Raw genomic sequence first — 288,358 nt, 5'->3', positions numbered from 1 at the left:
GATGTATATGAAACTCTTCCGAAGTCCAATTTTATTTTCGTTCAAAATCGGGTGGAAAAGTAAAAGTATAATGCCAAAAAGATTAAAAATACAATTTTTACTTTTATTTACTCTATTACCCATATATATCTAGTTTCTCTACAATTCTTTTCTCCTCGCTGATAATACTGTACATAATTGTCAAAGAAAAAAATAATAAAATCGCTAAAAAACTACTGCATCGAAGTCAACAATCAAGTTAATAATTTTGTTAGTAATTTTTATTTATTTATTTAAATAAATAGTTTAAAATAAATGAATAATACACATTTTGATGAATATTTTATTAATAAAAAGTATTCTTTATTCTTATCATGATAGATATTTTTATTAATATTATTTGTAAACTCTTGATATACTAAAATTATATTAGCATAATTGTACTTTATTTATTCAACTGATAAAAAGCGAAGAGAAGGGTAATTTAGTAAAATTATAAGAGTTAGTCTTTTCTTTTCAATTTATTTTCCTCATAACAAACAAGTGAAAATATTTGAAATTTACTCTCCTTCCAATCATATCAAACAACTTATAGGAAAAAAACTTCCCTAATGTGATGGTTCTTGTAACACCGTCTTTCCGTATATTTTGCAACGATTTTTGCCACTGCTATTGTAGCGGCTGATTATTTGACCAAGTATTTATTACAAAAATAGATAGCCGTCACAAAAATCATAGCAAATTAGTAACGATCTACAAACTGTAACGATTTTAGGCACACATAAATTTTGTAACGGTTGTTGTAACGGTAAAAAAAAAGTCATTTTTATTATCCTCTCATGCTAATCTGTTACAAAGCGGTTACAAAAGTTGAGTGTATTGGAACGGCCGTCTGCCCATTACAAAAAAATCATTATAAATCCGGTCTTTTTTTGTTGTGAATCTTACATAATCTACCCCCATTTTTTAACTGTAAAAAATATTATATGTAATTACACAAAAGATATATAGGAGTAATTGTATAAATAAGCTATAGACTAGGTCTATAAATATAAGGGATAATTACACTCCACTCCCTTGAGGTTTGGCGTAATTAAATTTAGACCCCCTGTGGTTTGGAAAATTACATCTAGCTCCAAATGTGGTTTCAAAAATTACATCTAGCACCTTTGAGGTTTACTTCTGTATACCAAATAAGTCTCGCAATTAGTCAAAATTTACTGAAACTACTGATATTAATAAAAAAATAAAAATCATATTTACCCCAAATTAACTTATTACTGACTTATTGCTACTCAAATATGATCAAATTATCCTCATACGTCTTCATGCACTAGTGCATATGATAAGATAAATCTTCATCGTTATAAGAGTAGTTTAGTCCGAAAAACTATTTAAGTAGCAATAAGTTAGTACTAAGCAAATCAAGAGTAAATATAAATTTTCATTCAATTTTTTCATTAATATCAATAAATTGAGTGAAATTTGACTAACGAAGGGACTTATTCACTAGATGGAAGCAAACTTAAAGATACTAAATATAATTTTTTAAATTATAAGAGATTTGTTACGTGTAATTATATTAAATTTTAAGGAAGAAGAATGTAATTATCCTTAATTAATATAATTATTCCCTGTATACAACGAACAAAGAGACATAAAGTGGTGGATAAACACAGGATTAAATGCATAGAAAATTGTCAAATTTATGCTGTTGATCAATATTAGTCACAACATTTAAGGCCAATAATTGAGAAGTTATGTTGGCAATAATTAGAGATGATATAATGTAAAATTCAGACCTCATTGTTTGGTGTTGTTGTTTTCAATAACCATTCAAACACTTTGCGTCTGCTAATTCTCCACCATTTTCTGCGTGTTGTCACAATCACTTATCCCTTTGCAACTCATTTGTGTATTGCGTGTTTGTGCATTTCAACGATTTAAAACTCGGACCGTTCATCAAATTGAAAAATTAATTAAATAAAGAATTATTATTTAATTATTTGCTACATCGTGCGATTGTATCAGTAATATTATAATTAGACTTAATTATATCTACGTTCTCTCTAAAAATACAAAATTATATATTTATTTTTAAAAAAAATTTAAAATTATACTTACACATTCTTTGAAAATTCAATATTTTTCATTAGGGTTTGAAAGGAAAATGCTATTCTTAAGGCTGAAAAGAGACTTGTTGCTTGCTTGTCTAGCTCTTCTGCTTGTGAAGAGCTAGATCCATAACATTCACACCTAGTTACTCGCTTTGTTGCGGATTTAGTTTCAGGGTTCGTTTAGGCCTTATGTACAAGTAAGAAGAATTTTTTGGATTTGAACTGAAGAAAAAAAAAGAAACAACTTTGCTGACAATTACATATTTTTTATTTTGTCAGAAGAGTCCTCCAAATATTTTGGTTTTCCATTAGATTCGTTTTTTTTCATTTTTTTGGACTATGAATAAAGAAGAGAGGATAGGCTCGTTACATTCATAAAAAAAGCTATGAGAATTTTACCCTAAGTACTTGAGCGTGAATATGCATTTTTCTGGTACACACAGCCTAAGCAGCTCAGCTATTGAAGCGACTCTAAGCCAAAGAGACGTGGCGCTACCCCTACTGTCAGGGAGGGGGTCTTATTCCTCAAGGGAAGGAAGCGTAAGCCAAGCCAGCTTAACTAATGACTGGTCATTGTTACCGATTTCATTCCAACAACTACGACCAAACCTTTTTTCTTTTCATTCTTCAAGCAACAGAACCCAAAGGTCAAGCCTTTTACTAATATGTTCACCCCTGCATGAAATAGGAGCAAAAAAAAAAAAAAATACATAAATTTCGATTTGGGCTCCATTCAACATTCCAATGTAATTGTTTTATATTATTAAAAAGGTAAATGTAATATAATAAAATCAAAAGGATGTATTTGTAATAAAATAGTGCTCTCAAATTATAGTGATTAGATAAAAAGTAGTCATAGATAAATGAAAAAAATTATTCATATTTGGTGCTTTGTTTACTTCCAATATATGGATAACATTATTATTGCATCTATATTTTTGTCTAATATAAAAAATTCAAAAATAATATTTTATTATAATTATACCTTTTTAACTATATATATATATATATATATTACTTGTACCCCTTTTATTATAAGTATACAAGTATTACATTGGATGTTAAACGAGGGATAAAATTAAAATTTATGTAAACTTTTTGTTGATGTTAGCATTTTTCATTATAATGTTAGGAAGGTGGTCAAATATAAACAAAAATTTTCGAAGGTGGTGTAAATATAATTACAAAACTTTTTTGGAGAAAAGTGTAATTTTGTATTTTTAGAGGTGATTTAAGTTAATTAACCTTTATATTAATTAATATTAAAAAAATATTAAACTAGTAAAAAGTACAAAACTATAAATGAAAAAAGTTCAAGTTACACTAGGAATTAAAAGTATACTGAAAATTTGATAGGAAAAGCAATACATTTAAGCTTTCGGGTTAAGAATAAAATTAAAAGAATTACAAACGTAACATAAAAATATTGAACTATTTTACTTTTCGTATTAAGTCATAACTGAATTTTATTATTGTCCATTTTTAAAATATTCTTAAGTTTCATCTGTAAATTATAAATTTATTTAGCAACTTAAGTACTCAAATGGATTTATTCGATTTTATAAATCTAACTGAGCCATTTTATGGACGAATTAGTGACCATTTAATCGATCTGAGCCGAAACTATAAATTAATAATTTTGATAAATTAATAAGATAATAATTTTTTGAAAGACCCTTATATGAATTTATGGTTCTTTTAATATCATAAATTAATAATTCTATAAAATTACAAATATAATTAGGACAACCTAGTAAAATATGTTTTTTATTTGTTCTTTGCGTCTTCTTAAAATTTAAATATAGTTGTATTTCATCTCTAACTTTACTTACTGTATCCAAAAGTTTTGGCGTTGCGTTCTCATACTGCAACCAAAAATTGCAAAGAATTGTTGCTGCTAAATATATTGTATATATTTTATTCATGAAAAATAATGTAGGTTCGTTGAATTGAAAAATCTCTATTTAAATTAATATATTATTAATTATTGATTAATTAAACTTTTTTAAATTAATAAAATTACGTGTCTGTGAGAATTTGAGGCATGGAAATAGAGTACATCGATGGCAGTAAAATTAGAAAATGAAAAACTATGCTTCATTCATCAAAACTCAAGTCAGGAGGTTATAGAGATGTGAAATTATATATAGAACAGAGTTTTAGTTGAGTAAGAAAACTAACCCACTTTGGACTCCAGCTGGCAACAGACTTAACATATAAACGTTGTATCACTAATAAAAAACATTGAGTACAAAAACACGACTATAGCAGGAAATGATAAATAAATAGAGTGTTGTACATCATCTTCAAAAGTCGCTGCTGCTTGCTGCAGAACTTGCTACAACCCCCACTCAAGATGGAGCTGAGGAAGAGAGGCCTAGCTTGGACAGGAATCTGGCAAAATTAGCAGCAGGAAGAGACTTGGTAAAGAGATCGCTAATTTGATCAGACCCAAAAATGAGAGCTGGTGAGATGAAGCCAAGCTTGAACTGATCGCGAACCAAATGGCAATCAATGTTAAGATGTTTGGTGAACTCGTGGAACGCGGGATTCGTGGTGATGTGCAAAGCGGCTTTGTTGTTGCACCAAAAAGGAATTGGGAGCATGACAGGAATGCCAAGATCACGTAGAACAAAGGAGAGTTAGAGCCAGAGCAATTCACAAACGATGGAGGCCATGCTGCGATATTCCGCCTCAGCTGAAGAACGCGAAACTGTGGCCTGCTTCTTCGCCTTCCAGGAGATAAGGGAAGTACCCAAGAAGATATAGTAGTCAGTAATGGAGCGACGGGAGTCAAGGCATGAAGCTCAGGAAGCATCAGAGTACGCTGTAAGTTGGACTAAGCTAGAAGAAGAGAAGAAAAGACCAGTGAAGAAACTGACTCAATTGCTGGACGGCGAAAGAAATATCAGGGCGAGTGAAGCCCAAGTAGAGAAGACGGCCAATGAGACGTCTGTAGCGAGAGGGATCTGGAAGTAGAGCACCTCTATCATGAGTCAGTTTGAGGCTGAAAGGAAAAGGAGTGGAAGCAGGCACAACATGAAGCATGGAAGAATAAGACAAGATATCATGTAAATACTTGCGTTGAGTGACTTGTAGGCCATGAGGAGAACGGGCAAGCTCAAGGTTAAGAAAATACTGTGCAGGACCAAGGTCTTTGATGGTGAATAGGCGATCCAAGTAGTGTTTGACAGAATGAAGAGCAGCCTTAGAGGAGCTAGTTAAAAGGATATCATCCACATAAACGAGGAGTGCTGTAAACTCAGAATCCAAATGCTTAGTAAAGAGGCAATGTTCATGTGTAGATTAACGAAAACCAAAGGCAAGCAGCCTGTCGGTAAGCTCAAGATTCCACTAGCACGGGTCTTGCTTAAGCCCATATAACGAGCGTTGAAGCTTGCAAACCAGACCTGGGGAAACATCAAAAAGACCAGCAGGAGGGTCCATGTATACATCCTCATCCAAGCGGCTATATAGAATAGCGTTGTTTACGTCTAACAGCAGTAAGGACCATGATTTTGAAGCTGCCAAAGACAAGAAAAGTCGAACCGTGATAGATTTTGCAATAGGGAAAAATGAATCAAAATAATCGACACTTTTGATTTGATTATACCGCTTCGCCACCTAGCGAGCCTTATAGCGACCAATGGTGCCATCAAGGTTGAGTTTCAACTTATAAACCCAACGGGAGCCAATGGTACTCTTGCCAGGAGGAAGTGGAGTGAGAATCCATGTCTGATTGGAAGCCAATACTTTTAACTCCTGGTTCATTGCCTCAACCCAGTTTGGGTCTTTACTAGCTTGGAGGTAGCTTTTAGGTTCCTGTAAAGCCGATAAATGGGCAACAAACTGGATGTATGCAGGGGTAAGTGAAGTGGACACACAAGAGGAGGCAGTAGGCATGCAATGACATACATAATCCGACATCCAGGAGGGCCTAGTAGATATTCTTTGAGAACGATGCGGAGGAACTTGAGGTGTTAGAGGATCTGGAGTTGAAGACAGAGTAAGGGGAGTATCTGAAGGAGCATGCTTATTGGCTAAAGGGTGGAAGGAAGAAGAGGTGGTGTGAGGAACAGGGATAGGTAAAGCAATAGGGCCATCGTCCACTGGAGAACCTTGGAAAGGAAAGAATGTTTCATGAAATATGACGTCTCTCAACGTGAATATGGAGTTAGACTCTATGTCATAAACTTTGTAGGTCTTTTTAGATTGACAGTAGCCTAGGAAGATACATTTCGAAGCATGTTTGTCGAATTTTTGTTTGTGAGGCAAGGTATTTGTGGCATAGCAAAGGCAACCAAACACCCTAAGGAGTGTGAGGGTTGGAGATTTGTTGTAGAATATTTCGAATGGACATTTCCAGTTTAGGGTGGAGGATGGCAGCCGGTTGATGAGGTAAGTAGTTGTAAGAACTCATTCGCCCCATGATGTGCAAACACTTAAAGGTAAATTACATTGATATTCTCTGAGTTAGAATAACTTATACAAATATTTTTTATATTTTGCAAAATTACAGCTAATCCTCCTGATGTTATAATTATAATAATAAATAAAAAAAAAGAAAAGCTTACACAAACACTCCCTCAATAGTATTACACCAATACCTTTCAAGGAGTGTACCTGTACAAAAAATAAAAGGTATTTGTATGTTTTGAAAATGCCAATATAATTATAATGACTCCCCTAAGGTCAGACATAATTATGAATAACCAGTTGTTATTTGAAAAATTATCAATTATCCCCCTGACTTTAACGACTGTCTAATAATTAGCCCAATTTGTTAGGTTTCCATCCGATTTTTTTATGGTGAATTGACCAAAATGTCCTTTTGGATTAAAAATTATAATTTTATTATTTTTGAATTTTTATGGACTAAGCGAATAATTTTTTATAATTTTTTCATCCATCCCGTTCGATTTTTTTTGTAACTTTTTAATTAAAAAAAAAAACAAAAAAATACAGCATGGGTAAGGGCAAAGTTGACAATTTCATACCTCCATTCAAAGGCTACAAAATTTCATCAAACATCAGGGAGATATTTAAAATTTTTCAAATAACGAAAAGATATTTATAATTATGCCAAATTTCAAAAGAGGTCGTTGCAATTTACCCATATAATTATCCAAAACATAAAAGAACAAACAATACACGACACAAGAAGCTACATGGTTGAAGAAATTCTCTAACATTACGATATCTAAGAAGCGATTTTACTAGAATAGGTTTTGTATCTCGAATTACAATAGAAGAAATACACCGTTGATTTTAAGTTTTAACTATGACTAATAATAAATATTCGTAATAAATAGTTATTAATCACGATTATCGAGATTTTTGTATGGGCTGCCAATATTAACTATGACTAAAAGTTATGATAAATATTTTTACTACGACTCGTAGATGTGGCAAATAATTTTTTCATACTGGAAGAGCTAATTTTTTGCATCAATTTTATTTAGTCGTGGTTAATAATAATTATTTATCATAATTTTTAACCATAGCCATTAATATTATTGTCAATATTTTTTGCACCAACTCTATTTTAAAAATACTTACATAATATATCCTCATTTTTGAATAATTATCCTTATACAACTCAAAAGAACACACACACAAAAAAAAGAAAAAAAAATGTGAAATGTGTGAATTATGATATCAGGATAATTAATACAACCTTATCTGATTAAATTAAGTTTTCTCTCAGCAAAAGCTTATCCTTTTTGTAGTTTTTCAATAATTGAAATCCATCATACATTGTAATTAATACATTGATCACTGACGTAGGAGAAGAGAATTATTGAATGGATTAAGATACGAGGTGGGCTTCTTTCACAAACAATATAAAGTGTCTCAAATAAGACAAACCACTTGAACCCCACTTAATTGTATCATAATGATGATGATAATGACTTAATTATAAAGGATAATTACAGGGGAAATAGCATTTAGGCCCATTTCACTTTTGGTCCATTCATTACGGGATTAGCATTTTTAGTCCCATAACTTATAAAAACTAGCACTTTCCTCAGCCACATTTTTGTTTACAATTTAACAGTGTGGATCACGTGCCTAATATGTGGCCGTTAAGTATTTTTAGCAGGAGGGAAAATTGACCCTCCTTCTAATAGCAGCATATGAATGCTCCATTTGGCCAACTTGATTCACTTATGAAATGAATGATTCTCTGTGTTGTTTCTATTTGACTTTAACTTACAGAAATATGGGAATTGTGAGATTCAATTTTTGTGAGCAAATTTATGAGACAAGAGAGAAATCCCCCTTTCTTTGTCCTAATTTCTTTTGAGATTTATTTTTTTCCTTCAAATGTATTTACATTTGCCCCTCAAAAATGTCCCAAGTTGGAAAACACGTTAATTTTTCCTCCAGCACATGGTCTACGCCATTAAATTGTAGATAAAAGTAGATGAGGACCAAAAATACTCATTTTTATAAGTTAGTTCTAATTTCGTAATGAACCTGACCAAATATAAGACAAGCCTAACTTATGGGACCAAAATGTTATTTTTCAATAATTACACCGGCCACCCCTGAAGTTTGATATAATTAAACGTAAAACTCCTATGATTTGAAAAATTACATTGTGTAATACATCTAATATTTATTTCATCCAACAAATAGATCTATTTCGTTAGTTCAATTAACAAAATTTGCTGACACTAATAAAAAAATTGAATTACAATCCATATTTACTCCCCATAGATGTATTACAGATTTACTGCAGATCAAAACAAATATTTCTGATAAAAAAGTAGTTTGATCATAAAAGATTTGTTTGATTTGCAATAAGTCAATCTTGAATGGATAAGCTATTCATAAAACTTTTTTATAATGTCGCAAATTCCACTAATAGGATGAAATTATTTATTAAATAAAAATAAATTTTAAAATACTAAATATAATTTTTCAGATCATAAAAATTTTATATAAAATTATAATAAATATTAAAAAAAGATAATGTAATTGTTCCTAAGTATAATTTCTTAGGTTTGGAATAGTGCACATCAATTCTACTTTACTACTCCACTAAACTATAATAATTATTTGTATTAAATCAATGACAAGACAGTGCCGAAAGTGAAGAAAAGGAAATAAAGTTTTCTGCTTCTTTCCAAAGAACGAATGACAACCGACTTAACATCAACTAAAATTGTCAATTTCATTACACGCTTTAATTAGAACGCCAGCCACAGGAGCATATTCGATACGTGTGTATATTTTAAAATTTTATAATATTTATTTAATTAAATAAAAAAATTAAAATATCAACCAAAATCGATAAAATGAATAAAATTTAAATAGACGTAAAATAAAAATTCATTACAAATCAAGCAAGTCGTTTATTTTGCAAATATATATATATATATATATATATATTTTAGGATATACAAAAGTTTAATATACGTATTTTAATTTTTTTGTATTTATTTAATTAAATAAATAGAAATATAAAATAAATAACCAATCAAAACCAATAAAAAAATAAATTAACTACAAATATACGTATAAACCTACTCGTTATTTCAAAAATTATAAATACCCTTCTGAAATTAATGATCGTTTAACAAATATCCCCTCATGACAGTCCATTGTAGAGGGTTTTTGTTATACGATCATTAAGTTAAAGAAACATCTGTAATTTTTCAGATAAATAATAATGTATTTATAATTATGATAAATTTTGTCATAAAAGTTTTTTATAATTTATCCCTAAAAATATCTAAATTTACATTTTATGAAATAATATTATGTGATTAATTTAATACGATCAGATCCGATTCGAGTTCTGAAAATGCATTGAGAATTGTGCATAACTCCTAATGTGGTATTTGCCAGTTAGGTTTGTGGAGTATTGAGGACAAATGTCTGAAACACACAACTGAACTAAAGGATCAAACAGTATCTATGTTTTCTCTCCTCTGATCAAGATATCTTGGGCCGTTGATCTACATATTTGGGCCTAAACATAAAGCCCAATAACGGCCCAAATGCGTGTGTGCTTCTTGTAGGTTGAAAGAGAAGAGCGAAAAACTATCTGGACCACGGACGTAACTAAGCTAAAGGTAAAATAAGGTAATTTTTTCAACATTTAGAAATAATATAAATTTATTAATATATATATATATATATAGTATAATGAACTTTTTAATTGAAGTATATTTATATTAAATAATATATTTTAAAATTTTTCCTATATTTTTTTTTGTATTTTGATGCTTAATTGATTTTATGAATAAATATAATTTATTAAATATATTTAAAATAAATAATATTTAATTTAGTTAAAATCATATTATTATATAACATAATTTTTATTTATCTATATAAATACTTAAATAAAATTTAAATATTATTTTTTAGGTATTTTGAAATTTAAATTATATCAGTTATAATTTATTGTGATTTTTTAATTTAAAATTTAAGATTTTAAAAATTTTACGTATTTTGATGTTTATTTAATATATTGCATAAATAAATATAAGTTATTAAAATATATTTTGATTGAATGATAATTTAGAATTAATTAATAATATATATTTTATTAAAATATATTTAGATATTGTATTTCAAATAACACATCGACTTTTTTACCTATATAATTAATACAGAGAAATTTTGCGCTATTTCAACAAAATAAAAGGACCCAAAAAGGAAATACAAAATTATCAACACGAAACTAAATTTTTTATAAAAGGACCAAATATGAGATATTTAAAATTAATTCATTTTTTTTAAAAATGACAAAATATATAAATAAAATAAGTTATAGGAGCAAAAAAAACTAACTGCCCTTATTAATAAAACAAAAAATATAGGTTAAAGTATCAAAATTAACTGGAGTTATCTCTTCAAAAGCCAAAATGAAAGCTAAGGGAGGAAAAATTGTTACTTGAACTAGACTCTTGTTGTTGTTGGTATTACCCACAACTTATTGGTAATTTGCAGTTGACTTGTTTATGAATGTATAGAGCATCTACACTTTAATATCTCAAGGAAAAAATGCAGTTTGTTTCTATAACTGTAAATTTTATTTATAAGTAAAGTTACAATCATACAATCATGGAGTAGCTGTGTGGTAATGCCAAGGTATTCTCCAAAGTTTATACAGTGTTATAGTACTAATATTGCAAATAAATCTACACTAATGATACGCTGTCTAATCTCATCTATCACTATAGTAGCCAATGCCTCAGGTGTTTTCTCAATGTGTTGAAATTTTCTTCGATCACACCCTTGCCACAAATGGTGAACTAGAGATCCTAATAATCCCTTATATACTGCATTGATCACATGGTGGCCTCTCCATTTCCTTGCCGCCCAAAGAACACCAGACTCCCAATTATGGTGCGGCCAAGGGAACCGAACCCGTCTCCGAATAGCTGTGATGCACCGATGTGAATACCAATAGTTGAAAAATAGATGGGAATGCTTTTCAAATTGTTCGCCATTGCATGGACTTACAACGTCTGTCCAAATAACTAAGCCAAGATTTGTCCATAGTAGAAAACCTGCCGAGTATGACTAGCCACAGAATAAAGATATTACGAGGTATCTTCAAAGGACCTAAAAGTAGATAAGATAGCCTACTCTAGGCCCTGATGGCTGAAAAAAAGTGTGTTGCCTTGGCCGAAAAGATGCCACCCTCTGTACGCCAACTAATCCTATCAGTTCCTCCATAGATAGTAGGTAAGGAGTGCATAATTTCCTAGCAATCAGTATGTGTAATGAGATGCTAATACTACTCACCATAAAGAATCATTCTGCTCACTGAATCATCAATAGAGGTGGTTATTAACTCAATCAGCGGCAAACCAAGATAATGTACCGAAAAATAGCCTTCTTGGAAACCCAATCTCTATAACGGCAACTCATGAATTCCAAGTGCCGACTTTGAGATAATGAGCTGACTTTTATCGAGGTTAGCATGCAACCTATATAGTGAAGCAAACACTTGCAACCCTTGTTGGAAGATAGAAATAGAGGTTTTATCAGCATTGCGGAATAGGAGGATGTCATTTACATAGTATAACCAAAACAAACCAATCTCCTTGTAGTGCTAGTGAAATCGAAACCCTGCATCCTACTCAATAAGTTGTTTTAGTAACATGTGAAGGACCTCCATGAAAATAATAAAGAAATAGGCAGACATCGTGTCTCCTTATCGCAACCTATGTGCCCAGGTAAAGAACCCGTCAATGCTGCCAGTAAGATAAACAGAGTATGATGTCGTGGTTACACACTCCTCAATCCACCGTATAAATTCATCCGAAAATCCAAACAGTTTCAGGGTGGTGAGCAAGGAGTTCTGTCGGTTCTCTTGTAGTAAAGTTTGTGCCATAGTGAGGAACTCCACAGCCAGTTTCATGTTAAGAGAGAGACCCCCCTTATTCCTTCTTTGAGCTTGGAATACATGTTTAAGTGCCTTCAACTTTCTAGTAACAACAAATATTACATTCCCAACAATGTTATGTCTCCATATAGAACGAGCAGAAGGAATGTAATTCGATGATGCATCAAGATAATTATCAAACAAACAAGGACCAACATGAGGAATACCTAGGTTTCCACTCGAAACAAGTGGGGAATGGTCCGACGTGCGCGATGGAAGGCTCTTGTAAAAGGCATTCGACTAGTGAGCAAGCCATCCGTCGTTTTCAAGCATCCGATCTAGCCTCTTCCATAAGCTCCTATTACTATCATTGCAGTTATGCCATGTGAATAAAGAGCCATGCATTGGGAGATTAATTAGTGAAGTATCAGTTAAGATTTGAGTGAAATCCTCCATAACCACTCGAATATTCCCTAATTGGCCACATACTTCGCTCTATCTAGGACCGTGTTAAAATCACCCATAAACAACCATGGGTTGTCAACAATTGAGCTTGCTAGAGCTCCTACCGACTGCCGAAGATCCCTACTTGTCCCACTCTCGTTAGCCCCATAGACAACAGTCACAAACGCAGTAATATGGAAGCGTCTTAGAAATAATTTACAGTGAACAAACTATAAGTGTACATTCAAAATATCAACCGCTATCTCATTCTCATCCCATGTAAGCCATATACGATTACCAGGGCCAACATAATCAGAAAACTAATTCCAGTGTGATAATAAACTCAGTTGAATACGAGAAACATTGTTAGGGGCAACTCTACTTTGAAAAAGTTCCATAAAGTTTAACCTATTTTTCAATATCACATCTTTAACTGCAATATGGTGATCTCGATGATTCAGGCCACGCACATTCCAGATACCCGCATTCATCACAAAGGAACCATATGAGGGTTGCATTCTTCAGGGCCCTTAGTTGAACATTCTGCAGTATCATCATCAAGTACCAAAACATCAATGGAGTATAAAGAACAAGTTCTTTACCTTTTCCAGTGTCCTCATCTCGCGTCAAAATCAGCTCATCAAGTATCAGATTTGGCCTACCTTGCGTCTCTGGAGCCGCCACCTCCTCATTCTCCATTGCTCTCGGTTCTGGTGTAGAGATCTTCCTCATGTGGCGTTGTTAGTTGCTAGGTCCAGTCTTCTTCATGTTGACTGCCATAGGAAGTCATGCCACTGGTTTGTTTGTCGGACAAGTTGTTATAGTACGTCCGAGACTCATACACGTCACACACTTTGGTGGCACGCAACTTTCATTGGCTCGGGTATGGGCCTGTCTGAAAGTTCTTGTAAGGGTTATTCTGGTGGATCTTATATCTGTTTGTCTAGATCCTTGGGATGAAGCCTTTATTGGTCCTGTTTTCTGCCTAAACTTGTATGATCTGGCTTTTGAATTGGACCACCATGATCTTCATGGGGAAAAGGTTCTTCTGGAACTCCTAGGGTAGGAGTCACTATTTTGTTTCCTCCTTTTTCTTGGTTCGCTGGATTCTCCTATAACAGTCGTAAAATCATTGTTATACAACAGAGAGGAGTTCGTTTGATCTGACCTCTCAGTCTTTTCATATTTTTCTAGATGGATGCTTGATAACACCAATCCTTCAATTTATCTTTAAGGAAAGACATTCTCCTTGCAATTGAATCTAGCTGTCCTTTAGGTATTTTGTATGACTGGATCAACATTTCCCTCCATGGACTGCATATGTTTGTAAAGAACATTGGAGCTGCTACTTCGTTGCTACTCCACTCTGCAAGAAATACTTGTGAAACCAATAGATATATTCATCTACTGCGCAAATATTTCTTAGTTTAAGGTTGAAGAGAACCTGTGTATATCCTCTAGCCTTTTCTGCTCTACTTCCTTTGAAGTATCCATCTCCAATGAAGTGTATCTTGATAAATCTTCTTAGCCGGTCTGCTATCGCGTCTTTTGAATCTTCGACAAAGATGCTGGCTTTGGTATGTTCTGGGTTATTATCCCATCCAATCTTCATATATCCCTCCAAGCTCAAATCAATAATTTTTATGAAGTTTTCTTTGTCGAGCTCTAGGATAGTCGTTGCTATCTTGATGGCTGCAACCCATTAGTCTATCAACTTCTCGGTATTTCGAAAATCGATAATATCCAAGTTAAATATAGCGCCATATGGATGTAGGGGCTGGAGTATGGTTCTTGTCCAAGGTGTATTATCAGGCACTTCTTTTAGATTTCTTCCAGGATTTTCCTTTAGCCTGGTTCCACAAATGTTGGAGTGGCATTAGTGTGGAAATCTGCACCTTCTCTTATTGGATGATCATGTGGAGGATCATTAGAACATATACTTCCCTCTTGCGGTGGTAGTGTTGGAGTGATTTTTTATTTGGATATTGACTAAATTCACAATCCCGAGTTGGGATAAGGATTCCGTCAATTCTTGTAGATCTGATAGATTTGCTCTTGTACCTCCATTATTTTATAGATATGATAAATGCGATAATCAGATCTTCTTTGGACTTCGGCTGTGGAATCTCCGTGATATTCCCCTTCTGATGTAGAAGAGGTATTATTCCAAGGGCATCCCTGATTCGCTCTTGTTTGGATTCTGATGTCTCAGGGCTCTCCTTTTGGTTTCTCTTTAGATCTGCATTTTCTGCCTTCAGATCTGTAAGGTCCTTGTGTGGATCGGGAACGATCTTAAGAACCTCGTCTACCTTCTAGCTTAAAGATTCTATTTTCATAGGTATCTAAATTAACCTATGTCCATAGTTTTGAGCTGTCTTTTGTATCTCAGTTAGATCTTAGGAGACTTTTTATGTATCCAGCTCGAGTTCTTTCCAGTCAATTCCTTTAATCATAATTTTTAGAACTGTATGTGCAGGAATTTACCCATTCTACTTCTTTTGGCTGGGATTCTACCATGGACTTTATAAATTATTTATAAATATTTATAAATTATCAAAATAATTATTATTTTATAAATAATTACTAATTATATAGATAAAAATGCATAAAATTAAAGATAGTTATAAATATTTTTATTATAGATAATTATTTTACTTAATTAGGTATTGATATTTGACAAGAATGATTGTAATTGAGTTATTCCAATGAATTCATCACTTCAAATCAAAATTAAAAAGAAAAAGTTTTAGGTCTCGATCAATATATTAATTCAAAAAAGTGTCATGTTATTTCTAGGTAAATGTAATTTCATTAAATAAATAGTACAATTGTACAGTACAACAATGCTCAATGAGTGCCATTTTATTCCTATAAATTAGGGATAATAATTTTTGTCCTATTTAAATTAAATTGATCATTTAGTCCTGCAATCTTAACTATTAAAAGATAGCGTTGACAAGAAAAATTAACCTATGTCCATAGTCTTGAACTGTCTTTTGTATCTCCCTTAGATCTTGGGAGATCTTTGATGTATTCAGCTCGAGTTCTTTCCAGTCAGTTTCTTTAATCGTAATTTTTAGAACTGTATTTATGCAGGAATTTACCCATTCTGCTTCTCTTGGCTGGGATTCTACCATGGGCTTTAGTGGAATGTAGACGCCTTACTGCATTTCCTGGTAGTACTTGTCGACCTTCAAAATTTCGCAGCCACTCTTGTTCTTTTTCTGGCGTGAGAAGTTTTGGATCAATCCCCTTGGGATCGTTGTAACATTTGACAAGAATTTTCATGAGAAATTTCCTACTTTGTATTTTCGGAATCTGAATATTCTCGATTTTCATTGAAACTCGAACTTTCCTTCGACTCCATTTTTTCTCAAAGAGTCTCCTCCATTAGTGGATAAATAATATCAAGAGTAATATAAAAATATATTTTTTCAATAATTTTAGACTCTGATACCATTCTATCCGCCAATCCCTTGTAATTGGGGTGCCCCAATAGAAGGCACCTATCAGTTTGCTAACCGGAAATCAGTGGCTTCTTGGCCAGGCCCTTAGAGGTCGCCCCCTTCGGAGAGCTGCGTTTTCGGATTACACAAGGTCGCATTGTCACACAGTAGAGGATCGGGGTTTTTTATAAGCTCTGATACCATTCTTGGGGAGCATGATACAACAAAATGCTAAAATAGCAAAATAGGACTAATCTATTCTTTTTAAAGCTGTTGAGAGGTAAAATTGTCTATAATTTGTTCAGATCTGGACAAAGGGCAGGAATTGCCATGCTACCCCTAAGTTATGGGTCAGTCTTTGTACTTAACCCTTAATTTACTTTCGGAAAATGTCAGATGAGCAACATATAAAAATGATTTTTTCCTTATTAATTATTTCTTTGTTTTTTCATGTGTGTTGTGTAATATAATTGAAATTTTTTTCTAATGGATTTTCATATATGTACTTAACAAGGATTTAAGTTTTTTCCTCGAAATTTCAAGACAATTAACAAAAAATGAAAAACTTCCAATTCTTTCTCAATTTCCTACAAGCCAGACAAAGCTAAGCTAATGTTAAACGACAGATTCATGCATGCTGCAAATTACAAATTCACATTGCATGTTTTGATAATTCACAAAAAAGGGTATACAGCATATGCATGATGATGAATGTCTTGTACTATAACAACATATATACATGTGATGTGATACATCATTTCATATATATATATGATATGTTATTCTTCTCTCTTTCTTTTTTTTTTTTTTTCGTAGACGTTATGTTATTCTTCATATAATTAATTAGCAATAATACTTCTAAAAGATATTCATACTGTATCGTGTATACATATATATGGTCTTCCTGAAACGTATACAAAATCTTAGGAAAAAAAAGCATTTCATGAAATATTATAGCTAATAATACACTTTCAGCATAACATCTTTTTATCTAAATAAAATTATTTAATTTTAATCAATATATCCAATATATATAGAGAGAGAGATGAAAAAGGGTTTTGTACTGGAGAGTGGTGCAGGCTTAAAGTGTGGAGAGGGTCAGAAGAAGATGAGGTATTATTGTTATTATTATTATTATTATTATTATTAATTATTATTCAAAGTTCGGGGCCGGGAGAGAATAGAATCTACTTTAAGTACAGTTCTGAACCCCAATGCAAAAAGAAAGGTGGTGTGTCTGTGCCTGTGCCTGTGCTTCATGGCTGATGGCCCCCCTCCCCCCTCTCTCCTTTTCCTCCTTCCTAGACAAAGCCTGCTCATCATTTATCCAGGGGAATGTTCTCCCTCTATCTTCATGAGTGTTTTACTCTGTGTATTTTTATATATATACACATACGTACATGTGTACGTATGTATGTACATATATTAGCTACAGTAGTAGATGGGTTGGTGGGGGGGGGGGGGGGGGGTCTCAGGAGATATCTCTCCTCAAAGGGTGGTCCCTTTTCTTGATGGCACAACCCCAACATGTCCTTTTTGACCTGCATTTTGATGTGTAATTTTATTCCCTATTACCCAACCAGACATCAAGAAATGTTCATATATATATATATATATATATATATATATATAGATACATAGAAAATTAAGGGTTGGGGGGTGGGTGGGTTTCTTCCATTCCCCATTCTTGCTAGACTTGTAGTGCTATAATCAACACCATGGGAATCCCTGATTCATGATAAAACAATTCTTCTTTTTTCCTTCATCCTCAACCCTGCTAGCTAGCTGCTGCTCACATACCCTAGTTAGTTCACACACACCCACATGTATGTGTGTGTGTTTGTTGTTGCATATGATGTTTTTGCCCCCTAGACAATGTGCAGATGAACCTAAAATTCCCCGAGCAACTATAATACACTTTCCACGCGTCCATCTATATATATATATCTCTTTCTCTATGCATTGCTATGGAAAGTGACCACAAAAGCTAAGGCTCACACCCTACTTACACCTGCAGATCATCCACTACTTCCCAATTCATCATGTCAATTCTTCATATTTTAGGTTAATTTGTATATCTACATATGTATCTATCACATTCTTGATCGGGTCTGATGCATAAGACACAATCCATTCAATATCATTGGATGCAAAAGGATGGTTGTGAAAATCCACATATACCCTTCAAATCCGATCGATGGCCACCAATTGATCCCTTACTTGTGTCAAATCACTTAAGGGCATTCTGGAAAACGAATTCTTGTTTCAATAAATTAAGACCGCGTTTGGGTAAGCTTATAAGCTCTTTAAAACATCTTGTTTTATAATTAAGATGTTTGAGGACTCATAAGCTGCTACAAAGTGTTTGGTAATTATTTTTAGTAAAGACATTATAAGGATGTTAGAAGGTTATAATCTCTCTTAGGAAATGTAAGGAGATGTTCATTTATTTCTAAGATCTTAACAAATTCATTTTTAGATTAATTACAAAATTTTCATTACTAATATCTTATAAATTCCATAATCTTATTTTATCCAAATATGTCATAAATTTATTTTTGAGATAAAATCTAAGATCTTACAAGTTATCAAAACAACTTATAAGCTACACAGCTTACAAGATCTTTTGAATAAAAGCCAAACACTCTCTAAAAATTCCATCAAAGAGAAGGTAGGACATTTAATTAAAACATATATACTTCTTGATCATAATACATTGTTGACATATTATCCGAGGAAAAAAGGTACACAAATTCAATTGTGATTACATATGTAGTGTGTTTACGACATTAATGTCATTAAAGATTTTCGCAGGTTCATATATATGTCTTATAATGGGAAAAGAAAATTTTGAATCAGATTTGATCGAATAAAATCAAATCTTAAAACAAAAATAGTATACTTGTTATGTGATTGATCATTTTTCCTGAACTGTGCACCAATCACATGACAAGTATATTGTACTTGCCATAAAATTAATTTAGATTTGATTAAACCTAATTTAAATTAGAATTTTCTCTTATAATGAGAGGAAAAACATGTAAAACTCACTATTAATTAGAACATTGGACCATGAGTTCTAACTCAAAAATGCAAAGATCTAACTCTACCAAACCTTTCAACTTAGCCAACTAATTGAACACATCATGATTCATAAAATCAAATCCCTAAAAGACGAATTAAAGTTAAATAACTCATCATAATGTACTATTAACAATAAAATTAAGTAAATAAAGAGGTGGGGTGGGGATAATTTGTGGGTTTCTGTCAAGATTAATGATGTATGCATGTACGGTACTCAAGATATAAATAAATACACACACACCCACACACAAATACACACACATATACATAATACATACATATATACATATATAGAGAGAGAGAGATAGAGAGGGTATATATATATAGAGTGAGACGAAGTTGATTGGGCAATACATGGGTTGTAACTTTCAGTGTTGTCGGTATATACAGAGTGTGGATGCCTTATCGGAATATGAGCAGCACATAATTGCTACAGCTTCTGCTTGTTTCATTTCTGCCTCGTCACCACCTCCCTTCTTCCACGTGAAACTCTCCTCATCTGACAACCCACACAAAAATCCCGCCAAAAATAACATGTACATATTTATATATATATATATGTCCTAATTAATTAAAATCGAAATTAATTTACCAAACTATATAATACGAAAAAAAAAAACAAAATATAAGAGGCCACGTAATAAATATCAATTCCTATTGCAAAATGCAGTTTAAATGTTTTATTGTAAAATATTTTATACATATAGGTGTATATGAACAGTTCAATGTATAATATGTAATAAAAGATCAAAATTGTGTGAAACTTGTTCCTAGGAACTAAGTAAGTATAAATATTGTAATAATATTTAAGAGTAATTGAGAGAATTAAAATACCTGTGGGAAGAGGAGAAATTAATTACATATATACGATGTGTGGATATGCTTGGCTCCTCATACGCCATCCACGGAAGGCCATCGAGTACCCGGTGGGCTCTGCAGATGGCATACAGGGAGCCAGGCATATATACGTATATATGGATGTATGTATATGCACAACCTACGTACCCGTACACTTCGTACCGTGTATTTATGTATGTGTGTGTTTTTCTTGGATGTCACCTTGTTAGCTTCCATGCAAGAACCCTAAAACAGCTTCACACAGGACCGAATTGAAGAAAATGATGGAACAGTGGTATGAAAGAAAGAAATTGAGGAAAGGGACTATGTAAGAAGAGAAAAATAGGGTTTGGAGAGGTATTTATATATACAGACATCTCTCTCTCTCTCTCTCCTCATTCTCTCTCTCTATCTATATGTATATATGTATATATATATTGAAGAAGCAAAGTAGAGATTTGGAAGATCAAACTGGGTCCAAATCAAAAGAAGATCGAAAAACAAAAAAAAAAAAGAAAAAGAAAATTAACCCCACAAAAACCCTTTTTAATTCCATTTGAAAATGAAGGAATTAAAGAAAAACAAATCATTTTAAAAAGAAAAGAAAGAAAAACACACACAACACACAGTAGCCCCTATTGAGATGGCGCAAAACAAGCATGGCCAGACATAAAAACCATTGGCAAACACAAGAAAAAGATGCTCCTAATTTCTTGTGGGGTTTTCAAATTGCAAGTGATCGAAAGAAGGAGCTTTGTGGGGTTGTAAATATAGACACACGTAGTGAGAGAGATAGGGGGTGGGGTGGGGTGGGGTGGGGTGGGGGTGTGAGGAAGAATAGGGTTTATGTTAGTGTCCACGCAATTTCCTAAGCTCACTCTTTTGTAGGTTTGAAATCTCCTTTTTCTGGGTCGTAAAGCAAAGGTTGCTTTTCTCCTCTGAACCTCCTTTGTCTCGGAGTGTTTGGACGACCTGGATTCCTCTTACCTTTCTCTTTTTAATTAACAAAAGTAGAAATTCTTGATAAATTTTTTTTTTAAAAAAAACATTAATATGATTATTAATTAATATATAATTTTATCTTCTCTCTATATCTCTTTTTATTTATTTAAATTTCTTTTTTTTTTCCGGAATTTCCACATCCTTCCTTAATTTATCCTCCACGGTCTTTGTTTACTTTTCCTTTTACTATCAATACGGGTCTGTGTCGAAACCCTATCCAGACACACACGACTTTCTTTCTCTTCAAAATTAAAAAGAAGAAACTCGTAGCAGTTGTTATTTCTATTTTTATATACTTATTACAAATTGCTAATTTTTACAAAGAAGCACTACATTTAAGGTCTTGTCTTGAATCGCTGTCCGAACGAAGACGACTTTTTTTTATTTAAATATTTATAAAGAAGAAACTCGTTGCAGTTATTATTTCATTTTAAAATATTTCTCACCTATGAACCTAAAAATTGGTAATTTTTACAAAAAAAAAAAAACACTATGTTTTAGGCCTTGTGTTGAAATCCTGTCCAAACACAAACGACTTTTTTCTTTTAAAATTTTAAATGGAAGAAACTCATGGCAGATATTATAATTTCTATTCCAAAATATTTCTTACCAGTGAACGTAAAAATTATTAATTTTTTTATTTTATTTTAAAAAAAACACTATGTAATTTTAGGGTTTGTAGGCATGGGGGTACTGCAGTGTGACTGATTTCAACTCGACTTTGTCATTTCAGCAAACTAATACATTTTACATGGAAAGAGCAAAGACCAAAGGGAGTGTTTGGCTTAATTTGTAATTCCATTTTTTGCTATCTCAGACATCAAATTTCCAGTTTAGTTCAACACTTTATTTCTTTAATTAATTAATTCCTTCTGCTCTTTATTAATTCCCAATAGTAATAATTTGTTCTTGTTCTCTGCATAACATTATCATCCAATATTAATGTATGAACATTAATGGTAATATAGATAAATTAATAATCAGTTGTACATATATATTTCAATCCAATCCCATGAAAATGTCCCAAACAAAGTATATATATAGTTTAAGTAATTAGGATATATATATATATATGTGTTTAAATATATATATATATATACAGAAACGCATACTAATTAATCACGATTATGGAACAACTATTAAACCTTGTTTTTGTAAACGATGCTAAAATATTTGCAACAGCTAAAAATTATGCAAATATTTTCGACATAGGTAAAATCATAGCGAACGTTGATTAATTGTGGTGAAAACTTAAGTTTTTGCTTCATTTTTGTTTGATTATAATAGATATTATTGATTTATTATGATTTTTAAACCGTAGTGATTTATAATATTGAAATTAGTATATCAATTTTTTTATAATGAAAATTAATATAAAAATGACGATGAATTTAGTGTGATAATTAATAACACAGTCCGATAACGAGCGTGGGGTTCGCTTATATATCAGTTGTATGTTAGCTAGTGACAATATCAAAGTTATCAACATATTGTAAATATATATAAAGGAAAGTGTAAGATGTTTTTATTTATTGTAAAAAAAATTTAAAAACAAAATGTGTTCAAAGTGTTATTATTGATATCATATATATATATTTTTTCAATATTATTTGTAGTCATGTATACATATATATAAGTTCAAAATGGAAATAATTAATTTTTGGAATTTGGGGGGGGGGGGTTCAATTTCAAATCACAAGAGATGGGATTCGGAGATATTAGGATTTCTTTTACCCAAATCAAGTATGTTCGGAGTAAATAAATTGTATAAAAAATGTATCATATTTATTATATAATTGATTATATTTTTTAAATTATACACTAATCACAATGTAAATACCTTACGCCTATTATATATTCAGATCCGACCATACCCGATTTGAATTAAAAAAATTTGAAATATTATGAGCACGGGCAGAAGATTGCCTGAAATGTGGATGGCAAGAAATGAAGAGAAGAGTAATAATACGTCTAACCTTATGTTCTTCTTCCTTTGAATGGTCAATTTCTCATAAGAATCTTTTGCTGTCAATTAAAGTTCACCAATAGAATTTCAGGGTTGACATCAATTCCACCTACCCCACCCCACCCTCAGGTGTCTACTCCGTCCATCTACATACACATATATATATATATATATATATATTATTTTATTTTATTTATATATAAGTCATTATTTATTAATATTAATATTAAATGTATATATATCTCTACACTATGTATCAACTTAAATGGCCTTATTCGGATTCATTGCATATATTCTAAATAAATGATCTTTAATTTTAGTGGCTACTACTATTTTCAACATGTACATTGTTTAATATTAATGTTTGTTTCAGACAACAATTTAAACTATTATTTCATAAGTCATGGTTAGGTGGAAGTCATGAGGTTTACAATTGCTAAAATAATAAAGTTAGTGATAAAAAATAATAATCAATCACAAATATATCATTTAATATTAATATTGATTTTTGTATACCCTCACATACGAATTGACTAAATGAGGACTAAGCAGTCAGAACAGAAAAGAAAACCACACAGGCCCATAGGGACGTAATTCAAGGACTCGAGATCCTCCAGTCAAAGTACAAGTCCAAATACATTCAGATTCTCACTTTGGATGCCTGCCAATGACCCAAAGTTGCATCCACTTGGGACTATTTAAGCCATGTCTGAGTGCCCTACATTACCCGATAATCATCAGTCACCCAAGTAAGGTCATGTGGCGGTCGCAAAAGGTGGTTTGGTAGCATACCCCTCCAGGGGAGAATTGGTTTCTTGCTGGAAAGGTCTTGGGATTTTCACGGCAAGAAGGTATCCACTTGAAACCCTTCGTAGGGATTTTAGGAACATAACTCGCAGTGGACTCCCTTATCCTTCCTCCAAAAATCAAGGGATTGCAACTGTTAGGGGATCACTTTGCTACTGAATCTAGGGGGAGTTTCGGCCTACCATACTAGCTGGAGGACTACCTATAAATTTCAAATTCAAGCCAAAAAATAGTAACTTTAAATTACACTCGCACACAAAAAGAACTTACACTCTGTTTTATTATTACGTTATTGCTTTCGATTTCTTAATCATCTAAATATTGACTTGAGCAATCAGAGTGCTAGCGATTTTAATACAGGTTCCCATCCCTAGAGCTTTCAAACCAAACTCAAAGTTCTTAGGTTGGACCATTTGAAACGAGCACTTTTTGTCCACATCAATATTAATTAATAAAAGTATTTGTTATACATATATAGAAAAATGCATTCCACCCCTCAATGATATTCGAAATATGCAAATTACTCCTGTAAAAAATAAAATACCAAATTACCTCCCTATATTTTTCAAAATTGAGCAAATTATCCACTCAGAAAAGGTGGGGTATTACATGCTCCTTTCTTGCGAATTTGATTGTTTTTCAAGAATAAAATATTATTTTTATATAAAAATATATAATAATATTATATTATTTATAAAAATATAATATATCTTTATTTAAAAAAAACTTACCCCTCGTTGACATCACCTCAACCCCGCCGCCGCCCGAAACCTTTCCCTTCCCCTTCCGCCATCACCATCGCCCCCATCCCCATCCCCACCCATGCTGCCTGAAACCCTCCCCCTCCCCCATCCCTATCACCGCCCACATCTACCCTGAAAACCCTTCCCGTTCCGCCAAAAACCCTCCCCTTGCCCCATTGTCGTCGCCCTTACCCAGAAACCCTCACCATCGTCGCCACCCATGCCGCCTAAAATCCTCCCCCTCCCCCATCCACGTCGCCGCTCCCCAGTGGAAAATGCTTAAACCTCCACCACCTTTTCGATTTTTATGGTCGTCGTCGCCATTGTCGTCCGTCTCTTTGTTTCCTCTCTGTGTATATATGTATCTATATATAATATTATAATTATACATAATATATTATATATATGTTTTTTTAAAAAATTCTATAAATATATTTTAATTTTAAATTGAGACTGTTGATTTGAATTAAAATAAAATTCGGACCATTGAATCTAATATTAAATTTGGACATTTAAATTCAAATCAAATCCAACGGTTCTTAAATTATATTATAAATATAACTCTATAATTTAAAATTTAAAAAGAATAAAAATATTAATAAAAAAGCGAGTGCATTTCACGAACCGTGGAGGATAATTTGCTCAATTTTAAGAAACACTAGGAGGTCATTTTTTTTTTTTTTTGGCTAAAATGCGTAAACCCCTCGTCTGTTTTAAAATTTCTGCTAAAAATCCCCTTCTATTTTAAAAATAGGCACAAAAATCGCTCTCCGTTTTGTTAAATGTAGCTCAGTCATCTCTTTTCAATAAATCTAACTAACGGAGTTATTTTTTTTCACAAAATAACCATTATATCCTTGGATCTTGAATTTATAAAAAACTCAAGGGTTGATATTATATTGATTAAATATATATATATATATATATATATTATAAAAATATTATTTGAAAACAAAAAAAGAAATTACTCCCCCCAAACCCACCCCCACCCCCAAATCGTCGCCACCCCCCTGCCCAACCCCCACCCATCGCTCCCCCCTAGCCCCCCCCCCCCCCCTATGCAACCCCCTGCCACTCACCCTCCCCCCTATCGCCTCCGATTGGGCGATGTATACCATCAGCTAGATTTGATCTGGACGATGCGATATCGCCCAGAACAAGAACAGGGCGACAACGTCGCCATTCTGCGGGTGACACCCATACCCCAATGGTTTTGGGAACCATGGGCAACGGTTTGGGACGACGGCGTCGCAGGTGCCCTTCTCTGCTGGGGGCGACGACGATGTTTTTTTTTTAATTAATTATATTAGTTAAATATATTTTAGTTAACTAAAAATAATTTTACAATAATTTGTGTACTTAAATTTATTTAAATATATATTTTAATTAATTAAAAATAATTTTAGATTTTAACAATTATAAAAATTTTAAATCTAAATTTTATATTATTTAATATTTGAATTTAAATTATAAAAATTTCAGAAAAATGTTTTGTTTTCATATTTTTTAAGTAAACATATTTTAAAAAATTACTTTTTAATAGATGAAATGCGAAAACATCACTCAGAATAAATAAAAAAAGCATACATATGAAATATATAAATATTATGAGGGTATTTTAGAAAAAAAATATTAAAAAATAAAATAAAAAACAGTTACAAAATCCCCAAACATACAAGGAGCGCATGTAATGCACCTTTCATTATTACTAATGAAATGGGTGTTTTTTGTTGAGTTTTACAAAACACAAGGGGGTTTTTAACCTATTTCGAAAACACATCGGGTTTTTAGCTTTTTCAATAAAATACAGGAGAGTAAAATGCATTTTAGCCTCATTTTTTTTTTTTTATAGGCGGTAATTTGCTCATTTTGAATATCATATGGGTGGTATGCATTATATATATATATATTGATATACTATAAATATAGTTTAATTGGGAACTTATTAAATAAAATTGTTCTCATTATTAATAATTAAGTTCACAAAAACTTAGTTTACAATGAGAAGATTTTATTTAAATTATCAGCACAATTGATAATTAACAATACATTACAGTAATAACTATCTTTGCTGTTGTCGGTAGAGGCTACTCGACCTGTTGGTATTTTTTTTCCTTTATGAGAAAAAAAAAAAAAAAAACTATCTTTATTGTTGATAGTTTGCTACGGTATTAGTAACAAATTATTTATAATGTTAACTTTATATATAATCATTTTTCACTAACTACCAACGGTGACAATTAATTTTACACAGTTTTTTGTTAGTAATAAAATTGTGAAAATCATCATGATGACAAAAATAATATGCTTTATATTTAATGCTTATAAAATTGATGAGAATTTTTATACTATCATTTGTATTTTTGTTACTATTATATTAATTACTTAATTCTTTTTTCTACATAGTAAACTATTGGTTAAGAAAAATAAATAAATAATTTTTGTAATTCCCCTTTTTTAATTAGGAATTTCTTTTCAAATGAAATTGATTTGCACTTAATTTATTATATGTATTCCAAAAAAAATTAATAGGGTTAAATGCATTTTTTGTTCTGTAACTTAAGTTATTTGACGTTTTCATTTTTCAACTTTCTAAAATAGTATTTTGGTCCTATATCTTTTTAGTTTTTGTGATTCTAATCTTTTTTTTTCTTTAATGGGGTTCATGCTACTGACGAGAAGGATGAATTTCGATAAAAAAAAAAAAGATTGAAATCACAAAAATTAAAAAAATATAGAACCAAATGCTACACTGAAAAGTTAAAAGACAAAAATACTAACAAAATGAGTCAATAGAAAAAATAACCCCATTAGTTAAATCGAACACTGATAGCTTGATGTTTTTAAATATATATTATTATTTCTTTACTAATGAATCAAACTCGAGTCGAGCCTGAAAAATTTTCAAACAAAAATTAAAAATTCAAGTTTGATTTGTTAAATCAACAAATCGAGCTCAAATGAATTTTTACTAATCTTTTTTCGAGTGTGTAGTTTAATTATTTTTTTAGTCCTACTAAAAATACAAAAATTGGAAAAAAAAAATTGATCCATTAAATTTGTTCGCGATTAATTTTAGTACACAATTTCCATAGTTCTCACATTTTAACTACTAATTTGCAAAAATGTGTCAATTTGGTCCTCCAGCATACAGAAATTGAAAATTTGGCCGGGAAATAGCATGTGCATCCACATGCTATTTAATTTGGGGATTTTTAGTCCCTTGTGGTAATATAGTGTTACATGTCAATTGAGTCGGACATTTTGGAGGGAAAAATATTAATTTTTTCCTCCTAAAGTTATTTCTCAATTAATTTGTCCATATATAATTTAATTTGTCACATGTGGCACTAAAAAATATATTGGCACTTGAAGTGGATATTTTAGTCCATGGTTTAATTTGTCACATATAATAAATAATCTTACATATTTTAAAATATATTACAAAGTAGAATAAAATATATAACATAATATATCACATTCAGGAAAAATATATTATTGACAAAAAAGATATAAACCCATACAATTATAGATAATTATAAATATTATTTTATAAATATTTATAAATTATCAAAATAATTATTATTTTATAAATAATTACAAATTATATAGATAAAAATGCATAAAACTAAAGATAATTATAAATATTTTTACTATAGATAATTATTTTACTTAATTAGGTATTGATATTTGACAAGAATGACTGTAATTGAGTTATTTCAATGAATTCATCACTTCAAATCAAAATGAAAAAGAAAAAGTTTTAGGTCTCGATCAATATATTAATTCAAAACAGTGTCATTTTATTCCTAGGTAAATATAATTTTCATTAAATAAATAGTACATCGTACAGTACAGCAGTGCTCAATAAGTGCCATTTTATTCCTATAAGTTAGGGATAATAATTTTAGTCGTATTTAAATTAAATTAATAATTTAGTCCTGTAATCTTAACTATTAAATTAAGAGAGCGTTGACAAGAAAAAAGGGTTTTTGTGTACACTCAACTGATCCATAGAATCCAAAGAACTAAGTGTTAAATCAAAGGCAGAAAAGCAAGAGAATTATGAGTCAAATCATAGGCTTTCTATCACTATTTGCACATCAAAAAACTCACAAGAAAAAAGAAAAGAAGAAGAAGAAAGAAAGAAAAGTAAAAGTAAAAAGTTGAACTACAAAAGGATTGAATAAGGAGGGAAATCATGAGAGATCCACTACCAAAATTAACTGAAAGCAACATCCAAATTCGTGGGGGGCACTAATTAATTAATTAATTCTTTTACAAGATTATTTAATGAATTAATCTGCATAAATCAGGTCCTAACTCATCAATTAAATAATTCATAATTTGATAATAATACATCACCCAATAACTAACCATAATATGATATTCCCACCAAAATATCAAGTCATAATTTTAAAATAAATTATTAAAAATATATATCATGTAACAATAATTTTTATCTTATTATTATATAATTATAATCGACAAAAATTATATATAATTAAGTACAGTTAATGTATAATAATGTTCACGTTTCGAGGGGACGGCATGTAATTTTCCTGAAAGCAGGGGTAAGTTATGTAAACGATGTTGATATTTTCGGTGGGTTTATATAATTTTTTAAAAAACAGAAATAAATCATGTAAGTAGATCATAAATCATGGATATTAATGTAATTATTCGCTAAATCAAATTTAAACTAATTTTCTTTTTTTTTTATCATCATTGTATAACAAGAAAAAATATGTAGTTGGACCCCAAAAATATATGTTTATTATATTGGTATTATTAATTATAATAATTAACGTACAATACGAAAGATAATTAACAATAATAAAGAAGTAGGCGTGCTAAGAATCAAGATGTCGTGAATTAAAATTCTATGAATATAAATATATAGTTTATTTTTAATAGTAATATGTTGTGTTTTTATTTATTTTGAATTTATTAATTTATTTATAAATATCGATATATTGCATATTAAATATTATAGTAATTGTCGTTGATTAATTTAAAATTATTAATTTATTTTTTTTAAGAAAAAGTAAGCGTGTGAGAGAGAGAAGAAAGGAGAGACAAAAAAGACATCTAAGTCCAAGATGGAAGTCACAGACAGACAGATCAGTCGGATTCTTAATTGCTAATCATTGTCATTAACAACCTTTGCTCGCGTGGATCTCATTTCCACTCTCAATTTTTACAATAAATAATTATTAAATAAATAGCTACAAATATGTTAATGATTATAAACGAAAATTATGATAAATAATTATTATTAATTATATAAAATTAAACAAAATTTGTACAAAAAATTTAGTTTATTCGTCGTGATAAATATTTTAGTCACATTTATAAAAATTACGAACAATATATTACGTATTTATAATTAACCTATAATTATTTATTTTTTATTATAATAATTAATTATAATTAAATATTATATTTCTTGGTTGCTAAAGCAGTCCACACCACTCTTTCTAAGAAAACTCAAGCTTTAATTAGTCAAAGGCAAAAAGTTTAGAATGATTTGACATCATTATGGAAAAGCCATATTGTTGGGTTATTTCCTTTTTTAAAGGGAAAAAAAGAAGAATTTTATAAATGCAAAATATGGATTTATTCTTGATTAAATATATGATGAGATAATTTTTTTAATTTTTTTTTATCTTTTTCCTTTTCTCAAATTTAAATTAATATTAGGTAAATTAAATCGACACTCTTGAACTTAGGTTTTGTTTGCAATATTATAAGTACATGTTAATATAATTTACCACAAGGTATATTTATGTAAGTTTTTCCCGTTCATAAAAAAGTGCAAATGTAAATTACAATTACGACCTTCGGGACTGTAATTATAATTTTATAAAAGATATAGAATGTTTTTGTAATTAATCTTAACTTTAGGGAGTTTCTTACTTCTTTTTGAAAAGAAAAAATGAATTAATTTGCCCATATTGCATTACTTCTTTTTCTTTTTTTCCTTTTCAATTTGCATAGAGGTTTTTTCTTTTCTTTTTTTTTTTTTGGAAAATTGTCTGTGTCTAGACAGGCTATTTGGTATAAATCCTTGTCCGTTTATTCAATTTGCATAGAGGTTAATTAGCTATTTATTCGCTTTGATGGTTTTCAACTTTATAATTCCCTTTTTATATCCCAATAAAAATACCAAAAATGTTATCTAGAACTATGAAATAATCTATATATACAAACATAATCATTTAATCCCTTTTACCAATTACAAATGCAGCTTATTTCTCAGTTGTTATTTTAATTAATTAATGAAATTAATTTTGTTAAAAATCTCAATTATATTTATATAAAAAATAAAATCACCCATTTATAATATATATATATATATATATATAAAATAATTTGGTGTCAACTAATCCCATTATATCTGGACCCTCCTTGTCTCCCCCTATTTAATAATTTAAAATACTATTTTGATAAATTAATAAAAATATTTTTTTAAAAAACAATTATAATAATTATAGTAAATTACACTGATACCCCTGAAGCCATGCCATAATACACAAATATCCTGTATTTTTTTGCAAAATTACAAATATATTCATTAAGATTATAGTTGTAACTACTGTCATATACCCCTTTTTCAAAAGGCAAAACTCATAAATATTCTTTGGAAAATATTATACTAGCACCCTTCAGGGGTTTAATAATAATTTTGTAAAAAATATGAACTATTTGTATATTTTGATATAAGTTAAGGGGTGTCAATGTAATTTAATCTAATAATTATTATATCTTGTCACTGAATCAAGTTGCATTTATATAAACTGAGAATGTGGAGATGGAGGCAGAGGAAACACTTAATTTACATGTTTGTTTTGCACATAAGACCAACACCAAAAAGTTAAATTTCTCCAGGGATATATTGATGCCCACTACATGACACTTCACAAACTATTACAAAGAAAAGACATCCCCCTAAACCCCCCCACCCCACCCCACCCAGCAAATTAAGTTATATATTATATGTAAAGTCAGGAAACACCACTTCTGTCCTCTTTCTGATGCATCCCATTACCAATATATATATATATATATATATAATCAGAAAAAAGAACTACTTGCTCATGATCACATGGAAACCATCATGCTTTTATGCTTTTTTTTTTTTTTTTTTTTTTGGAGATGGGGGGTGGGTGGGGTGGGGTGGGGTGGGGGGGCAAAGTGGCTTTTAGTGAGAATAACTGTCTAATTCTGATGTCTCTACTTAGCTTAATTAATTTAGTCAGCAGCCTTAATTAATGAGTTTAGAAGAACATTTGAATGGACACGAAGTTATAGATTAAAGTTGAAAATTGAAAGTCATGTCGTGTGATCTTATTATACTACTGATTTTAAAAATGAACAGTAGTGGTTGAAAGTTAGCAGTGTCAGATCGATCGATGCTTTTAAATAAAAATGTGCTTTCGAAATCAAAATTTCTCGTTTAAAAATTGATATGATCTTGTTTTGGGACGTCTCAAATAATATAAAAGTCGAGGGAGAAGTAGGAAATAAATTAAATTAAGCTAATTTTAATCGAAGTTTTCTTATGTAGAATTAAGGAAAAATCGTATTTTTGATCCAATATAATAGGTTTATTTTCTATTTAGTCCCGTATACTATGCATTTTTCAAATTGCATTCCATACATTATAAAAATTCTCAATATTAGTCCCAAGAGACTTATCTGTCCAGATTTTAACGGAAAAGTCACTTGAATTAAATGTAGCCGTCAAATGATGATTTTTTTTGGGGGGAGGGTGAATTGCACGTGACCATCACATGCATACTATGATTAACTTGAAAAAACAATATTTCATTTTCCTTGCCCTTATTTGCTAAAAATCCTCCGAAACCAAGAACCCTATAATTTTTTCCACCCAAAATTAGATTTGGAATCAAAGAAATTGAAGAGATAATTGCGGTGTACTGTATTCTAATCTACTACCCTGATTCCATTGCAGTCAACCCAAACGATTAAAAAGAAAATTATCCCAGACATCAACAATACATAAAACAACATTTTCACTCTTCATGCAACGTCGTAATAACTCCTTGAAGCCTTTTCATTTCTTCTTCCATGCTCTTCACCTTTCTTTGCAACCCAAGTATAACAACAGATCTTCTGTACATTGGTGGATCTTGCTAAACAAAAAAATTACACCCACCTCACAACGCCCTCACAATTCTATATGGATTATTTTTCATCCACGATGTCCTTAAATAAGCCCTTCTCCCACAATAACATGTGAGTTCTTCATTCATCCAACTTCTTCTACTCTTAATTGAGATGGACTCTTTTGCAACTTTTAAAATTAGGTTTTTGGGTACAAAAATGCTGGTTTAACCCTAGCTTCCATTTCCCCCTAATAAACCTGTCCCCCACCCCCCCCTCCCCCACCAAAACTCAGTTTCACATACACCTTCTAATGGTTACGTGACTTTTTCATCTAATTTTTAACAAAAAAGATTTATATGGGACTAACATTGAATTTTTTTTTAAATATATGGATGCGATGTGAAAAACGTGAAACATACAAAATTAAATTAAAAATAAGCTTATTATATGGAACCAAAAATACGATTTTTCCACAGAATTAATAATTAACAAGCTGCTATTATTGCTCGCACTTGAACATGCAAAAAAAAAATTATTATTTATCGATCTTAAAATCAAAAGAAAATAACATTTTCTATGAGTAGAATTTGAAAATATAAAAAAATTTAAATCATGCATTGCCACGCACAACAATGATCGGATATATTTATATATATATAAAGCATTTAAAAAAATTAATTAGTAGTTGAAGGTCCTCTTGATCATTATTATAATAGCTATTTTGTATATAAATATATATGCTTGAAATTTTGCAGTTACTAAAACCGGAGCAGACAACCCCAATTCTAGATTAGGGTTTGCAATATTCTTGTAACATGTTGTCTGATGAGATAGGGAATGGGCATGGACATAGACATGGGCATGCATGGTGTCGATATATACAAAATTTTTAAAGAATAATTGTATTTACATTCATGATTTACAGATTATTTAAACAAATCATCTTATCTTTTGTATAATTATAAAAATAACTTCCGACAACTAAAAAATAGGAATAGTTTGTGTAATATGCTAATGTTTTTAGAGTGTATGTATAATTTTACAAAAAATAAATGATAGTGACGTTTCTAGTTGGCCAATGTGCAATTTGTTAAAAAATAGGATTGATTTGTGTAAATAAATCAAAGACCAGGGGTGTATATATAATTATCTCAATCATTAATTTATAAATGAAAAAAAAAAGAAAAGGAAAAAGCTGCCAATAACATAGAAAAATAAAAAAGGGTTTTTAATTAATTAAATAGTTAATTCCGATGGAAGAGGAAAATAAGAAGCAAAGAAATCAGAAAGAGAAGGAGTAGGGTTTATTAAAAATAGAAATACACATATATATATATAGTTGGTGTGTGTGTGTGTGTGTGTGTGTGTGTGTTTTATCGTGTAGAGGTTGGAAGCAACAAGTGTGGGAATCCTTCTGTCAGGTGGTGGAAATTTACATATCATATTGCAATGTTGCCCTTTTTGCATCCTTACCACTCCCCCCCCCCCCCCCCCACCCTCTTGCTGTTTTTAAATTTCTATGCTTTTGCTTCCCGAAGCTACAGTCTACGAACATATATAGACTAGTGTGTGTAGTAGTGCGTGAATATATATATATATATACACACATGTATGTCTAGGAAATTGAAAGAGAGGGGGGGTGGGGGGTGGGCTGTTGATGACTTTATTTGCTTCTATACGCCTCGAACTGTACGCAGGAAAACACTTTCACGCACGTAGATAACAAGCATGAATCCGAATGAATGATGTTTGATGATGAGATATTGCTGCTGCTACTATGTCATGTGCTGCTGCTGCTGCTCCTGCTCCTGCACCTCTCTCTCTCTCTCTCTCTCTCTCTCTCTCTCTCTCTTTCTTATGTATGTATATATATGTATCTTCTTATTATGGGCATATGTATAGATAAATAATTATATTGTATTTGGATGATCATAGTATTTTTAGGGCTCCGAAATTTATAATATAGATAGATGATGAGTACGTACATGAAGCGTGGGATTATGGCACAATGGCTATTATGTAGGCCATCACACTTTGGCTTAATTAATTAATGAAATAATTATATCTATAATTTATGATCTATGATCTATTTATATATATAATCATTTATATCTGTTAATTATATGAAAATTTATTTAAAATATCAATATTATTTACACAAATTAAATTTATATTTTAAAAAAGTACATACATGCACCTGAAAAACATCAAAATTATTATACAAACTGCATCTATTTTTTAAATGTTAGAGGTGATTTCTATAAATATACTATAGATAAGAGAGTTTAAGTATACTTATCCCTCAATTAATTAGGTTTGTTTCGACCTTCAAGAAAATAATTTGGGCCCATATGCAATAATTAATATTTAGAATTAAATGGGAAAACCCTAATTTTGATAGTTGATAAAACATGTTATGATTAAATATGATTTAAAACATTAAAAAAGGGTAGCAATTATGAGAAAAAGAAAATAAGAAAAAACAAAGAGAATGATGTGAGTCATGGGAGTCTGTCAATCAGGCGCAAATTCAATCATACTTATTTTTAAATTGAAAGATACGTTTTTGTTTTTTAATTCTTTTTTTATTTATTAATAAATATTTATTTATTTTTATTTGAATGAAAGCAATATCTGTATTTTGTGCATCCTAATCATCTAAGATATGTAATAATATTTACTGTCCTAAATTGATTGTTTGAACAAAATTGTCTTTATATCATTTTAATTACTTATGATATGGGCCCACCTTACAAGAAAGGCCCAAGAATATTTCTTGTGAATATAAGCATAAACTGAGGGGCTTGGCCCAAGCCCAGGAACCAATACGGACATTATGCAGGGACATTATGCAGTCATGGATGAAGAACGTGGCACAATCCTAGATGAAGTCAGCCTGGCGTCCGTACATTGGTTGAAAACTATACAAGCTCCTCATTTATTCTACGCTAGGCATTTTTATTACTGCATTTATTGTCTTATAGTTCCGGTATATCGACTTTCAATTCTTTTTTTTTTTTATTGGCTTGAGCACTGGAGTGCTCGTGCGTTTTTTGCAGTTTTTCTTTTCAAAACGTGCAAGATCCAAGCCCAACAATCTCAAGTTAAACTTAATTCGCTCGCATCAATAATAATAATATAACAACTAGTACTATTACTACAACTGATACCCCTCAAATATTTTTCCTAAAGGCCAAAGCTAAGGAAGTGGTCTCCCATTAATCATTCCGACAGGTCTGGCCCTATTGGCTGATGAGTAAGGTATTAAACCCATAATTAATTTATTTATACTAACTTGTCAAGTCAAAAACAAGGTCAATGCAGCAAAATGACTCGACAGACAACAGGAATGACACGTCAGAGACATTCCTAACACCTTGGAAAAATTTTTCGGTTAGTCAGCTAACTCACATATTTTTTGAATGGTATACAACACTCTGCAATTAATTCCTAATTTTGCTCCCTATTGTCCTATAAATAGAGGTCATTGTGCACTCACATAGGTAACTTTATTCATTCACACATACTTGCACACACACACGTTTTACTCTTGGTCAACATCAAGGCTATGAGCTCCCTGTTCAATTTTTGCACTCCACAAGCATATTATATCTTATATCTCAATCTTTCATCACTCCATTTTCATTATTGCACCATCTTATGTTATTCTTGAGTGTTTCCTTACTTATTTTTTCATAAAATAATTTAGTAACTTAAGCATAAAAGTGCTAACTTTTGTTTTGCAGGCTTTTCTTGGTCTTAGGATTTCTTTGAAGATCTTTCAATTTCTTGTGGCGTTGTTGGACTTTGGTATGCATCACTGACGCAATGAAACACTTGAGCTAAAGACGTGAGAAAATGGTTAGCTCAAACAATTGAGGTAATAACAGTTCTTTTGGAGGAAACACTTCCCTCCCGACTGCAGCAGGTCTTGAGATTCCACCTCCTGAATACTCAATGGGGAATGATAATGCCCCTATTCCCACTCTCGATCCCACAACTCTGCTTGTTGCCTCCAACCCCCTTTTCTATGAGCAGCTTCGTTACTTTATCCCAAGACCATCAACTCAGCCCTCCGGGGCTCTCAGGCCAATGGAGTAGGGTAATCAACTCAGCAATAGAAACTCAACAAGGAGGAATTCACGCCCGTTGATCCTACCAGCAAGGAGGAAACCAACCAGGAACCTCATGAGATCTCACGTCCTTTCATAAAGAAAATGGTGGAATTCCTCCAGAAGATAAGGAAGGAAGCTCTGCTTCTTCTGTGAGGTATTCCCTTTAGCGCCTTCTGAAACAAAAAAGTTCGATCCGCTTACAACCCAAAGATCAATCGATATCTCCAGCCAATTTACTTGCAAAAAACTCCCAAACCGAGGAGCTTGTGAGGTAGCAGAATTAGTATATATGAAAACAAAATTAAAAAAACAGAGGCATAAAAGCAGAAAATCAAGAAAAACCACCTCAAACTTTAATAGGTTTATACATAATGCTTAGCCACATTTTTCCGTTTGAATAATCTGGTCATGCATGCCTTTGATTCACTGTGTTTTAATTACAGGGTCTAATGCACTATACCTTTGTATCATAATATAAATCAACAAATTATCCTTTTTTATGAAAAAAGAAAAGAAAGTAATTTATCCTATACGATATAGGAGCTTATAAAATGTTTTAGAAAAATTTAGCCAAACACCCCTAAGTCGGAGAACATCTATTGGTCGGCAAAATATGTGCAGACTGAAATACACTCAACTCTATTTATTTTAACATCATTTCTTTATTTATTCAAACATACTCAGGATTAATTCATTTTATCAATTTTATGTTTATTGTATTTAATTTAATTAGATAAATTATAATAAAATTTAAATATGAATATGAGTCAATTTTGTTTGTTTTTAAAATCGTGGTCAAACACTTTGGGTCCTCGCAATTGTTTGACTAATAAAGCGTGATTCTTATTTGTTTTCATTTTTTAAATAAAACTTCTTTAGAAAATAATCCTAAAATATAGGATTCTTTTATGATATTTGAACTTTCATTATTATTGTTATTATTTTGGACACGTTATTTGAATGAATTTGTCAGAAACTATTATAACTATGAAAGCACGTATGAAAATTTAAGACTACGATGGCCAGAACTTACAATCATGAGATAATTTAGAATTAAATTGAGAAAGAAAGAAGCAATTTATATATATATATATATATATATATATATATAAAAGTGATAATTGCAATGTCCTCCTTTAAGTTAAATCTAATTAGGTTTTACACCCTCTTAAGTTTGCAAAATTTCATCTACCACCCCAGTCGGTGGGCAAAAGTGATAATTGCAGTGCCCTTCCTGAAATTGAATCTAATTACGCCTACACCCTCTCAAGTTTGTAGAATTTCATCCACCACCCCCAGAGATTCGTCTTTAAAATGTAGAAAACAAGGGATATATGGCCCATGCAGGTCTCGAACCTGCGACCTTCGCGTTATTAGCACGACGCTCTAACCAACTGAGCTAATAGGCCATCTCTGTTTATGCTTTTGACAAAGATATATTGATATGGTTGAGGCAAGGGTTATATACAACGTAATTGGATAGTGTTATTGGGCTAAGTGATTATTCAACCCGTCGTTTCTTGTGACCGAGTAAAGAAAAACTATGAGTTGAATGGTCATTAAGCTATATATTATTAACTCGCTAGAAGTTGACAAAAGAGTAAGCATCCCATTTTTATCAGGATATCTTTACTACTGTTCATGGCAGTTTTGCTATGCATTTCATGTTTTTATCTTATTGAAATGTCTTTCTGCAGTTGTATCTTATCCATCATGATCATGAAATGTGTCATAAATGGAAGAAAAGAAGCAGATGTCTTGTTTCACTATTATGTCTAACTTTCCTTTTCCTCTCATTCTTTCCTTGAAGAAATTGAAGAAGAAATCAAGCTGCTGTCAACCATTAACAGCAAACAGCTTGAGGACGATGCACTGTTACAGCAAAACGAGTCGTTCTACTGGAATAAAGAAATCGCGAGTTTAAGCAGTAGTGAGTCGCTGACGACTTTAGTTACAGCAGCTGTTGTATCTTACTTAAAGAAGCACACTTGTCTCTATTGTTCCTAGGCAGCATTTTTATTAGTGAAAGTGCGTTTTCTAGTTAGGTAAAGGCTTAACTAATTTTTGAACTTTGGAGCTGTATATATACGAACATATACAGCATCTGTATTCAACCTTCTTCTGCTTCTGCTGATTCTTGAATAAAATTCAGATGGGGCTTCCATCTTTTCCTTCTTGTTCTTGGATCTTGTCATTTCGTTCCTTTTCTTCTGTCTTAGTATTTTGGAAAGTACTATGATTTGAACTTTGTTTTGTCTACCATAGAAACTATACTAGACTTGCAGAGACTCCTTAATCACTGTAACTCATGTTGTTCGTCTTGTTGCTTTTGTTCTTGGAGCTTAAAGCAGGAGTGGAAAAAAGTAGGCATTATTCGAGTAACATTTTACAACCATGTAGATTATTTTTACCACCACGTTTACCTCGACATGAGTCATCTGATCGAGGGAAACAAAACTAGGCAGCAAAAAATCTTACCCTAATTAATATTTATAAGAGTCAAATAACACAATCCATGCTCTTCACTCCTAATAAAATGCTAGATCCGTTTCCTAGTACTAAAAGTGAATGATGGTTTTCTTTTCAGGTTAACTACACTTGAGCTGAAGGGAACAGCCCGAAAAGCACGGCGGAAGCCTGAAAAATTAAAAAAATTACGATAAACGTCCAATAAATTCACGGAAAAAATATTTTTTTGTCCGTTAAGTATGCCCAATTTTAGTTTTAGTCCTATAAGTATGCTCATTTTTTATTAACTCCAGTAACTTGCAAAATTGATTAATTTTAATCCTCCGATCGATTGGATTTATAATTTGCGCCGGAAAAGAGACATGGCACGACACCTAGATGCGTTTTTATTGATTGATAATCTTATGTGGCTAAAATTATGATGTGGAAGACAACTACAAGGGAAGAACCTTGTAGATATACAGGACGGTTGTTCTCAGAACAACAAACCAAAGTTTGGCACATTAACGAAAAAGAATTCTTTGCGGTTTGGAAGGCTTTTAAGAAATGGCCTTTATTTTTACTTGCTAAAGAATTTACTTTAAAGCTTGATAATACTACTGTTAACGCTTTCTTAAAAAATAAATTAGAATCAAATATAGAGAAAGCTCGTATTATCAGATGGCAAGTTGAATGCCAATATTAATGTTATAATGTTGTCATTATAAAATCTCATAAAAATATTCTTGCAGATTTCCTAACAAGAGATGGAGTGTAAATCTGGATTTGCAATCGAATTTAATTCAATAATAAAATCCAGATTTCCAATCGAATTTAGAAAATACTTTTGCACCTTTAATGTAGTCGATTAAGTGTTCTTTGCTGGGGATGTAATAACCATCAAACTCTAATATTTTATTAATACCTTGATAGTTAATTACCAACCTGGGTTTATCTCTCTTTATCTCACCATGGTTTCTGACCAGAAATCCAAGGTTACTGTAGGTAGAGACTTCAGGCTTGATGAGCAAGACCATTATCGAAATATTCGAAAAATATAACAGAGTCTGAATGTTAGAAGGGTCCAAACCAGAAGATGTCAGAGAATGGTATGATTTTAGAGCCCTCGCTTCAATTCATACTGTCACTGAGCCTTTCGGAAATTTTAAAACTTCTGGAGTAGATTAGTAGGGCAGTCATTGATTCATGGCAAAATAACCCCCACCTAAAAAGAGACGATGTTTTGAATATAAAATTTGTATCAGTTGCTCCAGAAACGGTAGGAAAGTGGTCTCATCCAGCATTTCATTTTATAAAGTTGCAAAGGCCAGACATGATGGCTTTTAATAAAATCAAAGTTGCCTCAGGAGAAGCTCCCCTAGTGTTAGCCATTAATGGAGATAGTGTACCTACCAGAAGAGCTTGGGGATTATGGGTCTGTCTCACTGAGATGGACAAAGTCAAGTATCCATTCAAAATTTTCTCTAACAAAGTGAATGGATTGTTCTTGTTAAATTCGATGATGGGAAAAAGCACTGAGTTCGCAGAAAACTTATTTGAGAAGAAAAGGATGTTGAATTGGGAGAATAAACTACCAGCGAACGAAGCCACAAGGATGAAGACGTGCAACATGTTGTATGTTGGGAAATGGTATAACCATTCATGCCCTTGCTGTGAAAAACAAGAGAAGCCCATGTTCAGGACAAAAATTCGGAACTACAAAATAAACCCGAACCAAACCAGGACAAGGGCAATTTACAAAAAGAAGTAAAAATTAAAGAATGTAAAAAATCAAGGATAGGACTGTCGGTAGAAAACGACAAAGGCCAACAGTCAGCAAAGCAGAAAAGCCAGCTAGCAATCACATAGCCGACAAGCCATTATGACAAACAACTGAAACACGCGGCGATGATGATGCAATGACATCATAAAAAATAAGTTTGGAGTCTGAATTTAAAGTTCGGGGACGCCTATAAATAAGGATGCAAGAGAGCAGATGGAGATCATTAGAAAAAACATCTCCTAGTCTTTAAAGCATTAAGAGTTTTGAGTCTTTTCAATCTTTTGTAGTGTTTTAATCTTCTTATGGAGGTTTCTCCAACGAGTCAAGTCCTCTATCATATGAGAAGCTAAAATGTTGTCTCCTCCAACGAAGGAATAATATCTATGTAATATTTTCTATATTTCTTTAAAAAAAGTAAGGCTTCTGTCTAATATGTTGTCCAAAATTCTATTAAGTCCCTATATTGAAGTCCCTTTTACGCGTTAAGGTAGGAAATGAAATAGGGCTGTGCTGTTTGTTGCTGAAGGAACCAAGTACCTGCAAACCATCCATTGTGGTAGTGTGGCTGAAGTAAGTTCGTAAAATTGAGGACTTTGAATATCCGAAAACAAGGCGGTCGAAGGAAGGTACGAATTTTTGAGGGCTTAATTTATTTCGGAAGCATGTTGCGCCATTTTTGGAGCATTAAAAAGGACTATTAAACTTTATTACCAAAACTGCAAAAATGGTCATAAATTGACTGAAGGACTGAATCTAAGCAAAATGAAAAGATACAGTATTAAAACTAATATTGTTAAAGTTAAAGGACCAAAACGATTTCGGGACATAAATAGAGGACTATTCGGATCTTTTTCCCTACTTATATATGTCACATATTTACTAAACTCACACATATCTCACATATTAACATGCCCATTCTTAGAAGGAAAATAGAGGTAAGAGAATTTGATTTTTAATTTATATAATTATATTATTTAATTAATCTATTTATTAAATGTAATTTATATTGATTGATGTACTGTTTAATCGGAATAATTATGAGTTTGGTTATTTAAACTTAGTGTCAAATTAAATATCATGATTGATATAAGAATGCTATAGTTAGTTAGTTAAATTATTAGATTTGTTAGATTAATTAATACTTTAATTAATTTACTCAATTCCATCAAACCTATTAATCGAATACGTAATTATATGTATTGATGCTTAATTAAATTATATCATAACGATAAATCGATAGAAAATTCAAATAAATATTCGAAAATTATATTTAAGAAATATGGATGAGGCTGATGTAATTCTTGGCATCAAGTTGATTCGTTCAACTAATGGGATAGCATTTCTCAATTTTACTATGTTGAGAAGATAATTGAGAAATTTGGTTGTTAAAACAGTAGAATTGCTAAGACACCTTATGGTCCTTCTGTAGCTCGATTCAAAAATGAAAGTGGTGTTCCAATTTCACAACTAAGATATTATCAAATTATTGGGAGTTTATAGTATCAAGCAAATGCACCAGACCAAATATATTAATTGTCCTGACAAAACCTATTAGGGTGTATTGGATAGAGTACTAAAGTACCTGAAGGGCACGGTATCACTGGCCATACATTATGACAGATTCCTTATTGTTCTTGGGTGTATAGTGGTGTTAGTCGGATAACCAAAAACTCCGGTAGCAACAAGTGTTCAGAATATGTCTTTACCTTAGGTGGGAGCGCACTCTCCTCGAAGTCTGCAAAATATATTTGGATAACCCGATCTACTTTGAAGCCAAGTTTTGTGCGTTGGATACGACTGGTATTGAGGCAGAATGGTTATATAGGTTTTTATCACAACTACCCATTATAAGCCAGCCTCTTCCACCTATTTTTGTACATTGTGATACCAAACCGCAATTGCAAAAGTGAGGAGTCATAAATACAATCAAAGAACCAAACGACATATCCAAGTTAGACTGAAGTCTATAAAGGTATTAGTGTCAGATAGAGTAATTGGCATCGACTTTGTGAGAACAAAAAATAATGTCATTAACCCTTTGACGAAAGGATTAGATCTGTCATAAGTATATAGACCCAGATTGGGGATGGGAATTAAAACCAATCAGTGGTGTATTTACGATGGAAACCCAAACTTCTAAGTGGAGATCCCACAAAGAAGGTTTAATATAGTATTAACAAGTCGTAGGGTATGTCAGAGTACTAAAATAGACTGGTACTTGGCATCTGGAGTCTGTCCTGTGTAATTTTGGAAGGTGCTGGTACTGCAAGTATAGTAAAAGTTTAACTTTGAATGAGGTCAAGTCTATTAAACGAGATACTAGCAGCGCATCCCTAGAGACGCCCAACTAAGTGAATGCAGTTCTTTGGCCGCAACATTGCTGAAAATATTCATGAACAGGATCAGACACATGGCTTAAGTGTCAACCCTAAAGATCACGCAGAGCTGGTGGCTTGTTGTTACTTACAAACGCTGTCACACTTACATGTTCAAATTCAAGGCTTAGTTCCATTTGCCCTGGTAATAGCTGACGTTAGATAACTTAGATAGTGATACAAACAGGAAGGTACCATTATTGAAACCAAGTTACAGAATTATTAAATAAAAATGATGGTCAATTATTATATACTAATTGGTTGTGACACATTCGATACATGTGCATAAAAAATACAATACTTAAATATTATTTAAATAAAAAATTTTATCATAGAAAAAATGATAATATGAAAATAATTATGACAAAAAATATATAATTTTGAAAGAGAGAATTTGAAGAGAGAGAGAGAGAGAGAGAAAATATTAAATAAAAATATATAACTACTTAAAAAAATAATTTTTACCACTTGTAGATAGTGGGGTATATGTGGAAGCTAGTGAGTAAAAAAAAAAATATTAAAAATTAAAAAAAATATTAATAAGGTATTCTCCGTTTATATATGGTATAGATATATCAAAATATAACGTGACAGCGGAACTTTGTAAACCAAACATAAATGCATGTTACCAAAAAATTCATATCCCAAAACAAATATTTTTCCCAAGTGCACAACCATTAATTGCCGACATATACCTTTATATAATTATAGCAATAATATCATCCCACAAAAAAAAGAATCTTAAAAAAATGAAAGTTTTGAGAATTCAAAAAATTAAATTAATAAAAAAAATTTAACATTTAACTATGCCTAATTATCCTAATTAAAAATAAAAAATTATAATAGATAATCATTGACGATTGCCATATAATAGTTGTGGATTTTGATTTTTGCAAGTGTGATTAAAATATTTGTTATAGCATTTAAAATATCATTTTGGTGGTTAATCTAAATTTTTGAATTAATTTTTATTTATTTAATCTCTTGTATTTTATATTTATCAATTTCAAGATTTAAATAATCAATTCTTGATCTCCAAAATCATAATTTATATGACTAATTTTCTATTCTATTTCATGAAAAAAAATTCAGAAATTTGTGGAATTAACTAACTAATTAATATACGGTCCACCTTCCATCTATAATCCATCAAAACTAATTAAAATCACTTCCCATCAAAGTGAATGGATTCTCAAATCAAAATTTTCCTTCCCCACAAAATAACCAAAACTCTTCAACACTACCACCACTCCTACTCCTTTAAATACCCCCATAAAAATCAAATAAAATTACCCATTAAAAACAAAAAAAAAAAAAAGAAGAAAAAATGTCGAAAGTTGGTCGAGGTTTGGCGCTCGTCGCGATGGTTATAACGTACGTCGCATTTCAGTCAGACACGATGATCATGATGTCGAACGCACAACCGCCCATAATAACGTGTAATGAAGGGGAGTGCAAGACAACATGCGAGAAAGCGTATGGGCAGAAGTTGGAGTTCTCTTATTGTAAGTACTCACCCCCCTTTGGGTGGGTCTGTACCTGCGTTCACTTACCTGCGACCACAGGACCAGCCGTTGTAACTCCGATGATGAAGCACTAAACAGTTGTGATCCGACGATGGATGAAGAGATTTATATGATTAATATCAAATAATAATGACAATTAATTGGTTAATTTGTCTTAATTATATGTATAAGGTGGTGGGTTAAATTCCCACCGACATGTAGTATGTTATTTCGCTTTAATAATAATTATTGTTCTATTTTAATGGTGATTGTTGAATAGATATAATTTATCTGATATTGATGATTGGTATATAATTGTTATAATTGTTTGTAGTTGTTAGATGTAAATATTTAATATTGATAATTGTAATTACTTTATTTAAAAAATAATAGTTCAATTGCACATGATAAATAAATAAATAAAGTTGAGAGTATGTATACAATTGGCGAATGTATAAATTATGGAAATTGGCTTCTATGATTCTTTTTTTTTATTATTTGGAAAAATTTGTGTGTGCATATAATAATAACAATAATGATGTGAATTTATGATTAATTTTGGAATATGATAAATGAGGAATGAATTAATCAATAATTTATATTGTATATTTTAATTTGTAATCAAAATTATCCAGTATTTATATTATGTTTGGTTCGAGAAATATATTATTTAAATATATATATATATTTGAGAACTATATTTATTTAGTGTTTCGAACACAAAATTTGCATATATACAAAATTTTAATATTTGAAAAATTCCAATCATATAGTGCAATACATTTGTACGATCACTCTTCTTACTAAAAAAATAACTATTAGCTACAATTTTAATAATTATGAATTGAAAATCAGAGTAAACGCCCACGGTTAAATAAAACTGATACAAAAATATAAATTTTTCACCAAAAAAAAGTTATCTGTCATGGCTAAGAGTCATGGTAAAATTATTTATGATGGCTTTAGTTATAGCAAATGTTCTAGCCACCCCTGAAAATACCACGGTCAATAACCATTGCATGGTCGTGGTCAATGACTAATTTTGTTATCAATAATTTCGCACTCATGCATATTTTATTTTATCAGTTCTAATCAACTATTTATTTCATCTTTGATTTTTATTTAATTAAAGAAATCATAAAATAAAATTCTAAATTGTATATACATATACAACGTATTTCAATTGTTAATATTATCTTAAAATATTATGAAAATCAAGCAAACCAACTATTTTAATTATTTTTTTCTTTTGAATTTTGCTTTTAAGAAAACAATTAAAACTCTAAAATTCAGAATTAATCAAAACGGCAACAATCCCCTTACAATAAAATGTCGTATAGACATTTGTTCTATCTATCAAGATCAAATTCTCTATTTTAGAAAAGAAAAAAAAAAAAGAAATTCTTGATTTAACTAATGCTTGATTTTCAAGCCAAATTTACATAAATTTTCCTTTTTTACTTGTTGTGTAATTTTTCAGAAATTTAACCATCACTCCTTCTCAAAGTGGATTCTCTAATCACTTCTACCCTCATGCAAAAGTAAATTTTCCTCTACCACAAATAAATAAAAAATATTTCCGAATTATTTGGAGACGAGTCAAAACATATCTAATATTTGTAATCATTCAAAAACACCTTATTTAGGTATTTTTAACTGTTTTAGCATAAATACGTACATATATATACACACACATATACGTAAAATATATAAAAAAGACGTGATTTGACAGTGAATAGTAATTTTTGTCTCCCAAAACACAATATTAAACATATAATACTTATTTTAAATTATCTCAAAAAATAAATCCAAACATACATACTATCTCTAACACACACTTATTTATTTTTATTTTCTCTCTTTATCTCCATAAAACACAATAAAATATTCAGAAAACGAATCCAAATATTATATATAAATCCTCCTATAAATACCCCCATGCACCAAAAATTCCCACAAAAAACACATCCCGACTGACAATTCCTCCCATTATTACACACACTGCAATAAAACTACGCACAGTTAAGGATGTCGACAGGTCGTGTAAGTTTGATGCTGGTCGTCATGATCTTAACGTACGTTGCTTTTCAATCAGACACGACGACGAACGCACAAAGAATCATCATAAAGTGCAATGAGGCCGACTGCAAGAAAATATGCCAGAAGGCGTATGGGAAGAAGCTGCAGTCCTCGTACTGTAACCACACGCCGTTTGGGGATATTTGTACCTGTGTGCACTTGCCTTCGGGCACCGGACAAAGTGTTGCAACTCCCATGAAGCTGCTCTGATTCTCTAGGTTTAAGGTTTAAGGAATATTAATGTTGTTGTTCTGATATATGGTGGTTTAGAATTGAGGGTTTGATGTTTGCTTTTGCTATGTTTTGGCTTTGTTAAAAGCCTCTATTAGTCTAATAATGAATAATGGAACTCCGTTTTAGTATTTACACAGCAAGAAATATGATATTTCGTTATGGTATTAATACAGTTAAAAATAAAAAATTATGATGAATACGAATTAATTATGTTTGTATAATGATTATTAATTAGTCGTCGTTTCTGCAAATGATGTCAAAACATTATCTACAACTAAAAACTATAGCAGATATTTTGATTATAGGTCAAATCGTGTCAAGTGTTGATTAATTTATAGTTAAAATTTAAATTTTTGTATTGGTTTAATCTGATCGCGGCAATAAATTAATTAATTATGAGCAATGGAACTGAGTTTTAGTATTTAATCTTTGGGTAAATTACATTGACATTTATGAACTTAGGTTTAATTAGATAAACGCTCCATGCCCTTGGCAAAATGGTAGATACACTCATTGAAGTTGTAGTTGTAACTATAAGTATATTCTTTAGCAAAATTTTACGCACACCACTTAAGATGCGTAAACCAACACCCACTTTGGGGGTGTATTTGTAATTTTAAAAAGAGTAAATTGCAATTTTATTCCTTTAACAATTAGATGATTTGACATTTTTGGTCCTGTAAAAATGAATTTTGCAATTTAATTCATAACTTTAAAGTTTTGACAGTTTTAATCAATTGGCTGAAAAATTGTATGTGAGTTGCACATGACACAATTAAATTGTGATTTTTGTCCTATAAATGCAAGACCAAAAATGTCAAACCCTCCTGAGTTACAAAACTGAAAATTGCAATTTAATTTGAACATGTGCAACACTAGCTACAAGAAAATACTAAAAAACAACGGAAAAAATTAGCATCGAGCTAATTAGCAAATAAAATTCTCATCGTTAATATACATTACTTAATACAAGAAATTTACCTGCTAATAAATTTAGCAATGAAAGTTTACCTGCTAATGAATTATTTAAAACATATGTTAAATAATATAAATTAGCAACAAAAGTTTTATTTGTTAATCACGCTGATTCTAGCATCAAAACTTTTCGTAACTATTGAATAATTCTCTTATAGTGCAAGTCACATGCAATTTTCTAATCAAATGGACCAAAAATAGTCTAAAATTGTCAAAATTTTAAAGTTAGACGATTAAAATGAGAAAATTATTTTGTGTATGACCAGAAACGCCACCCCCCATAAGTTACAACACTAAAATTGCATTCTTTTTCTTCGGAAAATGATGTAAAATATTTTGTGTAATTAAATCTAACTTCAAGGATTATCAACATAATTTACCCTTGATCTTTTCCTTATTCGAGAAAATTTTAATTCAGATTCGACCAAATCCAGATATTCAATGGGAAATAGAGTCTGAATAATTAATAAAAATATGAAATAAGAGGTAGTTTCATTTTTTGCCTAATCAATTAATTAAGTGTGTGAAGAAACAATTTAGAGAGGAGGAGAAAACATACACAAGGAGGTGGATGCCATTCCATTCATCCATATCACATACACGTTAATTAATGTTACAGATATATGTATGTGGGGGTTTCAAGGCGAAAGTGATCTAGGAATGATAACGTCTCCGATGTTGTTGTGCCATGGATCCGCCAGGTGCGTCGCCAAGTTCTCCAGTGGCCCTGTACCAGGGTACGCCGATTGCTGCACGCAGAATCCCACGAACGCCAACAACGCAAGACGCCCTGAACAACATACATATATAAGAGATCTCGTGTTCTAACTTTGAGTGTGTGCATGCGTGAGTGTCAAAAAATGGAAAAAAGACGTAAGACGGCCTAAATAGCACGTTTGTATGAAATTATAATTTAGTGTATTCGAAAAAATACGAGTTTGTGAAAAAATATATATATAGGGTTAATTATATTTAGACTCACTCAAAAAATGCGAAATTACATTTTTTCCCAAATAAATTTCAAAATTTCACTTATACCTCCTCTGAAAATTCACTGTTTATATCTCATCCCTTTTTGTTAGGGTTTGGACGAAAAATATTAATGTTAGCAGAAATTATATAATTTTTTTTTATTTTACTCCTCATTTAACATTCTTATGTAATAATTTTATAAATAGAGTGGATGTGTATTTGATACCATTCTTGATTTCCTTGACTTTGAGCTCTTCGAACTTCTTCAGGTCCTTGGAGTAGCCCAACGGGTCAAAAGCCCCACCCGGGTACTTCTTCTTTTCCGGGTCTTTCTCCATGCTCCTCTGGTGCTCCACAAAGGCAATTGCCACGAATTCAATCACCAAAATGGTGGGTAGGGTGCCCCATGGAACCGGGTTACCCAAGTACGTGGCTTGCCCTCCTGGGACTGCTGCCCATTCCTGGGCCTTGACCCAATTACCCAAACCCAAAGCCTCCGGTACAAGAATTCCAGGCTACAAATTCAGACATTAATTAAAAATTTCCGGAATTCAGTTCTACATAATAATATATATTTATCAGCATTTTAATTTGTGACATAATTGTATAAACGGGTACGGGTACGGGTCTTACAACAGCAAGCATAGCCCATCTGCAGTGAATGAGCTCGGATTCCTTGTATCTCTCTAGATTCTCCGGGACTTCCCCTAGACGAAGCGGGTCGAATCCAAAGTCCCTAAGATCCAATCACCATTCGGGTTAACAAAAGAGTTTGGATCCGACTCAAGAGGGTGGTTGGAGATTTTTTTAGTGAACTTATAATCTTTAATAAATATTATTTTATGTTTGAAAACTTATAGTTTCTTTAGAAAAACATCATATAAATTCTAAAAATTAGACCATTAGGAGCTTAAAAAACTTTAGAAAAATGGCTAAATTATTTCTAATATGATAATAAATTTCTTTCAATTAATTACAAAGTTACCATATTATACTTATAAGTTTTCTAATCTTATATCATTCAAATAACTCATTTACTTATTTTTAAAATATAAAAAGTATTTCATAATCCGCAATAAAATTAACCAAAGTAATATGAACTAAACGATAAATAAACTGAACTTATAATATATGATTAAAAAAAAATAACAATTTCGATACTCGAAATAATTATTAAATTCATCGAAAATTACCCTGGGGCTGATCCATCAAGGTAGGGCGGGCGGGGTTGGCCGGGCATCCACTCGGCGGACATGGTGAACCTAGAGGTGGCGGCATTGGTGCCAAACCCTACGGAGCCCGCGAATTTTGACTTGGAGGAGGAGAGGACGGAGGGGCAAACGGCAGCGGCTGCGGCGGCGCAGCTCATCAATGCATTGGCAGCCATTCTTGAATATATGGATTCTTGATGGGGAACTGAGATGAGAGAATGGCTAGGGGGTGAACTAGTTGAGGTGCTAAGTATATGGGGAAAGGGGGATATTGGCAAATCCAAAAGTTGATTGTGATTGGCTGAGGGTATTGGTGCGTGTGATGTCATTGGGCCACGTGTAAGGTGTTCATCCCCAATTGAGATGTTGATGTGGATATTGTGAGGGTTTTTCCATGGTGGAGGTTGGATTTTGAGAGGGGAAAAAATCAGGCAATATCTTGTGTTGGATTATTGGATTTTTTTCCACTTGGAAAATAAATTGTAGAGATTCAGTTTGGATGTATGTGTATATGAAGCTAGTCTACTTATTTTTAATATTTTCTTTAAACTATTTGTAATACACTTATTTCGGGTCAAAGTTAATTGTGTATGAAATAGTTTAAAATAGACGTTTATCAACTTATTGTTAAAAATAAATGGAAAAAAAATATTATTGATTTATAATTTTTGTTTTTGAACTGAGGGAGTGTATGCAAAAACTTAAAAAATTTATTTTTGCGGAGAAAGGTGAAAAGCAGATAAAAGTTAAATTGGATAGTATTTGGAGAAAAATCACTTCTAAAATAAATTTAATTGATGAAATATTGAATTGTCCATATCTGTTAAAAAGACACTATCTTTACTTATTATTTCACTTGTTGTTTGTCACTAATAATTATTTGTCCACAAAAAATAATAATTTTATCTCAATTAGTATTTTATATTTATATTTTTAAAAATATTAAACATATATATTTAATTTAATAATGATCCCACTAAGTAATAACTATTAATTCATGCAGAATAATGAAGCTTGCATGATTGCAAAAAAATAGTTATTTTATTGATTAATCAGATAATAATATATGAACGAAATAATATAATTAGATGATATAGCACATAAAATATAAAAAAATTTAAGATATTAAATATGTGAAAGTGTAAATTTGATTATTGTTAAAATTTGAATTATTTGAAAACTTCAATATCAACTTTAAATATATAATTTTAAAAATAAATTAAAAAGGTAAGTTGAATTAAAGTTATTATAATAAGGATAAAATAATAAAACATATAGTTGGATTATTTAACAAAAAATCAAAACAGCTAAAAACATCCCCCAATGTGCTTTTGGCTTTAAAGCCCTTTTTTTAGGCCATTTCAGAAGTAGAAGTTGGTATCCCAGTTAATTCAAAAGTATTCTTTTGAGCCAAAAATTGAAAAGCGCCTTACAGAAACACTCGCAAACGCTCCCTCACTGACTCAATTTAAACCAAAAATTATAAACAATGCAAATTTATAAATATCAAATGTTTTGTCAATCGCGCCAGTTCTATTTTTTTTTTTTTTTTCCTTGCTTTTCACTATTATTTTCAAATACTTATGCTTAATCTACAAGTTATCTACAATTGATCCACACCACAAAAATCGAAACTACTAGAAACATCCCATTAAAACTAGCTTTACTCCATGAAAAATCAATAGTTAGAATAATAACAAGAAATCTTGTTCGAAGCATTCAAGTGATCAACAATAAGTATTGTTATATTTTATATATATGACTGATTATTCCATTTAAATTGAATGGATCATATAACAAGTAGAATGCTTAATATATAATTCAATTGAATGTGAATGAACCTGATTATATCTAAAATCACCTACATAGCCCAACTACATACAGCACAGCTAAAATCTGCAATATTGTTCAATTATGATTTTCACTCTACATTCAAAGATTCATCAAAAGTAACTCACAAAGTCACATAAACATACATTCTCTCTCAGTGATTTCAGAAAATACAGAACGAGGAAAATAAAGTTTTTAGTTTCATAAGACAACTAGGCCTATTTGGGCATGCAGTCCTAAGAAAAGAATAAATAGAATAGTCAACCAAAATCTCAATGCACATGATAAATAACACCTGTTCTTTAGGATCTCTGTTCACCAAATTTCATGTTCTCAATCTATAGAAGCAAAAAGCAGTGATGAATTTGTTCCCCCGAAGCCGAAAGAGTTTGACAAGGCTGCTTTGATGGTCATCTTCTTTGAAGCACTCAAAGGCATGAAATTGCCACTAAAAACAGGATCCGGTTTGCTGAGGTTGAGTGTTAAGGGTGCGATTCCCTGCAGTAAATTGTGACTACTAAGCTAAGGAACTCGGAAAAGTATAACAGCATCTAAGTCAATGCTAAGCAGGATGACAATCTGCCGACGTTTAAACCAGGACATGGATAGACTTCTCTATAAGTTCGTGTCAGGCCTGGATGTGTCGTGGATAAGCATATATTATACAATTTTATATGTGAAATAATAAATATTTGGACACACGATATAAACAAGTACAATAATAAAATTTGATTCCATATAACTCCACCATTCACAGTGATTCAATGATTTCAAGTTGCTACTCCTGAACACAAATAATGGGAGACCTCATTTGGCATTTACTGAGCATGCAGCGTCTTCGATTAAAACAGTTCACATAGAAAGTTCTTAGCTACCTCAAAAACCAATTCCAGGACTTTTTATAATATAGTGACATTGCTCGTTAAGAAGCCAAATTTAGTATTTTGCGAAACTTATACTTTCTGCCAATTTCTTTCAATTAGTGGTAAGTTTAACCTGAAATCTGAGAGATACAGACAAACTTTTAAAGTGGCAAGAATCCAAGAAATAGAATCCAACTTAGGATTTCCTTACATGGTGTATGGCTAATATAGAGAATAATGCTTCAACTGCTCCAGCTGCCCCGAGCAGATGTCCAATAGCACCCTGATGAGGGATCACCAGCATAGTACAGATTAGACTAGAGTTGTTGGAACATACCCAAAATGCATTCTGAAAAGTATATTCTTTTTTCCTTTTGTAACAGGATTGTGAAGAAACACGAATAGATAAAGCAGCACCACATTCAGGATAACCATAAATCATATTGCTAAACCACTTAATTCTACTTACACTGTAGCCAGAATAGGTCTTGCGCCAAACTGTTTAAGAAAACTTTTGTATTCACATCTACTTTTTCTATAGAAATGTACCTGATATCATATCTACGTTACCTTTGTGGAGGAAAAGGCTAAAGCCCCAGATGCTGCATGATCGGAAAATAAAGACTGAATTGCCTTGGCTTCCACAGCATCACCTGCATGAGGAGTTTCAACATGTTAAGCTATGTTTAACAAACCATCATACCAATAATTAGTATTCTGAAAGTTCATAATGATATTACAATAGAATTTTAATTACCCAAAGGAGTAGATGTAGCATGTGCATTAACGTAATCCACTTGGTTAGGGTTCAGGCCAGACTGCCAACATTAGCAAAACAACCTAGATTAGTGAACCAATAATACTCGTCCTTTTCATTGATGAATAATACTTTTCCTCATAGCTTCCTTTTCTAGTGGGTCACCAGGGGGCTGAAGGAGCTTTACATGTATACTTATGTTATTAGGCTATAAATGGCATTGTGCAGGACCACTAGCAATAAGAAAACAATATTTTACAAACATGAGCAAGATGAGTAATAGCAGCTGGATGAATGATGATGGAACTTTGATGCTCCTCTCCAAAGCATAGCTTGTCAGAGACACATGCCCTTCCAATTTCATAAATATAAACAAGAATATATTTTGCAGTCCTCCAAAGGCACTCGAAAGCACACCAAGGTGAACCAGAAGCAGATAAGAAACTCAAGTCACAATCAAGATGATCAATTTCAACACAGTATCATAAGACAGGAGATCAACACTAGAAGATCTGACATTCTAATTCTTGTTCAAATTAATAATTTAAGGGGAGTGGTTAAAGAATTTTGCTGGGACAAAGACAGACCCTCTTTCCCAGGAGATAAGGTATCCAGATACCATATTCCGCATAATGTCAAAGATAACGAGATTGATGAGAACTTTCAACTTCTGAGTGACTGTATTTGTCATTTAAGGGGGAATCAACATGTGTCAATTAATAGCATTGCAAAGGTCTCTTAGGTATCCACTAAATAAATGCACCTTTGCAGATTACCTTTTTGGGTTTTTTAAGAAACACAATAGTGTCTCCACAGGGCTGTGTTCATTTGGGGGTAGGTCAAATGTTTATGCTATCTGACATCAGTACCTGCCTTTTTCCATGAGGCTATCCAAAATACTAGGTGTTAACTACTGTACAATCAAGTCATCTATAAATCACACTTCCAGATGCTAACTATGAGAAAGGCACTGAAAAAATACTTTATGACTAGAATGCCAGATACCTGCTTCAGGGCACGTGTCATGGCCAAAACAGCCCCTCTTCCATCAGCATGTGGTTGAGTAATGTGATACGCGTCACCTTAAGAAAGTAAAATAACTATGTTTTCTTTAATGAAATTCTTAATATAGAATAGAATAGCAACAAAGTCTGATGGTTGAAGAAATTACCTGACATCCCATAACCACGGACCTCAGCATAGACTTTAGCTCCTCGCTTCTTTGCATGCTCCAGTTCCTTAGAAATTAAACTTATGGTGTGATGAAAGCTTTCCACTAACAAACAGGCTGAATTTTATGATCCAGACAAGTTAAAACTACGAAGCATCCATTGTTCTTGAGCCTTGTAATAACATAAGCACCAGTAATTTCACCACTGAACTTCTTCAATTGGCCAATTGTGTAGGATGCCCTTGGTGACACATTTTTTCCCTTAAACGAGAGTTCTTTACCCCATTCTAGCAAAAATATGAAATTTGTTTGACATGTAGCAGCACTCACCTCCAAAACAAGGATGCCAGAACCTTCACCTATACTGCGTTTCAGCAGCTTATTAAACGATATAAGTGAAACAATCAGGTTAAAGCAGCTACACAATTACAAAGAATAGCAGCGATTACTTACACAAACCCATCACGGGCACAATCAAAAGGTCTTGAGGCTTCTTCAGGCACAGCATTGTACTTGGTGGTCAATGCCCTTGACCTGTACAAAAAGTAGCAGTCACTTGTATCTCTCACTATGTTAGATCTTGAAGTTTGAATAGGACCTCCTCCTAAATTTTATCACAGGGACCTATAACAGCTCTCTGGACGGATTCCTAAAGTTCATCCCAAAGACTCTAATTAGCATATTCATGTCACTGGCCAGTGACAAATTAATACTACACCTTAGAAGTTTTGAACATCCAAAAAACAGGGGGAGAAACAACACAAAAAGTCACAAAAGCATTATTGGAAAGTCTGTGTCGAAGCTTTTATGAAACAGACATGGCAGACTCAACTCCTCAAAAAGCCGCCTATTGATTCTTGTTGACATGAAATGCATGCCAGTTAGATAGAACACCAGCTTTCTATTTCCCTTTTCCTAGGGGAGTGGTTATCTAGCCTTCTGACAAGCACCAATCAGATATACGACATCTGTAAGGAGGAATGGCACAACGAATTCATTAATCATTACCTACAGAATCCTGCTATAGACAAAGCATCGATGCTTGCTTCAGTTCCCCCGGCAACCATAACATCAACATCTCCAAATTGAATCATTCTGGCGGCATCTCCAATAGAATGTGCACCAGTAGCACAAGCTGTCACTGCAGCATGGTTTGGTCCCTAGATTCAAAATCAAGACTAGGATATACAATTATATCTTGTATATCACAAAAACGATTCTTCAGACCATAAAAGTGATTGCATACAGTGTCAAAGCCAAAAATGTATGAAACAAGTTATCTTTTATCACTCAACCTTTATTAGAAAAAGAACGTACATTTAAGCATTTCAACCCTAATATGTTTCAAGGTTTTCTTTTAAATTAATTTAGACCTATTGTTTTGCATGTTTCTGCTTAAAGTATACATCAGATTTAGGTTCTCCAGCAACATAATTGCTTGATCTCAAATATTAAGTTTAGTTAAATGCCATGCTCTCAAATGATTTAACAATAGATAGGCTGCAGAAATGATAAAGTATAGACCAGAAAAATTAGCGTTGCCATCTATGTGGCATATGAAGAAGCCCACATATAGCCCAAAATGACGAGTCTTGTAAATTTTCACATGTTTCCAAAAAACTAGAAATGTATTAACTGCATACCTGAAATCCATACTTCATGCTCACGTGGCCAGAAGCCATGTTTATCAGTATCCTTGGGATGAAAAATGGGCTGAGTCGGCGTAGTTTCTGCACCCAAAAAAAAAAAAAAGGTTAAACGATTTCAACAGTTTGAACATCAGTTACAATATAATATTGTGTAAAAAATTAAAATACAATGACATGGTGGAGGAAGGTTCCATCGCCCTGGTTCATTGAGGATATTTGTCAATTTTACATATCAGAAGAACTTTATTGCTCTGGAACCTTTCACAACGAATCGACAAATAAATAACAGATTTCCAAGATATTATATAATTAACACAAAAAGGAGCATCCAATCGACCTTCTCACAGATCATTTTTGAAGCATCCAATATGTCGCTGATGCTACCAGTTCCTGCACCTATGGAAACTCCCTGGTGATCTAGAAGTTAGAATTAGAAGTAACCTGCTAATAACCTTCATAACATAAAATGGACAATAACTACCGTTCTTTCCTTCTCATCCTGTGTAGTGGGCATATAATTCGCATCTCTTAGCGCCTCATCAGCTGCACATAGTGCGTAGCTTATAAACCTGGCAGTTGACTTATGATCCTGGGGAGATTAAAAAGTAAAATCTGAACTCAAGATTGGGGCTTGCTGAAAAATTGAATTTACAATCTCATATAAAACATATACAAATGTCAATTAGAAACCTCATGAACTTCTCTTAACCAATTGTATAGATGTCAGCCAATCACATATTCAATATGTTCTTGTCCTGCTTTTCACCTTTCTCATATTTGGGATGCATCAAAAAATTTAATTAATTTGACACCAAGAAATAAAACCTATGAGTGAAGCTTCTGATGGCGCTACATACGGTGAATGATCTTATTTAGTGGATGTTTGTACTAGAAGAAGCTATATTGAATGGGTGAGGCTAAAACTTGGTAGAGTGGCTGCAAATTTCTTTCTTTGTCATCACCACTATCATTATACTTCAAGTTGACAGGAATTTTTGTCCCTTTCAACATAATTCAGTTACAATTGTGAAAATGGTTTTATTTATTTAATTAGTCTTTTATAACAGGGTGCTTTTAATGCTCTCCAGGTTATCCTAGTCCAGGAGTTTTTCATTGCTTTTCTGAATCAGTGTAGGATTCGAAATCAAAAAGATTGCCAGAAAATGATATCAACCATTTTGTTGGGCTGCATAAAGAAAGAAAAAAAATCAGAAGTATTTGAAGCAAACATTTTTAGACTATGAACAGCCTAAAATCAATTATTCACTTGTTTGCTTTTTCCCTGCAGAGGACTTTTCTCTTTCAAAAACACCAACTACAACTTAAGTTTTCAGTACTTCTGCCAACAATCTCAAATAATTTATAAACTGACGACATAATTAAAATAATTACCTTAGAGTTAAGCCACAACTCCTCATTAAATTCACCAGGATTGGCCCCACAGGGTACAATTCCAGCAACTTTGGATGTCAATTGATCAAAGGTATGTAGCTGTGTCTCTCTATCAAATCCATTCATCTTCAGATCTTCAATAGTTACTGCCCTAATGCCACACTCCCCTTCTATTAAACGCTTCCAGGTGACCTCCACCCCGCACCCCAAAGGAGTAACCATTCCTAAACCTATTGTAGTATAAACACAAATTTTACTAAATCCATTTCAAACGCCAAATATCTACTTCGCATTGAATTGAACATAGGACATGAACTGGGACTGATAATTGAGTTGTCAACCAACCTCTAAGAGAATGTCATATTTTAACGTTGAGAAATATGATGCTGTATTCATCAGCAAATTGGGAGTTCAACAGACATATCACTACCAATAATAACAAGGTGCTATTAACAGTTTCAAATTCTGTGAGCAAAGCTTCACAACTAACATGCAGCATTAAAATGGTTGGTTGTTTTTGCTAGGGGTTCTGATAATATAAGCATTCTAGATAACAATAAAGGCAAAGAAAATGAAGGCAAAAGATGCTATCATGGAGGATGAAAACTGTAATTCGTTTTAAACTTGCTCTTCATAATACTTTCTCCAGTTCTTAGTTGCGGCATTAAACTTGACAACTTCTATCAGCTAACAAATTAGCATCTGTGGTTGGAAATCTAGAAAAAGGAAAGTACCTGTGACAACAACTCTACGAGGGGGCAAAAAGGGCGGTGGGTCAAAGGGACCAGAAGAGTAGAATCGGGTGAACTGGATGATTGAGGAGACGAGTCTATTACTGTAGCGCCTTGCCATTGCCATTTGCTTCAAAAACCATAAAGACAACCAAACACTTAGCAGCACTACTTGCACATGCAGTTAGCAAGCCAGTGAAAAGAAAGAATTTAACAGTACTTGGAATTATGTTTGACTCAAAAGAAAATAGAAATACAACACTAGAAATGCATGCTCAGTCGAATCAATTTGCTCCTACAAGCACTAGTTAAAATATTTCGGTATACTAACTTCCCTCTCTTTCTCTACTACCTAAAAGCATGGAGTACGTGGTGAATGACAATGTTTCTTCATGAGCCCCATCCATTCAACAAATTCAATTCCATCAAAGCTTTCACTGAATGAAGGTAAGAAAAACATCTGGAATAACTTTGCTAACATAATAAACTTACAGTAATTGTCAGCAACCTTTGCATCAAAATAGTTACGATTTATGAAGATTAAAATTTAGAGCACAGAAATTAATTCCAGCAGGCAATATTAGCAAAATGCCTGGTGATTCCTCTGTTTTCCATGACTAAATACATCAAAAACTTGCACCTTACTTTCTCTTTCCACATTTCAAATCGTGCTGGTGCTTTCTATAATCAGAATAACAGATAAAGTATTATGGGTTTTTCTCTCTGTGAGGCATTCTGTCGGACAAGTTATACACCAATTCAAATGGCATCGAATTGCACAACAGAAACCCCATCACGGCAGCATCTTTCTTCTATACTCAAATTAAGTATTCAGGCTGGAAATTCAGTAAAACAATAACAATGAGTAATTACCTGTTCTCTAGACAGCGAGGAGAAGAGGTTTACAGTCAAACTCTGTCCCGTGAGAAAAAACAATAGTCCTAACAGTGCCTTAAAGTTCTATAAGAATTTGAAGAATTTGCACACGCGTCCTTTTAAAGTTTGGACTTTTGATATTCGCTACCAGAAGTACAACTTCAATATTCTTGGAAAATATTCAATGTAGGGGGTGTAATCCAGTCGAGTTCGCCCATTTTTGGTTGGCTCGAGCTCGATTTTATTTTTTATGGCTCGAGTTCGAGCTCGAGTACTTCAGCAATTTTTTAGCAAACTCCCAAGCATTTCCAACAACACCGCCCTGCACCAACCCATCAGCCACTCCACACAAACCGACCAACCCCACCGTCACATAACACCCACCGCACACCCCAACTCTCCCCTTCTCATACCAAATTAGTTCATATCCATTTTCATTTCTTGAAACACCAAACCAACACAGACTACGAAATGTAATGGCAAACCTGTTCGAGCTTCTTGCTTGGCCGACAAAACAACAATCGCCTTCCTAGTGCAGACGGCGCTGGTAGACGGTTTGGGGCTTGCAATCGTTGGTTTGGGGCTAGGGTTTTAGGATTTACATTTGGAAATTGGGGGCGAAAGAAAAAAAGAGTGGGGTTTGCTTCCAAAAAAAAAAGAGTGGGAAATTAACGAGAAAGAAATTGGGCGGGTGATGGTGAGAATTAAGAAATCGGAAGAGTGAGAAAGAAATTAGGGTTTTAGAATTTTGCGTTGTAAGAATGGAAGAGAAAGAGATGATGAAGATTTTATTAATAAAATTGTTGGTGAGAAAAATATAGAAAATATATACATTAAATGATTAAAATATTTGTATATAAATTTGTATAGTTATTAATATTAATAAAAAATAAATATAAGTTATTTTTTAAAACTTGTTAATCTCATTATTTACAAAATAATTTAATAGAATAATTTTTTAAACCAAAGTACAAAATAGTAACTGCTCTCATCATATATAAAATAAAATAGTAATAAAATTAATTAAAATTATTCAACCATCATTATCATTATTATGATTTTTAGATTAATTCATGGGAATCAAATTTTGACATAAATTTATAAATAATAAAATAGATTGCATAACTGTGTATCTTGTTATAAATATAAAACTCACAAATAGATGTAAAAAAATTATAAGTTAATTATTAGGACTTGTCAATTTAAAAAAGTACAGATATTGAAATATAACATAAAATTTATACGTATCATATTAAATAATTATTTTAAATAAAATATTAAAACTTACTAAATTGTTGATTAAGCTTGTTTTCGCATAAAGATGAAATGTATAAATAGAAGTACTATAGTTTATTATTTATCTAAAATAAAATTTATGATGTTGATTATTAATTATAATATATGGTCAATTTTGAGTATAAAGTTGATAAAGTATTGAAATATAGAATTAAATATATAAAAAAAATAAAAAAAAATAAATAAAAAAAAAAAGGCTCGGGAGCTTATGAATAGAGAACATTTAGTTCGACCTCGAGTCAAGCTCAAAATTGAACCGACTTGCACTCAACTCATTTGCAGTTGCCACCCCTAATTCAATGTCATAGACTAGTTCAATCATGGTTTTTACGCATATATTATATGATTAAAGTTCAATATTTTAATATAAATATATATACTAACTTCGATGGAATTACATTTAGGGCCCCTCGAGCTTTAATAAACGAGTATAGACCGATTGCTGCTCATGTTCTGATTCTTTTTCTTTTGTCGTTTTCAGGCTATCATTTAATTGAAGTTGAAAATGCATCAACACAAGAGAAGAATTTTTCATCCAATGAGACATTTGCAGCTATCTAATGTAAAGATATTTGATTGTAAATTAGATTACTTTGTGTAAGGGAGCTTTGTATAGTTTGTTGTAAATTATCCAAAGAGATGAAAATTTTCTTCCAAGAGAAAGAAAAATTGTTGCCTGATTCCATATAAATCATAATCAAGCCTTCGCAATCCAACTCGCTGTATCTCAAAAGCTGATAATCAAATGTTAAAATTCACAAGTACCGACCCTTTGCCATGAAGAACATAATAATTGAAACAACACCACTGAACAAGAACAATCAATTATAGCACCTATGTATTAGCAAATTAATGTTATTATAGCACTTATGTATTAGCAAACTAATTAACATTAAACGTGGGATTTTGTTATTTATATATGTATTTATTATTGATAGATTTTTATCATATATTAATCTATTCTATTTATATATATATAATTGAAGGAAGTTTTTGATCAAAATTGAGCCATTTTGACTCAATTCTAATTTCTAGAATTTTGAATTTTTTTGTTAGCGTAATATATCAAATGAATAAGAATTTATCCTACTTTAATCTTCTAAAGAAAAATTTATCGTCCTTTAATTTTTATATATTATTTTATACATTAATCAAAACAAAAATTATACCTAAACTGCTTATATACAAATTAGAGACAAACTATACATAACTAATATAAATAATATTGTTCACTTAATTATTTAAATCAAAACAATAAATTAAAATTAGGTGGCACCCTTATTTTTCTTCTATTAAGCTACTTTAGAATTTTGATTTCTCTATTAATTATTGATAAATATATCCATTGTTGCTTTAAATTTGGAAAGTTATACTTTTTACAAATTGAATACTATAAGTTAATAAGTGTATTTTTTAATACGCAATTGTAGTTAATTTAGACCATCAATATTAAATATGATACACTACCGTTGGTGCCCCCAAACTTTTTATGGACTAAGCTTAAAACAAAGCATACCAGCCAAGTTAGCCCATCAGCAAGGAGGTCAGGCCCAGAAACTTACTTTTTGTTTACTGAACTGGCAGCCTCAGGAAATGAGCCCATTTCAGTCGAACACATATTATTTCACCATTATTAACACTTTAGTTCAAGTTTTTTCTTTTATTTTGTTTATAAATTAATAACGACTGAAGCATCGGAGTGTTAACATTTATTTTGTAGGGTTAGTTCCTGTTGATCTTAGGATTTATCTTTAAGATTTTTCACCTGGAGGTGTGGCAAACAATTTGGTACCAATCATTGACACCGTCTGTGGGATCTTGAGTTTAAGAAGCGAGAAATGGCTAATTCAATGAATGGAGGTAACAATGGATCCTATTAGGGAAACTCTTCCCTACCCGCTGCCGCAGGTCCTACCATTCCACCTGCAAATACAACTGCAAGAGATGCTAATGCTCCCATTCCAAATCCAACCTTAGGAGCCACCATTCTCCAGCTGCAGCTCTCGATCAAACAGCAGATCTGCTGCTACGAACCCTTTCTTCTGTGAGCAACTGCGTTAATTTATCATGAAGACCATCAACTCAACCCTCCAACTAGCAAGAGGTGGAACACCAGGAAGGCAAGGCGTTGACGAGCAGATTCCTGTCGGGCTCCCAGCGGGATCAATCCACGTCTCCTGACTTTTGCCAGCAAGTAAGCAACCACCTTACATCCCCCTGAAATATGGGACCATTGAAGAAAGAGATGGTCAAGCTTCAGGGATGAGTTTGTAATTACATAATAAACAAAAGTGGTTTGTGTAAATAGATCATACAACAGGGGTGTAAAATAATCACCTTTTTTTAAATATTCCGTAAAAAAGTGTAAAATTTTTTTTGAAGTCATTATGTTTGGTTTCATTTTGGCCCATCTCGGAATGGGTTGGCATGTTTGGGTGGATTTTTTTGCACCTTTAACTATGTGTTTTTATATGTTTTTTCACAATATGTACAATTATAAATACATATAAAAGAGATATAATTTGACAATGAAAAGTGAATATATATATACACACAATTACAAATAATTCAATTCATGTGCCAAATATATATATATATATATATATATATACACACACACAATTACAAATACATACAGAAAAATATAATTTGACAATGAACAATAAATTTTGTCTCCCGAAAGACAAAATGCAACATACAATATCTATTTTATATTATCTTAAGTTATCTCCAAAAATAAATCTGATAATACACACTATTTCTAATACATATTTATTTATCTTTATTTTTCTTTCTCTATCTCCACAAAATACTCAAAAACAATCCAAAAATAAAACCAAACATAATATAATAAAGTTTTTGTACCAAAAAAAATAGCACTAAAATAATATATCTATAAAATAAATGTTTGTTTTTGTTTTCATTTAATAAAAAGTGAAAAAAATATTTTCATAATTTTGATGAAAGTACATGAAAATTTGGATCCATGACTAATAATGGCTAAGGACAAAAGATGCACCAATTTTCAACTAATGAAAAATAAATGAGTGGAATAATAATTAAGTATGCATTGTCACTATTACAATTAGGTAAACTTGCCATGCCAAATCTTTTTCTAGGGTGCATAGGTGTTATTTATGAATTTTTTGGACTTATGATCAATTAAATAATGTTTCATATAAATTAGTTCAGAAAGGGTAAATTACTTTTTGGTCCCATAAAGAAAGGACTTTTCTCTTTTAGTCCCATGATTTAGGCCAATTAAGGGAGAGAATAAAAATTTTTTAGCAAGGAAGAGAGTGAAAATGACTCAATTTATTCCTACAGCAGCTGCTAAACACTTTTTATAGAGGGGAGGCTTTTTTTGGCGCCAATATTTGCCTCCAAAAGCTATGTTACTATTCCATCAGTAACATACTAACGATTTGACCAGTCCAGGGTGTTAGGGAAGGGTGGGAGGAGGGCGATGAGAAGGGGGCTGACGATAAGGAAGTGCGGAAGGTGGCGGGAGGGGGGGCGACGAGCAAGGGGGGAAGTTAGGAGAGGGAGAAGTGACGAGGAGAAGGGGGAAGGTTGGGACGTCTGCGCCGACGACGGGGAAGAGGGGGTGGGTTGGGGTGGGCGATTGGTGGGGGGAAGATGGGGGTCAGGCGGCGGGGATGGTGGATTGAGAAGGGGGGAAGTTGGGGACGCTGATGTCGGCAATGGCGAAGGGGGCGGCCTATTTATGGCGGGGAAGGTGGAGTTCAGGCGACGGGGGATTGTGGATTTTGGGGGGGGGGGGGGGGGTGACGGGGAAGAAAGGGTGGGGGAAGGGGTTTGGTGTTTTTTCATTTTGTTTTATTTTATTAAAATATAAATATAAATATTATATATAATAATATCATTATATATTATATTTAAATATAAAATAATATTTTAATTATTAAAAATTAATTAAAATTGCACTTAAAGCGCGTGTAGGCTACTTTCAGGACCATGGGGGTAAATTATTTTATTCTTAAAAACACAAGGAGATAATTGATATTTTTTTAACACAGGGGGGTATTTTGCACATTTTGTATATCACAGGGGGATAGCATGCATTTTTTCTGATATTTTAAGGTCATGTGTACAAACGTGTTGGTAAGCTATATGGCATGTACTCCCAACTGTATGATGACGTGTCCGATTGAAATGAGCTTATTTCTTGGGCCTACCAGATCAGTAAAGTAATAGGTAGGCGTGTTGGCCTTTCTTCCCTACTAATGAGCTTTATCCGTCTTGCTAATGAGCTAGCTAGGCTCTTAATTGGTTGGGCGAGTATGTCTAGCTTGTGGGCTTGGTTTAATAATTTTAGGAGCATCAAATATTTGTCATAATTTTAGTTTATATTAGCTCATTAGAATTTTTTTATTTAATTTTTCCTTATTATTTATCTAATTAATTACTTTAAAAAAATAATTTGACCAGTATATACTTATATGTATTTTCATTTTTTTTAAAGCATTTAGGTGATCAACTAGGTAAGAAACGAAAAGGTGTTGAATTGAGAATTTGAAGCTTTTGAGGGGTCAAAATGCAATTTCCTCAAAACTACTGCCCCAAGTCGATTAATTGCACCATTTCAGAATTCACGTTTATCTTCTGCCTCTTACTTCAGAATCGAGATTTGTATATTATTACACTAATCACTACAAATTCAGATCAGTAATTGGTAGCTGACGATAAAGAGAAAAAGAATTTCATCACCATCCCTCCAAAAGTTTTCGCTCAGATCATCCCGTAATTCAAACTTCTTGTTGCATCCAAGAATGAGCTCTCCACAGCCCCCAGGAGTAAGCACTCTTCACATAATATGTGTGTGTGATGCATGTTAAATAATGCATGCATCATCAGATCTGAATCCGGGTTTTGATTGTCTTTTTATTGAACTAAGAGGATTAAAGTTTTTTCTTTTTTCCATCTTTCTTGTGTTTTTCTTTCTTAATTAGGGCACGATGAGCATTTACACAGGATTTACGAGGCTGTGCAAGGGGTTAGCTGTGGTGTTAATCGGCGGCCACATTGTTGTGCAGATTTTGCCGACTGCTGTTTCTTATCTTGCTCTTATCCCTGCCAAGTACTGTATTCTCTTATGTCTCTTTGATTTTACATATGTGTGTGGATGATTGTTGATTTCTGTGAGTAATGTTGTTGTTGTTTTAATGGCGGGTTTGTGGGAATTATTTGAGCTGTCTTCTTGCGAGCTCTTGGTTGGACTAGCTCGCTTTAGGTTGATTATGTGAGATTCGGACGGTGGAAGGAAGGGTTACTTGGAACAGTATGTGCATCACTAGATGTTGGTTAGGAATCCTGTAAGGCTGGAGAAAGGAAGGTGTGGGGGTTGAATTTGATGTAAACTTCTTCAACATATTGGGATGATTATGACAATCATAATTGGATGCTCGGACAGGATATCACTGCTGTGTTTTCAAAGGGGAAATTTGGGGAGATTTACCATACTATGAAACACAGGACCTTCAGTTGGCTTGTTGCCAAGACGGATTTAAGCCAGTTTATTTACACATGCATGGATGCAGATGGACACACGCACGCACGCACACAAGTGTGTGAGTTAGAGAGAGGGGTGTTTGGGGGGAGAGGGAGGCCTAAAAGTCTATACATGACCCAAAAGTCGACTGCAATTAAAATTTTTTTTCACTTTGAGTGTTACTGATGAAATAAGTAAAGCATGATATGTAAGATTGACTTTTTATTAGTTGGCATGTTAAAATATTATGTGGAGATATGTGGCCAGCTTTAAGAGGATTGATACTTGTTGCTGCTAAAATTTGTAGTCAGGGGTGCAGCATCGAGTGTTTTTTATTTTCTCACATACTTCTTTAGTTAGATTCAAAAACTAAAACTTATCACATATTTACTATTTGAATGATTCACCATAGGACCATTCCTTTTGCTTGGAATCTCATTACTGCCGGATACATTGAACAGTCAATAATTGGGGTATGCATTTTTGTTTATTTTTACAGGAATTGTGTTATTAACTTTGTTACTGCCCTTTTTCTCCTTTATTACTAGGGATTCCAAACATGACTGCTATTTTACAGGTGGTCATTAGCACAGTAGGTCTGCTTTTCATTGGGAAGCTGCTTGAACCCATATGGGGTTCTAGGGAATTTTTGAAGTTCATCTTTGTAGTTAACTTTCTGACATCAGTTTGCGTTTTCATCACTGCTATTTCCTTGTACTATGTTACAAGGCAGGAGCTGTACCTGTAAGTAATTCTAAATCAACATTTTCTCCAGAAAGTATTTCATTGTTTCCAGTTTCCAATCCGTATTTCATTGTTTCTAGAAAGTATATTTTGAGCTGAATATCATGTCTTGTATTCAAGCAAATTTTGGACCTTTGTGAGTGAGGACAAATTGGGGGAGTACCACAGTAGGAAGCAATCCTTCTGACTCAACTCCCGGCGACCTAAGAGCAAGGAACTGCTGGTTGAATTTCAAAACAAACTAAGAGTAGTTTGTGTTATAATGCTATACCCTAAACTGAGATTTTACTATTTAATCTTCAACTAGCATGTCCTTTTGTTTGACATGTCATTTTTCTTTGAGTAACACAGTCATTATAGTGTTGTTCTGCCTATCAAATGTCAACTTAATAATTCTGATTTTCTTCCTTCTATTTTTCTGCAGTTATCTGCCTATTTCTGGTTTCCAAGGGGTCCTTTCAGGATTTCTAGTCGGCATCAAACAAATAATACCTGATCAAGAGTTGTCCTTGTTAAGGATAAAAGCCAAAGTATGAATTTGATCTTGGGAAATGTTCATTTGTTTCAGTATTTCACTTTTGCCACTGGCACAAGTTATTAATGTGATGTCCAAAAGTTTAACAGGCTGAGGATCATACATTAACTTATTTCATCTTTCTTGCAGTGGCTGCCTTCCCTAGCACTATTGGTCTCTATTGTTGTAAGTTTTTTCACGACGGAATCAGCATCATATCTTCCCACCATAATATTTGGCACGTATATGGGTTGGATTTACCTCAGGTACTGGCAAAGAAAGCCAGAGACAAAATTAAGAGGTGATCCAAGTGATGAATTTGCTTTCTCCACATTCTTCCCTGAATTTTTAAGGTATTTTGCTACACATCTCGTCATACTTCTGAGTTAAATTTCCTTCCTTTTATTCCTGATATCTGCATTTTAGAATGTAATTTGAGCTGATGGAATGCAGACGAATAATTGATCCTGTTGCTACAATTTTTGAGCGGATGTTTTGTGGAAGAAGATCGGAAACTCCTGATCAGACTAGGGGCTATACTTTAGGAGGTGCCTCATTACCTGGTTCAGATTCTATTGATGCATCCAGGAGGAGGTAATCTTGCTTGTTATCTGATTATTAGAGATAGATGTTTAGTCGGTTTTGTCAAGGAAAGCTTAAGTATTGATCAAACATATGATGCTGCTGTTGCTGCTCTGAGATGTGAGTAGTGGGGTTACTGTAACTTATCAGACCTTTACCTTTCCGGTGCGAGTTCATGAAGCGTTATCATTCTCCTTTATAGCATTCCATTGTATTTAGACTAGTTGTAACTTCGAAGAGGGAAGTCATGAATGTTGCGAAGACCTCTACCCACTCAGTTTTTTTCCTTTTCATCTGTTCCTGAGCAAGATACAGCAGCAAGAAGCTTAACGTGTATACTATCTATTGTTCTTTCATGATGTCTCATCATTCATGCAAGGCATTGACCTTGTGCGTGGTTAGTTTCTGACAGCTTAATTCCATGAAGTTCACTAGTTTCAATTTAGGTTTCTCTAGGCTATTCATTTGGATCAACTGAGGGATAAAAATAATGTCTATGGTTATGACTCTCGAACAAAGTTTGGAGTTTCAATCAATTCATACTCTTTCCAGCTCGAACTTTATCGGAAGCTGATCCTGCGTGCATTCATAAATATAGAAGCGAATGTACCTTTGTCTTTATTTTAAGTTTTGAATGTTAGCTGGCTTAGTAGTCATCTTTAATGAGTACTGCAATGGAATAAATAGTTCCACATTAAGGACTTTTGGCTTGCAATATGGGCTTGTTGAGTTACGTTCGCATGTGTGTGTTAAACTTATGGCAATATATTATAGATCAGCTGCTAGTTTCTTGATAAGGTATTGCAATGTAAAGATTGACAAGATTCATCTATGGACATTTCAGAATTCTGTGTTAATGCTGTTCTTGTTAACTTGCAGAGAAAGAGGTGCTCGAGCACTAGAAGAAAGATTGGCTGAGAGACTGGCTGCTGCAGCAGCAAGGACAGATGAGACACGAAGAGATGCATCAGAAAATGTCTAGAAACTCAGAGTATTCACTTCATATCCTCGGTTCCCAGATATGTGTCTTGTTGCGAGCTTCTTGTTTATATACTTTTGTAATCAAGAGGAATTTTTCCATATGTTGATCATGATCCTTATAATTTTTTATTACATCGACATGTTTCTTTTTTTCTCATTTTTGGTTTTAGCACAAGGAATTTTCCTCTACTTCTATGAATTGTTTGATTTCATTGTTTGCTTTGAACTTGCTATATTTTAGAAACAAAATATTTCATTTCTTGTTAGTCTCATTATATAATAAAACGGAATTGAAATGTATATAATTGGAAATAAATTCTAGATTAAGAGTATCTAATACATTAAAAAAAAAAATGGAGTATATTAGTAATATGTGTGGAAACAAAGATGAAAAATGGTATTATTCACTTCAAAAAAATGCTATAGAACAAAATGAAAAGATATTTCTACTTGTGCAAGAATCATTAATTTGTCAAAGAATCAATCCTTCCTCAGGGCAATGTACTGAACCATGTCTCTTTAGGAACTTCTGCCAGCTCCACCTACATGTACATTCTCCTTTTGTCTGAAAGAGAAATCACTCATACTTATCTGAATTTCATGCTGACCTCTGTCGCCTAACTGAGTAGGCTTTTCAACATCCCTTTCTATCTCATTGGTGTTCATGCCATTTCTAATAAAATCATCGATATCATGGTCGTGTAGGGGGGCTGATGCCCCCTCCCCGCCCCACCCTTCATTGCTGAAGTTAGATGCCCTCGGAGATGCAACATTGTTATCGCTATACTCTTTGTGGCCACGGAGAAGATAGACTGGTGACGTGCTACCATGCAGTGGGGAGGCAGGACGACTGGAGAATGGGGTGGTGCTGGCTGAACGCCGCCCCTGTCTCAGCTGCTTCTTGGCTGTCTGGTGCCACCCCCGCAACGCTGATGCCACTTGGTCACTGAATATGACTGGCTTCATGTTTGTGCCCATCTGGAAATTTGGATTTAGAAGAGTCAGAGATAATGCCTGTTAAAGCTACCCGTCGTAAATTATTGTTATACTCCCGTTTACTGACTTCAACATTAAAGGGCTATCATTAGAGAAATCCCTAACATGTGTTTGTACTGCATGCTAACTCAAAAGAAATTAAATCAAGGTTCGACACTTATTGAGAGAGCGACAACGAGTGTCCAGAACTAATACAGGAAGTGAAGGGGATACCTGAGTGACCAAGGCATAGAGAGGAAGAGTCACATAGCTGCACAGGACTTGTATCAGGACACTGCAAAAGTTAAAGAACCACCAGTTAATTCGTCGAGAGATACTGAAATCGAATCAGTTGTTTGTCGAAATGATTTCAAATGACATCATATAGAAATTAGGCATACCCCATTGCGATCCGTATGACTAAATCTTCAATGTTCTCATGGTAGCAAGAGGGATATCCAAATTTCCACTGCAGAGAATACAAGACAAATCTTTTGTTAAAACGAAAATGTTCAAAAAAAACATGAGCACTTCTCCTAGATAGGTTTTAGCAGACAACTTACCCAACTCCAAGCAAAGAAAGCAAGTTGAAATGCATTCTGCAAAAAGCATAAGTACATAAAATCAATGAGGTCGCCCAAGGAAGTATTTGCAATTACTTTAAAGTAATATATCAGCTTCTTGCTCCGCAAAAGCTTCTACTTTTAAACTGGAAGTATTATTTTTACTATTTTACCCTTATCCTTACGGTAACAATTCTAAACATGTGGGGGTAAATTACATTGACACCCCATAACGTTAGGTTAAAATACACAAATATTTTATGTTTTTGTAAAATTACAACGACACCTCCTAAAAGGTTTTAGTATAATATTTTTTAGGGGGTTTGGTGTAGGCTTTGCCTCTGAATAGGGGATATAGTTGTAATTTATAATTATAACCTAAGAGGGTTTAGCAGTAATATTGCAAAAAGTAGGAGTGTTTATGTATTTTGGTCTAATTTTCGAGGGTGTCAATGTAATTTACCCTAACGTATGAGGTTAAAATTGTCATTTGTCAGTTAACCTTATCTCAAAAGCTATTCTCCCGAACACTTGCTATTAAGCTGTTTTCTTGACTTTTTATTGTTTTCTACTAACACTCTTAACTATTGATTATGCTGCAACTTACAATTTTTTTCTAAGAATGGTGAAAATCTCTTCAAAACAATCACTAAAATCATGTCATAACTTGCATATGTTAAACAAATCTTTTAAGGAGAAAATTACCTGAAAAAGAACTAAGTGAATCAAGAAAAGAATCAGACCGGGCCGGTTGAACCAGAAAAGGTCATCACCCGGTTGAACCACTGGGGTCCCCTTTATCACATCTCCCCTCTCAAGAATTCTTATCCCCATTTTTGTTATGATAACTTGCAGTTTCGCTCCTACCAACAGAATTATCTGCACATGTACCCCAAAATTAACGTCAAGTGCATCTTTTAAGATGCAGGGAACAAAATTGAGTAAATTATATTGACAACCCTTCAAGTTAGGTTAAAATACACAAACTCCCCTTACTCTTTGCAAAATTACAAGCACACTCTCTTAGGGGTGTTAGTGTAAACTTTTGCAACTTAAGGGGGGTGTATTTATAATTTTACAAAATATCAAAAATTTTGTGTATTTGGACGAGGGTATCAATGTAATTTGCCAATAAAAAGAAAAAGGAAAGTGAAAAATAGAGCAAAAACATGTGAATCTTTTTGCACTCACAATTAAAGGGATGAAGGGTAGCCAAAAGTGCGAATACCACCCTGTTCATAAAATAATAAACACAAATATTAGTTGAATTTCTTGAATTTATGGAAATAATTAGATGAATAAAACTTTCAAATTCTAATACATAATAACCACAAAATCCCTATAAAAAATGGTTAACACAAAATCCCTATAAAAAATGGTTAATTTAAATAATTTGTTCGAGAACTAGTATATTTACCGACTGTACATCTTCTTCTTTTTGAAAATTATCGAAACCTCCCCAAAAGTTTATAATATTTACATATCATCCCATTTCGTTTAACCGAATGGTAATATTTGAAAGTTTTTAATGGGATGTCAACGACTATTTCGAAAAATATAGGGGTGTAATTACTTTATATATAATTTCAATAGAAGGAGATAATTACAAAAAGTTCTTTAAAGTGGAAATTTAGAAGCACTTTTGTAATTTCACAAGAAAGAAGTGTATAATTAGTAATTATATTAAATTGCAGGGAAGATAATTGTAATTAACTATGACTGTGAGGTATGTATTTTAGACTCACCGTTGGTGTTGGTGAGGAGAATCAGAACAGCACAGAGCCATATCGCAGGACTGCACGACAAAATTGTCACAAAATCACAAGGCAGATCTAAAACGTGCCAAAGAAATCAGGACAAAACAATGGATTAATTATAATTAAACACTCTCTAAAAATACAAAATTACACTTGACCCCTTTTATTAGTATTTTTTACGAAAAATACTGACGTTAGCAAAATAATTACATAAACTTTCAACTTTATCCCCAATTTTTGTACTTATAATGCGAAAAATGTAATGGTGTTAACCCCACTCTTAATATATACCTTATTTATTCCTTTATAAGTACAAAAAATATACGGGTGAATAGCAATTTATCCCCTTGTCATATTGAAAATGAAGAGCAAAAATAAAATTTAATTTTTTTGCTAACGTCAGCATTTCTCGTTCAACCTCAATGAAAGGGGGTTAGATGTAAAAAAAAGAATTTCTGGAAAAAGATGTAAGTATAATTTTAAAAAAAATTGACAAAAAATATAATTTTGTATTTTTAAAAAGAAAAGTTAAGTGTAATTAATCTTAAAATAATCGTATAATCACAATAAAGAGCTGTCCCACTAACCTTATACCGACGACGACTTTGAAATCCTCCTCAAGTGATCTGCTGATATACTTGTGGAAATCGAATGATTCTTGGCTATGAGGTGTTAAATGTGCCTGAAAAATTCAACACTCTAAATTAATGGATCTTTTTTTACATAGAATTAACTATTTTGGTACAAAATTGGAAGGGAAATTGCATTTTAGTCCTATATGATAGATAGATAGAGAATATTGCACTTTTGGTCTCACAGTTTACGGGCTTAGCACATTTGATATCATAAACTGGGTCCCAAATGCTACAATTTTTATTCTACAAGACAAAAAATGCTATAATTTTTTGTTAAATGGTAACAAATGTTCTAAGTTTGTAAATTACGGAACAAAAAATATAACACCCTCTGTCGTAGTCTGGACCAAAATAACAATTTTCCCCGAAATTGGACAATGTTTTGGTGCTATATATGTATGACTTACTGTTATAAAGCCATGTCTGAGTGTCAGGTAGTCCACTTTTGCAACTGATGTCAAGAATTGCCTGAAGAAACACACCTAAAATATAGGGGAGGAAAATGTAATTATTAGGAAGTACAGAGGTTTTATGCAAAATTACCGATTTATATAATTTTAAATTCTAGTACTTTTTCAGTCGTTATTACAGTATGAAAAGCTGATTATGTCAAATAATCTAATATCTTGTAAGCTCTAACATATTATTTATCTAAACACTTTAAGAACTTATTTTTATAATAAAATTAAATAGTTTTAAGCTTTTCAAAGCATCTTATAAGATGTAAGAACTTTGTCATTGGAACTATGACATTTTCTACACTTTGACATCTAAACTTTTTTTTGTGTTAACTTACCATCTCAACTTTACGAAATTTTACACTTTGCCATTTATAACTAGTTAACATTACATACAGTGCACATGGGATATAATATATTTTTACATATGCACAACATGTATTGCTTTTTCGGCAAAAAAAATCAGCAAAACAAAGGTTATATATGGTAAAGTGCAGATTCGACAAAGTCGAGATGGTAAGTTGACACGAAAAAAAATTTAAATATCAGAGTAAAAATGGGCAAAGTTCGAATGACAAAATGTAATTTACCCTAAACTTAATATAAACAGTTAAAAAAAGCAGAAATAAAAAAAAAATATTTTAGTATATGTTTTAAGTCTTTTTACATAAAGCAATTTCTTGATATTGACATTTAAAAATTAGTATAAATGAAAATAAAAATAATAAATAGAAAGAAAAAGGGTCTTACTATCCAGAGGAGAAGAGGTGACTTGCTCCAGAAATGCAAATGCCTGCGTCCAAACGACGTGTCCCTTGCAAATCTGAATCTCTCTGGGTCTGCATGCACCATAATTAAATCAAATACAAATATTAATTCATAGAAACCACCAGTTGAGCACTGTCGAGGGAGAAATCACCAGTTGAGCACTGTTATACTGTATAATTTTATTTTATTAATAAAATTTATATTTATCCAAAATATTAATTCATAGAATTTGATTGAAATGAAAACCATCAATTGTTATTATTATTTGATTAATTTATTATAATTATCGAATCAAATATTTGTATTTAACCACTAATTATTCATATTATATAATTATATATAACTAACAACTACTATTAAAGTGGACCAACGTCCACACGTTGGTGGGATTTGAATCCATTATTTTAGAATCACGGGGACTTCAATTTCACCAATTAAATTAGGCCTCAATAGCTACTATATGTACGAATTATTTTTTTTCCTTGTAGAATTACAAAAAAAAAAAATTGAAATAAATTATTTTTTATATTATAAATGAGTACAACTTAAATTTTAGCAACAATTAATTATTGTTTATCATTTTTTTTATAATTATAATATTTGTCATAATTTTTAACTATATATAATAGTTCGGCTTCACATCATAACGAAGATATATTTCTTCTTGCCACTAGAAAAAAAATATACTCTTCGCTATGGAAATTAGTGGTGAGAAATTATTAGGTAAATTATATTAACATCCTTTGAGATTAGGCTAAATTATACAGATACTTTTTGTGTTTCATAAAATTATAGCTACACCCTCTGAGGGTGTTAGTGTAATATTTTAACAAAATTACAGCTACACCCCCTGAGGAGTGTTGGTGTAACGTTTTTCAGGGAATACATTTGAACATGGGGAGTAGTTATAATTTTGCAAAAAGTAGGGCGTGTTTACGTATTTTGACCTAACCATAGGATGTGTCATATATAATTTATCCTAGTTATTGTTAATCATGGTTAAATAAAAATCGATACGAAAATTTAGACTATCCATCATAGGAATTATTTTTACCATGGCTATGAGCGGTAACAAATATTTTCACCATAGTTTTTAGCCATGACAAATATTTGAGGGACACTCCCAAAAACCGCGGCTAATAACTATTATATGATCGTGATCAATAATTATTTACAATAATTATTTATTATTAATTATAATAATTAATTATGATTAAATATTAAATTTTTTCTAGTGAGCTAGCGTGGATGAAAGGCTCAATTTGGCAGTGGAATAAAATCTAGGGATAATTACACTCCCCTTCCTGAAGTTTTGAGGTTTGGTGTAATCACACGTAAATTTTTTATGGTTTGAAAAATTATATCCAGCACCCTTGAGGTTTGCTTCCGTCTAACAAAAAAGTCCCTCTATTGGTCAAAATCCACCGAATTTGCTAATATTAATAAAAAAATAATCTATATTAACTCCAAATTGACTTATTACGAACTTTTTGCAAGTCAAATAATTTTTTTATGATCAAATTACCCTTATACGTCTTCATGCATTAATGCATGTGAGAAGATATATTTTCACCGTTATAAAGGTAGTTTAGTCCAAAAATAATTATTTGACCTACAATAAGTTAGTAATAAGTCAATCGAGGATAAATTTCAATTTTCATTCGATTCTTTTATTAATATCAACATATTCAGTTAATTTTGATTGACGAAAGAATTTATTTGTTAGATGAAAACAAACTTTAAGGGTGTTAGATGTATTTTTCAAAACTATAGAAAATTTACGTGTAATTATACCAAATCTTAGAAAAGAAGAGCGTAACCACCCCTAAAATCTGTAAACTTTGAAATTTGACCCCTTGTTTTAAATAATAATAATAATAAAAAAAAGGGCCCAAGAATCCGAAGAGACGTGTCAAAAATTGTAGGTGGATAAATTGGAAGAAGGAATTCATCAAGAAATACAAACAAATTAATCCAAGTCCAAGTAATATTTGAATTCTTTTTTGTTTTTTCCTTTAGGGATCATATGTAAAATGGGTTTTCCATTTTTTCCAATTAAATATACTCTTATATATATATATATATATTTATTAATTAATTTGATGATAATGACCTCAAAATGGCCAATCAATTTGTAAAAAGTTATTATAATCATCCGACATATAAACAAGGTTGAAGTCATGGTTTTGAGTCTCACAAGATGCGTATGCGTGGATATTTATCTAACTTTATGTAAGTTTATCATAAATTATTTAATTATATTTTACTATAATAATGTATTGATGGTTCAATTTATTAAAATATTGGTTAATAATTTAATTAACATTTTTATAAAAAAAAATAGCACTAATATATAATGCAAAAATTAAGTTACCATTGTAGTATTGGTACTGAATTGTCTTTGTTTCATTCTCCCATGATTTCCATTTCCTCATCTGCATCAATATCAACAACCATTTCTCAATGAATTAAAGAATATGTGTATAATAAAACATAGATGTAAAAAGAATTATAATTTTATAAATATATGTTAATGAAATAAATAAAAAATACTAAAAAATATAAGAAAATTCATGAAAAATTATTGAAAAAAAATAGAGAAGAAAAAAGAATGGGGAGAGAGAGAGAGAGAGAGAGATGGAGGTTAATAAAATAATTAAAATAAATTAACAAACCAAATAATTGAAAATACCAAAAAAGTTTTTTTTGATTATACTAGCCGTTCTGGCACAGTGTTTCTGTGTGCATATAATAAATAATTTTTTACGCTTTAAAATATATTATAAATAAAAGCACAACATACAAATCACTACTTTACGTTAAAAAATAAAAAATAAAGAAAACTAATTTATTAGTTAAATATAATTTGGAAAGTTGAATAAGGCAGTTATCTTATTAGCTGAACGATATGTTTTATTTTAAAAATTGATACGACAGTGTCATTAACCATAATTTGTGAGTATGAAACTCGTTTCCTTTTTATATTAGTATAGATAAAGGTATAAATTCTAGTTTCTCTATATTGCTCCTTTATGTAAATTATTATTATCACATGTATTTCAGAAAAAATGGAATTACTATATAAAAAAAAAGAGAGTATTTCTTACATTATAAATGACTATAGTTTAAAAATTATAGTAAATTAATATTATCGACTACGATAAGATAAATCATCGTGAAAATTTAAGTTTTCACCACAATTAATTAATATTTTTCTCATGGTTTTACTATCATCAAAGTATTTATGATGATTCGTTAGCATTGTGAAGCAGTGGTTGATTGCTAGTCGTCGCGATTTTTTACTTTTGATCATAATAATTTGTTGCAATAAATATATAAATACATATGTGATTGATTCATATTTTAAGAAGAAGATAAAATTTTCAAGAAAAAGAAAGGGATTTATATATATATTTGAAGCAATTAAGAAAACTTATAATAGGGAACTAAAAGAAATATGTTTATATATATAGAAAAAAATGCAAGCAACCCCTTGTGATATTGTAAATGAGCAAATTATCTCCTTATGAAAAAATAAATAGCGATTTACCTCCTTGTATTTTTTAAAATACATCAATTTACTCCTCTATAATTTTTAAAACGAAGCAATTTACCTCCTAATATAAAGAGGTAAATTGCATCGTTTTAAAAAGTACAAAGGGATAAATTGCTATATTTTTTTCATAGGGAAGTAATGTGCTCATTTTCAATATCACATTAGGGTAAATTGCTATTCACCCTGTATATATATAGATATAAGAGAATTATTCTAATTATTAATTACCTTTAGCCTTCCCAAGCCATAAGTGATAACACAGTAGAGGATATGAGCAACAGCCAATACAAAAATGAAGATATGGAGCTGGTGTATCCCATATGCTGAAACAAATTGTACTTGCCCCTGCAATAGTTGTACCCAACACATTTATTACATATATATATATATATATCACATGAATTAATAAATAATAATTTTAATTTGCACTTATCTTACAAAAACAGAACACTAATAATTACTATAGGGTAAATTACAATTTGAAAAATTACAAATATTCCTCCCATTTTACTGTTCGTTTAACAACAAAATTTTTTATAGTGAACTAACAAAAATGCGTTTATGAATTTTTATCTATTTTTTTAGAATTTTTTAAAATACTTTTACAGACTAATATGTCCTATGAATTATTTACTTTATATATTCACCCTCAATTTTCTTATTACATTTTCTCAAACGTTTTTCTTAAAAAAAAAAAAAAAACAACAAGGATAAAGTAGTATTTTTCACCTCACTGTTTATGGACTACGTAATTATTTTTCGAAAATATTTGTAATTTTTCAAATAATAAATTAACGAATATTTGTAAGTATCCACTACAAGAAATATGTCATTTAACCATGAGTTTACCAATAAATACCTGTAACAAATAGTCGTTGACCACGACCAAGCAACGGTTATTGGCCGTGGTTTTTGCGAGGGTGGCTAAAATATTTGTCATGGTTAAAAACTAAATTTTTTGCATCGATTTTACTTAATCATGATCAATAATAATTATTTACCATGATTTTTTAGCCACAATCTTTAATAATAATAATAATAATAAATAATTGATTACCTTTATCAAGCATGGATCATCGTAGTCGTCATTATCGCCTTCGTAATTTCTACAAGGATGCCAAGAATGACCCACGCTTCTCGGAACACAAATTTCAGCGATATAGTCTTGCGTTACTGTCAGCAGTAGTGAGATGAATCCCAGCAGCATCAACTCTTCCAAAAAATAAAAAATAAAATCAAATTATTTCTTAATTAATATTATTTTAATTTAATTTAATTACAAGCTTGAAATAAAATTATTAATTACTCATTAATAGTCTAATACCTGCTTTAATCTTATCCAATGCTTCAAATAGCGATGGCTTTCTCTTTTTCTTCAACCACTGCAACAGAAATACATATACAACAATTAATTAATTATAAAAAAAATCAATATATATATTTTTGATTATCATGCAATACTATATTTTTATAAATAGAAATAATTTATATATGATCGATATTTCGTTTATTTGCAACGGGAAGAAAATACAAAAGACGTATTTATACATTAAAAAAATTAACGGTAGGTGTGATAGAAATATTAATTATACGAACTATATAATATATATAGTGAAATAATGAAAAAAAAAATTAGCAATTTTGATCATGCAATGTAACAATAAGAATATAAACACAAAAATTTGTGTATGTGTGTGTATATATATATGTGGAGTACGTACGGATCCAATATGATGAATGAGTTGCTCGATGAGTATCGATATAGCGATCAAAATGAAGAAAAGGACGGCCACGGCCCATGTAGGAGTCGCCACCAACGGCCGCTCTTTACCAGCCATTTTTCCCCAAACGGGAACGAGAAGAAGTTATAAACGATGAATATATTTGATTGGAAAAATGAGTCAACACAGTACGATCGTACATATGAGTATTTATCTTGAAATAATATCTCGCTCCTCGTACCGTTGGAGACTTTAAAATATGTGTATTTGGTGTGTGGGTGTGTGTGCGTGTATATATATATATATAGAAAGAGAGAGAGAGATGAGGAGTGAAGAAGAAATATGAGAAGTGAAGAAGAAATATGGGAAGCGAAGGTCAATATATACATTGAATTATGAAGGCGTGTACGTTTCGTGGGTCAACAAAAGTGTTATATAATTGGAATAATAACTTCATCGATGATGATTGAGAAATAAGGATATGACTTTTTCCATGATTTTAACTAAATTTGGGTTTGATTTGTCCACGTTTTGATAAGTCGACAATTAAGGTCTTAAAATGGGTTATGAAATTATATAGAGGATAAGCTAAACACGTATGTGGTTATTTCAATCTCGATTTTCTTTTTTTAAGTTAAGTCGTGATTTGGAGAAATTTCAATGTTATAATTATATTAGTATTTCAATAAATTAAATTAGATAAGATCCATCAATACATTTTTATAATAAAAAATAATAAAATAAATTACGATAAACTCGTATAGAATAAGATAAGTACCTCAAACTCGTTGTTTCAAACTTATTCATGGAACATCGATTTTTTTCAAAAGGGCAGGATACTATTGATATACATTGAGTTAATTCATTGATATAAATGCAATTTACCCTCCTGTGATATTAAAAATGAGCAAATTACCCTATATGAAAAATAATAGTAATTTACCCGTGTATTTTAAAAAATGAAGTAATTTACATCCCTGCCTAAGGAAGTAAATTGCTTCAATTTTGAAAATATAGGGAGGTAAATTGCTATATTTTAAAAAATACAGGGGGATGAATTGCTATTTTATTTTTCATAAGGGGGTTTGCCTATTTTTTGTAACACATGTAGGTAGATTGTAATTTATCCTATAATAAAGTAATAGCATAACTATTATTTTTATTAAAAAAATTAAATTAATGCTTATGTTAATGATGAGATTTTAATAGTATTATAAAGTGAAATGTTAATATTAATATTAATGCTTTAATGATTTCAGCCAATTTATAAGTTTTTTCTTATACATTTTATAAGATATTTGAAAGTATTTGATATAATATTATGAAATAAGCTTTTATTAAGTTCCCAAAATTAGAGACAAAATCTCATAAATTTATTAAAAAAAATTAAAGAGACCCCAACTTCATTTAAGATCCTAAAAAATTCTTCTAAATTAATTTTTTTATATAAATTAAGTTTATATAACGATGTTGACGTTTTTGCAAATACATGTGAGTTTTTTCAAAAAGTAGGGGTGATTTGTGTAAATGATGCCGACGTTTTTTATGAGTGTATATATAATTTTTTTAAAAAATAGAGTTAATTTATCTAGATAAATTATAAGTTAGGAGGTGCAGGTAGGAATGACGTGCTATTGAGAATTTCTAACGTCAGAATTAGCCAATACAATGGTCAATTCTCAACATATTCATATTTAGAAAATAACTATATATATATATAGTTGAATTTTGAGAATAGTATTAATTTATTTCGTAACAAGTCCAACATGATGAGAAGGATTGAAAGGGTCCGGAGGAACTATTCAACGTGCGACATTTATGTCACAGTGCAGGACCATTTTCACTTTATAAGTGGTCCTCAGCCATTAATTTTGCCTCATAAAAGTCCAATTGTTGATGGTCTTTGGGACCAATCTCAACATCTTACTTTCAATTATGAGGTGGATATGGTTTTGAGTAGGAGAATCAAAGGAAAAAGTATCCTCCACATACTAATCCTTCTCAAGTTTTGTTTTTCGAATAATAACGAATACCCTTCGTTGTTTGAAAAATTACAAACACTCCATGATATTTATTGAAATTATATAATTCTTGGATGAAGATATGAAACTGTCAACTTTGCCCTTACTGTATTATTTTATTTTTTTTTAAAATTAAAAATTTATAAAAAAAAATCGAACGAGATGGATGAAGAATAATTAAAATTTATAAAAATTATCCACTTAGTACATAAAAAAATAAATACAATTATATTTTTAATCCGCAAGGACATTTTGGTCAGTTAACCATAAAAAATGGATGAAAACCTAATGGATTGAGCTAATTGTTAGATGGCCGTTAAAATAAGAGGGAGTGTTCCTTAATTTTTCAAACAACAAGGGGATATTCGTAATTATGTCAAATTTTAGGGGAGGTTGTTATAATTTATCCTAAAAAATAATATACAGGGTATTTATAATAGTATTGAAAGTTTTATAATATGGTATGGTGTATATATTTATTGTGTGATTTATATATAAAAAATACTTTTATATCCTTATTGATAATTTAATATTATCGATATATCCATCATATCCTCTAGGGCTAATCATCAAAACTGCATGGCCGCACCAATCGATCGGTCCAACCTAAACTGCACAACAATCGGCGGGTTAAGTGTGGGTTAGGTTGGTTTTGAGCTAGTAAAGAAAAATCGCGTTCGACCACAACAAAAATAATAAGATCAACAACAACAACAATAATAATATACTAGAACTTATGCAAAAAAATTTATAATATATAAGCTAATATTTAAGACGATAATAACAATTACGATACTTTTTATTGATATTGTATAATATATTTATCTTATATATTATATATGTGTGAATGATTTGCCATGCTTTATATTTATTCTCTTTTTTGGTGATACCAATATATCCTTTCATTAATAATAGAATTCTAAATTTACGTGTCCAAATAAATAAGTTTGCAATTAGTTTTTAGGATAAATTTTGCCTTTCGAAGTATGCCCATTTTTACACTTTACCATCTAATTTTTTTTATTTTTTTTTGGTCAACTTACCATTTCAACTTTGCGAAATTTGCACTTCGCCATATATGATAGCTTTTTTCTTAATCGTTCTGGTAGAAAAATATCACATACTGTATATATGTGAAAAATATCACATTTTCACTGCATGTGATTTTTTTTCAATAAAAAAAAAACTTGATTAAAAAGTAATTATAGATGACAAAGTGCAAAAATTCTTAAAGTTGTGATGGTAAGTTGACACAAAAAAAAAGTTTAGATGCCAAAGTATAAAAAATGATCATAGTTGGGGTGACAAAGTGTAATTAACCCTAATTTTTATAATAATATTGAAATAGAATTCTGACAAACTAAATAATAATAAAGAGTTTTAGTTACAACTAATTTAAATAAAAATATTTGAAAAAAATTTAATAATAACTAGAAAAATACATAGGCTGTTGATTAATTCAAATCCCTCATGATCAAATTATAGTATGCAAGTCAAGAAATTTACTTATTTTAGATAAAAAAAATATTATTAAATAATTAACATATATTCTTTGTGTATGAAAAAAGGAAGACCATTTCTCCACAAAAGTTGGAATTAGGAGTCAATGGATAGTTCCTCCTTTTGTGCTCTTAATTCTTGGAGGAGATTTGTTTGGAAGAATGCAAAGAGTTTCCCATATTTGACTGTAGACTTAAAAAAAATCAAAATATAGAAATTGAAAAATATTGGGTCATGTGGCTTAAAAACACTCTATCATGAGTACGAGGTCTTCTCTCTTGGATGTTATTATTGATAGCATTTTTTGTTTTGTAATTTAATTGAGATTTTATTGATTACGGAATTTTTATTTTTGATTTGTAATTTTTTTTACATAATAGCACATTTGGTCCGATGGTACTTTTTCGTTAGATATTTAACGAAAAAAGTCATATAGTCGTTGAGTTTATGAGGTTGAAAGCGAGAATTCTGAAATCAATGCGATAAAAAATATAAAAGCTCTAAAGGCCACATGCTTATTTTTTATTAGAATATCTAAAAAAAAATGTGACATGGGACCAAAAGTGAAAATATTCTATGCTATGGGATGAAAAATATTGTTGTTTTAAAGGAACAATGACATGATTATATAAAGGATAAATTACATTTTGCCATCCGAACTATGATCGTTTTTACACTTTGGCATTTAATCTTTTGTGGTGACACTTACCATCTCAATGTTACGAATTTTTGCATTTTGCTATTTATAACTATTTTTTTCACCAAGCTTTTGTCGAAAAAAAACATCACATGCCCTACACATGTGATATTTAAGGGTTATGTCATGTGATATTTTTTTACTTATGCACAGCATGTGATGTTTTTTCGATAAAAAAATAGTAAAAAATGATCATATGTGGTAAAGTGTAAATTTCGTAAAGTTGAGATAACAAGTTGATACAAAAAAATTTAGATGTTGAAGTATAATAACGGACATAGTTTGGATGGCAATATAAATATTTCAAATAAATTGAGCAGTACATTAGTTTGATTTATACCTCAATGTAATAAAAAATTATGAAATAAGTAAAGTGTGACAAATACCCACATGTTCGGTGGGCTCAAACCTACGGTGATGCGTGCAATTTTAGCATGAATCCAATAAGCTTGGATCATGATAATGGACTTGGCTGATTAAGGAAAAAGATCTTGAAAAACAAGAACCTATGAAAACAACACGTTAGCACTCCGACGCCTAAGTTAGTCTCGCATTTAGGAATAAATAATCATAAAAATAAATCAAAATGAGAAATTGATATATAAATAAGAAATTCGTGAGAAAATTATGATTGGAATGCAAGTTGATAGCTATAGCAAGAGAAAAAAAGTAATTACCCAAATTGTATATTCATAAATGTTAGTACTATGTTGATGTTACTATCATTTGAACTGCATGGGCTAATCAGGCCGTCAAAATTCAGATCAACCATTAAATTTGATAAAACTTACAGAACGTACATTCGATAAATTTGAGACTTATTGGATCATCATCAATGAGTTGAAGAATAAAAGGATGGAGGCATCTAGTGTTAGTCCTAATGTTTGGCATAATTAAAAATATTCCCTCGTTGTTTGAAAATTTACCGATATTCCTTAATTTCAGTTGTCATCTAACAACTAGCCCAATCTTTAGTCCCTATTGAGTTTTTATCTTTTTCTTTGGTAAACTGATTAAAATGCTCTTATAGACTAATTGAATTTTTTTTTTATATAGTTTTTTAATTTTTTCTATCCACCTCATGATTCTTTTTACATTTTTTTAAAAAAGGATATAGCAAGAAAAAAGTTGATAATTGCATATCTCCATTTAAGAATTACATAATTTTATCAAATATTAGGAAGTTTTTATAATTTTTTGAATAATAAAGTGTATTCATTATTAGACTTAATTGCATTTACTGCCGCGTATAATAGGAGTAGCCATTGAATTTTTAAAAGTTACCGAAATTTGCTCACGTAGACAAAAATTAGAATTTTTTTTGGAACTTTTACTGACTAAGTATTTCTTTTTTATTATTTTTTATGTGCCATATAAACACTTAAATGAAAAAAAAAAAGTAAAATCATATAAAATTTTATATTATGTATATAATTATAATAACAAAACTATTATATTATATAATATATATAGATTAAACAAAACATTAAACACCCGCCCCTCTCCCCCCACGCCACCACCGTCTCCTCACATAATGGGGCGACGGCATCGCTGGCCCCAACAGAGTGGGAAGACTGTGTCGCAGACCCAAGGAGAGGGGAGGCGGAGGTAGAGGGGGGAGTGGGTTTAGGGCGTAAGTTAGTTTAATTAAATTTATATTATATAAAATAACAATTTTAATTTTTATTATTTAATATTATCAACAATATTATAATATAATCTAATTTTTCATAATTTAAGTATTTATATTTTAAAATTTATGATATATATTAAAGTGTGTAAAATTATTTATACACACTTAGAAATGTCGAGCCACAACAACTAATATTTAAATTCAAAATTTATTTGTATGCAATTTGAATTTTTTTTTTCATGTAATCGCTTATGTGACATAAAAGAAATTAAAATAAAATGTCCAATTATAAAAAAATTTTAAATAAGCACTTTTTATTTTTTTCTAACGTCGTTGCTTATGTTGCAGGGCAGTTGATTTAAAAAAAAAAGAAGAAAATGCCAGTCAACAAAAGTCCAAAACAAAAGCCCTAATTTTTGTCCACATAAGTAAATTCCGACCACTTTTAAAAATTCAATTGCCGGAGTCTACAATTGCAAAAAAATATAAATAAATAATTTTGAAATATTTTTTGCCACCACTATATTTAGGGTCCTTCTATCCATTTATATACGGGACAGTAAATATAATTAAGCCTTCATAATTATATAAAATTAATTTATTATAATTTACTCAAAATGTTAATAAGTAGAAAGTTGAGTAAAGCTGCAACTATGACACTGAAAATAAAGTAAAATCTGAATTTTGTACAAAAAAAGCATATGTATATAAGTATGAAAAGATGCATATGGGTTACAACATAAGTGGTAATGACCCAAATTCAAATCTTAAAAGAAGTAAAGAGGGGTCATCTTTGGCTTAGTAAAGCTGATGCCTTCTGTCATCCAACCATCTCCACCTACAATTAAAAATTAAATAAATAAAGTTAATATATTTAAAAAAAATAGCACGAAAATCGATGAAATATTATATCACAAGAGAGGTAAAATAATTATATAAATTAAAAAAAATTCAAATTGTTTAACACCTTTTATTATATAATAGATTTCACTGTTGAAATGACTTCTAGATTAATATAATAAGTTTTGTAATATATATATATATATATATATATCTTGTATTGGTATTTTCTTTATTACTTTAAAATATAAAATATTTATGTAACATACATATATGTGCATATATATTCGATATTTTTTAAAATTTGAGTGATTTGACTTCAATTGCCGGTTCGTTCTTATTCGTTAAGCCAAATTACATTAACTAGCACATATTATATAGTAAAGGGTAAAATATATTTATATTTTCGTATGTTACGTCTAATTACACAAACACCCAATTATAAGAGCAGTCTTTAAAGTTGTAATTATACAAGTAGACTCATTATTTTAATACTGAAGTTTTACACAAACATCTACTGAAGTACATTATGCTAACAATTAATTTTATAAAAGGTAAAAAATATTTGTAATTAAGCTTAACTTTAGAGAATATTTACTTATTTTACCCTATATTAAATTGAAACTTATCCCTTGAATATATATATATATATATATACATATATAGATTCTTGATCATGACTATTACAATTAAAAGTATTATATGCATTTTTGGTCGTGTATGTAATTTAAGTTATTTGGTATTTTTTTTTTAATTTTTTAGAATAATATTTTGGTCCTATATCTTTTTAATTTTCACGATTTCGATTCTTGTGTTAGTTGGAATTCACCTCCACCAGTGAGGAGGGCGAACTTAGCAAGAAAAGGTTAAAATTGTAAAAATTAAAAAGATGTAGGACCAAATATATACTAATGTAGAAAGTTAAAGGGAAAAAAATGCTGGCAGAAATGGGTCAATAGGAACAAAATCCCCACATTTAAAATATCACGTGAAAGCCACATGCATTTTTCTGGCGAGAATAATAAATTTGATCAGAAGAAATGACTAAAAGTATGAAAACTAAAAAAATATAGGAACAAAATGCTATCCTAAAAAGTTAAAGGACCAAAATGCCAAATAATCTAAATTACAAGACGAAACTTCATTTAAAATAGGGTAAATTGCAATCCACCTATCTGTATTATGAAAAATAAGCAAACAACCCCTTATAAAAAATAAAATAGCAACTTACCCCCTATATTTATCAAAATATAGCAATTTACCTTCTTAGGCAAGAAAGTATATTGCTTCAATTTTTTTAAATATAATGGAGTAAATTATTATTTATTTTTTATAGGTGGTAATTTGCTCATTTTCAATATCATAGGAGGGTAAATTGCATCAAACCCATTTAAAATATGATTTCAGAAAAACATTTATATAATATTTCTAATTTTTGTAAAAAATTAACTCGTGAAGAGTCAAATAAAGATATTATATAATAAACTCAAATAATGAAATAACAACACTCACAAAAAGCATACATACAAACATATATGTATGTATTACCAGTGAAAATCCCATCTGGGCCGGACTTTGTACATGCGGTTATGGCCGTAGGGGTAGTCGGTCTCGGCACGCTTGGCGTTCTGGAACGCGCAGCAACCGATCGAGTAAATGCCGATGAGGACGATCACCATCACGATGTTCAGCACCGACAGCTTGTGCCAGTCCCGCCGCACGTCCTCCAGCACCCCCGCCTTGCAAGAGTCGCAATCGTAGCACAATACCGCCGGCGCGTTGTTCCATCGGTAGCAGTCGGCCTCCTGCGCCAGCGTCGCCGCCGCGTAGTTGCATGATGTTGGGGGCTTGCAGCATCCAGACTGCACCGCAGAATCAGTTCACTCATTCTCATTTCTGCTCCTTAATAATTTATTTGTGGGATAATTACGGATACATCCTTGAGATTTGAGTTTATTACAGAAAAGGTCATAAATTAACAGTTGAACTGTATCAAGTAATATATTATTTTGTGGCAGAATTGTATCTTTTATCCCATAATTTATGTAATATTTTACACTTTTAACCCCATTACTTATAAGATTCTCAAAAATAGTCCCTGCATCAATTTCAGTCCTTCTGACAATTTCGACAAGGAAATCGGCAGAAGAAAATGATGTGACCATTATATTTTCAGAGTGGAGGGAAATAACCATATTAACTTTCACGTGATTTTTTCCATCAACTCCTAACAGAAGGTGATATGAGAACCGAAATGAGAATTTTTTAAAAATTATGGGATTATTTTAGAAAGTTCCATAAATAATGAGACTAAAAATGTATTTGATCTAAATTTCTTTTGGGTAAATTACATTTTTCCATCCAAACTATGCCCGTCTTCACACTTTGACATCTAACTTTTTTTTAAAGTCAACCAGCTATCTCAACTTTACGAAATTTACACTTTACTGTTTTTTTGCTAATTTTTGTGCATGCGCTGTGCATATGTGAAAAATATCACTTCACACAACCCTTAAATATTACATGTGTACTGCATGCAATATTTTTAAACAAAAAAAACTCGTTGGAAAAATAATTATAAATGGCAAAGTACAAAATTTCATAAAGGTGAAATGATAAGTTGACACAAAAAGGAAATTAGAAGCAAAAGTGTAAAAACGATCATAATTCGAATGGCAAAATATAATTTAAAAAAAATTATGGTGAAATAAGTATTTCTTTTCTGCAATAGGCATCTATGCAGCTAGAGTTCCTATTCTTTTCTGACTCACAAGTTGGGTAAAAGATGCTTCAAAATTGTTCTAAATAAAGGCAATAGCCTAATTATTCACTTGTCTAATCAACATAAAAGAATAAATAAATAATTTTTTTTTTCTAGGTGATAATATTCATGGCATTTTCTAGATAGAAAACATGAATTTTCTCTTTTTATTTAGAAAACAAGAAAATGAGATTAATTTTCTCCCCTTTTTTCATGGATATAATTTTCATTTTTATCTAAGTTTTCATGAAAAATACTAACTGAAAATCAAGTTTAGTTGAAATCATTAATTAATCACAAAATAAATACATATAATATAATTAATTGAGTTTGATAAATTAAACAACAAGAATACTTTTTATTTTAACCATACAACTTTAAATAATAACCCCCCACCCGAAAAAAAATTGTATCTTAGAATTAAAGAAAAGGGAGAATATATAGTCTTTAATTATAAATTCTGACCACTACGGAAATAAATAATTTTTTTAATTAAATTGTAAATGACTATAATTTAAAAATTATAATAAATTAATATTATCTATGACGGTCAAATTAAATTTTAACCACGACTAATTAATATATGTTATGATTTTAGTTATGAACAAAAATATTTATCGTGGTTTTAACTCAATTCATTTTTTTACTTCACTTGCAAATACGGCGGTTAATAGTATTCATCATGAATTTTTTGCTTTTAATCATCGTATTAATTATTAAAAAAATAATATTTTCTGTGGGATCCTACACAATCAATTAATCTTCAAAAATTTAATTGTTGAACCCTAAACAAGCATAGAGAACTAAGAAATAATATCAAAACATGCATATATATAAATATATATATATATATATATACACACACACATAACAAGAATTACCTGAATAGGAGTCATGTCCTTAGTCAAATAATCAAACGGCGTCCAAAGAACAACCTTAGAACAAGCCTTGGACCCCAGAATACAACTTCTTACAGTCAGCCAATAATGAGGATCCTCAATCCTCTTCCTCAACCATGGAGAATAGTTGTCCAAATGATACTCCCTGTACATCCTCCCAGGCACAACCACCCCCCCTCCAGGCCCCGTAACGATGAACCCGAAAATCGTCAGAGCCATCAGTGCGCCGATGAGGAAGAGCATGATCACCAAGTACACCCACAGCGCCCATGCAACGTGGAAACAGGCGCCGATGAAGCCCGCCAGCGATATTATCAGGATGACGAAGCCCACGACGAGTAGTGGAGTCTGGAGGAAGCTCTCGCACGTCGTGCTGCTCCTGGCCATCCACAGCCCCGCCCCGATTATCGGGATCGAGGCTAGGAGGGTGAAGAGGTTGAGAAACCCTATAACCGTGTTGCTGAATCTGTACATGATGACGATGAGGAGGAGGAGGAAGAAGGACGATAGTTTCTTATGTGGGCTCTAGTGTGTGTAGTGTGTGTTTTTTTCTTGATTTGATGAGTGTTTGTTTGCTTTAGTGTTTTTGATTTGTTTGGTTGTGGAGGGGATATTTAATAGGGTTTTGCTTTATGCTTTTCTGTGTGTAGTTGCTTTAGGTGCTTGGAATAATAAGGTATTGGTGTGGTGTGGTGTGGTGTGGGGAGGGGAGATGATTACTTTAAAAAATTAGTGTAGTGAAAGGGTTCATATATAGTTGATGCATATTGACCAAATTGCACTTCTTAGAGGCTAAGGAATTGCTTTTTTGGAAGTGTTGGGATTAGCAAAAGAGGCTTTTTGCAAATGGTGAGGGAAACTTAGCAGTGTTGGTCACTTAGCAAAAGCATACCATTTGTGTGTGTGTCTATGGGCAGTTGACATGATTGATCATTATATATAGGAAAGGAGTAGCAACACTAGCTAGGGTTTTCATCAAGTTCAAATGATTTTTGCATCATGTAGGACAAAAATATTAGTGATGATTTTTCTCTATTATTATTTGTCAACAAGAATCTCTTTGAGTAATGTTTCTTACATTATAAGATAACTGCAGTTTTAAAATTATTGTAAATTAATATTATTTACCATAATCAGATATAATTGATGCAAAAATTTAAATTTTGACTATAATTACTCAATATTTACTATGATTTTACCTATGACTAAATATTTACCATAATTTTTAGCTGTAGCAAAATATTCTGACCCATTTGTAGAAACAACGGCAGATAGCCGTTATGCAGTCATAATTAATTAGTATTACTCATGATTTTTTTATTTTTTATCATAATAACTAACCATAGTTAAAAGTTATATTTTTTTTCTAATAAATCCTAAATGTGCAAGTGTACGTGCTTTAGAGTTTTACGCCTTAAATTTTGATTATATTATATATATATATCGACGAGCTCTAATCTTTAATTATATTGTTGGTTCCAAAAAAATAATAATAACTTGAATGTCATGAACTGTAAAAACTCATCACTCTATATAAACTGCAATAAGCTAGCCAACAAGGATCAACTTATAATATTTATTTCAATAAAAATTAAAGTTTAATTTCATGTAGTGAGGCTACCATAGGCAAATTATGCAAATATCCCGACAATTTTGTCCAAAAAAAAAAAAAAAGACTTCATAGCATTTTTCTTTAATTAACCGGGGCAATAATCATATAATTAACTATTGGCCTACATAACTGTTACTTTTAGATAAAAAAAATTATATATATAGATAAAGCACGTGATATAACTTGCAAAATCGATTAGTGTTTCATTGCATAAAATATTATTCTCTTTTACTGCGTATGAGCTTTACGATCTTGTCCTGATGTATGAAATTAAAGGGTTCATAAGCCTCAAGGTTCCTCGTCTACAGCTGATGTGGGACGCGTGCCTACATCATCACGAGTTCTCCAGACGAGCGACTTGTTATGCGCACATGACCTCGTTCCCACAAAGGGAATTAAATGATACGACTTGCAACTCGATTGGTGCTATGTTGCGCAAGGTATTATCCGCTCGTCCTTCATACCATGTTTACAATTTTCTCTTGAAAAAACACTAGCTGAGGAGGAGAGGAACCGATCGAGGCTTAAAGCCTGTCAAACTTTTCATTTGCAATTGATATAAAATGCATGAAAACGTCAAATAAACAACTATGAAGAAGCTTCTAAATTTTCACATTTACTGAAAATTCTCTTGTAATTAATTCTCAACTTTTATCACTCTTTAAAAACTAACTTTTGACCCACATACTATCCAAATAATATTTAAACTCCTCAGTCCCCATCAATCATAACATCAAATTGTACAAAGAGAATTTGATCACCACTCGACTCAACAATCAAAAGAGATCGTATATATAAATGATATATCCTTCTTGCCGGAGAATAAAGGTATCAAGTGCGCAGTTACTAGGTCCAAGGCAAGCAAAGAACCTGAGGACAATTTCGTCAAATCACCCATATTTTGGACCCCATTTTTTGCTTCTTTTTCAAAGCATTATCAAAAACCTAATAAATTAATTTTATTTTGATTGAATCTTATCTTCTATTTTATTTTATTTTATTTTTCCCAATAATTATGCAATTTGATGGTCGACACATAAAGTGCTGCAGGCTTTGCTGCCTTGATATGCCTTTACTTGCATGCATATACATTATTAATTAATGCACCTAAATAATATAACTTTTTGTTTCTTTATTGTAATTCTTTTTAGGATTAATTATATTTTACCATTCGAATTATGATTAATTTTTCAATTTGATATTTAATTTTTTTTTTGTCAACTTACCATCTCAACTTTATTAGATGTTACACTTTCCCATTCATAACTAATTTTTCATCAAGTTTTTTATTAAAAAAAACATCACATGCAGTGCAAATGTGGTATTTAAGAGTTATGTGATGCGATATTTTCTTGGCAAAAAATTCAGAAAAAAAGATCTTATATGATAAATTACAAATTTCTCAAAGTTGATATGGCAAATTGACATAAAAAAAATAAAATATTAGATGGGGTTGTATAATGTGATATTTTTCAAAAATGCATAGCATGTGATGTTTTTTTGGCAAAATATTCAGAAAAAAATAGATTTTGTATGGTAAAATGTAAATTTCGCAAAATTAAGATAACACGCTACAAAAAAAAAATTAGATGTCAAAATATAAAAACGGGCATAGTTCAAATGGCAAAGTGTAATTTACCCTTTTTTTATTAACTCTTGAAGCCCCATAATGTATCATTTACTTATTTATTATAAGGTCAATGAACTATAATTTGAAATTAAATTTTAACTAAAATAAAGTTTATTTTTTAATAAAAAATTTCATACATTCATAATTATAGAGTAATTAAGAATTATTTTTTTATAGATATAGTACTTAACTATACTTTTCAGAATATTTAATATAATAATATTTCATCTGCGATATATAAAATTGATTATTACGAGATCAATGGAATAAACATTTAATTTTTAAAAAAATGTGATGTTATTTTAATCAAGATTATGTATAAAGATGTATAAATGCAATTCCATTATGAATTATATAATTAAAAAACAAAAAAGTGAAAGGCAAATGGTCCAAAATCTTGAGTTGGGACCAATTGGAAATTATTTGAACAAAAAACAAAAAGGCAATGATTGAAACCAATAATAGAATTATTATTGAAAATTAAAAAGACTAGACCACATAAGATAGCCCAAAATTCAATCCTACTTTGAACAAATAACTAAATTAAATTAAAAATAAAAAAAGAACTACTTAAGCTACGTCCCATTTATTCAATATATATGGGATGTAAAATAAAAACTTCCTAAATTATCTAATTCTAAATGATTAGAAAATCTAACACATCGCCTCCACGACAAGCCTCTTCGTCGTGCTTGAGTCGCAACTTGTCGATCCTAACAGACTTTCAGAAGCTCGGACTACGCAACTTTCTTTCCCCACACAGGCCTGCAAAGTTCAATTAAAAAAATAAGTATTACAGTTGTCATATAATTAAAAACGGTATAAATGAGGAAAAATTCAAAAAGAGAAAGTGAGAGATTACATTTTGGACAAACGAAAGGACATCACTTTTGGCTTCACAAGTACCCTTTCGGAATGAACCACAAACACCTTGTACGTTGCCGAAACTGGCGAACTTGATGCCCGAAATTGGCCTGCCGTAGCAACTCAATTCCATGTCTTTACCCTCGTAGGCATTTCCACAAACACTTCCCGGCCTTACAGTTTGGAAATTGACAAGACTCGGATTGCCTCCGATTTCCTCGAAAAGGACCAGTTCATTCACATCTCTATTCATGAACGAACGTGGAACATGGTACCTGTGAAACAAAATGAATAAATAAGTACATAAAAATTAAAAATTCTACCATTAATTTTACACGAAATATTTTCTGAAAAACAAACCATCTCTGAGTAGGCTGGCCACAATTGGAGACACATTTGCTGTTATCATATGAGCCGCGATAGTCGCATGGCTCGGCGGAGCAGCCATCCTCCTCCGCCATGTAACTCGGCCAGTACCGGCCGAGACTATTGCCGTTAACCCAAGCCATCCCTTTCCCTAGCCCTTGCAAGTCCACGGCCACCGGCTCCTCTCCCAACGGCGCCTTGAATGTTGTCTAATAAATAAAAAAAATTAAAATATGAAAATTATAAATATTTTTTTGAATGTTTAATAAATAAAATTAATTATTTATTTTTAAATACCTTGTACCACGTCATCATCTTGTTGATGGGCATTTCTCCAGTGCTCCACACCTTGTCAACATTATTATTGAATAGCTTCGTGTTGAACCCATCTAACCCGACCTTGTACGTCCATGTACGCTTGGACAAGTCCTTGATGATGCACTCATCACCCTTCTGACCAATAATCTCGATGGGTCCAGGTAGTCCAGTTTGTACCACATCAAAGTTTGGACCGTAGTTCTATACAATAATTAATTAATGAATAAAAAAATAGAAAATCAAATAAAATAAAATGAAATAATTAATAAATAAATAAATAAAAACCTGCAGCCCAATTGTAGCACTAAGCAATGTAATTTGGTTCCTTCCAGGCTTCAAATGAATCCTCTTCTCAAACTTATAGTTAAAGACTCCATATGTAGCCCATTGAGAACCTAATTCATAAATAAAAATTATTTAATTTCATTAAAATTCAAATATTTAAAATAAAATAATTTATTTCAATTTCCTACCGAGGTGTTCGCCGTTTATGAAAGAGTGCATCACATGTCCAGTACCGTTAATCCTAATCCTCATTTCATCGCTCCAGACGGGGTCGTCTTTACCCAAATGCAAACTATACAATAATAAAAAAAAAATTAGCTAAATAATTAAAAAATATTATTTAATTATTCTTGGGGAAAAAAATAAAATAAAATACCTTGTCATGTACCACATATAGTCACTAACATCATTAGCAACCTTTTGATCAAGAAGGTGGCTGGCGGAGACTTCACCCTTTCCATGAACCAGAGTCTTATGCAGAGACTCAGACATCCATGTCCATTTCAGTGCCATTGGCTCATCTTCTGCCTTGTTTGACACCTTCACCATCATTGATGTCTGAGTATTTACCTGTACAATAAATAAATTATTATTAAATTTTTTTTCTTTAATATTTTATTTTACGTCAAAAATTTTATAAAAATTATACCTTGGCGGTATTGAAAACCTCCTTCTTACAGTCGGGAAGTATACTCACGGACCATGCGGGCACGTTGTACTTGGCCCCTTGGTATGTTACGGTCGCATCGGCCGTGGTGTTTGCGTTGCCGAAGAAGCAAGTTTGTTGGTCGTTCGTCGAGTAAACAGTTGCCTGTAATGATTCATAATTAGCAATAAAAAGAGTACGTATGTACGTACTTACATACACTCGATGTGTGTGTAAATATATCAAAAATCAGTGAGACACCAAATGACTGACCGTCACAGAGTTTCCATAATCAGTACTAGAAACATTGCCATAAGTCAGAGTTTTCTCAATTGAGTGCAACACGTCGTGGAGCTGTTTCAAATGTCCATATTTCGGCTGGTTCAAGGAACCTGAATAAAAATTTAAAAATATAAATGATAATATTAAGACAAAATAAAAAATAATAATTTAAAAATTAATAAAAAAATAATTTATTTTACCGTATTCATTGAGAGGAGCATCGTAGTCGTATGTCGTGGTAATATACGGACCACCCGACGTTCTACCAAAATTCGTCCCGCCATGATACTAAATATGAATAAATATTTAGCTAAAATAAATTTAATTTAATTTAATTTTTCCAGCATGGTTTAATATTTATTTACCATGTAATAATTCTGAAAAGTGCCACCAAGCTGGAAAAATCGTGCAACGGAAAACGCGAGATCCTCAGCAGTCCTGTGTGGGTCTTTGCCACCCCAATTCTTGAACCTAATTCATGAATATTAATTAATTAATTAATTTTCAAATAATCAATATATTGAAAATAATTAAAAATAAATAAAACCTACCATCCAGTCCAATTTTCTGTCCACATCTTTGGGCTGTTAGGGTTGTTCGGTGTGAATTGATCGCAGTACCATCCGTTGCACGTGTTTATCTACAACCAAATATATTTTTTTAAAATTAAAAAAAGAATGTAATTAAATCCCATTTAAAATTAAAAAATATTATTTTAAAATTGGGAAAAATACAAGCAACCCCTTGTGATATTGCAAATTAGCAAATTACCCCCTTATGAAAAAACAAATATCGATTTTCTCCCTATATTTTTTAAAATATAATAATTTACCCCCCTATTATCTTTAAAATGAAGTAATTTACCTCTTTGTATAAGGAGGTAAATTGCTTCATTTTAATAAGTATAAGGGGATAAATTACTATAATTTTTTCAAAAGGGATAATATGTTCATTTTTAATATAATAGGGAAATAAACTACGATTCAGCCTTTTAAAATTACCACAGAGGAAGGAGCATCATTTTGTTGGCACATGATCCAAGGGACACCAATGTCCAAAGATTGAGCCATATTTGCACACCAATTCATGTATGCTTTTCCAGCATCTCCATATGATGCTATCACATTGCCATACTCATTCTCAATCTGCAAACAATTTATTTTTATTATTAATTAAAATTAAATAATGAACAAAATATTAATAATAATAATAATAATAATAATAATGTAATTAAATAAATTCGGACTTGAGCGAGTATAATAGGGCCGCCTTGCGATGCAAACAGCTTCTCCTTCTTTACCATGTCGACTATCAACGACGTGAAATTTTGCATCTCGTTCTGAAATATTATGACGGTCAAAAGTCAGCACATATAGTAATTTCATTTTTTTTAATAAAAAAATCAATATTTATTACCATGAACACATTGTTCGCCGTACGGAACTCGATCCCGGGCATATTATGCAGCCATACGGGAAACCCTCTGGTAAATTAATTAAATTAATTAAATTTATATATTTTAAAAAAAGCAAATAATATTATATTTTTTAAAGAATAATAATAAAAATAAAACATACCCATAGTTCCATTCAGCACAAACGTACGGTCCGATACGGAGAACAGCATAAAGGCCTTGGTCTTGGACGGTCTTGATGAACCTGATGAGGTCCAAATTTCCGGTGAAATCATACTGCCGGCGCAATGGCTCATGAGCATTCCAAAACACGTATGTCTCGATAGCGTCTAGTCCTCCTTCCTTGGCCTTTTTTATCAAATCAGGCCACATCTAAATAATAAATTTAAAAGAAAAAAAAATAGGTTAAAAAATCGAGCGTAAAACAACTTAATACTTACAATTTATTAGTAAAAATAAAAAATAAAATAATAACTGTGAAATTTTGGAAATCTTTGTGTTCGTTGATACCTCAGACGTACTTCTCGGATAGTGAATAGAGCCTGAAAGAATTATTCTACGTTGGCCGTTGATGGTAATTGCCCGGCCATCGCGGGAAATGTCTGTGGCAGTGCAGGTTGTGAGGATCAGTAGAGAACAACAGAAGAGAAACAAGAAATTCATCTTCATCCTGTGGGACAGATAAGTGAAATTGAAATAGTAGTGAATAGAAGTGTCTGTCATTTGTGGTAATTTATAGGTTTATTTTGAGGATATGAATATCTGAAAAAGATTTTGAGTCAAACGTAATCTGGTTTTAGTTATATCCGATCAGAAATACCGTCGGGATAAAGAATTCAAGTTGAATGAATTTTGAATTTATATTTTGGTATATCCATTTATTTTTATTAATTTTGAGTGTAGGATTATTTTTGGGAATTTGGGTTTATTTGTTAGTTATGTATTTACGGATTAATATGTCATAATTCAATTTTATCAATTCAAAATAAAAAATTATGAATTTTGTTTTTAATAGATTCGGATAAGTGTAGTTATGTTTGAGTACTTCGTCCGAGAGAAAGAGTCCACAATTTATTGGACAAGCTAATTCGTGAGATTTAAGAATTCTACTTCATATAATGAGTTCGAACTCTATCAACGTGTGTGATATTATTCTAATTTGATAATATTTATTGATTAAATATAATTATTTAATATTGATAATTAATATATAATTATTATAGTTGTTTATAATTATTAGATATAGATATTACGTATTGATTATTATAATCAATTCACGCAAAAAAAAATGAAAAAGAAAGAAAGCGTTTGCATATGTGTAATATTATAATTAGGTTAGTCTAGATACACATATATAAAAATAAATTGGGTAAATTACAACGATCTCTTCTGAGGTTTGGCATAATTACGAATATCTTTTCACTGCTTGAAAAATTACAAGTACCATTGATGTAATTTGATAAAATTATGTAATTTTTGGATAGAAGTGTATGAAATTGTCAATTATGCCCAGCAGTATTTTTCTTTTTTTTAAAAATAAAAATTTATAAAGAAAATCGACCAAAGTGGATTTAAAAATTATAAATAATATATTATCCACTTAGTCAGTAAAAAAAATCAAAAACATTAAAAAAAATAAATAAAATTAGTCCACATGGACATTTTGGTTAGTTCACGCAAAAAATAGATCGAAACCTAACGGAGACTAACGGAATGGGCTAATTATTAGACGATCGTTAAAATCAAGAGTATTGGTAGTTATTCAAACAATGAACGGGTATTCATAATTATACGAAATATGAGTGCTTAAACCTTCGTCACCTTCGGGCCTGTAGTAATACAAAAACCATGTGTCTTTGGTAGCCAATTATCCCGAACTGACTTACCAGATCCAATTTTACAACGACAACCACTTAAAGGCAATTCCCACGCCCCTATAATGCTCCGCCATGTGAAAGATGGACGAGTTCCAAACTGTGCCTAAATCCTAATAACTTATAAAGATTATAAACCTAATTCGTAACAATTTATAAAGATTAGAAACCAAAAATTATGTTTCAAAAAATTTAGGGATCAAATTCAATTTTAACTCAAAATATAAGGACAAAAGTACAATTTAGTCAACCTGAGATTCATCTCGCCTATTTTTAATAGGACTGGCCGTTGTGACATATTGTTTTCACGTACATACAATAAGTTTACGCTTTAAAATATATTATAAATAAGAAAAATATATAAATTAGTACATTATATTTACAAAAAGAAAGAAAGAAAAAAATAATAATTTATCAATGAATGTTAATTTTGAAAAGTTGAATAAATTAGTTATTATATCATGAAATACATTTTTTACTTCATCAAAAATTAGTATGGCGATATTATTAACTATCGTTTGTGAATGTGGAAGAATTTTTCTTTTTACATTAGTATAAATGTAAAACCCACCCCAGGCTGACCTATTCCCCAAGTTGGTACCTAAACTTAGTTGATGTTTTTTTTAATTAATTAATATTATTTTTACTAATTATTAGCAATTATTAGTTAATTATATATGTTTAATATTATGAATTGGCATATATATATATATATATATTGTCTTTTTCACTAACCTCTTTATTTGTTTGATTTCCCTTCCTTATCTCTCATCTCACTTTTTTTTATTTAAAGTTTTATTTCTTCCATCTCTTATCATTTTGTATTATGTTATTGTATTGGGTTAATTACACTTAAACCCCCTCTAAAAATGTAAAATTACATCCTTCTATAAAATAATTTTAAAATTACACTTACACCCTTTTCGAAAATTTATCGTTTACACCTGACTCCTTTTTGTTAGGGTTTGGACGAAAAATGCTAATATTAGCAAAAAAAATTACATAAATTTTTTATTTTGTCCAGCGTTTGATATTTTCCCTTACAAGTACAAAATTATTGCTTGAGAATGTTCAACGAGGGATAAAATTAAAAATTTATGTATTTTATTTACGAACGTCAATATTTTTAGTCCAAATCTTAATGAAAAGTGTTAGATATAAACAGTGAATTTTTTAGAGGAGGTGTAAGTCTAATTTCAAACTTCTTTCTGAAAAAAGTATAATTTCGTATTTTTAAAGGGGGCATAAGTACAATTAACCTCATTTTAGTTTACTTATTCTTTATTTCACTTGTTACAAATCACCAAATGCTTAAATAATTTAAAATATTGTTTCATAACAAATTTTAATAAATAAATATAAGTTCAAATTTAGAAAATTAAACACACACACATTGAGTGTGCAGACAGTGCCAGTGAAAAAATAATCGATGAAACAGATTCATTAAAAAAAATGAAATGTAAGAATTACCTAAAATAAGTATGAAAAAATTCAAAAAATTGCAGGACTCCCTCCAAAACACATCATTAAAGCAAAATTTGATCTCTCAAAATACAATTGGGAAGATGTTGCAGAGAATGCAACTTTACTACAAAAGAAATCTTGTACAAGATGTCGTGTTTCCACTCTACACATCGTTAACAAATCGAACTACAGACGTATTTCTTTCGAGAGAAAAAAAAAAAAAAAAATCTATAGTCTCATATTTGATCTTTCTTCTCAGTAATCCAAATCAACCTAATATTATGGAGCTAAGTAAAAAGAAGAACAGTAAATACGTACGATTATTCGTTTCTTTTCAACACGAAGAAATCAGCTACTTGTCTTGAAAATATGATTCAGCTGGGCATCGGCTTGTTCTCCAAAAATGATCTGAAAAGAATAAACGCTTGTCGTGGGCGATGTAGAGGCACCTCGTGCCCAGCTCCAGTAACGGTCACCAGAGTCAGTCCTTTGTACACTTGGCTCCATCCACCAACCTATGTTATGGCGTAGGAAAAGTCAATCAGAAAATACCAGGTTTCGTTTATGGAGCAACATGGCAATATAGATGCAGAGAAAGAATGAAAACTTCAATGTTTGTTTTTATTGTCACTTACCTTTCCATTATCGTACCAAGGATACCACTTTGTTATGGTTGGAAGCTTCAAAGCATCGATTGAATAGCGAGTTGCAGTGACGGGAACAACTGCATCAGTATCTCCACTGAAAGAAACCAAGCATGATCCCTCATTAACAACTCTCGTACAAGAAAGAGATCATAAACTCTGTGATTGGATATAATATGGTATGGATTCTAAGTTGAAAGTTGGCGACATGGGCGGCTGATTTCTCAGCTTGAAATGTCTGTTCACAGCAGAGCTTCGATGCCGCCCCATGTGGGCGCAACTTAAGTGTAGACAGTTAGGATCACAAGTGATCATGTCGGTATTTACTTTTCTGATATCATAGTATACTGATGTAGCGGTTCAGAAAAGATGTAGCCGTTTCAACCTTGTATAGTTAGACTTACAATCAAGAAGCCAACAGCTGTAAATAAATCAACCAAATATATGTCCAACCATTGGTATTTATAGCAAAACAGGATAAAACCATCTTCAGCTGTTCTAAGCCGCAAGAGTCAAACATATATTCCCCTGCTGCAATAAAGCCAACTTCATTTCTATATCTGGTAGTTGGTGGAATTCCATATAATTTTCTTTCAACCATGAGTTTTCTTACAACATCATCAGATGTTGCCATGATCTTATGTGCGTTTGTTATCAAACGCAAATTATCCAGAAGTGAAATATCAAAAGATGTTTATTTTTAAATGCTGCGATAAATCAGAAAGGGAGCTCCTTCATTAAGACAATTACCCCATCATTGCAAAATTGTATCCAGAACTTAAATAAACACGTTTTCTGGAACATGTTGACATTCGAATATCTAAAATGCATTTTCCATCAATGTCAACAACTATATATGGTGAACAGTATGCATCTGTTCGTATTTAAATGCTCAAGAAAGAAAAGAGCGGGGAAAAAGGAGTTAACTCAATTTTTTCCTTACCTAAATACCCAAATCCTGTGTCCAGCAGCTATCAGTTCTTGATAAATAGGAAGCACAGATAGAGGAGTATCTGCCCAGTAGTTACCAACTATATCGCTGCAAAACAAAGATATCAGATTCAAGACGTGCCACAACTCGCACAATCAAGGATAAGAGAAACTGCAGAGTTAACAGTACCTGCAAGATTGCCATGGGTAGGAAATCCGTGTGACGTTGGCATGTAATGCATTTTGAACTTCAGGGAGATTGAAGTAAATTTCAGAATACCGTTCAGTGCAGGGGTCATATGCCCTGGACATCCATGGCTGCATTTGAAAAATTAAGGGTCTCAAACAACACAATGATGCATGAAAATTTTTCAGCAAGTCCTCGTACAATAGTTGAGCTTAAATGATGCAGATTATGAAAACGAATGAAGGACAGATCTCATTATTTCCTGATACAGGTTTTGCAACAAACTAGAAGTTATTCTATCGACATATTTGAATTAGTTATTCAGATTCAGATTATTCTTTCATGATTTTGGCTGACCCACATAGTACTTGACTTTGCAACTCCATAACCCGTTTCCCGATACTGTTACAAATAGTAAGTTCAACCATAAACGAAATTTATGTCAGACGGCATGATTATCTTTCCTCTCCTGACTAAACTTTCAGCACACAGAGTGTTTTCGACACAGAGTTTGTTTTAGAACACTTAATAAGGACTACCAATTTTCCAGCAGTCTAAGGTCTGATCTATTTTGATGGATGCTCAATGAAGACTTACATAGTGACCCCTTAACCGACGTCTAAGTGAAGAAGCGCTATTGCAGGGACGAGTATAAATGCTGTAGGGATCAATGTTCCCCATCTCCTTGTCGGCGAGATCAAGAGATTTGACGCAATCACTTGAAGGATGAGTAGAGGACCCCAAGTCACATGTTCTACGCAGAATTTTGTAAGTTGAGTCTGAAATTAAACCGTGAGTCCACCAATACTCAAATGTGCCGATATAATCATGGTAATCATCAGTGACAGCATTCCCCACCTAAAGAGACAAGGTCCGGTCACAAAAATCTCAGCAAATACGTCTGAAAGTTAACTTACATAAACTAAACTAGAACTTAAGTCAAGTAGGATCTCGTATGGAGTACCATGAATCCCTTGAAATTAATAACTGGATTCTGAATTCCTTTGTTTCTTTGGTATATGATTTGAGATAGCTGAGGAACATAATGTCCTGAAAATATGAGCAAAAACTCAAGATTACAATAATCATTCGGTGTCATTTGCGTAGTTCATACTGTACCCTTCTGCACAACTAAGAAGACCATACATCACAAACCTGCATAACTTTCTCCAGCAATGTAAAAATCTCTATATTTGTACTGAGGAAACCTCTCGAACCAGCCGACAAGAAATGCATACGCATCTTCAGCTAAAAATTCATAACACCCACATCCAAATCAATCAGAGGCAAGTAGTCTAAGTAAATCAACTAGGATAGAAACTATTCCACTGCAGGCGCATATACGAAACCAATGCAAACGAATAACAACATTTTCAAGATTCAAGATTCAAGATCCCAATTTTCTGGAGAAAATTACCTGTTCTCTGGTCACCTACGGTATACAAATCCGATGAAGTATTTGAATACGAAAAACCAACACCAGCCGGCGACTCTAGGAAAAGCAAATTCGCCACTGCCATAAAACATCAGAAGACTCTTGAGAAGGTAATGACTGAAAAAGCAAAAGCCAAACATAATATGCATTCATATCAACTGAAAGAACTCAAAATTACAACCGAATTGCCACATACATTTGTTCCAAGAATAAGGATTGAGGTAAAGGGTTTTCCCATCGGAATTAATCCGAAATGGGCCGATCTCTTCGGCCGCTCCATAAGCTACGGAAGAGCAACCAGGGCCACCATTAAGCCACAAAACAAGTGGCCTTGAATCAGGCCCTCTATATGCAGGTGCCTCAGTTAACCAGTAAAACAATGCCCTCCCAGACTGCTGATTCACAGTGATATAACCTGAGTACTGATTGAATCCAACATTTTGAGGCTGTCCAGGCAAATATGTAATCCTATCTCTTTCCTGATCTAAATTAGACAAAGAGTAACCAATGCCCACAAAAGAATTCAACCACAGGATGCAAATTGCACATAAAATTGACTGCACTTGATACCCCATCAATCAATTCCTTTCACAAAAAAGAATCAACCAACAAAAAGAAACACAGCCCAGAAACACAAAAGGGTTTCTGGGATTCCCCAAATTTGAATTGGAATCTATTTACAAGAAGAATGAACAGTAGAGCCGGGTGAAGAACAGGGCCCAACCAAGAAACTCATTGGCTGGCATTTATACAGATGGCTCAATTAATGAACAGCAAAACCAATACGAAGCAGACAAAAACTCATCATCACAAATCCCCATAATATTCTCAGATTCAAGAAAAAATATATAAAAAAGAGTATAAGAAAAGTCAGCTGGTCTTTTTCAGTTTTCTTCTACACTCCCAACTCGTAACACAGCTGACACCCACATGCCTCATGTTTCTTGGGAAAATGACTGATGAAAAGGGAGAAAGAAAACACACAAATGGCCACAGAATTCTACGAAAAAATTCTATGGGTTTAGAACTTTAGAGGGAACCTAGCTGCGAGAGTGATGAGAGATTGTGATTGGACATGTGGTGTACTGGGACTAGCAGTCAAGAGACAGGACAGAGTTGTTAACCAATACAAGCAAAGCAATTACCTCTTTTGTTTGGCTCTCATTACCAATAATTGGTAGTTGTTAAGTATGAACAAAAGTTTCCCCACACGATTTCATATTTTTTATTGAAAAATTTTGATTCAAATGAGTTTGATTAAATCAAATCCATTATAAAATAAATATAATGTATTTAATTATTGTATAATTAATTTAAATTCAATTAAATTCGATTTGAATCAATCAATGAATGTAAGGATAGTTCTTGCCCCTACAATATTTGATCATAATAATAATTTCAATATTTTTTCATAAATTTACTAAAATACCTCTTAAACTTCCTGAGGCCATTATCCCGTGATCGCTAACTAACTAGTCAATAAGTCGGCTAAAAAATGAAAATTTATTTGGATGTTTTGATGACCTTATAAACTTTTAAAAGCAAAAAAATTATATTTTTTTATCCTGTAATTTTAAATTATTAGCACTTTTGGTCCTGTAACTTACTTTATTTATGCATTTAGTCTTTTTTTAACGAACTTAATCCCGAACATCGCATATTTTGTTCTTTTTCGATAAATTTAGTCTTGTGTTGACAATTTTAGTCCCCTTCATAATGTAATAATAAATCTCATTTTTTCTCTTGTAATTATGAGTCGTTATGATCAAAATTATCCATATAAGACTAAATTTGCCAAAAAAGAATCAAATATAAGATGTTCAGAACTAAGTTCGTAAAAAAAATGATTATTGTGTAAATGGTGTAAGTTACAGGACTAAAAGTGCTAAATGATCTAAAGTCACAGGACCAAAATTATAATTTTATCTTAAAACTCTTAAAAGATGTTAAAAAGTGTTTTGGCAAAGAACTTTGAAGGCTATATATAAGATCCGAAAATAAAATGTCAAGAGCTATATAAAAAAAAAAATTAAGGAGTTCTCGACTTATTTTATAATTTTAACAAATTTCATTCAATTTTACATTGTTGATCACATCTTACAAACCTTGTAATCTTAATTAACCCAAAATCTTTAACAACTTATTTTTTTAAAAAAATAATAATAAGATACCATATCCTATATATAAAATCTAAAAATATTTGAAAGATATATAAGTTTATAAAATATTTTAAATAAATTTTATTATTATTCTTGATATATACATATATTTTGGTTTAATGATGTAAGAGTTGGTTATGAGGCACTGGCACTTTAATTAAAATCCCTATATCCAATTATTAATCATGAGTGGACTAATTGGCTAAAATACTAAGAAATTTAGAAAAACAAATTAAATTATTTATGGGGGTAACTTACGTTGATACGGTGACTTCATGAGGTCAAATCTAATTATACAAATACTCCTTATTTTTTATAAAATTACAAATATATATCTTGATATTATAATTATAATTGCAAATACAGTCCTTATTTAATATCGAAATTTTACACGAATACATCTATATTACACTAATACCCCATTAGAAGATGTACCTATAATTTTATAAAAAATAAAGGATATTTATGTAATTAAATTTAATCACAGCAACAATGTGATCTAACTAGATATATTATGGGGTGGGGGGGGGGGGGGCATTCAAGGCTCTGTTTGGACAACCTAATAGCCTCAATTGTAAGAATGCATCATGTGTTTGCCGACACACTTCTAACTCGGGTAGTTAGACTGTAGTTGTGAGATTACATTAATGAGTTTGCTCCCCAAACAAGACTTGTCAATTAATTCAATTTTTGTATTGGGAATATGGTTGATAAGAAAAAGAATTAATATTAATCTATGCTTTATTATATTGAAACCTGACTCTTGGTGTCTTAAATGGTCTGTCATTTTAAATTCTTATTTTATTTTTTTCTTTTTTTTTATTAAGGAAAAATTGCATAAAATCCTCCGATATTATGAAAATTCAACTTAAAACTCTCTGTATTAAAAATATAAATAAAAAACCCATGTATTTTTTTAAAATCTTGCACACTCTCTCCTTGCCGTTTGTTTGACTTAATGGCGTTAATTTTTTTTTTTAAAATTTCATTATATCCTTATATATTATAAATGACTATTATTATAATGACCATTGAATCTTCTATATCGCATCAAAATCATAAGATCTAATTAATTTTAAAAATATACGGTCTAGATTTATGTATTTTAAAAATATATTATATATACGTATGTAAATTTATCATAAATATAATATTGTATAACACATATATATACTATATATATTGTATAATGTATACATAAATATATATATATATATGTCGGTGGAGGGCTGCCGCTCCACCTCCACCGGTAATCACTGCTAGGCGACGTCGTGCCTTGGGCGACAATGCACGTCGCCGCCCAGATCGATCGCAAAGATGGAAGTGTCCAAGTCGGTTGCGGAGAAGTGAAAAGAGGCGGACATGGTGGTGAGACGGAGCTCGCGAGGTAGAAGCAGAACCGTGCGGCAGGGGAGGATGTTTGGAGAAGACGATGATGTTTTGCATCTTTTTCTTTCTTTCTTTTTGATTTTTTTAAATTTATAAAATTTAATATATATTAATTAAATATATATTAAAAATTATTTATTATAATTTATTTGCTGTAATTTATATAAATAATACATTTTCAAAATATATTCAATTCAAAATTAAAACTTAACTAATATTATTTAGAAAAAGAATCATGTAAATTTATTTTCTGTAATTTATATAAATAATATAATTTCAAAGTATATTCAACACAAAATTAAATTAACTAATAATATTTTAGGATAAAATCATGTATTTTAATTTTTAAACATATAAATATTAAAAAAAATCTAAATATATGATATTTCATATATAAAAAATATATAATAATTTAATTTGATGTAATAATATTTTTTTTACATATAAGTATTTCATGATTGTTTAGTATTTGTAATATTCTTTTAATAAAATATGAAAAAAAGTAAAGAATTAATTAAAATAAATAAATAGAGGGGATAATGGCATAAGATAGGGGTAATTTTGTCCATTCAGAATGATCAAAGGCTAAAAATAGGTCAAAATGGTATCCTGCTCTCGTTTTTAGCGCATGTAAGCAACTCTCCATTTTTTGTGCGGAAATTTTTTGGGGCAGAATTTACAACTATAGAGGGTCTTTTTGCACTATGTAATTAATACATGTAAGTTTTTAGCAATTTTCGAATAACATAGAGGGTATTATGTAATTTTTCCTTTTATTAATCGTCAAGTTGCTTACTCTTCTCAATTTTAATTAATTTTAACTTCTTATAAATTTCTTTCTATCCTTTTTAACATATTTTTAAAAAAATAGTTTTTAAATTATTTATTTAATTATGCGCACTCATTTGAATGTACCACACAGACTAATTTTAGATAATTTGAGGTTGATAGAGTAAATAATTACATCCCCTTTGAAAATTCACTATTTACATCTATAGTCCTTTTTCATTAGTATTTGGATGAAAAATGCTAATATTAGTATTATATAAATTTTAAATTTCACCTCTCATTTGATGTTCTCATATAATAATTTTGTACTTATAAGAGAAAAATTTTAATGTTGTTAATCACACTCCATATATATATTATCTCTTGATATAAAAAATATACATGTGAATATTAAATGAGAGATAAAATTAAAAATTTATATACTTTTTTTTTTTGCTTATGTCAGCATTTTTTATGCAAATCCTAATAGAAGGGGGTCAGATGTAAATAATACTTTTTTAAATTGATTTTTTATTTTTAAATTAGTGAAATGTATTTGAGATATTTTTTTTATTTAAATAAAAAATTATCTCATAACCAAAGAACACATGATCGTGGTCGAATATAGAAATATTTGTCGTGCAAGCATTATTCTCCTGAATTTTTTTTATTTAAATTAAATTTGATCGAATCAAATAAATTATAAATAAATAAAATACACTTATTTGTAATTAGTTATTTTTTAAAATTATACATAAACTACATTATAAATATATTATATTTATCGTATAATTAATTCAAATACAACTACACCTAATTTCAATTAAAATTTCCCCACTTCTTAACTCAATGTCGAACACACACGAGTTCTGCTGAGTAAGCTTTGGACCCGTCTATGGGGTTCCGTTCATTTTTTAAAAAAACATTAATTTTCCCACTGTTGATGAATGTAATATATATATATATATATAAAATTTATTAATACTGTTAATAGAAAGAAATTAAAAGGAGAGGAAAAAGGTTCAAAGCTTTATGGAGCGGATAAATAAAATAATAATAATAATAATAAATATTCTCTAATTATTTAAAAATTTATTAATATCCTCTAATTTTAAAAACAGTCTAATAATTAATTTAATCCGTTGGTCTCCATTTGGTTTTCATCCACTTTATAGTAAATTAATTAAAATATCCTCGCAGACTATAAATTATAATTTTAATTATTTTTTAAAATTTTTTATGAGCCAAGTGGATAATTTTTTTACAATTTTTCTCCATCTTTTTCGTCTATTTTCTTAATAAAATTTTAATCTAAAAAAAAGCAAAAAAGAAAACATAATAAGGAAAAATTGACAATTTCGGACCTAAAATTAGGGACTACATAATTTCATCAAATATTAAGAAGGTATTTTATAATTTTTCAAACAATAAGATAGCATTCATAATTATATCGAATTTCAAGAAAATTCGTTGTAATTTACTCTGAAAATAAATGTGCTTTTTTTTATTAACCTAAAAATAAATGTGTTGAATATCTATTATTCTTCAATTCTTAATACTAGTAAGAGGATAAGATTGTTTCTACTTATGCCCAGAATATTTATCATAACTTTAGACATAATAAATATTTTTGGTATCGCTTGCTAAAGCACCCGTCATTAATTATTATACATTCATAATTAAATATTATTCACCATAGATTTTTAATTTTGCACATAATCATAGTGAGTTGAAAACGAGTTTCAACTGAATACGGAATGAGTCAAAAACTCGAGTATTATAATATGTTTAAATATATAGTCCTTTTTTTCACTATTTAAAGGCGAGTTTAAAATTTTATTAAATCATCTAAAAAAAGAAATTCATTTAATGAAAAATTATGTTCTGAATAAATAAATATTAATAAATTAATTTCATACCAAATAATTTAAATTATTGGTAATTAAATTAAATAGATTGGTTCAACCCAATGTATTGGGCCATGTATGTCCTAAGGCCATTATAATGATTTGGGCTTTTTAACAATTTTCCTCCAACATTATTTCATGAAATAAATTGTTTTAATAAAATTTATTAATATGTGAAAAGGATAATTAAAAAATTAAATATGAACCATTTTACACACCCTTTCTATTGGTCCTCAATTATATAATCCCTTTATTATTATATTAAAATTTAAAATGCAAGACCAAAACTTAATAATACACAAAATATATTATTATTTATGAATAGTAAATAATGCACTTAGAAAAAAACTAACTCCTATTTTTGTTTTCTTGAAAATATTAGGCAGTGTTTGGATTCATGTTTTTGCATTTTTCGAGATAAAATAAAATATACTCAATGTTTGTTTTTGTGTTTTTATATCTTATCTGCATTTTTTTTTGTTTTTCAACCTTCTATATATAAAACAGACATGATTTGACAATAAACAGTAATTTTTGTCTGCTAAAAATACAACATTAAATATAAAATATTTATATATATACATATTTATATATAAAAATATATGATTTGACAATAAACAGTGATTTTTGTCTCCCAAATCCCAAGATCAAACCTACACCACTTATTTTAACATATTTTAAATTACCCCAAAAACACAAATCCAAACATATCATTTATCTTCAACACACACTTACTTATCTCTATTTTTTTCTCTCTATCTTCAAAATACAAAACATTTAAAATAAAATCCAAACACAAGGTTACTTTTCTTATTAATTTATTTGTTAAATTACTAAATATCAAATTTTTAACTATAATTAGGTTGGTTTATTTAAAGAAATTGCATTGAAAAATTGTGGAAAATCTTAAAGAACTATACCTAAAAAAAATATTTTCTTTCATTCAAAAATATAAATTCATCTAAATAGTAATTTTAATACTTTTTAACAATTACACAATTATAATTTTTTTTCCTCATTTTACTTCTCTATTTATTTTTTTACAAACTCCTATGTTTTTAATAAACCTACAATTATATTTTACTCAAAAAAATAAAAACAAACCTATAATTATAATTTATTTTTTCCCTTTCACCTCACCCACATTTCTTTCTTCTTATGTGCCCTTTTCTTTTCTATTTCCTCACATCATGATTGTTTCTTTTTATAATTTTTTTTTCTCTTCATCTTATTGAACATTGGCTCGGATTAGTGGACCTGTGACCCAATGTGAATTCATATTTGAAATAGAGTTTAAGTCTCCTAATACATATTATGATAAAGACTCTTTTGAAATAGACCTTATTAAAGATAGGGTTGAGTACACCTATAAATAAGGTACATAGTTGAGATCAAATAAATACAGAAACACAAATGTAATACATATGAATTGATCACAATATTCTCTCCAAATTCTCTTTCTATTTTTTCTCTCTACATTATTCTTTGGAGCATCACTATAGACTCCTTGATTTGAGGTATGTAAATGAATGAGTTGCTCTAGTAGTAATCCACCAAACGAGCAAGGTCTGTTTGTGATTTGCACAATATTTGGTGCAAGATCCAACGTGGAGGAATCTTGAAAATGTTCGTGGGATGATCTTCGAGACAACTAGAGAATTTATGTGTCCATGATCAAATCAAGGCATAAACTTGTAAATAAGCTAGATCCAGATACGTGGATCGACATATTTTTGCTGTTTAAGGTTAATTCGATCCATATTATGTGGCTATGTGATTTTATGTCTGTGTATATAATGATTTAATTATATGCTATATTTGTTCATGAATAATTATATGACTTATCCATTGTATTTTTCAACATATCTTATATAATAGTTATTTTTTATATGCTTGCAGGGACCATGTGCACCGACGACTAGTCAAATAAATGAAAAAACTCATAGTAAGAAAAATGAAGATAATTTTGTTAAAAAATTGAGTTAAAATAATATTTAAATTCCTTGCAATTAAAAATAATGCAATGAATTTTTTTAATTAAAATCTGTTTTGATTAGTTTTTAAAATATAAAAATTTATTTGAATAAATATTTTTCTAAATTAAAAAATAATAATAATAATAAAGGATTGAAGGAAGATCAAGCAAGATTTCGGGCCCAGTCCAACAGCCCAATAAGCGGTGGAGCCCCCTCGTGAAGAGCACGTGATACCACCGTAATATTGGCCGATGAGCAAGGGCAATTTAGGAATACCGCGAAACGAAACGGGCGCAAAAGTAAAAGTTGCAAAAAGAGGGAATTGAAATGTTTTTTTTTAAATTATATTTTAATATAATTCTTAAAAGAAAATTTCAGCGGACGCGAGTCGCCGACTGAATTTTGAATTTATAGTGCCGTTGAGATCCGCAAAACAACACGCGCCCGCACCGCATGGAGGAGTTATCTGCTGTCCTCCGCTCTCGTGCAACCGCTTTTGAGGGAGTTGTACATGAGCCGGCGGCTAGATGGTCGTCTTGACAACACTCACAAAAGTCAACCACTCATAACAAATTGAGCGTATAATCTCTTTTCTTTATTTCTCCGCCTAAAAATACTAATATACATATACATATATATATATATATTATTTAGTATTAAATACATCTTACCCCCTAAATTAAATAAATTTTCATTTACCCCCCCTCTTTTTGTTATAATTCTTTAAATTAAATAAAATAGATAAAATTACCCTTGACTATTAGTAATATAATATATCCACTTTAATGCCGCTATAATAGATTATATCGATCGCATTTGACTTAAATTTTTATGAAACTATGATATTTACTAATTAATACTAGATTAATATAAATTAATTAAGTATAAAATAATTAATTTAAATTTGTGTGGACAAATAATTGTACTAATCTAGCACAAATTTATAAATTTAATAAGTTTAAATTAGTGAATAAAATATATTTTTACGTATTTAAAATTTACTTATACCGATATTCATACTGAGTTACTCACTGATACTCTAGGTATAAATTCTACCCATCGTTAAAAAGATTATTTCAATAGATATGTGTTCGAGTCTGAATCTACTATAAAAATATTACGTATGAGTCTGATTACTAACTATTACATTGGTCTGGAATTAAGTACGTATAGGATTTAAAGTTAGGTTAAGGGATTAAATAAAATTACTATTTGGGAAAAAATATTACCTTTTCAACTCCCAAATTACCTCATTTGGCATTTGGGCACCAAATTGATAGGTTCAACAGTCATTTACAATATTATTGTTATTAAAATTGTATATAGTACGTATAATGCATACTCACAAATTTATAAATTTATCTACTAGTCCATCGTAATTTATTAACATGGTAAATGAATAAATTTAAAATCAAATTGATTGATATATTTTATTATAGAGGGTATCAAATGAATTTATAATATTATTAATAGTTAAGGATATTTTTATCTATTTTTATTTAATTTAAAGAATTAACACAAAGAGTGGGGGGTAAGTGAGATTTATTTAGTTTAGGATGATAATTGATGAGGGTGACATACTTTAGAGGTGTAAAATGTATTTAACCCTATTATTTCTTACGCAATGTACTTTTTTTTATTTATATTTTTGTTAAATTTAACATTTTTTTAAATATAAAAAATATATCTAAGTAATAAGAACTAGCCGTTATAGCACGTTGTTTCTCATTATAAGTATAAAAGTATTATATAAGAATGTTAAATGAGAGGTAAAATTGGAAGTAAATGTAATATTTTAATATTTATCGTTAAATTCCTAACAAAAAAAGGTCATGTGCAAACAGTAAATTTTTAGAATGGGTCTAAATATATTTTTTGAACTTTTTAAAAAAATTATAATTTTGTATTTTTTGAGGAGGTTAAATTTCGTGTTTCTGAATTATATTCCTCAATTTAAAAAAATAAGAAAAAGAAAAGGGAAAAGGATCCATACCCCCTCATGGATAGTGCGGTGCAGTGGATAAAAACCCACGTTAGAGCAAAATTACGCCTCCAATTTCTCTGTCATCACAAATGAAAAAACAAAAATAAAAAAGAGAATAAAAGTAAAAAACGCAACCTTACTACTCTTCTGAAACAAAAGCAAAAAAGCCTCTCTCTCTCTCTCTCTCTGCTTTCTCTCTCCTCTGATTTCTCTCCCTTTGTCTCTTATCACCTCACATTCTCATTTCCCTAACCCAAAGATTTTCCATTCCTCCCTCCCTTCCTTCTCCCCGGACCCCACCACCACCACCACCACCACCACCACCACCAACGAGGAAAGAAGGAAAAGAAATAAACCGACGCCTCCCATAGTTGTAACTTCGTTTCTTCTTGTTTCTTTTTTTTTCTTTTTTGAGACCCTAGCATTGACCCCTCCACCTCTTTTTTCTTGCCCTGGTGCAAGAAGTGATTGTTTGGATGAGATTGAAAGGAGGCGGAGTGAATTGTAGAAGAAGAAGCAGCACCAGGAGTAGAGGATTAGTAGTATTTCATGCCGCCGGAGCCATTGCCTTGGGATCGAAGGGATTTTCGGAAGCACGAGAGATCCGGGTCGGACCCACGCCTCGGTGGCGGTGGGTTTGGCGGCGGAGGGCCCCACAGGTGGCGGGAGCAGCATCACCACCCCCACGCCCCGCCGCCCCACCCGCCTCCTTACCACCATCAGCAGCAGCAGCAGCAGCGGTGGTACTCTGATTTCCGCTCCTCTCGGCCTCTACCTCCTGGTGAGTAATCAATTTACAGTCCAATCTAGAGTTTTTGTATCTGATTTTATTACCAGGTTTCAAAATTGAAGTTTTGGGTGATTGAAACTGTAGTTTCGTTCGATTTTAGGTTTTCCCTAAAGCAGTTTTTGATTTATGTGGTTGGAAGTGGGTTCTTCTGATTTCAATTATTTTCTATTTGATAATTAAAAATTAGATATAGGAACCTAACAGTTCATTCTTTGGAATTTTGGTTAATGAGGGGAAAATGGAGTTCGTTTATCGAATAATTTATTGCTGGAGATGCTTTTTTCACAGGGTTAATTTGTATGTCGTTTTGTAATTAGACATGTGGACTGGGTCTATAGCCGTAGTTTTCTTATGTAACTTAGTTGGAGTGGGTTTTGGTGCAGAGAATTTTAGCAGATCTGGTGTATAAACCTAGAGAAGGTTTGGTTTGTTGAAGGTGTTGTATAGGTGTGTGTCTGCTCTGCATGTTGTTTGGTAATAATTAAATTCGTTAGAAGTTTTAGATAAAGTGAAAATATATACTGTGGTTTATTTTTACATAGGATATTTTTTTTGCTTGTGTTGATTTTTCTATGGTTTTTTTGGACCCTTCCTTTTTTGGGTTTGAATTATTTTGCTGAAGGTCACGGTAAGCAGGCTGGTTGGCACATGTATCCTGATGATGCTGGTCATGGATTTATGCCTTTTGGGTCTCGGTATGGTGACAGAAACTTAGAAGACGAAAATTGTAGACCCTTTGGATCTCGTGGGGATGGAAGGTATTTTAGGAATAGCAGGGAAAATAGGGGGTCCTTTGCCCAGAAAGACTGGAAAGCTCCCTCTTGGGAAGCTGCTGCATCACCAAATGGTCCTGGCAGACCTACCACAGAGGTTAACAATCTGAGGTCTATTGAAAATACACAAACATGCCATGATAGCAGCAGCAGCAAGAGCAGTGATGCCTCTCAGCCTCCTTCCAATTCTGCAAACCTATCCAATCAATCTCAATCTCTTGTGAAAGAGAACTATGATAAAAATGTTAGCACTGCTGATGGACGGACCAGCACAGATCAGAAAACCGAAAAAGAGAACTGCCTGGGGTCCACAGATTGGAAGCCTCTGAAATGGACCCGGTCGGGGAGCTTGACTTCAAGGGGCTCTGGTTTCAGCCACTCGAGTAGCTCAAAGACTATGGGAATGGATTCTACTGAGACAGTGGCTGAAGTAGCGCCTAAGAATGCAACACCTATTCAGTCTCCTTCTGCAGAGGCTGCTGCTTGTGTTATATCCACTGCTGTAGTCCAATCTGATGAGACTGGTTCCAGGAAGAAACCGCGTCTTGGCTGGGGTGAGGGACTGGCGAAGTACGAAAAGAAGAAAGTTGAAGGCCCTGAAGACGATGCAACAAAAAATGAACTGGTGTTTAATGTCACTAATACAGAAACTATGCAGTCTCCTGCTGTCAACTTGTCTAACAAGAGTCCCACAGCTCCAAGTTTGTCAGATTGTGCCTCACCTGCTACTCCATCTTCAGTTGCTTGTAGTTCTTCACCAGGTATTGTGCTTGGTTCATTATGAAGCAAGCTACTTTTAGTTATTTATTGATTGACTACCTATCTGCTTATCTGTGTTCTCAGCTGCCAAAAGCAGAGCAGATGTATATTGCATAATACATGTAAGAATTACAGGGAATAAGTAATGGACTAAAACATTCTGCTAACTTGGGAAGTGCACAGAGCAGTGAAGCAGTTTCTAATATATTGTTGTAATTGGGTGTATGTTATCTCTTTTGAACCTCATGTTGAGAGAACTTCACCAGAGCTTCTCATGGGTCTACCAAGACGAGATAAAGTGAAGTAGAAAAATAATCACTATGAATAGCAACTGCTTATGCATCCATTAACTTTAAATGGGCATGTTTGACTCTATTCCTGAATGTTGCTTTGACTTTGAGCGGACTCCACTTAACTTTTTGTAGTCAGATGCATGCTTTTTCATGTTTAATTTTTATTTTCATGCTTTTTAGCTTGGTATTGAACCTGGTGAGTGTTGTGGCTGATCAAATGCCACTTGGCTGATGTACAGTATAAACAGATTTTGGCAGGGTAAATGATTATTTTGCTATATATTGTCTAGAATTGTTGACCTAACCTGCAATACTCTTGTAGTATGTCTTTAATTAGAATTATTTTACTTGATTGCCTTGTTGACACATCCGTTCTCTCTGTACATGCGGATGGTGTTTAGAAGTTGGTAATTGATGTAGCTATTTGGTGCCTAGATTGTAGGCAGCTTATGTGGCCGCACTGTGGTGCCATTTTATTATTAATACATATGACTTGCTTAATTGCCATGAATGATGCCACTGTGTCTTTGTTTGACAAGGTGCAGCTGGTCAAAGTTATTTTGATTGATGAATTAGTAAATGATATGTATTTGTGACGAGGAATTGAGTTTCTATGTAAATCTGGGAAGGTAGTTATTATTTATTTTGTTCCTCTCACTCATTACTTTGTGTGCAAATTTATTTGCGTAATTAGATGGTTCTTCCATGAATCAATAGGTTTTTGTTATACTCGAATGTGGAATTCCTTTCCCTTGTTTAGTCATTTATCTTGCTAATGAACTGATTATGTTCTGTGTCTACTTGCTTGTGACAGAATTGAGATCAGTGACTTGTTGCATCGTCAATTACATAGCTTCTTTTTCCGTAAGATTCTTATTTGTCTTCATCTCCTCATGTCTTTCCATATTACAGGTATTGAGGAGAAAGAGTCCATCAAGGAAGCAAATGTCAATCATGATACAACTAATTTAAGCCGTTCACCTAGTATTGTGTCCCAGACTCACTATGATGGACCAAATTTTAATTTAGAAAATTTGGAGCTTGCATCTATTGTCAATCTGAGCTCTTTGATAAATGAACTACTGCAATCCGACGATCCAAGTTCTGCAGAAACCGGTTACGTGCGAACCACCTCGATAAACAAGTTGTTGGTGTGGAAAGTTGAAATATTAAAAGCACTTGAAATAACTGAATCTGAGATAGATTCTCTTGAAACTGAACTCAAGTCATTGATAGTTGAGTCTGGAAGATGCTGTCCTCATCCTGCTGGTTCCAGCTCGCTACCAGGAGGTTGCAAGTTGAAACCCTGTGAAGGAGGGCTAGTCACCGCTTCCAGTTTTGCTATCAGGCCTGCTACATTGCATGGTGTTTCATCTAGAGAAATGATTGTTGAGGATGTGCCTGTTGCACTGGAAGATGAGCATGCGGTGTTGAAAGATGAGGATATTGATAGTCCAGGCAGTGCTACATCTAAACTTGTCGAGGTGCTTCCTGCCGGGGAAGGCATCTTTCCTTCTGAAACAGCAGAACATATGGAAGGTTGTGTAAATCAGCATGTGGAGAATTCTAGTAACTTGGATGAGAATCATCCAATGAATGGCCTCATTGATGAAGGAAACTTTGGTTGTGTTGATAATCATGTACTTAATGGGATTACTAGGTGTGAAGACCTTGCTAGTGTTAGCGATGTGCATTATGATGTAGAAGATATTTATGACTCGATATTCTCTTCTAACAAAGACTCTGCTAACAGAGCCTTGGAGGAGTTAAATAAGTTATTGCCTGCCAAATGGTGTCCTTTTGATGCGTGCACTGCATCTAGCGTCTCTTCATTGCACAGAGATGCTGAATTAGTTAAGGAGAAATTCCTAACCAGGAAGCGATTCCTCCGGTTTAAGGAGAAGGTTTTAACCCTCAGGTTTAAGGTATTTCAGCATTTCTGGAAGGAAGGTCGGCTAGTATCTACAAGGAAACTTCGAGTGAAGACTCAGAAGAAGTTTGATCCAAGTCTAAATGGCCATAGAAAGAATCGTTCAACCAGTCGTTCTCGGGTTTCTTCTTATGGTAAGCAATTATTTCCCTTGTATCCTCGTTTTATTCTCTGTCTCCCTTTCCCTAATCTCCTGCTATTGATAGCAGTTAGTGATGAATCTCAAGTATAGTAAGAGGCAAAAAAGTATATTGGGGCATTAGCATCTTTCTTTCTAATGAAGAACTGCCAGTGCCGTGGGGGATGATTAGGGAGACACCTTTATGTTGATAAAGAGATCAAAATAAATTGCAATTTCTGAAAGATATGGTGACCTTTTATGGTATCATCAAAGAGTATGTAATACAGAGTGGAGTATAACCCTAAAGATTTGTACTCTTCCTTGACTTCAAGCTTGACTACGAATCTTGCTCCAAAGATTTTCCAGAAATGGGATGAGAGTGAAGTGATTCTGTGGGTTTTAGAATCTGGCATAATTATATCAAATAAAATCTAAATCCTCCACTAGTTTATCAAACTCAGATTGGGTTCCAACTGCTTGTTTCTTGTCTGGGTTCACTCATTCCATGATTTTCTGGAACTTTGGAGATGTTCACAGGCACCTCTGCCTGGTGGACGTTGTTGCACATTAAGAGCTTGTACTTAGGAGCCTGCCTTTTGTTGGTTTGGAGGCCTTTTACCTAGTTCTAAACAGCTCCACTTTTCTGATGATTTTTGCTTATGTAGACAGAGTATTATGGGACTATTGTTAGTACTGAGAAGTTGAAGGTGCAAACTTATTTCTCCATTCTTTCATAAAGTTTTTGCCATTACTAGTCATCTTTTGGAGCAAATTCATCTTAATTGTACAGTGGGGATCTTTAGGTTGACTCTATGGAAAGATGCTGAGAATAAAAAAATAAATATCAAATTTTAACTGCTGGTTGGGATAACTTTAGAGTAGGTTATTGCCTGAATTTCATTTAATAGAGAGATGCATGCTAATGGGAAATTTATTTTGTGGTGTAAACAGTTTGGCTGTGAATTGAATTGAAATTGAACTTGGTGGTTACGTATTTTGGACTATAATATTCGGTTCTTTGTTTTTTTTTTTTTTTTTTATTTTGGTAAATTTGAAATTCACTTTGTTTTTTAATGTTCCTATTAGTTGACCAAGCCTAACTTGAAACAAAGTTTTTGCTGGTCACACGACTCACATCAGGACACTGAAAGTTTCAGTGCATCTGCTCTTTTTTTACCCATTTCTTTCCCGGATTGACAGCGAACATCGACTTTGATGATAAAAAGCGGAGCACAACATGGTTTTCCAAAAATCCTTAATTTTCTCCTCATTCGTGATGTTTAGGACTTTTGATATTAGTCCAATTTATTTTGTTAGTCATTTGTACTTGATACGAAATGCTAAGAGCACCCCTCAAGTGAAGTTTCATCAAATATCTTTCTCAAAATCTAGTAAAAGCAAACCGAACTGCACTGCGGGTAATTGATTCTGTATTAAGATGAATTTTTGTCATCCGTTATGTTTGGTTCACCATATAAACATGGGTGTCTCTGGTTTCTAATAGTAAATTCTGTTCACAATATGTATCAAGGAGATTTTGTTCTGTGGTTTCTATTTTCCAAGTGTCCTAATATGTCAACCACCCATATCAACCTGGGCATGAAGGTGGTTTGCTCATAACCTGTTTCTGTGGCACTTGGATAATCTTGTTGTAGCAACTTATATATCCAAGAGCACAAATTGGAGAAATGTGCAAGCACCAAATTTTCTAAAATCACTGTAGTTGGACTGGGACAAATACCAGATGAATAGCTTAAATAGTTGTATCATGATTAGCATATGCTTCCTTGACAGGTTCTTTCTCCTGAATGCATAGAACTTCTGTGAAGCGGACAGTATATTGGGCAACTGTAATGCATTATCATGAAATATACTTCATCTTCTTAGTAAATGTCATGTATTACAACTTTGGTTCATTGTTTGTTTATTTGGCTGTTAAGTACTTGAACTTCATGTTGCTGCCATTTTTATGTACTGTAGTGATTTTGTATGGCTTTGATCTTTATTCATGTCCACGTATGTGATATTATTTTCTGATTTTGTGTTTGCTGGCTCCCTGACAATGAAGTATCCGCATATTGAATTCAGAAATGATCGACAGAAGATGTGGGTTTTTCTATTTTTATGGGGAGTAGTGCCATTTGATCTGTGCGGCTGGCTCCATAGGGTTTTTATGTAAAACCCTTGCTTTCTCATTATCTGGGAGAGCTGGTACTGGAGTCATTCGTTTCTATAGCTTTTGCTACGATACTGCTTGATGATCTGTTATGTATTTTTTGGACTTACAGCCCTTCCTCTATTTAATTGTCTCTGCCTATGTTTGCAGCTGGGGGTCCTCAAACGGTGCCTGCAGATGAAGTTATTGCATTTGTTAATGGGTTGCTTTCAGAGTCAGCGTGTAAACCCTATAGGAATACTCTGAAGATGCCAGCTTTAATTTTGGACAAGGAGATGAAGATGTCAAGGTTTATCTCGAAAAATGGTCTGGTGGAAGATCCTTGTGCTGTTGAAAAAGAAAGGTCTATGATCAATCCTTGGTCACCTGAAGAGAAGGAAATTTTCATTGATAAGCTTGCTGCCTTTGGGAAAGATTTCGGGAAGATTTCGTCCTTTCTGGATCATAAGACTGTAGCAGATTGCATTGAGTTTTATTACAAGAATCACAAGTCAGAAGGCTTTGAGAAGGCTAGAAAGAATCCTGACTTCGTGAAGCAAAAAAAATCTCAATCTACAACATACATGGTTGCATCTGGAAAAAGATGGAATCGCGAGTCAAATGCTGCTTCTCTTGATATGCTGGGTGCGGCTTCGGAAATTGCAGCTAATGTCGATGATACCGCAGAAATTCAGCAACGCACATCTAAATTCTGTTTTGGTGCATCTACTTCTTACAAAGATCCCAAGGGTGATGATGGTCCATTACGGAGATCTAACAGTTTAGATATGTACAATAACAAAAGGGAAACTGTAGCTGCTGATGTGTTGGCAGGTATTTGTGGTTCTGTGTCATCCGAGGCTATTAGTTCTTGCATCACAAGTTCTGTTGACCCTGGTGATGGGTATCAGGATTGGAGATATCCAAGAGTTGGCTCTTCTATAAAGCGACCTTTGACACCTGAGGTTACGCAGAATGTTGTTGACGATGAGTGCTCAGACGAGAGCTGTGGTGAGTTGGACCCTACTGATTGGACAGATGAGGAGAAGTCTGTCTTCATTCATGCTGTGGCATCTTATGGAAAAGATTTCTTAAAGATCTCAGAATGTGTCAGAACAAGATCCATTAATCAGTGCAAGGTGTTCTTTAGCAAGGCAAGGAAGTGCCTCGGGTTGGATCTGATTCAGACTGGAGCTGGAAATGCTGCATCTGGTGATGTTAATGGAGATGGCAGTGATATTGAAGATGGTTGTACTACGGAGACTGGCACTGTCAACAATGCTTCAGAATATGAGATGGAAGAGGATCTTCCACCTCCTGATATGAAGTCGAATCATGAATCTGATATAGTAGGAGCTCAAAATTTGAGATCAGATTTGAAGATGTCAGAGAAAAATAATGGGCTAGATCCCCTTGATTGTATGGCTGCTGAACCACCTTTGAAGAATTCGCTTACAGGTGATAGTCGGGTGGACGATAAGCCAGGATCAGACTTTAATGTGGAAATCAAGGAGCAGAATGGTGCAGATGTTGAATTTGTGTCTACGGAGGGATGTGAAACTACAGTTGCATCTTCTAGTACGATGTCTGGTCAACGAGCTGAAGAGGATGATGACCTTCACCTGCAGAAAGGACTGAGTGAGGCAGAGAAGAAGGCTTTGGTTGAGGTTTCTGATGGGCATTGTGGGAAAGAGAATCGGCAACGGTTTCTGTTACCCGGAGCAAATCTGAACAATAAGACAGTGGAAGAGAGAGATTTTAATTCTGGTGATGTCAGTGGCATAAGCTGCGCAATAAGTGAGATGAAGTCGGAGCCTCAGGCAGCTGGAATTGTTTCTCATCCTTCTTTTGATGCACATTCTTTTATGCAAGTTGATAAAGTATCTGGGTACCAAAAGAAGGCTGACATTGAAACCTGTTCTGCAGAAAAATCTTGTGTAAGTTCATTGAAGCAGAATGGTCATTTAGCATCCGTGAAGTCATCAACACTGTTTTCTGTTCCAGTTGAATATCGAAATAGCACGAATCATAATAATGCTTCAGTGGATGTTGGTGCGAATATGCATTCAGAGAAAACTGTTCAGACATGTGATCGTCAGCATCATCTTTCTATTAGTTCGTTGTCAGATTCTGTGGAATCCCAGATTCCTCGGGCGCATTTGACTTCAATGCAAACTATGAAGGGGATAAGTGGAAATGTCAATTGCAAGAAACAATATTCCCTTCAGAATGTGCCCAAGAAGGATGGGGATTTGCAATCAGGTCGGCATACCAGTTTCTTCCTTGAGAAGTGTAATAGTTCAACGCAGCAGAGTAGAGTTGGTGAAGCCCCATTTCAATCCCTAGAACCGTGCAGGGAGCATCCTAAACCCCAAGCAGGTTCCTCATCTGATGTGGATAAATATTCCAGGAAAGGTGATGTGAAATTGTTTGGTAAAGTTTTAATATCCTCCCAGCAGAAACCAAATTCCTGTGCACAAGAAGCTGATTATAGTAACAGCCAGGATTGTAAAGCAGTTCATCAGTCACTGAACCTGAAACTCAGCTCTGACCAGAAGGTCAATTGTGATTCTGCTCAGTCAAAGTTCGACTGTAATAACTATGTTGGGTCTGAGACTATTCCTGTTACGAGTTTTGGTTTTTGGGATGGGAATAGGATACAGACAGGGTACCCTCCTTTGCCTGATTCTGCTCTCTTGTTGACCAAGTATCCTGCAGCATTTAATAATGGTGTTATGCCGCCACCCTTGCATGGAGTTATTAGGAGCAGCGACTGTTCCTCGAATGGTGTTTCTGTTTTTCCTAGCAGTGAACTAAGTAGCAGCAATGGACTAGCTGATTATCAGGTGTTGAGGAACCGAGATTTGCAGTCTTTTACCTTGGATATAAAGCAACCACAAGATGTGTTGTTCACTGAGATGCAAAGGAGAAACAGGTTTGATTTAGCACCAGGAATGCAACAGCAAGCAAGAGGAATGTTGGGAATCGACGTTGTTGGGAGAGGAGGGGTTCTTGTCGGAGGGCAGTGTTCTGGTGTTTCAGATCCTGTGGCTGCCATCAGAATGCACTATGCAAAGGCTGGACAACTTAGCCTGCAGGCAGGAAATGTGATCAAAGAGGATGATAGATGGAGAAGTAATGGAGGATTGTAGGCAGTGATCAAAGGGGATGATAGATGGAGAAGCAATGGGGGATTGTAGGCAGGCAGGTAGCTTAAGTGGGGAGAGGTGCTCTTAGCAGAAGCCCTCTGCGGCAAAATATATCTTAATTTTTTTGTCGCGTTGTATTATAGTTTTTGGTATTTCATTTCAGCAATGATAGGGCAGTGGACAGTTTAAAACTCCCATCTTTTTCTTTTTGTCAGGAGATTTCTAGATCTTGTAATGTTGCAGGTGCTTTGTATTTGTTGTATTTGATGAAAATACAGAAAATAATCCGTCAAAAAATTAGGAGGAGAAAGAGCAATTCATGTTTTTATATGACTAGTTTTCTCCGAACTTGTGACAGCTCTCTTTTCATGCTCTATATATATCTGATTACGTCTGTATCTGACTTGCAACCTAAACTTCATAGTTGTACTCGGTTCACTGTTCCTTGAATCCTAGCGCTCTCTCATGCAGATCTTCTGCAAGGAGACCACTGAATTGAAGTTTAGCTTCTTGAACTGAGGAAATGCAATAGGCAATTTATATGAAAAATTCTTTGTTCTAACGTAGGAAGCACGGTTGGGATGGGAATGTCTATTGATGTGCTGTTGAAAAGGAAAAGACACTTCCAAAAGTTTATCACTACCTTCTTATTACCTTTTTCTTTTATTTTTGTGCTTTTTACTAGTTTAAAGGTGCAAGTTGCATGTGATGTGTTGACTGACAGCTGGGGTTGGTGGGTGGGATCAACGTTTTGTGAAGGTTTCAACATAGTGGGTCACCAAACTATGACTTGGTAGGTAATTGGATGCCACTTCTTTGGTCAACTCAACCACTTCATATCCAACTATTGATTGCTGCATTTCATGCTCACATAATAATATCTCCGTCCCTCTCAAGAGATTAGTTGGAACAACCAAATCTACACTCCCTCAGCTTCCTCATAAAAAGAAAAATCATCAAACCGCTGAAGAACTTTTCTATTTTTTCTTTTTTCATTAATATAAATATTTGCTAAAAGAAGCTTGTGGGTTCTTGAATCTTGCAAAAGTCTCGATTGTAAAGACAAATTCCAGGCATTTTGAATCTATTCCTGAATGGGAACTGCGTTAGGTCAGTATATACTTGAGCTCCCCCTGAAGCTCATTCAGGACCCGGCAGGGACTTGTGATTTTATACACTTTTTGCAATAGAATAATTAACTCATTGCCCTGGATGAAAGAGGGTCCAAAGAGAATGATGGTTACACACAAAAAGCCAGAAAGATAACCGAATATCTATGGACAAACACATAGCTATTGATAAAAAGATCTCAAATTTAGAGTATAGCATTAGTACAAGATATCTCCTCCCATATTTATTTCACCAAATCGCTGAAAATGAAAATGGAAAGAATGGAAAATCAAGGTTGTAGATGCACGGACCTGCTACAATCAAGACACAATGAAGTACAGGATAAAGTAAGATGACCATTAGCAGAACACATCGGTTGGTGATGAGGCAATAGGAACAAGTGCAGAACTCGAGTTCCAATCGGTATTTTCCCTGCAAAGCCCATCTCTAGTTCCAGCAACTGCCAACGGATTTGGCCCAAAACTTGAAGTTTCAGCAAAATCAGTTTTCCTTGTACCAACCGTCTTCAGCCGATGCCTCTCTGCTCTAGAACCAATTACCTGTCCTAGAATAGATGCTGCGATGGTAAATGCCATGGCTGTCTTAGGCATCAATACAGATTTCCTAAGCATGGCTATGAACGGCACAGCAGCATGGACAGCAGCAAACCATGATGGTGAGAATTTTTCGGTGTGTTCTCTCCATATTCCTAAAGGTATATTAGCCGCCATTCCTAAAACGCCAATGACAAGTATTTTTGCTGGCAGAGGCTGTGGCCTGAGGTTTTTCGCAAAAGCTGTTTTTGCTAGAGCACTCCGGGCAGCAACAATTGCTGGAGGACACCTATACTTCATGCCAGGAGGGGGCTGAAGGGCCTTCGCTACAAGAGGAAGGACATGACTCACGGCCCGATATGACTTTGCAATGGGGCAGTTTCCATTTTGCAACCACTCGTTGCTCATTGCTTCATGTTCTGATTTCCCTCCCTGAAAGGAAAAGAAAAATATCAAAAGATAATTCATACATGAACATTGTTACAAAGTCTTAACCATAAGGACATCTATACTTAAGTATAGGATAAAACAATATCTGAACATAATACTCGTAAAAACTGTTCTAATATTTCTATGTCTAGGAAGATTATTAGCAAACTAGGAAAACTGGGAGGCTAACTTACTTCTTCCATGAGTAAGAATTGATTTCTATTATAAGCATAAATGAAACAAATCCAACATTTCTGGAAATGCAGACTGGTAAAGAAAAAAAAGGGTACCTAGTCAACTACCTTTGAAGAAGATTCCTTTTTGGATGAATTTGAGTCCTTGTTTTCTTTCTTTCGCTTCCCAGAGAAAGCATCAAACCCAAAAGGTCCCCCAGGACCAAAAGCAGAGAGGCTGATGGTAGCTGCTCTTGCTGCCAAGGGATTGAATTGAGCCGGTGATGATTCAGATGTTGATTTCTCGGTGCGAATAAATGACCTCCCAGTAAGTGGAACAACTCCATTCTGCCCATGGAAGACCCTGAATGCCATATCAAAATTGGGACCATCCTCAAAGATAGGACCTTTCCCGTCCCGTACCTAAGAGAAGCAAGAAAGGGAGCCTATAACCATTGAAAGTATAATAAAGAGGAGAACACAACAAGGCCTAGTTCATAACCATGCAAACAGGTAAAGTGAAAAGGAGGTACACAACTTACAGGAATAGGGAAAGCCGCTGATGTTAAGAAGGAGAAGTTAGTTGGTTCATTGATGTTCCTCAAAAAAGGACATCTAACAATGTCCTGGTTAAAATGTGAAGAACCACCATTCAAGTTTTCGAAGCCAAATTCCATTATAGAAAATCTAAATGTCCTGCACAATATGAAAGGAATTTCAATATTGTACATTTTGATCTATAAATGGCAAGAAAAGTTGAGAATTGAAATCTAGATCAAGCAACATTAATATGGAAAGCTAACAATTTGTAACTCCAAAATGAACACGTATTTACTCACATCCCTAATATGAGGAGGAGCATCTTTTGGAGGAGAACAAATGAAAACAAAAAAGAACTCATGACCTTGGATTACTTTATGCGGAAAATAGCAATAGCCAACTGCCAACATGTAATAATCACAAGGGAAAAACCTGTCTGTCTAAGATTGTTTATACAGCATTACTGAAATACATGCAGCATCTTAGAAAAGCATAAGGATCACTAGAAAAACCAAGGGCTGCACAACTGAGAATATCACAGTGGAACGAACCTTCTAAATTATTCAACCAACTGAAGAAATCATGATTCTTTAACTACTCCATAAGATATGTTCATAGGTCAAAATGTCTACTTTTCATAGCTGCCCGAATGTAATGAAATCCCTACACATCGGAAGGGATCCAACAGATCTCAAATAAGACACTGCTGTAACCTCGGGAACTTAAAAACCGACAAATCCCACGAAAACTGTTTATAAAATATCAACTAAGAACACTTCATAAAATCAAATTTTGTTTATTAGATGCAAATGATTAACCTAATAATCATCCATCTCAACGAGTTTCTTAAACCCACGCCAGTTGATACACAACTTGTTCTATAATCTCAACACAAGCCCAGAAATTCAACCTTTCCCTTCTGTTTTCCTTCTAATTTTCTTTACAATGCAAAATAAACTATCTAAAAAGAAAGAGATAATATTTCACAAGGATAAGGTCCAAAGGTAACCCACATCAGTATCACCCGGAAGAAGAAAAGAATCACAGCTAAACAAACATGTGAAAACTGAAAAAAAAAACAAAATGAAACCAAGAAATTTGGGAAAATTCAATTGAAACCATAAAAAACAACAATCAAACCACAAAACCCACGAATTAGAACTCGAACAAAATCCCCAAAATGAAATAATTTCACAACAGATCATATCAACAAACACAAAAGGAAGGAAACGGGTCCACGAAAGAAAACACCCTACCTTCAATATTCTAAGGAGGCAATGCTCAAGAGGCTTATACGATCAAAAACCTTGAGCAAAAAGAGATCTTTTTAGAGAGAGAAAGGAGATTGAGTAAATTCGGAGTAGGTAAGAAAGACGATGGCGAGACAGAGGACAGAAAATGTACAAAAGTTGGTATTTTCCAAAGAGATAGAGTAAAACGACGACGTAGGTGGCGCAACTACTCCACACGCCAGTTATAAGAGCGCGTGCACGCCGAACGCCTCATTTGATTTTCTTTACATGCATAATATTATATATAACAAATTGGGAATTTTCTTCTTGTCTTGAATGAAAAAGATTAGGTCAATATTTGCTACCTGTTCTTCAATCTTCATTTGGGGGGTAGTGTGGGGGGTGGGGGTGGGGGTGGGGATGGGTATAGAGCAATGGCAAAGGATATTTTCATATAAAGAAAAGAATATATTATATATATATATAGTCAAATATTTGTGAAAATAATAATAAGTCTTTTATAAACATATATTATAGTGTAGAACTCGTGTTATGCACGATTAAATACATAATGATACCTCCTCAAATCTTTTTTCTAAGCTCAAGGACAAGGGGGTAGGCCCCCGCTAGACAGCCCAACAAGCCAAGACTTGCTACTCCAAGAGGAAGGTATAAAAACCCATAAAATTGTTTCTTTCTTTTAATCTGTCTGGCCCCAAAAGTAAGACTAATACAACAAGTCAAATCATCATATAGTAGGACGACCACATCATACAAGTGGCGGATACATTAAAACACTCATAGTAGAATCTGGTTAGAATTGGCTCTTTAATCAGCAAGTAATTGCATCCTTATATACCCGAACAGATGAGCAATGCTTGGTAAAAACGATCATATCTTCGTCTAGATAAATTCAAATTTCATAATTCTTTTCTTATTACAAAGTTAACACAAGCAACTATCTAATGACACTAGATTTGCAACAACTAACCCTTGGAGTTTGCTCTATGGAGGCTGATAAATTGAGGCATGGCGCAGTTGTTGAAAGGAGTGGATTGGCCCAGGAAGTGCGGAGGAAGCGTGAAAAAATAAAAAATTAACGATTAAACATATAATAAATCCCAATCAAGGGGTGTATCCTTGACCTATTCCCTGGCGTTCAGTGTACAATGAAACAATAAAGGCCATAGAAAACAAAGAAAAAAAAAGAGAGGAAATAATATTAAAAAGAGAACCTCAGGCTCGTAGTTTTTCTTCAATCGACTTCTTGCATTGATTCCTTTCTCCAGACTCGTTCACGGTGAGATCTTGATCTGAAGATCCTTCAAAGAATGACATTCTACCACTAAAAGGATGAGCACAAAACCTCCCCAGAAGTACAAAGAATCAACAACTTTTGTAAAAATTGTGGCCCATGACCAATAGTGGGAGGTCCAAAACCCACCACTCATTTTGGCCCTCTTCTATTCACCAAGGCCCAACTCTCACTCACTCAGCCCACAACTTGCCAGACCAAACCCTTGACCCGACCCGGTTAGTTTAAATCCTCTCAATCCTAACTCAAATAATTTTTCACTCTTCCCTCTCTTCTCTCACTTCACAACGGCTGCATCTCTTCTCCTCTATCTCAAATCGGCTCCTTATCTTCTCCCTTCTCTCTGGTTCTTCAACAATGGCTTCCCAATGGCGTTGAGAAGGCACACTACAGCCATCCTCATGCCTTTCTCGTCTCTATAAATTCCTTATCTCATTCTTATTTCAGCAACCCAAAAATACATAAGGATAAATCCTTGTGTTCTTAAATCTCTTTGTGAAAACCTTTATGGTTGGCTTTGTGGCTAAGTTCTTAGTGAACGAGTGGTGTTTCTCCTAGTGAGAAAAAGGAGCAACCGTGAGTGTGTGGGTTGCCGGCCTTCTCGTGGCCGTGTCGACCAACCTCGAATCTTTGGCTCCTTGAGCTGACAATATTTATTTGCTTTATTTTTTATTTACTGTAATTGTCGATTCATTTTGTGCTCATCATTTTGGGATAAATTTCCAACAGTGGTATCAAAGCAAGGTCTCTGATCCTTTCCATCGGTGGTGGTATTTTCTCTTTAAACCCTCCCTGCCCCAGATTTTATATACTTTTTATTATTTATTATTCATATGTAATACATTAATAATAAAAAAAATTATAGTGTTACATGTAAATCTTTAAATAATTTTGCAATCCAACTCTATATAAAAAATATAAAAATAAAAAATTAGTTGATGAGAATATTAATAATTTAGATTAACATATGTTAAGGTATTTAAATTGATATTATTTATTAGAAAATAAAATATTAATTGAATGTATTTTTTTATATTATATAATTGATTGTAGATCAATAAAATGATATTACTTGATGAAAAAATTAATAAGTTAGATGAACGTATATAATCATTTTAGATTGAAAACTATATTACATATTTAAATCTAAAATGTATTATTTATTAAAATAATAAAATATTAATTGAATGCATTCTTTGTATTATATAATTTATTATAAATCGTTAAATTATATTACTTAATGAGAAAATTACTAATTTAGATGAACGTATACTTTGTCTTATACAATTCATTTTAAATTGAAAACTATATCTTATTAGAATTATCTACATCTAAAATGATGGCTATTTTTAATACATAATTTGAGACACTTGTATAATATACAAAAATAAGAATAAAATCAAAAAATATTTTTTAATTTTATCTTTAATTTCCCAATTTATTTAACTAATTCATTAATAAGAACATTACCATTTGATGAAATCAAATCTCAAAAGAATTACTGACAAAGGGATCAAATGAAACAAAAAAATTGTGTTTGAACTAAAAATGCAAGTTTTATTTGCTTCACCAGAGCCAAAACAGGCACTAAATATGTAATTCTCTATCATTACAAAATTATCTTCTAATTTTGTGTTGTAAGGAATGTAACAATTGGCATGTCCATAAAATCCCATTAGCTATGCATATAAATCCTCACAAGACGTGCAACACAAGCGTCAAGTATGACCTCTTCGTGGGGGGGTTCAAGAACCATAGTTCAGATTAACGTTTAACTCAATTAGTAAAAGTATTACCCTTATAAAATAATTTAACAAGAGTAATACAAATTAATTCCATAAATATCACATTTCTTTATATAAATGCAGTAGAGAGAAAGCGGAGATGAAGCATTATTACACTTGACAAAAATTTAATCTTGGAATGAGAAAGCAAGTGAAACAAGCCAGGAAAAAAAAAATCATCTACTAACCTAATTCAAAAACTGATTGTGAGAATTCTTGGCAAGACATAATATACATCGGATATGCATATTTGAACATTACAACTCCACCTAACTCTCCCACCAAAATTCATTGGCACAACCTTTACTAGACCACAATGGAAACATGGAAGAACAGTTATGGTCTGTAAGTTGTGAATGCTACTAAAGCAGATACATTCATTTATGGATGCTCATGCTGGGATCGAATCTGAGCTACTGCTTTGAACAGAATGTGTTTTTCTCTCTGCTTGGAGGGACCGACATAGCGATTCAAGCTTTTCCTTCTGATTTCTTGTTTTCTCTAGTTGTTTCTTCATGCGTTCACGCTGCTCATAGAAGAAGAATGTAATTATGCTTAAGTGCATGAACTACAATTAGGTATAAGGAAGTTCACAAATCTATTAGAAGAGTAAATAAAATTCACAAATTTCTGCCTTTGGAGTATAACTTGACTTCTCCTTTTAGGGGAAAAAGAAAAAAGGGAAAGAGAATGTGACCGACTTCTATATGCATCGCTCAACATATAAGGAAGTTCAATTATAACATGTCATCATACTCGCAGAGTTTCTAATCTATATGTCTCAAATAGGTAAAACATGAAGAACTATAAGAAATTGACAGAAAATGTCCAATGGTAACAGATTTAGTGTTTCAGTGTAATCTCCAAGGTTCCAAGTTTAAGGCATAATCACAGATTTACAGTTAAAAAGAAGAGGTCATTTCAATGGGATGCAAAAAGATCACACCTAATGCGTCTCTGTGAAAAATTCGTCAGATAAAGAAAAGATAGAAAAGAAAAGGGATGAATTGGGAAGTCAATGGATTTCCATGTACATGAAATTTTGGAAAAGGAATAGGTGGATCAACATTAGAAGAAACTATGACGGTTAAAGCAGAAATATATCTGGAAAAGTTAGTAATGTTCAAATGCTGTGTAAAGCAAGGCTTACCTCATCAGCAAGTTCTATAAGAGTAACATCTGATTTTTCACATTTACTCTTCAAGAAGGTGTTTTCCTTTTTGAGTTCTTTTATTGATTTTGCCATCTGGTTTCAAGCACATACAGGAGCGTAAGTTGTCTAACAAATAAATAAAATATGCAGATGAAAATCTCTATAAAACTAGGCATTATCACTGTACCTTCTCAATTTCTTGCTTAAATGTTTCAAAAACCTCATTGCTTTTCAATAATGCTTCCTGCAAAAGAAAGAAAAACACGGGAGCAAGAATCAGCAGTATATGTTACGTAATCAATCATGCACCAGAGTGCGTTAACAATAATAAAAAAATGAAAAGAATAAGATGATAATAGCAACCGAGATGTTAACTTAACCTTCTATTCTTCACTATTTTTCTAGCAGTGTATTCAGTCAAACACAGATATGAGACATTCATGAAAGTGCCACACTACGTTTAACAGATCAATGAGCAAATAATATAGTGAATTTACAGATTCTTTGGATGGGTATCAATTTAGGTTTTAGAATAAATTAAACGTGTCAGTTTTACATTTAGAAGTCCAAATTATCATTTCACTAAAGCAGATGACATGACATTAATAAATCCAATTCCACAACCACCAATGAGAAACTACTTGCATTATGTTTCTGAAACTGCTGAAGTGAAAAGTCTTTATTTTTTTGTAAATGCAGAACATTATGGATCACCAATTCTGCCAGAGTTCAAAGTTAAAACATCTGAAGACATATTCTTGTCTGGTTGACACCTTCAGTTAGAGCTTTAATAATCAAAATTATATTAACGAAGTTTTTGATTTGTACTCAATTTCTTAGGACAATCAAGGTGTGTAATCTAGAAATTGATTTCCATTCACCTAAAAGAACAAAAAACAAACATCAATTGTGCACATCCTGTTTATAGAATTTATTCAGCATACGCAGACCTGGAACTGTTGGAACTTTTCACCATCAGCTGTTAATTGCAACCTCAAATTCTTTTCAGTTGCTAAAAGTTGTGCCACTTGTTCTGCATATAGTTTCATCTGGGACTGCTCCTGCTTCAATTTCTCTTCATGTTGCTGAAGTTTCAAATCAGCAAGCTGAAGTTCAAGTGTTTTCTGTTTCAGCTGCAAAACCAAATGGTAGAAAGTTCAACATCCGAACCAAACTCAATAGATAATTAGAACTTTTTCAAATAAGCGGAACCTCTATGTTATGAGAGATGCCTACCTGTTGTGCATGTTGTTGCTCAGAAAGAGCATATTGATCAACAAGTTGTTTTAACTTGGTCTTTAACCTGAAGTTAGAGAATTTTGTACATCATAGAAAAGTGGTAAATATGCCAATAACATCTGTTTAGAAATCCATTATCTTTTGCTGTTTTTCTCACAAACTCTATAAAGTGTACATAATTTTCTATTTTAATCAATTTTTCCATCCACAGTTATTTGTAATAGGAACAGATAGATCCTGTACCAGAAATAAAATATCAAACGATGCGTCCAACTAATATAATTCACTAGATAAGACCTGGAGTACCAAGGTTCTAAGATTGTTTATCACACAACTGAAATCACAAAGGTTGGTCCAAAAGATTGCAGATAAGACTAACATGACATTTGGGACCGGTGTAAAACAAAACGAGAGAGAGGAGAGCAGCAAATTCAACTGTGTGCCAAGAGATGTTGGGCAAAAGTTGCACAATAGAGATAAGTTTTGACCATATATTATGACTCCATGCAAATGGGCCATAACTGATGTAATGCATTCATTCAGGTTCATAAATTGTTAAAGACAGATGCACTCTGGGATGCAGTAGTCACGGCTTTCAGATGGAACTTTACTGACAACTGATTATCCAAGACAAAGAACAATAACCTCCCTATGTATTATGCAACAGATCAATCTACATTAAGTGCTAAACAGGAAAGTGGGAAATGTCAAGGGTCTGTTCTCCTACAGGGGTTTTTCTGATTAAAAAGAAATCAAAACTTAAGCAGTTTAGTCCACTCCACTCTGCGTAATAGCAAAACCATAAGAAGTTTTCATTGCAACAGTATAGTCAACAGTGACAAGGTCTTAAACAATCACATGAAGTGAGATCGTCCAGGATTTTCTTACATCTCATTCTCTTTTAGCTGAGATATGCATTCATCTTTCTGCTCCTCCAGCTTACTGCTTACTTCCTACAATAGAGTGGGGAAAACATAAACACAAAAGAGAAGAAAATGGCTAACCATGGTTCAGGGAAAGTCTTAGTTAGTTGGGTGCTACAAGAAGAAGATACAAAATTATGCAATAACAAGCTACCCAATTCAACTAATACCATTCCTGTGGCAATCAGGGGAGCAAGCCATAAAGCCAAGATCCTAATAATCCAAAATAGAAATCCTGCTGGTAATTCATCATTTGGTCACTTGTGGCTTGAGATCCAAACATCTTACACACACACCTCCAAGAAAATCTATTCAACTTAACACTCCTAATTATTATCTGGTGCAATTATTTTAGGCTGGTGCATTGACAACATGAAATATGGTGAGGAGTACATTCTTCATTCAACATTTGAATCCAATCTGGTATTGTATGCAGACACTAGTAATGACATAGAAGAGCTTTGCAACACAACCAATGAATAATGCCACTAAAAGAAGTCAGTCTTAATAAGGATAAGAGAAGAGGTTCATACGGGGAAGGGGCAGCAACTAACAACTACAACGAAGTTGGGCGACATTAAAAATTTAGAACAGTGTCGTAGGAACTTCTAATTTGATTTACAAGTTCTCAAACATTCCCTCCCTCTAGTATCGAATAGTACAAAGTTCATTAAGAACAGGATACACAGCTTGCTCTATACAGATTGTGTATGCTCTTTATGATATAAACTAAGCCTGCCAATATTGCTGCCACAAGTCAAAGCCATCCCTATGATTTCTCCGCTCACCTATCTAAAAGATAACCACACTTTTAATGCTTAATGCATCGCAGTTGATGCATTACCTTTTCAAGGTGGCATATATGTGCTCACACTTGTCCCCCACTCCCCCTCCTTATGGACAAATATGTCCAGCTATTTCAGGGTCATACTAATTCAAGGTTTAAAGGTACAAAATGTTAACTGAAGCACTATTGTTGCCCATATTAAAAACCTAGACATACTTGTCAAGACAAAGAAAAAGTGGACATGTTTATGCCGATGAATACAAAACAATAAAGATGTTGGAGATTGTACTGGAACTGATAGTGATCCAATAACCAAAACGTAAGGAATGACAAAACAGAATTTAAAAATACATTATCAACTGATCAAAATATGATAACCTTAATGGCATCTTGGAACTTGTTTGACAGATCTAATCTCAAATTTTGACCCTCTGTTGACACTCGTTTACATTCATCCTGAAATAAACAAGGAATCAGTGATTAGAAAGGACAAAACTATCACCAACATGAAATTGTGCATTGGGATAAACAAGGAACCAGTGACTTAAAGGCCACCTAATACCAAAACATTGGCAAACATTAGGAAAATACAGATTATAGTCCAGATGTAAAGCAGTCAACTACATCTTCATTCCTAATATTAACACTAGTTAACAAGTATATTGGAAAAAAGCCAACATGAATAAAAAAATGTTCTAATTTGAATACATAAAATAAGAAGACTACTTGTACCTTCACATGCACCTATAGGGTCATAATAGATTGACAAACATGGAGAGAGGGACCCAAAGGTTTCCCAATTTTTTGATGATATTACTTGTATGATATGCAATCCAGTCTGATAATATAGGAAAGTATAAGATGAAGCAGAATCTGAAGAAGCCAAGGAATACCATTAACAATTTATTTTGACGTTGTAACTCCCGGCACAATGACTCAAGTTTATCTCTAACAGCAACAGCTGCAGAATAGAGGAATAGACCGGTTAAATAAAGCAATTTTCCCTGATATTACATCAAAATGCAGGAGTTTACTCCATTCAAGAACAAATATGATGGTCTACTAAGCTCATTTGGAAAAAAATTAAGTAAAATATGTCCAGCTATCAGCCGTGATACTAAGCATGCATAATATTTCACAATACAGTAGATGGAAATTATCAGGGGAAAAGTACAAATTACAAGGTTAAATTGGTCAGCTCTTTGAAATACAGAATCATTAAAACAAAAAAAACATGTAAGAAGAACCAAACTTACTCAAATCAAATAAAAAACCTACCAGAATCTCTCTCAGCAATTACTTGTTGATACTTCAAAGTGAACTCCAAAAACTCCTTCTCTGACTTGAAGGTACGCTTTACATTTTTACGCTTCACTTCAGGGGCCTCCTGGGAAAATACATTACCCATAAACAGCATGAAGTATTTGATTTTAACAAATTGTGCTGCATAAAAGAATTTCATGCGATATTGTGATTGTTTCAAACTACAGTAGCATTCTCTTAAGAAGGATCCAGAAGTACGAATTGATAATTATGAACACCATTCATATAATATTTTTAAATTACAGCAAAAGAGGAACAAAGATAATGTTAACCATAAAAACCTACTTATATACTTGTTTTTCTACGCCAATTAATTACTAATACCTTTTTGTTGTTTTCAGCACTTCCAGCCCCTGAAATCTCCCCTAAAGCAACCGTTTGTAATTCTACGCCTTCAGTAGCTTCAGAAATAGATGAAGTAAAGTGAAAATTAGTGAAGCTATAATAGCAAGGAAAAAATTTCAAGCAGTAAATCTTTGTAAGCCACCATGCAGGTCCATCATAGAAATGAAAACAAACATCAGCAACTTAATAGGCAAGTGCTAAAATAATCACCAGATATGCTTTACAAGTACCAGCATAAAACCATATTCCGAAAGCTACTATATGGATTCTGAATCAGCTCCCGCACCAAAGAAGTTAAACATGGCCATAATCAACTGTAGAACTTTCCATTGAGATGAGTGGCAAAGATCAATCAAGATACCTCACAAACTTTCAGAGCTGCAAAGCTCAATAAGTCACAACTAACACATAATTTTCTAATGAATTATGAAACACTACTTTAGCGACAATAGGATCTTTTTGACAGTGTGAGCCAGTTACAACTATGCAAGAAAGAGGTGGTATACACTTTGGCCAGACACAACTATCCAAAAAGGTGATGGTATACACTAACTGACTAACTGGAACAGAATGTTGTCATAATCAGTGTAACATATAGAAAGAATGGACAACGAGAGTTATGATATGGCCTAGTTGTCTTGTAGAATAGAACACCTTCTACCCTGATTTAAAGCAGTGAGCAGAAACCACCTCCACTCTCACTTGCGAAGAGGCCATCTTTTCCATGTATTGAGGCATTTTGTAGCTCAAAAAGTTAATTTAGTATGCAGACAAAAGGTTGTTCTGTATTTAAAGATTTACTTGATGCCACCTTAGTACATATACAAGTGGGCTCTACAACTTCTGCAGACACTATTACTTGTCACATGGCCTTTTTAGATGTGGGGAAGAAAGAAAAAATATTATAACTATTAAAAAAAGAAAAAGAAAACAGAATAGCAGAATTTGAAAAAAAATCGAGGGCAGACAGTATAACTAATTGATCAAAAGTCCGTTAGAGTTCTCCAATTGCAATATTTTGGTCGACCATCTATACCTTATCTATAGAACTTTCTTCTCCGCATGCCTTCCATTGGAGACATGGGATGTCATAACTGAAAAAGTCTTCATTCAATTCCCATGCATTCTAGCCCATTACAATTTCAAGAATCAATTTACATGCAGCAAACGGCAAAGCCACAAGAATATATTTCAGCACAGTCAATGCCAGGATGTAAACGAAACTTTCCACTAAACCCCCACATCCTATATCTATGACATTCATAATTCAAGTCGACCATGTAAAACTATACCAAAATCATCTCAAGAAGCCACTTAAAAACTGCATCAAACAAAAAACTTTACAAAAGCAAATAAATAAGAAACATTACATTTCTGTTTAACATGTCCTTCACCAGGAGCTGCGATAACATTTGCCATAGCCGTTGATTGACTTCGATCCCCCGCATTCTCAACTAATTTACTCGAAGACGAACCGCCATCTCCTATGACAACTTCGGGCAGTGAATCGGGCTCCAGTAATTTTTCTTCCTTATAATCCGTCACCGACTCCTTCAATGGCTCCGCAGAAGAGGATTCGACAAACCCATCAGGCAACGAGTCCGCTTCTGGAAGCTGATTCACCTCCGGGTTCGGGTTCTCCATTTTCACCTGCATATTCCAACAAGCCCTCAGCTCTGGAGATAACGAAAAAACATATTTTCTCTCACATTGCTATACATTTGATGAAGAGAATTTGAAACCCTAACCGTACATATGAAATTATACGCATAATACACACGCACGGATTAGATATACGTACAGTGACGAGGTCTGTAGGTATCAGAGAGATTCGGAATTGGGAAGAAGGATAAAGAGAAGAGTGGGAAGAACAGAGGCGTTTAGATCTGGGAATTGGGTCTAATTTGGGTTTGCTATAGTTGAGTCTGTGCAGTGGGACGGTGATATTATGCTTATGGACATGATCTTGGAGTTTTTGTTTGTTTTGTTAACGGTGTCTGCAGTGGTATAGCAAGAAAGAAAAGAAGATCTGGGAATTGGGGAGAAAGAGAAAAAACAGGAAATGAGAAGAGTGGGAAAGAGATTGGGGTTTTAAAATTTAGAGTTGTCTGAAAGAAAGAGAAAGTGTATTTTTTTTTTAATAAAATTGTTGGTGAGATTTAAAATTATTGGGTTGTATACTTTTTTAATAAAATTATATTGTTGTAAGTTAATAATATTAAATATTAGTATATTAATTATAAAAATATCAATCATATGGTATAATATTTAATTTATTGTTATAAATATAAATTACTAACTAGTTTAGTAATATAATTCATAAAAATTTAGAATATATATCAAATTAGCAAAATACTTGCATATGATTTTGTATATTTAACTAAACATAAGTTATTTTTAAAAGTTGTTGATCTCACTATATAAAAAAAATTAAGAGACGAATTATTTAATTGAAGTATAGAATTGTAATTGATCTCATTGTATATATAATAAATTAATAGTAAGATTTCAGCAGCGTGGAGGGTCTATTTTTGATAGATTTGGTGCGTATAGTTGAAATGGCAAGCATAGGTAGAGCACGCTAGGGAAGGGTAGGGCGTAGGATCACGCTCGGGATCTGAGCAGTTTGTAAAAGGCCAGGTTTCAAATGACAATGCCTAGGTGGATAGCAAGGATGCGGCAGTAGAGGGCAGTGAGCAGTGGAGGTGCAGGGGTAGCATGCGGTGGAAAATGAGAGTGGTGATGGTGGAATGTTGCAAGGTTTGAATCAGATAGATTTGGTGTCGTCTACATTCTAGGGGCCTAGATAGGATTTGTCAATGCAAGTGGTTAATTCGGAGGCTTAAAATGAAAATGGTCATGAGCTTGGTTTAGTTCAAGTTCCAGTGTTTGTGGCTTGGGGACTCATGGAGCAGAAACCGCGGGGGAAGCAAGGCCAAAGAGGCACGGTGGGGTCCAAGGTGGGTGGGGGTCAGAAGAGATGCCGCGGTATTAATATCATAGAAACAAGCCCTGAGGGTGAGCATGCTAGTAAAAGAAGGATCCTAAAAACTGAAGAGATCCCATTCCTTTCTGCCGCAGCCTTCGCTGACAGCCATGGAAAATCTTAGCCTGGAACTGTCAAGGGTTGGGAGCCCCTTGGACAGTTCGGATGTTGCGAGAGCTAGTAGGGGTTCCTTCAAAAGGCAAAAGTAGGGATTTGCTGCTATTGTGGCGGAAAGATGTGGATGTGTAGATCCAGTCCTTTTCAGCTCATCATATTAATGCAATGGTGCAAGAGGAAGTAGAGTTGGCGCGGTGGCGTTTCTCAGGATTTTATGGGCTTTTAGAGGTTGCAAAATGGAAATTCGTGTGGTCTCTCTTGCGTCAGTTAAGTAGACAATCATACAGACCTTGGCTCTGCATGGGTGATTTTAATGAGATTTTGAGCCAGTGGGAGAAGCAGGCCATTAATACACGAGCTCCATGGCAAATTACGGCATTTAGAGAGTGTTTATCAGATTGTAATCTCCATGATTTAGGGTATTGTAGGACGTGGTTCACATGGTGCAATTAGAGGGAGACTCCAAGAATAGTCTGTGAGCATTTGGACCGTGCTTGTTGCAATGAGGGGTGGACGTCTTTGTTTCCAGCAGCGGTTGTTTCTCACATTCACGAGGCTCGCTCGGACCACGTCGCACTACTTCTAACCTCGGACGGGAATCCTAGAAGGGGGAACAAACAATAACAGAATCGTCTCCGGTTCGAGACTGCCTGGTTGTGTTCAAAGGATTGTAAGGGGGTGATCAAGAAGGATTGTTCAAAGGATTGTAAGCAGCCGAATGTGTCAGAGGAGATGAACTTGGATCTGTTTCGCCCATTCACTTCTGAAGAGGTCAATTAAGCACTTAATCCAATGCAACCTCTTAATTCTCCTGGACCTAATGGTATGTCCCCGGTCTTTTTCTAGAAATTTTGGTCTATTGTGGTGATGCATGCAATTTTAGCACAGGGCCAAAGTTCTTGAATCTTGATGTTGGATTTGGGCTAATTGAGTGAAAGCTCTTGAGAAAAAGGACCTGCAAACCAACACGTTAGCACGCCGATACTTAAGTTACTCCTGGATTTAAGAATAAATAAATATAGGAATAAATTATAACGAGAAATTGTGATTGAAATAAGAATTTCACAAGTAAGAACACGAACTTTAGAATGTTAGAGTGGCAGTGAGAGAGTTTTCCGAAGGTGGAAAGAGGGGGGGCCTCCCTGTTGAGGGTAGCCCTTGTATTTATAGAGAAATTCCTATATGGCAAGAGTCTCATGCTGTGCGTCTGGCGAGGGAGGCAGGAAAAGGTTGCATCTTATCTGTTTCTTGAACAGCAAGTCTTTGAATAAGGTAGGACTCCTTCATGAAAACTCCTGCCTCGCAAGGAGTCCTCTTGTGTGATTACTCTAGCTTCTTGAGGGCACCTTTATTCCTTCGGGCTGGCTTGTAAGGTAGCGGCAGGCCTTTGGACTAGGCCTCCTTCTTGGACCAGGCTTGATAAGGTAGGCTTCATCTTTGGATTGACTTTGGTATGGGGGGCTCCCTCTTGGCTGAGCCTAGTGGGCCTCCCTTTTGGGCCGAACCATATTGTAGGGTGCCCCCTTCTAGGGTTAAACCCAGCACCTGACTGGGCTGACACTCTCCCGGGCTGGCGGGTCTATGCTTGGGCTTGACATTTCTTCTTGGGCCAATCCCTTTTGGGCTATACTCATCATGTGGGTTCTTCAAATATTTAATCAACATATTCTTAAAGTTGCATTAAATCATGCGCACATTGTGCTTCTCCCCAAATGTTTCATCCAGAGGTTGTTTCTGGCTTCCGCCTTAACTCTCTTAGTAACGTAGTATACAAATTAACCTCAATTGCGAATTGGCTTAAGCCCCTTCTTGATAATTTATTTCATATATGCAATCAGCCTTTGTCATGGGCCTCTTGATTCTCGATAATGTCCTTATTGCTTATGAGGTCAATCATTACCTCACCCACAAGTATCAAGGTAACACCGGTCATGTGTCTCAATAAAGCCTACGACCGTGTGGAATAGATTTTTCTTGAACGAGTGCTCCTTTTATTAGGATGTAATTCTCTCTTTGTGGCACTAATTATGTTGTGTGTCACTTCAATGTCTTTTTCATTTATGCTTAATGGAATACCTTTCAGTTATTTGCAACTGGGAAGAGGTCTTCATCAAGGAGATCCCCTATCCCATATTTGTTTCTTTTTTCTGCAGAGACATTCAGTGGCATGGTGCGTAGGGCTGAGGAGGAGGGGTTAGTGTGTGCCGCAATGGACAATGGGTGACTTACTTATTATTTGCAGATGATACGTTGATTTTCTGTGATGCTAATCGAGAAGAACTTCAAATTTATTAGCGGTTTGCTGGCTAAAGTTGAAAGTGGATTGGGGCTACAAGTGAAATATCAAAAAATTGTGGTGGTGTTTAGTAGGAACATTCCTTTACAAGTTCAGGAGGAATTGGCAGAGTTAGATGCGGTGGTGGGAATTGCTAAGCATGAGAAATATCTAGGCTGACTCGCCATTATTGGCCGATCAAAACAAGAAGTGTTCGTGGGTATTAAGGGGGGTTTGGCAGCGCCTACAAGGTTGGATGTTTAAACGTCTATCCCAAGCAGGCAGTGTAGTGTTGATTCAGTCAGTCATCCAATCTATTCCAGCCTATGTTATGAGTTGTGCTTTAATCGTGGAATCACTATTGTTTGAGTTAGAATCCATGGCTGCTAATTTTTTTCTAAGTCAGGATTGTAATCGGAAAATACATGGATCTCTTGGCCAACACTTTGTAAGAGTAAGGAGGACGAGGGACTTGGTTTCAACCAGCTCATATACTAGAATTTAGCCTTATTGTCGAAACAGGCTTGGCGCTTAGCAATTAATCCACAAAGCTTGGCGCATCTAGTCCTTCATGCCAAATATTTCCCCAATAGTGGTTTCTTCAATGCACAGGTAAACCCAAACCCTTCCTTCACTTGGCATTCAATTCTCATAGCAAGACCACTTCTGGTGGGTAGTGTTCAGTGGGAAATAGGATATAGCAGGTTGATTAATGTGATGGGCCATCCACGGTTGCCACGCCCTCCAACCTTCAAGCTAATTGCACGTCCGAGATCTTTACCCACTTCTGCCACTGTGTCATTGCTTCTTAAGGAGGATCGCAGCTGGAATCAAGAGTTGATTAAGGAAGAATTTGCGAGCTATGATGCGGAGTGCATCCTTCGAGTCACAACTAGAACTGTACCAAGTAATGACAAATAGATATGGAACTTCGGTGAAAAAGGGATTTTTTCTGTCCAGAACACGTACGAATGAGTGATGAGACAGGCTGAGGAAGCTGGTAATCATTTGCTGTGGCAAATTCTGGTGCTATGGGGAAAAAACATTTCATCTAGGAAACCAAGGTACCGCCCAAGGTTCGATTGTTCGCTTGGCATAGTTGCAAGGATGCCCTACGCACACAACTAAATCTCTTTTCCTAAGGGATTCATCTAGAAGGCAAATTGCCTTTGTTGTGATCAGGTGGAGGATGGGTTAGATCACGTCTTACGTTGTTGCTCATTTGTCGGATTGGTTTGGGCTCTGTCTAATTTGCCTTGAATGGTTATTTCGCGGGAAGATTTGTTTGTGGAGGATTGGATGCATTTCATTCATAGACGTGTAGGACCGAGGGGTTTCGAGTGTTTCTTAATCATTTCATGGCTCCTGTGGAGTAACCGTAATAGCATGATTTTTTATGATCGGGTTTTGGACGCTAAGGCTTTAGTCGATCAAGTGTTTAGATCTTTTCGATTGCTTGATTTTTAGATTAATTGTTTGAAAGCTTGTTCAGGTTGTTTTGATTAATTAGGTTCTTGTATGCATGAACAGTTTTTAACATGTGATAAAAACTTTCTTCGCTGGTTAAAAAAAAAAAAGAAACTATTATATAAAATTTTGACCAACTCATTTAATGATACATCTCATATTTATATATGTCTTAGTTGGATGATATTTTTATGTCAAAATACAATTTCTTCATGCACAACATTTATAAAATATTAAATATATTATACTGTTTTAAGAGCCATATTCACATACTCATTCCACAGTTAAATTTGACATAATTAACAAAAAAACAAAACTTATATCTAATTGTATAGAGAATTTGTAATGCATTGAAAACAAACCAATGGACTCATTGTATTTTATTATACCTCTAACCAATGGTGCACCATTAGCCATTAGAGAATTTAACTCCTATTTCAATAATAATACCAATATAATATATTATCACAATATATATAAAGTGATAATATATTAAATAAAATGAAGCTTGAAATTAGAAAAGCTGCACTGATAGAGTGTCACGACACTTGTTGCTGACTTAAAATCATGATTGCCTCCCTACGTGCAGGTTTTAGCGGCTCATATAATTCTAAGATAAAACCCCATTAGTTCTAACAGTGTCTCATTCCATGTGCACGACCATAAAAAGACAAAGAAACAGTCCACACTCACGTTGCCAAAACTCCAAAAGTACTTTGTGGGAGAATATGAAGTGTTTCCAAAAATTGATAAACTGTAAACACAAAATTGACTCTCTCGACGTGTCAAATGAAAAAAGCAAATAGCCATTTAAATAGTGGTAAAAATTTGACCGTTATAAAATATTAAATAACCTAATAAAAATCATAATATTTATAATAAATTCAGTTATAAATAGGCCGCATTAATATATAAAATATAACGGTCAAATACTTATCAAACCTTATAAAACCGCAATTAAATCATTATAATAATAGGTCATAAACCTTAAATAAATATCTAATTAAAACGACACATTCATTAAGTTAAGATAAAATGTTGAAAATAATGTGATAATATAAAAAAATTTAAAGCTTATTTCCAAAACCCTGAGTTCGTGGGTCGGCCGAGCCTCTGGTTTCCTTAGCTTTTCTGCAATTTTCTTGAAATTTTCTGGAAATAGAAAAGCGTGGAAGAGGTCTCGTTCTTGATGACTTTTTGGGTGAAAGATAACATTTTGGAGTTGTTTCAGAAACATCTGCGAGGCTGTGGCCAATTGTGCTGTGTTTCTTTGTCGGAGCCCCTCATTTTAGTTCTGGGCTTATTTGAAACCGGAGGGTGCTTTCTCGTAAACTGGGGTAATTTTCAATTTCGTCCTTGCACTTTAGTTGAAGTCTCAAACTAGCTCTTAAACTTTTCAATGTTACCAATTCAGTCCTTTTCCTTTTTTCTTTCTTTCAAATAATTGCGCTTTCCTCATTAAAACATTGAGCTATGATCAATTTTTGGGTAAATTATAGTTTATTCTCACATTAGAAAAAAAAATATTATTGACGACAATTTTAATAGTTATGGTTAAAAGCAATGGTAAATAACTATTATTAATTATAATTAAATAAAATCAATACAAAAAATAACTTTTCCATTATAAAAAAAATATTTTTCACGACTAACAGTCATGTAAAAATATTTGTCATGGCTTTTAGCCGTCCTTGCAAAACCACGGCCAACAATCATTGTGTGGTTGTAGTTAATAACTTTTGCTATGCTATTTTATCTAACCATGAAAATTAATTATGATTAAATATTATAATTCTTCTAGTGTCATGTGGTTTGGCCTGTGTAATACTTATTCCCTATATTTCAAAAACTATATTCGTCGAATGTTAAGATACCGCTGATATGTTGCTCGATTAATAATGACATGTCAACACATAATTATTGTTCTTAGGAGTGACGAGGGTTGTCGTAGCTTTTGAACATATTGTGCCAAAACATCCGTCATGAGATGTGTATAAATTGACCCCCTGAACTTTCGAGTATGAAAAAATCACCCAAAATTTCTTCTTCTTGTGTCTAAATTCTTTAAAAATTTGTTTGATTTTTTCCTTTTCGCTTTATTTTTAAGAAATATCAAAGAATTCCATAAATTTATGTCGTCATTCAAGAACAAGAAATGATTCAATAAAGATACTTGAATAAGGGCAATCAAATCTTGAAGTGGCCAATATGTTTCAAATCTTGCTAGGTCAAAAACTGAATTGACCAAGTTCTAAGGATGCAGGATGATTTTTTTTGTTTTAATCTTAATAATTTTATGGCTGATTTGGATCCAGATTAGTAATGACTTGACGCTATGAGTCGGGTAACACCCACTTGAGGTCTTCGAGTTAGATGATGAGTTGGCCTACCGTACAAATCATTAGGTTTGTTGGAGTGATCCCCAATTAAAACCTTCCAATGCATAAGTCAGAATTTGCTTAAGGTATAATAGGGTCGCAGAGCTAAAGATCTCATAGTAATTTATGGGGTAAATTACATTTTTGGTCCCATAAGTGGACCCGATTCCAATTTTAGTCCCATACTAAGTGCAATTCGCACATTTGGTCCCGTAAGTGGATTTTTTTCCAATTTCAATCCCAGTTGGGGATTTCCGTTAAACTTGACAGCTGCTGCCGATTGCCGTTAGGTCGTTTCTCATGTGAGTTGCATGTGAGAAATTTCACTTCATCTTACGCTGAATTAGAAGGAAAAGACCCAAATTTACAGCAGTCAAAAGCCCTAATTTTTTCCCCTTTTCACCTGCGCTTCTTCTTCTTCGTTCACCTGATCTTCTTCTTCGTTCACCGGCGCTTCTTCTTCGTTCGTTCACCTGCGCTTCTTCTTCGTTCACTGTTCCCTGCTTTGAAAAAAATCCTTTTTGCTGAGTTTTTTTTCTTTTGAAATACTATTGTTCCCTGCTTTGAAGGCAAGATTTTGGTGAGCAAAGTGTCGGCCATTGTTGAAGGCAAGGTTTTGGTGAGCGTGGGTAATTGACATGGCTATACGCGACCCCTCAGTTTTCGAAGCAATCCGGGTATTATAACCTTTGCCCTTGCACACATCGGCGGATCTTCCCAACGAAAAAAACCACATCCACTTCTTTTCTTCGTACACCCAAAAAACCTCCTACCTGGGATGTCGTCGGTCCATGAAGTGTTTAAAATCGCAAGCCTTCCACAATGACAAAAATTTTCTCTACTAGCAGCCATATTTTGTGAGATTTTTTTCTACTAAATGCAAGAGAAATGAAAAATTGGGAGTTAAATAGAAGGAAGAGGGGTATATTGTAATTTCCTACCAAATTGTTGATTTTCCCTCCAATTCTCCATGTTTTCCCTCTATTTACAACAGCACCTAACGGCAATCGGCAGCAGCTGTCAAGTTTAACGGAAATCCCCAACTGGGATTGAAATTGGAAAAAAAATCCACTTACGGGACCAAATGTGCGAATTGCCCTTAGTATGGGACTAAAATTGGAATTGGGTCCACTTGTGGGACCAAAAATATAATTTACCCTAATTTATGCATACTTGTGAAATGGGGTAACCTATATTATACCCTAATATTTTACATCAAATTACATCAACTATGAAAAATTTATACACTGATAACAGATAATTACATTTACACTTTTTGATCATCTATAGTTTGTTTGTATTAATTATTTATATTTTCTGAATAATTATATATACACATATTAGAAACTTCAATATCATTTAAACAAATCACACACGTACATTCCCCAAACACGTCAACATCATCACACAAACTACACTTGTTTTTTAGTTATCAGAGATGATTTCTATAATGATATAAAAAAATATGAATAATTTTGTGTAAACAGATCATAGGTTAGATGGTGTAATTTTATGCTATCAAATAAGGTTTAAACCTATTTTTGTTTATCAAACATAGATCACTATAAATGAAATAATAAGTTTAGTGAACATGTAGGGCATTTGGTCTAGTGGTATGATTCTCGCTTAGGGTGCGAGAGGTCCCGAGTTCAATTCTCGGAATGCCCCCTTCTTTTTTTTTATTTTTCCTTCTTGTTTTCTTTAAAGAGCTCTAAATTATAGCTAATGCTAAAACATACCAATATAGAATTATGTGAAATTATTAGTTGCACAATGCAAAAATTTCAAAACATATAATTTTTTTTTTGAGATATTATTTTTCAAAATTAGATTTATTACTATAAATAAAAGAAAAATATAAATATATTATTAACTAATGAGCTTGTCTGACAAATAAATAGAACCCAAGAAATAATATTAAAATCCTTTGTTTTATATCTATTTTAATTTACCCCATGAAACTTTAGAAGTTTCATTTTTAATTATTTCCCTATATTTTTGCAAATACATAAAAAGGGCATGAAATACTATTTGATTTTATATAATTGCTTATATTAAAAATTATAGTACATATATATCAACCCATCATAAGTGAATGAGGGTTTAAAACTACAATTAATTTAATCTACTAATTATATTAGAAAATATTATAAATACCCCCTTCATATTTTATTACAACTATTTTCTATTTACGACGACTCTTGCTCTTGGATTTTATTTTAAAATATTTAATAAATTTCTACATTTTATAAATCATATAAATAGATATTTTTGCGTTTTGATGAAAAACATTAATTATATGAAGGGTACGTAAAACGTAAATACCAACAAAATCGTGATAGTACTATTTTTGTCTATTGGATATTAACATTAAAGAGATTATAAAATTCTAAATGTTTTATTTTGATATTTTATAAGTTTTTCAGGAAAAAAAATATTAGTAAATAGTTTTATTAAATTTATATATTCTCAAACATTTTATAAAATATTTTGAAAAATTTTGTAAGTGTAGCCAAATACCCTCTCACTTGAGTATCGAAGAGTTATTACTTGATAAAATTCCTACACATGCTTCTAATGTATGCCATTTTTATTGATTAGGCATTAAATACAACTAAACTTAAGGTACTTAAAATTGGTGGGAAATTGATAATCGTCATTTTATTTACTTAAAATTGAAAAAAAAAATAATTTCGATTTTGGATCGAATGATCGCCTTCGACTCCTCAATTCGATCAATGAAAAGCAACATAATGATGGGTTTTAAGAGTTTTTCTTAAATAAAGCACTTAGATTATCAAGTCAGTAAAGTGATTTATCTCGAAAAATCTAACCCAAAGTCATACCATTAAAGAAGAAATGAAGCCCTATTCGTAAGTTAGGGTCATTGGTACGATACCTCAGTGAATGCGTCTAAATTGGGCCATGTGCCTAACAATCAAGGGTCGTAGGATCAGGTCCAAAAGATAAAACACAAATTCTTGGTCTTATATAAGTGTTTCTTAACTTGTTTTGTGTAATTTAGTGAAGTTATAGTTCCCCCACCCCCCACCCCCCACCCATATCAAATTCAATTTCCAAGAAACAAAAACATAGTAAAAACTTCTAGATTTATTTAATTCTTTTTTTTTTTTTTGGTGTGTGTATGTGTGAGAAAAAACTTCTAGATTATGAAATGACATGAATTTCAAAAATGTCAATAGAAAAATCATGTCATAGGTATTATTGTATTAATTAGGGATAATTACACTATCTTTCCATGAGATTTTGTGTAATTACACATAAATTTTATGTGGTCTGAAATTACATCTAGAAATTTTTAATGTTTGCTTCCTTCTAACAAATAAGTCTCTTTGTTAGTAAAAATTCATCGAATTTATTGATATTAATAAAAAAAATCAAATAAAATTCCATATTTTATCCTCGATGGACTTATTATTGATTTATTGCAAGTCAAAATAATTTTTTTATAATAAAAATTACCCTTAAAAGGTATATATTTATCATTATATTGATAGTTTAGTTAGGAAAAAATTATTTAACCTCCAGTAAGTTACTAATAAGTCAATGGAGGGTAAAAAATCTATTTTTATTCAGATATTTCGTTAATATCAACAAATTCAGTGATCTTTCACTAATGAATGGACTTATTTGTTAAACAAAAGCAAACATCAAGAATAATAAATATAATTTTTCAAATCATAAAAAAATTATGTGTAATTATACCAAATCTTATAATAGAGAAATGTAATTATCCCTTTTAACTAATGGGAAAGTCAAATGGGTGGGTCCCCTATTTTTTACAATATTGACACAAACCAAGGACTGGTGCGTAAATAATGGTGTAATTAGGTTGGAGTTCTAGAAAACACTTATTTGATTTTGTTGACTCTCTCTCTCTCTCTCTTTCTCCCTTCTTTCCTCTTTCCTCTTTTTTTTTTTTTTTTTTTTTTTTTTTATGGATCTTCTAGTAAGTCTCACACTACCCATTATATAAATTTCACATGTAATGAATTATCTATAAATAGAGAAAATTTTTGTTGAGATAAAGTTTGGCTCAACCAAATAAATCACACAATAAGTGTACTATACTTGTTATATGATTTGTCACTTTTTTTAAACTGTATACCAATCACATGATAAGTATATTATACTTGTTATGATTGATTTTAATTTGATCGAGTCGGGTTTGAACTCGAATGTTTCCCTATAAATAGTATCTCACCTTTACAATATTCATAATTATGCTTTATTTTTACTAATAAATTCAAACATATCTAAAATCAATTTATATTATTAATTTTGATAAGTTATTTATTTTATTTTTCTTAATTTTAATTAAACTTTAAATTGCATATATGAGTCGAATGTTTTTAAATTGATAGTAGCTAGTAAGTATGGTATGGAACAATTGCATTTTTAGTCTCATAACTTATAAAAATTAATACTTTTTGTTTCTATCCACTTTTTCATCTACAATTTAACGGTGTGGGTTATGTGTTTAGCATGTGGCAGTTAAGTACTTTTGTTTGAAGGAAAAGTTGACCCTTGTTTCAACAGTAGCGTATGAATGCTCCAGTTTGGTTACTTGATTTACTTATAGAAGACATGATTCTTTATGCTGCTTCTACTTGACTTCAACTTACAGAAATATGGAAAGCGTGTCAACTTTTGTAAGAGAAATTTACCCCAATTTCTTTAAAGATTCGCTTTTTCTCCTCAGATGTATTTATATTTACCCCAAAAAGTGGTCTGAAAAACATATAATTTTTTTTTCCAATCGGAAATACTTTACCAGTACGTCACTTACGCCGTTAAAGTATAGATAAAAAGTAGATGAAAATAAAATATACTAATATTTATAACAAATAATACTAATTTATGTAATGAATTTAATCAAATGTGAAATACGCTTGATTTATGAGAAAAAAAATATTCACTTTGTTTGGTTTTATGTTTTCGCATTTCTCAATATAAGATAAAACACATTCATTGTTTGTTTTTGTGTTTTTACACCTTATTTGTGTGTTTTTTTATTTTTCAACTTTTTATATATAATATATATTATACAAATAATATAAAACAGACATGATTTAACATACAATATTTACATATAAAAATACAATATTAAACATACAATATTTATATATATATATTTACATATAAAAAGATATATAAAAAAGATATGATTTGATAATAAACAGTAATTTTTGTCTCCCAAATCCCAATATCAAATATACACCACTAATTTTAAAATATTTTAATTTACCTCAAAACACAAATCTAAATATATCATCTATTTTTAACACACTTATTTATTTCTATTTTTCTTTCTCTATTTCCAAAATTATTTTTCCATTGGGTTTATAAGTATCTTGTCAATATTTTATTTGTAATTTGTCAACTTTTGATTACCACTGCCCTCTAGAAGACTAGAAGACGTAGCAACAAAGAAAGAACACCCACCCCACCCCACCCCACCCCACTTTATATATATATGTTGTGAGGTGTATCTATAGACTGCACCCTCTCATTGTCCCCCAACAATTGACCAACTTCAGCCCCTCATTTCACTTACATTTCTCTCTCCCACTTCATATCACCATGAAAGAGATCACAGTACAAAATTATGCTTTGGACTCATTCCCAGAAGCAGAAGAAGAAGATGAAGCTGATGCACTCTCTTTCTGCAATCTCCCCATCGGAGAAGATAACTACTCCGCCTCCACTTTCCACAGCCCCTGCACAACTCCCGATCATCTCTTTCAGTTCTTCACCACCTATCCCTCCCCCCACTCCTTCCACAACGACATCATCTTCTGCGGCAAGATCTTCCATGAAGATGATCCTCCGGTACTGGATGAAGATCAGCTCAATGAGTATCAGAAGAGAGACTACTTCGCTACTATCAGATCCCAATCCCTTCATAAGCCCTCCTTTAATTCCGATTCCGACAACCGGCGTCTCTCGGTCTCGACCCGGTTCTCCGGCGATCTCACTCGCCCCAAGTCCACTGCCGGGGACCTGGATTACCACGTCCAGAGGGTGAACATCACTTCTCTAACATCCATGTCGGCGAAATCAAGGAGGAGGATGTTCATGTTCGGGCCGGTGAAGTTCAAGCCCGAGATGGAGCTGAGCGCCATCAAGCAGAGGCAGGCGCGGCGGGCCTCAACGGAGAAGGCCTCGGGGAACGGTGGTGGAACGAGTCCGTGGGGGGTGGTTCGGTCCAGCTTGAGGGGGAGGTCACACCTGACGAGCATGCTGGCGAGGTCTTTCGGTTGCATCCCGGTGGCGGGCGGCGGCGACAGGTGGGTTGGTGTGGCCAATTAGCAGAAGTGTTTTGATGGGTTGTTCTTTGAATAACGAGTTGTAAATAGAAGAATATTTGTCTTACCATTCAAAGTACCATAATCATTTATTTTATTTATTTATTTAATTTAATGAAATAAGTCTACGTTTTCTTTTTTCTTTTTTTTTTCTGGCCAAAGGGGATGCACATGAAAAATTTATATTTAACTAGAAAGAATAAATGAATGGAAATTAAAATTAAATGTACATTAAACTCTTTGGAGACTTTATTTTGTTTCCATCCAAAACCACGTCAAAAGATGAACATATAAACAATTTAAAAAATATTTATTTTATTTTAATTTATTATATTACTCATTCTTTTGATTGTTTGATACATATTTTTATTAATAAGTTTTGAACTTTTAATGATTTACAACTTACTTTCTTACAAAATGGTGATGATGATGAAAGGATTGATTGGTTAAAAAAAATAGCGTAAATATTTGTAATTTTTCTTTTCATCGCACCAAATGTCAAGAAATTGCTCAGAAAATTGAGGTGGAAAACAGAGAAGAAATGAGGAAGAAAAGATGAAGAGAAAACTCCATAAAAATTCCATTAAAAAACTTCAAAATGTCCATCTCCAGTATATATAAAACCAACGAATTCTTGCATTAATTGAAATTACAATTCTAAAAACAATTTTTCTAGAACTGTAAGAACACTGCTGCGCCTCGGGAGAGAATTGATTCTAATTAAGTGTATAATTATTATTCTTTTTTGGGGTAAATTATAATGGGATTCTCTGAAACTTGTCATAATTATATATATCTTTTTATTGTTTAAAAAATTATAAATATCCCCTAAAATTATAAATATCCTAATAAATATCCCTTTATAAAATTATAAAAAGAAGCCTGAAGTTTCTCCCTATGACTACATTATTTAGTATGAATGTTATTATTTTAAGTAGTTGAACATGGATTATATGGCAAATTTTGATGGATTTCATTAAAGAAAACAAGAACAGAAGCAGAAAGGGGAAGACAAAAATACAAATAATAAAGAAGAAAGGGGCATTCCGAGAATTGAACTCGGGACCTCTCGCACCCTAAGCGAGAATCATACCACTAGACCAAATGCCCGACTTGTTCAACAGATTTATGGCTTTGTTTATTGTTTCAAAAATGTTTTGATAAAGGAAATGTGTTTCAGCTTTATTAGATGGGATAAAAATTATACTCTCTGACCTATAGTCTGTTTATATAAATTATTTATATTCTTTATACAATTATAGAAATCATCGTTGATAACTAAAAAATAAGTGTAGTTTGTGATGATGTTGACATATTTGGGAAATGTACGTGTAATTTTTTAAAAAGCATGTGTGATTTGTGTAAATGATGTTAAAGTCTTTAATTGGTGTATATATAATTATTCAAAAAATATAAATAATTAATATAAACAAACTATAGATGATTAGAAAGTGTAAATATAATTTTCCACTATCAGTGTACAAATTTTTCATAGTTGGTGTCATTTGATGTAAAATATTAGGGTAAAATATAGGGTAAAATTTTTTCATAGTTGGTGTCATTCATATTTATCTTGTTGTTCATACGCCCATTCAAGTCATTTTTTGAGTAGTATTTACATAAAATGTAGGAACTATATGTCCAATGCTAATTTAGTGTCTGTTAGTTGTTATTATTTTTTTCTTTTTTGAAGGTTCAATGAATATGCTTATTCCTTCTAAGTTAAATCACTATTTATTTTGAAATAATTTATGGTTTATTTTTCACAAGATCAGACAGTCCACGATCCGATTCAAAAACTCAAAATATTGATGCATCACTATCTAAAGAATGTCAGAGTGACACATATCTTCATACAAGTTATTACAACTTCTATAACGATCAATTGATCTATTTCACAAGTCTGCATAAATTACTTTGAGATCTAGCTTTGGGACTCTGTTATACCTTTAGTAAATTCTGGCTTATAAATCGAAAGGTTTTAGTTGTGGACCGTTCTAGCAAAACTAACAATTTGTACTGTAGGCCAACTCATCATGTAACTCGAAGACCTCAAGTGGGCGTTACTCGACTCATCATCAGGTTATCACTAACCTCGATTCAAATCAACCATAAAATTATTACGACTAAAAAAACAGAAAAAAAACATCATGCATCCTTATGAACTTTTTTTTTCGGTAATGGTAAATTGCATTAATGAAAAATAATAGTACAATATGGTTCAAGCATCAGAAATCCCTTCAAACCAAGGGATCCTCCATAGTCTATAAAGTCCATGTGTACTAATAGCTGAGGTGAGATTGTGACTAAGTATAGCAAGCTTAATCTCATCAACTATAATTTTCAGAAATGTGGAACAAAAGTGACTGGTGTGCTGAAAGATCCGTTGGTTCCGCTCTTGCCATAGGTGATAAACGAAGGAAGCCAACAATGCTCGAAATGACGCGTTAACAACGTACTTCCCCCTCCACTTGGTTGACATCCACTCCACATCAATAGTCCAAGATCAAGCCGGCCATTGGTGCATGCTTATGAACTTGATCAATTCAGTTTTTTATCTAGTAAGATGTGAAACATTATCGTGTAGCTTGTCATTGACCACTTCAAGATTTTATTGCCCTTATTCAATTATCTTTATTGAATGATTTTCTTGTTCTTGAAATTTCAACATGGACTAATAAAAATAAACGACCCATGATTCAAAAGGTAGGCTCTGCCCAAGTCCGCCCCAAACCCCTTACTTGATAGCCTAGGCCTACACTCTCACCCGACCCAGTTTATTGTATAATACTTCATCAAGTTTTTTGTTTAACCTAACCCTAATTATATTCCCTCCTCCCTAAGTGTCATTTCTCTTCTACTTATATCTCTCACCTCTTGTGAAAAATATCGTATAACCTCCATCTTTCTCCTTACTCTTCATCCTTCCCCTCGGTTAAAAGTTCTTCATGAACTTCCTTAGTGGAAAGTGTGTGGTCCTCTGTGGACAGTGATTTTTCATGGTGTGGGTTCGACAAACGTGAGTGGTTGTCGGTGTTTGGCAGATTTGGGCAATCCCTCATCCGAATCTGGCCCCTGAGCCATTACTACTTCTATCTCTCTCCCTTTTCCTTTTAATTGCTTAATATCTATTTTATGTTAATTTTTATACATTCTCATGATCTGTAATATTATTTGTTATTTAAGGGTTTTGAAACTCACATCCCTCTGTAATAGTTGATTACGTAATAATTTGGGGTCACTGCTGGTGGATTCCATCCAACATGGACTACCAAATTTTGAATCCATTTTCACATGCTTCTATCTTAATGTTTTTGATAAATTTGCAACCATGTTTATGTGAAAACAAAGAGATTATAGCAAATTTAGAAGCATAAAGAGCACAAATTAATCATAAGAAAAACAGATTCCAATAGGAGGATCCAACAAAGTTTCTTTCGAGATTTTTCATAGACCATTTTCAGATTGGTGACTTCCACAATTTATTTCGAAAAAATTATTCAAATAATAACTTGAATGACGACATAATTTATCGAATTCTTTTGTATTTCTTAAAAATAAAGTGAAAGGGAAAAAATCAGACAAATTTCTAAAAAATTTAGACACAAAAGAAGGAATTTTGGGTGATTTGTTTATACTCGAAAGTTCAGGAGACCAACTTATATACATGTCATGACGTACGTTTTGGAACAATATTTGCAAAAGCTACGACAACCCTCGTTACTCCTAAAACAATAACTATGTGCTGCCATGTCATTAATAATCGAGTAGACATATCGGCGATATCTTAACCTTCGACGGATAACTGATAGTTTTTGAAATATGTAAAAATTAACAAAAAATATAGTACTAGTAATTAAAAATAGAAACGAAAAAATCTAACCACATTAAAAAAGAGGAAAATTATTTTGGTTCTTGAGTTTTAGCATTACTGTTAAATTAATACACAAGTTTTTGTATTTGATCCAATTGAGCATTGAGTTTTTTTGTACATAGTCAATTGATACATGAACTTTTGCAAGTGTTTGGATTGGTACTTGAGTTTTTCCATAATTATTAAATAGACACCTATGTCTATCTTAAAATATATTAGAGCAAAATATCATATCAACAAAATTGATGGGAATTCCCAAATTAAAAGAGTATCCATGGGACAAGCATGTGCTAATTTTTATTTAATTGTATTCCTCAATTGAAAATTTAATTATACAGAGAGAATTTAAACTGTCACCCCTAATAGTAGTAGGACCAAAATTATGTTTTTTTTTCTTATTAAAAATATCATGATAAATATTAAGGTAAAAAATTTGGTTTACATAATAATAATCAAATGATTAGGAATAGTTAAAAGATTAGAAATCCTTAGCAATTACTTTTGATAGGCATGGAGTACTTGTTAACTCTTTCATACAGATATTTTATATATATTCCATTACAATTATATAAATGAATAAACTTTATACACCTAAGATGCATATGGACAAATTTGGAGTTATTTGCATTAAAAAATTGGAATTGATCATTAGCAAATCTCAATAATAGAGAACTTACTGTAACCATGGCTTTGATCTGTGTCTTGCCAAATTCCGTCTTAACATCTTGTTTCTCGCTGAACTCCATAAGCATTTGCAGCAAATCCACTCTCCCACCGTTCTTGTTGCCTCCTCCTCCGACCTTGCCCGAAGAAATCTTCGTGCGCTCGTTAATGATATCTTCGACAATCTCGCCGAACCTTTGTGTTAAGTTGCTCATTTCTTTCTCCACTCCTTGAATATCAAACCTGGCAAGAGCCGGATGTTGAAATCTTCAATAGAACAGAGGCTGTAGGAAGAAAAGAAACAGAGACCAGAGTTGGGGCTGAAAGCTTTCTTCATTGATAGAAAAACAGAGTGTTTTCTGTATTACAAAACATTTTGCTTGAACCCCAGACTAAATACACAGTTAATCATAGCCAACTAATGTAACTGAAATAACCGTCCGACTTCAACGAAATAACAGAATAAGTGAATACAAAGCAACCAAGAGAAAACGTTATATGCAAAGCACGACTTCTGCTATCCTGCATCAAAACTAAAACAGTAGTCATCTTCCTGATTATTGTCTTCAACCTTGGCGTCTTTATTCTGCAAATCAGTGGCTAAGATGTTCACCTGTGTCTGTGTAATTTCAACATCCCCCCCACAAGTGGGAGGTGGGTGCAAGGCAACTAACCCCAACTTGCCCACTAAAGTAGCAAAACTCTTGAACCCAAGCCCCTTGGTAAACAAATCCGCAAGCTGGAGGGAGCTGCGAACATGCGAGGGAGCAATAAAACCATCTCTGTAGGCATTCCTTACCACATGACAATCAATTTCAATATGTTTAGTGCGTTCGTGGAAGACCGGATTCGCCATAATATGTAAAGCGGCTTGGTTATCGCAGAAAAGACGAATGGGAACCGAGATAGAAATCCCAAAATCAGACAATAAAAATGATAACCAACGTAATTCACATACAGTCGCAGCCATGCTCCGGTACTCCGCCTCGGCGGTGGAGCGAGAGACAGTCGATTGTTTCTTCGTTTTCCAAGAAATTAAGGCATCACCAAGAAATATACAGAAACCGGTGAGAGAACGTCGGGAATCCGTGCAAGATGCCCAATCGGCATCGCAATATGCTACCAGCTCAAACGTTGAATGTGAAGGAAGAAACAGACCCTTTGAAGGAGTACCTTTGAGATATCTGACAACGTGTAAAGCTGCTTTCCAATGCTTATCACATGGCCGAGTGAGGTACTGACTAAGCTGCTGAACCGAATAAGAAACATCCGGGCGAGTGAAAGCAAGATACAAAAGCCTCCCAACCAACCTTCTGAAACGATCCGGATCAGGAAGTAAAGCACCACCATCTTCACTAAGTTTGAGGCCTGAAGGGAAAGGGGTGGAGACAGACTTGGCAGCCATCAAACCAGTATCGCGAACAATATCGTGAATATATTTGGACTGCGCCACAAAGATACCTTCAGAATTACGCCCAATTTCCAACCCAAGAAAATAACGTGCCTCGCCGAGGTCCTTGATTGTGAACAAGGAATGAAGGTAGTTTTTAACAGATTGAATGTGCTGCAGAGAAGCGGATGTAACTAAAATGTCATCAACATATACGAGGAGAGCCAACAGATCACCATCAACATCTTTCGTGAACAAACAATGGTCATGACCAGATTGTTTAAAACCAAATTCTGTGAGCTTGGCAGTGAGCTCCACATTCCACTGGCGAGAAGCCTGTTTTAACCCATAAATGGAACGTAGTAACTTGCAAACAAGACCCGGTTGGACTCGATATCCCTCCGGCGGCACCATGTATAAATCCTCGTCCAAAAAACCGTGTAAAAAGGCGTTGTTCACGTCCATTTGATGCAAGGGCCATCCACGCGCAGCAGCCAAACTGAGAAACAAACGAACCGTAACCGGCTTAGCAACAGGGGAAAAATTGTCTGTGTAGTCAACCCCTGCAATCTGGTTGAATCCCTTAGCTACGAGACGAGCTTTATACCGTTCTACCGACCCATCAGCTCGGAGTTTTGTCTTGAAAACCCATTTACACCCAATGGGTTTTTTACCAGCCGGCAAAGGAGTCATCTTCCATGTATGATTATGCTCCAAGGCCTGTAATTCAGCCCCCATAGCATCTCGCCATTCCTTATGTTGAACCGCCTCCAAGTACGACCTGGGCTCCTGCAAAATCGACAAGGAGGCCACAAAAGAAGAGTACGCAGCAGCAGAAGGATATAACAAATTAGACTCAGAGATATTTGACACAAAATCATTAAGCCAAACAGGCCTAGACGTCTGTCTACTAGAGCGTCTAAGAACGGGTGAAGTAGGCGCAGGAGGAGAAGCAGCTTGGGGTGAAGAGGGAGTGTTTGTGTAAGATGGATCTGGAATAGTGGAGGAATCTGAATGTACAGGCACTGTAGGTAAAGGAATTAGAGGAGTGGAAGAGGATGCAGCATGAGCAAAAGGAAAGTGGTGTTCATAGAAGTGAACATCCCTTGAAAAGAAAACCGAACCTGTTTCTAAACCAAACAACTTGTATGCCTTTTGATGCATAGAATACCCGATCAAGACACATTTTAAGGCTCTGGAACAGAACTTAGACCTGTGGGGATTCAAATTGGTAGCATAGCATAGACATCCGAATGTCCTTAGATGATCATAATGAGGTGAATGATCATGAAGTAACTCATAAGGGGTTAACCAATGCAATGATTTATTTGGAGTTCTATTGATCAAATAGGTAGCGGTAAGAATTGCATCTCCCCAGAAACGAATGGGCAGAGACGCCTGAAACAACAAAGCTCGAGCAACATCTAGCAAATGCCTATGTTTTCTTTCAATGCGGCCATTTTGTTGAGGGGTATGAGTGCATGAAGTTTGATGAACAATGCCTAGAATGGAACAAAGTGTATTGCACTCACGATTGAGGAATTCTGAACCGTTGTCAGATCTTAAAGTTTTAATCTTAAGGTTGAACTGATTTTGAACCAAAGAACAAAATTGTTTGAGTGTGGCAGGAACTTGAGATTTTTGCTTTATAATGAAGGTCCACAAACATTTGGAGTAATCATCTAACAAAGTCAGTACGTATGAGCCCCCACAAAGGTTTGGAGCAGTGTAAGGACCCCATAGATCCATGTGCACAAGTGCAAAGGGTGCAGCCGCACGAGAAGAACTATGAGTAAAAGGAAGTCGAGCCTGTTTGGCCTTATGGCAGATTTCACAAGGTGTATCAAGGTAATCTTTGTTGCACTCAATGGATGATATTTTCTTTATAGTTTGCATAGAAGGATGACCCAAACGATTGTGCCAAATATTTGGAGTACAAGGGGCAGAACCAAAACAAATTACATCATGGACAGAAGAGCATAGAATGGAACTTGGTCTGTAAACATATAAATTTTTGGAAAGTACTCCTACAACCAGTTCTTCTTTAGTGTCCTGGTCCTGCAAAACACATCGTTCTTTAGTGAACAAAAAATGACATACTCCACGCTGACACAACTGACTAACTGAGATTAAATTCACAGAAAAATGAGGAATGAAGAAGACATTTTCTAAGATGACTGAGTCGGTCAATTTGATAACTCCTATGTACTTCACTGGTATTCTAGAATCGTCAGGTAAGTGTATGTAAAGAGGAGTGGAAGGATTAGCATATGAATGGAATAAGTTGATGTTGGAACAAACGTGGTTAGTGGCCCCAGTGTCGATAATCCAGCAGTTCAAGTCAATGAGAGGTGGTTTAACAATATTACCTGCAAATTCCTCGTCATAATGTGCAAAATTTGCAGAATTTGTGATTGGATCTGAGGTGACAGTATTTTTCTGCAATAGCTTCAACAATTCAGCCATTATGTGTGTAGCATTCTGTGGTAATGTTTGCTGCAGCTTATCAGTATCAACATCAACATTCGCAGCAAATGTCCTTCCTTTCTGTCTTCCATCAGTCATCGATTTGTACCAATCTGGTACCCCATGCAACTGAAAACAAGTCTCTTGAGTGTGTCCTTGTTTCTTGCAGTGAGAACAAACTGACTTTCGCTTATCAAGCATAAATTTCTTCCTTTGCAAAGCTTTGTCGCCTTCTCTCCTATTCTCTTTCAAGGCGAATTGACAAGCCAGATTATTAGAAGTAGCCTCTATACCCGTTTGTATCAACCTCTGTTGTTCAACTGCATAAACCATAGAAAAAGCTCTTTCAATGCTTGGTAGTGGATCAAGCATAAGAACTTGACTGCGTTCGCTGTTAAAATTCTCATGAAGGCCCATGAGGAATTGCATCAGTTGATTCCTCGAATTAAGATCCTCTATAGCTTTGTTAATGCCGCAAGTACATCCTCCACACTTGCATTTAGGAGTCGGTGCCAGACAATTCAGTTCGTTCCAAAGCTTAGTAACTTTTGTGAGATATGCAGTAAGTGTCAACTCTTGTTGCGAAACAGAACCAATCTCTCTCTGCAACTGATAAATCATCGGTCCGTTACTGCGGCCATATCTGTCCTGAATCGCAAGCCAGAGCTCTCTTGAGTCTCCACAGTACATAAACGATTCAACAATGTCCTTCGACATAGAGTTCCAGATCCACGCAGTAACCGTCAAATCAACTCGCCGCCATTGTTCAAAATTTGGCGAGCCTGGTGCCGGCTGAGGGAAGCTTCCATCTATGAAACCAAGCTTCATTTTTGTGCCGAGAGAAACATATACTGCTCGTCTCCAAGTCAGAAAATTTGTGCCGTCCAACGGCGAAGAGGTCAGTGCAAGATTAGAGTGTTCGGATGGGTGGATGAACAACACATCCTTCTCGTATTGAGTTACGTCAACAGGATTCTGCGCCATATCAATCTGTAGCACCGCGTCGCCAATCCGTAAACACCAGACAATGTGTGTATCCAGAGACCTTCACGAGGAAGGCTCTGATACCATGTTGAAATCTTCAATAGAACAGAGGCTGTAGGAAGAAAAGAAACAGAGACCAGAGTTGGGGCTGAAAGCTTTCTTCATTGATAGAAAAACAGAGTGTTTTCTGTGTTACAAAACATTTTGCTTGAACCCCAGACTAAATACACAGTTAATCATAGCCAACTAATGTAACTGAAATAACCGTCCGACTTCAACGAAATAACAGAATAAGTGAATACAAAGCAACCAAGAGAAAACGTTATATGCAAAGCACGACTTCTGCTATCCTGCATCAAAACTAAAACAGTAGTCATCTTCCTGATTATTGTCTTCAACCTTGGCGTCTTTATTCTGCAAATCAGTGGCTAAGATGTTCACCTGTGTCTGTGTAATTTCAACACCGGAACATAATCGGACACGTTTAGCACTCCCAACAAATCAACAGATCTTACCACCAGCGGCGTGACTGCTGCCCCAATCTTGTCCTTCCTCTCCCCTTCAATGGTGCTTCCCCAGACCATGTTCATCATAGTATTCAGACTAATACCAGAAGCTAGTTCCAAGATTTTAACAGGGGTATTGATCTTGGTATAGATGTTTCTAATGGCTTTCCTGATCTCATCTTTCCGAAGATTAAAAGTAGCATCAAGGCTCCTATTGCTTAGCATATCGTGTACAAAGAGTTTTCTTCTCATGCGCCAGCTAGAGTCGTAAGGACAGAAGGCTATGTCATTTCCGTTGTAGCTGCCAATGCGTCCAGCAACAGTCCCGTCACGGTTGGCGAAAATGGTGTCATGATCGCGGACGATTTCTTTTATGAGGGACGGCGAGCTGATCACGGTGCAGAGTTTGGTCCCCAGCCTGAGCCTGTAGATTGGACCGTATTGGCGGGCTAGTTCATTGAACTGAATATGCATATCAGGGCGAAGGAAAGGCAAGAAGCCCACAATTGGCAAGCCCCATGGTCCTGGCGGCGTGGGGGCTGTTTTGTTGCCGGACTTGGTAAATAGGATGAACAGGCACCATAAGATGGGCAGTGAAATTAGTATCAGAAGTGGTGCTGAAAGAGATGAAGAATCACTTAGAGAAATCATGTTTCTTGAGTAGACTCCAATTCAATTGATGTGTATACAAATTTGCACCAAGTTGGTCGTATATATAAAGCACATATAGCCAAAAACAAAAATATATAGTCAAGGTTTACGTATTAAGAAATATAATAGAAAATGGTGAATAACAATTTATCGCTATGATATTAAAAATGAGCTTATTATTTCTTTATAAAAAAATTTTAGTAATTTTTCCTCTTGTACTTTTTAAAATGAAATAATTTACCTTCTTTATTTTAAAAAAAATATAGGGAGATAAATTGTTATATTTTAAATAATATAGGAAGATACATCGCTATTTGTTTTTTCATAAGGATTAATTTGCTCGTTTGCGATATCATAAGGGATTATAGTTGCACTTTTTCCCTAATAGAAAAGGAAGATCAGGAGGGAGGAAGAGATCGAGACAGAAATTCGAAAGATAAGGACGGATCTACTAGAACTAACAAAGGAACACAAGGTAGTATAGTTAGTAGCCGGGGAGCTTGATAAAACGATCGAGTTTGGGTCACGCATGAATGAAAGGTTGGAAACAATGATGATCAAATTCTTGAGAAAAAATGTAGATATGTTTACGTGGAGTCCGTCAGATTTTAAAGGGATAGACCCTGAGGTGATCGTGCATAAATTGAATATGGAACCAATGGCCTGACTCCTTAAACAAAAAAAGAGATCGTTTGGTGCTGAACAAAATCGTATCATTGGAGAAGAGGTGAGCAAATGTTTGAAGGCAGAATATGTATCAGAAGTGCAGTACAAAGAGTGGTTGTCGAATGTGGTGGTCGTACGTAAGGCATCTGGAAAATGGCGAATGTGGAAAGACTTTACAGATCTTAATAAGGCTTGCCCGAATGACCCGTACCCACTGCCTTGCATCAATGTGCTACTTGACTAGCGAAAGAGGAATAGAGGCAAATTCTACGAAGATAGAGATAATAATTGAGCTAAAGTCACCACAACGATCAAAGAAGTGCAGAAACTCACGACTAAGATCGCATCTCTTATTCACTTTATTTCTCGATCTGCTAATCGAAATTTATTGTTCTTTAAAACATCGAGAAAAACCAAAATTTTTGAGTAGAATGAAGAGTGCGAACAAACTCTGCAAGATTTGATAAAGTACTTGACTTCGCCAACATTATTGTTGAATCTGAAATAAAATGAACCATTATTCTTGTATTTAGCTACTTTTGAAGATGCAGTAAGCTCAGTCCTAGTACACGAAGCTTCAAGGGTTCAAATTCCTGTATATTACATCAGCAAGATGCTACAAGGGGCGAAGAAGAGATATGCAGAGATAGTAAAATTAACCTTAGCATTGGTTGTAACTGCTCGTAAGCTACGACCTTACTTCCAATCGCAAAAAATAATCATGCTGACAAACCACCCTCTCAAACACATTATGGCCCGACTGGAGGCGTATGGAAGATTAATGACGTGGCTGTGGAGCTAGGGGAACACAATATTCAATATCGAGCCAGAACAACAGAGAAAGCCCAAGTACTTGCAAACTTCATGATCGAGCTCGTAGGAGAACAAGCCCCGAAAGAATAAGAGAGTTGGATTTTGCATGCAGATGGTTTGTTTAATGCTAATAACTAGGGAGCAGGAATATTAATACAAGGTCCAAATGGGATCGAGATCAAGATCGCTACAAGGCTATCCTTCCCTACCACCAACAACGAAGTTAAGTATGAAGCTTTAATATTGGGGTTAGAGTTGGTTTATGAGGTACGAGCAAGGAATTTAGAAGTTTATACTAATTCCCAATTGGTGGCGATGCAAATTGAAAGAGAATAAGAAACTAGAGAGAAGTCCATGATTTTATATCAACAAAAAGCTAAACCTACAATGACAAAATTTAATAGATGTGCAATTCAACAGATTCCAAAATGTGAAAACAATAGAGCGAATGCATTGTCAAAGCTCGGGGCTATAATGTCGAGTATAAAGGATAGAAGGGTTACAATGATAATTAAGGAAAGGGTAGCGATCAAGGAAACTTCGGAGGTACAAATAGTAGAAGAGTTGAGGTAGTGGAAATATGAGATCGTCAGGTACTTAAAAGATTGAGTCTTGCCTGACGATCCCATAATGGCTAAGCGGATGAAGTTTAAAGTTACTCGTGTCACCTTGGTCGCAGATCAATTATACAAAAGAACAATTGTGCCCCAATTGTTAAAGTATTTAGATGATGAAAGGGCCAAGTATGTAATGGGAGAAATTTATGAAGAAGTTGTGGAGATCCCTTTGGAGGGAGGTTGCTGGCACAGATCTAAAAATAGTTTTTTTTTTTCATTAGAAAAGCATATATTTATTTATCATAGTATATTCTATGACCAAATAAATAATATGATTTAAGTATAATAATAAAAGTATTGGTAAATAGTAAGATAGGTGAAATTTTTTCCTTTATTGACACAAAAGTAAAAAATACACTTGGTGGGGCCACTAGTTTCAAAAATAAAATGCTATAATTTTAAAACTGAAAATAAATATTGATTTTAATTACTTAAAAGTTAAAATATTTAGAAAAAAAAACAATAGTACAATATAATTTTATTATTATAAAATTATAGACAATAATAAATAATAACATTGAAAAGTATAAAAATTCATAATCTTAAATTTGATAAGGTAAATTGTTTTTTTTTTTAAAAAGAATCGATATACGAGATGAGATTTTATATTGAATTTACAAAAATTAGAACTTAAGGAAAAGATTGGTGAAATTAGTTTTTTATTATTTTCTGTCTAAATATATTTATTTTCTGGATTTATAATATTTTACGTATTAAATCCAAAAAATTACTTTTTTTAATTAAAATATCTTTAAATTTTATTTTTAAAAACATCACTTCCTACCCAATTATTTAAATGTTAATTTTAATTATTGAATGAATATACGTATATACTAAACTAATTTACTACTATTACTCGTCATTATCATTTAAATTGTTATTATAGTATACTTTATTTAATCATAGGATGATATTGTGCTATAAATAAATGGATATATATATAAAAGTTAAGTTAGGTTAAAAGGCTATTTAATCATAGGACGACATTGTAAACTTCCGATATTGCAGTGTATAGACACTACATTTGATATACATTTCAACACTCATTTGCAAGAATTCTTCAATTATTATCCTATCTATAGTGCACCAAAACAGTACAATACAATAGAACACATTAATTTTTGAAAATACTTCAAATATGCAATTCACGAAATCATTGCTAATTTTTGTCAATCACCATTGTATTGTTGAGCAATATGTTGAAATCCATAAAATTACTTAATAATTCAAAAGAAGGTCATAATTTTACAGAATGAAAAAAAGAGTCACGATTAATCAAAATCTAGCAGCTGACTGATTTGGGGGCGCGCATGCGGTCTGTCCACATTCCAGTGGCATGTCCCTAACGGCTGTGTGCGACGACCGACGATGGAGACACGGCCTTCACTCGTAAATGCAGCAAGCATTCTCTTCTGACAGACTGAACCTCCAAATCAACAACAACAACTGACGGCGAGTGGCAATAAATCTAAGGATTCGCGCATGCCAGACGACAACGAGTTGACTCCGGTGGCGGCGGCCACTAAATGCAGCGACCACCCGAACGGCAGAGAAGAGGGCGCGATGAGTTGCTGCAACTTCACAGAAGAAAAGAGACAAAAAAGACAACGTTAAAAAAAAATATATAGCTACCAAAATGATTTGGTTCTCGCACATGCTAGACGACAACGGCGTTGACTCTAGTGGTGGCGGTGCGAATGGTAGAGAAGAGGGCGCGATGGGTTGCTGCAACTATTTTGAAGAAAAGAGAGAGAAAACCAACGTTAAAAAGAACCCCATACAGCTGTCAAAATGATTTGGAATTAAAACTCAAGCAAACTAAATACACACCTAGACAAAAGGTGTGTAGAACATGAAATCAAACATTAATTTGGTTTTGGCCCATCTCAGGAATGGATCAAAACACAAATCCAAACATAGGCTATATTTTTGCCGATGCATTCTCACCTATTCGTGCGAGCGCGAGCGCGAGCCTATTTTTTTGAGTTTGAGCTCGACTAAGGGAGCTGTCAAGTTTAGATTTTTGGCCGAGCTCGGCTCATTTGCTCTCCTAACTACAGTCGCACAATGATTGTTGGCCGTGGTTTTGTAAGGGTGGCTAGAAGTCAGGACAAATATTTTTATTATGGCTTTTAGTCGTGGTAAATAATTTTTTATGAAGAAAAAATTAATTTTTTATATCTCTTTTTTATTTAACCATAATTAATAGTAGTTATTACCATCGTTTTAAACCATATATGTTAATATGGTCGGAAATAGTATTTTTTTTTCTAATGTGAGAATAAACTATAATTTACCCAAAAATTGATCATAGCTCGATGTTTTAATGAGGAAAGGGCAATTATTTGAAAGAAAGAAAAAAGAGAAAATGACTGAATTGGTAACTTTGAAAAGATTAAGAGCTAGTTTGAGACTTCAAATAAAGTGCAAGGACGAAATTGAAAATACCCTGTTTACGAGAAAGCCCCACCTTTTTTCTTCTACCCCCAGTTTCAAAATAAGCTCAGAACTAAAATGAGGGGCTCCGACAAAGAGACATAGCACAATCGGCCATGGCCTCGCGAATGTGTTCTAAAACAACTCCAAAATGTTATCTTTCACCCAAGAAGCCATCAAGAAGGAGAGCTCTTCCACGCTTTTCTATTTCCAGAAAATTTCAAGAAAATTGCAGAAAAGCTGAGGAAACCAGAGCCTCAGTCGACCCACGAACTCAGGGTATCTGTCTCTCTTTTTTCAGTTAACATACTGTTTTTCTTACGTTTGTGCTGGAATTTATGCTTGCTCTCTGTAAATTCATGTGGGGATTTTTTTTACAGGTTGTTTACCAGGGGAAGAAATGGGTAGGAGTGTGTATACAATTCTGACAATCGACAGGTGGGAGTCGTTGAATTGCATGAAATATAAAACAGCATCATTGAGGCCAGTTCATGGAAGGTTAGCTTTGAAATTCTTGAAATGGGTTGTGAAGCAGCCAGGTTTGGAGCTTAGTCACATAACTCACTTGTACTGTATTACAACTCACATTCTCGTTAGAGCAAGAATGTATGATCGCGCCAAATTGATATTAAAGCATTTAGGCGAAATGGGTCTGGGATCAAGTTCTGTTTTTTATGCTCTTATGGATACGTATCCACTGTGTAATTCGAACCCTGCTGTTTTTGACCTGTTAATAAGGGTTTATGTAAGAAAGGGAGCGACTAATGATGCCTTAGAGACTCTTCGTTTGATGGGTTTAAGGGGGTTTAGGCCGTCGGTGTATACTTGTAATATGATCCTAGCAGCAATGACGAAGGTGCAGTGTGCTGAGTCTGTATGGTTGTGTTTTGGAGAAATGCTTGCTAAAGGTATTTGTCCGAATATTGGGACATTTAACATACTGTTGAATGTACTTTGTGGTGAAGGAAAACTGAAGAAGGCCAGTTATTTACTCAGGAAGATGGAGGAGAGTGGTTATGCACCGACCGTGGTGAGTTATAATACAGTGCTCAATTGGTACTGCAAGAAGGGTAGGTATAAAGAAGCGATTCAGCTGTTGGATCACATGAGTTCCAGGGGTGTTGAAGCAGACGTGTTTACTTACAATGTGCTTGTAGATGATTTGTGTAAGAATAAGAGAAGTGCAAAAGGGTATCTACTCTTGAAAAAGATGGGGAAGAGGATGGTCGTCCCAAATGAAGTCACTTATAATACTCTCATAAATGGATTTGTTAAAGAGGGGAAGATTGCAGTTGCTGAGAAACTTTATGATGAGATGTGTAAGGTCAATATTTCACCAAATCGTATCACTTATAATACACTGATTGATGGACAGTGTCAAGCAGGCAATTTTGTGGGAGCCTTTGAGCTTCTGAATAAAATGGAAGCAAATGGATTGAGACCCAATGAGGTTACTTATGGAACTCTTTTGAACGGACTCTGCAAGCATGGAAAGATAGGTTCTGCAAAAAATCTACTGGCGAGGATAGAGCTGGAAGGGGTGGATGTTAATTCTACAATGTATACAATGCTGATGGATGGAATATGTAGAAGTGGGAAACTAACAGAAAGTGTGCAGTTACTTGACCAAATGTTGAAGGATCAAATAAATCCTGACGTTGTTACATTTTCAGCTCTTGTTAATGGATTTTGTCGAGCTGGAAAGATAAATACTGCAAAGGAAATACTTTCTAAAACATATAGATCTGGAATCAGGCCAAACAAGATTGTATTTTGTACATTAATATACAATTTATGCAGACTGGGGGATATAAAGGAAGCGATCAAAGTTTACACAGTGATACTTCGGAGCGGTCATCGTCCCGATCTTTTCATTTATAATTTATTAATATCCACTCTTTGCAAAAGTGGAAATGTGGTAGAGGCAGAAGTTTTCATGCATCATATTCGCAGAGTTGGTCTTACTCCAAATGCCATTACTTTTGATGCTGTTATTAGTGGCTATGGTAATGTAGGAGATGGCTTAAAAGCATTTGAGTTGTTTGATGAAATGGTTAAGTTTGGTTGTAAGCCTAGCTTCTACACATACGGAAGTCTATTGAAAGGATTGTGCAAAGGAAGAAATCTCAAGGAGGCTATGATCTTCTTCGGTAAACTTCGGAAGATTCCTTGTGCTATTGATATGGTTGTCTACAACACAATATTGTCTGAGATATGTGATCGTGGCGATTTCAAGTTAGCTCTAAGCCTTCTAGCTGAGATGGTTCAAACAAGTGTCTTTCCTGATAGTTATACATACGGTTGTCTGATTGCTGGTTTGTGTAGAGCTGGAAGGGTTGCTACTGCAATTCTTCTGTTAGAACGGGGACTTCAAAGAGGTACCATTTCTCCAAACCAGTATATGTACACTAGTGTTATCAACGGGCTCGTCAAGATCGGCCAAGCACAAGCTGGGATATACATCTTTGATGATATGATCAAGCGTGGTCTAAATCCTGATATAGCTGCAGTTAATGCAGTTATGGATGCATACTCGAGAATGGGACAACAGGATAAGTTGAATAATATCCTGTCAATGATGGAAAAGAAAAGTTTATCCCCTAGTTTGGTTACATATAATATTCTCTTACATGGGCAATCGGCGCGACGGAATATTTCTGGGTCTTTTGCATTATATAAAATGATCTTGAAGAAAGGTTTTGTTCCGGATAAATTTACATGCCATTCTCTAATTCTTGGTCTATGTAAATCTGGGATGCTGGATATTGGAGCTAAGTTTCTGAAAATGATGATCATAGAGGGGGCTCGTCCAGATCGGTTGACATTTAATATGCTAATAACCATGTATAGTGAGAGAGGAGACATGTCAACTGCCTTTGATTTGCTGAATATCATGAAGTCCATTGGAATTTTACCTAATGACGACACTTTTTGTTCTATTTTTAATGGGCTTAAAAGAATATCTTCATTTCAAGAATCCCACATTTTCCTTCATAAGATGCTGGAAAATGGTATTATTCCTACTGAGAGACAATACAGCAGTTTGGTAACAAGTATGTGTAAATCTGGAGATTTCCGAGGAGCCCTTAAGCTAAAAGATGAGATGGAGGGAATCGGCATTAGCTCACGCTGTGCGGCTGAGAGCGCAATGGTTAGAGGGCTTGTACAGTGTGGGAAGACAGAGGAAGGGTTTCTTCTTCTTAATTGCATGCTGAGGAGCCAACTTGTTCCAACAAATCCAACTTTCACGACTGTAATTCATGGATTCTGCAAAGAATCTAAACTTTCTGAGGCACTGAATTGTAAACTCTTGATGGAATGTCATGGAGCTAAGCCTGATGTTGTGACTTACAACGTTCTTATAACTGGCCTCTGTCGAACCGGTGACACTGCCCGTGCTTTTACATTGTATGAGGAGATGAAGCTGAGGGGCATCTGCCCCAATATCACCACGTTTTCTGTTCTAGTTAATGCGATATGTTCTGAGAATAATTCTGTAAATGGAGAAAGCATTTTGGTGGACTTAGAGGAGAGAGGATTTGTTAGTCAGAATTCAACCGGCCAAGATTGGCACAGAAGATTGTCTGATGCCATGGTGAATATAGACCTCTTAAGGCACAAAACAAAGACCGGTGGCAACAAAAAAATAAAACACACCAGTCAAACTTGTTAGAAATGGCCTTTCTTGATTGCTTACGCTGATTTTGCAGGCTCTCGACCTGTTTGTTTATGCTGGATTCTGGATATGTTACAGGTGAGAGTTGAAGCTGTTGGCTCTTTCAAATACATCTCTTGTTGTTTACCTTCGCGCTTCATGTATGTGCAACTTTATTTGACCATTTACTGTTCATTCAGTTCAACACAGGGCCCCAGTAGGCTATGATTGTACGTTGGAGGTTGAACAGTGTATCCGTTTACTGCGGTTCTGTGAGTGGGAAACTTTGATTCCTGCGAATCTACTGGATGGATCTCAACACGCAGGCAGGTGCGCTCACACACAGATATAATATATATATATATATATATATATAGAGAGAGAGAGAGAGAGAGGGAGAAGAGTAGCAAGCTGAAGCTGAAGGACAAGCAAAACGTGCAGCCCTGTCAGGAGGCACCTGATTCGAAAATAGCCTGCAGCAAATGAGGTATGATCAGGTTTCTATTTTATCAGTGCAATCTATATATCTCTAAAAGCATGAATAGGTTTCTTTCTTTTTTTGATATTCCTAAATTACCGTTATACTATTATTCCTTTAATACATTAATTATGTAAATTAAATTATAATACTAAAAGAACCAAGAAATTGAAAGGTTTTTGTAAAGGTGACTTTCATCTTTTTGCCTCATTCTAGCTTCTCCCGCCTTAGCTCATCCGCCATTGCCGAATCTGTTGGGGTTCCCATGCCCCTACGCACTAGAAGAAATGATGAAAAATTGTAAGTACAAATTTGAGTACATCCAGGGTACCATTTTGGGATCACATCAGAGCAAAGATACATTGCAAACTTATAGGAGGTACAATCGTTAAAACTAACACTGGATTCACCGGTGGGAACAAGGTAAATCCTCATACTTAACAAGGATTTCCTCATAATGTGCTTAAATGTTAGTTTTTGTGGGATGAAAGTGGTGGATGTGTGTTTATGTAGTATGGCAATTGCAGGGCTTTGCTTCATTTTCTTGAACCTGACAAGTTTTGGATGAGTTTGTTGACAAGTAGAAGAATCTAAGGTACATGATCAAATTTTCTTCAAGATTAGCTGTTGTAGTGTAGCAGTAAATTCCTGATGTTTAACTTTTTTGCACCTTTCACATGGAATTGAGACTTCACATTCTCAGAAGAGTCATAATTGATGATGGTCTCATGCAGTCATATGTGTGTGTATCTTTGTCCAGTTTATTTATCTTCAAAGATGGTTTGGCTTATTTACTTATTGGGTAAATTTTATTTTAAATATTTTAAATTACATACTTAGAATTAATGTATTCAAAACTATTTCGCAAGTCTGTTTTTTAGTGAATAACTTTTAAATCTAGAAGAAAATTTATATCGCACTTGAAAATTATATTGACATAATTTGCAGTACCATCTTAATTTATTTTTCTAATGTAAATTGAAAAAGAAATTATTCTAATATGTTTCTTAGAAAATATAGAAAAATAAGTTTTCTGATAATACAAATTAACATTATTAAATATGACTAGTTAAAATAATGAAAACAATTGATATAGAAATTAAATTTAAATAATTTTAATGGGTTTAGTTTTTTTATAGAAATATCACAATAGAAAAAAATATATTCATTTGAATTTCAAGTTGACATTTAAATTTATTTTTCTGGTGTAATTTGAATAACAGAATATTTTTTTTTAGATTTTCTCAGAAAAAAAAATTAATAATATGACTTCAATTAATGTTATGCAAAAAGTTTGTCAGCATTAGAAAAAAGAGGAAAGAATAAATAAAATTACTTTAGCATTCAAAAGTCATGTTTGACCTTCTCAATATTTTTTATATGTTCCTCTTTTGGACGGAAACAAAATAAAGTCTCTAACGACGTTAATTTGTATTTAATTTTTAATTTTTATTTATTTATTCTTTCTAATTAAATATAAATTTTTTATGTGCATTCTCTTTGCCAAAAAAAAATTAAATAAAGAAATCAAACGTAGACTTTTTTCATTAAATTAAATAAATAAATGATTATAGTACTTTGAACGGTAAGACAAATATTAATATTCTTCTATTTACAACCCATCAAAAGACTTCTGCTAATTGGCCACACCAATCCACCTCTCGACGCCGCCGCCCGCCACTGGGATGCAACCGAAAGACCTCGCCAGCATGCTCGTCAGGTGTGACCTCCCCCTCAAGCTGGACCGAACCACCCCCCTCGGAGTCGTCCCTCCACCGTTCCCCGCCGCCTTCTCCGTTGAGGCTCGCCGCGCCTGCCTCTGCTTGATGGCGCTCAGCTCCATCTCGGGCTTGAACTTCACCGGCCCGAACATGAACATCCTCCTCCTCGATTTCGCCGACATGGAGGTCAGAGAAGTGATGTTCACCCTCTGGACGTGGTAATCCAGGTCCCCGGCGGTGGACTTGGGGCGAGTGAGATCGCCGGAGAACCGGGTCGAGACCGAGAGACGCCGGTTGTCGGAATCGGAATTAAAGGAGGGCTTGTGAAGGGATTGGGATCTGATGGTAGCGAAGTAGTCTCTCTTTTGATACTCATTGAGCTGATCTTCATCCAGTAGCGGAGGATCATCTTCATGGAAGATGTTGCCGCAGAAGATGATGTCGTTGTGGAAGGAGTGGGGGGAGGGATGGGTGGTGAAGAACTCAAAGAGATGATCGGGAGTCGCGCAGGGGCTGTGGAAGGTGGAGGCGGAGTAGTTATCTTCTGCGATGGGGAGATTGCAGAAAGAGAGTGCATCAGCTTCATCTTCTTCTTCTGCTTCTGGGAATGAGTCGAAAGCATAATTTTGTAGTGTGATCTCTTTCATGGTGATATGAAGTGGGAGAGAGAAATGTAAGTGAAATGAGGGGCTGAAGTGCGTGAATTGTTGGGGGACTATGAGAGGGTGCAGTCTATAGATACACCTCACAACATATATATATATCAAGTGGGGTGGGGGTGGCGGGTGTTCTTTCTTTGTTGCTACGTCTTCTAGTCTTCTAGAGGGCAGTGGTAATCAAAAGTTGACAAATTACAAATGAAATATTGACAAAATATTTTATTTACTTGCAATTCAATATATATGCATAATTTATTTATTTTCTAAGTAATTTTTGATAATTTTTAAAATTCTTTGAATGTTTATAATTTTAAAAAATAAGGTATGCAAATAACAAGAGGTCAATCAAAGTGTTAGTCACTTGTTGCTTCCATCAATAAGATTAAGCTGGCTGTTGGCACTCTTTTATGATGATGTGGCTGTCTTGTTGGCCGATACTGTTAAAACTTTGTGTATGGACATTGCCTTGTCAGTAGAGCGACAAATTGGGTTGATTGGCCTGATACCCTTATTTTATGTCGAGTGTGCTTGGTTTGAATTTGCGTTTGTTGGGCCCAACGGATGGGAGTCTGACTTCTTCACTTAAATTTGCGTCTGATTTTATCATTTGAATTTGAAAAAACATTTGTTATAGATATTAGGTATCATTATTTATAGATATTGAAACATTCAAATAAAATTATTAATTTAAAACGAAGTGAGTATCATTTTAAAAAAAGATGAGATATTATTTACAAATAATTCAAAAATATAAATGTTAAAATTATTTAATAGGATTGTTTAAGAGTTACTAGAAGTTCCATAGACAATAATTAATTAAATAAATAAATAAAAAGTGGTTAGAAGAAGAGTAAGAAGAAAATAAAAGGTCAAAGAGAATGTGCAAAGTAGTGTTGAAGAGTAGAAAAGGAAAGAGTGGAGAAAGAGAGGCAACAAAATCAAATAAGGGTTTCTAGAACTCCAACCCAATTACACCATTATTAATTAACCCAACGCTCCTTGCTTTATCTCAATATTATAAAACCAGCCACCCAACTGTCTCCTGTATGCCCATCACATGACTTTTCTATTCCATTCAATGAGATTTTTGAATTTCATGTCACTCCATAATCTAGAAATTTTGTCCCACGCATACACCCTTGAAACAAAACAAAAATAAATCTACAAGTATTTACTTATTATTATTATTTTTAAAATATTGAATCTGATATGGCAAAAATTATAAAATTACTCAAATACCCCTACAAGTTAAGAAACACTTATATAGGATAGAAGATTCGTGTCTTTTTTTATTCAGAGTGGGACTACACAATCCAACCCACCACATAACCCATAATTCCAATCCTTGATTGTTGGACAAGTGACACAATCCAAAAACGCCTAATGTATGTTACTATCGGCTAAACTTATTAATAATGTTTCATTTCCATTTTACGTGTATTATTTTGAAATATACACTTACTTATCTATTTTCTCTATATTACTTATAAATTACTTCACTAATTTGGTTGTTGGGGTGCTTTAATTGGAGAAGAACCCAACACCTTGACATAGTGTTGGTTTTAGGTCGATGTCTATAAAAATTGACTGGCCCAAAAAGGCTCAAACAACCCAAAATGAAAAAAGAAACTAAGAAAGCCCAAAGAAATACAATGCGTAAGATAAACAAGCTGGGAAGCCAATTCGAGTAAGGACCCAAGCAATGGGTGGCCCTAAGGGATTTAGGTGATGAATCCACATAAGACTATCTATTCATGTTACCAAGAGATCTATTTGAATGGATTAGTTCCACAAGTTGGAGGCTTCCTTATCCGCGTGCTCACAATAAAGGAGCACTTCCAGCAGAGGGATGCCCCCAACAAAATCTTGGAAGGTGGAAGATCCTACAACCTTACTTGAAGACTATCGATGTACATAAAATTTAGTTTCCACAACCAAAAGATGTGGCAACGAAAGAGGATGATTTTGAAGGTATTTTTATCCAAAAAAAAAAAGAAATTGTGGCCCATCCACATTGACTTTAGTCCTACTTATAAAAAGAACCATCTAAACTCGAAATATTCACTTTGAATATCAGTGTTAACCTCACTCATTTTTCTATTTTGTTAATTTTTATTATTTTACTAAAAGTTTTATATAGGCCCCACAATATTAAATGCAGAGGAAATAAAAAAATAATTTAAACAATATAGTTTGCTATCTAATCCCACATTCCGTAGCTACAACGATGTGGATCTCAGGCATTATTCAAGTAGCTAATTTGAATGTCCTCAATGATGATCCCCATCCTTGCTGGCAACGTCTAACACATACCCATCTTCATCGACAAACTGAGAGGGTTTCGTTTCTTTGTCCACCACAAGAAGACGCGTGTTCTCCCTCTAAAATCAGTCTACACCATGGAGATAGAATCTCCTCCATCTATGATTTTTGGAGAAGAAGGCTTGGACATGAGTCAAGAAAATCTTTTCTTGATGGAAAATAAAATAAAGTCCTGGAGATGACTTTTAGGAACTGGTGTATAATTTTTTAGGCTTCTTAACTCATCATGGCCATCATCGTGTCGAGGAGGCCGATGCAGTTCTTTATGGCTGAGTTTGATTGTGGCGGTGGCGATGGTGATGTGAAGGTTCGGTTGGAGACGTGGGCCTCAGAACTAAGACTGAATACTCGATCCTTGTTCTTGCCCTTGACTGCAATTATTTGTATCTGCTGCTCGATCATCACCATTGAAGCCTCCAATTCAGAGGGGTATAGTGGTCATCGGCGATAGGCTGATGATCCTCCACCAGTTTTTGAAACGTCTCTTGCAAAACAAACAAAATAATTAGCACTTTTAACCAAAAAATAATTTTTTTAAAAAAAATAATATTAGTAATATGTACTTACTGCCAGAGGACTAAAAGTAAGCAATTTCGTAAGTTACTGGACCTAAATAAAAATGGACATAGTTATCGGACTAAAATTAAAATTAAGCATATTTAGCGGACTAAAACAATACTTTTCCCTGAATAATCATATCATCGTGAAGAATCATTTTTAAGTTCATTAACATAATTTAAATAACTTAAGAGGTAATCAAGTTCTCAAATCATAAGAAAGAAAACATAACAAGTCATTGACGTATGAATCGATCAATAAGAAAAATGTTGAGCAATCCATGGCTGTGTCTTTTCCTCTTCCAAAAGTTGTATTCCTATATTAAAGTTCCCTAAAATTGGTAGAAAAAGGAAACTCATCCTAATTAAACTCAAACTCTACATTTATCCGTTCCTTTCCAAAAATCTAATTAAATTACAAAATCAATAATCCATCCGACGTGCAATTCCAATCCTAGCTTCTCATCAGCACGCTCACCGAATAACCTGTGGGCACGAGTTAAGTCGTATGCACTGTTCTGGACCGATCTTTTGATAACTTATAGGCATGCACGCTTTATTCAAACTGCACTTGTTTGGATTTTCCACAAGTCTTTTAAGCTTTCTTTTTGCATAAAAAAATATAGTCTTTTTCTTCCAAACTCTTCTTCAAAACACCTTAAAAATTTCATAAAGATTAACCAAATAAACCACATAATATTCCAGTAATGAATATCTTTGCAAGTTGCATAATTGTTCATTGATGTGTATTCCCATGCACTCAGTGCAAAATCTGCTCCTGCCCAGCCACCATGCTAATTATCCCAACCATCAGATGATCAAAACAATTGGCACCCCTTGTAATGGGAGAGAAGAGGGAGTTGTACTATATATATTTTCAAATACTAAAATAAAAGAAAAAAAACGATCAACCTGTTTTATAAAATTGTAAATGAGTAAATTATTTTCTTATGAAAAAAAAAATAGCAACATTACCTTTCTGTATTTTTAAATATACAACTTATCTCCCTATGTTTTTAAAAATGAAACAATTTCATTTTAAAAACACGAGGCGGTAAATTACTATTATTATTTCATAAAAGGATAATTTATTCACTTACAATATTATAGGGAGGTAAATTGCATTAAACCGATAAAAAAAAACTGAAGTTTCTCCCTATTACTACGTTATTTGGTATGAATTTTATTATTTTAAGCAGTTGAACATGGATTATATGGCAAATTTTGATAGATTTCATGGGTTTCTTCAAAGAAAACAAGAACAGAAGCAGAAAGGGGAAGACAAAAATAAAAATAATATAAGGGGGGGCATTCCGAGAATTGAACTCGGGACCTCTCGCACCCTAAGCGAGAATCATACCACTAGACCAAATGCCCTCTGTTGTTCCATTCCTAATGAATGAAAGATGTTCAGTGGACGAATTGCTTTCATCAGTGTTTGATTTTGATTCTTCAAAGTTCCCCACCATAACCCCAAAAATTCCAAAATTAGTTACTATTAGGGGTCTCAATGGGTAGAATAAGACCCTACTTAAATTTATAGAATAACTCTCAGACCCAAATTCAAACTTAATGAATATTATTAGACCCGTACCTAGATCCAAACTCCTTTAAAAAAAAATATAAATTGGGCCTGGGTTGGGTCTCTATCCATTAATACTCATGGGTCTATGTATTCAATTTGGACCCATAAAATATATTTATTTTTCTTTGCTATTCAATTGGATTATTATTTATCGAGTTATATAACTTTAAGTGAACAAATTTAAAAAACTTAAGACATCATAACATTATTTGTCATGTAATATTTTCATAAGATTTATTTTGTAAATGGTATACTAAATTATATATTATTTAAAAAATTCTATAAAAAAATTATTTCTTAATTGGTCTCAATAATTTTGAATTTATTGATAAATTATTAGGGATATTAAAATTCGGTTAACCGATCGAAATTTGATTGAACCGAGTGTTCGATTCGTACTGAAAATTGAACCAAAAGTTCAGTTCGATTTTTAATTATTTTTTTAGAAAAAAAATTGATACAATCAGTCGGTATGATTCAGTTAGATAGGTTAACTATACAGATCGAATAACCGAAATTATAAAATATATTTATACATTATATTATAATTTTATAAAATATATATTAATAAATTGTATTTATAATTTATAATATATATTATATGATAATAATATAATTTAACTTTTACTTATTTTAAATGTAAAATATAAAAATAAAAAAATATTAAATTAATTAACTCGCAGATTGTTTTTTCCTTATGAATTCGGTATTTTGGTTATTAACCGAACCGAATCTATTAGTTTGGTTCGATCTTTTGTACGCCAAAATTTTTGGTTAATCAAAAAAGCTGTTTGGTTCGGTTCGATTAAATGAATTGAACACCCCTCTAAATTATGGGTAAAAATAAAAAAAAATAATTTAATTAGTATGATTTGCAAAAAAAAAAAAAAAGAAAATCAGGTCTGGGTCTAAATGGGTCTAGAGACCGTTGATCAAATTTAGTATAATCTGGACCATTGATCTTGTTAATTAAATTGAAGCTGTAGATTCAGTCAGATCCAACGGCTATTAATAAGGATATATATGTAATTTTATAATTAAAAATAAAAAAAATAAAGTATCTAAAAGTAACGTGTGAATGGTACGAAACCTCGAGGTGCGTATTTGCTTTATTATGAAAAACATAAGGGGATAATTTGCTATTTTTTTTTTCATATAGGAGTAATTTGCTCATTTCGTATAACACACAGAGGTAATGTGCATTTAACCCCTTAATAAAATATAGTTTATACTTATAATTATACATGAAAATGGCAAATATATATCTTCGTAATTTTTACTTTTAAAAAGCTAAAATCTCTCAGATATAAATAAGACACAAATTAAAAAAATAAAAAAAAAATTCATTTCTCATAGAAAGTTTTGATCATATTATTTTCTAATATTATAATTAAAAAATATTTTTAACAAAATAAGTCCAACAAATTCAATTCCTCATATTAGGGCCCGGAACCGGTTCGGGTCTACAAAAATTGTTGACGGGTCGGGTTCAGAATTCTGACAAGATTCAACATATAATCCCTAGTGGGACGTTTGCTACATCATCATCATTTTTGTCATATGTTCTATTTGCAATATTTTATGATATCACATGACATGTTTGAGTGCTCCCCCACTTCTTAATTTGTCCTTTGCACGTTGGCCTTTTTTAGCAGTTTCAAATGATGTAATATTCTTACAAATTAAATTAAAATAAATTACAACTACCTTTCTTTAGATTTGGTATAATTACGAATACTTTCTTATTGTTTGAAAAATTATCAACACTCTCTTGATTTTAACAATCGCCTAACAATTAACCCAATCCGTTAGGACCAAAATGCCCTTGTGGATTAAAAATTATATTTTTTATTTATTTTTAAAAAATATTTTTTTTGGATTTTAATTTTTCCATCCATCTCGTTTGATTTTTTTATAAGTTTTTAATTTTAAAAAAAACAAAATAGTAAGGGCAAAATTGATAATTTCGTACCTTTATCCAAAAATTACATAATTTAATCAAACATTAAGAAAAATATTATAATTTTTTAAATAATAAAAAAATATTCATAAATATATCCAACTTTACTGAAGATCGTTGTAATTTACACATTAAATTATGAGAGGGAAGTTTGGTCACTTACCACTTTAGCCTAACACCTCCAACTTTGATATCCTCTTTCTTGATAAGTTAACATCATCACATGGACTCATCAATCAATATATATAGATAGCATTATACCATATATACATATATATATATATATATATAAGATCCCTACCAAATTGAATTTATTCATAAAATATGAATCGATGTTGAGTACAAAATTCATCTGAGTAATTAACGATCGAAAGGTTAAAAATAATATTGATTCGCTTCAGAATAATTAAAAACTTTTGTTTCGACTGAACGTGGAGTTATAAACATTGGAGGAATGTTGTAAAATATTACGTAATATTTCACTATTACTTGTAAATATAAAATCAAGTCTCCAGGCATTATAAATTAAGCGTATATTAAATAGATACAGAATAATAAACTCCATGTTTTTAATAAAAGTATATTAATAGTATTTAAGTAAAAAAATAATTATTTATGAGTAGATAAGTGCATGCAAACATTGAAGTTGGTATGAATTATGGCATTTAGTTAGTTAGCAAATTAATAATAATAATTGCTTCCTTAATTGACAAGGTTGAATCTTTGGGACCCAATTCTAGAATGTTGGACCACATTGTTTACTAGGTTCCATTTTCTTTTTCTTTTCTTGGTGTGACAAAGTATATATATTCTAAAAGAATTGTTAGATTTTTATTATTTCATGTTCATATTAAGTGTGTGTTGAAAACTTAGTGATAAGATCTAGAAATAGTTGGAAAGTCACAACGCTACTGATCCAAGTCGAGGTAAGTGATTATTTAACAAGTTAAGTCAGCATATTTAGAGTACGTGATTCTTGATTTGGATGGTGCATTGACCTGCAAAACAAATCGTTAAGTCTGCTGAGACGATCCTTAACTAAAACCTTTCGATGATTAAGTCGGTTCACTTGAAGTTATATCGGGATTCGTAAAGCTGCTCTCGGTCGTGCGTACATGTGTTAAGGAGTCCTCAGTACTTATAAGGTTTTTTATGTGTTAGAGTGCGTACACATCCTCGTGTCTTTCAACCCATCATCAGATGAATCAGGAATCAAAAAGTGACCAGGTCAGGCCCGATTCGGATTAAAAAACACGTAGATTCTTCACCTATTATATAAATTTGTTATAATTATAAATACCTTCTCATAATTTGAAAAATTATAAATACTTCTCTGAAATTGACGGCTGCCCAATAAATGATAATTTATCCTTTAAAAATATACTACAGAAAGTTGCAGGTTGAATTGCAGAAAAAAAGTTGAACAATTACTTTAGAAAGTAGTTAACTTTTTTAAGAAGGGATGAAAGAAGAATATACACTCCCTTTTTAGTAGAATTTAGATGGATTGTGTTCATAAGTGAGTAGTATTATAAAGTGTCAATTTTTAAATAATGGTGAAGGAGAATATACCCTCTATCCAAATTAGTAAGTACTGAAAAGGGTTTATTGCAATTTATCATGTGATATTATAAATGAGCAAATTATTGCAATTTATCATGTGATATTATAAATGAGCAAATTATCTCTTTATGAAAAAAACAACAATTTATTCCTCTATATTTTTTAAAATAAAGCAATTTATCCCCCTGTTTAAGAAGGTAAATTGCATAATTTTAAAAAATATAAAGGGGTTGTTTTTTCTTGAAATTCGGTGTAATTACATGTAAATTTTTTATAGTTTGAAAATACATCTAATACCTATAATGTTTGTTTTCGTTCGATAAATAGATTCATCCAATAGTCACAATTCACTAAAAACGCCGATATTAGTAAAAGGACAATTAGATAAAAAAATTCTATATTTAATCTCAGCTGATCTATTATTAATTTATTGCAAGTCCAACAGATATTTTTTTAATTAAATTATTCTTATACGTGCTCATGCTAATGTATTATTATAATCTTATTGATATATTAATTTTAATTAATCGAAGGTGGAGCCGGCGACCCGTTAATGACCTGCCCGACAATCGGGTCCAAAGGCCGGCAATTGGGCCCCAATTCTAGAAATGAAGACTGCTCCACATCACAAGGAAACTACTTCCCCCTATTCTTTTCTTACTTTTTATTCTTATTTTTATTTTTTCAAGAAAAACCACTCTGCTGCTTATGCTCTCTAAATCTAAAAATTACAATTTTAGTAACTATTTTTTTAGAATTACAAAACTTACAAAAGGGTTCGTAATCATATAGTAATTTAATCAAAAAAATCAGACAATTTTAAGACAACTAACTGAATTTCAGATCTTACCGGACTCGATACGAATTAGAATTTCCCATATCAACATATACGTTCGAGAAAAATTGGGACCTAAACCAAATACATTAGTTCATAATTCTTAATTAATTAATGTCATTTAATATTATACATTGATTGAATATGGAGTAGTATCAAATTAAAATATTGTATACTATATTAAATTGCACATTTGGTTAAAAAAATAAAAAAAAATTACTTTGTTGTGGACAATGATGCAACTTATATTATTTATTTAAATTTATTGTATTTAGAAGAATGTAAGTTGTAAAATACATTATTCTAGTGATGGATTGTTCACCAATATAAATATATATATTTATAAAGCAGTTGCTGATCTGTCCCAATAGAATGCTCTTCTAGAAAACCAACCTCTTTTACCTTCTCAAAAATGCCCCTTTTTGCCTTTTCCTACACATCTAGAAGAAAGACAAAATGCCGCAAGAGCCATCAACCTATTCACCAATAATTTAGTTTTTTTATTAGTCAAATAGCCACCAATCCTTTTCAACTTCAAATCTTTGCCTCCCACAAAAACATTTTATACACACACACATACAAGTGTGTGTGTGTGTGTTTAGCAACCTAAGATATATATACCTCAATATCCCCTAAGTTCCCATTTGAGGGTCCATCAGAAATAAACCAAACATAGCACATCCCACAATCAAAGTGATGGATCAAGAACCACTTTTAGGACAAGCCCTTCACACCAAAGACATGCAGAGTGCTGCAGATGAAGCAGATGAAACACTCTCTTTGTGTGATCTCCCATTGTATAGTGATCAGAGTGTCGAGGAGTGGGAAGGGGATTTTTCTAGTGAATCTCAAGGGTCGAGTTCCATTTCGTCCTCGGAAGACGATTATTTTGAGTTTATTAGCCAAGAATTGAGTCCTTCCTCCACCGGTTACCCACCGGAGCACATAGTCTTCTGTGGGAAGCTCATACCTTACCAACAACCAGTGGATAGCTCTGTCGGAGACTCTTCAAAGTCGGTTGAGAGCAAAAAGCAAACGGACATCAAGAAAAAGCGTGGTTGGAGCATATTTAGATGGAAATTCAGTTTGAGCAGGAGTTCCAAGAGGCAAGTTCAGTCTAAGAGTGGTAAGAAAAGTACAATCCTCATGCAGAAGAGAGACAATCGTGGTTCTGCCTCGTTGAAAGAATCGCCTAAGCAAATGTACAACTGTAAGAAGCACGGAAAAGGGTGTGATTTTCCGGTTCATAAAATGCCCATATTGGCATCCTCATCATCAGGGAAAGCTAAATGGTACTTGTTCTTGTTTGGGATTTCAAGATTTTCAACTGAAGTGGAACTGAGGGATATCAAGAGCAGACTGAGCCGCCGGCAAAGCCCACCACCACAGCAGCCGCCAGCATTAAGTTTTCAAGACCACAATGAGACGGTTAGTGGAGGGAGAAACAGCAGCTCAGGACTGTGGGGCTTGATCAAGGTACTGAGTTGTGGCAGAAACCACCACCCAAACACCATGGTCATGTCGTCGATTGGCTGCAACCGACTAGAGTGATGGTTTTTGTATATCTAGACAGCATAGATAGATACGAGACATGTTTGTCTTTCCTAATTTCAACTTTCTTTGTCCTGGGGTTGATCAGATTAGACGAGGGATGGTAAAAAACCCAGAATTCAATGGCACTTGGTTTTGACTGAACTATATTATATGTATGCCATAGTTGAAAGTTTTACTATAATGCCTATGCTTTTTCAATTGTCTCATAAGCAATCAACTTCGACGTCTCATTTGACTCAATATACACAAGCTTAACGCTCCGATAGTCAAAATCAATCAACATTTCTATAAGTTTCAAAGTTTTCCACAATGAGAAGAATCAATCAACATTTCTATAAGTTTCAAAGTTTTCCACAATGAGAAGAATCAATCAACATTTCTATAAGTTTCAAAGTTTTCCACAATGAGAAGAATCAATCAACATTTCTATAAGTTGCAAATTTTACTACAATGGAACAAATAATACTCGTCCTGATTTGGCCTCTACTCTATCAAATTTGGACTGGTTATAAAAAATATTAATTCAACTCATAGAATTACAGTTTGACGACAAAAACTGTGCTGAACTTGAATGACGTATTCCTCATTCCAAAAATGATTCAGTTCCTTGATGCCAAACATTTTGTGAATAATCATTGAACTTTGGTAACTCTTTTCTTCCGTTTAGCATCCGCGACTCCGTTTTCAACCATGGGATGATCTACTTCTGCAGCTACTGGTTCTTTTCTAGGCTCTGTTCTATTTCTTTTCAAATTTCTCTGCTTCGGCAAACTGCAAGTCATATTGTTCCAGTATAAGATTCACTAGAAACATAGGCAGAGGGAGAGATTGAAGAAAACGGATAAGAAGTTTAATTTGAGGAAATTCAAGAAATGTTGGGACATATTGATCCAAATGAGCAGAGTGGTACTAATCCGGTTGAAGTAATAGTGAGCATCTAAGTACGTAAGAATTATGGTTTCATCAATCCCACCAACCAACGAAAGGAAATTAAACAAGGCAACCAACGTTAGAAGAAACCGCACCTTATTTTTCCACATTTATGCAGGTTCCTCTCAGCTGCCTTCTCCAGGACACTTCTGTAGTACTGAGTAAATGGAGCATTGAGACTGGACTTTTCAAGCTGGTACACAGATTTAACCGTGATATTAGGTCAAATTATATCCTACAGTTTATAGAAAGTATGAACAGTTGGATACGACGGGCACAAACCTGAAGAAAAGAATCCACGGATTGGTGATCGTGTGGGGAGAAAGATACCTCATCTCTTTTTTTCTGCACAAAGTCCACATTCTGCTCCACCTGCAGATACAAACATAAGCATTCATAATAATTGACGATCTTTTAAACATATTGTTGGTGTAAGACTAAACTCTGTAGTTCACTTAACATTGACTTACTTCCTACATTAATCATATGATGCGATTTTTCATGACCGTCAAGTGCATATAGGCACCTGACTTGATAAAACGGTGAGCAGTTGCATCAATAAAGTGGAAGTTAGATTTAATACCTGATCAATTAAACGCTTCACCATACGACGCAAGCTCTCTATAGTCGTGATCTCATGAATCTTTCTCAAACGGATCAGTGGAATTGTAGCTAGGTCAGGGAAACAAATATGGTGGCTCCACTGAGCAAAGTGCAATGCGAGTTGTTCAATGGCTGAGTGAAAGCATTCGTCTTGGAAGCTTTTTGATTTTATATATTGTTTGGGCAACTGCACAATTCAGCTCACGGTTACAAGGAGGAAGGTTCAGACATGCACTAAATTGAGAAAGAAACAACTGACTTTTGCATATAAAAAGAGTAACCTAGCATACAGACCTTCAACACTGACGCAATATTGATGGCATTTTGAGCTTTTCTTCCCTCCTTGCCAATGTTATATTCCAAAATATCCAGCACCAACGAAGCAAGTGGAATAAAACTTCTACCAGAATGGGCGAGATAATTGAGCCATCCAATGCACTTGAGTCTTAGAGGGAAATATCTTGGACCAGGAAACATGTAAGCCAGACCATTTATAAGTTGAATGGTCATAAAGAACAAAGACTGAAGATCATAGTCGCTTATGTTGGCTGATATAAATCTAACCCAGAGATCAACACAGTTCACATATTCCCAACTGCATATCTTCCTGACAGCTTCCTGTATCAAAAAGAACATCAGTTTACAAATGATCAAAAGTATCCGAAATAAATAGCACTCAGGAACAAGAGCTACAATACCATTAACAGGCATATGCCGAACCACTCTTTGTCAGTAAAGCAAGTATTCCTCGTATAATTAGAAAAAAGCATTCAGGCCCAATATCATACCTTCTTCTTTGTTTGCACCCCCCAGCTATATAACTTGGCAAGTTGACTAATGGAAGCAACTGCCTTAATAGATGATTTTTGCACGTCTATAGAGCACAACTCAACTATGCAATCTCTCAAAAACTGCATATGTTTGATGTCAACAATTTCTGTTACTCCGGACCGAGAAACAAAGGCTACAAGAACTTTTGATAGGCAGGTGTCCAAGTAATTGGAACTAAACATAGCAGCAATATCCCATGTGACAAGATAGGAAGCCGATGATAATGGCCTTTCACCTGTCGCCCACAAATGCACAGTTGCCTGTTTAAGAAAAAAAAAATGAACTGTTGGAAGCAGATGACAGTAATGGTAAAGATGAAACTAGCAAATTCTATATGAAAGCTTCAGCTCTGGTAGCTACAAGACTTAAATGTTATATCCGGTCTCTGGGTCAGCTGACATGTATCAAGCTCATAATGAATTAATCCAATTTCTGCAATCCATCCACAACCATCGATTCAACACATATGTAACTAACCAGAACAAGGATAGGGCCAAAGAATCTGTCCCACCAAAAAATTATTGCTCTACATATACATTAGCTGGCTAGATCGTCAATCCATGCACAACTTATCAATTTCTTTTATGTGCATTGCCTATTGATTGCAGTTGTATAAGCATTTTGCACCACCAAAGACGTTGGGAAAACATGTAATCAACAAAAGCACAGGGACTTCAAACGTGAGCTGCAGTTTTCATTGTCGTTGTGACCTAAAACAGATTTTATAAGAATTCCAGTTTGGAAAATTATAGGATAGATCTTCCAAAAAGACCAACTATTAATTTTTGACTAAAAAGAATAAAACAGATTCTATCTGAATGTAATTCCATGAGAAATACCTCCAAACTTTACTATATTGCATGCACGAAACCTAGAGTACTTGTTTGATCGCAAATCAATTGCCCTTTGTATATATAGCACTATATTATATGAAGTTCCTTGACTTGATTTTTGAATTTAATGTGATAATTTATTTGAAAGGCAAAAGGTCATTCAATTTCCAAGTGGGGCAGTATGTATAGAGATATACACTTTTTGTAAGCTGATCCTTTGGCAGTCAATCTTAATTTATTCAAGAATTAAGTGCAACAGCATATCATAATCCAGCAGGAAGCAGATATGTTTCTCAGTGACATGGCTGCCCTGCCCTTTACCATCTGACTTGCACAAATTCTATTCTTTTATCCTCCCTCCATCATAAAATAAGGTTTTACTTTATATCGAAGCTACAAAGGACAACCATAACATGTCAATTTTTTTCATCAGACCAGTTAGAATTACTAAAACCTGCAAAGCCCTGGCTCCAACCAAAGGGAGAGGAAGCAGATACAAAGAAAGCGAAATAAATTAGGAGGCAAAGAACAAAATCAATAAAAACATAGAGCACAAGAAAAGCACAAGTTGGATTACCTTGATGAATCGTTGCATTAGTGATGGAAAGGCAAGAAAGAATATCAAACAAGCTCTGAGCCTCGTCATTGCAAAAGTCAAAATGTCTGTGTTGGTAACCTGATTCAACAGAAACAATGTACTCCTCACAAAAGACTTGACTAGTGGTTTCAAACTGTTCCATGTTGCAGCTTTCTTCAGTTCCTGTAATGTCTCTTTTGTACTTTTTAAAGATGACATCTTCAATAGGCCTCGAAATATATCATTTGCGTTAGAGAGTGTGAAAAGCAGAATGTTGCAAAAGGTTTCGCTGTTCTCAATCGTATGGCCAATTGATTCGGTTCCATAGTGACAAGCTGAACGATAAGCGTTCAGTAGACTAATGAGGGCTGACTGGCTATGGTCTTCCTTGACCATTTGACACCATGTATTGATGACACTATTTGTCAAGAGTTTGCCTTTGTCTTTGTTTAGGTCATTATCACCTTGCTCTTGATCGCTTGAGTCGCCCTCATCTGAGTACTGTTAGGAAAAAAAACAAATCATATTATCTACACAAATCTTCTTCAGATATGTGGAAAAAGAGGAGATAAAGAAATCAACATAATTTCCTTTATTTAAGCCTCAATTCTGAAAACCATTAGATCTTCAAGCAAAATCAGTAACACACCATCAAACAAAATTCAGGTATTCATTCTCAGATCATGATGCTGCCCTAGTTAACATTAGAAGATGTGTGCCATCATTGAATTCAGATTTAAAAGCTCAAAGAAATTTGAACGTCAGTTGGCATGATTTCTTCTTTGCTCTTTGAATCCTTTATAGCTTTTGGCCAGTGAAAAAACTGAACTGCGACTCAAGACCTTGAGTTGAGGATTGTTCTGAAACAAATACTAACAAAAGAATTCTAAAATATTATTTCTTGAAAAATACTGAGATCTGTAACATTATTAAAGGAGCAGTAAGCAATTCCAACAAGAATAACTTGAACCTGCACCAAAAAAAACAAAACGAAAGAAAGAAAAAAGTATGAAAGAAATAATAAATAAATATGAAATATCTTACCTCATCTTCATTTTTAAATGTTTCAGCACTGTTGTTGAAGCTTTCTAAGAACTTACTGAATTCTGGATCCTGAAATTCCCAAAGAAGTTGCCTCAATAAATAAGATCATAAATTTTGTGAACGACCAGAATCTTAGAGCCACAATATCAAAAGAATAAAAGAAAATGAAATGAAAACAAGAGAGCAAAAAATGAACAGCCAAACCAAGCGTGAGAAAAAATACACCAGACTTTCGGTGTCCAACCATGAAGTGCAGATTCAGATAAAGTGACCTCATATCGAGCTATACAAAAGGAGCGACCAAATAATATGTCCACACCTATGAATGGCCACTCCAGTCCTAAGCATATTCAGTCCTACCACAAGCGATAGACAGACAGAAGTCCACAACCAAGTGACTCACCAAGATATGAAGCCAAAAACATAATGGAGAAATGCCTACTTGCTAATGCCTAGTGAACATAGTAGCTACAAAAAGCAAATTGGTCATCAGAATTCAGAAACGAGCAAATTACCATATGAATTGAGCAAATAACAATGACAAACTTCACCATAATCTTTTCTATGTTATCTTTGTGTAAGTGCATGACAACAATCCTGTGAACAAGTTTGACTTAAGGAGCATGCATTGGAAATTTATAGCTGCTCAAGCCACTATTGAAATCCTAATAGTAAGCAAGTTAACAAAGAAAATGTTCACTAAAGAGCAAACATACTTTCGCTGTGTGCCATAGAGGATTGTCCATCTGCTGAAGGGAAATCGTATCAAAGCATCAATGAAGGCAGAATTTTTTGACTAGTTCCTAATTGTAGTCTTAAGACAGCCACTATCCAATGAAGTTATTGGGAAAGAGACTGGAGAAGTTTATTCCTACATATACAAGCATGCACATACACATATTCATCTGCACAAGGAGAGGATAACATGCCCATTCTTGATTTATCAAATACCACCAGAGATGCACTTGCAATTTTATACGATAATCAATTTAACATTCTCTTGATGCCAAGGTCAAGATAATCAGACAAAATAATCATCTGTTTCTCAATAAAAAAGGGGCATAAAGCAATTGATAAAAGGTATCTAAATAAACAAATCACAACAGAGGATTACCTTCTTTTTCAACCTATCCAATTTCTTCTTTTGAATGGCAAGATCAGCATGGATTTTCTCATTCTGAGCTGAATAGGTACTACTAGCAATTTCATCTGCATGGATATTGACATTTTTAATGATGATAATCCAACAACAAAAGTCACACAAAACATGTTTAATCATTGAGAAGAGAGAGTACAGGAAAACAGTTTAGTCTTAAAAGTTCAGAATATCTGTTGGAAAAGTGACCTTCTAGGGTTTTCCCAGTCTCACTTTCCCCAGCATCTGGGCAGCCTGAGTCCTAAAAATAGATTACGCAATCAATGGCAAGCAAGAAACCATAGATATCTGGATGATCAAAAAATGAGTGGAATCAAGACCAAAACCTCAGTAAGATAACCATCACTATCTGATGCATCTGCAACCTCATCCATATCGTTTTCAGTAAACACCGCATCAAGAGAAGTATTCTCAATGCCTTCACATTCAATGCTCCTGAAAGGACATCGATATGCGTTTACCAGTAAATATCATATTAGCACATTTTAAAAAGGATTATATAGCAATGATAACATAAGGGGATGAAGAAACACATGACAGCAATGGAAGACAATAAGCAACATAAACAGACTAAAAGATTTATACTTTGTTCTAATAATTTGATAAGCATGTAATAATTCTTTATGTTCATGCAAATGTGAGAAAGTATCTATAGAACAAGTTCCAAATTTGAATGCATGAATAATTTAACACATGGGAACAACTTTGTAACAAAAAGAGCTTAAATAGTAATTAGTGAAAGTTTGTTCTTCAACTGCTAATATCGTGTTAATCATAGTTTACTACAGTAGCTAATTTTTACGCACCATAGCCTTCAGTAATGCTATAGAGCATATGGTGTTTAGACTCTGAAACAGAGAAAGATGACCACAACATGAGACAGATGCATCAAATTCACCTTTTTACCTTCCATTAGCAAGCGGCACGGAATTATCCACTTGTTCTTCAATGTCATTTTGCCCACCTTCTGCAGCAAAAATAAATCAGAAAAATCATGAGGCTTCCATAAACAATTACTGTTTTGAGAGGCAAATGTATAACTAAATAGAAAATAAAAAATGTTTGGATCAGCTTCAGAGGCAATAAGCATCCACACACACACACATGAAATGCAAAATCTATCTGTCATATAAACATTACTCAGCACATTAGCAATCTTACGGTACTTTGCAATCATGATGTTATGCTTCATATACAAACAATAACCAATTCATCATAAAATCTACAGGCTTCTATTCTCCTGTAAACTTCAGCTGGTCCAGCTCCCAACCCCAAAAGGAAAAAGAAAAGAGAAGGAGAAGATGACTGTGGTGCTGTAGCTGATGGAAATCAGAATGGACAAAATACAACTCTCTTTTGAATTATTTCATAACCATAACTAGTAAAAGCAAATTGCTCCAAGAAGCAGGGTCAGAAATTCAAACATTTTATTTCTCAAGTTTAAAACACATCATACAACAAGAGCAATGGCACAGAGTACCGGGAAAAATACTTTTTAAACAAACATTTTCACCTGAAAATACATTGTCAAATAGAGCGACAACACATAAACAATTCAAGCTAATACATAACAAAAAAAGAATCTACACAATTCAAAAAAGGGTTCAAATAATTACTTACTGGAAGCTTTCCTCTTGAATAAAGCCTTCGTTTTCCGCCGCTGCCTCAGCACAGACTGAAGATGCTTCTTCGCAAATTTCCTCGCCTTCTTCCCTAGCTTTCCCATTGATTACACAATTTGAGCTCCTCAATTGCTGCAATTCGTGAAGTACAGCTCAAGAATTGAACCCTAGGGCAACTGGGAAAATTGGAGTTGTTGGAGGACTTAGGAAGGGTTTAACTAGGGTTCAACGCCAGAATGACCTTAAGGTTAACTTGTAAATAAGTGAAAATTTGAGGACCATTTTTGCAATTTTGACTTTTAGGGGTTTGTTTTATATTTTGAACCAAGATAATCTTGATACTATTATTTTTATATTTATATTGATTTATTTGATTTTACAATAACTATAATGCACAGATACTTTGAAAAATTACTCGATGCAGTGTCGGATACATGTCGAACACAGACACGGGGCAAACATCTCGAACATGGCATCGGAGTGTCCGAAAATTTAAAAAAAGACGGGGGGGGGGGGGGGGGGACACAGCGACAAACACGGCTGTTAGCGTGTCCGACACGTTTTGAATTTTTTTATAATTTTAAAATTTTTGAGTTGTCATTAAAAAAAAAATTAGGCTCAATAAAAAAAGAAAAGAATTCCTTCACTCTTCTTAAACTAAAAGTATTAGGATGAAATTACTAAAAAGTCGAAATATGTTCATAATAGTTTAATCATTTAAATTATTAAAAAAAGATATTGCATTCTTTTTAAAATAAATTGATTATGTATAATTTTTATGCCACAATTGATTAACAATATAGATATAAAACATGCTTATTTTATATTTTATCTTAATATTTTTTATATTATATATTTTAATTTTATGAAAATTGAAAATATATATTATATTATACATAGTCGTGTTAGTATCGTTTCATGTCCTAATTCTTTTACAATTTTCGTATCGCCATGTCTATATTGTATCATGTCTATGTTGCCGTGTCCATGTCCATACATCATAATACAATAATAAAGTACACTTTATTTTAGAATACAAAACTATAATAAAATTATTGCATAACCAAAATTATTATTTGAAAATATTGTTCATGAATTATAATTCCATATATAATTTATTTATAATGTATGGTAGTTCAAATAACATTTTACTTGTAAATGTTTGATTGTTTATGATGAGAAATTTACACATATTAGGAAAACTTTATCAAATTACTATAATGTAATCTCTACCAAGGAGTTAATTAAATAATGATTATATCAACGTCTCAATAACTCGAACAATACATTAATATGATCGAAAATAATAAATAATAAAGCACAATAGTTCACGTAAAGTGAGACAAATATGCACACGTTCGATAAAACTTGAACACGTAACCTCAAATTTGTTCATAAAACGTCACTTTAACTACTAGACTAAGATAATATTAATTGCTCTGCCCTTTTATGGTCCATCAAAGAGTTATGTTTTCACAACCGACTTCATCTATATCTTCTATCGAAATTATGAACTTTTACACTTTTCAATCTAATTATTTATTATGGTGTATTTTTTATAATAATAAATTATATTATTCTATTATTTTTCCTAAATATTGTAACTTTAAAGTAATTAAAATGAAAATTTTTATTTTATATTTTTTTAGTTTTAAATTGTAGCCTTTTAGTTATAAAATGAGTGGCTCCCGTCAAGTGTATTTTTTATTTTTTTGTGTCAATAAACGACAAAATATTTATATATTACTATTTACTAATACTTTTATTATTATAATTAAATCATGTTATTTATTTAGTCATAGAATGTATCATGATAAATAAATAAATCATTAGAACTAATTTTGATTCAAATGAAAAAAAAAAAAAGAGAAACTATTTTTAGATTAAAAGATATATTTGTCTTTACAAAATATTTTAAGATAAACATAGGTATCTATTCGACAATTATAGAGAAATTCAAGTATCAATTAAAGATTTTGCAAAAACTCATGTATCAATTTTGATCTTTATGAGGAAACTCAAATATTAATTAGATCATTTACAAAAACTCGGGGGAAATAGCATTTTTAGTCTCATTGTTAGGCTCATATCATTTTTTGTCCAATTCATTACGAGATTAACACTTTTAGTTCCATAACTTACAAAAATTAGCACTTTTGGTCCTCATGCACTTTTTCATCTATATTGTAACGATATAAGTCACATGCCTAACATGTTGCAGTTAAGTATTTTTGGTTGGAGGAAAAAATTGGCTCTGGTCTCAGTAGTAGCATGTGAGTGTTTCATTTTGTCTACTTGATTCACTTGTGGAAGACATGATTCTTTTTGTTGCTTCTACTTGGTTTCAACTTATAGAAATATGGGAAGAACAAGATTCAATTTTTGTGAGAGAATCGCTATGTTTTTTTTATCCTAATTTCCTTCAAGATATATTTTTTCTTCTCAAATGTAGTTATATTTTTTTTTCCAAAAATGATCCCAAGTTGAAAAACAAACCAACTTTCTCTCCAACCAAAAGTACTTAACAATCACATGCTAGGCACGTGCACCACACAGTTAAATTATAGACAAAAAAGTGGATGAGGATCAAAAGTGCTAATTTTTGTGAGTTATAAGATTAAAAGTGCTAATCTCGTAATGAATGGGACCAAAAGTGAAACTGACCTAACTTATAGGACCAAAAATATTATTTTTTCCAAAAATTCATGTATCAATTTGATAATAATACCAAAACTCATGTATCACAGTAATTTTTACTCAAAAATCATTTTGGATAAAACAACTCAAATTGAGGCATAAAATACCAAACTCTAAGGCCGCATTTATTTTGGGTGATTAATAATAAATATTTGGTGGATAGTAATAAATTTTGAAGGGAAAAAAAATACACACACAAATATTGTTACATAAGAAATATTTTTAAAATATTGAATTGAGTATATATTTACAATATATATATATATATACATATACATTTGAACGTTTTCATGTACTAGATATTCAATAAATACTTAAAATTTACTAAAAAAATACCATACTTATTAAAAAAGAACAAATATCAATAATATTAATTACATAAATTAAATATAATATTTTATAATTATAGTAAATATTGGTTAAAATACATATAGTATTTAAATATTTTATTATTAATATTTATCATATTTAGTATATTATAAAATAATATATAATTTTTATGATTACAAAATCTGTAAATGTAAATTTTTATTAAATGTTATTTAGCAATTGTATCCCCAATCTAATGGGAATAGTTAAAATCATAGAAGATATATGGAATGGCTATTCTCATACTTGTAGGAAAACCAGTAAGTATAGCACATTCTATGTATGTGCATAATTTTTATAAATATATTTTAAATAAAATATTTTTTAAAATTATATTAAGTTAAAAATGACCTAAAATATATATAAGATTATATATCTTATATATATTTATAATAAGACAAAAATAAATAAGAAAAAAGCTATTAAAAAAAGTAGTTATTTAAAATCATGATGAGTTGAGAAGTTAACGACAATTTATTCAATTTAACAAAAATAAAAATTAACGTACCAATAAAGTGAAGACACTAATAGAGTGCTCCTCAATTATATATAATAATATAGATTATACCAAGCATGTACGTGCACATATAAAACTGTTGCGTAATTATTTTTTTTAAAAAACTTATAAGATCCCAAAATAAAATACTTATAATAAACTCTTTTTCTGAAAAGAAAAAGTAACCCCAATCCATCTTTTTTTTTTTAATAAAATCTTTTAATTTCTTTAATCGTTACATCCAATAAATTAAACTACTCTCACAATTTTATTAGTATATCACTTCTAGTCTTCATATTTTTTATGTTTTTCACCTCAAAGCAAATATATCTACTCATATAATTTTAAATTTTAACAATGTGATGATTTTTTCGGTTATTATTATTACAAAATCTAAAGTTTATTATGCCAATTGTTCCAAAATAAGATCCAACATCTTTAAAATTTTAAAACGTCTTATAAAATGTTTAAAATAAGTATAACCACACCCCGTCTGAGCCTTGTCTTCTCATAAGGTATGTGACGAGATCACACATATAATCATACTCAATTCGATGAAATTGTTTGATTTTAAAGGAGATCTTCTATAATTTCACACGTGTGATTTCTTGGTTTCGTCCAGAATTTCAACCTTGATGTCCTGGGCTGGAAATTTTAAATAGACACATCCCATCGCACTAATCGGGGGCGTTCGTAGTGACTGATAGGACCAAGAAGTGAGTTATTTATACCAAGCATTTTTCTTACGGCTAGATCCAGTTCCTGGTCCCGGCGAAAAGGAAATATCCACTAGCGATCCTACTTCAACGACGTTCTCATAATAAAAGTATCCCGATCATGTAGGAGTGACAGTTTTAGTTCCGATCAAATCGATTAAATACAAACTGACCTGCAGTGTACTGAATCGCTTACTAAGCATTTCAGTTGATTTGCAGTGTTACGTTCAGCCTTTAAACAGTAGATATGATTAAAATCAGACATTTTAAGTCGGGGTAAAAAATATTACGTTCATAAAAGTGAAAAATTACATTATAAATACCCCAAATCTCTAGCAATTAGTCTCTTAGATTTTGTTTTTCCTTTAAAGCATAGGTGGACAACCCTCAAAATAGGTTGGAATCTAGTATTACATATTGTGATTTATACACCATTATTAAATGAATCAAGATCATGGATTAGGTGGAAGGTCCACACCACTTTTCCCATGCACTCTACCCCACACTACCCCCTCAACCATTCAATTTGTAGTAGAGAATTAAGTGAGAATAGGACAAATAAAATTAGAGTTGAAAAATAAATTAAATTACTTGAACCAAATAAATTAATAAAATTTTGTTTGAATTTGATTTATTAAATTTAATAAATTAAACTTAACAATTATTTTTGTTCGATAAGCTTCGGAACGCAATTCAATTGGTGGAAAAATAATAAAGTATATTTAAAAATATCAAATTATTCGAACTTGATTTTGATTCAATTAAGGGTTGTTTGAGTTTGATTAAATCAATGTTCAAACCAAATGCAACAAACTTGATACTACTTTAAACATGTTTGAATAATGATGCGTTCCGTTCGACCCGAATCATTTATATCTCTAGTCTTTCTCTCTCACACACATTTTAAAGAATTTTACTGTTATTTAATTTTTTTGGCACTTGAAAAAGAGAAAATGCTTTATTATCTAATAATAAATTATTATAGTCAAACATAAAAAAATTACAATCGATATTATATTTACTGAAAAAAAAATATACGTTCAAGATATTATAATACGACTAGAAATAGTCACTGATAAAGAAAATATTAATTATATATCAATGTTAATATTCGATTAGCAAAAATTTAGATAATAATTCATCATTTGTTTTTATTTTTTTAAATAAAAAACTATTTATTAGATTTTTATTTGAAGTTAAACTAATGTGAACTACTTATGAAAGAATTTTAAAAATATTTAAATACAAAATAAGTCAGAAAATAACGACTTATTTGATTCTAATGGTATCATGTCATTTTTTTATTATTTTACCAATAAAAAGATTTATAATGCCAAACGCCCTAATATTTTATAATTTTTAACATCTTATTTTATCCAAACAATTTGAGAGCTTATTTTGATATATTAATTGTTGATAATTAAAATTCATTATACAATTTTAAATGAGCTACTAAAAAAAAATGGTATCAAAAAGAAAAATTTATCCCATCATACATTAAAAAAACAATTCAGAGTTATTCAATTTAATTTGAAAGAATTATTCTGCATTTGATTAATTTATATTAAATCACTGTTAATATATTTGACAATTTTAGTGAAATGAAAATGGAGTGAAATTGATTGAGTATTTTCTTATAGATGGGGGTAAAGTGAATGGGGATACCTTTAATTTAGAAGGGTAATTAATAAAGAGAAATGCAATTAGGAATTAATTTCATTTAGACCCCTCTAAAAATATAAAATTATTTTTTTTTCAAAAAGTTTGAAATTACACTTACGCGCCCTCTTAAATTTTTCTATTTACACCTGACCCACTTCCATTAGAGTTTGAAAGAAAAATGTTGATATTAACAAAAATAATTATATAAATTTTTTTATTTTGCCCCTCATTTAACATTCTTAAGTATATTTTTATACTTATAAAGGGATGAACGTAATATATATATATATATATATGGAGTGAGATTGATTTCATTATATTTTTCTCTTTATAAGTACAAAATTATTACATGAAAATATCGAATGAGGGGTAAAAATGAAAAATTATATCAACTCCTAACATAAAGGGTTTAGGTATAAATAGCGCAATTTTAAAACTTTTTTAGGTGAAGGTGTAATTTCATATTTTTTAAGGGAATCCAAATATAATTGATCCTACTTTTAATTTGTAAAATCATATTTAACCCCCAAAACTTTAAACAAATACCAACAAATTCTTAATATAAGACCCAATTTACTTTAAGGGTAAATAAAGAATTGGGTAAATTACAAGGGGTTCTCCTGAAATTTGCCTTAATCACAAACACTCCTTCATTCTTTTAAAAAATTGTAAACGCCCCCCTAAAAATTACAGATGCCCTAATAAATACCCTCTACAATGAGTTGTCATAAGGAGGTCTTTGTTAGGATACTTGTAATTTTAGGGGTATATTTATAATTTTTGAAATAAGGAGCAGGATATTTAAAATTGTGATAAATTTCAGAAAAATAATATTTTAATCTTCTCTAAATAATTTACATATGTACATGGAATTATTTTCTTATTCTAGTTTATTTCTATATACACCATATAAAAAAAAAAAAAAGAACATGAATCTTCATAATCTTCGTTATAGTGAGAAATTGATTAACTTACATTGAGTTCCTCTAAATTTGATGTAATTAAATTTCTTCCAATAGTTTGAGAAATTATTGATACCCTATATAACTATTTGATAGTAAAGTAAAAATATCAACTTTACCCTTGCTGAAGCTTAATATTTGTAAAAATTTATTTGAAAAATATAAAAAAAAATGATATTGAACGAATATTATTATTAAAACATATAAAAATTTGATATTAAATGTATATTATTATAAAATATATAAAATTATAATTTAAAATTCAAATGTACGTTTCAAGCAATTCAATATAAAATTTGGATGAAACCCTAATAGAATGGTCAATTATTGGACTTACCATCACATACGTTATAATTAGGTGTATTTGTTTTTTTTTTTTCAAACAATAATAATAAGTATTTATAATTGTATAAAATCTCAGGGGAATTCACGTAATTAACCCTAAAAATAAGGAATAATTACACTTCTTTGAAATTTAGTGCAATTATACGTAGATCTCATGTAGTTTGAGAAATTACATCTAGCACCCCTAAGTTATGCTTCTGTCTAACAAGTATGTGCCTCTATTAGTCAAAATTCACGAAATTTGCTGATATTAATAAGAAATGATATTTACTTTTGATTGACTCATTACTAACTTATTTCAGGTCAAATAATTCTTTTTTGAACTAAACTACCTTTATAATGGTGAAGATATACCTCTTCACATGCATTAATATGTGAAGACGTATGAGGGCAATTTGATCATAATTAAATTTATTTCACTTGCAATAAGTTAGTAATAAGTCAACCGGTAGTTAATATATGTTTTTTTCTAATTTTTTTTGTTAATAACAATAAATTTGGTGAATTTTGACAATGAATGGACTTATTTGTTAGATAGAAATAAATCATAAAAGTGCTAATTTTTTAAGTTAAAATAAAATTTATGTGTAATTATATAAAATTTTAGGGGAGGAAAGTGTAATTATTCTTAAATCACTAGGTGGTTTGACCCGATTCGATTAGGTCCGACCCGGGTCAAACCTAAATAGTAGTATGCATGTAACGGTGGAAATGATTGTATGCTAAAGATTCCCACCACTGTCTCTCTCTCTCTCTCTCTCTTACGTTGTTTTTAAAGCCAAACTATTACTGCACAGCAAAAATGCAAAAAAGTCTCTCTCTCTCTCTCTAAACCCTTCTCTCTCTAAGAAGCTCACCGAAAAAACTCAGCGATATCTTTCGAGAAATGCAACCAAAAACCCTAATGAAAAACCTGAAGAGACCGGGAAGAGGACTCTCCGATCTCAATTGGAGTCTCGCTTAAGGCAATGATCTGTGCATTTTTGCGAACAGAGGAGCGTATCGGTGGAGTACTGGGGGAATTTAGTGGTGTTGGTTGAATTTATTAGTTTGTCTTGTTTTCTTTTTCTCTTTTGGAATTTTGGTCGGTGCAAAGATGTATAAGAACCAGCTGCAGGAGCTGGCGCAGCGGAGCTGCTTCAATCTGCCGTCGTACACGTGCATCAGAGAAGGTCCCGATCACGCGCCGCGGTTCAAGGCCGCCGTTAATTTTAACGGCGAGACGTTTGAGAGCCCCAGCTACTGCTCCACGCTCCGTCAGGCGGAACACTCTGCTGCCGAAGTGGCGCTCAATGCTCTCGCTAGCCGTGGACCCTCTAACTCCCTCGCCGCCAGAATTCTGGTAAGTTTATATGTTTTTTGTTATTAGTTAAACATTTTGGTTTTTTAACGAAAAGGTAACTCATTATTTGATTTATTGTTTAATGCTTGTTTGCTTGAGTGGTGTTAGCTTTTGTTGCGTTTGCTTTTATGGGATTGCTCATGCGGATTTGTGATGTATTTGCAGGAAAATAAAAGATAAAAAAGGACATAAGTATAGACTGATAGTATGTGGCCCTGGTTCTTATGATGTGTTCTGGAGTAGATTAAGCCTCCGTTCATGAAGGAGTGTAGAAACGAGGTTATCTCTGGAATTAAGAGAAAATGGGCCAATAATGATAATAAAAGCTAAAATGTTGATTTCCCTTTTATATCTTTTAGATGACTTCGACGATGAGTTGGAGTTCTATTGGTGAGTGCCACGAGTATTGCCCTTTTTTATGAGTAAATACCTTGCTTAAGTTGGTATTTGTCGGTTGTGGCTTCTGAACTTGACTTTATAAGTAGGATGTATCGTTGATTAAATTATTAGATTAATTTTAATTTTCTCTCTCTTTTTTTTTTTGTTTGACTATGTATCTCTGGTGATGCATAGATCCCTAGTTTACCCTTGTGGAATAGTATTAATGGAGATATAGTTTAAGTAGACTTTGAATGAGCTATGACACACCTTTTACTATGTAATGTTTTTAATGTAGGGTTTTGGCACTTCGATGTATGATGCGGAGCTTTCACCATAAATCATCCTCTTAGTAATAATTTGTGAGGATTCACTTTTCCCGTTAGAATTTAATGGCATAGCTGTGGATATTTGTCAGGAATCACGCTGTGCCCTTTTAGTAGCACTATAAGCATATTTTGGCTACTTTTGGACATATGTGAGAGTGGCTGGCTTAGAATTGGTTAGTGAATTCAAAACCAGCCTATTTACAGCCCAGAATAGCTTAAAATTTACTGGTATGTCTTTTGTTGGTTGGAATCCAGCACATAGTATTCGTGTTTTGCACCTCTTCTTTCCCTGATTTGCATGTACTCACACTACTCCCAGTGGGCCCATATGATGCAATGCATCTGTTGCAACTACAGCTTGGATCATACTTGCTGTAAAAGGCATTGGGTAATTTAATTAACTCAACTTTCGCTTTCACATCTCCTGAACTCGTTTTAGATGCCTGGGCTCGAGGGCAATCAGGATGATTTCAATTAAGTTGAGTTCAACTGCATCATTTGTTACTTCAAACAGGATGCTGGATGTGCAAGTTTCACTTCCTTTTTCCTCATATTAGTACACCCGTTCTGTCAAACTTGAAAAATCTGTTTTCAAATTCTTTGCCATGTCGAACAATAGTTGATTATGCATGATTCCGCTGAACTATTTTAAGGACCGCAAAGGAATATGCTAACATGACTTACTTTATTGTGTTCCCATTAAAATAGAACTTTGATGGTGGAGTACTGTATTTGTTGATTTTGTAAGTATGCCTTGGTGAAGGCCAGGATGGTGAGAAGAATAGTAATGTATTGGTGTGGCAAGCTCAGCAAATTCCAAGGCTTGTCACCAGCCCTAACGTAGGTCAACTGACCAGTTAGTCTTTGTAGATCCATCACCAAGTTAAGAATTTTGATGACTTGGTCTGTTTAAGTCTGTAGCAAAATGAATTGCTACTGGCTGCCAACTCAGGAGAGGAATTGAGTAGGAAGAAACAAAATTTGTGATATTAGAGGACATAGTTCCTTCAAGCTCCGTCTGTAGAAAGCTTTTAGTAAATATAAATGTAAAGGTATTCAAGCGATTGATTGTTGCTAATTTAAGTTTTGTTGAATAAGCTCCGCTGATGGGGAAATTATGCACGTCTAACAATATGTGATCCACATGTAAATCATGGTGATTCAGTGGCAAAAAGTATCTTTAGCACACTCTAGGGACCTTGTCAGTAATAGAACAAAGTCCATTTGTATTTGGAGATGATGAACATTGTTAATCTACTGTTGCAGCCATTAATCACTATGAGCTCTCTTTCTGAAAATATGCAGTCCTGATCAATTCTAAGGGCCAACCATTTGAGATTGCCCTGACGAGAATTGGCAAGGAAGAAAATTTGTGGAGGAGGTTAGGAATTGCTGGATAACAAATGTTAGGTGAAGTACGGGAAGTGTGTTATGTGAACTAAAAACTGTCCCATGTTCTCTAGTGTACCCTGAGGCCTGACCTCTAGGGTTCATTCTCAAAATAATGCTTGGTAAATGAATCTGAATTGTATTCTGAACTTTGGAAGCCAAACTGCCATGTTTTATGTGTTGGCCTAATGTGTAGCTTTAAATTTTAGGTAGGCTTTCTTATTTCAGTTTGACTACTCACTGATGCTGTCGCTGTGCTGAACCCTGCTATACAGGATGAGACAGGCGTATATAAGAATCTCTTGCAGGAGGTATCACAAAGAGTGGGAGCATCTCTGCCTGCATATACAACTTTCAGGACTGGTCTGGGACACCAACCTGTTTTTACCTGTACTGTAGAGTTGGCAGGTGTGATATTTACTGGTGAGCCAGCTAAGAACAAGAAACAAGCAGAAAAGAATGCGGCCATGTCAGCTTGGCTATCGCTTAAATCATGTAAGTGATCCATGCTATTAAATAATCTAGATATGGTTCTTAGGGCATACAAGAATATATAATCTTTAATGTGGTACATTTGCAGTTGTCAATTTTACTCATTAACATAATGTAATTATGCCTGATAACTTTTGCCCGCAAGAGAAGTGTAAACTAGGAGCAGAAAGTGTAGAATTGTGTCCACTTCTAGTGCTATTAATTGTCTATTAACTCCAAGGTTTTGGTGATGAACAAACAATAGCTAAGGTTTCCATTTGCATCTGCTACATTATTGGTGCTATTGCACTTTGATATATGTGGAAAATGATGCTTATAAGAGGTTGCTACTTGCTAGCAAGTTAAATGACAACCCTTACAATTTGATCTTGAACAGCTCCTATTCTTGTGTAGTGTTTCACAAAGTGTGGCTGACTTTCAGTCAATGAGGGAGGATACCATGTAACGTCTTGCTTCTCCTTTATTTTAATTATCATTATCTTTATTTAAAGCTCTAGATCCTGAAAGTAGGTATGGTTACGTAATTTCTCCTAAATTATCTTTATGAGCCTATTTAGTGGATGTAAATTTCTCCTACATTCATTTTCAGTTGGAATAAGATGGATTCAGGTGTCTTAGTTTACTCTTCTTATGTTTCTTCCCTGTTTGATCAATAAATTCCTAAATCTTACTAGTATAATGTTTTTTTTTTTAGTGTATTTCAGGGATACACGTTAACCTAGTTTAATAATATTTTATGGTGAATAAATATAGGAAAATAGAAAGAGAAAAGCAGGGCTATCCGTTAGGGGGAAAGGGAAAAAAGGACTTAGTAAAACAAAGAAATAAAGGAGAAAAATGGATCTGGCCCAGCTTAATATACTTGCCTGACTTGTATAATTGTATCACTATTGAGAATATGTTGGTTGTTTCATCTCACATGCTGAAGTGTCTAATACTTGATGTATGTTGTTCTTTTTTGTCTTTTCAGTAGTGCAGCAGTCTGAGACTTCATTTGAAAAGACCCATAAGGATGAGCAGGAGCATGTGACAGTAGCTCGTGCTCTGCAGAAGTATCTAATGAAAGCAAGATTGGCAAGATTACCATTTCCAATCAAATTTCCTACACTAAATCCAAGACCATCAAGCACACAGCAATCTCCAGCTGCAACATCTAAAATCCTTCCCTTGATATGTCCGAAAACAGCTCATCGCCACAGGCCTATTATGGCAGTGAGCAACAGCTCTGCATTCCAAAAGATTGTAAAAACAAGTCAAAGCCCGCCAGTAATTACTGTTACAAATGAGAGTAACTCATCATTGATGGACAGCCTTAAGCTCCAACCCCAGAAGTTCCCTGCAGCTGGAGCTGCACCCTACATTCCGGTACGGCATTGTAACCCACATAATAGAATTGCCCCACCAGTGACAATACGAAATACAATTCCCGTTTTCTCTGCACCACCACTTCCTTCTCCCCAGCCCTCACTAGTGATGAGGCCTCCAGTATTGGGTATGGCACCACCTGTGAGTGTGAGACAAGCTATTCCTGTATTTGCTGCTCCCGTTCGGATGGAGGAGCTCCCCATAGTACACCCAGCCATTAAAGTAGAGGATCCACGACTCTCCATATCCACAACAGCTCGAGCAGACGAGCCACCAGTTTCTAGAGCTGCGCTGGGTAGACTAGAGGACTCACCCATTCCCAAGGTTCCTTCTGTTCGAGTTGAGGAGCCTCTCAGTTTTAAGCTATTGCCTGTCTCCATCACACCGAACTCGGACATTCCAACAGTTCAAGTTGACCCACCCTCGTCTGATGCCCTCACAGCTCGAGTTGAATCTCCAGTTTGTAAGGTTACTAGTCCACCAGCCAGTTCGAAAGCATCTGGTGAAGAGACTAAGATAGCAGTGCAGGACAAGCTGCAGGGGCCAACGGAGATTGAAGACTTCTTGAAAGATCTGAAGATATGATGGGGACATTTTGAACTGAATGAACTACATCAGCTTCTTTCTCTATGATGAATTATGTAGGTTTCCGCTTTCCCTTTTCCTTTCATTTTTTGGGTAATTTTCTCTGTTCCTTGTTTTGGGAGAATTTTCAACTGTCTTAAAAGAGTTAGACATCTCAATAGTTTCTGAGCAGTTCGGTTCCTCAGACCCCGTAAAAACTGCTTGCCCTGTGCTTTTGACATGGCATTTAAGAACCGAGCTGCTGCCACTTCACTTGCGATGTATGATATAGGCGTATATTTCAATATTCGAGTGTTGTGGTATGTCATTGCGCATCAAGACTCTCCTCTCCTCCGTGGAATGCGGAAGTGGGCTTTTCAGTTCTTTTGGTTTTTAAAACGAAAAAAAAAAAAAAAAAACAGATGCGGGTGAGTTCAATGTGAATGCAATATCTTGTATATATAGTCAATTAAGATTGGTGTTAATTACATCTCCTATAGTGAATTGCATGTGATGAGTATGTTCTACGGTTATGTTGAGCACCACATTTTATGAGGAGCAAGGAGATCGTGGGCAGGTTGTACTTGTTTGATTCCCATGTTACAAGGATTCCTGTTGTTAATGTCGTCTTTGTGAGACCCATACTTCGATTTTTATTCAAAGGTAAATGTTATACTGAACTTGTGACTGAAGTTATATAGGGTAAATTACATTGTCACCCATTGAGATTAGGTTCAAATGCACAAATATCTTCAATTTTTGCAAAATTATAGTTACACTCTTTAGTGTTGTTAGTATAATGTACCCTATGGGGTGTTGGTGTGAACTTTTGCTACTGATAAGAATGTACTTGCAATTACAATTACAACATCAAAAGGTGTAATTGAAATTTTGTAAAAGGTATGGTGTTTGTACATCTAAACATAACATCAGGACTGCCAATGGAATCTGATCATTTATATAGTAGTAGTTTCTCTAGGGAAAAGGGTCTTGCTGTAGAGAAGGATGTTTTGTTTTCGAAGAAAATGGGTCGTTTTAGCTGGGTTGATTTTGAGGTCTCTTGTGTCTTATCTTTGTTTGTGTAAATTACATGTAGTCCCTCAACAATTTAGCTTAGTTATAACACCTAGTTGTTTGGAAAATTACCATCAATACTATCTTAAAATATTAGGTAAATTACAACTACCTTCCCTTAGTTTTGGTACAATACAAATACTCCCTGGTTTATTTAAAAAATTACACATGTTTTTCTCAAATGAGAAATAATTATGCAGTTCTTAGACGGTAAAGTGGATATTATCATTTTATCTTTACCATTTTTTTTAAATAAAAAAATATTTGAAAATTATAAAAAAATTTAATGGTGGATAAAATAAATAGTTTAGAAAAAATATTAGTTCATAAAAATATTTTAAAAACTTATTAAATTTATAGAATTATAATTTATAATTAAAAAAATAACATTTTGGTCAATTCATTAAAAATTGGACGAAAAACTAATGGAATGGATATGTTGTTAGACAAACGTTAAAATAAAGAGGATATTTATAATTTTTCAAATGACGAAGAGGTATTTGTAATTATATCAAACCTTAACTGATTATAATTTACCCAAAAGAATATGATAATCGTGTAACGGGAAGTCGGGACAACATTGTGTAATGTGTTTTATATTTTCAGTTTTTGAAACAGTAATATTTAATAGTTTGCTTGCTTTCATTTTTACTTGAATTAAAATAAAAATATATTTATTTATACATGTTTTTACTGAAAATATATTAATTTGACACCACAGTCTAACCTTATTAGTTAATCCAAACTTATTTTAATTTTACACAAAAGTTTATACAAAATGAAAAATATGAAGAAAACATAAAACAGTCATAAAAGGACAAACAAAATTGAATTGATTGAATGATCATTTCTTTTTATGTTTTAAGAAAATAAAATATTACTTTAGAAATAACAATTGAAGTCTATGAGTTGTATTACCACCAACTTCATTGTCTAATTCCAACCACTCCTCATCTTGACCAAAGAATAAATGAAGTATTGTATGAAAAAAATCCTCTCAGAGAACCATTTTCTTTTCAAGTGTGAAAATCTAATAAATGATGCAAACTTAAAGGGTCCACACTTGCTCAATTTTGTTGAGGGAAAACCAAAAAGTTCACAAAACACCTCTGCAATTTGAAAGCCCCAAAACCATTACATTGTAGAGTGAAAATAGACTAAACTAATTTTACCAGAGATTACAGAAACCTACAAGCAAGTCCGAACCTGATCAATTTAGAGAGTCTCTTTACATAATGTACATACATTCTAAGCCTCAATCCAACACAACATGTGTATAAACTACTGCTACAGGCAAGTACTCAGAACTTACGACTTGGCACGAAGGGGTAATAAATCCTGTCAACGGCCAATAACAACCAAATTATGTGCAAGTGAAGTACATTACAACAGAGCAATTCACTCACCATTTAAGTTGAGAATGCAGCCTCGACCGCTTGGAAGATCGGACCAGTATCAAAGCAGAAGTTTCTGAAGCTCCTGCCCGGGTGTGAGTCGGGAGCGTGCACATCGGCAACCAGTTTACTTGCCTGACTCTCGGCTATTGTGGAGCTGCTACCCAAAGAACTGTTTTTTGCCTTCCACACACTAATTCCTGCACAATTCAGATAATTTTGACAGAACAAGAAACAGCAGAACCATATTAGAGATTGATTCAAGGAAACCATCTTGCGCGCCAGAAAATGTACGTCCGAAATGAATGAAATTGCATGATCCATATGAAATGGTAAATTTTCTCTTCCCCAAGGAAACGATGTGGATAGTATAGGATCCCCATAATTGGAACATATGTTTTTTTCCATGCTAATGAATACATGTAGGTAAAATGGCATGGCACCATGTACCAAAAATATTATAGTTAACAGAAGCTTCCTGTATAAGTGGAAAATTTTTTTTGGCTGGGGGAGGGAGAAAATATGATACTATTGTGGACGTGTCAAGTTTCATTAAAGCATTCCTACGTATATCTGAAGACTTTGTCAGGCAAGCAAAGTAAAACAGGTTCCAGGCATTCTCCTTGAATCTAGAACAATTCCCTGTTAACGAAGGTCACCATAGTCCTAACTGACCTTGACAAAATCATACCAAGTTCTTTCTATTGTCACCATTTAGTGAATCAAATGGATATATGTGGTTTCATGGCTAAACTTGTTTTTCCACAACGAGAAATCAAACAGAAGAAAACAGCTCATTACATTTTTGCTATTGTAAATTATCAGGAGTCAGCTTGTAAAAATATAGGTGAGGGAATGGGGTCAATTATCATGATTTAAATGGTTTTATTCTCATAAAGGCAATGGCTTCCTGTAGGTCCAATTGTGATTTACAGATCTTTACAACATTGAATTTTTAACCTGGTTCAATGGTTCTAGGAAATTAGTACCACAAGATTTGCGAGCAGAAGAATCCAACATAGAGGTCAATAGATGTGCATGAGTAATTCAGCAAAGACTCACAACTGAACTTGTTTCCAATACTCAAGTTGCTAGCCCAAACATAATTAAGAGTAGGAACAATGGATTGTCATGGTTCAACTCGTCAACATAAAGGAAATGTCTAAATCAATCCATCCCCCTACGCTGTATTTGCTCTATCCAATTCTAAAGCAACTGATGAAGCTTGCTCAATTTGTAGTATTACTGACTGACGTGCTGAATTGATGTTTGGATGTGGCTTGAATGCTTAGGGACAGTGATGCGATACATAGAAATGAAGCAGAGAGAGAATGAGCAAGCAACAGGTCACTAATGACTAAGGCACATGAACAAAGAGGGATAGCAGGAGATGGACCTCTCATTGGTTTATCTGACCTAGGTGCCACAGGAGGTGGATGCCCTGAAATCCACAACTTTAAGGATCTGCAAAATAATCCAACTTTATAGAAGCAAGAAATGTGGAAGATTTCAAGAAAACAGATGCCATATACTCACGCTAAAAATGGAGCAACCATGTAGAGCTTGAGGCCGGTGATCCCACGAGATATGACATCATCATTTGCAGGTTGAAGTTCATCAAGCCGGTGCCATGCAATTTCCTACAAAAGAGCCATAAAATTAAAAATACCCCAATATCATATTGGTCTAGGAAATCAGTGATGTGTGTGCACCCACCAACATAAAAATTTCTGAATATATACAGGCACAATATCCAAGTGTAAAATATAGTGGCTTATTTTACACTTTTCTGAATCGGTTTACTCCAAAAGAAAGGTCGCATCAGCATTTAAAACACAGAAAAGGATAAGTACAGGTACCAAAAACACTGTAGGTAGGGACATAAAAAAATTTCAGAACTTTCAGAGGGTAAAATGACATACACTTATCTCCTTTTTAGTAAGAGGTGCAAATGGTGTGTCATCTTTCACCCCAGCAACAATGTACAGTTTCACTCTCTGCTGTCCAAAAATCATTTCTATGTTATCGTCTTTGTGAAGGAGTTCTGAAACATCAAAACCTGTTTCCTCTAGGACCTGCATCTCAAAGAACGAGGTTGGCAGAAGTTCATATGTTCAAGCAGTGTCATGCAAATAAGAGAAGTGAGGAATTGAAAAGGTTACATAACAGGACTGATAACTCTAAAGTCTGAACATTGTGAGAAGTAAGTTTAAATTTCATGTATCAAAAACTAATTGCCTGAGTTCAGTTGATGAATTGAAATCAGTTTCCAGACATCCAAAAATTGTTATGCGACGAGCATACACTTGTTCTATATTGGTGACGCATTTCCTATTTGCAAGAAGATTCTAAAACCAAGCATAGATGTATGGTCTTGTGTCTGTGACTACATATGGAACAACCCTCAAGATATTACTATAAGGGGAAAATATATATACCCTTTAATGTTTGGCCTAATTACAAATATATTCCTATTAAATTAAAAATTATAATTACCCCGTCTGAAGTTGTTCTATCTTATATTAACTCCATTTGGTAGGGTTCTTCGGATTTTACATGTGATATTCCAAATATACCCCACATAAAACTTTGACTGTAATCTGACCATTTTTTTTGGACTAAAATGCCATTTGAACCAAATTTCAGGTAAGATTAGTCACTTCCTGGTATCAAACTACTTTAAAGACAAGATTATCAGCGACAAAGACAACTAGATATGACGATATGAGGAACACGCTACAGAGAGACCGACAGGAAAAAACAAAAATAGGTGTCAAATATCATTATCCATTTTGGTCATTCACCCAGTTTCACTTAAATATTTTCTTTTGCCTTCTTTCAGAAAGAGTGAAGGTATTTAAATAATTTGCAATTTTTACCAATGGATTAGTACCAAACCTCAATAGAGGTAATTGTAACTTTCGCCAAGAGGATATAATTGTAATTAAACTAGACCTCCAGGGTGTGGATGTAATTTACCTTTACTATAATAATGTATAGGCTGGCATTAAACATCAAGCCAAATTGATGAATAGTCTTCAAAATTATCACTCTTAAAATTATTAAATGCGATGATAATGTGTACAAGGAGGTTGGCATACTTCTCTGATGGCACAATTGTGATCTTCCTCATCTTTGTTTTTCTTTCCACGAGGAAAGCTCCAACTTGTCCCTTTCCATCCCTTCACTAGCAAGCACTGCATATAAGAACCAGAAACTAAAAGCTAAAAAACTATGAAGCTTTAGGACAAAAAACAACATTTAGATATATAAACCAGAAGAAAATTTTATTTCAAATATCTTCTGCCATTGCATTAAAGTTTAAGAATGAATAGTTGCTCTTTGGTCAATCACTGCAGTACCAACTCAAGTTTATTTCTTCATGCAAGGACTGGAAAGTAATCTTAATAGAATTAATCCTAAACCATGCACTTTTTTTAGATGCTTTAATGTGGTATTACTTCACTAAATAGTATTATGATGACAAGTTTTGAATTAGGTATTTTAGGTTCGTTATTGTATTACTGAGTTGCAGTTGCATTATTCTGATGCAAATAGCAACATATGAATGAACATCAATGCCAAAATCTGGATGATCTGCCACAAGAACATGAAAATTGTACAAAAGAAAGCCAGTCATAATTTGACAGACACCTCCACAGGAGAAGAATGAGTAGTATCCATGAGGATGTATAAAAAGGAAACACATCTTTTGGAAATCCCAAGATTTCATACAGATATTTGGCTTCTTCATTTATGTTGAGAAAAAATAAAAAGAATAATGAGAATAAAAGGTAGAAGATAGAGTAAACAAATTCACTTGGAGATTAACTGCAGATATATCATATCATGCATGTCCAGATAGAAAGACTTCCTATGAAGAAGGGGTCAAAGGTGAGCATAGAGACATAATCAATAATGTTGCATCCAGTTATTCTCCATTACCTTCTTAGGAGCCAAAGATATTTTTTAGTAGTAATTATGTGCAGAAGACCTCACCCTTTCATAGGTTTCATCCAGTATAATGGCCCCTGTCACTGGAACTCGCACTTTATATGAAGTGAAGTCCTTAAATATGTCGTCTATATGGGCAACATATGGTTTTAAAACATCGCAGTTGTTGAACACTGCAGCATGTCAAGGAGAACTGGGATCATCCAATGTATACTAATCTTCCAATGTACATATACTCATAATATTTAAAATAGAACAATCAAATTGTAGATCATATGTTAACCTTCACAAAAGCCAAATAAACAGATCAAAGATATAAATTTTCAGAATAAATCCTTCAAGAAGAGAAAGCATGAAAAATAATGTCAACACCAGGTGAATAAATGAGCTAGAATGGGAACTCAAATTTCTTAGGAATCTGATGCTCAAAAAGTGAAATCACATTCAGGGACTAAAAACGCATATAATCCAAGCCACCACGAGATAACATATTTAAACCTCTTTTGTGATTGGCTGGGGATGCAAAATGGTGAAGGATACATAAAGAAGTAAATTCCTTCAAAGTTAATGACTTCAGAGATGGATTCTTTTCAACCGAGTTATCTTCATAAAACCAATGTGCATACTCCACAAGAAACAGAATCCTCTCAAAAGACTGCTGGTCTTCCTTAGGCACATTTAGAACAAAACGACTGCAGATCAAATGGAAAACATTTTAAACTGGAACAAAAGATTATGCAAAAACACAATATTCAAATTAGATCAACTGGCCAAGGAGAAACTATGAGTCGCAATTGAATCTTGCCGTTGTGGCAAAGAGAATTAACGCAAACAGATAACTTAGAAGCATCAACAATATCTTTGCCAAGATCCACCATTTCTAAAAATTTGCTGTGTATCACTCTGGCCTTAGTTCTTTACTTCTCATAGCCGCAACTTTTATCCTGGTTATATAGATGATATATCCAAACAACATTCCACCGAAAAAAAAAAAATAATTGTCTTTTCAAACAACTCCATCTGAGAGATAATCCTATAATAATTTCTCCCCAACTACTTTCAAATCAAGCAAATCAACATTCTGCAGTGAAATAACCCAAAGTTACCAAAATCAAACACATCTTGTCCTAGACTAATAACCAATCCTCAAATCCACATCATCACATAACTCAAGAAATCAACTTTCCTTAAAGTTATTACTTTCTTCCTTCCCATTTGCACTCCATTGTCCCAGCTACGCCAATATTACTTCATTCATATGAACTTAAATTTCAGTTCTTGGTCACTTTTACTCAATCGGAAACTACTAAAAGTTGAGCTAGACAGAAAAAATTAACAGGATTGAACGAAAAACTGAACAAATTAAAATCTTCTCAACTAGTCTGAATAATTCATGAACTGAAACAGTCTATATTACCTGCAAAGATCGTCGAGCAGTTCTTGAGGAGGGAGAGCATTCTTGGAACCGCTCGTAGCTCGATTTAGCCCACTTGACATTCTCCCAACACCACCGCCTCTTCTACTTCAGTTTCTCTCCTCTATGTTCCTTTTCAAATATAAATTCAAGAACAAGTGATCGGTGCAATTGGCAGCAAATTGTGAAAAATTATATAGATTTTCACCAACATATAAAAAATTATAAAGTGAGATGAAGAGAATTTTTTTCTTAAATAAAGGCACAAATCATACTGAAGTAATGAAAAAAATATATGAGTGAGAAAAATAATGGCAGCTTATAAGAAAAAATAAATATGGAAAATATAAAAAAAAAATTATTAATTATAATAGGATTTATTAAAATTATGAAAATTTGTGAGGACAAAAAATATGGAGAATACGAGAGAGAGCGATGCAGTAGCGGGTCGACAGAAAAGAAAAATTATAATTATAAAATAATTATAAAATATTAAAAAATTACTATTATGGGTAATTTTTTTTGCAAGAATAAAATGAATTAAAGGATAAAATGGGACAATAAAAACTTGGTACGATTAATAGATTTTATTTTATAATAATATGGGTATTTTCTATATTTCTAATATATTTTTAATATTTTACACATTAATTTTTAATATCTATTTATTTTTTACATAGAAGAAAAATTATTCTTATTTGAAATATAGAAAGAGTAATTAATAAATTGAGCATTATAGATGAAGTTAAAGTAATAAATTAGTATGGTTATACAGATACTATTCATGGAGGATTTATTTTATTTGTTTGAATTAAAAAGAAGTTATTAATTAGCTAATAAAATGAGACTTGACTTTTTTTGACAAATGGATAAATATATTCAATTAATTTAGATAAAATAAAATATTGTGCATTTTCAAAATAAATATGAATAAATACACTTTTATTCTAATTTTATATATATATATATTCAAAAATGAAATGTAATTATTCATCTTGATGTAAAAATAATTAGATTGAGTAGTTAATAACTTAAGTTTTTTTTTAAAAAAAATAGTAATATCTTTTTACATTCGAGATTTTGTGGGTTTATTTTACTCATATATTACTTAATTCTCAGTCTTTAAAGTTTCAACTACTTAAGCTGCCAATTACTTTTTTTATTGAAATTAAAATATATTTGTTTAATTAAGGAATATTTTATGTTGAATTTAAGATGAAAAGTTTTTGAATCTATTTGTGATTTATTATATATATACGGGCAATTTTGTTCAAATATTTAATCCAAGGGAGGTAACTACTACAATTATTAATTTAGGAGGGTGAATGAGACATGTGATATAGTTGAAGGGTAAAGTATATTTAACCCTTATTTTTTTAAGGAAAAAATTGCATAAAGTTCCTTTATGTTAGAGAAATTTATCTAAAAACACCATCAATATGTTTGGCTTCGTTTTTGGGCCATCTCAAATCAATGTAATGTTCGGCCTTGAGTGGTTTACCCATTTTTATCTTATTTTTGTAATAGTAGTGGGGGGACAAAACTGACTGTCTTCATTTATAACAGTAGATTTTCTCTCTCCTCATCTCGCAGAAATCGCCTTTCCTCATCTCGCAGAAATCGCCTACTGTCTTCATCTCTGTTCATCTTCTTCCCAAATTCTTCTTCAGATCTAAAACAATTCCATGACCCAAGGGTTTAATTCTATACCGTTCGACTCCTCTCAACATGGCGACTATTTTGATCCGATTGGATTTCAGTTTTTATCAACATCGCTTGAAGCAGGTAAAATCTGCTCCGCCGCGATTTCAGCTTCGATTAAGCAATACTCGTATGTTTATACGAAATGGGTTCTACTTTTTTCTTTAAGGGAGCATACCAACCATTTTATATTCAAGATTTCTCTTTTATATGATTTTTGTGTTTTCCTTTTTCATAGACTTTTGAATTAAAGATTAAAATTTTTTGTTGCAGTATGAATGCATATGCATTTAAATGACAGCGGTCCTAATTTTCTTGTTCATTTATGTTACAATTTGCAGTCTTGATGCTCAAGGAATCTGAGAGCATGGTAACTACTTCAAAAAAAGTTGAAGACATTGTATGATAATATGACAGTATTGATGTATTGATATTGTTGTGTTTATAAATCCTGAAGTGAGATTAGGACCCAAGTTGAGTGAAACGGTAAAAGAAAAGCTGAGTTTGGGGGCGAGAATCCTTCAGGTTGGTGGAGTGGAGAAAGTGTTCAAGTGAAGTTCAAAATTGGTGACGATGAAAAGCTGTTGAAGGCTTCTCAGTGCTATTTATCGACAACAGTTGGGCCGATAGCCGGAGTACTCTTCATTTCAAATAATAGAGTTGTTTTCTGCAGTGAGAGATCCATCAAACTCTCTTCTTCAACTGGAAAGTTACTCAAAGCACATTATTAGGTAAGTGAAATTACATAATCTTCTTGCATCAGCTCCATGGAATTATAACCTCATTATGTATCCTATCGAAAGATGGAATCTGAAAATCTTAAATATTACCGTATCTATGTGCAGGTGATCTGAGTTCCGAGTCGACTACCATCAGACAACTCAAATGAATCCAGACCCCAAGAACTCCAAAGTCTTACCATCAAACTTACCCAACTCGAATGGTTGAAGGCACCCTCACTCGTTGTTCCCAGATGAAGTCTTAGAGAAGTTCCTGTCACTCATAGATTCACACAAGGACAGGAACTCGATTTCCCTTGTCTGCAAAGACTGGTACAACGCTTTTCTCATTTCAATATGTTGTCGTGAGTTCTTAGGGTCTGTCACTCATTGAATCAACTTTGAATTCTAAAAATCACATAAAATTTGAGAAAAATTCAGAGGAGTGCACATTAGCACCCTATTCAGAGTAGTATTTGATTATTTAAAACCTCTTAAAACTGAAGCATCAATAAAACTACCTAATGGGACAGTGCAGAAAGTTAAATTTGCTGGAGATGTTCAAATATCAAAAGACATTATACTTATGCATGTTTTGTATGTGCCCACCTTTAGATATAACCTATTATCAGTAAGCAAACTTTGGAAAGATAGACATCTTTGCATAACCTTCACACACCAGAATTGCATTGTGCATGACCCTCAGACTAACCAAGTGGCGGCCCTAGGTAGACAAGAGGGCAGACTATATGTTCTAGATAAAGAATCGTACCCCAAAGGCAAGGATAGAGTTACTGATACAATCAATAATGCTGAGGAACCTATTGTTTCAGGGAATGGGCAGGAGCCTAAAGGGAATTGTATGAAAAATAGTTATCTCTGGCATAATAGATTAGGACATGCTGGAGTTGATGTACTAAAACACCTACAGTTGTACAACAATAAAGCAGTTGATCAAGTGAATCAAACACAAAATCATCATTTGAATTAATCCATGTGGATGTTTGGGTACCATATAGGGAATACTCTATTTTCCATTGTGATTACATGTTGACTATTGTTGATGACTTTAGAAGAGCTACTTGGACATACATGATGCTACATAAGTCACAAGCTCAACAAAACTTGAACATTTCTATAAGATGGTGCTCACTCAATTTTGATAGTAAAATTAAAAAAAATAAGGACTGATAATGTAACTGAATTCATTAATGAATAATGCCAAACATTTTTTCAAAATAAAGGAATTATACACCAAAGAACTTGTGTATACACACCCCAACAGAATGACAAAGTTGAAAGAAAGCATCAGCACCTGCTCCAAGTAGCTAGAGCATTAATGTTTCAAGCAAACATGCCATCTAAATTCTGGACTGAGGCTCTGTTAACTGCAACCACTTGATAAATAGGTTACCTACAGATATATCAAGCTATAAAAAACCATATGAAGTGTTATACAAGTTTGAGCTCTAAATTGATCAGGTTTGTGTGCTCATCACACTTAAACACTTGCAAGCTGTGTGTTGGGTGCTCATCAGGAGCACGAGTTTGAGCTGAGTTGAGAGCGTTCCTCGATGGGATTCTGACACCATATTATGGGCTCTTTGGTCTTAGGATTTTCGAGGGGGATTGCTGAGTTGAGAATCGCGAGGGGAGCATCGGGCTCCATTGGCACCATGAGCGGCATGGTGCGACCGGGCCGGGCTAGGGATTGAAAAATCATAACCTTGCCGGTGCGGCCGGGCCAGGCTTGAGTTTGAGTTTGAGTTTGAATTTTGCGGCCAGGCTTAGAGTTGAATTTGAGTTTGCAGCATTGTGCGCTCGGGTTGAGACTCGAGTGGGACTTTTGTGCAGGCTGGGATTAGAAAATTCTAATCTTGCGATCGATGTGTGATAGTTGGTATCGATGTGTGACATGATGCTCGTAGACCAGATTCGAACGTGATGTTACGATAGGGATTAGGAGCGAGAAACCCCAACCTTGTTAGTGCAGTCGAGACGGGAGTTGTACATCCCATTCTTGTTAGTCATCGGCCCGATGCGAGACTGGCGTTTGGAGTTTTTTTGCCGGACGGGGATTCAGAGATCCTATCCTTGCAGCTGCAGTCAAGCGCTCGGGTCGAGACAATGAGATTGAGTTTTGCGGTCGAGCTAGGACTTGAGCTTAGTTGTCGGCCAGATTGAGGGCAGATGCCCCATTTTCGTGTTGGGTTGAGCGAGAACCCTTTTCAAAGACATTGGGGGTAGAGGTCCCATTTTCGTGTTGGGTTGAGGGAGAACTCTTCGTAGAGACGTTCGGTCCACGAGCGGCGTGGTTCCGACAGTTGTGCATCCGGCCCATCATGTGTTTGCAAGTGTTTAAGTGTGGTCTACCGCAGAGGCGGGTTTGCGTGTTGCCGAGGGCGGCAACACATCGAGTGGGTGAGGGAGTGTGAAGAGTGCGCACAGACCAAAATGCCCTTATGGACTAAAACTTATAATTCTATTTATATTTTAAAATTTTTCGTTAGTCTCCGTTAGACTTTTATCCAATAATTACATAATTTCATCAAATATTAGGAGGGTATTGTAATTTTTCAAACAACAAGGGGGTATTTGTAATTATGTCGAACCTCAGGGGTGGTTATTGTAATTTTACCCTAAATTATATTGGCATTCATAAAATTGGTTAATTGGACAAACACCCCATAATATTTGTAAAGATTTACAAGAACACCCCTATGGGCGTCAACATAATTATGGACAATTATGCTCTCCTCCCTCTTAGGTTTGCTTCTATCAAATAAATATTTCCCTCCATTATTAAAATTTTATTGAATTTACTAATATTAATAAAAAAATTGAATGAAAATTGATATATGTCCCTTGTTGACTTATTACTGACTTATTGCATGTCAAATAATTTTTTTTTGACTAATCTACCTTTATAACGGTGAAAATATACCTTATCACATGCATTAACGTGTGAAAACGTATGTGGATAATTTGGTTATAAAAAAGTTTATTTGACCTATAATAAATAAATAATAAGTCAAATTGGGTTAAATATAACTTTTTATCAATTTTTTTTGTTAATATCAACAAATTTGGTGAATTTTGCTAATGAAGGGGCTTATTTGTTAGACGAAAGCAATCTTTAAAAATGCTCGATGTAATTTTTCAAATCGTAAGGGTTTATGTGTAATTACACCAAACTTTAGAGGAGGGAATTATAATTATCCCATATGATTAACATAGAGGTATACTTGCAAAATTGTATCTATAACAGGGGTGTATTTGTAATTACAAACATAATTTTAAAATGTGTATATGTAATTTTAATAAAAATATGAAGTATTTATATAATTAAACTTAGCATTGGGATGTTGATGTAATTTACGCTTAAATTTAAGATCTTTAAAAAATGGCTAAAGGCACCCCAAAAGTCTTTCAAATTACATTTACCTCTCATTCCCATATATTCCAACCGAAGAACTGGGGGCTTTTCTTTTTTGGTGGATGCTACAGCCAAACTACTGCAAAATGGTTCCGTATCTCGTTTTGCATACAATGACACACTTTCGATTTGTTTCTATATGCGTTTGTAACTCGAAATCTATGGAAATTAATGTATTTATGGATGGATTTATTTTTCTCTTATTGTACAGAGTGAATGCAAGTAATTTCGTATTTAATTTTGTTGCTTGCCTGTTTACATTAATGGCACATTTATCTAATCGGTAGCTGTTGTATACTTGGATTTATACAGGCAAATTGGGTGCTTTGTGTATAATTAATTGTTGCAAATTCGGAATACATATTCACATTTATGTATATTCCTTAAAAATCAGATGGGCTTGTGTTTTCTTTGGTTGTAATTATATTTTTTGTGATTATATCCTGCTTGTGTACTTAATTTGAATGTTTAACTTGTAAATAAGCATTGCAAATATATACATGTTTTGTGGATCATATATACATGTATATATATATATATATATGTTTGATTACCTTTTTTATAGACAATGGGGCTCAGTCTGTGTTTACTGTTTTCAGTTTATGTTAAAGTATGCTAGCAACATGATGATTTGTTATTATTTTATACATGTAATCACACACATGTGAAATATTTGTGTTCATATTTTTGTGAACATTTTGATTTCCTGTTCTTATAAGCATGGATTACAAGCTATTTTAATGGTTCGGTTTTGCATTACTAATGAAAAATTGAGATTGCACAAGATTTTAAAAGTTTTAAATGCGGTGAGTAAGAATTCATGTAATATTGTAACCACTGGGGATGAAAAATTATAGAAAAAGGCAAAACCAATTTAGATTCTAGTAATATGTTCAGGATTCAGAGTGAAACAATGGAATGAGGTGCAGCGAATAACAATGGTCTTAAAGGAGTTAATTTTTTAGATTATGAGAATCCTGTTGTAATATTGACATATATTTGAGAGATTAGGAAGTTCAAGGCCTCATTTTTCAAATCCACCTAAATTTTAACCGGCGCAGTAAAAGAACATCAGGTTTGTTGGCGGTCATTCAAATTTCCACTACCAAACAAAGAGTCCAAGCTGTTTTAGGTTATAAAATGCCAACAATGACAGTGGTATAGAGCTTTTGAGTTGTCGAAACTGGAAACTTCACAGCTTTTTGTGTGTGATCTTCATTCCCTTTCATCAGATTAATTGTTCACGGATCTTACAAAGCTGAGTTTTTGAGTCCAAATTCTGGTCCAGAAATATAAGGGTGCTAATTCTAGCCCAAGTTTCGGTAGTGTAATGGCAATAACTGAAAATGCAGTAGGAGAAACTAGCAAAAGGGTCAAGGGTGCAAAGAGTGGACATGAACAGGGTTCAAAATATACTCGATACACGGAAGCACAGATTGAGGTTCTTGAGAAAGTTTATGCTGAGTGCTCAAATCCAAATTACTTTCAGCGGTCAAAGATTTTGAGGGAACAACCTAATTTGAGAGGCATTGACAGCAAACAACTCAAAGTCTGGTTCCAAAATCACAGGTGAAATTCTTATCCAATTCAGATTTTCGTTTTGAGTGAATTTCCCCTATTTGATAGATTTGATTAAAGCAATAGACTTTGTTTTGTTAATTAAGAGGAGATTGTTGCGAAACTGTTGGTTAATTGGACTTAAGTTCACAAAATATTTAAATATTCTTTTTCCAATTATGTCATGGTTGACAATCTGTTTCATTCAATTAGATTCTTCTGCAAGAGTATTTACTCTTGACATGTTTTTTTATTGAAAAATTGGGGTATAATTTGTAGAAAATACTCAATGCAAATGATTAAAAGTAAAAACAGTCAATTGACTTAAAAATTCATCCACAATATTCAATGAACAACTTGAGAAATGAAATCAGTTTAAGATTATTTCAGTTGCTGGCCAAGTATACTTGCTAACGGAAAATGTTTTTTTTCGGAAGATGGTGATGTATGCTGTCTTTTGTATGTATTGCCTAAAAAAGAGGAACGGTAAAATTCCAATTGTTGGGTACCTGATAAGTAGGAGGAAATAGATAAAGATTTTTCCAAAATTTCGGCTACCACTATCTATTTAAAGAGTTGCCAAATACTTTGTTTCTTCTAGTACGAAAAAAAATATATTCTCTTTTGTGCTTCTATAGGAATGGAATCAATATGAAGGGATTTTTATAGTTATGGTAATTTTAACCCACAGACCAGTAAAGTATAGGTCATCTGCAAAACTCAAATATACTTTTGAACCTGGTGAAATTTGATTTTTATGCCAAAGAAAAGAAGAATGATAATAATTGATTTCTCTAAGATTATGTTTGCTTATAGCAATTTAAAGGTATTTCATCAGCTACGTGCCCAATCGAAGAACTGAAGTGGTGTTTAGACACAGGGAAAAAGTATGACGCCTTAAAACATGCCAAGTATAAGAACAAACGCATGAAAAAAGCAATTACAATATTGTTGCTGTTCTTTTTCTTTTTCCACTTTATTCTTCAACCTATTCATAATCTTCTTTGTTATGCTGTGTGCATTATGATGCTGAGAGGCATGCCTCATCACCTAAGTGATAGTTTTGGATGGTTCCACCTTATCTTCAACACCTGGAGCCCATTTTGGGGGGGCGGGCACAAGAAACCCTTTAAAGCACTACATTGAGTTTCTCCATTCACTTTTTGACTTGAGAACAAACTTAAAATTGGGTCAAAATAGATTCCTGATTTTGCTTTCCTTATTATCAGATCTCGTGAAAAGCAGAAGAAAGAAAATGGTGAACTTCTGGCAGAAAACAAGAAGTTGGCTGCGGCAAACGAGCTTTTAAGGGAAGAGAATGACTGCTTGCAGCAGAAGGTAGCCCAACTAATATGCGAGAATGAGTATCTGCAGACCCAATTCCTCAGTGTATGTTACATCTCTCCCAAAAGGAGTACTGTTTGTTCCTGAAAATGTCTTTAGCATTATTATTTATTGCTATTGTATCTGGGTGAGGTATCTTTTTGATGTATGATTTTTCTGATAATAGTTTGTCCTTATCTTGGATGCATCAGCTTAATTGTTTTATATAATTGTCTTATGTAATGTTTGTCGAAATTCTTTAGCTTACATCACTATATACAAATATCCTTCAGCATTAGTATAAGATCTATTAGGGTATATTACCACTACGTTTATATTAACCTGCAAGAACATATCGTGCAACTCTCAATCAATTCTTGTCACCTGATTAGTTGCTCTATGATATTTCACTAGTTTGAGTGGGCATACAGATTTTATAATTACACTGTGAAGGGTAAGGTGACTTTTCCCCTCATAGGCCTTGGACTTTCTAGTATGCTTTTTTTGTAGTTTGATATGAACAATTAAAATTATGTTTAGAAGCAATCTTCGTTCAGAAGAATGGTAGACTTTTCATCTTCCACCTTACATGGCTTTTCCATGATTGAAAGTGAAGCCTCTTGCATAATCGAGACTTGTTAAGAAGTGGAAGTTACAAATCAGTTTGCATCCTAGGATACTGATATGATTATCCTGTTTGAAATGCGAGTTTCAATTCAGCAGCAAGCTTTTTCCGATACTTACCTTCACAATTATTTTGATGCAGTTAATTTCTAGAAATAAAGCTACAACAAAAACCACTGACCTGGGCCTTGCAGCTAGAGCCAACTCTCCGCAGCTGCCACTTTGGAGTGCTGATAACAACAGGTACTGTAGAGTGACAATAAATTTGCATGCAGTTCCTTTATATTGTGATTATTGATTGCATTTTAATTCTTTGTCATATAGCCTTCTCGTGTTGGCTGAGGAGATCAGGGAAGAGTTCCTCTGTAAAGCTACTGGGACTGCCGTTAACTGGAAGGCTATCTTGACAGTGAAGGTTGTGAATGTTGCAAGGTTTCTGGAGTTAATTTTGAATGTTAATGTTTACTGATCCATTCATTTTTTTTTTGCTTTCAGCTTCCCAGTCCAAGTTCAGTTGGTGCTATTTATGTCTCAGATACTTGCATTGGAGTCGCAGCACGAGCATGCACTATAATTCCTATTGAACCTGTCAAGGCAAGCTCTATATAACCTTGCAAGACCATCAATCTGCATTTTGCTCCAAAAATAAGTTAGTTTTAACTGATCTTTTCCTATCTCTAGTGTTTTCATTATAGGATAGTAAGTCATGTTGTGAGATAGACTTCACCAATTAAATGAGGGTCGTGTATACAAAAATCAGTGTCTCAATTCAACCAAGAATTATTATTTTTCACTGACAAACATGAGCATTGTCTTGACCTCCTGAATTTCAACCACAAGTAATTACTTGGTGAAACTTAAAGAAAAACAAACAGTTGCATCGTTTTGATTACAATTTGCTTATATAAAATTTTTTGTTTGAGTTTCATAACAGATAATTGAAATTCTCAAAGATCGGGCCTCTTGGTCTAGGAACTGCCGCAATGTGGATGTACTTGCCGAATATCCTGCAGGCAATGGGGGAGCTATTGAATTAATTTACACACAGGTAAAAGAAGGCGGAATATTTTTTTTGCATTTATCCCGTGATTCACGAAGAAACTAGTGTGTGAAGATTTTCTTACTGAAATCTCTGGTATACTTCTCTTACAAACTTCGACTATGTTCCAGTATTATGCTCCCACTACCATGGCCTGTGCTCGTGACTTCTGGACGTTAAGATACACATCTGTTTCAGTTGATGGCAGCTTTGTGGTATAAATTCCTTTTTTCCCCTTGTTATGAAATGGTCATGGAATGGATTGACCAGTTATTATATGTCTTATGTTTCTCAAACAGGGTTAGCTCTTGGTCATCTCATGGATGATAATAGACACAGACATCACTAATCCCAATTTTACTAAATAGACAGTTTTCTCTTGACTATACTTAATCTAACTCTGATGTTTATACTAAGGTATGTGAGAAATCAGTTTCTGGTTCTGATGCTGTTCCAAGTTCACCTGCTGTACTAGAATTTGTGAGAGGCAGGATGTTGGCTAGTGGCTATTTGATTCACCCTTGCGAAGGGGGGTCAATAATTCATCTTATTGACCACTTGGATCTAGAGGTACTAGTCCCTTATGTGGCTAGCTATTACAAGTTAAATATACTTTCCTTCACTGGAGCTGATGAATTACTGGTGTAAACTTGTGCAGGCGTCATCTGTTCCAGAGGTGGTTCGACCTCTTTATGAGTCATCTGAACTCGTGGCCAAAAATATGATTGTTCCTGTAAGTAAAATTTTTGCCAGTCTTAAATTGGTTCATTGTGTTTCCTTTTCTGCTTATATATTATCTTAAACTTGACACTGATGATGAAATTTGTTGAGATAATTTTACTACAGTAGTAGATACTTTAGATTTACTTGTTTGGTTTCTATTTTGGAATAGGATTGATAACAATTAAGCTAGGTTTTCTATATTTTTGTTAATGTATATATGATAAAATGTAGATTTCTAGATGTTATTCAAGCACATACTGTACACATACATGGATATATCATTGAATTTCTTATTGCCAATAAAGCAATCATTAACATCTTTGGATAAGTCCAAGTAAATATTTAAGTAATCGACATAAGTAACATAAAATTTTACCTCTAACACATACTTCATTTTCTATTTATCCTTCTCACTAGGGTTAGTTACACTTTGACCCCTCTAAACAAGTGAAATTACTCTTCCTCCCAAAAAACATTGGACATTACATTTGCACCATCTTTGAGAATTTTTCCTTTTACAACTGTATTCTTTCACAAAATGCTGACGTCAACTAAAAATTAGCATAAACTTATAATATTACCCCTTGTTCAACATTTTGTGTAACTTATTAACCGAGATACCCTAGTAATATGTTTATACTTGTAAATGGATAAATGTAATATATATTAAGTCAAAAGGATGTAATTGTTATAAAATATTATATATGTTATTGTCATTGAATAAAAACCAGTGGTTGATGAATGAAAACACTAGCCATATTATCAATAATTTATAGGGAACGCTGAATGAAGTGTAAAATTACAAGTTAATGTAATTTTTTCTTGTTGAGGTCATCATTTCCTTCCAAACCCTAACGTAAGGGTTACGGTTGTAAATGGAGAATCATTGGATGGGGTGCAAGTGTAATTTAAAAATTTTGTTGAGGGGAAGTGTAATTTTCAATTGCTCAGAGGAGATCCAAGTGTCCTTTTCATTATGAAGACATAATGTCATCTGAGAGCTATGACCTTTTCTATCTTAAAATTGCAAATGCAAATAAGAAGGAACTCCCAATTTACTGATGTTACTAGCACTGCATATTTGGTTGCTTTCCAGAGTTTCAATTCTAAAGGATTGATGTTTTAGTCAATATCACTCACAATGAAAACACAAATAAAATATTAAGATAGCGGCCTTAAGTTAGTAATTGTGTGCATATGGTACTTTATCCTGTTGAGTTTAAAATTATTATTCGAAATTTATTGTTATGCTTTACCAAAAATTTCCGTTGATTAAAAGTAGGTCTTCTAAGTGTGATTGCGCTATTTGGTGCTTTCTTGGAATTTGGTAATTTATTTATTATACCGGACAACAAAATTTCAAATTTTCTGAAGTATCAATATACGGGTGAGCTTGTACCCAAAGTCTATTGTTATGTCAAGTTGTAGTTCCCACCATACAAACCCGAAAACTTTCCCAGGCTAGGATAGACTGCCCCTTTTAAGCCCCTGTTCCTCTGCCAATGAAATAAGTACTGGATGCTGATATATGTGTAATTGCCTTGTAAAATCCAGGAAGTTCTTCTCCTACATTTTTTCTTCAAGGAAAAATTCCATCCTGATATTGGATAGAAAAAGTTCCTTGTCATTCATTTTGGCTCTGTGCAGCATTGCTTCTGAAGGGTCCATGGGGCTGTGAGGGCATAAATTGGGCATTAGAGAATTAGTTCAATATCCCTTTATTTAAGTATTAAACTGATATTCTGATATGCATGTGTTTGGGGAAGTTGTGAATAAATATATGCAATCTTTTAGCAAGATGGATTAGATATTCAATATGTAAAATTTAGTCCCCTTTTTGGGGCAGGAGTATACATAGATGTTAATGAACCTTTGATAGTGCAATGAAGAACTTTACCCCAAATTCTAAAAAGTTCAAGGTAAACCTTCTCCCCAAAAAATACCAATTGAAACAGAAGGATAAATTTCCAAAGATGTACTCTTGATAAAAATTTGATTCAGCTTAGTGGATTACTATCACATATACATTTCTTTTGCAATCAGAATGTTTTCTCAATTTCTGGAAGAGTGTATTTGTCAAAAAAGAGAAAACAGTTTATATCTTCTCAATCTAACATATTTCTCAAAGGTGTCTCTTATGTTAGGTGCTGGAGAAACTGATCATGCTCAACTCACATGTATTATATTCTTGATTATGCCATTGATTTTTTTTTAATTTTCTATCCTTAATTCATGTTTTTTCAAGGATTGTCTCAGAACATAAATCAATTATTTGCGAGCAAAGAAATAACCAAATCATTTTTTCTATGAAGGCACTTGAGTATATTGAGCATACTGCCAGTGAGACACATGATAAAAGATCACATGCATACGGTGAGGGACCTGCTTTTCTGAGATCTTTCAGCCAAAGACTCAGTAGGTAACATTCTTGAACCCACAATCATCCCACGACTAGCTTCACTACTCCAGTATATGGGTTATTGCATCCTCATTCCAACGAATAGTGCACCTCAAGGATCTAGCTCTAAGGTCTAACAGAATGTCTTTTTGTGTGTTTGCAAAGGCCATATGATATGGATATCTTATAAGGAGCATAAATCTTGAACTTCTAAGAATGAAAATCATTGCTCCCATTTTAGTCCTGGGCCATGACTGCTTTCCTAAGCTAAAAGCCTGATAAAAACGGATTACGAATGAATAGGCTTCAAAGAGGGTTTGCAGTGACTCAAAGTCTTACAGTTTGTAATAATTGTATTTACACATATCTATCTTGTTTTTTGTATAATATGAACTCTAATAAGGAGGCTATCTTTTGTCCAGACCAAAAGATATTTTATTGCACTTTCAAGAACCACAACAGAGTTTTAGTGCAGTCTACTGGTTCTTTAATTTGGTTAAACGTCCGTGGCTGTTTTGTTTAGAGGCTTCAATGATGCAATCACTGGTTTTACTGAAGATGGGTGGACATTGTTGGATGCTGATGCCCCTGGTGATATCATTGTATCCGTTAAGCGACTTAAGAATTTTGAAGACAACAGAAATTATGATAGTGTGATTTGCATGAAAGCTTCTTTGCTACTTCAAGTGAGTTATAAGTCTATTCTTTCCCCTAAATATGTCCTTTAATATAGTATACTCCTTTGGTTATAATGGTGATTATATTGGATGAAGGTATCCACGCACATATTGCCTTTTGTGTGAATTGAATTTTTTGATACAGCTTTTGATATATTGGATATTCTATTCAATGCTTTTTCATAACATTCTAGCTATTTGTTGGTTACTGGAATAGTCTCCCTTAAGTAACTACACTGTCCTGATGAGCTTGAATTTAGTTAAAGTTTTCCTTTTAAGCAATATCTTCAGATTCTTGTTTTGATTTATATATTGAAGATAAATATCTCAAAGTTAGTTTTACTAATCTTATCATTACGCACTTGTCTTTTCAAATATTTTCTCTGGAGGAACTGTTTGTTATAGGAGCTAGTGATTGCTAATCCACCATTCACAATTCTTGTCTTCACATCAATATCCTGGAGGAAACTATCTGTGATAGGAATTATTAATTCAGTATCACCATCATGGAGCTTCTTTCCTTTGGCTTTGGAGTTGACTGCAAGTTTGAATTTGAATGCCAGGCATCCAATCGTCAAACTTAGGCTTCGCAAATTGACCCAAATTGGTCTTTACAACTCAATAAAGCAAATTCATGGAAATGGCATCAGTAAACTAATATTAGCAAACACATGCGCTTTTTTGACATGGAAATATAAGAAGTGTTTTTCGGTCATGTATATTCCTCATGCAGATGGTCACGATATAAGGTGTACTAAGGTTATAGAAAACTGTAATTGTTTTTCCCCTCTGACTGGTTCATCCGTCGAAGGCCTGTATCTATTGCGGAAAAATGACAAAATTGTTGTGTCTTTTTGGATCATTGACATTCATGTGGCAAGGTAACCAAAGATTTCTAGTAGTAGAAGTTTCTGGTGGAAGGTGTTCTGTAAACAACTTACGAATTGGTTGGTGGAAGGATGGAAAGAAGCAAACACAGTGGACCCTTTCTTATACTCTAAGTACTTGAAATTACGCTGCTTGTTTTCGGTTATCAAGATCCTTGATTTAGTTAAAAAAGCTCAAGCATGACTCTGACTGCTATTTTTCGTGTCAATTGCAAATTATGTTTATCTAAAATTTATATCATACCTGAGTATCTTGTTTATTTATAAACTTATAACCATGGATCTGCATCAAGCGTATTTTGGCACTATCAGCAGTATATTTTATTCTTGGCAGAAGGTTTTGCCTGCAAAGCTGATGATGCTTCTGAAAGAGCGCCGCTCTTGTTGGATGAATATCAACTTAGCTGATCATAGTGCAGTATTTCTGGGACCTGCCTGCTTTGCATTTCCAGGGTCGAGGACATACAATTTATCTGGAACTGGTGTGCTGCTTGGCCACACCAATTATGAGGATGAGGTCGAGTACATACAATTTATCTGGAACTGGTGTGCTGCTTGGCCACACCAATTGTGAGGATGAGGTGTTGGATGATAATATTTTAAAGTAAAAGAACTGAAGTTTGGGAATGGAGAATTAAGTTATAGTTGCCTCTAATAAACTTATATACATAATATAATGATTCAGGCAGTCATCATATCTGCATACTAATTCTTCTTATTTACATCTCAGATATTGGAAGTTCTGCGGTTTGATCGCATTGCTCACCCTCAGCATAATGTTTCTTCAGGTGATTTATATCATTTGCAGGTACAGTCATCCTCTCCTCTCATGATTCTTTCATATTTGTACATCTCTCTCTTTGGCCCTTTTGGACATGGTCTCTTATTAACATTGACACGGACCTCTTCTCTTTTTCTTTCTTCTTTTCCCTCTTACGAGTATTTACTATCTTGAAAGTCTCAAATTCTATTTCCAGGGTGCCTTATTTTGGATCATTAACAGTTAGCGGCAAGACATTCTCCTCTTCCTGCTTCAGACATCTAAGAAATATAGTATAAACATTTTTTTGATTGTTTCATGGTATGTTCTGAAGGATGGACCTTCAGATTGGGAGAATCATAGGTTCCGTTTTCAAATACGGTTGTACAATTTCTCTTTCTTGAAAAATCACAGTCCACGGGCTGACCCAATACCTAGATGGGTATTTGTTTATCCAAATTGTCCATTTTCCATCTTTCTATCAAGCGCAGATGAATGGATCTGCTGAAGATCTTCACCATAGAGAATGCTTGGTGACATGGTTTATGTGGAACCTGATATATTAGATTTTATATTATTAATGCAGATTTGCAATGGAATGGAAGATTCTGGCGTCGGAGCTTGCTCAGAACTAATCTTTGCACCAATTGACAGAACTATAACAAATGATGCTGTTCTATTATCTTCTGGATTTCGGATCATATCATTGCCTTCAAATGCAGTTAAATTCCTCTTGTTTCAGTTTCCACTTTTCTTGAATATTAATAAAAAGTAGAAAAAAGCTAGCTGATATTAGAGTCCTCTTTGAAACCGAGTTTTGCTAAATAAGATTCCCCCTCCCTTCACATAGATTTTGCATGCTCGAATCCTCTTAGTAGATACAAATTCTTGGCACAATGTAAAAATCATAATCTTCTCAAAGTCTATGTTTTCATTATTTTCTTAATGGAGGAAAGGAAGGAGTCTGATATTGATATTGATCTGAATCTGCATCTCATTCTGCTAGGTTATTAGTTCAGTTGATATGCAATAAAATTTTCTTCATTGAATATCTTAGGTGCTAGTTCAGTATGTGATTTTTATATTCTCTTGTTTTCTAATTTTCTATCTTACGGGCAGGGGTTGCAGTCATCAGCCAATATGAACTCAACTGGGCCATCTAATGCTACTAATGTCGGAACAGCCGCAAGCAAGCCATCCTCAGTGTTGATTCTGGCCTTTCAATTTCCTTTTGAGACCCATCTTCAGGACAAAGTTGCATCCATTGCTCGGAAATATGTCCAACATGTAATTTCCTATGTGAAAAATATTTCTTTGGAAGCAATGCCTTCAGGTTCAAACCCTGAAACGGCCTCCAATAAATCAGATCCAGCCACTAGGCTCATGATTGCGCCAGACTCGACTTATGCTGCCACCCTTGCTAATTTGATATGCCAGAGTTATAGGCAAGTAAAACTACCTTCTAAATTACCTCTTGAGATAAAAACTTATCCCAAAATTTCTGAATTCTTACTCTATACAATTTAAATATAATCTTGCTGATGTATAAGAAGTACATGGTTCTAATATAAAGAGTGAGTGTTAGTTTGTTTGACATTTTCAATTTGTTTATGTCACTAAAGGCATTTCTGGTCCCCCGTATTTGTAACTAATATAATTTAGTCTTTTTCAAATTTAGTCCATACTACCATTTTTAAGAAAAAAATGCTCTTGGGCATTTGACGTCCTTAAAATCCAAAGAACTACTCACATGTATTGAATAGATTACGTTTCCTCGGTTATAGTCCCTTAAGTTTGAAACATTGATAATGTGCTCCATTTGCAAGAAATAGAGTTTTCATGTTAAGTACTGGATTTGTCAAGAAATTGAGGGGTTGTGAACTACTTATGAAGTATGTGGAACCAAATGGTTTGAAACTGACTTAATGGTAAACATGAAGGACAAAAATGTAGTTTAACAACAAAACTAAAATATATAGCTTCAGGCACTTGGAATATATGATATAAGCAAAAAGCTCCCTACATTGTATTCATCCTAGTTTTAGTCGTTTTGTGGCATCAAACAATGTTTAAATTATTGGATGCAACCTTTTTGCAGATCGAATTTAGGCGTGGAGATATTTGGCTGCAACTGCCCGAGTACCGACTCTTTGTTGGAACTGATACGGCATCACCAGTATGCTATACTGTGTTTTGCATTCACGGTACATGTTAGCTTTAATGTTTTCAGTTCAGATGCATGTTTCCAATTGCAGATGCACATATCTTGAACTAATTTATTGTGCAACCATGAATTTTCATGTTTCAAACACTTCAGTTATATTGCTTTTATCTTCCTACATATCAAAATTGTTTTGGTGCTTTATTGCTGGAAGAGGACTTGGAAAGATAAAGATGACTCTTAAGCTTGAGTTTGTAAGACCATCGCCAACATTGCCACAAACTAATAAGTTGCTCTGCTTGGATGCAGTCTCTGCCAGTGTGCCTGTACGCTAACCAAGCTGGGCTTGACTTGCTAGAGACCACGGCAAACAATCTGCTATCCTTAACGGTGGATAGGATACTTGGTGGCTCTAATAATTTCTCACTATCTTCCATCCTCCCAACTATAATGCAACAGGTATATTTAGAATGAAAATTCCAACAACCCCTTTTGAAGATTGCTCCGCATGTTGCAGCAACTAAGACACTCTCAAACTTAGAAATGGAGAAATTTCTTCTTTTTTCCCCTTTTCTTGAAAATGATTATGACATGTGAATTCTTTCTACTTGGCAGGGGTATGCTATTTTACCACCTGGATACTGCATATCAGAAATGAACCGTCGGGTTTCGTATGAACAAGCAGTGGTGTGGCAGGTACAGGGTTCAGATGGTTCTGTTCCTTGCCTTGCGTTAGCATTCATGAATTGGTCCTTTACTTGAGTTGTTTGAGCTATCTTGGTACTTTGACGAGTTTGTAAGTAACTTCGGCTGTCTTATAGAGTTCATTAACCGTTTCCGTTTAAAACAACTGGAGATTTGCCAGGATTCGTATTCATGAGACTGTGTGTTGGGGGCGTGAATGCATCCCTGTTTATTGACGTAAATCAATCATCTATCTTGCACATTTAGCCTCACTAGTTTCTAAAAGGCTTTAGTCTTTGCCTCTAGTTTATGTCTTGTGAACTTTTATCGGTATTTAGATTTGGTCATTAATACTCTGATTTGATACCAACCCCTAAGTGCATATAATACCTTAACCATATAAATATAAGATATTTTGCACGAACAAGCACCTCGTCCCGTTGAGGTGTAATCGAAGTGGATTGAATCGACTTAAATACAAACCTGTCTGCAGTAGTAGACTTATGGCTTCATTATGAGAAGTGATTTTAATTTACTCTGCATCTCCTGGACCTATAGAAAGGGACTTGTCCTTTAAGTAGTACCTTTGTGACTTAGAATAGACATTCCAATCCACAGTGATGTGATACTTTGATCACACTCTGGTCCTATTCTTTTATCACCAAATAAAAAAAGAATGGTGTAGAGTCTTACATTACATGACATATGGTCTTCTTGTCAGAACAAACAGGCATCTCAAGGAAGAATAGAGTAAGTGGTTTACCTATCCTATCACCAAGGTCTATATAATAAACAAAAATTGACTCAACAGCTTTTGCCTATCAAAACAAGCATTTTTGACACCCTTCAGATAGATTATCCGTCAATTTTGTTTCTTCTCTTCACAGTGAAATTAACTATATCCTTTCCAGCAAAATACTAATTCAAAGAGAGATTATAAAAACAGGATAGACCACAATGGACTTCACAGGGAAATGAACGGTGCCTTTCTAGAGGAGAAATGTTTACATCCAGGCTTATAGCCTGTCTTCAGCCGCTAGGTCATAGAATAGTAGACTTGTTTGTCCTATTCTTTCTTTCAGTCAGACTAGCTCAGGTCAAATAGCTCAATTAGTTCCATGACTTTCAAGTCTATTTGTTCCCGTATAGCTGCCATATACCATAATTTAGTTGCGTCGTCTAGCTCTATCTCCAGCTCTAGTCCTAGCATCTAAAAGGCGACTCCTAGCTCCTTTAGTATATGGTCCCGGAAGTACCCTTGCCTAACTAATCTTTCAATCTCATCCTTCAATTGGAAACATCGGTGTCGTGCCCCTTTTCGCGGTGGAACCTGCAATACTTGTTAGAAAATTTTTTGAAGGGTGTGTACCGGTGTGCCTTGGCCACTTTAGCACATCCGTGTTCTCCACCATCATCAACGCTCTCGACCTGGTCATCCCCAATGGGGTATAGTTATGAAATTTTGGCTTCTAAAGGGGTTCTTTTGCTTTCTCGGGCTTGCTGCTACCCCCTTCTTTAGCTTCCTGTGACCTCAAAAAGTTCCGATCTCGATCCCTTGTCCACTCCCCATCTTTCATTACGTTCATTTCCTCCTCATCGATATACTTTTGCTCCATCTCCATCAACTGTTCTACGTTTGCTGGTGGGTCGCGTGCTAGCGCCGAGGCTAATGGACCCTTTTTCAATCCGTGAATCAATATACTTACCATCATATCAATTCTCAAATCTTGTACCTCCAATGTTTCGTTATTGAATCTACCCATGAACTTTTTTAGAGGTTCATTCTCCCCTTGGCGGATGGTGAATAAATGAGTTGCCGACTTCTTCTTTTTCCTTTTGCTCGCAAAATGGAAGCTAAACTTCTGCGCTAGCTGTTCGTATGTTTCAATGCTTCCAGCAGGCAAACTCGTAAACCATTCCTGCGTTTTACCTACAAGAGTAGTCACAAAAAGTTTAGCCATGATAGGACCGAACTGTCCGTATAGGTTCACTAACTCAAACGCTGCCACATGCTCCAAAGGATCCTTTGTCCCATCATATTTTTGCAGGTCTAGCATCCTAAAGCCAAGCTCAGCTATTTGTGTGAGTATTTTACTGATGAAAGGCGAGCTACGGTTATGTATGACTATTTCTCCTTGCCTCTTCAACTCCTCGATCTGCTTCCCCAAGAGCTGTATTTGCTTGCTCACATTATCCACTTTTGCTCCAGATATTGCTGGTTCCCGTCTAGTTTTTCCTCGATTGCTGGATCCGGCCTCTGAGGTCCCAGGTCCCCGGGTCGGCTCTTGGTCCTTCCTGCTTGCTACCTCCATCGTCCTCTCGGCTTCTTCCCTAAACAACTGTCTTCTAGCCGCTTCTTTCACGACCCGTGTGGCCGTTCGCATTTCATAATCAACTATAGCATTTCTACTTGCTTTTTCCATCATCCTATGTAACTCCCTTTTAGTTAAGTGTAGGGTGGGGCTTCCTAGTTCAGCAACTTCTTCTCTTGCGTACACATTTCTCCTCGAAGATCCTTCCATTTCAAATTCAGCGATTCTCAGTTTTCCACAGACTACGCCAACTGATCGAGCTCTAAATATGCGACCACGATGGTTTGTCGATCAAGGCCACGTATCCTCATGCGATCTAGTGATAGGGTCCTGAGAATGAAAATACGAATGCTCGTCGGGTGCGTTCCCGACAATGACCCTCCGACGCTCAAGTTAGAGTGGATCGAGGTAAAAATGTCTGATCTGAGATAGTAGGTCAAAAGTAAATAGAAAACAGTTACCTCAGAAAATGATGCGTCAAAGTATTTTATAGTTCCATATGTGTACGGTGGGTTGGGCCACGCGTCATCATCTGGACGTTTCGCGTCTCTAATCGGACAGCTATCATCATGTCGGGTCTCCGATTTGCGGGGCGGGTTCTTTCCGACCCATTTCGATTTGGCGCAGGTCATGCGCGGTTAAATTACTAAAACACCTCTCATTAAGGGTATTTTTGACAAATCGGGATATGACTATTTCCCCTTGCCTCTTCAACTCCTCGATCTGCTTCCCCAAGAGCTGTATTTGCTTGCTCACATTATCCACTTTTGCTCGAGATATTGCTGGTTCCCGTCTAGTTTTTCCTCGATTGCTGGATCCGGCCTCTGAGGTCCCAGGTCCCGGGTCGGCTCTTGGTCCCTCCTGCTTGCTACCTCCATCGTCCTCTCGGCTTCTTCCCTAAACAACTGTCTTCTAGCCGCTTCTTTCACAACCGGTGTGGCCGTTCGCCTTTCATAATCAACTATAACATTTCTACTTTCTTCTTCCATCATCCTATGTAACTCCCTTTTAGTTAAGTGTAGGGTGGGGCTTCTTAGTTCAGCAACTTCTTCTCTCGCGTACACATTTCTCCTCAAAGATCCTTCCATTTCAAATTCAGCGATCTCAGTTTTCCACAGACTGCGCCAACTAATCGAGCTCTAAATATGCGACCACGATGGTTTGTCGATCAAGGCCACGTATCCTCATGTGATCTAGTGATAGGGTCCTGAGAATGAAAATACGAATGCTCGTCGGGTGCGTCCCCGACAATGACCCTCCGACGCTCAAGTTAGAGTGGATCGAGGTAAAAATGTCTGATATGAGATAGTAGGTCAAAAGTAAATAGAAAACAGTTACCTCAGAAAATGATGCGTCAGAGTATTTATAGTTCCATATGTGTACGGTGGGTTGGGCCACGCGTCATCATCTGGACGTTTCGCGTCTCTAATCGGACAGCTATCTTCATGTCGGGTCTCCAATTTGCGGGGCGGGTTCTTTCCGACCCATTTCGATTTGGTTTGGGTCATGCGCGGTTAAATTACTAAAATACCCCTCATTAAGAGTATTTTTGACAAATCGGGGTTTCTCCTATCAACCTCAGAGCCTCCTAGCTAACAAAGCCTTTTAGTCCTATTAGCTCATTAGCTCGTCAAGGGAAAACCTTAAGTGCCTTAACTTTATGAGATTCTTTAAGGGTCAAATGCAATTTACTTTCCCTCACCCTGTTGATATGTGAAATAAGCAAATACTTCTCTGTGAATTTTTAAATCTTTACTAGTATGTATGCTTGTTTTTGTTTCCATTTTCAGTTTTTAAAATAGTAATTCAAGTAAAAACATGTTTGCTTATACGCATTCTTATTGAAAATATATTAATTTGACATCACAATTCAATATAAAATACAATCTGATTAACTAATCTAAATATATTCTCATTTCACATAAAATTTATACAAAATTAAAAATACATATTTTTATTGACGATTGAAACCTGAAAATGAAAACACAAACGACTATATAAAATATAATGTGTGTGAAAATTGATCCGACGTCTTCTTAGAAAAAAAATTAGAAAGTAATTGAGACATTAATATAATCTATAAGTGAAATATTCGTGTGTGAAAATCGATAATTATCATAATAATAAAAATAAATAAAATATAAAACAAACACGGAGTTCAATTAGCGAATTTTTCAAAATCACGATTTATGTAGTAAATGAAAAAACTATATATTTTGATCATTTGGTCATTTTTTAAAAAAAAAAAATTATGATCAATCCTAATTAAACTATCTTCAATCAATTAAAAATATATGTTATAAATCTTGGGAGTTTAATTGGTCCAAAAGTCTTTCGGCAATCTCTTGGCCTTTCACTTTTCACCCTTTCTTGATATGTGCTGAACTTTGATGGTCAAACTAAGAATTTATTATTGCAATTTAATAAAAAAGATTAATGAAAAGAAAATAAAAAAAATACTTATTAATTATTTTATCCTTTCTTTTTAATTGAACAATATATTATCAAGAACGAGCTAACAATTTTATAAATATAAATACCTACAGTCAACAATTAATTAATTTACAAATTAAATAAATGTGAATATTTCTAACAACTAAGGCATAATATATGCTTTTAACCCTCAAATTTACCATAAGCTAAATTTTATTGCATCAATTATTTTTTCACTAAATCATAATTTGATTAAATCTGTAATTCGGGAGATGGGATTACTTACAAAATAATAGTTTAAAATTATACCAATTCTTATGCAGTTCGTGAGTTTTCAACTATATTTGCACATAAAAGTGTGATATTTCTTTTTTACTTCCTGAAAAGCTAAAAATATCTTAAGTTAGAAAGGATTTTCGCCTTTTTGTTTAAGGTCGAATTGAGTCGACTTGACCCAACCCAAAATTTGGACCCTTCGATACTGGACACACGTCATCATCCGAGAAAATCCCAATATCATCCGTACATTGGTGGATAATTATGAATAATCCCAAAACTAAATATTCAAGTATGTTTCAATTATTTGCTAAGACCTCTAAATCCATAAACTATATCTAAATTGACTGCCAAAATATTTTTACAAGAGGTGACCTCAATCCCTTTAGAACTTTTTGTTGATTCGAGACTTATTTCTTACTTATCTTTTCAAGGATCAACTAAGATATTTCGACCTTATCTCTAAATAATTATAAATTATTAATAATTAGGATTAATTATACTTACACCCTATTTAAAAATATAAAATTATATTTTTTTATTAAAAAAAAATTCAAATTTACACTTATACCCTTACGAAATTCATGTTTACACTTGACCATCTTTTGCTAAGGTTTGCAAGAAAAAATATTGACGTTAGTAAAAAACTTGTGTAAATTTTTAATTTTACCCCTTATTTAATATTTCTATATAATTTTTGTAACATGTTATCGTCAATATTTTTTGTTAAAATCCTAATAGATTGAGGTCAGATGCAAATGGAGAATTATGGAAGGGTTGTAAGTGTAATTTTAAAATATTTGGAAGAAAAGTATAATTTTGTATTTTTTAGAGGAGGTCTAAGCGGAATATTGACACAAAAATTTATTAATAATTGTTATATTTTTGTCAATTAATAAAATTATATATTCTTTATTTGGGGAAAAAAAAACCAATAATAGGGGGTTGATGAGAAAATAAAAATCAAAATGAGACAGAGACGTGGAATTCATTATTGTCACTTGTCTGGCGTCGCCTCCTTTTACCTTCAAACCAAACCCCAAGAAAGTGCAAAGAAACTCTACACACACACAATCACACTGTGAAACAGCAGAAGCCCGGAATCTGGGGGAGTCCCAAGAATCAAATATCTTCTTCTCCATCTCTATCTCCAACAGTGGAGAGAGAAAGAGAGAAAGAGAGGAGAAGGTTGCAATTCCACTTGGCGAGGTATGCAGATGATGATTTCTCTTGGAGGGATGACAACAGTGGTGAATAGCAGCAGCCTCCCTCTCAGAATCAAGGATCTCAAGCATCAATCTTTTTCTTCAGTTCCCAAGATTTCTCATTTTGGAATTCCCACCTCAGTCTTCTCTTCATCACCTCCCGGTCCCCACATGTCAGGTATGACTTAAATTTTCACCTTTTATTGTGTGCTTGTGTGTGATGATGGATCAAGAATATGAGGAAAGTGGAACTCATTAGACTAAGACACAAGGTGGCTGAAGTAGAGGAAACTCAAATACTTATTCTAGTATTCGATTCAAACAAACTAGATTGTAAATTTTCAGTCAAATTTTCCCTTTTTCTCGGCAACCAAGATTGTCTCGTTATTAGGTGCAGAATGCTGAATAAACAGGTAGACTGAATGGACCAGTGATTCCAAGGACAAGGAGTAACCTGATCCTCTTGTTGTGTGGATATTGTTATATGTCTATATATTCATACAATAACGAATGGTTCTTCTTTTCTTGTACTAGTATTCTTGTATCTTCTTGTTCTGATTTGAGATTCGACTTTTTTTTTTTAGAGGGATTTGAGATTCTACTTTAATATGTATATGTCTGAGTTGTGACTAAAGTGGATTGGTCTATTGTTCTTATCCAATAAAACTTATGAAGTTTTGTTATGATCAGAGGAGTATTTGCAGAATCATAGACAGAAAAGGGGTGGGAAAGGAGAGAAACAGAGAGAAGATGGGAGAGAAACCATTTCATAATAATGCCTCAAAAGTTATTGCATCCCTTTTACATGGACTTCCACAAAAATTCGTACAAAAGTAAAAGCCAAAAACATTTAAGAATTTGCAGCCATTGTCTCCATCTTCTTCCTTCTTCAACTTGCCATTGGTTCTGGTTTCTGCAAAAAAGCTTCAGAAGCAACAGCTCCCTCAGAAGCACCAGCTACAACCTCTCTTTCGCTTCCACGTGGCTTGGTTGGCCTGTCTTGGGCGTTTAGTTCAGCAATGCAATCCCCAATTTGATCATGCCCTAAATCGCCAAAAACGACATCTCCAGCTACTAATGTCTTCAATTCGCCCCCAAATCCAGCTGAGCCCTTGATTGAACAGTCTAATTTAATGGCCTCGATCGCAAGGTCACCCTTCGAAGTCGCATTTTGGTCGGGAAACGCAACACTCCTTCCCCCTTTTTTGAGCCTTGTCCCCAAGGATCAAAACTAGGAAATCTGGAAGCCATTTCTCTGTAATCCTCCCAGGTGGCTTGGTCTGGAGAGGCATGAGACCAGTGGATTAGGACCTGGGGAACTCCAACATTGTTCCTTGGAATTAGCCTTCTAGCTAGGATACCCACAGGATAAACTTTTTAAATTTCGTCCTCAAAATTCTGGCAGGTCCACTGAAGGAAAATACTAAGCTCCAATCTTTTTCTTCAACAAGGATACATGGAATATAGGATGGATTTTGGTTCTAGGTGGCAAGGCAAGTTTGTAGGCCACCTTCCCTACCTTCTCTATCTCCTTGTAGGGGCCAACATACTTGGCAGACAACTTCAACTGCTTCTTGAGTGCAACAGAAGTTTGCCTGTAAAGTTGTGTTTGAGGAACACCTCATCTCCCACCTCAAATTCTCTCTCAGATCTCTTCTTGTCTGCATACAATTTCATCCTTTTCTGGGCTTGGTGCAAGTTATCCTTCAGTAGTTGGATCATCTTAATCCTCTCCTGCATCAGTTCTTCTACATCAGTGTGATGGTTTTGTAGATCAGGTCCAACAGATAGTTGATGGGGTGATAACCATATAGAGCCTCGAAAGGAGTAGCCTTCAAAACAGTGTGAAAATTGTTGTGCACTGCTTTGGCTTTTGATGGCACATGCATCTCAAATAATCCTCCAAACATTGGTTGACTCTCTGTGTCTGCCCAAGAAATGAGAGTACTTTGTCAACCTATCCACAATTACTAAGATAGAATCCTTGCCCTCGGAGTTAGTTAATCCTTCAATAAAATCCATGGAGATACATGACCAAGCCTGCTCAGGTATGGGCAAAGGCTGCAACAGTCCAGGGTAAGGCAAATTTCACATCCTTTCACCCAAGTTTGAACATCCTCCTTTAGAGTGGGCCAGTAGAACAATGGCTTGATTCTTTGGTAGTGCCATTAATCCCAGAATGCCCACCAAGTGCTGAGTCATGCAGAGATTTGATGATCTTATCTTTGATTCCCCCATGGCTCCCTACACATATCCTGCCTTCTTCCTTAGTAGTCCAGATTCATTGTTGTAGTTAGGGTAGGATAGTGTGTCAATGACCTTTGCTTGAATGACAATTTGAAACAGAGTTTTCCCTTCATAGATTGCTTGCAACTCCTGTACCCACAGAAGTATCTGAGTGGAAATAGCATTAGACTGAGACCCTATCCTGTCATGCTCCAGTATCATGCTTCAGCCTAGAGACAATGCATCTGCAGCCCTATTATCATTCCCCTTCTTGTATTGAACTTCGTACCTAGCTACCCACTTTTGCTGCAAAATAGAGTTAATTCTCTGATCTCGTATATCTTTTAGGCTCTTTTGATTAGTCCCTACGATGAAATGATTCCCTAGCAAGTAGTGCTTCCACTTTGTAACTGCTAGTAGGACAGCTATGAATTCCTTCTCATAAGTGGATAATCCCAGATTCTTGGTGGCCAAGGCTTTGCTCAGGTAGGCAATAGGTCTGCCCCCTTGCATAAGGATAGCTCCTATACCCCTTGCACAAGCATCTGTCTCAAGACTCTCAACTACAAAAGGTTGAGAAAATTCAGGCAGTGCTAACACTGGAGCACTAGTCATCACCTCCTTCAGTTTATTGAATGCTGATTCAGCTTCAAAGTTCCATAAGAATGCATCTTTCTTTAGTAAAGAGGTCAATGGTTTACTGATGACTCCATACGCTTTTATGAATTTTCTGTAATAACCTGTGAGTCCCAAGAAACCTCATAGGGCTTTTACAGAAGCAGGCACCGGCCAATCCTTTTACACTCCACCTTCTGGGGTCTGTTGCCACTCCTTCCACTGAGATTACATGCCTAAGGTAGTCCACATGCAACTGGGCAAAGGAACACTTGCTCTGTTTTGCATAAAGTTGGTGCTTTCTTAGTAACTCCAATACCTTTCTCAAGTGTAACATGTGTATACCCCATTCCTTGTTGTATACTAAAATGTCATCAAAGAGAACCAACACAAATTTAAGGCTCAAAAACATGATTCATCAGTGCTTGAAAAGTAGAGGGAGCGTTGCATAACCCAAAAGGCATCACCTCTAACTCATAATGCCCACTATGTGTGATAAAGCTGGTTTTGGGTTTGTCTTCCTTCTTCATTCTGACCTAAAAATATCCTGATCTCAAATTTATCTTTGAGAAATACTTTGCACCATGTAACTCATGCAATAGTTCATCAATAACAGGAATAGGAAAGTTATGTTTGACAGTGAGTTTGTTTAAGCACCTGTAGTCAACACATAGCCTCCAACCTCCATCTTTTTTCTTAACCAGCAGCACAGTGAGCAAATGAGCTTTGGATGGTTCTAATGATCCCACTCTCCAGCATCTCTTTCACCATATTTTCAATTTCAGTCTTTTGAAGGTATATCTGTAAGGGTGCTGTTTCTTGGGGATGGCATCTGGTAATAATTCGGTCTTAGGCTCCTGAAATATATCCTTGAACTGGTGGATTAGTTCAAGCAGCCTAGGATCCCTCTCACTTTGAGATGCAGCCTTTTTAGTTGCATAGAGCTCCCCCTTTACTCCACAGCTTCCTTTTCTCAGCAACCTGTTCAATGAGTATACTGAAAGTGTTCTCAGATCTGCCCTTTCAGCTGAAGCCTTCAAGATTACTTTCTTCCCTGCCTGAGTGATAGTAACTTGCAATTGATGAAAATCTAGTTCTATAGGGTTATTTCCACTAAGCCACTCACAGCCTAATATACAATCATAACCTCCTAGCTTCAGAACTCTCACAGGATGTGAGAACTCATGACCTTGTATCTCCCAGCAAAAAGTTGGGCAGAAGAGTTTACTTAGTACTCTTCCCCCATCTGCAATCCTGACCATCATAGGTGTGGTTGGTTCAAGTTTACATCCCAACACTTGAGCCACTTTTTCAACTACAAAACAGTGGGTACTGCCACTATCAATAAGGATGTGGATCTCCTTACCGTTCACTCTGCCATTAACTCTTTGAGTGCTGCTGTTGATGCTTCCACACATAGCATGAAATGAGACAGTAACATCTCCTCCTCCTTCTTCAGTAGGTCCTTCCAGTTGTTCTTCCCCTTCTTCATAAGCCTTAGCTTCTTCCTCACTCATCAACACATAAACATGTCTGATCCTACACCTATGTCCAGGTGTGTAAGGTTCATCACATTTGTAACAAAGGTTCTTTTCCTTCTGGATTTACTTGGGTTACTTTTCTGATGTTGGGTGGTCTTTCTAAGGATAGCATTTACCATGTTCTCTTGCTTTCTAGCCAGCACTATGGCCTTATTCAAAGTGGTTGGCTTGATAGTAGCAACATACCCTTTATCTGCTGCTTCAATGCACTTATATAACTTCATCATCAAGAAGGTCTCAACCACGTTCTTGTTGAATATGAGCATGTGAGCCTCTAACTTTTCAAACTTTTCCAAATAAGCATTCACAGTAGTTTCCTGATCTAGCATGTTAAACTCTGACACCACCCTTTCATAATCCAGGTCCTCAAACCTTTCCAACACAGCTAATATGAGCTCTGTCCACGAGGGCACTCCTCTCTTCGCAACATGCCCTTGTACCAAAGTTCAGCCTTACCTTGCATGTGGATGGCAACCAAATGAACCTTTTGATCCTCAGGGATGGGGATCATTTGAAAGTATCGCAGGCATGTCCTAATCCAGATCCTTGCTTCCTCACCATTGAAAAGAGGAAACTCCATCCTATGAATGGCATCATAACTTGCAGAGTTGGTTGAGGTTGGATCTTCAGCTCCAGTTGAATGTTGTGCAGTGACTCTGGAGGATGAACCTTTCTCTAAAGTTGGAGTGAGCCCATCTCCCAGTATGGATTTGTTCCGATTATAATGTTCTAATTGTTCCACAACACTCTGAAGCTGTTGTTGTATACTAACCATTGTATGCTCCATGTTCATTACAACAGCTTGCAGCCCATATTGGGTTTCATTTATCTGATCCAACCTAGCGTGCATTTGTTCTAAACTAGCTTGCCTTGCTTTCTCATCTATTAGCTTCAGTTCTGTTTTTCTTCGAAATTCTTGTGACTCGTTGAGTCTAGTTCCACAGCCATTTGTTTTCTTTCACAAGTCCAAGGATCGGCTGGCTCTGAGGCCAATTGTTATGGTCAGAGGAGTATTGCAGAATCATATACAGAAAAGGGGTGGGAAAGGAGAGAAACAGAAAGGAGATGGGAGAGAAACCAGACTTAATTCATTTTATAATAATGCCTCAAAAGTTTTTGCATCCCTTTTACGTGGAGTTCCACAAAAATTCATACAATAGTAAAACCCAAAAACATTTAAGAATTTGCAGCCATTGTCTCTAACTTCTTCCTTCTTCAGCACGCCTTTGGTTCTGGTTTCTGCAAAATGGCTTCAAAAGCAATCCCTCAGCCGCACCAGCTACAGCCTCTCTTTCACTTCCACGTGTCCCTTGGTTGGCCTGTCTTGGGCGTCCAATTCAGCAGTGCGATACCCAATTATTTCCCCAATTTGATTGTGCCCTAAATCGCCAAAAACAACGTCGTCAGCTACTAATGTCTTCAATTCTCCCCCAAATCAAGCTGAGCCCTTGATCGAACTGTCTAATTTAATGGCTCGATCTCAAGGTCACCCTCTGAAGTCGCATTTTGGCTGGGAAATGCGACAAGTTTGTGAAGTGCTTCGTTTGAGAATAACAGTTGATATGATCTTTTGCTTGACAGTTGACACTTGATAATCAATCTGATGTGGTGAACTAAAATTTATCATATGTTTAAACTAGCTTAAGCCTATTAATTACTTAGTGCGTAGAAAGGGAGATTTAGAGGCAAAGCTAGAGTTAGATGAGTTTGCTTTTTGGTTGTTGAAGGGCAGCAACTGGCTAGAACAGTGTTTGAAGAAATATGAAGAGGAAATGTAATATGAGTACATAAATGACAGGAAACAGACACTTGTTCTGATATATGAAGGATGTTTGATGATTAGGTGGGTCGCATAACTAGTACGTCCAAATAGTTTCTGATCAGATTATCTGTATGTTTTCTGATTTGGTGCTTCTTTGGTTATGGAATTCCAGTAATTCTCAGTCAATTTTAAGTCTCATTGGATCAGATGTGTTCATTCTACATCATTTTGTGTTCTTTCCATCTGAAGAAAGCACAGAAATTAATTCCTTTCTTGAGTTTGAAGGAGCTATATCAGACTTCGAATCAAAATGTCACACCTGAAAGAGGCAACAGATGGACTTTGAAACGTGTGAAGCAAATTCTTACAGTAATGCTTGGAGCTGTTTCAACATTTGGATCAAACTAAAATAATGTCTTTCGTAAACTTTCTAGTAATAGAGAATTACAGATAGCCTTCTCAGTGGTATCCATACAGAGTTGAAGTGGTAAAGTGATGCAAACTGATGAGAAATTTGTAAATTACTATGATGTGTACAATATACCATCTGAACATAAGGACTAATGTTCGCATTGTTGTTAAAATGAGGAAAAAAGAAAACTGGGGATTATGGTCTTGACTTTGTGTGTGCTCGCATTTTATGATCTTATCAATACTTTTTACTGAAAAAAATTCTTGATGTGAACACTTTTTCCAATAAGAGAGAATAAGAAAAGAGTATACCCCTTTCTCGAATTTGAAATCTATCTGTGTCCCATCATGTAGCAGTTTATGGATAGTCTTGGAATGCCTTGCAGGCATCCAACATGGCTCAACAAAGTTCTTGTACGAACTCTCGACTTCCTTTCTTCATAGTCGAGATACTTTCTTCAAGATTCCTTTTCCCTCTTTATTTCTTCTCCGAGATTGTAAACAATTTGACAAAGGAATTTTCTGTATACAGGGGTTTGTAGAGCCAGTCAAGTGGCTGAATTATTTCCAACTATATCTCCTGAGATTGTTGTTCGTGAGGCCAGGATAGAGGACTGCTGGGAAGTCACTGAGACGCACTGCAGTTGCTTCTTTCCTGAATATTCTTTTCCTCTAGATTTTGTCTTGAGAATGGACAGGCTCGTTGGAATGCTCTTTGGATTCTCAATACCAAAGGGCTGCCGAAGAACTTGCCTGGTTGCTGTAACTGGAAGTTCTGGTGAAGATTCATTCTTCGTGGGGAGTGATAATTTCAAAATTGGAGGTTTGGATGGAAAATTTAGTCTAAATAAAGGATATGTAGCTGGGATTCTGACTGTAGATACTGTAGCTGATTTTCTTCCAAGAAAAGGACCTCTTCGACAGAGAAGGTATGTATGGCTTCTCTTCCGATTTCTTTTTTCTCTCTTCCATAGTTATCTTCACATTGCTGATACTGTTCTTATGCGTAAGTTCCGTCATACTTATTTTCTCGTTCAGCAGTTTATGCAGCATAATTTAATTGGAAAAGTTAACTAGATTGTTTGCACTAGTACAATGGACAATTATAATGCCTTCACATTGAAGGATCGAATTACTATTTTAGTTCTGGTTTTTTCTGTTTGCATAGACGTGCCTGAAATGCACGTGCTGAAGTTATGTAATGATTTTGGACAGGACAGGAATTGCATATGTATCAAATGTAGCTGTTCGAGAAAGATTCCGTCGAAAGGGAATAGCAAAAAGACTAATAGCCAAAGCGGAGGCGAAAGCTAAAACTTGGGGATGCCGATCAATTGCATTACATTGTGACCTTAACAACCCAGGAGCCACGAAGTTATACATGAGCCAGGGCTTCAAATGCATTAAGGTGCCAGAAGGAGCAAACTGGCCTCAGCCAAGAACTTCTGCTGATGTGCAGTTCAACTTCATGATGAAGCTCCTTTAAATCCCTAACCAGGTACCTATTGTTAAGGAAAGTAAAAGATATCAAAATGACGCTTGAATACTGTGTAAATGAAAGTTGGATTTCACTTGTACATGTTGGGTTATAGACAGGCTGCAGATGTTAAATTGTAATTATTCTGGCCGTGGTGTTGTACTTTTTGTAATTATGGTAGTCTTCTTTTTATGGATGTAAAGGTAGCCAGATTTGTCAAGGATTTGAAATTCCTATTCATCTTCAAAAGCATTGAGCGAGTAAAAATTGCTTGATAATATTATGCAATTATGGCTCTAATGCTGGAAGAGTTGGTAGTTGATTCTAGTTTTCACTTGCTTGTAATCCTGTAATAGCTTTTGCAATATGAGCCCATGTGAGTACCACCTCATGGATGAGTGTGATTGTTGCAGAACTTTACGCTACAAGAATGCTATTAAACGAACTGCTGTGATTGTTCTGCAACCTTGTTAGTAAGTTCCAAGTAGTATAAATGTCTTCAAGAGGAAAGAGATGTAAGACTTGCTAAATCACTCGGTTTTAGAGGCAACATACTAGATACGACTCAGATAAGTCTTACGAGACGTTACATATACAAGTTATAATGTTTGTAAAATATTAGTGCCCACTTGGGTAGACAGCATGAGACAAATCAGGATGAAATAGCATCAAGAAAGGAAGAAATTTAAAGAACATTAACCCCTCATAGTGGTTTCTGGGGAAATGTAATCATCTTTAGTAAAGGAAAAATAATCTCCAAGCATCAACTGGAATTGGTTCATCACATTGGAAGAAGCATTTTTATTCAAATCTCACGCTTTGGGGCTGTGTCATCTACCCAATCAGCCAAAATTGCAGCAAGAGTTTGTACCAAATGAAATATATTCCCTTCCCAGAATAAAAAGTCTCAAATACTATATATCTTTTGTTTTTGCATGGCGACATGAGAGTAACAAGCTAAGATTTCATTGCAACATATGTTACAAGCAGATCTTCAGCACGTTGGAGAGGCCGCATGGTTGGTTGCAGTAGAGAATGATGGAAAACGATGAGGGCAGCTTCATCTACACTTGGACAAATTTGTTCAGTGCAGAAGTATCAAGAGCTTTAAACTCATTTACGGCAGCAAGAACAGCAAGTCCAAGCTTCACAGCATCATCATTGCTTGGTGCCTGCGGGATTAGTACCACCAATCAGTTTTCATGCATGTGAGAAAAGTGGGGTCAAAAATAACTTCTTCAGTGAAATTAGCACGAACACTTACTATACCCTTTCTTTTTTTAAATCATCAAAACCTTCCCTCCAAGTTTGTAACATTTACAACCTCACATTCCGTTTGAACATGTGGTAATGTTCAGAAAGTCATGGATGTTAATGTTCTATAATCAGAAACATGAAACTGTATCAATCCTGTAAATGGAGGAAACTGCAATCTTTCTTTTTCCTTTTCCCTTTTAAAATGAAAATCTGACGGAAGGTTTCATTTAACTTCCAAGTAATTACAAAACAGGAAGGAGTATACAATCAATAACCAGACCAAATCCAACTGCAGGTTGAACCCTGTAAAAGAATAATGTAACACTTTGTCACCTCAATGTTAAGGGGCAAAACAGGGTCATGAAGTGAGAGTCTCAAAAGGAACCATCCGCCATAGCCCGACACCCTCACCTGTTTAAAAGGACATGAAACCATTGTTCAGAACAGGACCAAAATATGCCACCTCAATTGCTGACAGTCCATAACCACACATGGTTAAACGAAGTGCACCGAAGCTAATAAAATTCTTTTGTAGATATCAAGGCTTAAAAATCCATCTCATAAAGGGGTGAAGCAGAAACTAGCATAACCAAAAAGAGGATTGCTGGATTTTGTAGAAGTGAACACGAACATGGTACTAGCAGAGACCAGCCAAATATGAAACAACTTCATTCAAGCTTTTTAAGGTTTTCGTAAATGAAAACGTGCACTGACAAGAGTAGCCATGCTGAGAATGACTCTTGATTTGGCCTGAATCCAAGAGCTCTACTGAATGACGTGATTATGTTAATAAACAGAAAGTAATCCTGTCTTGTTTCCACAAAAGCAAACCTAAATTATGAAATCAGAATGTCCAAACCGCAATTTTCATAAACCAATAATACAACTTACGCCTTCATAGTTAACAGGGGCTTTCTGAAGTTTTGGATCGGAATTAACTACATTTGCCAAATGTTGTAGCACAGCCTCTCCATATTCACGGAAAGATCTGGAACACCAATCAAATCAGTTTTCATGAATCACCAAGTACAGGATTAGGCAGCATACTGTAGAGAAGCTCACCCTCCTTTAAGATCTGAATGATTTTGATCAATTTTAAGTCTCAATTCAACAGCTACACCTGGTTCCTCCAGGCCATCAACCAAGTCAGTCAGAACCTTGCTGCCCCCACCTACTCCAGAAGCCTTAGCTGATGCGAGTTTGTTTAAAAGCTTGACCTACAAGTAAAATAGTAAATTTATAAGCAAAGAAGAATAAACAAATATCTGAACTTCAAAAAGCCTATAGACTCAAACTGCTAAGAAGCACAGAATCCATAGTGAGTGGAGGAATTCAAGCAGAACCTTTGCTCATCCATAGGAAATAAGTGTTCTGGGTATGGTTAGAAGAAGAGAAGCCTACCATGAGATATGCACCATCATCCAGCCAATGATTCTCCTTAAGAGCTCCATGGCCACTGGTTTCAATAGCCAAATGTGATTCCTCCCCGACAGAGTTCTGTAAGAATCCAACCAGGGGCATGTCCTTTTTAGTATCAAATCATAAAGAATGATCAAAAGGTCACAAGCACATGTGAAGTGTAGTACACTAGGAAGTGGCTCCTGTAAGTGGCAATGAACCTTTTCTTTTAATTCCATGATAACATATGTGTACGACTTGGAAAATTCTGTAAGCTGCTTCATCTGATCTTCCTCTCACTCCATACACACAGAGAAAACTGAATTCCCACTCACTTAAAACCCAAAACAAGATATTTGGAATATTGGATTGCAGAGTTGCATCTTCACATTGGGGCTGTGACATTTTGTTTTAAAAGTTAAGCAGCCATTAACTTATAATAAACCAAACTTTTTATCTGTCCTGGTGTTCAGACTATAATTTCACATGGTAAACATTTGAACCCCCTGGATCAGTGAAACCCAAATATATTATGCTGATTCTCATTTTGCCACCAAAATTCTTTGAGTAACAGATGGGTTCACTTTTGTTTATCCTCCTTGGGGATATAGACGAAAAATAGCTTGTTGACTTTTAGACTGTATCACAAGTTTGCTCCTTCAACTTATATAATAGAGAGCTTGTAAAATTCTCAAAAAAGTTATTTATTATTGCGACTTCCTCTAAACACGTCGCATTTGATGGTCAGTTTACTTTATATCCACTTCTCTTCCGTGCTTCCTTTAATTGATTGAGTGCTCCTTATCTTTCTTCCATACATTCTCATGCTCTTGCTGCAAATGGAATTAAAACAAGGATGGAGCAGAACAAGGAGAGAGGTATTTGAATGATAAAGGTAACTTGAACAGAGAAAATGTCACGATGATATGAGCAAGATGTTGCAAAACAAACTGAAAAGCACAGGTTCATTGATCCTAAGAAGCTCCAAGGTTCTTGGCAAATTTATTATGTGCATTAGCAACCCCAGAATCCAGACTATAAGCACAAACGTTGTTGATAAACAGAAAAAATTAAACCAAGCATTACCAATCGAATAGCTTCATCAATCACATTTTTGTAGCCTCTTTTGAATCTGTGGTGTCTTCCACCTGGGAACATTAATTGGAGAGATTATCTTCATTGCCAACACAGATAATCGCAATAACTACTTATCTCACCCAGCTTCTTTTCAATAAATGTGGTCAATCCATCTGATGTTACACTATCTGTCACGATTGTAGTCCCAGGGTGCTGGTTAGATGAGGCAAAATGGAAAATATTTCAGGTTCAGCCAGAAAAACAAGTGTGTCAAACATGCCAATAAGGAAAACATACTTCCTCTAAAACAATAGCGGACATAAGGGCTATTAAACGGTTTCTGTTCAACTCACGTCCACTAAAGTCAACAGCAGCAGATCTGACCAAAATACCCATTTAACATTTTATTAGAAAACCAGAATGTCAACGGTAAGGAATTTGAGAAAGCCAGCAAGCTGGTACCTATCGACATCAGTATCAAAGATGATGCCCAGATCTGCTTTGTTGTCAAGTACAGCCCGAGTAATAGCTCTCATTGCTTCCTTATCCTCTGGGTTAGGAATATGATTGGGAAATAACCCTAGAGAAGAAACAAGCTTGTAGGGATATGACGCATTTTAATATGATAAACATTCTTGTAGAAATTTGGGTTTGGTTTTACCATCTGGCTCTAGGAACTGACTTCCAGAAGTAATAGCTCCCAAAGGTTCAAGTACCTTTCCCTGATGGACATTCACGGAAAAACAATTATTAGCTTAACTCCATACAAGATATCCAATCAGGAAATCGTGTGCACATATTTTACACATTTCTCGTACAAGAGAATTTTATTTGGTTAACCTTCATAAAAAAAAGCATATTCTACATGATTGCATACTCTACCTGAAAGACTTGCAATGGGTTAAATCAATTTCAATGAGTATTCTTGATAGATTGGCTAGGATTGCTTCAGGCAAAAACATTAAATAAGGATGAAACCCATGGTTCATATTGGGAGTCAAATTTCAAGGTGAAAAGGCATTGATGGTGACAACATATTTCTATACGGAATCTATCCCTATTAGCCACATCTTGAAGAACTTGCAAGGACATAACTCTTAAGAAGCAATTACTACACCAATGTCATAAGTTCTTCACTATGCATTAGTGCATGTTCTTCACTTGATTCGTATTTTGTCTTTCTTATTTTTTAAGGGATAACCATAGCACGCTTCACATAGGTTTGGTGTAATTATACGTGGATACTTGTGGTTGGGAAAATTACATTTAGTATCCTTGACGTTCGTTTCTGTCCAACAAAATAGATCTCTCCGTTAGTTGAAATTAACGAAATTTGTTGATATTAGCAAAAGAGTTTGAATGAAAATTCATATTTGTTATAAACTTAGAAAAATTTTAAGCTTATTGGCGTACCACTCCTAATTGTATATGACAAAAATAAGAATAAATATTCTCTCCAAGTCTCTTTTCTTATTCTCCAAAGAAATGCTTATTCTCAAATGAATTACATGGTGGTATTTGTAGACCACCAAACTTGTTACAAAATTTACTATTAAATATTACAAATACAAACATTATGGGGGTGATAGGAACACCGAGGGCGTCTAACAAGCAAAAGAAATTCAAGATCCACATTGGACCAAGATTTAACCATTGGAAGTGGGCCAATGACAAGAGAAAGGTTGAAGAGAATGCAAGAAGTAATTCAAGCCCAATCCAACTTAGTCTTTGCTAATGGAATCAAGTCAAAATTGGAGGCCCAACATGTGAGCTTAATTTCACTAATTCAAGCCCAAGGAAGCCCACATAGGATCTCAACTCGTCCAAGTGCAGCCATGTGGTCAAAGGAGACCTTTCAACTACATTCAAAGTGCATTTATACACCAATTTTCGGATTCACATGGTCATGCATGGGTTTTACTCGTTTTTTACCAAGAATGCTTAGTTTTTAGTCATTTTTGACCAAGTATTGAATGTACATCTACCAAGGAGTCACTTGGGGATGTGGAAGGTTAATTTGGAAGTGTTTTAGGCCTATAAAAGCCACATACCAGCCATGCATGCGGGACACAATCGAATTATTCAAGAATTGATCTAAGTTTATAAAATATTGAGTGTTCTCTTATTTTGGAGAGTTATATACTTGTTTTAGCTTTGGTGAAACCTTTGCTTTGTCAATCTAATAGACTAGATTGGTGATTCAAATTCACAAAGCCTCCAATTCGTGCTCGACCCAAGTGTGTCGTTGTGTGGATTGGTTTACTCGTGCTCGTGGTTGGTTGAATGTTCTAAGTAGTAGGTCACATTCATATAATGTGGTTGGCTATTTACATTCCTCAGGTCCCGGACCACTTTATCCATTTCTAACCTATGCCGTAAAGATCATGCCACCCATGGTTGATACCATATCATGGGGGAAACAATAGATTATACAAGCATTATAGGGAACACTGATGTGCATTCTTACATGATAAATATATGTTACTGACTAGAAAAAATCTTTTCAAGCTAGCCTTATAGGAGTGAATATATACCTCGTCACATGCATTAATGCATGTAAGATATATAAGGTAGCTCGACCAGAAAAGATTTGTTTAACAATTGGGGAGAAATATGGATTTTCATTCAATCTTTTTGCTAATACCAACAATTCCATAAATTTTGACTAAAATCTATTTGTTGGAGGGAACAAATATTAAGAGTACTAGATGTAATTTCCCAAAACACAAGGAGTCTACGTGTAATTATATCATACCTCATTGCTTCTGGCAAAAACATGAAAGAAGGACGAAGCCCATAGTTCACCTTGGGAGTCGAATTTCAAGGTGAAAAGGCATTGTTGGTGACAACACAATTCCAGATGGAATCTTTCCCCATTAGCCACATCTTGAAGGACTTGCAAGTACATAACTCTTAAGAAGACTTACTACAACAATGTCTTAAGTTCTTCTGTATGCATTAGTGCATGCTCTTCAGTTGACTCTTATTTGTTATCTTTCTTCATGATGTTATAGAACATAAAATAGATAACAGGAATAAAGGGAAGGAAAAATACGTTTAATACTCAAAACTTACAGCAAAGAATCCTCCAGCTCCATTTCCTGCATCAACAACTATATGGAATCCCTCCAGTGGCCTCTCTGAAAGTTGGAAGATAGTAAGGATGAGAAAGAACTCTTCGCTGCAGACGGATGACTATTTCACAGAAGAGTTATGAAAATTGCATGCATAACGATCATAAAGCATACTCTGTATCTCTAACACAAAGGAAAAAGGGGGAAGAACCCTCAGAGATCAGATTAGCAGAATAAGACCTTTTTCCCTTTTAAAAGGAGGTGCCATCCTCTACCGGAATGAGTGTGTTAATATTCAACTTCTCTATTTCTATACAAGTAACCTTAAGGTATATAATTGTTACACAGGTATCTGAAGGTATACCTACGTTCCCTGCAGCTTTACGAACTGCTGCTACCAGATCAGATGTATAAACAGTCATGTAGTCCACTCTTTTCACAGATTCTGCGGCTTTTCTTTCTGCATCCCTCAGACCCTCATCTGTGAAGTTTTTGTATATATCAGCAGCGCGCTCTAATATATCTTTGATATCCACTTTCCCGAGGCCACCAGCATCAGTGAAGAACTTAAACCCATTTCGGTTGTAGGGAAGATGGCTTGCTGTTTGCATAGAAGATAGAAGGATCAGAAAAAGATACCATCTTGAAAATATAATATGGCCCTTTGCTTGTAAAAGAGATACGATACAAGAAGCACTCTGGCTCAGACATCCAAAGACAGAACCAAGCTTCCAAGGAAAACAGACTAATCTCAGCATATTCTGTTGTTAAAATGGTTGTTGGTGGACTTGGCTATTGAAGATCTACTCTACATCTTACTATAATAAAAACAAATAAATATTTACCCAAAAGATAATGTATAATAGGAATGTATACCTGTTATCATTATAGATCCATCAACTGGACACAAGAAGTCTTCACTTTTAGTGAGAGTGCTATTGAACATCGCTGGTGTGGATGCTAATCTACAAAAAAGAACAACTGCTATTAACAGCATAACTCGGTTAAGGCTCAGCTCAAGAATGCTGGTACCCATTGGAAAAGCAGTGCACAGAAGTATCATGTACATTCTCTTGCATACTTAGAATCTCTTTTTACAGTTGTCCTAGACTTTTCAAGCCTTAAGGCACCACAGAATTCTTAGGATACACAAACTGCACACCCTCAACCCCAGGGAACTAAGGAATAAAAGATAGAAAATCCCACTCCAGGAGTTTGAATTAACTTGTACTTTCTGTTATCAGGATTCTGAATTAAACCTTAATGTCTCCAATAGTGGACAAGTAAGAATGGGTGAACCCACATCTTATATGATCTTGTCCAAGTAAGATCTAAAATTAATGAGCATTCAAAGGATGTGATTTTAAAGTAAAAGGCCCCCCTATTATCCAAGTTGTTTCAGACTACCACAACAAAAGTCAAATTTCCTTATGCATTGTCCATCCTCCCCTCGAAAGCTAGAGCATTTGGGCAGTTGACTTCAAAATGTGGGTGTTTATTAACTTGATTTATACTTCAAAGAAATGTTGTAAATGCTACACAAGGGATCAGATAACAGCAATTTGAGCATGATGCACAGACTCCTGGTGCTAAACACAAAATTTTGCATAACTCTTCAAACCAATTGATGTTGTACAGGATTATATTGACCGCGTCATTCTTCCCAATGTTATACTCCTACAGCTTTATTCGAACTATAGAATAAACATAAACAATAGAGACAAATTTCCAAATAGATACTTGTCAGAAATGAGGTTGAAATAACTGCTCATATACTTAACTATGCACATTTCAACTGCATAAGAAAAGCTGATAAAGAATCATAGGTCAGATGGCATCATATCTGTAGTAGATAATGCATCGCAAATCATTTTAGTTCAGCCTTATCATCCTTGAGTAGCCACTATTTCCCAGGTGGGAAATGGTTGAAGTGGTATTTCATCTTTCCTAGAGTTATACATCCATCTTCCAATTGTATGAGTATTTTCCATAATTTTTTTAGAAACATATTTGAAACAGCATTTCTCACAGTGTCTTGCCAATCAAATTCCTAATGTCAAGAGAACTACTAGCTTAGACACATCAAAAAGCTTCACTCACCCGTACTGAATCACATCAACACCTGCACCTGCTAGCCCTCGAGATACTGCATCCTGAAAAGAGATTAGGACTCAACCTTAGTCATGAAATCGATTAGTAGGCATGATCAACTAAACTACAAAAAATGTGCTGCCATCAACATCCTAGATTCACCAGATTTTTGGTAAAACCATAAGTCAAGAACTTAGTAAAGAGGGAAGTAAAAACATTTGTCAGTGTAGCTTAACTCTAAATTGACAAAAAAAAAGTTGTTTCTACAGAGGAATATCGATATATTCATTTGACTCTTAGCGAAATGATGGTGGGCTACACATGTATATAACCATCTAGATGGTGGTGGGTCCTCAAGATGCAGCATTAACATTCAGAGCTCATAAAAACTGATTCCCTGTAATCGGCTGAGGTCAAAGTACTCATAGAGGAGTTGAACACCTCAAAATCGCGATATGTGATAAAAAAAATATATATTTGATCAAAATGCCGAAAACCATCTGGAGAAAAACTTGTCCGTGATAGGATCTTGCAGGATCCTGGGTTTTTAAGGTGAAAATAATCACATGGTGTCTTATGCTCAATTATATGATGTATACCTTCTCTTTTAAGGATTCTTTGTAGGCACTGATGTTTTCAGTTTCCACTATTTCAAAACAACCTATGTTTTACATACCACTCAACTCATCTGCGAATAGTAATACTCTTCCAGGAAAGAAACTCTTGCAGCCCCTTTGACCAAAGGGCAAATAACTAATTTAAAACATCACAGAAACAAGGGAGTAAATAGTTAACAGATTAAAGTGAAACTTAAGCTGATCTTAACATGAGATACGTATTCTCAAGATTGTTCAACACATGAGGCACCGATACCTGTAACTTCTGCGCGGAAATTCGTGAATCATGGCCTATTGAAACTTTCAACCGTTTCGATGGATCAGGTTTCTTTCTATCCAGCAACCATGCAGCGAAAGCAGCAGCAATTGCTTCAGTAACTGGTTCAGTTAGGGTAACAGGTTCACCCTCAACACCATAAACAGCAACACCCCGAATATCACTGTTCCAAGGAGATGAAAACAGAAGTGGTTTAGTATGTTGATGTGAAGTGGAGACCAAGGTAGGCTCATTTAACTACTTAAAACCACACTATAAAGAAAAAGAAAGAGAACCATCCAACACCATCATAGAACATATAGAACAACAGGAAAACATGTTAAGCGTTGTCCCGAAAGGCAAACATTGGCACTTGTCGTCAACAGAGGCAGGAAGAATTTAAAATTTCCCAGCATCAGTCAGGTGCATTCAGCCATCTCTTGTGAGAAAAGTAATTTCAATAGTCTCCCATTTATATCCTTCCCGAATCACAATTAGTTAGAAGACATAGTGGGGAGATTGCCTTATGCATTTGCACATAATCTATTCAATAGCTTCTGTAGTAACATAGAAACGGGACAAAATGCATAAAACCCCTCTATGTTTTACGAAGTCTGCAAAAAAAATCCTCCTATTATAAGAATAGGCTAAAATCCCTCCTGTGTTTTGTAAAGCTCAGCAACAAACACCCCTTCCGTTAGTAACTAACGAAAGGTGCATTACACGCGCTCTTTGTGCATGTGCGGGTATTTTTCAACTTTTTTTAACCTTTTTCTTAGGCGTTTTTTACTAAAATGCCATTTTTATTTTTATTTTGTTATGTATTTTTTTTATAATTTAAACTAAAGTATTTAATTTATTTAATATTTAATATTAAATTAAATTATATTTAAATTTAAATAATTTTATAATTGTTAATTGTTAAATCTAAAATTATTTTTAATTAATTAAAATACATATTTAATTACAATAAATATTATTATAATTATTCCTAATTAGCTAAAATATTTAATTATTATAATTATTTAAAATATTCTTAATTAACTAAAACATATTTTAATTAATATAATTAAAAGTAATTAGAAAATTTAAAAAAAAGGAAAAACTGAATGATTTTTGCCCCCTTTTCGCCGGACGAGTTTGCAACGGACAATAGTACCATTCGAATCCTCTCTTCAAGACGAACATTTTCATACCTTTAATTTGAGTTTTCGTCGATCGGAGAGATTGGGCTCAAGCCACGACTGCCGAACATGTTTGTCGTTGATTCGTCGTCGTCCAGTCAAATCTCGTTCTCAGACCACCACCATGACTCGTCTCTTCAAGACGATTGCGACGACACCGGCCTCACTCAATTTCATAAAGAATTTACGGAGATAGGACGATTTTAAGAAACTGCGCCGCCACGACAGAGATGGTGGGGGGGGGGGGGGGGCAGCGGGGGTAAGGGGGTGTGGTGGGGTAGTTAGTTTTTTTCTTTTTAATATATAATAATAATATATTTTTTAAATTTTAAATTATTTATATATAATATAAGTTAAATAATTTGTTGACTCTAGACCTTTTATTTTTTTAAAATCTAACGATTGAGATTCTAACGATCAATATTTGATCAATGAAGATCCAAAGGTCATTAAAATAAGAAATAATATTTATTAAGTAAGGGTATAACGGTCATTTTCTAAAAAAGTAACATCCTTAGTTGGATTTAACGGAGAGGAGCCGATTGAGCTGAGTTTTACAACAAACAGGGGGCTTTTAACCTTTTCTCATAACAGAAGGGTTTTTTTTGTATACTTTTTAAAACACGGGGGGGTTTATGCATTTTGTCCCATAGAGATGCATGTTTAACAACTTAATTGTGCTACATGAATAATCAGCATATCCATAAGATGATATTCAGAAATAAAAATATGGCAAGCAATGTTGTCACCTGCCATTTTGAAGCTTGAGAAAAACACCTTTGTCCACAGATGGTATGATGGTGGCAGATGGAGCCGCTGCAAGAAGAAGAAAGGCTCATATATAAACTCTTGTTTAGTTGATGACAACAGATGAAGTAAGCTGGTGGATGCAAAATGTGGAAAAATGCTAACAATAAAAGAAATGAACAGAGATGCACAATCAAATGGTCAGATTACTAAAGCATTCGCATGGTCAAGGCCAGGAAGGGTAAGGCTGAAACAGAATATCGACCTGAAATAATGAGATTCTAGTACAGACCATTGCAGTAAACAATTCCTCGATTAAATTTTGAGAATGTGCGCAATTGCATGGTGGAGATGTCAGTCCATGCCAACTTCCCTCTTATGTAAGGAAGTAACTTGTGCCTATAAGGGATACAACAATCCTTTCTGTATTGGGTGCTTAACTTCCTATCCTGCTGGCAGCAATGTGCTACCAGAACATGTTGGATAACCTTCCCTGATACTGCTGCATGAAAATTGGAAAGTTGCACCATTATTAGGCATAATAAAACATCAGAATCTTTATAAGTGTTCGACAAAAAGTTGCTACCCATTCTAGGAAATCTAAGGTAGCCTCATAATGTACCAATACATTTAACTTTCACAACACCCCCCCCCCCCCCTCGTCGTAGCCCTCCCCCTGGAGAAAAGAATGAGGAGGAAATGCCCAAATCCAGCTTTCTTAATCGTATTAGACGTCCTCTGGACCTTTCTTAGTCCTAATCACTAAATAGCTTACTTCTTCAGCATTGTCAGTTTAACAGTTAATGCATTTAAGAACACTGTGTTGCAACATTCAAGACATGAATGAACAAGAAGAAAAATCACTCATAGTTACAATAATATTTATGAGTTCGCTGCCCAAGAGTTGTGACATAATCTCCAGAATATAAGTAACATAAATGGGCAGCAAGAACTAGAAGAGAAGTTAAACAGCTGACAAGCAGTAAGGGAGAACATAAAAGTCATCAAACTTGACAGACCTTTCATTTGCAATCCAACTCTTTCTTTTCTTGATAATGTCAAAATATTCCAGAATGAGAAAAATATAGCTAAGAGCCTAAGATTATGAAAAACACCATTAAATTGTCATATCATTCCTTAAAATGGTACTTCTTACATTACAAATTGTTTGACAGGTTTTATGGCAATTCACATCAACTAAGGCCTATGAAATAACAATTTCAAAGACCCCTCCTAATGAGGTCCTCAAAAGTAAATTTTTAGTAAAAGAATAGGAGTTTGCAATGTGCTAAAAATATTTTGAGACACCTCAGGTGGTTTAAACAAGACGCCAAAACATCCTTGTCTGACAAACATGTTTCTTCGAAAGATGCATACACTTGGATAAAACATCAATGTTAGTATTTTGTGAATCAGTACAACCTATCACAATAAAAGAAACATCTTTTCCTTAAGGACACAACACCAGCACTAGGAAAAATACACTTCTAAACGTGTTACAACCCTTTAAGAAAAGATACATGTTTTCCGGAACATGAAACTCATCACTTTTAAGCTATAGCAACCACTCCCAATTCCCAGAACGTGAGCATTAGATTGTGGCCATCCATTCCAAGATACGTATTTCATTGAGACATTGATCAAACTGCAACATTGACATCCGCAAAGTTCAACTCAAGACGGGTCCCCTACATTACACTATTGAAAAATTCACCACAAGATTGTCCGACAAAAGCAAATCAAACATCCATTTCTTCCTAATGCCCTTACAATTCACTTGTCTTTTATTCATCCATAACTTCACATCAGACTCAAACCAAATTCAAAATCCACCAACTCAAAACTCTTAGCATCCAACAGCTAAATTACTAAAGAAAACCATTATAACCTATTCAACTTATCCAACTACAATCCCAAACACATTTCTAAACTACGCACTATTCCGAAACCAAAAAATCTTAAACTCGAATCCCTTTACACAGTCAACCATCCACTACAGACAGCATCACGGGAGAATAAGCGAAGGCAACCTGAGATACAGAAAATGTTACAGTGAATGAAAGGAGAAATACGAACCCATATTTACCTGCCATTTTCGAACACGAAGCGATTGAATTTGAGCGAAAAGCAGTAGCAGAGACACAGAAGACAGAGGATCCAAGCACAAGAGTTGGGCGTGGAATACTATGGAAGGGTTCAGAGTATATGCCGATTAGGTGGCAAAGCTGGAAATAGCGACAGTTCTGGCTTGATTTTCTCACTCTCTTGCAAAATGCGACTATAAGAAAAGTCGAATACGTTTTCAGCTCATCTCAAAATTAATAATACCTTTTATTTATTTACTCTTTTTAGGATTAAATTACGTCCACACTCTTTGTGAATCTCAGGGTTGTAGACAAATCGAGTCAAGGCGGACCATCATTGTTCAAACTTGTTTGAATTAATTTCAAACTTGAAAAACTATGTTTGGATTTTGTTTGGTTATTTCTAATCGAACTCAAATGAGTTTTAATTAGATAGTCGAGCTCGAATAATTTAATTTTTTATGTATATTTTATTATTTTTGTACTAATCGAATCAAGCTTAATTCAAGCTGGAAAGCTTATCGAACAAAATTTTTCGTTAAACTTTGATTTGTTAAGTGTAACAAATCGAATTCAAACAAACTTTTACATCAATAGTTTAATATAATATAACTTTTACATCAATAGTTTAATTTACTGGTGCAGGATTGTTTGACCAACTTCTTGATGTCAAATCTTTAGTTTTTGCTGGTATTGCGTTATTATTTTTGTCTTGCCTTATCTTTTCTTTTGGTCTTATTCTTTTTTTTGTCGCTTCATGTTTTTTCCATTATCTCTTTTGCAGGAAAAAAGATGACCTTTCAAGACATCTAGCGATACAAGACAAATCGTGAGAGGGAGAGTGCTCGTGAAAGGAAGAATGCTCAAAGGTCCTGTAATCCTCCTCTCCCCTTGAGGAGAGGGGAAGGCGATCAGCATTGTTCCCCTCCTCCTCATTCCAAGGAGGGTCATGGCAACACGGGTAGGGGGGAGGAGCGCACTGCTTTCCATCTTGGAGGTAGTGCTGGCAAAGGGCCTTTGACCTATGGGACTAATCACCTGGATGGGGCATCCTCATTTTGGGATGTTTCCAACTTCGAACTTGCTTACGAGAGGTCGAGGAGCGTTGTAAGTGCTTATGACATGACTTGCGTCAATGCTCTTTCGAACAATACCCTTACTAGGCTACTTCATGGCGGGGTTACTAGGGTAGGCTTTTACGTTTTTTTTTTGTATTTTCTTCTTTAACTCCTTTGTTGTTTTCTTTTGATATTTTCTTGTTCCTGTTTGTTAGGTAACTAAGCTCTCTAAGGTCGTTGACCAACACTTTGACCATTATGAGAAGGAGCTGAAGCGGTTGAATGATGCTCTTGGTGACGCTAGAAAAGATTTAAGTTGATGTTGCGAAGACTTCAAGGTTACTTCTGCTAAACAAGTCAAGTGGAAGGATAGTTTTCATAAAGTAGTTGCTTTGGACCAGACACTTTTGAAGTCAGAAGCTGGAATTATTTGGACTGCATCTGGAGTGATTTAAGGAGAAGTATGAAACTTCTAATGAGTTTCACCAAGTAGCCCTAGGCAAGGCGAATAAGATTTATGATCATATGATTAGGCAGTGTTGTGCCATCCTTAGGTGTTATAGTCGCTTTGATTGCGAGAATTTCATGTTTCTTGATCCGAAGGTGCAGATGATGAAGTGGATGAAGATGAGGAGGTTGAGGTGGTTTATGTAACTGCTCTTGGCAATGCTCAAGTCAATGGTTCTGAGGTTCCAACTTCTGAAGTTGACAAAGCTTAGGGTCTTTATGTAGCTCCTTATGTTTTGTCGAACACTTAAATTTGTTTTGTCTCGCTGTCTTTGAACTCATTTCGAGGTTTTATCATTCATTTAATGTTATTTTTTATTCTGTTTATGGTTTACTTCATTGTATCACCTTTTATTTTTTCCTCCCACTTGTGTGATTATTTATCATTTGGTAATTTCTTGCGCATTGTATTCATATCTAACTTTTGGTTGTCTTTAGCTCCGGGGCATTATATTATTTGCCTCTTGTGAGCTTGATAATTTTTAAGCTTCGGGGCATTCTATTATTGGCCTCAAGGAAGCTCGATCGTAGTTTAACTTTAGGGCATTTCTTTTATTCGCCTCAAGAAAGTTTCATGTGTCAATGTTCGTCGCGAGAGCTTATGTTTTTGCTCGAACTAGATATACTAGTTAGGAAATAAAAGAAGATAAATTTGCCAATATTTTATTACTCTAACTCTCAATAGCCAATATTTACAAAGTCTCAAACAAAGTATTTTTTTAGGTTAACGATGTTCCAGGTGCATGGAACTTCTTTGCTTCTATTTTTTGCAGTCGATAGGTTCCACTGCCTACAACTTCGATCACTTGATATGAGTCTTTCCAATTTGCATCTAGTTTTTCCAAATTCCTTATTGAGTCAGCTCTTCTTAGTATCAAGTCTTCAACCTAGAATCCACGATTTTGAACTTTTGAGTTATATGCTTTTGCTATCATTGCTTTATAAGACTTTGTTCTTGCATTATTGTTTCTGATTTCCTATAGATGTCCAAGTCCATGCATCTTTCAATGTCATTGTTGGTTGGCTCATATTACTGCACTTTAGGTGATTCCTCTCCTATTTCTACCGGGACGATTGCTTATGTTCCATAGACCAAATTGAAGGGAGATTCTCTCGTGCTTCTTCGCGGCATTGTTCTATATGCCCATAGGACCCTTGGGAGCTCCTCTACCCAATTACCGTTTGCTTCTTCCAACTTACTTTTCAAATTCTGGAGGATAGTTCTATTGGTTACCTCCATTTAACATTTGATTGAGGTGTACCGACAGATGTGTAATATTGCCTAATCTTCAACTCCTTACACTATTGTCAAAATTTCACTCCTTGGAATTGCATGCCATTGTCCATTACGAATGCCTCGGGATGCCTAATCAACAAATAATGTTTCTCCAAACGAACCTTATAACTTAATTTTTTGAGATTTTGCTTAACGCTTCTACCTCCACCCACTTGGAGAAGTAATCTAATACAACAATCAAATATTTTCGTTGTCCTAGCGCACGAGGGAATTTCCTACTATGTCCATTCCTCATTAGTCAAAAAGACAAGGACTTTGTATTGGTTGTATGAGTGCAACAAAGACGCGTATGATGTTGGTTTGGAATTTTCTACATTTTTTAACCAAATCCAGAGCATCCTCTGTAGGATAAGAGTATTCTTGTCTTAGGGCCTTGCTTTCTAATGCTGTAACATCTACAAATTTTTAATACATAATTGTGGAATTAATTGGTGAATATTCATAAATTTTACTTAACTAGTAAATAAATTATAGATTCAAATTTTGTATTTAACTTGAATGGAGCAAATTGAAATTTTATAAATATTTAGAAGTAATTATAGTAATTAAGAATTTAAAAGGAAGTAATAGGTATTTTGACAAAAATAAAAAAATTAAGATGCTGCCTCACCCCCTTCTCTTTTAAGTCACACACACACACAAATTGCATGCATCTATATGTATCATCTCTCTCATGTCCTCGCATCTTGTCTTATTGCCACCACCTTTTACGTTGTTGGCAATTTTTACTTTAAAGTAGTGCAACATCGACGGAGAGTTACTAAAATTAAGTCCAAGTAGCAAAAAATGATCAAATTCCAGTCACAATTTTATGATGGGTATCAATTTTAAGACAGAACAAATAATAAGGGAGTGTTTGTAAATACTTAATATCAATATATTGTTGAAAATATATTAGAAATAGTATCTTTATTTTACATCTTATGCTTTTGAAATTTTAATATAAGAAATTTAGAGCAACAATTTAGTTTTGTTGATTTACTATTCAACGATTTATTTTTTTTAATTATTACATGTTGTGACTGTCATATATTATTTATTATCTTTATTCATCACATTTTTTTTTATCCTCTTATAATTTTGAAAAAAAAAAGAACTTTTTTCAAAATTTTAGAAAAGATCATCAGTCAATGAATTGTAGAGAAATTTTTAAGTTAGGCGGCAATAATATTCAGAAGGTTTGAAAACTAAAGTTAATTGTGAAAAAAGAAATTAAAATTTAAAGTGTTTGTAGAAATAATTTAATATTTACAATTTTATTAATAAATTGTAAAAGTTGGTAGCGTATTATTTATAACTTTTTATTAATTTAATTTAAACAGTTTAAAAGCAAAAGTTATAAAATAAAAAAATAATTATCAACTTATTTTCAACAATATGTTGACAAGCGCTTATTTTAAACACTTACAAACACCCCCTCAACGTTTGTCCCATCTTCAATGTATAGGGTTTTAGCAAATTTTGTATATGATATTCCCTTGGAGTTAGGATCAGATGTGTAGAGATTTTTTAATCTTGTCGAGGATTCAAAATATCGACTACTCTATCTTATAGGACTAAAAGTGCAATTTTATCTGTATTATTTATACTGCCATGAATAATGGGTTGGGCCATATTACAAAACAATTTTATAATGCAGAACTTTGGGTTGGGAACAAATTGATTGAGGCCCATTTACATTTTGGGCCTAACAATATGGTGTGGTAGCCCAATAGAAAATCATTTGGGCCAAGAAATTTTTTTTGTCTTTTTACCTACATTAAAGTGACATTTCTTAAGGTTAGGTCTTATTACAAAAATACCTCTTACCTTTTGTGAAATTACAAATACATCTTTTGATTTTGCGTTACCATTACAAACACACTCTCTATTTAATGATGAAGTTTTGCGCAAACACCCTCCTCATGCTGCGTATTTGTCGTTTTACAGAGAACAAAAGATTTACAATGCGAATTTTAAAAAAATTTCAACCCTTGGTTAAATTCTTCTTAAATTCAAATTAATTGTAATATAAAAAAAAATTACACGATAAATTTTCAAAATATTTGGTTAAGTATAATCTAAAGTGGAATAATAGGACGAATACGAATATCTAATTTTAACATGGAAAATACAGAGATTACTATTAATATTTGTTCTTACACTTTTTTTTTTTTTTTGTTAAATTTCGAGTTTGTGACCACTAACAACTCTGTTTTTTTTTTATTATTAAATGGAATGTAATTTTCTTTGTTAAAAAGTTATATGAAACAATTTTTGTCCTAAGGTAAAAAGCTTAGGATACCAAATTATCACAAAACACAATGTTGTTTTGGTGTAATGTGTGTTGACCTAAAATTAAGTACCACAATTAACAAATCCCAATCCCCCATGAGTTTCTGTGTGTGTGTTCCCATGCAAAATTAATTTAATTTTTTAATTAGGGTTTTTTTTTAATTAAGAAATAATTTCAGAAATGGGTTGGAAATTTCTACATTAACGGTAACCCTAATATCTAGGGTTGACTTTTTTGACCCCAGACATCTCTCCAATTCTTGGATCTTGTTCTCCCATTCATATGCATATGTCTCTGACTCCATTTCTATTATATGTGAAAAGTATGAATGAATTAATATTAATTAATACTAAGTGCACTAGCTATCAAGTAGTATAATAAATATCGTTCCCACGAAAATTTTGAATGCGATAATTATTAAAATTATAACTAATTTATGATTATTTGGACGATCGTAAGACAGGTGATAGGTTAACTACTACTACTAGAAACAATTACAAATGAAAAATACGTTGAAAGGAACATGTTGGAGAAGATTCAAAGATGAGAAGGACGCTAAGACTATTGGTCCACCTAATTGATCCGATGAATACAGAAATCACAAATTAATCCAGCGAGCAATATTTTCAATGATTGAGTCAAATGAAGATTAATGAGAATTTTCTAAAATTTAAATACTCAATTTTATTGATTTATTGATTTTGGATTTCTTGGGCTCATGTTGATTTATAATGAAGAGATAATTACACTCTTCACCTCTTAGATTTGATGTAATTACTTGTAAGCTACTTGTGGTTTGAGAACTTACATATAGCACTTCAGACGTTTGCTTCCATCTAACAAATAAGTTCCTCCGTTAATCAAGATTCACTGAATTTGCTGATATTAATAAAGAAAAAAATTAGAAAGAAACCTATAATAACCCCCAATTGACTAAATACTGATTTATTACAGGTCAAATAAATCTTTTATTTATAACTAAATTACCCTTATACGTCTTCATGCATTAATGCATGTGGAGAGGTATATCTTTACCATTATAAGAGTAGTTTAGTCGGGAAAAAGAAAAATATTTAACCTGCAATAATTATGTAATAAGTAAATCGAGGGTATATATCAATTTTCATTCATTTTTTTTTGTTAATATGAGCAAATTCAGTAAATTTTGACTAATGAAAATATTTATTTGTTAGACGAAAGCAAACTTTACGAATAATAGATATAATTTTTTAAATCATAAAAAATAATTATATTAAATTTAACGAAAAAGGAGTGTAATTATCCCTATAATTAAAGAAGCATGAAATTTTGCAAAAATGTCTCATATTCAACGCCTTCTCCTCGAGCACATCTCTCCTTGTAATATCAAGATGCATCTTATCAATTATAACATGCTTCGTGCTTCCCAAATATTAAATTTATTGCTCTATTTATTATTATTTTTTATTTTTATTATTACAAGTCATAAGCGATTCTCAACCCTAAATTTTAAGATCCCAAGTAATATTAATTAACTTTAATCCTAATTAATTAATACTATTAATTTTATCTCGTGATTGATGACTTCAATTATGTCTTATTGTCCCTTGAATATTGTCGGGTAATTTCTTAATAAATTAGATTAAATTATGATCAAAGTTAGGACAATCTGATTGTTAAATCAGTATTTTTTTTAATAAAATATCATTAATTTGAATTAGATCGAAAACGTAGAGTTTGTTATTTTATATAGGTGTATTATGAATTGTAGTTGATTAATTCGTATATAATGTTTGATTTAGGATAGAACTTAACTAATTTTATTTAAAATTTTATAAGATAGTTTCATCATTTGAAAATGCTGAATATTATTTTAATAATATGCACTTAAAGTGTTTAGATAAACAAGATATCAGAGTTTTATGGGATGTTAAAGTGGTTGGCATAATAAATTATTTATATTGTAATAATGATAAAGAAAAATTGTTAGAATATTGTAATTTAAAATTGTATAAATTGATATTTTATTTTAGGGGGAAAAAATGTCAATTATAGAATGACAAAATTGAAATAATAATTGTGAAAGTGTATTTATCTATTGGATGATAAGTTTAAAGAGCTTAAAAAATCTTATAAGAAAAATCTCTTGACTCGACTAGTTTACAAGATTATGGCTTTTATAATTTTTTGGTTGGCAAGCGTTCCAATATTTATTTCAAACGACGATACTACTAAAAAAATTATTTTATTTGGAATGGTATTTTTTTTAATTTTGTAGCATTTTTTTTAAACGGCTTTTGTAACGACTAGGCCTACCACGGCTAAATGAGGTATTACAAAGCATTTGTAACAACTTGTCAAAAAGTCATTACAAATTGTAATGGCTATTGTGACGGTCTATTGTAGCCATTACAAAACTAATAATATGAAAAAAAAAATTAAGTTGGAACGGCTTTTGTAACTGATAGGTTGGATTTGGTATAAATATTATTGTAACGGTCTTTGTTACATATTTAGGTATGATTTTATCAGATATTTGGAACGATTTTTGTAATGCATTTTGTAACTATTTTTTATTATATTTGTATTTATTTTTGTCACTGCATTTGTAACTATTTTTCACTCATTTTGTAATGGTTTTGGGAACGGCCCGATTTTAATTTGTAACTATTTTTGGCACATTATTTGTAACGCCTGACGATTTAATATTTTATTGGTGTATTACAAAAGTCGCTACAAATGGAGTTACAGAATTTATTATTTTATAATATATTTTAATATTTATCTTATTTAATTTTATTAAATTTATTTAATAATATTTTAAAATTTATTTTATTTAATATATATAAATTGCTTTTGTAAAAATAAGTAAATAAATTTATATAAAACACACATAATAGAAAAAGAATAATTTAATTACAAAATTAAAATATTATACAAAATTGTATTTTTACAAAATATCAAAAAAAATTCTAATCTAAATTATTATCCCCAACAGTAGCGTCGTCGCCAGGTGTCTAGGGATCAGTTGGAAGCTTGGGTGCTAGATAATCGGGCCCTTGAGTGCCAACACCCGATCATCTATGTCGGGGCGCTGCAGCTGTGGTGGCGAGCGCGAAGGAGCAATCAACTGGGTCGCCTGAGATGGTCCAGCAATTGAGTGGTGGACCTCGGAGCCGCGACCCAATACTCGGCCCCTCTTTCGGCCACCCATTGCTGACATATAGACTTGCTGCTCGTCCAGGGCCACAGAGCCTTGAGAGGACAATAGAGGCTATTCATTATTATTCTGTTGTCTCTGACGTTCCTCCATCATCCTCAAAAACATCTCTTGCGAACATGTTAAATAATTAGATTAAAAAAATATAAAATTGAAACAATAAATTACGTCAAATTTTTTAATTACTTACCGCGACCTCCTCCGTCCTCGGGCCGCTCCACTGGCCATCCTCCTTTTTATACACCTCGTCGAACATCTCAATTTGAGTGACGGGGCGTCCAAGTTGCGTCTCATATTCAAAAATCAATATAAATATGATTAGAAATAAAAAAAATTAAATAAAATTACTAATATGATTTTAAATGCTTACCATCTTCCGGTTGTTCGCCCCAACGGATGACGACCCCCAATTGTAGATGGTCGCAGGTGCTTCCGGGTTGGTGGCCTAGTTGACCTTATTCTTGGTCGACTGTGCTTGGAACTCTGGGCTCGATCAAAATTCGAGGAGCTGGCGCCAGACCTCCTTGGCCAGCCACAATGGTCGGACCAACTAATTTCGTGCGTCAGCGAATCGCTTCAGCTGGAACTTCTTCGCCCGCAACTTGACGAGCTTGAACATCGTCGTCACAGTCCCACCAGTACGATATCTGAAAAATTGACAAAGAAATCACTGTTGCATCGCTATATCATATATTACACCCGCCGGGACCCAAGGTAGGCTGGACTTCATTACTCTCGGGCTCCCTGAAAATCCCTAGACATATATTCATACTATGGCTCGCTATATTAGGGAAACTATCCACGATAGATAAATCGTGGTTGTCTTATCTTGGCACCTATGTTCTTTGTGATGAAGGCGCAATAGAATCACATACACACTTATCTTTCCAATGTCGTTATGCTAGACAATGCCTCAAAGCTGTGAGATAGGATGTTCGATTCACATGGCCGAACCGAGACTGGCCTTAGACGTGGAGTGGGCTACTAGGAAGTGGAGAGGAAAACATATCATCAATTTATCCTACCGTGCACTATTCGCTGCATGTGTCTATCATATTTGGAGAGAGTGGAACTTGCGCCACTTTGAGCATGTTGATCGACCACCGAGCACCATCGCTGCCATTATAGTGGACGACGTTAGACGGAGAATCATTACTCTAATTTATCACACGCTGTTAGTACTTTTGCATTATATAGACTATGGCATATCCCATGGCCTGTCCTTGTCGGGTCTCTTGTCGCCTCGAACGTGCAACTTTAAGTTCGACATGATTTTTCGTGAAGGCTTCTTGTTCCTTCTGTAGGGATGGTGCTCTGGGAGAAACTGTCTGTGGTAGTCAAAGTAGCACGCCTTCCTACCGTGTTGTAGATGAAATGTCCGTGTGTCATCCATATAAATCGGGTAACCCATAATACCGGCGGTACTCCACCCATACGCCATCCCATAAGCGGGTAGGTCTTTCACTGTCCACATCAATGCCGCCGGCATGATGAATGTATTATCTATGGCATTGTCGTACGTTAGAACACCTACATGCCACAACTGTAGTAGCTCTTCAATCAACAGTTCCAAGTACACATTGATCAGACGCTTCGGATTAGAATGGCCAAGGATCAACATTGTCAGGAACATGTATTCAGAACTCGTGCACATACCACGGGGAAATTTGTATGATGTAATGATAACAGGCGAACATGAATAAGTACGACCGTACTGACCGTGAGGCGCAAAACTGTCTGTGTAAAAGCCCAGCTGAACATTACGCGGCTCTTCTGCAAAATCGGGATACATCTAGTCAAAATGCTTCCAAGCCTTGGCATCAAATAGATGAAATATTGACCCCTCCTCCGTCTGATGTGTGGCATGCCACGTCATGTGCTTGGTAGTTTTCCCAAAGAATACAATCTCTACATACGGAGAGTAAGCGGCAGGTATCTAAGGACGGCATACGGGGACTTCTTGTTGTGTGGGTCTCGCCCTCGAGTCGGCATGCATCCCTACAAAACTTGCAGTACTCCAAATCGGCGTCGTCCTTCCAGTACAACATACAACCATTCTTACATGCATTGATCTTCTCAATGGGTAAACCCAAATTCTTTGTCAATTTTTTCGTGCTGTAGTAATCTCTCAGCAGGGTGTGACCTAGGGGCAATATTTTATTAGCCCATTGGGATATTTGATCATATGATTGCTCAAATATATGGTCGTCCACCTTGATATCCACCAACTCAGCAACAGCTACCAATTGAGATTGGGTGCAACCGTTCCATAATGAATGGTTGGCAGCATGCACTACATTGTAGAAACGGTCTGCCAACCCTGACTCATAATCATAAGGGCTACCGCCAAAACAATATGAAGAAGGACCGACATCAACAGGGCAGGACCTCGTACCATCATTAGGCACAACATCGTGAGAAAAAGATAAATAATTTGGCCTGACTGCATCAATAACCATCCGTTGCTCCCGGCATGGGCAACTGGGGTTTGTTCCTTTGGCACTGGAGGGACAGTCACAGCGTCAAAGTACTCCTTCACCCTATCCTCGCCATGAGAAGTCCAATTATAATATTCTAGCATATACCCTTGTATACACAAGTGATAACTGACATCATCGGTGTTTTGAATTTTGTGGTTTTTTACATTTTGGCAAGGACACCTAATTTTATTTCCATCCATATGTTCATATTGACTCTTTGCCCATTCTGTGAAAATTTTGAGTATCCTCAAACTCTGGTGTCAGACCTGCCCACCGTGGGAAGGTTCTTATTATACATACATCTCCTCAATTCTCGTAACATGATGATATAAATATATATTACTGTATTCACACACACACATATATATATTAATTTTCTAATTTGACAACCTACATATTTATAAATATTACAGTACTACGTACACTATTTAGGAGAATACATATAATTAATATGATATAAGATTAATAAAAAATTATGAAACTAAAATAAGTAAACTATAATTAATTTAACTAAACACAATAAAGTATTAAATTAGTCTATATTACCTGGTCAACCAACTTAAGTGATGATCATCACTAGTTGACCATTCAAAATTCTAATAATAATCTACAAGCTAATCAAATGTAAATTTATGAAAAATCAGAGTGTTGAGAGTGTTTGTGGTTAGTATAAAATTTTTTACAACAAATAAAATGAATTAAATATATATAAGATTTTTTTTGTAACGGTCTTTGGACGCCCAAGATAGCCGTTGAAAACTAGCCGTTAGAAAATATAGCCATTTATTTGTAACGGCCTTTATAACGGCCACTAACAAAAAAATCATCCCTAATGTGATTGTTCTTGTAAAATCGTCTTTCGTGAACTTTGGAATGATTTTTGTCACTGCCATTGTAGCGGCTTATTATCTGGAAAATTATGCGTTATAAAATAGTAACCGTTACAAAAACCACCCAAAATAGTAACAGCCTACAAATTGTAACGGTTTTAGGCATACACCAATTTTATAACGGTTGTTATAACGGTTTTGGCCTTTACAAAAAATTCATATTTTTTATCCTCTAAATGATGTCAGCATGTTTAATCCATTACAATTTCCTTACAAAGTCCGTGTGTATTGCAACGGCTTTTGACCGTTACAAAAAAGCTGTTAAAAATTCCACATTTTCTATAGTGAAAATTTCAGTATTTATAAATCCCAATACCTCATTTCCGTAATAAGAAGCCTTCTTAGACCAAGACCCATGTATACCATATGAAAACATCAAAACAAACAATTCATTGAGCAATAGAGCAACGTCCAAGTCTCAAGCCAAATTAATTTTGACCAGAGGAAATTAAACCTTGAACTTTTAAGGTTGTTAATACAATGTTGTAGCTAGTATATATGTAGTGTGAATTAAAACGATTAAAAAAAAAATGAGATGATGGTTGCTCACTACAAGACGGATACTACAAAAAAAATAACTCTATAGTTATAAAAAGATATAATGATAAAATCAGCATCGAGCTGATTGACAAATAAAATTCTCGTTGTTAATTTATATTATTTAATATATATTTTAAACAATTTATTATTATATTTTAAATAATTTACTATTACAATTTATTATTATACTTTAAATAATTTACTATTACAATTTATTAAATAATATAAATTAACAATGAAAAATTACTTAACATTAATAATTTTTATAATTATTGAGTTATTTTCGTGATACAAGATCTTGGGTTGCCAATAGGCTCACACATGAGTCTAATCCAGCTCATTCCTAGGATTCATGTTGTCTCCACACTCCTCCTCCCATCCACCAAAATCCTCAACTTGATTCCAGATTCAGACATATATATATATACACACACATGCACAGTTGTATATATTTTGACTTTGCATGTCATATGTATGTACGTGTGTGTGAGAGAGAGATAGAGAGAGGAGAGAGAAAGCGAGAGCACCAACACGGCGCAAGCGTTGTTTCTGGGCCTGGGGGGTTTGACTTTTCGAGGCTTCTCACGTGACCCCATTTCTTTATATTTTTTTTTCTTTTTTTTTTAATATCAATAATTAATTACGTCAATAAACGTTTCCTCTCAAGCCCATGTATGGGAATGTGTGTGTTTGTCTGAATATCAATCCTTTGGAGATAATGTGTGTGTATGTGTATATGTATATGTATGATGGGGGTGGGGGGGTGAGGTCGTTGTCATTTGTAGGTGTACGCGATTGTCAACCTTATATTTTGGATCTTTGTTTCATATACCTCTCGCCACGCGCTACTGTCAATTCATTTTGTTTAGTGAATCCATTATAATTTTTTAATTAATATTAAATAAAAATAATTAAACTTTCCTTTTCTTGATTTTTGCAATTTAAAAAATTTATATCTAATACTTTTAAGATTTGCTTCCGTCTAGTAAATAAGCCACCTCATTAGTTAAAATTCGTTAAATTTGCTGATATTAACAAGAAAATTGAATGAAAATTGATATTTACCCTTAATTGACTTACAACTAACTTATTAGAGATTAAATATTTTTTTTCGAACTAAACTACCCTTATAACAATGAAGATATACCCATCACATGCATTAATATATGAAGACGTATGAGGGTAATTTAATCATAAAAAGATTTATTTGACCTACTATAAATTAGTGATAAGTCAATCGGGGGTAGATATAAATTTTTTTTATTGAATCTTTTGTTAATATCAACATATTCAGTGAATTTTGACTAACGAAAGGACTTATTTAATAGACGAAAGCAAACTTCAGGGTACTAGATGTAATTTTTTAAACTATAGAGAATTTACGTGTAATTATACCAAATTATAAAAGAAAAATATAATTATCCCTATTAAATATATAATTACTTATAATAATTATTACTAAAGCGAGTAATAATAATTATTTACGTAGATCAACATCCACACCGAGGATTTGAATCCAAGTCATGGAACCTTTTTTTTTTCGGTAAGTATCATATAAATAAGGATAAATTACATTAACATCTCCCGAAATTAGGTCGAAATGTATAAATATTTTATTTCTTTTAACAAAATTACAGTTACATCATTTGAATTATCGTTATAACTACACTCCTTATTTAAAAACAAAACTTACACATAATACCCTTCAAAATGTGTAACTATAATTTTATAAAAAAATAGAAATTATTCGTGTAGTTTTTCTTAATTTCAAAAAGTGTCAATATATTTTACTTTATAAATAAATATATTTTCTTATTTTTATGATTTTAAATGGAGGGTTTGGCCTTGGAGGAGATTGGAGCGTGCAGGAGATGATGAAGAGGAAGAGCGTGGGGGAGAGAGGTGGAGATGTAATCTGATCCCATAAATCTTTGCTTGTTGCGGTGGCAGCTTGCAGGGGTGAGTCCATCAATGAGACGCGGGAATCAGGATATCTATGTAGAGCGTTTGACCCACGCTCCCACCCCCTACCCCCCCCCCCCCCACACCACCTGGGGATTAGAGCCCAAAATATTTAAATTCCATAATTAAATACTGTTAATAATAATAATAATTAGTAATATGTAATGTGGTGGGATGGCTCAAATCCCAACTGATCTCTCACCCTACTCTTGCGCCATCAGAGTGGGTTTCATTGTTGGAAGTTGAATTCTTTGCCTCTACTTTTTGGGATTTGTGCTTCCAAACTTGTCTTTTTTTTTTTGTTTTTTTATATTTTTCTACATAAACTTATAATCCATATGTGCTTTCACTCACATCAATTTTCATATGAAAATTCTAAAAAGGTATGGGGGTATTTGTGTCATTAGATTTAGTATCAAGAGATGTCGATATAATTTAGGGATAGATATAGTCATCTCCTCTGAAATTTGGTATAATTATACATGGATCCTCTGTAGTTTTAGAAATTACATCTAGCAGCCCTTATGTTTGCTTTCGTCTAACAAATAAGTCTCTACATTAGTCAAAATTTATCGAATTTGCTGATATTAACAAAAAAAACTCGATATGTACCCCAAATTGACTTATTACTGACTTATAATAGGTCAAATAAATTTTTTTATGATCAAATTATCCTCATACGTCTTCACTCATTTATACATGTGAGAAGGTATATTTTCACCGTTGTAAGAGTAGTTTAGTCCAAAAAAATTATTTACCCTGCAATAAGTCAATAAATGATAAATATCGATTTTTGTTAAGTTTTCATATCAGCAAATTCAGTGAAATTTAACTAATGGAGTGACTTATTTGTTAGATAAAAGCAAACCTCAAGGGTGCTAAATGTAATTTTTCAACTACTGGGGGTCTACATATAATTACATCAAACTTAGGGGAGGAGAGTGTAATTATCCCTATAATTTTTATCATATTTTATTTAATAAAGATAGTTACACTCCTCTCCTTTGTAGTTTGAGAAATTATATTCAGCACTCATAAGGTTTGTTTTCTAAGAAATAAGCATTTTGTCAGTCAAAATTCACCGAATTCGCTGATATTAACAAAAAAATTAGAAAAATATATATATATTTACTCCCAATTGACTTATTACTGACTAATAACAGGTCATATGACTCTTTTTATGACTAAATTATCCTCATATGCATTCACGCTTTAATGTATATGAAGAGGTATATGTTCACTGGTATAAGATTAGTTTAGTTCGAAAAAGTTTATAGTTTTAAGTCAATTAAGGATAAATATCAATTTTCATTCAGTTTTTTTTGTTAATATTAGCAAATTCATTGAATTTTGACTAATGTGGGAACTTATTTGTTAAAGAGAAACAAACCTCAAGAATGCTAAATGTAATTTTCTAAATCACAAAAAATTTATGTGTAATTACACTAAATCTCAAGAGAAGAAAGTGCAATTATCCCTACCTAATATTTTGATGGGGATCAATATATAATATGCTGAAAGATGTTTCAACAGTAATACTCCAACTTTTAAGTCAATAATAAATTCACCAAATACAGAGAGCTACAAGTGATTAAGAGCAGCATAGTTCCTTCTTGAGCTATAGATGGGTAATATATATTCTCCAATTACAGAAAGAGGAGTAAAATTACTATTTTAGCCAACCAACAATCCTTAGGATCGATGTAGTTGTGGTTCATTCACTAGGGGTAATTATGTATTTTGTTTCCACTTTCCTTTGTGTGTTTTTTCTTTTGAATTATCCATCAAGTATAATCACTTCTTTTCTCTAATTATCTTTTTATTATCCACATCAACGGCTTCGACGCAGATTATCATAATGGCCCAAGACGTTAAAAACCCAATGTCCATACGCTGTTTATAATTATACCTTCAGATTATCCACCATCACAATCCTGATATAAACATCAAGAACTGATATCTGAACGCACAAATGTTAAGGTAAGTGAAAGCTGTTTTTCATTACCAATGGTTGAAAAATAGACTCTATTTTTAGAAAAGAAAACTAATTCTCAGACACCATTCATGTGAAGTTGTAAATACACACACATGTTAGAAGAACATGACATCAATTGATGCTTGATTTGGCATTCATAGTCACATGTACCAAAGAGTTGAATTTGTTTAATTATGTTCATGCATTAATTAGCTTCACTTAATTTGGGTGTTCACCATCACATGTGCCATTTGCTTTGGACCCTCTTGTCTAATTATTACAACATAATATATACATATTCTGATCTCACACTCAATGAGGTGTGTACCAAGTAATCAATATACAGTTGTCTGTCTAAGATTAAACTAATCTTTATTAGCAATTCTCTTATGTTGACTGTCGGAACTTGGTTTGGGATGGAAAGTCCTACTTATTGAAAACACTTGTCTACATTGACTCTCTTTTGTAAAACATTTTTAGAAAGTGCATTTTCGATAATCTCTTACTTGAATTAGTTCTGATTATATTGATTGAAATTATATTATAAGTATTATTATACTGATCATGTGAGTTGATCACTCTCTTTAAACTGTGAGGTAATAAGTTGTCGCGTAATAGCATGTATTTGATTGAATTTAGCCTGAGCTAGAGTTTTGTCCCATGTCTCATTGTTGATGGTAAGACCATCAATTGCACTTGTTATGTGATTGATCACTTTTATAAAATTGCTATATGGCCGCTATATTGCGCTCATCACGTAACTAGCAGGAGTGTTGACTGAATCTAGTTTGAACTGGAGTCTTGCCTTATGTTCCATTGCTAATGGTGGCACTAGATGTAAAGCAAGAATATGACCAGTTTTCTTTATCAACACTTATAGTGTGATTAGTCACTTTTGCTAAACTTTACAGTAAACACATAGTGAACTCGCGATGTCTTTTGATTGGGTCGGGAGTACTTGGTTTAAATTGATCATAATACTTACAAATCCCCTTCTTTAGTAACTAACCTAGATGTAACTGAACATGATCTGAACGAATGCATTACACTGTAGTTCAAGAAGAGACATTGATCATATGATAAGTGTAATAGTACGACTGTAATTAGACATCGTTTGGATAAAAATTTTCAAAATGAAAGCAATGTCTGATAATTGCAAGTTTGAACATAGTAACATTTTTATTTAATCTTTCCAAGAATATATGAGAAACATATGAATCATTGCCCTTAAATTCTCAGCAGAAATCGAAAAATTGTTTGAAGGGACTTTTCCCACAAGTTTCCAAATGCAAATTAAGCCTACAGTTGATTCAACTGTACAAATGAAAAGGATCAAATTTCATCTAGTTCCCAAGATTAACGCTGCCTGAATCTGTAAGAATCGTCAGCCTTCTAGCTTTCTTCACGAAATCACTGCAACAGGAACGAAATTGAAACATGATCAGCATGGTTAACCTGGTACTAGTATTTCTAAGTTCTTGCAAGTGTACGAGGACAATGAAATATGGATCGCTACCTGAACGGTTCGTCTCCGGTGTGTTTGGTGGCGCCTTCTGCATCGGTATACAACACGTTGCTCGTCATCTCCGATCTTTCCATGCCAAACATGGCTCCCAGTCTTCGGTACATCTCTTCATAAGAGCCAAGAACCGACAGGTCAAGGATCCGGCCAACATCCTCAGACTCCACAAATACCTTACAATGTCCTGTCCCCAAGCCAAGATCAAGTTTTTGATCACTGAACCTTGGAAACTCTCCGTCTGATGAGGCTTCAGGTGGAAAATTTTGAATGACAGCTGATCCCGAGCCATTGGATACATTAGCCATCGTCTCATGATTCCCATCAGACAAACTGTTGCCTTCTGTGTCCACAGAGTAGCTTCGGGAGACTTGCTCTGCGGTGAGAATTGGCTGACCAAACAAACGGAAATTGGCCATCTTGGCATCACCGTTCTTGTTTAGCTTCCGAGTAGGGCTCCCGTTTTTCAGCGAGCATGATAAGGCATCTGAGTTGGGGTTTTGGAAACGGTTGTTAGCATAATCAAGAAGCTTGAAATCAAATGGCTGAAGCTTCTTGAACTGGAGATCTGATTGAGATAGTTCAATTTGAGCATGCCTGGTTCCCTGTAAGCCTGTGGCAATGTTGTCGGGTAAACAACAGAAGGGGCTGATGGGGTTGCTAAGGAGTGTCGGCAACGGAAGCTGGCCGAGGGGAAACTCTGATGGTTGAGGAATCCGTGGCCGTTTTCTTGGTGGAGAAAAGGGAGAAAGATGGCTGGCTGGGATACTCGATACCAATTCAACCAACCAAGGGTTCACTCGCTTCACGTTTTGTAGTAAATCGGGTTCGTCCCAAACCACCTGTAGAAAAGTTATCCCAAAACAATGTAAGAAGATGTGATTCAGAATCAAACGCTATAATGAATCAGGACCATGAAATTAGCATGTATGTTAACCTGAAGAAGTCTCCAAGGTGAATTAGGCCAATGAATGGGGTCATCCACCTGAACCGAAGATATAGTTCCCATGAACCAGCTTATCCGGGACGAATCTTCCGTCTCGAAAGCCATCTTAAACCTCATCCCTGCACACCAATGGACTCTCATTGCATCCCTAACAGAGGACTCCCGAACAACAAACTCCGGTGTGCTTGCACGAGGATAATAGACGACCTCGAACGGCTGCCCTTTGGCAGCAAGATTTGCTGCTTCCACAACAGATTCAGCCCTCAAATTCAATCCCAACTTACAAGCTCCGTCCCCTTTCTTACCATTTCCAATGCAAAGACTCCCATTTTCGCCAAGAAATTCGGAGAAACCACGATACAACGGCGAGCCACAATTCGCATTCCATCCACATGAAACCACCTCAGGTCCACCACCGATCCCCCTCTTCGCCCTCCGTATACCGACACAGAGATCTCCATTTTCCGCCCTCAAGAACACGATCGAATCCCCCGCCACAAGCTTCTTCTGGTTCACAAAGTTACTCCACCCGGTCGTCAAAAGATGGCGCCGGGGCGTCCCTCTATAGATGTGTCTGAACTTCCAAACCTCCCCATGAACATCCTTAGCCAAGATGGTCTGGACCGGGGGCTCAGCCGAGTAATCCAACCTAGGAAATATGGTCTCAGCACAGTATCTTGGGACAGAGAAACCCCCACCATTGTTAGCATCAGACTGTGTCAAGGTCTTTGCAAATGAATTGGTTTTCTCCTTCTCCTCATTCTTATCAAATCCCAAGAATCCAATACCATCATCATCATCATTAACATCTCCGAATCCATTCCCTGACAGTGGGACTAATCTAATTCTTGCATAAACCTCATCACTCTCAGCATCAGCCAAATACTTAATGGAGGATACTCTACAGAGTATGAGAGATGGAATTCTTGGAAATACACCAAAATCAACATTCTTATTGGCATGTTCAGCATGACCTTGAGGGAAATAATAGACCTTGGAATTTTCTGGTGGAATTTGGGCCATCCCACCAGCACAGGCATGCCATAGCTGAGGGTCCAAGGGCTTGTTCATTGAATGCATAACATTAATCATTCTTGAAAATTATCAACAAAATCCTTTCTGGGCTCTGCTCCAAATTTCTGTAGAGAAACACAAACAAGAATCTCAGCAAAGAACTGAAAATTTGCAATACAGATTTCGTTTAATGAAAAGCCCAGACCAAAAATCAAACCAATAAGAAACTTTATCAACAAGCAAACAGAGAAATACAGAAAAAATCTCACCTTTCTTTTCCTCTTTTCTTCGCTGCAATCTCAAAGAAAAAAAGCAAGAAACTTCCCGTTTGCTCTTATCTCATATCTTCTCTTCTTAAAGCCTGAACACCCCTTTGAATTTGTCCAAATCAACAGAAACAACAAAGCCCCGAAGATAAAACAGAAATGTGTGAGCTTTTACTTGAAGAAATGGCAAAAGGTACAGAATGAGTGATGGTTGGTTGTGTTGGCCTTTTACACAACATAAAACTGTTTAACTGACTTGTGGGTGAGAAAGAACAGAGGAGTTGAGAGGGAATTTATGGAGAGAGAGAGAGAGAGAGAGAGAGAGTTTCATGAGAATGGCGACAGACAGAGACAAGAGGCAGAAACACACAACACACAGTGAGATAAATAGAGAGAGGAACAGAACACCTTAGCCTTGGTTTGCCGACCAGAAGGTGGCAGAGGGAATTGATATTGACAAATGATACAGAAAATGTGTCCCAATCTTTCTATTACTATTCACAAATCATACACAGATAAAGGTGTCCCAATCTTTATTACATTTTTGTTTATTTTACTTACTATATATATATATATATGCTTTGAATATAAAATTTTCATGATATATTTTATTTATGAACAAAATTTTTATATACAATCTTTGTATCAAATCAAATATAATTACAATCTTCAAATATACTTTAAATTCGTTTTATTAATTCACAATCTTTACCTCACGATTTCGGTGCACCCAAAACTCTAATATATATAGATTCATCGTGATCATTCGAGCATTTTGTTATTTGTACTTCACATAAAACCGTGCAATCGGGAAAAATCTTAAATAATCGGCCTCCATACAAGAAATATAATTTTTGCAATCCTAGCATCTTTTATGACATTCGATTATCTTATCTGTCTGATTTAACTGATTTAAATATCGGAGGATCATAATTGGGACCTAATTCAGTGTAGTTATGATGGTGATTGATTTTGTAGGCTCCCCAACTAAGAGATTCGCAGCACATTGTTTTTTCTGCAGTTAACAAATTCCTAAATTCACTCTGAAAGACCTTAGTCTAAGTTTTCGTTACAACAATATATATATTAAATAAAATAAAAAGTATAGTAATAAAAATAAAAAATTCAATCCGGTCGATTGTAGAATGTGCCTCTAAATTCTATTATTTTTTGCATTTTTTTTTGTGTCTTTATGGAGTTTTTAAGAGAATATATAGTATTTTTTTGTTGAATACTGAAGAAGAAATTGTAGTCCAAATTTGATTTTATTATTTGAGGTGTATCTTATTATCTTCTCAATAGAATATTCTTATTTTTATTTTTATTAATTCAGATTATCAAAATTAAATTAAGTTTTTATTTTAAATATTTAAATAATGTAATAAATTGTATATTATAAAAAAACTTATGTGTGTATGTTTATTTTATATATTTGACTGAATTGGACGGAAATTAGGTAAGATTTTCTCATTGTAATGTTTCTTTTTGCAGATCCCAAGCGCCAATTAAAGTCAAACATTAGACCGTTTATTTTTTATTTTTTTAATTTACAACAGACTTTTTGAAATTTGTGATATTTATAAATATTTTTTATTATTTAAAAAATTATAAATATTTTTTAAAATTAGTGGCCATCTAACAAATATTCCCTCCGTGACAACTTATTGTAAGAGGGTATTTGTTAGACGACCATTAAATCCAGTAAGATATTTATAATTTTTCAAATATCAGAAAAATATTTATAATTATCACAAATTTTAAGGGAGCTCGTTGAAATTTACTCTTTTGATTTTTTGTATAAAGTGATATTAAGTGCTCTGATTAAGTTAAATCAAGCTCTGAATCTTGTAATCAAAGGATGTTTGACTTAATTTATAAGCTTTTCAAAATATTTGGTAAGTTCTATAAAATTATTTGGTATTCTTTTTAAAGTACATATATAATATCAAAATAAAATATTTAATATTTTATAAGTTATTTAAATAAATTAAATAAAGCTTAATTTATTTTATTTTATAAGATTTTTAAAGCTTTTAATTTTCATAATAAGTTATAATCATGCTTCTTCAAAAACACAAAACAAAAAAAAAAAAGAAAAAAAGAAAAATGGTTTTGTCTCTTCATTTGCAATTCTTAGTCAACTCGGAATCTTATTGGCTATAGAGTATAGACCTCTAAAGTCTAAACAATCTATGTCTTGTCTCGTTCCCAATTCAAAAATTTGACCTAAAATAGCAAAATAAATTATAGGGTTAATTATTTTTAAACCCTTTTAGAAACATAAAATTATAATTTTTTCCCAAAAGAAAGGTTAAAATTGAACTTGCATCCTTTTGAAAACTTTTCATTATAACTGAACCTATTTCATTATAATTTTTAAGCGAAAATTATTGACGTTAACGGAAAAAAATATATGAACTTTCAATTTTACCAACATTCAGTGTTCCATATAAGATGCTCTAGTAATATTTTTATGCTTGTATGGGGTAAATGTGATATACATCAAATCGAAAGGGTCTACTTGTAATAAGATATTGTTTTCAAGTTATTGTCATTTGATAAAATTTAAGTAGTCGTTAATGAATGGAAGAAACTATTTATATTATTAATAATTTATATGGAATGCTGAATGAGATAAAAAATATTAGAAATTTATACATTTGTTTTGCCCCTATATAGGTCATGGGGGGTGTACTTGTAATTTTAACTACAATCTCATAGGTATATTTGTAATTTTTTAAAAGGGCAAGGTTGTTGTGTAATTGGACTTAAGCTAAGGGAGTATTGATATAATTTACCCGTATATTTATGTACGTATTATATAATTTTTTAGATATTACACCTCACATGTACTTGTTATGTATATAAAATACTTTTTAAATATACAATTATGTGCATTATATATAGTGGTAATGTGTACTGAGTCTAGTAGTATAGTACAAATCGAAGGGTTTTCTGAATACGATAAGATTGTCGAATGACTAACCTATAAAATAGAATTTGGCACTCCAATACATAAATTAGTAAAATATTTGAAAAAGAATAAGATTGGAACATTAAGTAAAAAGTGTATATATAACAATCTCAATAGTAAAAATGCGGAGAAATCGTATAGAAGATTATAAGAATCGCCAAAGCTATGAATAAATGTGCTAAAAATCATGTATGAGAGTGGAGAGTGAGTGGAAAACGAGCAGAAAGTTAGTCGAAAACTTGTTACCCCATTTAAATTTAGACCCTTATTTATAGGAGCAAAATGTTGAAAAGAGGGAGGAAATTAAGGGTGGTTAGGATAACACCCGATTTCTAGGGATGTCTTTATTATTGTGACAGGCTTTATATAGTTGTTTGTCATGTCCTATGGATCCTATCCCGGTGGAAATGGGATCTGCCGTATGAATAATGAAGGAGGCGAGAATCAAAGAAGTGATTACCTGTCATCTTTATTAGTAGGCTACAGTTGGCATGTTTATGCCTGCTGGCGTGCTTTGGTGGTAAGGTGTCATCCGATATGCAGAATATGGCTAATCTGTCCACTGAGTTGGATAGACCCTTGACTGAATGTAATTTGACTTAGACTGGTTGTTGTCTCACCATCAAGTCAATGGAACCTAGGTTGATTGGGCTGGTGGCCTCTTAGCCTGTTGGTCCGGGGAGTTTGGACCTGACTCTTTAGCCTAATTTAATTCGCACTTTGCCATTAGGCTTGAAAAATGGAATACCCTAGGTATCAAGTGAGTATGTAATGTGCTATTAAAATATAATATTTATAAATAAGAAAAAATCAATATATTGAAAGCGTTAGAATACAAATTCAACTTGTGTTCCGTTACCACACTACAAAAAAGAAAACGTTGGTACTATAAATGATCATCTCTTAAAAACTAATACAAATCAATATTATTCACCACATCAAATAAAACCAATGTAAAAAATTAAATTTTGACTACACTTAATCAATATTTGTCATGATTTTTATTCGGCCAAAACATTATTCCCATGTTTCTTGGCTATAGTCATTGTTTTAATGATTAATAGCCATTGAGTAGCCGTTGTAATTAGTATTCATCACAATTTTTTATTTTAATCATGATAATTAATCATAATAAAAAAGTCATATTTCTTTTAATATATATATATATATATATATATATAAAGATGGCCAAGATTTTTTTTTAATTTTTTTAGGTAATGTCCAAAACTAGAAACTCAATGGAGAGTCAACATAAAGAACAAAGCAAAAATGTGACAATAATATGTGGTACAAAGATAAGCCAAAGTAGTATCGGCAGTTTCTGTCTGGGGATGAAATAATTCTAAGTAAATGCTACTATTTAAGGTAGCATATCAAGTAGTCGAAGTGAAAGAATTGTACTTGCACATTCACTCAATTATTACATAGTATTAAATATTTTATATATATATATATTATTATTATTACTGTTGGTATTTACTGTTTGTATTATTATTTTTTTTTTTAAATTGGGGAAAACATAACATGCTGAAATTAATAACATTACTTAATTCTTGCCTAATGTCGAATTAGAGAGTGTTCGGCTAAACTTATGTTGGACATCTTATTTGCCTATATATCTTATACGAGCTTATAAGATATCTAGATCTCATTTTAAAATATTAAGTTTTTAAAGTGTTTGAATAAAATCGACAAAATTATACTTTTAGTCATAAAGGATAGTCGGTCAATACTTTTAGTCTTCTACTTTATAAGATTCTCAAAATAGTCCGAAAATTTAAAAAAAAAAACTCAACACATTCAGTCCTATGCTTTACAGGAGTTTCAAAATGGTCCCAAACTTAAAAACCTCAATAGATTTTGTCCTCTGCTTTACGGAATTTATGGGACTGAATGAATCAAGTTTTTTCAACTTTGGGACCATTTTGAAAGTTTCATAAAGCATAGGGCTCCAACTTTGGGACCAGTTTGAAAATTCCGTAAAACAGAGAACTAAAAGTGTTGAACCCCTTATCCTATAGAACTAAACGAGTAATGACCCAAGAAGATTGCATGACTTATAAAATATTAGTAATAGTAATTTTGTAATTAATATGATCAAAAACTGAAGGAGTTCCATTAAAATTTTTATAAAATAAGTTGGGAACTCATGACCTTTTTCTTAAAGGAGATTATAAGTCTCTAATCTTTACCCAACGCTTTTTTATTTTCTATAAACTTTTTTAAGTACCTTCTAAGAAATTTTTAAGAGTTTATAAACTCACCCAAAAACCCTCTCGAGTGTGGTGCTTTGTATTGTCGAGCATATAAGCAAATGAAGTTGCATCTACGCTAATAGTTATAACTCTTAGCCTAACAGAGCAGGGATGGTTCTCACATACAGAGGGACTACACGCACTTTGTGCGCTGGCAATGTTCCCACAACTGACTTACTATCATGAAATATTGAAGTCTAACAACATGAAGATAAACACACAACACATATCAAGACATACGTTTAGCCCTACCAAATACCTAGACAGAGGCATCAACCCCACATCGTGGGTGTCGCAACATTCAATTCGGATCACTAAGCCACAACGATTGGTCATTCTGGACCCCACAGTTAATATTAGAGCAAGGTTTATAAAGTGGAATCTCCCAAACGGGTATTGGAGTAATTGGTGGCATTTATTGTAGATAATATTGATTCGACGGCGAGCGACACTAACTGAAAGCTAAATGTTTGATCCATACATTCATGAGAACACAACCACCTCATGCAGATCGTCGGCTTAATTAGTGCAGTACTTTGTGTTGCCAAATGTACAGGGAAATAGAAGTAAATAGATATGCAAACAGTTATAATTTTCAACTTATAGTAAGTATTTGATCCCACAATTATTATGATATGATAAATGATGTGTAACATAATTTGGAGTTAATTTTTCAATTAGGAAGTTTTATTGCATTTAAACTCATAGTTATCTTTTTTTTTTCCTTTTTTCAAATTTTAGAGAATATTGTAATGAATTTTAGACTTGTAGCGTAGGTAAGATTGGGTTGCGTAATTTACTATATATATATATATATAAATAAATATTTGGACAGTTCAAATGCTATTATGAACATTAGGACATTTTTTTGAAAAAAATAAAATAATAATATATACTATTCTACCAGATATTTTGCATATTGAATCTATAAAAAGGTATATTACATCAACAATATTTGAAATTAGGTCTGATTATATAAATACATTTAGTTTTATTTTTTTTTTGGTAAAATTATAAGTAAAATGTACTTATAATTATGACAACAATCTCAGGGTGTAAAATTTGTGTAATTAGACCTTTTTTTGGGAAGTGATTAGTGTAATTACCCTACAAAAATTTATATGAATTTAGATAAATATCTCAATGTATATACACATATCGAATGTGAGGATCAGAAAACATACGAAAAATAAAAGGATGAAGAAGCCCTTCAACTTTGAAGAAATTGCAAAACGGTATCCATGCATTACTCTTCGGATCGAATCGCCCTGAATGATATCATCTCTGAGTGGCACGGTATCCTTTAGATTGACGGAGCTCATATTATAAGGAGTGTTTGCAATAGTTTCTTGTACTGAACTGACCCTTTTTTTTTTTTTTTTTTACTAAACTGACCATTGTGAACTTTGACTTATAAATTTTCTTATTTTTTTAAACTTCTCTGAAATTTTTTAATGGACTAAGTGGATAATTTTTTTTTTCATATGTTTCAAAATTTTCCATCCACCTCATCCTATTTCTTACGAATTTTATTTTTTTAAAAATATTAAAAAAATATATAGTAAGAGCAAAGTTGACAATTTCAATTCCCAACCGAATGATTATATAGTTTTATTAAACATCAGGAGAGTATTAATAGTTTTTCAAACAATGAAGGGGTATTCGTAATTATGCTAAAACTGAGAGGACCTCGTTGTAATTAATTACCCTTTTCGGTGATAAACTAATTAACGCTTATTTTAAATGTTTGCAAATACCTCCGGATCACATTGATGAAACGTGTCAAAGTACCCCAACAATTCATCTACTATGTATGACTCATTAATTACCTATTCTACATTTCTTACTCGAATAATACGATCATACTAATTTAAATATTGAAGGGTTATTACCGAACCCTATATATCAGATATGTATCATAAATAGTTTGTGTAATACTATAATCTAAGTTTTTGGGACAAGAATGCAAAGCTGCACAAGTGAAAACAAACTGAGGAATCATTAGTGTATGTAGGGCAGAAGATAAGCCAAAAGCGACCGGCACTTAATTATCTTAATTGAGGGAACAAGTCTAATTAGTGCTAATGTTTGAGGTAGCAACACCAAGATTAATATTATAATGAGATAATTACACTCTTATCCTTTTAAATTTGGTATAATTGCACGTAAAATAAATCTTTTTATGACTAAATTACCCTCATACGTGTTGTCGTGTTACTGCATGTGGGGAGGTATATCTTCATTGTTATAACGGTAGTTTAGTCGGAAAAAAAATATTTGACTTGCAATAAGTCCGTAATAAGTTAACTGAAGGTAAATATATACTATTATTCAGTTTTTTTTTGTTAATATCAGCAAATTAAATGAAAGCTAAGGGTATTAAATATAATTTTTTAAATTACAAAGGATCTATATATAATTACAGCAAAAGTTAGAGGACAGGAGTCTAATTATCCGTATTATAATTCTCAATAATTAACATAATAAGTTAATTAGCCGGTCCGAGGTTGCCGTTTCATGTACAAGATTTGTAGTACTGATTCAACCCCTCTTGTGAGCAAAAACCAATGTTGTTTGTCTTTATGGTGTTACTCTTGTACTAGTTTTCTAGTGTGGGAATGGACAATATTAGCGGCATATACAGATGAATTTTGATTCAGATCAAGATTTTTTGTGACCTAAAGTCGATCTAAACGATGATCTGGTAACGATTCGAAATATGAATCTGAACGAGTATTTCAAGTTAGACTAATGATAGTTGGCATGCACACACAACTCGTTGGGCTAGTTGAGATGGTTCTCAATTAAACCCACCAGTTATTTAGTTAGCAGTTTAGGATTTGAGGTTATAAGTGGCCGCACTTATGTGATCTATCCCCAGAGTACGATCTCTTCAGTAATAAATATATACCTGTCGAAAATGGATTCTGCAAGTATTTATAAACCTTCATGTGTCGGAATCCGTATGGTCTACGTATCAATAAAGCAACCTTCGGATGAGTGCCAAATCAGGAGCTATCCAAGTGGGTTGTCGGGTGCGACCCGAAGAGATAAAAAAGGGACCCGAATCTTTAGAGTGTTTAGTATTTTCTCATTTCTCTGAGGGTATTTTGGTTCTTTTGTTG

The 288,358-nt window shown here is 33.6% G+C and overlaps 22 protein-coding genes, 3 long non-coding RNA genes and 4 other non-coding genes across 40 annotated transcripts; 11 read left to right on the top strand and 18 right to left on the bottom strand.

Moving 5' to 3' along the window:
- Nucleotides 1–19,685: 19,685 nt before the first annotated feature.
- Nucleotides 19,686–21,064, bottom strand: LOC148788537 (uncharacterized). Its single transcript, XR_016065093.1, has 2 exons — nucleotides 20,256–21,064; nucleotides 19,686–19,920 (listed from the first exon to the last, which is right to left on the bottom strand). It is a non-coding gene; the product is annotated as an uncharacterized LOC148788537 (long non-coding RNA).
- A 17,295-nt stretch (nucleotides 21,065–38,359) lies between these two features.
- Nucleotides 38,360–38,433, bottom strand: TRNAI-AAU (transfer RNA isoleucine (anticodon AAU)). Its single transcript has one exon. It is a non-coding gene; the product is annotated as a tRNA-Ile (tRNA).
- Nucleotides 38,434–48,979: 10,546 nt separating this feature from the next.
- On the bottom strand, nucleotides 48,980–50,843 carry LHCA1 (chlorophyll a-b binding protein 6). The gene is made up of 4 exons (XM_011078700.3): nucleotides 50,589–50,843; nucleotides 50,029–50,131; nucleotides 49,622–49,910; nucleotides 48,980–49,213 (listed from the first exon to the last, which is right to left on the bottom strand). Exons 1-4 carry the CDS (start codon nucleotides 50,780–50,782, stop codon nucleotides 49,062–49,064), a joined length of 738 nt encoding a protein of 245 aa, XP_011077002.1. The 5' UTR covers nucleotides 50,783–50,843; the 3' UTR covers nucleotides 48,980–49,061.
- Nucleotides 50,844–52,510: 1,667 nt separating this feature from the next.
- LOC105161111 (Beta-ketoacyl synthase) lies at nucleotides 52,511–60,652 on the bottom strand. 3 transcript variants are annotated; one of them, XM_020693567.2, is made up of 16 exons: nucleotides 60,361–60,652; nucleotides 59,352–59,436; nucleotides 59,003–59,129; nucleotides 58,269–58,498; nucleotides 57,358–57,465; nucleotides 57,214–57,285; nucleotides 56,871–56,957; nucleotides 56,236–56,387; nucleotides 55,681–55,761; nucleotides 55,558–55,591; nucleotides 55,228–55,294; nucleotides 55,062–55,138; nucleotides 54,057–54,117; nucleotides 53,870–53,952; nucleotides 53,511–53,582; nucleotides 52,511–52,934 (listed from the first exon to the last, which is right to left on the bottom strand). In XM_020693567.2, exons 3-16 carry the CDS (start codon nucleotides 59,124–59,126, stop codon nucleotides 52,770–52,772), a joined length of 1,413 nt encoding a protein of 470 aa, XP_020549226.1. In that variant the 5' UTR covers nucleotides 59,127–59,129; nucleotides 59,352–59,436; nucleotides 60,361–60,652; the 3' UTR covers nucleotides 52,511–52,769. The 3 variants fall into 3 exon arrangements, with proteins under 3 accessions (XP_020549226.1, XP_020549225.1, XP_011077001.1); XM_020693566.2 differs by lacking the exon at nucleotides 59,352–59,436 and having other exon boundaries at nucleotides 60,361–60,651; XM_011078699.3 differs by lacking the exons at nucleotides 59,352–59,436; nucleotides 60,361–60,652 and adding an exon at nucleotides 59,873–60,328.
- Nucleotides 60,653–65,786: 5,134 nt separating this feature from the next.
- Nucleotides 65,787–69,661, top strand: LOC105161110 (rhomboid-like protein 19). The gene is made up of 8 exons (XM_011078698.3): nucleotides 65,787–65,988; nucleotides 66,145–66,272; nucleotides 67,096–67,156; nucleotides 67,261–67,427; nucleotides 67,852–67,957; nucleotides 68,092–68,294; nucleotides 68,395–68,535; nucleotides 69,403–69,661. The coding sequence occupies exons 1-8, from the start codon at nucleotides 65,965–65,967 to the stop codon at nucleotides 69,503–69,505; spliced, it is 933 nt and encodes a 310-aa protein (XP_011077000.1). The 5' UTR covers nucleotides 65,787–65,964; the 3' UTR covers nucleotides 69,506–69,661.
- Nucleotides 69,662–69,841: 180 nt separating this feature from the next.
- LOC105161206 (MLO-like protein 6) lies at nucleotides 69,842–80,289 on the bottom strand. The gene is made up of 15 exons (XM_011078825.3): nucleotides 79,938–80,289; nucleotides 79,541–79,598; nucleotides 79,274–79,428; nucleotides 78,445–78,561; nucleotides 77,035–77,095; nucleotides 74,643–74,731; nucleotides 73,842–73,916; nucleotides 73,387–73,481; nucleotides 72,788–72,837; nucleotides 72,234–72,274; nucleotides 71,748–71,921; nucleotides 71,043–71,078; nucleotides 70,881–70,948; nucleotides 70,714–70,774; nucleotides 69,842–70,482 (listed from the first exon to the last, which is right to left on the bottom strand). The coding sequence occupies exons 1-15, from the start codon at nucleotides 80,052–80,054 to the stop codon at nucleotides 70,024–70,026; spliced, it is 1,656 nt and encodes a 551-aa protein (XP_011077127.2). The 5' UTR covers nucleotides 80,055–80,289; the 3' UTR covers nucleotides 69,842–70,023.
- Nucleotides 80,290–86,428: 6,139 nt separating this feature from the next.
- Nucleotides 86,429–91,097, bottom strand: LOC105161109 (tetraspanin-6). The gene is made up of 3 exons (XM_011078696.3): nucleotides 90,271–91,097; nucleotides 88,177–88,490; nucleotides 86,429–86,626 (listed from the first exon to the last, which is right to left on the bottom strand). The coding sequence occupies exons 1-3, from the start codon at nucleotides 90,760–90,762 to the stop codon at nucleotides 86,587–86,589; spliced, it is 846 nt and encodes a 281-aa protein (XP_011076998.1). The 5' UTR covers nucleotides 90,763–91,097; the 3' UTR covers nucleotides 86,429–86,586.
- Nucleotides 91,098–93,979: 2,882 nt separating this feature from the next.
- LOC105161108 (beta-galactosidase 15) lies at nucleotides 93,980–98,374 on the bottom strand. 2 transcript variants are annotated; one of them, XM_011078695.3, is made up of 17 exons: nucleotides 98,216–98,374; nucleotides 97,869–98,077; nucleotides 97,708–97,774; nucleotides 97,538–97,630; nucleotides 97,293–97,436; nucleotides 96,843–96,931; nucleotides 96,657–96,762; nucleotides 96,492–96,579; nucleotides 96,283–96,401; nucleotides 96,013–96,174; nucleotides 95,740–95,933; nucleotides 95,552–95,655; nucleotides 95,364–95,473; nucleotides 95,058–95,279; nucleotides 94,755–94,969; nucleotides 94,393–94,669; nucleotides 93,980–94,295 (listed from the first exon to the last, which is right to left on the bottom strand). In XM_011078695.3, the coding sequence occupies exons 1-17, from the start codon at nucleotides 98,372–98,374 to the stop codon at nucleotides 94,185–94,187; spliced, it is 2,469 nt and encodes an 822-aa protein (XP_011076997.1). In that variant the 3' UTR covers nucleotides 93,980–94,184. The 2 variants fall into 2 exon arrangements, with proteins under 2 accessions (XP_011076997.1, XP_088736317.1); XM_088880191.1 differs by having other exon boundaries at nucleotides 96,289–96,401.
- Nucleotides 98,375–101,078: 2,704 nt separating this feature from the next.
- Nucleotides 101,079–105,343, bottom strand: LOC105161107 (serine carboxypeptidase-like 27). Its single transcript, XM_011078694.3, has 9 exons — nucleotides 104,436–105,343; nucleotides 104,222–104,317; nucleotides 103,960–104,052; nucleotides 103,769–103,854; nucleotides 103,402–103,662; nucleotides 102,808–102,935; nucleotides 102,631–102,726; nucleotides 101,679–101,784; nucleotides 101,079–101,558 (listed from the first exon to the last, which is right to left on the bottom strand). Exons 1-9 carry the CDS (start codon nucleotides 104,812–104,814, stop codon nucleotides 101,418–101,420), a joined length of 1,386 nt encoding a protein of 461 aa, XP_011076996.1. The 5' UTR covers nucleotides 104,815–105,343; the 3' UTR covers nucleotides 101,079–101,417.
- Nucleotides 105,344–114,570: 9,227 nt separating this feature from the next.
- LOC105161106 (uncharacterized) lies at nucleotides 114,571–124,740 on the top strand. Its single transcript, XM_088880190.1, has 4 exons — nucleotides 114,571–115,203; nucleotides 115,835–116,746; nucleotides 117,950–119,101; nucleotides 121,415–124,740. Exons 1-4 carry the CDS (start codon nucleotides 114,972–114,974, stop codon nucleotides 124,393–124,395), a joined length of 5,277 nt encoding a protein of 1,758 aa, XP_088736316.1. The 5' UTR covers nucleotides 114,571–114,971; the 3' UTR covers nucleotides 124,396–124,740.
- A 927-nt stretch (nucleotides 124,741–125,667) lies between these two features.
- Nucleotides 125,668–128,640, bottom strand: LOC105161105 (uncharacterized). Of its 2 annotated transcripts, XM_011078692.3 has the most exons (4): nucleotides 128,455–128,638; nucleotides 127,201–127,354; nucleotides 126,788–127,081; nucleotides 125,668–126,488 (listed from the first exon to the last, which is right to left on the bottom strand). In XM_011078692.3, exons 2-4 carry the CDS (start codon nucleotides 127,333–127,335, stop codon nucleotides 125,862–125,864), a joined length of 1,056 nt encoding a protein of 351 aa, XP_011076994.1. In that variant the 5' UTR covers nucleotides 127,336–127,354; nucleotides 128,455–128,638; the 3' UTR covers nucleotides 125,668–125,861. The 2 variants fall into 2 exon arrangements, with proteins under 2 accessions (XP_011076994.1, XP_020549091.1); XM_020693432.2 differs by lacking the exon at nucleotides 127,201–127,354 and having other exon boundaries at nucleotides 128,455–128,640.
- Nucleotides 128,641–131,693: 3,053 nt separating this feature from the next.
- Nucleotides 131,694–139,376, bottom strand: LOC105161104 (alpha-taxilin-like protein). 2 transcript variants are annotated; one of them, XM_011078690.3, is made up of 12 exons: nucleotides 139,053–139,376; nucleotides 138,670–138,949; nucleotides 137,279–137,355; nucleotides 136,910–137,018; nucleotides 136,525–136,592; nucleotides 136,010–136,087; nucleotides 134,810–134,874; nucleotides 133,919–133,985; nucleotides 133,633–133,815; nucleotides 132,870–132,926; nucleotides 132,680–132,775; nucleotides 131,694–132,055 (listed from the first exon to the last, which is right to left on the bottom strand). In XM_011078690.3, the coding sequence occupies exons 1-12, from the start codon at nucleotides 139,068–139,070 to the stop codon at nucleotides 131,921–131,923; spliced, it is 1,233 nt and encodes a 410-aa protein (XP_011076992.1). In that variant the 5' UTR covers nucleotides 139,071–139,376; the 3' UTR covers nucleotides 131,694–131,920. The 2 variants fall into 2 exon arrangements, with proteins under 2 accessions (XP_011076992.1, XP_011076993.1); XM_011078691.3 differs by having other exon boundaries at nucleotides 139,101–139,375.
- An 8,742-nt stretch (nucleotides 139,377–148,118) lies between these two features.
- Nucleotides 148,119–148,190, top strand: TRNAP-AGG (transfer RNA proline (anticodon AGG)). The gene has a single exon. It is a non-coding gene; the product is annotated as a tRNA-Pro (tRNA).
- Nucleotides 148,191–152,036: 3,846 nt separating this feature from the next.
- Nucleotides 152,037–152,989, top strand: LOC148788536 (uncharacterized). The gene has a single exon (XM_088879480.1). The coding sequence runs from the start codon at nucleotides 152,127–152,129 to the stop codon at nucleotides 152,853–152,855; it is 729 nt and encodes a 242-aa protein (XP_088735606.1). The 5' UTR covers nucleotides 152,037–152,126; the 3' UTR covers nucleotides 152,856–152,989.
- A 900-nt stretch (nucleotides 152,990–153,889) lies between these two features.
- TRNAP-AGG (transfer RNA proline (anticodon AGG)) lies at nucleotides 153,890–153,961 on the bottom strand. Its single transcript has one exon. It is a non-coding gene; the product is annotated as a tRNA-Pro (tRNA).
- A 1,071-nt stretch (nucleotides 153,962–155,032) lies between these two features.
- On the bottom strand, nucleotides 155,033–163,385 carry LOC148788535 (flavonoid 3'-monooxygenase CYP75B3-like). The gene is made up of 3 exons (XM_088880118.1): nucleotides 162,691–163,385; nucleotides 157,403–157,655; nucleotides 155,033–155,409 (listed from the first exon to the last, which is right to left on the bottom strand). The coding sequence occupies exons 1-3, from the start codon at nucleotides 163,383–163,385 to the stop codon at nucleotides 155,398–155,400; spliced, it is 960 nt and encodes a 319-aa protein (XP_088736244.1). The 3' UTR covers nucleotides 155,033–155,397.
- A 4,589-nt stretch (nucleotides 163,386–167,974) lies between these two features.
- LOC105161103 (PPR superfamily protein) lies at nucleotides 167,975–174,697 on the top strand. The gene is made up of 6 exons (XM_088879847.1): nucleotides 167,975–168,196; nucleotides 168,298–171,671; nucleotides 171,773–172,059; nucleotides 172,267–172,473; nucleotides 172,578–172,645; nucleotides 173,680–174,697. Exons 1-2 carry the CDS (start codon nucleotides 168,034–168,036, stop codon nucleotides 171,588–171,590), a joined length of 3,456 nt encoding a protein of 1,151 aa, XP_088735973.1. The 5' UTR covers nucleotides 167,975–168,033; the 3' UTR covers nucleotides 171,591–171,671; nucleotides 171,773–172,059; nucleotides 172,267–172,473; nucleotides 172,578–172,645; nucleotides 173,680–174,697.
- On the bottom strand, nucleotides 173,565–174,418 carry LOC148788534 (uncharacterized). Its single transcript, XM_088879848.1, has one exon. The coding sequence runs from the start codon at nucleotides 174,416–174,418 to the stop codon at nucleotides 173,687–173,689; it is 732 nt and encodes a 243-aa protein (XP_088735974.1). The 3' UTR covers nucleotides 173,565–173,686.
- Nucleotides 174,698–178,614: 3,917 nt separating the features above from the next.
- On the bottom strand, nucleotides 178,615–178,686 carry TRNAP-AGG (transfer RNA proline (anticodon AGG)). Its single transcript has one exon. It is a non-coding gene; the product is annotated as a tRNA-Pro (tRNA).
- A 5,144-nt stretch (nucleotides 178,687–183,830) lies between these two features.
- Nucleotides 183,831–184,981, top strand: LOC105161205 (uncharacterized). The gene has a single exon (XM_011078824.2). It carries the CDS (start codon nucleotides 183,949–183,951, stop codon nucleotides 184,801–184,803), a length of 855 nt encoding a protein of 284 aa, XP_011077126.1. The 5' UTR covers nucleotides 183,831–183,948; the 3' UTR covers nucleotides 184,804–184,981.
- Nucleotides 184,982–185,163: 182 nt separating this feature from the next.
- Nucleotides 185,164–192,614, bottom strand: RBL (Noc2p family). Of its 2 annotated transcripts, XM_011078686.3 has the most exons (13): nucleotides 192,401–192,614; nucleotides 191,687–191,747; nucleotides 191,107–191,215; nucleotides 190,970–191,021; nucleotides 190,739–190,833; nucleotides 189,625–189,693; nucleotides 188,581–189,081; nucleotides 187,128–187,430; nucleotides 186,634–186,957; nucleotides 186,320–186,526; nucleotides 186,019–186,108; nucleotides 185,832–185,929; nucleotides 185,164–185,577 (listed from the first exon to the last, which is right to left on the bottom strand). In XM_011078686.3, the coding sequence occupies exons 1-13, from the start codon at nucleotides 192,504–192,506 to the stop codon at nucleotides 185,439–185,441; spliced, it is 2,154 nt and encodes a 717-aa protein (XP_011076988.1). In that variant the 5' UTR covers nucleotides 192,507–192,614; the 3' UTR covers nucleotides 185,164–185,438. The 2 variants fall into 2 exon arrangements, with proteins under 2 accessions (XP_011076988.1, XP_011076989.1); XM_011078687.3 differs by lacking the exon at nucleotides 192,401–192,614 and having other exon boundaries at nucleotides 191,679–191,727.
- A 7,817-nt stretch (nucleotides 192,615–200,431) lies between these two features.
- On the top strand, nucleotides 200,432–205,847 carry LOC105161101 (double-stranded RNA-binding protein 2). The gene is made up of 3 exons (XM_011078685.3): nucleotides 200,432–200,991; nucleotides 203,363–203,582; nucleotides 204,550–205,847. Exons 1-3 carry the CDS (start codon nucleotides 200,746–200,748, stop codon nucleotides 205,527–205,529), a joined length of 1,446 nt encoding a protein of 481 aa, XP_011076987.1. The 5' UTR covers nucleotides 200,432–200,745; the 3' UTR covers nucleotides 205,530–205,847.
- Nucleotides 205,848–207,677: 1,830 nt separating this feature from the next.
- Nucleotides 207,678–213,623, bottom strand: LOC105161100 (mRNA-decapping enzyme subunit 2). Of its 2 annotated transcripts, XM_011078683.3 has the most exons (8): nucleotides 213,348–213,622; nucleotides 212,471–212,622; nucleotides 211,976–212,103; nucleotides 211,078–211,173; nucleotides 209,899–210,051; nucleotides 209,513–209,616; nucleotides 209,373–209,440; nucleotides 207,678–208,176 (listed from the first exon to the last, which is right to left on the bottom strand). In XM_011078683.3, exons 1-8 carry the CDS (start codon nucleotides 213,425–213,427, stop codon nucleotides 207,992–207,994), a joined length of 966 nt encoding a protein of 321 aa, XP_011076985.1. In that variant the 5' UTR covers nucleotides 213,428–213,622; the 3' UTR covers nucleotides 207,678–207,991. The 2 variants fall into 2 exon arrangements, with proteins under 2 accessions (XP_011076985.1, XP_011076986.1); XM_011078684.3 differs by lacking the exon at nucleotides 212,471–212,622 and having other exon boundaries at nucleotides 213,348–213,623.
- A 1,288-nt stretch (nucleotides 213,624–214,911) lies between these two features.
- On the top strand, nucleotides 214,912–215,734 carry LOC148788533 (uncharacterized). Its single transcript, XR_016065172.1, has 3 exons — nucleotides 214,912–215,129; nucleotides 215,387–215,415; nucleotides 215,503–215,734. It is a non-coding gene; the product is annotated as an uncharacterized LOC148788533 (long non-coding RNA).
- A 3,466-nt stretch (nucleotides 215,735–219,200) lies between these two features.
- Nucleotides 219,201–232,299, top strand: LOC105161099 (homeobox-leucine zipper protein REVOLUTA). Of its 3 annotated transcripts, none has more exons than XM_011078679.3 (18): nucleotides 219,201–220,769; nucleotides 221,987–222,146; nucleotides 222,847–222,947; nucleotides 223,029–223,119; nucleotides 223,200–223,298; nucleotides 223,639–223,752; nucleotides 223,875–223,958; nucleotides 224,161–224,313; nucleotides 224,402–224,476; nucleotides 226,779–226,885; nucleotides 227,388–227,550; nucleotides 228,766–228,945; nucleotides 229,159–229,236; nucleotides 229,775–229,909; nucleotides 230,308–230,633; nucleotides 231,287–231,392; nucleotides 231,659–231,808; nucleotides 231,965–232,299. In XM_011078679.3, the coding sequence occupies exons 1-18, from the start codon at nucleotides 220,531–220,533 to the stop codon at nucleotides 232,109–232,111; spliced, it is 2,508 nt and encodes an 835-aa protein (XP_011076981.1). In that variant the 5' UTR covers nucleotides 219,201–220,530; the 3' UTR covers nucleotides 232,112–232,299. The 3 variants fall into 3 exon arrangements, with proteins under 3 accessions (XP_011076981.1, XP_011076983.1, XP_011076980.1); XM_011078681.3 differs by having other exon boundaries at nucleotides 228,763–228,945; nucleotides 230,317–230,633; XM_011078678.3 differs by having other exon boundaries at nucleotides 219,202–220,769; nucleotides 228,763–228,945.
- A 5,736-nt stretch (nucleotides 232,300–238,035) lies between these two features.
- Nucleotides 238,036–246,625, top strand: LOC105161097 (Acyl-CoA N-acyltransferases (NAT) superfamily protein). The gene is made up of 3 exons (XM_011078675.3): nucleotides 238,036–238,437; nucleotides 245,347–245,743; nucleotides 246,030–246,625. Exons 1-3 carry the CDS (start codon nucleotides 238,266–238,268, stop codon nucleotides 246,298–246,300), a joined length of 840 nt encoding a protein of 279 aa, XP_011076977.1. The 5' UTR covers nucleotides 238,036–238,265; the 3' UTR covers nucleotides 246,301–246,625.
- LOC148788532 (uncharacterized) lies at nucleotides 238,674–243,479 on the top strand. Its single transcript, XR_016065384.1, has 2 exons — nucleotides 238,674–242,907; nucleotides 243,004–243,479. It is a non-coding gene; the product is annotated as an uncharacterized LOC148788532 (long non-coding RNA).
- Nucleotides 246,626–247,072: 447 nt separating the features above from the next.
- On the bottom strand, nucleotides 247,073–260,238 carry LOC105161098 (phosphoglucosamine mutase family protein). 3 transcript variants are annotated; one of them, XM_011078676.3, is made up of 18 exons: nucleotides 260,079–260,238; nucleotides 258,285–258,494; nucleotides 257,995–258,061; nucleotides 256,062–256,245; nucleotides 255,198–255,250; nucleotides 253,974–254,062; nucleotides 253,462–253,698; nucleotides 253,099–253,163; nucleotides 250,685–250,745; nucleotides 250,486–250,603; nucleotides 250,321–250,402; nucleotides 250,164–250,236; nucleotides 250,033–250,094; nucleotides 248,950–249,045; nucleotides 248,611–248,765; nucleotides 248,440–248,536; nucleotides 247,882–247,959; nucleotides 247,073–247,463 (listed from the first exon to the last, which is right to left on the bottom strand). In XM_011078676.3, the coding sequence occupies exons 1-18, from the start codon at nucleotides 260,083–260,085 to the stop codon at nucleotides 247,356–247,358; spliced, it is 1,842 nt and encodes a 613-aa protein (XP_011076978.1). In that variant the 5' UTR covers nucleotides 260,086–260,238; the 3' UTR covers nucleotides 247,073–247,355. The 3 variants fall into 3 exon arrangements, with proteins under 3 accessions (XP_011076978.1, XP_020549257.1, XP_011076979.1); XM_020693598.2 differs by having other exon boundaries at nucleotides 258,285–258,491; nucleotides 260,079–260,236; XM_011078677.3 differs by lacking the exon at nucleotides 258,285–258,494 and having other exon boundaries at nucleotides 260,079–260,236.
- Nucleotides 260,239–277,460: 17,222 nt separating this feature from the next.
- LOC105161096 (auxin response factor 18) lies at nucleotides 277,461–280,463 on the bottom strand. Its single transcript, XM_011078673.3, has 4 exons — nucleotides 280,008–280,463; nucleotides 278,716–279,863; nucleotides 277,776–278,620; nucleotides 277,461–277,672 (listed from the first exon to the last, which is right to left on the bottom strand). Exons 2-4 carry the CDS (start codon nucleotides 279,814–279,816, stop codon nucleotides 277,603–277,605), a joined length of 2,016 nt encoding a protein of 671 aa, XP_011076975.1. The 5' UTR covers nucleotides 279,817–279,863; nucleotides 280,008–280,463; the 3' UTR covers nucleotides 277,461–277,602.
- Between the last annotated feature and the right edge of the window lie 7,895 nt (nucleotides 280,464–288,358).

This window comes from Sesamum indicum, linkage group LG4, assembly GCF_026168435.1.
Source record: "Sesamum indicum cultivar Baizhima isolate 11 linkage group LG4, ASM2616843v1, whole genome shotgun sequence".
Classification (NCBI taxonomy): domain Eukaryota; kingdom Viridiplantae; phylum Streptophyta; class Magnoliopsida; order Lamiales; family Pedaliaceae; genus Sesamum; species Sesamum indicum.
This window is presented reverse-complemented; position numbering and strand designations above follow the sequence as displayed.

Excerpts from the sequence above, each read along its gene's own strand:
- LHCA1 (XM_011078700.3), bottom strand. The coding sequence starts at position 50,782 with ATGGCTGCCAATGCATTGATGAGCTGCGCCGCCGCAGCCGCTGCCGTT. Across the intron at positions 50,132-50,588 it reads CTTGATGGATCAGCCCCAGG|GGACTTTGGATTCGACCCGC; the intron begins GTAATTTTCGAT and ends ATTGGATCTTAG. Across the intron at positions 49,911-50,028 it reads GATGGGCTATGCTTGCTGTT|CCTGGAATTCTTGTACCGGA; the intron begins GTAAGACCCGTA and ends CTGAATTTGTAG.
- LOC105161111 (XM_020693567.2), bottom strand. The coding sequence starts at position 59,126 with ATGGCAATGGCAAGGCGCTACAGTAATAGACTCGTCTCCTCAATCATC. Across the intron at positions 55,295-55,557 it reads CTGGCATCCTTGTTTTGGAG|GAACTGGAGCATGCAAAGAA; the intron begins GTGAGTGCTGCT and ends TTAATTTCTAAG. Across the intron at positions 54,118-55,061 it reads TGACACGTGCCCTGAAGCAG|TCTGGCCTGAACCCTAACCA; the intron begins GTATCTGGCATT and ends TAATGTTGGCAG.
- LOC105161110 (XM_011078698.3), top strand. The coding sequence starts at position 65,965 with ATGAGCTCTCCACAGCCCCCAGGA. Across the intron at positions 67,157-67,260 it reads TTGAACAGTCAATAATTGGG|GTGGTCATTAGCACAGTAGG; the intron begins GTATGCATTTTT and ends GCTATTTTACAG. Across the intron at positions 67,958-68,091 it reads TGTTAAGGATAAAAGCCAAA|TGGCTGCCTTCCCTAGCACT; the intron begins GTATGAATTTGA and ends TCTTTCTTGCAG.
- LOC105161206 (XM_011078825.3), bottom strand. The coding sequence starts at position 80,054 with ATGGCTGGTAAAGAGCGGCCGTTGGTGGCGACTCCTACATGGGCCGTG. Across the intron at positions 77,096-78,444 it reads ATGGCTTGGGAAGGCTAAAG|ATGAGGAAATGGAAATCATG; the intron begins GTAATTAATAAT and ends ATATTGATGCAG. Across the intron at positions 72,275-72,787 it reads TCTCCTCACCAACACCAACG|GGTGGTATTCGCACTTTTGG; the intron begins GTGAGTCTAAAA and ends TTTTATGAACAG.
- LOC105161109 (XM_011078696.3), bottom strand. The coding sequence starts at position 90,762 with ATGTACAGATTCAGCAACACGGTTATAGGGTTTCTCAACCTCTTCACC. Across the intron at positions 88,491-90,270 it reads AGGACATGACTCCTATTCAG|TCTGGATGCTGCAAGCCCCC; the intron begins GTAATTCTTGTT and ends TCTGCGGTGCAG. Across the intron at positions 86,627-88,176 it reads CCCAGATGGGATTTTCACTG|GTGGAGATGGTTGGATGACA; the intron begins GTAATACATACA and ends TTTTAATTGTAG.
- LOC105161108 (XM_011078695.3), bottom strand. The coding sequence starts at position 98,374 with ATGAAGATGAATTTCTTGTTTCTCTTCTGTTGTTCTCTACTGATCCTC. Across the intron at positions 96,580-96,656 it reads CTTTTCAGAATTATTACATG|TATCATGGCGGGACGAATTT; the intron begins GTAAATAAATAT and ends ATTCATATTTAG. Across the intron at positions 95,656-95,739 it reads TATATGTGGTACATGACAAG|TTTGCATTTGGGTAAAGACG; the intron begins GTATTTTATTTT and ends ATTATTGTATAG.
- LOC105161107 (XM_011078694.3), bottom strand. The coding sequence starts at position 104,814 with ATGGGGTATCAAGTGCAGTCAATTTTATGTGCAATTTGCATCCTGTGG. Across the intron at positions 103,663-103,768 it reads TTAATTTCAAGGGATTCATG|GTGGGGAATGCTGTCACTGA; the intron begins GTACTCCATACG and ends TTGTCTCTTTAG. Across the intron at positions 101,785-102,630 it reads CACAGGATTTGGGTATTTAG|TGGAGATACTGATGCAGTTG; the intron begins GTAAGGAAAAAA and ends GGTTTCTTTCAG.
- LOC105161106 (XM_088880190.1), top strand. The coding sequence starts at position 114,972 with ATGCCGCCGGAGCCATTGCCTTGGGATCGAAGGGATTTTCGGAAGCAC. Across the intron at positions 115,204-115,834 it reads CTCTCGGCCTCTACCTCCTG|GTCACGGTAAGCAGGCTGGT; the intron begins GTGAGTAATCAA and ends ATTTTGCTGAAG. Across the intron at positions 116,747-117,949 it reads TGCTTGTAGTTCTTCACCAG|GTATTGAGGAGAAAGAGTCC; the intron begins GTATTGTGCTTG and ends TCCATATTACAG.
- LOC105161105 (XM_011078692.3), bottom strand. The coding sequence starts at position 127,335 with ATGGAATTTGGCTTCGAAAACTTGAATGGTGGTTCTTCACATTTTAAC. Across the intron at positions 127,082-127,200 it reads CAGCGGCTTTCCCTATTCCT|GTACGGGACGGGAAAGGTCC; the intron begins GTAAGTTGTGTA and ends TGCTTCTCTTAG. Across the intron at positions 126,489-126,787 it reads AAAAGGAATCTTCTTCAAAG|GGAGGGAAATCAGAACATGA; the intron begins GTAGTTGACTAG and ends TTTTCCTTTCAG.
- LOC105161104 (XM_011078690.3), bottom strand. Across the intron at positions 136,088-136,524 it reads GTCAAAATAAATTGTTAATG|GATGAATGTAAACGAGTGTC; the intron begins GTATTCCTTGGC and ends TGTTTATTTCAG. Across the intron at positions 133,986-134,809 it reads CAGCTAAAAGAGAATGAGAT|GTTAAAGACCAAGTTAAAAC; the intron begins GTAAGAAAATCC and ends CTCTAACTTCAG.
- LOC148788536 (XM_088879480.1), top strand. The coding sequence starts at position 152,127 with ATGAAAGAGATCACAGTACAAAATTATGCTTTGGACTCATTCCCAGAA.
- LOC148788535 (XM_088880118.1), bottom strand. The coding sequence starts at position 163,385 with ATGATTTCTCTAAGTGATTCTTCATCTCTTTCAGCACCACTTCTGATA. Across the intron at positions 157,656-162,690 it reads GTGTCCGATTATGTTCCGGT|ATTTCAACATCCGGCTCTTG; the intron begins GTTGAAATTACA and ends GTTCTATTGAAG.
- LOC105161103 (XM_088879847.1), top strand. The coding sequence starts at position 168,034 with ATGGCCTCGCGAATGTGTTCTAAAACAACTCCAAAATGTTATCTTTCA. Across the intron at positions 168,197-168,297 it reads AGTCGACCCACGAACTCAGG|GTTGTTTACCAGGGGAAGAA; the intron begins GTATCTGTCTCT and ends TTTTTTTTACAG.
- LOC148788534 (XM_088879848.1), bottom strand. The coding sequence starts at position 174,418 with ATGAAAGAGATCACACTACAAAATTATGCTTTCGACTCATTCCCAGAA.
- LOC105161205 (XM_011078824.2), top strand. The coding sequence starts at position 183,949 with ATGGATCAAGAACCACTTTTAGGACAAGCCCTTCACACCAAAGACATG.
- RBL (XM_011078686.3), bottom strand. The coding sequence starts at position 192,506 with ATGGGAAAGCTAGGGAAGAAGGCGAGGAAATTTGCGAAGAAGCATCTT. Across the intron at positions 191,748-192,400 it reads ATTCAAGAGGAAAGCTTCCA|AAGGTGGGCAAAATGACATT; the intron begins GTAAGTAATTAT and ends TTTTTGCTGCAG. Across the intron at positions 189,082-189,624 it reads CATTTAAAAATGAAGATGAG|TACTCAGATGAGGGCGACTC; the intron begins GTAAGATATTTC and ends TTTTCCTAACAG.
- LOC105161101 (XM_011078685.3), top strand. The coding sequence starts at position 200,746 with ATGTATAAGAACCAGCTGCAGGAGCTGGCGCAGCGGAGCTGCTTCAAT. Across the intron at positions 200,992-203,362 it reads CCCTCGCCGCCAGAATTCTG|GATGAGACAGGCGTATATAA; the intron begins GTAAGTTTATAT and ends CCTGCTATACAG. Across the intron at positions 203,583-204,549 it reads TTGGCTATCGCTTAAATCAT|TAGTGCAGCAGTCTGAGACT; the intron begins GTAAGTGATCCA and ends TTGTCTTTTCAG.
- LOC105161100 (XM_011078683.3), bottom strand. The coding sequence starts at position 213,427 with ATGTCAAGTGGGCTAAATCGAGCTACGAGCGGTTCCAAGAATGCTCTC. Across the intron at positions 212,104-212,470 it reads GAAGGAATTTACTTCTTTAT|TGTTCAACAACTGCGATGTT; the intron begins GTATCCTTCACC and ends GACATGCTGCAG. Across the intron at positions 210,052-211,077 it reads ACAATTGTGCCATCAGAGAA|GTCCTAGAGGAAACAGGTTT; the intron begins GTATGCCAACCT and ends TTTGAGATGCAG.
- LOC105161099 (XM_011078678.3), top strand. The coding sequence starts at position 220,531 with ATGGCAATAACTGAAAATGCAGTAGGAGAAACTAGCAAAAGGGTCAAG. Across the intron at positions 222,948-223,028 it reads TGGAGTGCTGATAACAACAG|CCTTCTCGTGTTGGCTGAGG; the intron begins GTACTGTAGAGT and ends TTTGTCATATAG. Across the intron at positions 231,393-231,658 it reads TACTGTGTTTTGCATTCACG|TCTCTGCCAGTGTGCCTGTA; the intron begins GTACATGTTAGC and ends GCTTGGATGCAG.
- LOC105161097 (XM_011078675.3), top strand. The coding sequence starts at position 238,266 with ATGCAGATGATGATTTCTCTTGGAGGGATGACAACAGTGGTGAATAGC. Across the intron at positions 238,438-245,346 it reads TCCCGGTCCCCACATGTCAG|GGGTTTGTAGAGCCAGTCAA; the intron begins GTATGACTTAAA and ends TTCTGTATACAG. Across the intron at positions 245,744-246,029 it reads GGACCTCTTCGACAGAGAAG|GACAGGAATTGCATATGTAT; the intron begins GTATGTATGGCT and ends GATTTTGGACAG.
- LOC105161098 (XM_011078676.3), bottom strand. Across the intron at positions 256,246-257,994 it reads CTCAAGCTTCAAAATGGCAG|TGATATTCGGGGTGTTGCTG; the intron begins GTGACAACATTG and ends TCCTTGGAACAG. Across the intron at positions 255,251-256,061 it reads TTTCCGCGCAGAAGTTACAG|GATGCAGTATCTCGAGGGCT; the intron begins GTATCGGTGCCT and ends ATCTCTTTTCAG.
- LOC105161096 (XM_011078673.3), bottom strand. The coding sequence starts at position 279,816 with ATGATTAATGTTATGCATTCAATGAACAAGCCCTTGGACCCTCAGCTA. Across the intron at positions 278,621-278,715 it reads CACCTTGGAGACTTCTTCAG|GTGGTTTGGGACGAACCCGA; the intron begins GTTAACATACAT and ends ACTTTTCTACAG. Across the intron at positions 277,673-277,775 it reads ACCGGAGACGAACCGTTCAG|TGATTTCGTGAAGAAAGCTA; the intron begins GTAGCGATCCAT and ends TTCCTGTTGCAG.